Source organism: Plecotus auritus, assembly GCF_963455305.1.
Source record: "Plecotus auritus genome assembly, chromosome: 12".
Classification (NCBI taxonomy): domain Eukaryota; kingdom Metazoa; phylum Chordata; class Mammalia; order Chiroptera; family Vespertilionidae; genus Plecotus; species Plecotus auritus.
Window position 1 is genome coordinate 983913 of NC_137778.1, and position 265522 is coordinate 1249434.

Genomic DNA, 265522 nt, shown 5'->3' on the forward strand with positions numbered 1-265522 from the left:
TACTCAGGGTGTTCCCTCTATGCTGCTGGGTTCCCTGGGCGCAGGTTTTGGAGAGCGCCTTGTGATGCATTCAGAGCCAACCGTCCCTGATTACTCCTGTCCTGTATTTATAAAAGGCTAGTGGTGCATTTCCTCCGTGCAAATTACTTTTGGCTCTTGCTCATATTCAGGAATATAATAAAACTGTACAGCATGATGCATGTGATCAATCTGCTCCAGCCCCCGCTTGCTTTTATTGAAGGAGACACCCCAGAAGACGCTGCAGCTTGACCGGTGATTTCAGTAAACAGGGAGTCGGCAATTTACAGGAAAGGACGAGATGAGAAATATAATAATGGCAAGAGTGCATTTTCATATAAATTTATCATGGAAACGGCGTGGGAAGACGTGCCTTCTGCAGGCGTTTCTCTGGGAGCCTCCTGGGAACCGTTCCACAAGCAGCCACGGATGTGTGGGTTGCAGGCTGCCTGGGCCGAGCGTGTCCCCAGGCCTCAGAGGCAGGTTTCAGGCGCTGAGCTCCCTGGAGGAGCTGACCAGTGACCTCAGTGGGACTGGCTTTGGCCCCGACTGGGGTGATTGCTTCTTGGTGACTTTGGGTGGTACTACTGAGCCCTGTAAAGGATAACGACCTGCCTCTGTACCCAGGGGCTTTTGACAGATACTGAATATTTGGTCACTAATCCCTTCTCGGGCCCTTCATTTGCACGTCTTTCGTGGGAAAAAGTCCATGCAAAGGAGGGAAGTGAACAGGCCTCTTAACAACAGGCGAATGGCGCTCCAGCTCTTCTGAAGACAGAGCGATGGGACAGCTACAGAGGGTGTCCATTAAGAAGGGAAAGGCTGTGGAGCCTCCTGTCCGTAGTGGCCCATTGCCGAAGGCTGATGCCTTTTACACGTCCCCCGCCGTCCGCTCAGACAGCGCTGCTCACAGGGACAACACAGGAGAGTCCCCCAGCGGGCAGTCTTGGTCCTCCAGAGAAGGGGACCTCAGAATTAATGTTTTGGATAGCACTGGACCTCCCTGGTAAAACACAGAAACAAAACAATAAATACCGCCCCTCCATCACTACAAAACCGGACGAGGAACAGCACACCCAAAAACCCAGCGCTCTGTGCCGCCAAGCAGTCTCGCCCGAACCTGGAATCTGACTGTGAAACAAAGGCAGGGCCAGGCCTGGGTCCCTGCGACCCGGCGCCCGGGCAAGTGGAGTCCCGGTTCGGGCCGCAGGGGGCGCTCCTGCTCCGCTGACGCGACGGGGCGTGGCCTCGGCGGAGGTGGGCGGGGCCTCGGCGCGGGGCGGGGCCACGGCGGCCGGAGGAGGAGCGGCCCGCGCTGAGCCGGCGTCTCCGTGACAGGCGCTCTCGCCGCCGCCGCCTTTTGCCTTTTCTTCCCGGTCCCAGCCGCCCGCCCGCCTCCCGCCGCCTGCCCGCTCCCGCCCGGCCTCCTCGCGGCAGGAACTGCGGCCCAGCCCCGCCCGGTGCCGCGCGGGTCCCGCGCCCAGCCGCCCCTGCGCGGTCCCGCAGCCTCCCGCGGGCACCATGCCCAGCAAGACCAAGTACAACCTTGTGGACGACGGGCACGACCTGCGGATCCCCCTGCACAACGAGGACGCCTTCCAGCACGGCATCTGCTTCGAGGCCAAGGTGAGGGCGGGGGCCGCCGGGGCGGGGCCGACCGACGGACCCTGGGCCAGCCTGGACCTGGGGGGGCTGCCGGGTCCTCTCTGCTAGAGGGGGCCCCTCTCTCTGTGGAATCCGCGGCTCCTGCCCAAGATTGTGGAGCACCCGCAAAGTTTGAGCAGTATTGCTCCCGCCTCCCTGCAGACCCCCACCCTCCCCTTCCCCCTCCCCCTCCCCCTCCCCTTCCCCTCCTCCTCCCCTCTGCAGGCTCCGCCCTCCCCCTCCCCGCTGCACACCCCTGCCCTCCCCCTCTTCCCTGCAGACCCCGCCTTCCCTCTCCCCCCTGCAGACCCCTGTCCTCACTGGCCCATAACTGATGAAGTTACTTCCCAGACCCTCATCCTGAGGAGGGCAACCTGGTGGCTGAGCACAGCCTGAACCCTGGTCCTGCGGCGTGGGTTGGGGAAGCTCTGGTGTTATTTACCTGCCGGGATCCCAGGGAGAGGTGCTTTCAGGAAGGTCTTCAAAGGGGCTGCCGACCCCTCACGGAGGACCATCTTGCCGGCGAATGGCAGGTTAGGCACCCAGGCCCTGCTTTCAGTCACTTCCCAGACGCCTGGTTTGCTGAGACGCTTTGAAGGGCCAGCATTGAAGGGGGCAGGGGAACATCCGTTTGCTAGTTTTGTGGCACAATGTTAAGTTTCAGCAGCTGGCAGGGGACCAGCGCTGGTGAAGTTAGGGGGTGACTAGAAATCCCAGGCTGGGTGGGAGCCTCGTTCTGGCCCCTGAGCTGTGAATGCCCCACCCCGGCCCGGCCCGCCCCAGCCTGGCCCGCCATGAGGTGCTTCTCAATGAGGAGTCCGGTTTCTGAAATCACCGCTGGGGTTCCTTTGCCCTCACCTGGGGAGCACCTCCCTGGAAAGCTGGTGCTGTCCATGTGCATCCCCTGTGCCCCTCAGGACTGTGCAGATGCAGGTGGAGGATCAGACCGTCAGGTGGCTACCTCCTTCCACTGGAGAGACACTTTCAGAGCGGCTCTGGCCTGTGCAGGCAGCTATGCTGAGTCTCTTGGAGGCCTGTGGACTGGGAATCTGCCTCGTTTTGCCCCTGAGTAACCTTCCCCCAAGGTCGTGGCTGTTGCGGGGACCCCGGCCCGACCTCAAGCCCTGCGTGGAAGGCAGAGCTGCATCCCTGTGGGGCTGGGCCAGAGTGGCTGCAGCCACGTCTTCCCTTGCTTCTCTCAGAGTAGGTCTGCTTGGTCTAAGGAGGGCCGTTTGGGTTACTTTTTGTCCGGGCCTGTCGCTTTGGTGAGCAGGTTTTTTAAACGTTAAAGTCTGAGCTTCCAGCGCTGTCTTAGTGACTTAATTTCCTTGGACATACGTACCTGGGAACTTGGCTTTGTCTTGTTTGGTTCACTAGCGCTCCGTTTTGCAAGAAGGAGGGTAAGAAGAGATAAAATTTAAAATGTATTTAAGCCTTTTTGTTCTTTTCTCGCAGTCTCTGCATTTGCTCTCAAAACCTAACATGCATAAGAATCACCAGATGAAGGTCTGTTTCTTGGCACCCCCAATTCTAATTTGATGAGTCTTGGGGGAGCCCAGGATTGTGGGCGGTTAATGAGCATACCACGCGATTTGATGCAGGTGGTTGAGACCAGACTGGGAAGCACTGGGCTTGAGGCTTGCCTCCAACTTGTTGGGCCTTGCCCTCCCTCCCCTGGCGTCTTTTCTGGGGGTGTCTGGGGGTGTGATGTAGTTCCTGTGGTGACTTCCTGGGCTCCCTCCCAGTGGAGCTCCATCAGGGGGGTCAGGGCTGGGCTCCCACACAGACCCAGGCAGGGGACGCAGCTTCTGCTTTCAGCAGGATGGGGTGGAGGGGGAAGGACAGGCTGACTTTGAGGGCTGGGTCCTAATTCCCAGCTTCAATCCTTGATCCTGGACACCTTTGTATGCAAACCGTGTCAGCCAGGACCCCAACAGAAGCTGCTGTGTGCCACGTGCCCCTGGCAAGCGGGGCCCTGGCTGTTCCCACCCCTCCCCAGGGCGTCTGCGGAACCACAGTCACCCCGACTCCAGGGTTAAAAGCCTCGCTTGCTTTGGAAAAGCACAGGCTGTAAAATGGAAATGCGTTGCTGCTGCCAGGCCAGGTACCCTTGGTGAGCGCGCCAGGCCCTTCCCCCAGGGCTGGCAGGCTGGCAGGAGCAAGCGGAGGCGTGACTGGCGGGTGCCGCTGGCTTCCAGGCTCCGCGGGGATGGAGGGCTGTGGCCGGTGAAGGGCATGGGGTCAGGTTCTGTGCAGGTCATTGAACACCGTGCTTAATGAAGCAGAATCCCAGTGCTTTCCACCTGCAGAACTTCGCGCAGTCCTCACTGCTTCCCTAGCGCGGGGTCCTCTTGTCTTGTAAACCAGGCTGCGGGCTCGGGCGTGCTCCCCCCACGTGCACAGCCACACCGGGATCGAAACCTGGAGCTTTGACTTTGGACTCCCCGCCCATGGCTCGCTGAGATGGGCTGGGCTGGCTGAAGCACGGCGCCCCTCAGCGGGTCCTCAGGGTACTGAGTGCTGGGCTGGGAGCTGCCCCTGAGGGACGCTGCCTGGGCTCACTGACCTGGTGGGTATGTGGCCCTCAGTGCCTGCCTCTGCCTCTCCCAGGCCCCTTCCTGGTGGCCATGCCATCAGCCCACGCTCACCTCGTTGGGGACACCGAACGGGCCGCCACCAGGCTCAGCAGTGTCAGCAGCAGCTGTGCCTCCGTCCGGAGTGGGCTTGGATCTGCACGGGACTTTCACACAGGAAGAATTTTCGTCAGTGGAAACAGGACTATTCCTGTTATCTGCCTTTTTTAGATGAAAAAAACGGGGGTGGGAAAGATGGACTTGGATGGAGCCACAGACCTGATGCGGAGGTGATGGTCACAGCTGGCACTTGGCGAGCCCTGTGCTGCTCAGGCGTGGCCTGGGTGCTCCTCACACGGACGGCAGCACTCTGCCCTGGCCCGGGTCTCTGGCCGACCTCTGCACTCACAGCGCTCACGGCCAGCCTGGCACTGGCACCCTGCATGCAGGGGACAGGCCACAGGGTGCAGGTTGTCAGCCTGGAAAGCACCTTAGCTCACCTCTCACAACCTCCGCATTGCACAGGGAGGAAGGTGAGGTCCCGAGGGTAGGTCATGGGCACAAGGTCACATCGCTGCATCAGAACAGGGCAGGGCTCATCCTGGCTCCCTGCACTCAGGCGGGCTGTTCCCTACTGCTGCTTAGCAAGCGGCCTCCAGACCCAGTGGCCCCAAACGGCATCCGTTCCATTTGCCGGTGACTCGTGGTCGGGAATTCAGGCAGGGCTGGGCTGGGCTTCTGTCTCACGTACCGCTGACGGGGTCATCGACTGGCTGCGTTCAGCTGCGGCAGGGCTGGGCTGGAGGGCCCGGCCGCCCCGGGCTGGTCCACGTGCCGCCCTTGCCACTGGGTCCTTGGGCTTCCTCACAGCACGGTGCCCCTTCACCAGGCAGCTGGCTTTCGGAGCAGGTGTTTGGAGCAGTGATGATGTCCAGACGACCCAGGGTCCTATTGGCCACAGCAGGCCATCGGCCAGCTCAGGTTCCAGGGCAGGAGAAGGGGACGCCGCTTCTTGCTTCTTGACGGGAGAGTCAGGCTCCCTCTGCGAGAGAGCGCGCGGGTGAGTGGTAGCGCGAAGCTGGCTTTAGGCCACAGTGCGCCACCAAGTTCATGCGTCCTGGGAGGACCTGCCTCAGCTCTGAGGGTGACCTCTCCCATCGCGTCCAGGTGGCTGGCAGCCTGAGAGCAGCAGGTGTCGGTGGTGGGAGGCATCACCCACAGGGGACAGTCCGAAAGCACCCACAGCCACTGAGGGGTGCGTCACACTGCTGGGGACCTTCTGAAGGCCTCTACTTTATCGTATACACTTTTCCTGAAATATACTTATTATTCTCCTACTCAAAACACTAGAAGATCCAAATTCTTAGTGTGGGATTCAAAGGAGTGCTTCGGTCCAAAGGAGTGCTCAGTGTCCCCCTCCCGCCATCTCCCACTGCTGTCTCAGGCCATCCACCTGTCACGAGGAGGTGATGTCTCCAGTCCCTCCTCTGTCGAAGGGACTGACAGACCTGCTATGGCTTAGAGCTGCTTGCCCATCTGATTTCACCCCATTGTCACGTCAGGGTCCCTGTCACTCTGCCCCCTCTCTTCTGTAGTGCTGAGTGCTGTTCTTGCATACAGAAAATGTGAATGAATGAATGAGTGTAACTTCCAAGAGTCTCCCTACAAGGACTGCCAGGGTCCTCCTATGTTGCCCGAGTGGGAGGTGCCTCAGGTCCAGGCTCCTCCCCGCGCTTCCCTGGCTTTAGGCCTGCACTGTTCAGGTCCCAGGGACCTGAGGGACTCCCCTGGGATCCAGGAGGCACCCACTCCCACCTCAATGCCACCTACTTCCCAAGGCAGAGCCAGGAAGCATTTTTCCTGAATTAAATGGAATTCCAGTGTTGGAGGTGCAATGCAATTAGAACCTTTGGTTATGGAACATGTGGCCAATTTCAGGAGAAGATAATTGCCATTTACTAGTAAAAACTTATTTTTAATCTGTTGTGTTCTCATTAATGAATTGACACCTTTCGCCCCCTAATTTATTGCTTCATTTCTTTTAATTTGCTGTGTTATAGTGTTTATGGCATGAATATGGTTGACAGCACAGCATAGCATGGATCCGGGAGCTAAACTGTGTCTGAGTTCAAATCCCACTGTCCTCATTTGCTGCGTGGCCTTGGCGAGTGACTTAAACCTCTCATTAGCATCCCACCTGTGCAGCGAGGACGCGCCTGTCACAGCCGCAGTGGGCGAGGGAGTCACGCATGTGAGAACCCAGCACAGTACCTGGCCCAGAGCCGGCTGCGCACATCGTTGTTAGTCCCGCAAGTCGTGGTTTACGTTTCCATCTTGGAGCCATGACGCTCTGCTCCTTACGAGTCAGAGGCACACGTCACAGGCCTGGTTAAAGATCTAGCTGTAGAATTACTCAGATTCCTGAAGTTGCAAATCAGACAGCGTGACTACTTTGTGGGCTTAAAGTAGCTGTCAGCCTCCTTGGGAAGGAATAAGAGGGTGGACGGGCGTCTGGCCGCCCCGTCCCGTTTGTCCCAGCCCTTCAGTCTGTCAGGATTAAACACCCCAGCGTCTTAGTACGTGCGTTGTCGCTACACCCTCTTTCTCTGAATTTCTTGGGTAAATATTTCTTTAAGCGGAAGGAGTCTTGCGTCGTGGGATCAATGAAGACTTGTGATGTGTGCATTTCCCTTTTCAGTTTTTATATCAGCATCGTGTCTCCTTCTAAGCAGGGCAGCAGCTGGCTCTCAGCACCACGTGCCAGGGCCCTGCCAGCAAGCCCTGCGCCCCTAATGAACCCACTCCTCCTGCTGAGAGGGACCAGTGCTTCCTGCTGCATTTCAGCGAGACCCATGTCTTACTCCCTCGCGGCCCATCCCTCCGGGAGAACCCGGGACCGTGCTGCCGCCCCGTGGGTTCCGGAAGCTGCCGTGCTTCCAGGGCTGTGGACACGATTCGCCTGGAGACCGGATGAGACCTGAGCTCCCACCGAGGGGCGGGGCGGGGCGGCAGGAAGGGGCCCTTGCCCCCAGGGCACCCTGTGCTCAGTGCGCACCCTGGAGGCAGGCTGTCTGCTTGCAGAGTCACCGTGTGGTCTGCTGCTCCTCCCAGCGGGCTCTGCCTGTGCACTCTCTCTGGTCTGAACTACCAGCTCCTCAAGGCCAAGGGCCCCCCAGGCCTGCCTGGTGCTGTCCACACCGCAGAGCACTAACACTGCCGGCGCTTAGAAAGCTCTTGCTGCGCTCCAGGCACCGTGCCAAGCTCTTCTGCGAAAGGCGCCCTCCCGAAGGCTGTGAGTGAGGGGCTCCGCTCTGAGCCTCACAGTGGGAAGCTGCTGCATGGGACGGCGGGGTGACCGGCACATTTACGGCGGACAGGCCCCAGTCAGATCCTGGCCGTGTGGCGGGCCCTCACAGGAGCAGCTGGGCAGTGCCTTTGGAGAGCCGGCACTCACCGTGTGTTAGCGACTTCACCTTGCAGTGGCCGTGAGGAGGCGTCGCCCATTTTGCAGAGGAGGAGACTGAGGCCCATCTTTCTAGGTTGTGGGATGGACAAACGGCCTACTCAAGGCGGTGGTCTCAGCCCCTCCCGTCGCGGTCACGCCTGGACCCAGGCACTGCCTCCTGTTCTAAGGGGAGCAGCAGCCGGCGGCGGCATCGCGCTGGGCCACCTCGCTGGTCTCTGGATGTGGGGATGAGTCATTAGATTCGGCAGCAGGGACTGGGTGGGAGAGACGCTGCCTCCTAAAGGGGCTGTTCCTGGCTGGCTCCCGCCCACCCCTCCTGCCCTTTCACCCCCATCCCAGGCCCCCTCAGCGCAGGGGTCACCGTGGTTGGGCCTTCTTTCTGAGCGGAAGCCCCTCCCTGGCTGATGTGGTCTCTCTGGGTGGGAAGAGGCTCACATGAAAGCATTTTCTTTTTCTGACCGAAGGAGGGTGAATGTCTCCATGGGCTGAGTGACAGTAAGTGTTCACTCGCCGCCTGCCCTTCCCCGCAGACACACGGGACTCATGTGCTCCGTTCCCGCCGCCCCAGGCCTGCGCCTGTCCTGCCCTTACGCTCGGCAGCCGTTGCGCCCCATGCCCTTGGCACCCAGATCTAAATATGGTCGAAACTGTCATTTTTAACTACGATGGGAACTACCTTTTCTTCAAGGTCACTTAACGCAGCCTTTCCTCCTGCAGGTGAAGAATCTTGCAGCGCCCTCAGATGAGGGGTCCGCACAACTTCCTGTGATCGGCGGAGCCGCTGCTCTTGCACCGGGTCCGTCAGAGCCCTGGGCGCTGAAGGGGGCCCCCCCCAGCCGGCCAGGGGACGCGGGCTCTGGCCCGGGTTTGAGAGCCGTGGCGGGCGGGCGCGGGGCTGGGGTTTGTCTGCCGCTGGTGCTGTGTTTCGTGAAGGCGGCTTCAGAGACCTGGCGGCGCTCACGCTGTGGCTCACGGCGTGTGGGTGTCCTTTCTCGTTCAGGGTGGCGTTCTCCTGGTTCCTGGAAGGGTGGGTGCTTTCACCGTTTTGGGTGCTATGTTAGGAGACTGGATCTTAATTAAGTCTCTGTCTTAGGTAGACCCTCCCCAGTGAGCTGGGCGGGGCCAGGGGAGCTGCCCACTGCCATGGGGAGGGGTGGGTCTGGAGGATTTGTGGCTTCAGCTGACGCACTCTCGGGGGGGCAGGCGTGTGTCCTGTGGGGAGGGGTGCTTCCTCATTGCTGGGCCGCCTCTGACACCGCCAGGAGGCGGGTGCCTTGTGCCAGGGAGGGAGGCTGTCCCCTGCCCCCCTCAGCCTGCTGTGACCCCAGGAAGAAGGGGGGACCCCCACCGCCTGGCGAGGTCAGCGTCTCGTGGAGCTGGCTGCCCAGGGACGGGTGGGACACGTTGCTTTCTCTGGCTTTTGGCTTAAGTGAGAGCTGCCATTTGTGAGTTCTGTGCCCTGTGAGGCCGCCCTTCCCCGGCCTTCGGCGGGAAGAAGCAGGCTTTTCTGGAGACGTGTGTGTGTGTGTGTGTGTGTGTGTGTGTGTGTGTCTGCTGGCGTCTCTGGGTCGCGGCTTCTCCAGCAACCAGCCTGGGGTCTGAGAAAACCCAGGGAACTCAAGGACCATGCTGTCCCTTGGGTGCTGGGATCCCTGGCGTCTGCCGCCTCCTCTCCGTCTGTCCGTCTCTCTGTACACAGAGCCTGGAGGTTCTGGTTGTTGCCACCAGGAGGAATGGAGAGAAGTGTGTCTGCTCCATCTTTCTGCAAACGGTGTTCATGCGTTGCTTTATTAGGACCCAGTGATTCCATTTCTGAGAATTTATCTGAAGAAATCCAAAATGCTAATTCAAAAGAATGCATGCAGCCCATGTTCATAGCAGCCCAGGTGCCCATCAGCAGACGAGTGGATGAAAATGCTGTGGTCCGTTTACACCAGGAATACTGTGCCTCTCTAAAAAAGCAGAAAATGTACCACTTGAGGCAACGTGGAGGGACCTGGAGAGTATTCTGCTAAGTGAATAAGTCTGTGAGCAAAAGACAAGTATCACATGATCTCACTCGTGTGGAATCTAAGGGACAAACTGAACCACCAGCCGCCTCAGAGAGCAGGCAGACAGTAGGTTGGGCGGTGAGGGAGGGGTTGGGGGTGTGAGAAGGGATTGAGCAAAACAGGAAAGAAAAGAGAGAACTCCTGGGCCTGAACAACAGTGTGGTGATGGCGGGCGGGGGGCCGGGGTGGGTGAAGCGGGCATAGAGGGCATAAATAAATGGTGATAGGAAAAATAAAATAAATTTAAAAAATAAAATAAAAGTTAAAAACATTAGCTGTGTTTTTCCAACTGTAAAAAAACAAACAAAAAACCTCAACTCAAGGAGCAGTGTGAGGGCTCCGGTGGGAACAGGGCCAGGCGAGCCGGGTGTCCTGGGCAGAGCGGGCGGCTCTCCACGTGGCGGCCTCAGGACCGCACCGTGCCCAGGGGTCTCCTCACCGCCTCCTGAGGCCGCCTGAGGCCGCCTGCTGTCCCCGACGCGGGCTCCTGTGCGGGCGGGGAGACAGGCGGAGGGCTGGGGAAGGCAGGCAGCTGGGAGACGTTGCTACATTATGTGTTAAGCATCAACTACGTGCGGGGCGTTGTGCGGGGTGTTTTTAAACTTCGTCTCCCCGCCACCTCACTGAGGGTGGCACAGCTCAGGAGAAAGGGTGGTCCAAGGTCACTGCGAGCCCACTTCTGGGACAGCGGGGACCCGGCGGGGGGAGGGGGGGCCAGAGCCCGCCCGTCTGCGCTCCCCTCTCAGCTGCCTGCAGGCGAGGCTTTTCCGGGCGCAGGCCTCTCGGGGCGCAGACCTCTCGGGGCGCAGGCCTCTCGGGGCGCAGGAGTCGGGAGGGGGAGGGGCGGCGGCTTTGGCTTTGGGGGGTGTGCGGGCGGAAAGGCTGCTGCTGGCTGTGGTGGGAGAGGAGGTGTATGCGGGCTGTGGTTACTTTTCAGCATCAGGGGGATAAGACAGCCATTGGAAGACCTGTCTCCCACGAGGCTTCACGGACCAGGCTGGAGCGGGGACTGCTTCCTGGAACAGTGGGAGAGAACACGTGTGTCTAAGACATGATATAAATGTTTGTCGGAGGTGTACTTACTGTGTGTGTGCACAGGCATGTTTCAGATATCCGTTTACATGACACGTATGCACAGGGCTCCCGTCCCAGTGCGGGCCCTGAGCCGGACGGCGATGCTGCGTGGAAAGGGCCTGGAGAGAGGGCTGAGGCGGCCGCACGCGTGCTCTGCGGCCGGCTGCTGGGAAGGAGCGCAGAAGGAGGAAGCCCGCAGATCAGTCTTCACTTCCCGGAACTCAGGAGGGAGCTGCTAAGGCGCACAGATGCAGCTTCAGGCGCCATCCGGGCCTCGGCGTCTGGGGGCGGGCCTGGGGGCCCTGCGTCCTGTGTCCGTCCAGGCTGTGCATCTCGGACCCTTTCCACCTGAGTCCTGGTGCCCCACTGGGGGCAGCCTGAGAGCTCACACTGCCTCAGGTTTAGGACGCACATCACCAGGCTGTTGAAATCTGGCAAGTTACGGTCTATTTAGCTAAAGTGGTGAGAATGAAGCTCTCTGTGAGGTGAGAGAAGGGCTGAGTGGGCGCCATGGGGGCCATAAGAGCAGACCCTGGAGCGCGGGCAGTCAGCAGGGCAGGACCAGGGAGTCCCTGCCTCGGCCCAGCCTCTGCTGGGGAGTCGCCTGAAATGGGCACGCCAGCGGGATCCTGGCACTGCCACCACGTGCTGGTCTCTGAGGCTGGTCGGTCATGTGGGCGATTAGGCAGCACTTCCTCTGCGTCCCTAGGTTTTCCGTCCATGCTCACCGGCCTCCTGGCAGATACTCCTGTCCTCACCCCTCCCCTGCTGGGGCATCTGCCTGGGAGAGCCTCCCGTGGCCCAGAATGTGGTGTTCGATGCCTTTGCTTCCTGGCCAGCTCCTCCCCAAGATGCTGACGGTTGCCATGGTGTGGGTCTAATTTTCCTTCCTGACAGCGAGCGGCCTGAGGCGGCTGTGCGGCCGTGGGCCCAGCACCGCACATGGAGCCCACCCTGTCTCATGAGGCTCAGCCCATCCAAGACTAGTTTCTGCCCCAGTCTGGGCTCTTTTCCTTCGAGCCGTTGGTTTATCTCCCGGCGTCTGTGCGCCTGGCTCGGAGCAGGCCCTCAGGGCGGCTGAGCTGTATTTTCTGTAGCTCCGGCCGCTGCCCGCGCAGTGGCTGCTCGTGGGCGCCTGTGGCACCTGGAGCCCAGCCACGGGCTGTCAGAGAGGCCGTCCTCGGGGCCCGGGGCGTCAGGTGCCATGACGATGCCTTTAGTGGCTCTTCATTTACTCCTTCCAGCAGCAGCTTGGCGTTTTTCATTAAAGACCCTCGAAGCTCACGCTGCAGGCGCTGACTCGCCGCTTTGGAGGGAGAAGGCTTGAAGCATTGCCTGCGCCTGTGGGGCACGTGGTCACCCCTCACCTCCGGATGGCCTGTTGCTCTGTACTCACAGGGAAGCCACCCCCAGAGCCTGGAGCACGGCCGGACGGTGCAGGACAGGTGGCTCCGCCAGCCCACCCTCTGCTGGGCCACAGCAGCCCGGGGCGAGCCACTTCGGCTCGTGCTGTGGTCTCCGCGGGCAGAGGGAGGAGCTGCCAGAGCCCGAACCTCAGGGAACATTCTCCCACGGCTCCTGCAGACCAGCCCACCCCAGCTGCTAACGCCCACCCTGCTGGCCCACGAGCGGGGCAAACTGCAGGGCTCCTGCCTCACGCGTGGGCACGTGGAGGAGGGGCTGTTCTCCCTCGCTTCGCTGCTCCAAGATGCTGCTCGCATGTAACTGCACAAAAGCAGAACTTAACTCGTTACTGTCTTCTGCTCTCAGATATGGACACCTTTTCCTGCTCCGTGGTGATAAAAAGGAAGTTCTGAGAAGTCTGTCATCAGTGTGCCCTACTTCAGTGAAAATAAAAAGGTGATACCCAAACTCTAGAAAAACGGCAGCAGTATAATTATTGGATCTGTGGCAGTTCCTATAAAAAAATCAAAAACGCATGGACAATACCTGACAGGATTTGGTGACCAGACATCTGCACAAGCCCCACGCAGATGGGACCCCAGCACCAGCGGCTGCCGTGTTTCCATGGAGAAACATCGGGCTCAGGGCGGACCTGGAGGAGGAGAGCCAGAGACTACAGGTCCTAGGGAGCGCGGGGAGCAGGGGCCACGAGAGATGGGGTGCGCGGCCTTGGGCTGTCCTGGCGCTGAGCGCTCTCCCCGACGTGCTAGGACCGGAGCCCAAATGCAGCCGGAGAGCCAGCAGAAAGAGCCGGTTCAGGTTCAAGGGGCAGAGGGCACGGCCCGTGTTCCTAATTTAGATGAAAACAACAGGGAATCGGGAAGGTGGCAATGCGTCCTTTTAAAAACCCAGGGAAACAAGTTCACATAAGAATTGAGAACAAACGTATCAAGGTCGACTCCACTGGCGCTTCCATGAGAAAGGACAGAAGCAGAATCCCTCCCGGGCGGGCGTGTGGCAGGAAGCATGTCAAAGACAGACTAGCCACAGACACAATGTGACAGTCCGTAAGTGAGCTAAAACATTTAAAGTGATGTAAAACATGAGAGAGGACATTAGAACTATGGAAATTCTGAGACAAAGTAACAGAATTCAGGAGAGACTCTAAAGAAATTATTTTAGAAGTAAAAACTAAACTAGAAGAAATATAGGAAAAATAAACCTAATAAATGCCTGAAAAGTAGGGAAAGTTTTAAAATGAAAAAGAAATATAGGAAGAGACAAAAGGGATTCGAAGTGACAGATATCGGCGACAGGCAGAGAAGAGTCCACACGGCTGAGGGCTCCTGGCAAACAAAGCCGGCCGGGCAGGTCGCCACGGCGGGCGCACCGTGTGGTGGGGCGCTTTGGCTTCCCTGGGAAGCGGTCCCCATGTGGGTGGACGCCCCGCACCTCTTGGCCTGTGGCCATTGCACACCCAACGGCCCCCATGGAGCGCCCCACCTTCTCCCTCCCTCTCGGGGGTTTGCATTGAGAGCCCAGAAAAGGGTTCTGGCCTGAAACCAGGCGTGTCCACCTGGACCTGCTCATGACTGGCCTGGTGCGAGCTCGTCAGCACTGCTGGCTGCACGCTGAGTCACCACCCAGCCCAGGGCTGAACAAACTGAAATGCTGTGCATTGTGGACCCTAAAAAGTAGGCAAGGCCTCCCGAGGAGAAGGCACAGTGCAGGAGGCTCCCCACTGCCCCCCCGCCCCCCTGCCCCGTTCACCCGTGGGGCCTGGGCCGTGGCGTCACAGAGGGAGACCATGGGAGCTGTGCTGCCTCAGAAAAGGGGCTCCTTGGGGCCAGAGGCCCCTGTCAGGGCGGCTCTTATCTCGCCTTCCTCACACCCACCTGTTTGCTTTTGCAGCTTCTCAGACGCGTTAATGACGGTGTGATCTCAGGCCCTTTATTTGAGAGTTATTTTTGTCTCCACGCACTGACAGGGACACCAGCACTCAGGGTCACGCCCTCCCTTGGCTGGTGGTGTCCCTGGGCTCCAGAGCCCCCACTGGTGCCGGGCCCTCGGAGCAGGCGCTCCCGGGGATGTGCCGAGATGGGGAGAGGGCTGGGAGCCGGTCTCGTTGCCAGGGTGAGCACTCCCTGAGCTCTAGGGCAAGCCCAGCACCATACTGAGCTTCAGGGCTGTGACCTTGGGCAAGACAGCGGCCTGCAAGGTCCTGGGTACAGGAGTGGGCGGCGCCAGGCGGGGTTGTGCTGGTGGTGAGGGCGCAGGTCTGCGTGGGCCTGGTCTCCCTTGCGCCGCACGCCGCCCGCCGCGTGGAGGAGACACTGGAACCTGCTGATGCGAAGCGCCGCCTGCACTGGGCAGTGGAGCCGGCCACCCGGGGTCTCTCGGGACTTGGTTCTGCGGTGGCTGGGAGGCTCCCTCTGCAGCCCAGCTGCTCTGTGACGCGAGAAGTCAGCCGGTGAACATGCCTGGCTGTCCGTCTGCGGTCTCCCAGCCTCCTCCCAGCCGGTGCGTGGGCCTCAGGCTGAGAGCAGAAGCTGCGAAAGTGGGCGTGGCTGGGAGTGGCCCTGGTGGCATCCCGGACGCGGATGGTCCCCTGAGCCTCTTCACCCGCTCACAGCTGCTTTGACTCTAACCTCCGCTGGGCTGTTGGTTTCGCAGACTCTGCTGCAGCGAAACGCTGGCTGTCGTGCAGGGTCCGACACGGGCCTCCTGCTCATCCGTTCTTCCCTGCAGCCCGAGCTGGTGAGAGCCTTGGCGCACCAGCCCAGCCACGCCTGCGGGCTCCCCAGCCAGTCTCACTGATGGACGGCGGCTTCACGAAGGCCCCTGGGCGTCTGAGCGGAGCTGCAGCCATGCCTGGCCTGCCCGCGCCAGGAGCCCTGGCAGATCCTTGGACACTTCGAGGCCATCTCTGTCTTTCTTTTGACGTTACACGAGGCTCAGATGTTTGGTAGCTTAATATGATAGATTCACGTGTTCAGAGGTGGCACCTGGACCGTGGGCTGGGAGGACAGGCCGTTTCCGAGGGACACAGTATCGGGGGCCAGTCAGAGGCCCCCACCCCCAGCATCCCTGTAACAGGACCTTTCCCCAGACCCTTCCTTCCCACAGCTTTCCGTGAGCGGGTAGTTCTGTGGTCTTTGAGGGGAGCAGGTATGCAGCTTTGGAACAAGAGGCAGCCTTTGTTCCAATGTCCGAATCAAAGGGAAACTGGTTCATTTTCCAGTTACGGGCATTTGTGTGAAGATGGATCTGCGTCATGGCCCCAGGGAGTGGGCGGGGGCGGGGAGCGCCCTGTGGACAGCACTTCCAGTTCAAGGGCAGAATCCAGGCATCAGGAAGCGCTCACTGGCCTGCGCCTCCCGGGCCAGGAGCTCTTTTGCTGCGTTTTGCTGTTTGCATCGCTGGCACCGGATCCTGCAGGTCCCACGTGCCCTTGTGATCTGGTGGGTGCAGGCGTGGACTAGATGCGCGTGGGTTGCCGCTGCCGCCTGTGTCTGATGTAGTGCCCGCTCCTTGGTAGCGACTCGTTTTAACGGATGAGTTCTCGCCGGGAAACGCACCGTGAATGCTCTTCCTCTGGCAGGGCGGAGGACTCTGGCCTCATGCCATCCTTTCCGCTGGAGGGGATGTCGGGGTCCCTGCTGCCCTCGCGAGGGTGCTGGCCCCTCCTCCTGGCCGCTCAGGCCTGTGTGGGCCCCTGGAGCGCCTGGACTAGAAGGGGCTGGTGCCTGAACTCACTTTGGAGGCTGCAGTGCGAGGGTCTGTCCTCCTGAGGGGCCCCTGGGAGCATCCTTCCAGCCCTTCTCTAAGGTTCTATGCAGGGAAGGCTGCCTGTGGGGCACATGTGTGCGCGTGCATGTGTGTGTGTAAACATGGGCCTTAGCAACCAGGGCCCCTCACCACCCGAGGACTGGCCCACGTGTCTCTTTCTCGCCTCTGCTTTCTTTCCCCACACCAGTCGGGGCACCTTTCTCATGCCTTCTGGGCCCCGCCCATCCTACGGTCCTTCTCGATGTTTGTTGTCTGGAGGATGGATAGACATTGCTCAGAGCTTGGTGTTGGGTGTACCTTTGACCCTTCAGTTATGACAGCGTGCGCTCTGCGTGCGTGGTTAGCCCGTGCATGCAGCGCCCTACCTACGAGTGACCGCGCGTCTTGCGTAGATGTATTAGCCGATGGATATTTTCCCGTTTGTTCTGTGGGTGCTGAGCATTGCTGCGTGTCCAGGGCTGTTCAGGGGAGCGGGGTTAAGCTGGGGGGGTGTTCACCGGGACCAGCCAGAGCTCTTGCTGAGTGATGCTACGTTCTTTTGAGTCATGGACCCAAGAAACGTAGCGCGAGCTTTGGCTCTCTCCTCCACAAGCTGCGCATAAAAAGGGCCTCGCAGGTCGCCTCAGGGGCCCGTGGGCCTGGGCGGAGGTTCACGGGTTCCTAGGACCCCAGCTGAGAGCCACTGTCTTGATGTGACAAGTCCCTGAAGAGCTGGCTGGTAACTCGCCGTCCCCGGCATTTGGGGAGATGGAGATACTGGTAGCTGGACCCTCACGCGTTTCCTTTTTAAGAAAACCTCGGAGCAGGTCATCTCCCTGTGGTAGCAGCCAGAGGGGGCAGCCGGGCCGCAGGGAGCTAGCGCTTCAGGTCGCTCGGAGGGAGAGCAGTGATGGGGTGGGTCCGCCGGGAGGCCCTCGCCTCCCCGCAGGCGGCAGCGGGCTTCATCCACGCTTTATTTCCATGGCATCTGGTGTTCTGGGCTCTTATTATTGTTCATGGTCTTTTGGGACATACTCAGTTGAATTGTTAGTCCAGTCCACTCAACTATCTATTCTTTGATTTCCTTCTAACCATGCAATATTCATTCCTTGTACATACTTTCAAAAAGTTCTTTATACCAGAAAAGAATATTCAATGTTATCTTAAATATTGACCATCTTCTTCATTACCCAATATCCCTGAATGAAAACTCCTCAAAAAGTGTTTATGTTCCCAACGGAAGTTATTTGTAATCTCCTTTCTTTAAAAGGGGTAGATTTTCCCATTTCCCATTATCTTTTTATTCTTTCTCTTTCCTCTTTATTTACAACGCAGAGACTGACCACTGCTGTTTGTAAGGTGACTTAACAGATGCAACGTAGCATGCGCATTGTGCAGGGAAAATTTTGCTCTGCCTTCACCTCTTACCTCCTGTGTTTTCTGAAGGGATCAGTTCACACGAAGAACTGAGCTCTGCAGCCAGGGCAGCCTGGGCTTCCTGTCAGCTGGTCCATGCGGTGGCTGGTTAGTCACATCGGGGTGGGTTCTGACGAGGCCGTGGTTCTCGTTCCCAGTCTTAGGCGACTCCTGTGTGGCCTGGTAACCCCGCTTGCTTTTACCCTTTCCTCAGCGCAGGGCTCGCCAGATCGGAAGGAGCCGAAAGTGCCGGCTTTTGTGAATGTTCTCGTCATCACATGCGGGTGGCGGGTCCCCAGCCGGTCCTTTGTCTGTGCTGTCCCGGTTCTGCAGCGTGTGAAGCTCCGCAGGAGCGGTCACCTGACCATCGCCCTCTGCGGCCCGGCCTTTCTCCGAGCCCTGCCGTGGCCGTGAAAACTCCTCAAAAAGCGTTTATGTTCCAAACGGAAGTTATTTGTAATCTCCTTTCTTTAAAAGGGGTAGATTTTCCATTTCCCATTATCTTTTTATTCTTTCTCTTTTCTCTTTATTTACAACGTAGAGACTGACTACTGGTGCGATAGCTGTTTCCCGGGCCGCCTCCCCTCCCCGAGGCAGCGGGCTCCAGCCATCGGCCCTCATTTTCAGGCGTCCTTGTTGCTCACGGCCCGCAGCACAGACCCGCCTGCTCAGGCCCCGTCCCTGCCGCAAGCACATGCATGCCCTCCTGTGCCCGCCTCCTGCCTGCGTGGCCTCTCTTTCCACGTCTGCTTCTGTTTGTCCAGTTGGCGCAGCTCAGACACGCCCTCTGGGCTGTCCCCGAGCGGCTCCGTGGGCAAAGTGCACAGTCCTTTCCGGCCGGGCGCACCCCAGCTGGCCCTCACGAGGCCCGAGGCGCAGGGTGGGGAGGCGCTGTCCTCCACCGGCTGTCATTGGCCCAGAGCAGACACTCACTGCCCTAAAAACAATGCATCCAGCCGCTCCTAGCGGCCAGGGAACCCTCTGCCTGGCCCTGCTCCGGCCCCTGCAGCCTCGTCTCCCCCTCATGACCCGCTGGCTCAGGGGCCGCGTGATGCGGCTGGACGGAGTACCACGCAGGCGCTGCCTGTGGTTTGACTTGTGCTCCCGATAGACATTCCAAATCCACTCCAGTAACGAGCGTGCTCCACACGTTCCTTGGGCTTAATAGAGCCCCTCCTTGCTGGGTGAGGTGTTCTAGCAAGACGCTGGCTAGACCTGTATCTGCCTTCACGCCGTCGTGGCCTGCAGCACAGAGCGGCCCCTGCTTCGCCCAGGCTGCACGCGGCTGCTGGCGGCGGCGCTGAGGGCAGCAGCCTGGAGGCAGCAGGTCTCTTGCTCCAGGTCTGGTCCAGGGTCTCGGCAGGATTCGAACCCAGGTCTTCCTTCCTTCCAGGCCACGCTGCTTGGTAACAGATGGGTGTAGAGTGAGTTTTTATTTCTCTAGCAGAATTGTGGGCACTCACTGCTCAGCAGCCGCGCTCTGCCAGGCAGAGGGTCCCCTTCCCGCTCTGCTTCTCAGGCGGCGCCACCTCCAGAGAGCCGGAGGGCGGCCAGGTGATGTGCCGCCACCTCTCTGGGCTGCGTCCGGGGCAGCGCTGTCCAGGGCGGGTGGTGGCCATCAGAGCTCCCTTCTCACCGAGCAGGTGCAGGGCCTTCGTGAGGTGGTCCAGTCCACAGTCTTTGCCCGGACTCCATGGTCAGCTTCCCGAGGACGTGCCACGTGGGTTCCGTGAGTGAGCCCAGCACCTGCACATGCCCAGGTCGCCAAGGTTCTGCTCAGTGACCAGGGATTTAAAAAATGACGCTGCTTCTCAGGACTCACGCGGGCTTCGCAGACGAAACTTTCCTTGGTGGGCCAGGTTTGCATCTACAGATTGAGCCCCGTCCATCTTTCTGCAGATAAAGGGGATGAGACTTAGGAGGACCAGTTAGTCATGAGTGAAGCGGAAGTGCTTGCCTAATTTCCCAGGTGTTCTGCAGCCCGAGGGTTTCTCCTCAGACCCCTGTGGGGTCAGTGGCGGTAGGTGTGCGTGCATTTGTGTTGATTGACAGTCTGATGCTTGCTCTAGGCTCAGTGTGCGGCTGCAGAAGGCCTTGGTCAGGGGGGCTGGCTCTCAGTCAGGTACCTCCTTCACAGGCTCTGATTCTGACAGGGGAGGCACCGTAGGACAGTGGGTGCCCGGGGTGACCTTAGCGTCTTCATGATAGCACTGTGACTTCTCGTGGCGACAGACTAAGCAGGCGGACCCCGAGGACCGTGTCCCTGGGAGGTTGATTGATGTGACTTAGCTGCTGTCCAGCCTCAGCGGAACAGCCCTTTCAGGGGCACCCGGGCTCCGTGTCAGCCCCCGGGGGCCCGGCCTCAGCTCCTCGCCCTGCTCTGTGCACCTGCGGGCGGTCCGGTGGTGCCCTCGGTCTCGCCTGGGAAATGGGCAGCAGTGCTGTCTGCTCGTGTTGTGGCATCGTCACCGGCACCGGGTGAGGAACGTGTGAAAATACTTTGAAAACGGGCAGCTGCCCATGTCGTCCTTTGTGACTACGGAGAAATCGAATTTGGTGGCAGTGGCACGTGTGTGTCTAGTCACGCTGGCCCAGGGTCACATGCAGGGTTGGCGGCCCCTGACCACGGGCAGGGCTGTGGGAGTGAAGGGGCGTCCCTGCGAGGGCAGGCCGTGCGCCCTGACGGCCAGGTCCCGGGTGCCGCGCCCCGAGGGCTGCTCCTTCAGTGGAAAGTGACGCCTGGGACTCGGGGAAAGTGGAGCGCCCTGGCGAGCGGCGGGTCACACGTGGCTCTGGGCAGGGGACCTGGGGACGCTCCTGAGGGGAGACTGACTTCGGGGAGATTAGGGTGGACGGAGCAGTCAGTCCTTCTCTCTCCGCCTCCATCGGAGCGGAGCCACGTGGCCTTGGTGGAGAGAAGCAGGAGCTTCAGGGTCATGGACACAGAGACTCGCCTTTGGACAGAACGTCTGGTTAGGTGAGAGCAGGGCCATGGGTTCTTATTCTAATAGTTGTTCAACGTCTCAGCTCGTGGAAGCCACGGCGGGGTCTGGTGAGTGAGGTGCTCTGAAGCGGACGCGGGAAGATGCTCTGGAGGACGGGCCTGGACCGGAGCATCGCCTCCACAGCGACGCCCCCAGGCCGGACGCAGGTCGCAGACGCCGTCCCGTGCAGCCTGCTTCCCGACACCGCTCTCCTCTCGCCCCGTGCCCGCTCTCCTGCCTGGGCGGCTCCTGTTTGCTCTGGCTGTTCTCCCGCCGGGGCCTTTCCTGCGTTTCCTCTGTGGCCTCCTTAGACTCGGCTCCAGGCTGAAACGTTGTTGTCAACAAGACCCAGCGGTAGGAGTGGCCGGGATGTCATGACGTCACACGCTGGCCGAGACCCGGGTCCCCGGCCTCAGCTCTGAGTTCAGCTCTGGCCACCGTTTGCCTCGCCCTTCTCCAGCGTGCTCACTGCTGCCCACCGACGCTGTGTTCTTGCTGCCTGAGCTTAGACACTGACGAAACTGATTGCGAAGGCAGGCCTTGCTCCCTGGGTGCCCTGCATTTGTTAATCTCCTCACGTGCCACATAGATCTCTCGCTCCCGAACCTTGTCAGCTGCAGCCACGCTTCCTCGGAAAGAACCGATTCTGGCGGGCTCCACCCACCTGTTCCCACTGTGCCAGAGCCGGAGGCAGCTGTGGTTTCCCCTGAAAGTCTTACATGGGGTCCTAGCCTTCCCTCGGGTCATTGTTCTGAAAGTGCGATATTTTGTATGGACTAGATTTTGGAATAATCTCTCGCTTTTTATAACCTGGCAGCAGTGTAAGTTATTGATGCTTCTTCTTCTATCTTTTTGTGATCGATTAACCTGTTCAGATTTAGCTTCTGGTGACGCATGTTATTAGCATTCTGCTGTGGCTGGTCTTTAGCATTTGGTTGGGCGGTTACATAAACACCACCGAGGAGATCTGTGGCCTCTGTCTGACGGAGCAGGTGCTCCCTCCACGTCCCAGCATTGCCTTCGTTGCACCATAGCTCCTCAGCCACAGGAAGCCCAGTCCTGGTGGCTCCTCTCGTCTTAGTTCTGTGGCTGGGAGTAGATGGCGTTCACCGAGTGAAGCGGAACATCGAATCAATCTGGTTCCTGCCCCGTGAGCTGAGGTCAGATGAGCTGGACAGAGGGGAGGGAAGGACGGAAAGACATTGTCAGAAAATTGTACTTATTCCAACGGGGAGAGAAAATGAATTCAGTTAGGATGCCTTAGGAATTCCATTAAATGGGATAAAGCACAGGTGACAGCCGTCAGGACAGCATTTGTGCTAATTAAACAACTCAGGAGTGAGTCATAGCGGCACAGTGGCCATGCAAGTGGGGGAGGAGTGGGAGGGATGAAAGGTCAGAGGAAGTCGTCCTCTGATTGGCTGCATCTGATGACTGCCTCTCAGGTGTCCGGTGTCCCATCCCTGGTTTTGTGGCTCTGGTTATGGTCCTTCTCACCTCTCACTGGGCTGGCATCTTGCCCCTCCCCCCTACCATCCACCAAGCTGCCCTGGAAACCTGGTCACAGTTTGCTTTGCAAACCCTTAGGTCGCAGGCGAGGACGCGCATGGCTGAGCAGCCAGAAGGCTGAGCCTCGCCCTGGCCGCGCTCAGGTGCCAGCCCTGGCAGCTGCCCAGCCCCAGTCCTGTCTCCTCGGAGCTGCACCGGAGCTCAGGAGTGTGTCCTGTGCCTCCGCCCTTCCTGGGCGTGACCCAGCCTGCCGTGAGCCCAGCACGGCGTCTCGTTGGAGCGCGGTCTGTCCACGTGTGCATTAGCTCTCAGACAGCGGGTGGCTCTAGTTTTACATCCTCGGTGGCAGTGGCCTCGGCCGCCGGCTGAGTGACAGCTGGCGTGGCGGTCAGGCCGCAGGCCCCGCGGGGACAGGAGCGTCTGCCAAGGTGTTTGACTTTCCTCTGCGCGGGAAAGGACATGCTCCCAGCATCGGGAGAGGACGTCCTCGCTCTCTCCCTCATCCGGGGGGTTCCGGGCTGGGGGACGGGAAGAGTGGGTCCGAAGCCCCGGACCATGGCTGTGACCGCGAGGGGGCCCCTGCTCTCTGGGGAGCTGGCGTTTGCCTTCTACTTCCCCGAAGGCCCGGCAGGTCTGTGCGGGAGCGGCAGGCAGGTTTCTTTGTCCCCTGGCAATTACTGTCTCCATCTGGGGCCTGCACACAGCACGTGGGTGGCGGGACACACTGACCTCTGTGGGACTCGGGGAGGGCAACTGCCTTCCAAGACCAGCAGTGACACAGAGGCAGCCCTGCTTTCTAGATCGGCAAAGGCCTCTTCCCACCGGACTTGGTGCACGTCGTGAGCCGCGTGCTGTTGGATTTGTCCATGCTACTTAAATTTTCCTACAAAATGGAATATTACAGATTGATTTCTTTTGAAGTGGGAACTCTCACATTAGAAAATTGTTCCAGACTGTTTCCTCTCGAGCTCCGTGTGTGTGACTGTGTCGCAGGGCAGGGGGCTGTGGAGTGTGACCCGGCGCACAGCACCGTGGGGTCCTGAGGTCGGAGTCCGGGGAAAGCTGCCCTGTGAGCGAGCGGGAACCGTGCGGCCAGGCGGGCTGTGAGGGGACATCACTGGAGTTGCAGGCCTTCAGGGTGTGTCGTGCTGCGGCTGGAGCGAGTGGTCGGTGCTGCCCAGGCAGGGGGAACGGTCCGAGAGGTGACGCGGGCAGGACACAGCATGCACCATGCCCACCGCGTGGGGCCCTTCACGCGATAGAGTTACGGTTTATGGTGCTGATTCTACCAAGTCTTAAATGATGACCCTCCCCTTGGCTGCACAGCCCTGGGCTGGACATGGAAGAAAGGTGGCCTCATCCTAGGGAGAGCCAGGCCTGTAACCAAAGGGGCCTGGAGGGGGCCGCCCGAGTGCCTGGGGGGCACTGTCCCCCCTGCTCTCTGTCTGGCCCCTCCTGTTCTGTGGGCTGAGGCCTGGGAAAACGTGATGCCCGGCGATTGGAGGAGACACATTGGTGAAAGAACCGTAAGAGGACTGTTTGTGACTTCCTTTTTCTTTAATTACCTCTCAGCTGCCTTTAAAAAACATATATATATTATTGATTTTTTTATAGAGAGGAGGGGAGAGGGAGAGAGAGATAGAAACATCAATGATGAGAGAGAACCATTGACCGGCTGCCTCCTGCACGACCCCCACTGGGGATTGAGCCCACAACCTGGGCATGTTCCCTTGACTGGAATCGAACCCGGGACACTTCAGTCCACGGGCTGACTCTCCATCCACTGAGCCAAACCGGCCAGGGCTCAGCTGCCTTTGAGCAGGAGTGCCCTGGGGTCTGGGAAGAGTGAGGACGCCTGCCCTCACCGAGGAGGCTGGTGGTCGGTGTCCGTGCGGGGTGCGGGGTGCTTTCCTTTGGTTGGGTTTGTAAACGTGGGAAGAGCGGCCCAACAGGATAAGGCTGTGTGGCGATGGGCACCGGGCTTGGACTGGCCCAGAAACGCAGGTGCTGATATTTCCTGAGGCCGTGGGGGTGGTGATGCCGAGCAGATGCCATTCTCCGGGGCAGACGGCGGGGGGAGGTGGTGGCCGAGTGCCCGTGTCCAGTGTGTCCCTGGAACCCTGTCGGGAGGGGCCTGGCTGGGCTCCTGCCTGGAACGTCCCGAGGGGCTAGTCTTGCTCTCCCAGCGCCTGCTCTCCCTCCCTTTGCTGTCACCACAGGGAAGCACGTGCTGCTGGCAGGGCCGCCCGCCCCTGCCGCTGGGAAGTCAGAGTCGCTGTCGCAGGCGAGGCCACCAGGTGGAGGGAGGGGCACTGCCCCCAGGGCCCCCAGCCGAGGGGCTGGCCCAGGACCGGGTTCCCGCGATGTGGAACTTCCTTCCGGTGCTGAGATGGGGACGCTCCAGGCACCGGATGGCTGGTCCTCGAGACCGCATCCAAGTGCTTCCTGGCGGGCTCAGCGGCCCCACCCTGCCTGCTCCCGTGTGAGAGCCTCGCGGTCAGGAGCCAGGAGCGTGCGGGAGGCGTGCTTCGCAGAGGCCGCGGCTCAGAGAGTGGCCGCATCCCACCCCTGGCTGCCTCTTGGCCATCCTGGCTGCAGGCATGACGGGCGGACAGAGGTCCCCGCTGAGATGTGTGCCCTGTGTGGTCGCTGGCTGGGAGCGGACGTGGCCTTGTGGTCTGTTTGCTCCTTGGCTCTGGGGGAGGGGGGCAGTGCCCCCGCCAGCCGTCTGAGGCCGGAGCAGACAGGCCCGTCAGGCTGTGCACGCGGGAGGCACGTGAGGCCTCCTGCTCCAGGGACGGTGCCTGGGGCTCCCTGTGGATTGTGCTTTGGAACGGGGGACACACAGGGACTGTGGAAAGGCTCTGTGTGGGGCGTGGAGAAGGGGCGACGCGGAGCCCGTGTGGCAGGCGCAGGGACACCTAGCAGGTGCTAGCTCAGCTCTGGGGTTACGACTGACTCCACCGCTCCATCAAAATCTTGAGGGAGGCGCCACTTTTGCCTTGGGAAACCTGGCAGACACAGAACCTGCGGCTTTGCCGGTGTCTCCGGACGGAGGCGAGGACGCCCCAGGCAGCGGGCAGGCTCCCTGGTTTCCCAAAGCTTTTCTCCGCACCCCCGTTCCCACCCCTGTCCTTATCCTGGGCCCTTCCTTCTCCCTCACTGGCTCCTCTGTACTCACTCAAGCCTCCAGACAATCAATCCAACCCTGGCCCCTCATTCGGCTGGAGCTGCCCCCCACCCCTGCCCCCTGCACCTCTCCTTGGCTGCTTCTCTCGCTGGTCTGGGAAGTGGAAAGTGCAGGAGAGGAGCGGGGCCCTGGTGCCGTCTGCCTGCTGCCCCTCTGGCCTCTGCACCCCTTACAGCCGCACGGTCTGGCCCCAGGGAGGGGGCACCACACAGGGAGCCTCCTGGGACGGCTCCCCAGGACGGCGCTGGGTCTGGGCTGCCGGCTGAACCGTCTGACTGTCATCTTGTACCTCAGAGCATTGACTTGGAAGCCACAGCACCCGTGTCGTGGTCTCACCTTCTCCCAGCCACCGAGCGGCCCTGAGCAGAGCGCGTGCCTTTGCACGGCAGTGTCCTGTCACACTGCAGCCGAGCCAGCCGTGGGCCCGAGAGATCGAGGAGGAACCTCCAGGCTCATGCCTGTCCGTCTCCCCAGGAACTGGCTCCCTGCTCTCTGCCCCCCTCCCTGGCCACCTGCGGGCTCTCCCTGCCAAAGGGCCTTCTTTGTCCTTGTGGCTCGTCTTCCCCCTCTCCTCCCACCTTTTGGTGACAGAAATTGTTGCTGTGACTTACTTGTCAGACTTCCTGTTCCTTTAGCTTCCCCGATTACTGTGTCTGAAAATCATTGCGATGTTTTGCAATGGAGAGAACGATTAGGACTGGGTGGGGCCCCTGGTGGGTGTCAGGCAGCTGGTAATGGTGGGGGCGGGAGGCCGGGCTGCCTGGGTGGTAACAGCTGGATAACATCTCCCGGTTCTGGCTGAACCACCGCGGCTCCCCCCACTCTCCCCACGGCCCGCCCCCGCTCCCCACGACTTCCCCCACTCCCCGTGGCTCCCCCCACACCCCACACACGGAAGAGCTGCCACCGGTTAAACATCTGACAGGCCAGGCCTTGCGCTGGGTGCTTGGGTCCAGTGGCTGCGCCCGGTTAGGGGACACGGAGCCCAGGAATCAGACACACATAACCAACAGCTCTGCTGCGGGAGCCCCAGCGTGTGGGACCAGAGCGGGAGGAGAAGTGGGTGCCCACGGTGCGGGCACTGTGCCCCTCCCCCTCACGGTGCCGCTGTGGGCAGAACCAGAACCCAGACTCGGAGCCCAGCCCGAGGTGACCCAAGCCCAGTCCTTCCCCTCCACCCGCTCCCGCCCCAAGCGTCTGTGGTCCAGGCTCTGACATTCCCACCGCAGGCCCTGGACACAGCGGACGGAGGCGTCCACGTGTGGTTTGCAGGCTCATAAAAGAACCCCTGTCCCCGGGCATCCTTCTTCTGATCCGACTCCAGTGAGGACAACTGGTGGCCAGGGAGCCTCTGAGGACTTTGGTTTTCATGCGATGCCCTGAAGGCTCGTGTGCCATCTGGCCAGCCAGGGAGTGAGGGCGTCTGCTGGCACTCATGTCCCCTTAGTCACGTGTGTGGGGAAGGGGGTGAACCCTATGGGGAGTACGGGGAACTGTGGGGAGTGGGGGGAGCCACGGGGAGAGTTGGGGGAGCCGTGGGGAGGGTGGGGTGAGCCGCAGGGAGAGTGGGGAGAGCCGCGGGGAGGGTGGGGGGAGCCGCAGGGAGGGTGGGGGGAGCCGCAGGGAGCCGTGAGGAGGGTGGGGGGAGCTGTGGGGAGTGGGGGGAGCCGCAGAGTGTGGGGGGAGCCGGGGGGAGTGGGGGGAGCCCCAGGTATGGTGGGAGGAGCTGCGGGGAGAGTGGGGGGAGCCGCGGGGAGTGGGGGGGAGCCGTAGGGTGTTGGGGGAGAGTGTAGGGGTGTGGGGGGAGCCATAGGGGAGTGGGGGGAGCCACGTTGCAGTGGGGGCAGCCGCGGGGGGCGGTGGGCCAGGTTTGTTCACAGTCTGTTTGCTTTGTTGCCCTCAGGTAGACAGTGTGCATTGTGAGAGCGCGCATTGTGAGAGCGCGCATTGTGAGAGCGCGCATTGTGAGAGCGCGCATTGTGAGAGCGCGCATTGTGACAGAGCTCATTGTGAGAGCGCGCATTGTGAGAGCGCGCATTGTGAGAGCGCGCATTGTGAGAGCGCGCATTGTGTCAGAGCGCGCATTGTGACAGAGCTCATTGTGAGAGCGCGCATTGTGAGAGCGCGCATTGTGAGAGCGCGCATTGTGACAGAGCTCATTGTGAGAGCGCGCATTGTGAGAGCGCGCATTGTGAGAGCGCGCATTGTGACAGAGCTCATTGTGAGAGCGCGCATTGTGAGAGCGCGCATTGTGAGAGCGCGCATTGTGACAGAGCGCGCATTGTGAGAGCGCGCATTGTGAGAGCGCGCATTGTGACAGAGCGCGCATTGTGACAGAGCGCATTGTGAGAGCGCATTGTGAGAGAGCGCATTGTGAGAGCGCGCATTGTGAGAGCGCGCATTGTGAGAGCGCGCATTGTGACAGCTCATTGTGACAGCGCGCATTGTGAGAGCGCGCATTGTGAGAGCGCGCATTGTGAGAGCGCGCATTGTGAGAGCGCATTGTGAGAGTGCGCATTGTGACAGAGCGCGCATTGTGAGAGCGCATTGTGACAGAGCTCATTGTGACAGCGCGCATTGTGAGAGCGCGCATTGTGAGAGCGCGCATTGTGACAGAGCTCATTGTGACAGCGCGCATTGTGAGAGCGCGCATTGTGAGAGCGCGCATTGTGAGAGCGCGCATTGTGAGAGCGCGCATTGTGAGAGCGCGCATTGTGAGAGCGCGCATTGTGACAGAGCTCATTGTGACAGCGCGCATTGTGAGAGCGCGCATTGTGAGAGCGCGCATTGTGAGAGCGCATTGTGAGAGCGCGCATTGTGAGAGCGCGCATTGTGAGAGCGCGCATTGTGACAGAGCGCATTGTGAGAGCGCGCATTGTGAGAGCGCGCATTGTGACAGAGCGCGCATTGTGAGAGCTTGCATTGTGAGAGCGCGCATTGTGAGAGCGCGCATTGTGAGAGCGCGCATTGTGAGAGCGCGCATTGTGACAGAGCTCATTGTGAGAGCGCGCATTGTGAGAGCGCGCATTGTGAGAGCGCGCATTGTGAGAGCGCGCATTGTGAGAGCGCGCATTGTGAGAGCGCGCATTGTGAGAGCGCGCATTGTGACAGAGCGCATTGTGAGAGCGCGCATTGTGAGAGCGCGCATTGTGAGAGCGCATTGTGAGAGCGCGCATTGTGAGAGCGCGCATTGTGAGAGCGCGCATTGTGACAGAGCGCATTGTGAGAGCGCGCATTGTGAGAGCGCGCATTGTGAGAGCGCGCATTGTGACAGAGCGCATTGTGAGAGCGCATTGTGAGAGAGCGCATTGTGAGAGCGCGCATTGTGACAGAGCTCATTGTGAGAGCGCGCATTGTGACAGAGCTCATTGTGAGAGCGCGCATTGTGAGAGCGCGCATTGTGAGAGCGCGCATTGTGAGAGCGCGCATTGTGAGAGCGCGCATTGTGACAGAGCGCATTGTGAGAGCGCGCATTGTGAGAGCGCGCATTGTGAGAGCGCGCATTGTGACAGAGCGCGCATTGTGAGAGCGCGCATTGTGAGAGCGCGCATTGTGAGAGCGCGCATTGTGACAGAGCTCATTGTGAGAGCGCGCATTGTGAGAGCGCGCATTGTGAGAGCGCGCATTGTGAGAGCGCGCATTGTGACAGAGCGCATTGTGAGAGCGCATTGTGAGAGAGCGCATTGTGAGAGCGCGCATTGTGACAGAGCTCATTGTGAGAGCACGCATTGTGAGAGCGCGCATTGTGAGAGCGCGCATTGTGACAGAGCTCATTGTGAGAGCGCGCATTGTGAGAGCGCGCATTGTGAGAGCGCGCATTGTGACAGAGCGCATTGTGAGAGCGCATTGTGAGAGAGCGCATTGTGAGAGCGCGCATTGTGAGAGCGCGCATTGTGACAGAGCGCATTGTGAGAGAGCGCATTGTGAGAGCGCGCATTGTGAGAGCGCGCATTGTGAGAGCGCGCATTGTGAGAGCGCGCATTGTGAGAGCGCGCATTGTGAGAGCGCGCATTGTGAGAGCGCGCATTGTGACAGAGCTCATTGTGAGAGCGCGCATTGTGAGAGCGCGCATTGTGAGAGCGCGCATTGTGAGAGCGCATTGTGAGAGCGCGCATTGTGAGAGCGCGCATAGTGAGAGCGCGCATTGTGACAGAGCGCATTGTGAGAGCGCGCATTGTGAGAGCGCGCATTGTGAGAGCGCGCATTGTGAGAGCGCGCATTGTGAGAGCGCGCATTGTGACAGAGCTCATTGTGAGAGCGCGCATTGTGAGAGCGCGCATTGTGAGAGCGCGCATTGTGAGAGCGCGCATTGTGAGAGCGCGCATTGTGACAGAGCTCATTGTGAGAGCGCGCATTGTGAGAGCGCGCATTGTGAGAGCGCGCATTGTGAGAGCGCGCATTGTGAGAGCGCGCATTGTGAGAGCGCGCATTGTGAGAGCGCGCATTGTGACAGAGCGCATTGTGAGAGCGCGCATTGTGAGAGCGCGCATTGTGAGAGCGCATTGTGAGAGCGCGCATTGTGAGAGCGCGCATTGTGAGAGCGCGCATTGTGACAGAGCGCATTGTGAGAGCGCGCATTGTGAGAGCGCGCATTGTGAGAGCGCGCATTGTGACAGAGCGCATTGTGAGAGCGCATTGTGAGAGAGCGCATTGTGAGAGCGCGCATTGTGACAGAGCTCATTGTGAGAGCGCGCATTGTGACAGAGCTCATTGTGAGAGCGCGCATTGTGAGAGCGCGCATTGTGAGAGCGCGCATTGTGAGAGCGCGCATTGTGAGAGCGCGCATTGTGACAGAGCGCATTGTGAGAGCGCGCATTGTGAGAGCGCGCATTGTGAGAGCGCGCATTGTGACAGAGCGCGCATTGTGAGAGCGCGCATTGTGAGAGCGCGCATTGTGAGAGCGCGCATTGTGACAGAGCTCATTGTGAGAGCGCGCATTGTGAGAGCGCGCATTGTGAGAGCGCGCATTGTGAGAGCGCGCATTGTGACAGAGCGCATTGTGAGAGCGCATTGTGAGAGAGCGCATTGTGAGAGCGCGCATTGTGACAGAGCTCATTGTGAGAGCACGCATTGTGAGAGCGCGCATTGTGAGAGCGCGCATTGTGACAGAGCTCATTGTGAGAGCGCGCATTGTGAGAGCGCGCATTGTGAGAGCGCGCATTGTGACAGAGCGCATTGTGAGAGCGCATTGTGAGAGAGCGCATTGTGAGAGCGCGCATTGTGAGAGCGCGCATTGTGAGAGAGCGCATTGTGAGAGCGCGCATTGTGAGAGCGCGCATTGTGAGAGCGCGCATTGTGAGAGCGCGCATTGTGAGAGCGCGCATTGTGAGAGCGCGCATTGTGAGAGCGCGCATTGTGAGAGCGCGCATTGTGAGAGCGCGCATTGTGACAGAGCTCATTGTGAGAGCGCGCATTGTGAGAGCGCGCATTGTGAGAGCGCGCATTGTGAGAGCGCGCATTGTGAGAGCGCGCATTGTGACAGAGCGCATTGTGAGAGCGCATTGTGAGAGAGCGCATTGTGACAGAGCGCGCATTGTGAGAGCGCGCATTGTGAGAGCGCGCATTGTGACAGAGCTCATTGTGACAGCGCGCATTGTGAGAGCGCGCATTGTGAGCGCGCGCATTGTGAGAGCGCATTGTGAGAGCGCGCATTGTGAGAGCGCGCATTGTGAGAGCGCGCATTGTGAGAGCGCGCATTGTGACAGAGCGCATTGTGAGAGCGCGCATTGTGAGAGCGCGCATTGTGAGAGCGCGCATTGTGACAGAGCGCGCATTGTGAGAGCGCGCATTGTGAGAGCGCGCATTGTGACAGAGCTCATTGTGAGAGCGCGCATTGTGACAGAGCGCGCATTGTGAGCGCGCGCATTGTGAGCGCGCGCATTGTGAGAGCGCATTGTGAGAGCGCGCATTGTGAGAGCGCGCATTGTGAGAGCGCGCATTGTGAGAGCGCGCATTGTGACAGAGCGCATTGTGAGAGCGCGCATTGTGAGAGCGCGCATTGTGAGAGCGCGCATTGTGAGAGCGCGCATTGTGACAGAGCGCGCATTGTGAGAGCGCGCATTGTGAGAGCGCGCATTGTGACAGAGCTCATTGTGAGAGCGCGCATTGTGACAGAGCGCGCATTGTGAGAGCGCGCATTGTGACAGAGCGCGCATTGTGAGAGCGCGCATTGTGAGAGCGCGCATTGTGACAGAGCGCATTGTGAGAGCGCGCATTGTGAGAGCGCGCATTGTGAGAGCGCGCATTGTGACAGAGCGCGCATTGTGAGAGCGCGCATTGTGAGAGCGCGCATTGTGAGAGCGCGCATTGTGAGAGCGCGCATTGTGACAGAGCTCATTGTGAGAGCGCGCATTGTGAGAGCGCACATTGTGAGAGCGCGCATTGTGAGAGCGCGCATTGTGAGAGCGCGCATTGTGAGAGCGCGCATTGTGAGAGCGCGCATTGTGACAGAGCGCATTGTGAGAGCGCGCATTGTGAGAGCGCGCATTGTGAGAGCGCGCATTGTGACAGAGCGCATTGTGAGAGCGCATTGTGAGAGAGCGCATTGTGAGAGCGCGCATTGTGAGAGCGCGCATTGTGAGAGCGCGCATTGTGAGAGCGCGCATTGTGAGAGCGCGCATTGTGAGAGCGCGCATTGTGAGAGCGCGCATTGTGAGAGCGCGCATTGTGACAGAGCGCATTGTGAGAGCGCGCATTGTGAGAGCGCGCATTGTGAGAGCGCGCATTGTGACAGAGCGCATTGTGAGAGCGCGCATTGTGAGAGCGCGCATTGTGAGAGCGCGCATTGTGAGAGCGCGCATTGTGAGAGCGCGCATTGTGAGAGCGCGCATTGTGAGAGCGCATTGTGAGAGCGCGCATTGTGAGAGCGCGCATTGTGAGAGCGCGCATTGTGAGAGCGCGCATTGTGAGAGCGCATTGTGAGAGCGCGCATTGTGAGAGCGCGCATTGTGAGAGCGCGCATTGTGAGAGCGCGCATTGTGACAGAGCGCATTGTGAGAGCGCGCATTGTGAGAGCGCGCATTGTGAGAGCGCGCATTGTGACAGAGCGCGCATTGTGAGAGCGCGCATTGTGAGAGCGCGCATTGTGACAGAGCTCATTGTGAGAGCGCGCATTGTGAGAGCGCGCATTGTGAGAGCGCGCATTGTGAGAGCGCGCATTGTGAGAGCGCGCATTGTGACAGAGCGCATTGTGAGAGCGCATTGTGAGAGAGCGCATTGTGAGAGCGCGCATTGTGAGAGCGCGCATTGTGAGAGCGCGCATTGTGACAGAGCTCATTGTGACAGCGCGCATTGTGAGAGCGCGCATTGTGAGAGCGCATTGTGAGAGCGCGCATTGTGAGAGCGCGCATTGTGACAGAGCGCATTGTGAGAGCGCGCATTGTGAGAGCGCGCATTGTGAGAGCGCGCATTGTGACAGAGCGCGCATTGTGAGAGCGCGCATTGTGAGAGCGCGCATTGTGACAGAGCTCATTGTGACAGCGCGCATTGTGAGAGCGCGCATTGTGAGCGCGCGCATTGTGAGAGCGCATTGTGAGAGCGCGCATTGTGAGAGCGCGCATTGTGAGAGCGCGCATTGTGAGAGCGCGCATTGTGACAGAGCGCATTGTGAGAGCGCGCATTGTGAGAGCGCGCATTGTGAGAGCGCGCATTGTGACAGAGCGCGCATTGTGAGAGCGCGCATTGTGAGAGCGCGCATTGTGACAGAGCTCATTGTGAGAGCGCGCATTGTGACAGAGCGCGCATTGTGAGCGCGCGCATTGTGAGCGCGCGCATTGTGAGAGCGCATTGTGAGAGCGCGCATTGTGAGAGCGCGCATTGTGAGAGCGCGCATTGTGAGAGCGCGCATTGTGACAGAGCGCATTGTGAGAGCGCGCATTGTGAGAGCGCGCATTGTGAGAGCGCGCATTGTGAGAGCGCGCATTGTGACAGAGCGCGCATTGTGAGAGCGCGCATTGTGAGAGCGCGCATTGTGACAGAGCTCATTGTGAGAGCGCGCATTGTGACAGAGCGCGCATTGTGAGAGCGCGCATTGTGACAGAGCGCGCATTGTGAGAGCGCGCATTGTGAGAGCGCGCATTGTGACAGAGCGCATTGTGAGAGCGCGCATTGTGAGAGCGCGCATTGTGAGAGCGCGCATTGTGACAGAGCGCGCATTGTGAGAGCGCGCATTGTGAGAGCGCGCATTGTGAGAGCGCGCATTGTGAGAGCGCGCATTGTGACAGAGCTCATTGTGAGAGCGCGCATTGTGAGAGCGCACATTGTGAGAGCGCGCATTGTGAGAGCGCGCATTGTGAGAGCGCGCATTGTGAGAGCGCGCATTGTGAGAGCGCGCATTGTGACAGAGCGCATTGTGAGAGCGCGCATTGTGAGAGCGCGCATTGTGAGAGCGCGCATTGTGACAGAGCGCATTGTGAGAGCGCATTGTGAGAGAGCGCATTGTGAGAGCGCGCATTGTGAGAGCGCGCATTGTGAGAGCGCGCATTGTGAGAGCGCGCATTGTGAGAGCGCGCATTGTGAGAGCGCGCATTGTGAGAGCGCGCATTGTGAGAGCGCGCATTGTGACAGAGCGCATTGTGAGAGCGCGCATTGTGAGAGCGCGCATTGTGAGAGCGCGCATTGTGACAGAGCGCATTGTGAGAGCGCGCATTGTGAGAGCGCGCATTGTGAGAGCGCGCATTGTGAGAGCGCGCATTGTGAGAGCGCGCATTGTGAGAGCGCGCATTGTGAGAGCGCATTGTGAGAGCGCGCATTGTGAGAGCGCGCATTGTGAGAGCGCGCATTGTGAGAGCGCGCATTGTGAGAGCGCATTGTGAGAGCGCGCATTGTGAGAGCGCGCATTGTGAGAGCGCGCATTGTGAGAGCGCGCATTGTGACAGAGCGCATTGTGAGAGCGCGCATTGTGAGAGCGCGCATTGTGAGAGCGCGCATTGTGACAGAGCGCGCATTGTGAGAGCGCGCATTGTGAGAGCGCGCATTGTGACAGAGCTCATTGTGAGAGCGCGCATTGTGAGAGCGCGCATTGTGAGAGCGCGCATTGTGAGAGCGCGCATTGTGAGAGCGCGCATTGTGACAGAGCGCATTGTGAGAGCGCATTGTGAGAGAGCGCATTGTGAGAGCGCGCATTGTGAGAGCGCGCATTGTGAGAGCGCGCATTGTGACAGAGCTCATTGTGACAGCGCGCATTGTGAGAGCGCGCATTGTGAGAGCGCGCATTGTGAGAGCGCGCATTGTGAGAGCGCGCATTGTGACAGAGCGCATTGTGAGAGCGCGCATTGTGAGAGCGCGCATTGTGAGAGCGCGCATTGTGACAGAGCGCGCATTGTGAGAGCGCGCATTGTGAGAGCGCGCATTGTGACAGAGCTCATTGTGACAGCGCGCATTGTGAGAGCGCGCATTGTGAGCGCGCGCATTGTGAGAGCGCATTGTGAGAGTGCGCATTGTGAGAGCGCGCATTGTGAGAGCGCATTGTGAGAGCGCGCATTGTGAGAGCGCGCATTGTGACAGAGCGCATTGTGAGAGCGCGCATTGTGAGAGCGCGCATTGTGAGAGCGCGCATTGTGACAGAGCGCGCATTGTGAGAGCGCGCATTGTGAGAGCGCGCATTGTGACAGAGCTCATTGTGACAGCGCGCATTGTGAGAGCGCGCATTGTGAGCGCGCGCATTGTGAGAGCGCATTGTGAGAGCGCGCATTGTGAGAGCGCGCATTGTGAGAGCGCGCATTGTGACAGAGCGCATTGTGAGAGCGCGCATTGTGAGAGCGCGCATAGTGAGAGCGCGCATTGTGACAGAGCGCGCATTGTGAGAGCGCGCATTGTGAGAGCGCGCATTGTGACAGAGCTCATTGTGACAGCGCGCATTGTGAGAGCGCGCATTGTGAGCGCGCGCATTGTGAGAGCGCATTGTGAGAGTGCGCATTGTGAGAGCGCGCATTGTGAGAGCGCATTGTGAGAGCGCGCATTGTGAGAGCGCGCATTGTGAGAGCTCATTGTGACAGCGCGCATTGTGAGAGCGCGCATTGTGACAGAGCGCGCATTGTGACAGAGCACATTGTGAGAGCGCATTGTGAGAGCGCGCATTGTGACAGAGCGCATTGTGAGAGCGCGCATTGTGACAGAGCACATTGTGAGAGCGCATTGTGAGAGCGCGCATTGTGACAGAGCACATTGTGAGAGCGCATTGTGAGAGCGTGCATTGTGACAGAGCACATTGTGAGAGCGCATTGTGAGAGCACGCATTGTGACAGAGCGCATTGTGAGAGCGCATTGTGAGAGCGCGCATTGTGAGAGCGCGCATTGTGTCAGCGCGCATTGTGTCAGCACGCATTGTGACAGCGCGCATTGTGACAGCGTGCATTGTGACAGAGCGCATTGTGACAGCATGCATTGTGACAGCGTGCATTGTGTCAGCGCGCATTGTGACAGCATGCATTGTGACAGTGTGCGTTGTGAGAGCACTCATTGTGCTGTGGCTCCCTCGGCTCGTGGTGACGAAAGTTCGCACCTGCTGTGTCTGCCCCACACAGATTTGCACAGCAGAGTGGCCTGATGGCTGGCCGAGAGCAATGGCCTCGTGGCTCTGCTTGCTCTCAGGGAAGCTGGCATCCAGGCACTGGGCCCGCCTCTCGGGCCCCTGGTCCTCAGGGCGCTCCTCTTCCTCTGCCCTTTGCTTCTCTTGGAGTTGCCCCTTGTTGTGCCAGGGCACTTGCGGCGACACTTGGCATAGCTGGTGGCACTCGAGATGCCTCTGAGGAGAACGGTGAGGCTCTGTCTCTCGTACCCTTTGACTCCAAAGAGGGAAAGAGCTGTGTGTGCAGAGAGAAGGCCCAGGGGAGCCAGGTGGGGCCGGGATGGTGTCGGGTGGGGCCGGGTCTGTGTGTTGGAAGAGAGAGTGGAGTCTGACTCCGGAGACAGTGCTCTTGCGCGAGGGCCCTTCCCAGGAGCTGTGTCTGAGCGCCAGCTCGCCAGGGTGGGGGTAAAGCCCAGGCGGCGTTCGTCTCAGTGCACCAGAACACGCATTCCCCGTTCAGTCATCGTCTTTGAATGTTGGAATTTTTAGTTGGAAACGTGTAATGTATTATTTTATTCTCCGTGTGTGTCTGTGTGTGTGTCTCCGTGTGTGTGTCTCTGTGTGTCTCCATGTGTATCTGTGTGTATGTCTCTGTGTGTGTGTCTCCCTGTGTCTCTGTGTGTGTCTCCCTGTGTCTCTGTGTGTGTGTCTCCCTGTGTATCTGTGTGTGTCTCCCTGTATCTCTGTGTGTGTCTCCCTGTATCTCTGTGTGTGTCTCCCTGTGTCTCTGTGTGTGTCTCCCTGTGTATCTGTGTGTATCTCCCTGTGTCTGTGTGTGTGTCTCCCTGTGTCTCTGTGTGTGTCTCCCTGTGTCTCTGTGTGTGTCTCCCTGTGTCTGTGTGTGTGTGTCTCCCTGTGTCTCTGTGTGTGTCTTCCTGTGTCTCTGTGTGTGTGTCTCCCTGTGTCTCTGTGTGTGTCTTCCTGTGTCTCTGTGTGTGTGTCTCCCTGTGTCTCTGTGTGTGCGTCTCCCTGTGTCTCTGTGTGTGTCTTCCTGTGTCTCTGTGTGTGTCTCCCTGTGTCTCTGTGTGTGTCTCCCTGTGTCTCTGTGTGTGTCTTCCTGTGTCTCTGTGTGTGTCTCCCTGTGTCTCTGTGTGTGTCTCCCTGTGTCTCTGTGTGTGTGTCTCCCCGTATCTCTGTGTGTGTGTCTCCCTGTATCTCTGTGTGTGTCTCCCTGTATCTCTGTGTGTGTCTCCCTGTGTCTCTGTGTGTGTCTCCCTGTGTCTCTGTGTGTGTCTCCCTGTGTCTCTGTGTGTGTCTCCCTGTGTCTCTGTGTGTGTCTTCCTGTGTCTCTGTGTGTGTCTCCCTGTGTCTCTGTGTGTGTCTCCCTGTGTCTCTGTGTGTGTGTCTCCCCGTATCTCTGTGTGTGTGTCTCCCTGTATCTCTGTGTGTGTCTCCCTGTATCTCTGTGTGTGTCTCCCTGTGTCTCTGTGTGTGTCTCCCTGTGTCTCTGTGTGTGTCTCCCTGTGTCTCTGTGTGTGTCTCCCTGTGTCTGTGTGTGTGTGTCTCCCTGTGTCTCTGTGTGTGTCTTCCTGTGTCTCTGTGTGTGTGTCTCCCTGTGTCTCTGTGTGTGTCTTCCTGTGTCTCTGTGTGTGTGTCTCCCTGTGTCTCTGTGTGTGCGTCTCCCTGTGTCTCTGTGTGTGTCTTCCTGTGTCTCTGTGTGTGTCTCCCTGTGTCTCTGTGTGTGTCTCCCTGTGTCTCTGTGTGTGTCTTCCTGTGTCTCTGTGTGTGTCTCCCTGTGTCTCTGTGTGTGTCTCCCTGTGTCTCTGTGTGTGTGTCTCCCCGTATCTCTGTGTGTGTGTCTCCCTGTATCTCTGTGTGTGTCTCCCTGTATCTCTGTGTGTGTCTCCCTGTGTCTCTGTGTGCGTCTCCCTGTGTCTCTGTGTGCGTCTCCCTGTGTCTCTTTGTGTGTGTCTTCCTGTGTCTCTGTGTGTGTCTCCCTGTGTCTCTGTGTGTGTCTCCCTGTGTCTCTGTGTGTGTCTTCCTGTGTCTCTGTGTGTGTCTCCCTGTGTCTCTGTGTGTGTCTCCCTGTGTCTCTGTGTGTGTCTTCCTGTGTCTCTGTGTGTGTGTCTCCCTGTATCTCTGTGTGTGTGTCTCCCTGTATCTCTGTGTGTGTCTCCCTGTATCTCTGTGTGTGTCTCCCTGTGTCTCTGTGTGTGTCTCCCTGTGTATCTGTGTGTACCTCCCTGTGTCTGTGTGTGTGTCTCCCTGTGTCTCTGTGTGTGTCTCCCTGTGTCTCTGTGTGTGTCTCCCTGTGTCTGTGTGTGTGTGTCTCCCTGTGTCTCTGTGTGTGTGTCTCCCTGTGTCTCTGTGTGTGTCTCCCTGTGTCTCTGTGTGTGTGTCTCCCTGTGTCTCTGTGTGTGTGTCTCCCTGTGTCTCTGTGTGTGTCTCCCTGTGTGTCTGTGTGTGTCTCCCTGTGTCTCTGTGTGTGTCTCCCTGTGTCTCTGTGTGTGTGTCTCCCTGTGTCTCTGTGTGTGTGTCTCCCTGTGTATCTGTGTGTGTCTCCCTGTATCTCTGTGTGTGTCTCCCTGTGTCTCTGTGTGTGTCTCCCTGTGTCTCTGTGTGTGTCTTCCTGTGTCTCTGTGTGTGTGTCTCCCTGTGTCTCTGTGTGTGTGTCTCCCTGTGTCTCTGTGTGTGTCTCCCTGTGTCTCTGTGTGTGTGTCTCCCTGTGTCTCTGTGTGTGTCTCCCTGTGTATCTGTGTGTGTCTCCCTGTGTATCTGTGTGTATGTTTCCGTGTCTCTCTGTGTGTCTCCCTGTGTCTCTGTGTGTGTGTCTCCCTGTGTCTCTGTGTGTGTCTCCCTGTGTATCTGTGTGTGTCTCCCTGTGTATCTGTGTGTGTGTCTCCCTGTGTCTCTGTGTGTGTCTCCCTGTGTGTCTGTGTGTGTCTCCCTGTGTCTCTGTGTGTGTCTCCCTGTGTCTCTGTGTGTGTCTCCCTGTGTATCTGTGTGTACCTCCCTGTGTCTGTGTGTGTGTCTCCCTGTGTCTCTGTGTGTGTCTCCCTGTGTCTCTGTGTGTGTCTCCCTGTGTCTGTGTGTGTGTGTCTCCCTGTGTCTCTGTGTGTGTGTCTCCCTGTGTCTCTGTGTGTGTCTCCCTGTGTCTCTGTGTGTGTGTCTCCCTGTGTCTCTGTGTGTGTGTCTCCCTGTGTCTCTGTGTGTGTCTCCCTGTGTGTCTGTGTGTGTCTCCCTGTGTCTCTGTGTGTGTCTCCCTGTGTCTCTGTGTGTGTCTCCCTGTGTCTCTGTGTGTGTGTCTCCCTGTGTCTCTGTGTGTGTGTCTCCCTGTGTATCTGTGTGTGTCTCCCTGTATCTCTGTGTGTGTCTCCCTGTGTCTCTGTGTGTGTCTCCCTGTGTCTCTGTGTGTGTCTTCCTGTGTCTCTGTGTGTGTGTCTCCCTGTGTCTCTGTGTGTGTGTCTCCCTGTGTCTCTGTGTGTGTCTCCCTGTGTCTCTGTGTGTGTGTCTCCCTGTGTCTCTGTGTGTGTCTCCCTGTGTATCTGTGTGTGTCTCCCTGTGTATCTGTGTGTATGTTTCCGTGTCTCTCTGTGTGTCTCCCTGTGTCTCTGTGTGTGTGTCTCCCTGTGTCTCTGTGTGTGTCTCCCTGTGTATCTGTGTGTGTCTCCCTGTGTATCTGTGTGTATGTTTCCGTGTCTCTCTGTGTGTCTCCCTGTGTCTCTGTGTGTGTCTGTGTGTGTGTCTCCCTGTGTCTCTGTGTGTGTATCTGTGTGTGTGTCTCCCTGTGTATCTGTGTCTCCCTGTGTATCTGTGTGTGTCTCCCTGTATGTCTCCGTGTGTGTGTGTCTCACTGTGTATCTGTGTGTGTGTGTGTCTCTGTGTGTCTCTCTGTGTATCTCCCTGAGTGTCTGTGTGTGTGTCTTTCTGTGCATGTATGTACACGTCTTTAAAAATTCCGGCCTGGGAGATTGGTGCTGTTTCTCTTTGGTGTCACCTGTGAGCTTGGCTCCTGGGCAGTCCCAGATGGAGGGGTGTTTGGACTCTGCTCTGGGTCCACACGATGCAGAAAGAGCTTCTGACTCATGTTGCTGCCTCGGAGAGGGGACTCTGAGGGGTGGCCGTGCTGCTACAACGCGGGGACATGCATGTCTGGGGAGGGAAGTGTATCTTCTGGAACCAGCATGAAGAATCAGAGCCACAGCCCAGCCCCTTCCCCCGGTTGTTCCTCTGGCGAATTTGTGCACAGTGCAGCCAGCAGCGCAGGAGGCCGGGAGCGAGCTGAGCGGCTGGGAGCCGAGACAGCCTCGCCTGGAGGGGGGCGCGGCAGAACCCAATTGGGTTGCCATTCTCCTGTCTTGTCCGTGGCAAACCAAAGGGGGCGGTCACTTAAATGCACAATGACAGGCTGATTGAGATGCAGTTCGCACACTGGACGTTCACTGTTCAGTGTGTGCCGTTCAGTGCCTCTCAGCACATGCGCCCCGTGGTGCAGCCGTGACCCCGACGAGGGGCAGAGCGTTGCCGTCATCCGTGAGGAGAGCCTGTGCCATTAGCAGTCCCTGCTCTGACCCCGGGACACCGCCAGCCGCCTCTGTGTCGATGGGTTTGCCTGTTCTGGCTGTTCCTGGGCCGTGGGTCCCATCACTCGCAGCTCCTCCCCTCAGCACAGGCCCAGGTCCGGCTCCTTTGCTGCCTGCTGTGTGACACGCCACCTTTCCTGCCGCCATCCACCCTCCGTGGGAGCAGCGGTGTTTCCCTGTGGGGCTGCACAAACCTCCGCGTGTCAGTTTTGTGTGGCCACGTCTCCGCTTCTCGGGGGCACTTCCGAGCAGCCCCTGACCGATAGAGACACAGCGAACCGCTGCTTGCAAATGGCACTCCTCCTGGAGGGGCTGCGGGGGGAGGGGGGATGTAAGGGCTCCTTCCTCTCAGATCCCAGTAAGTCAAGGCAGCGCGTCAGCTGAGTGTCGAGCCTTTCGGAAGCTTTTCGGGTGCGCAGGGGGCGGGGAGCCTGCCCTGCAGCTGTGGTCATGCTGCAGTTGGGGGTCAGTCCTGAGTGTCCACTCAGCCCTTGTAAGTCCCCACCGCCCTCCCACACACGCACACCTGGGCCCTGGAGCGGCTCTGGGGACAGCGCCCTCACAGTGGGCGTGGGACGCCCGCAGCCTTCCCCTCCCCAGGCACTTAGGGAAGGTCACTGCTGAGTGTGGGCCTGAAGCTGGGCCCTGCTGCTGCTTTGCTCGATGCTAAATGAGGGAGAACGTTCCCACAGGTCCCACTCAGCACCCAGCTCAGGGCCACTCTGCCGCTGGGCCTTGCAGCGTTTCTGCAGCGGGGACTTGCCCGTCACAGCGCGGGCACGGGCACTTCACCGCAGGCTGCCTTCCTCATTCCTCAGCTCTGTGCCCAGCCCCGCTCTCAGGGCTGGGACCGGGGACCACAGGCAAGGTGCAGGCTCCAGGCGCCCCACCTGCCGGCCAGCCTCCCGGTGCAGACCCGGGGTGCTGGGAGGGAACTGGTGTGAGAGCCTTGGGTGAGTCAGGACAGGACAGCGAGTACTGTGAGCCCTGGCCAGACGCCCACTGTCAAGCACTTGTCACATTCTTATTAGCGTTCTGTGACGTCACCTCGGACACGACGCCTGCCATTCCCTTCAGCTTGGAGACTCTGCTCTGTGACCCAGGGTTTCAGCGCCTCTCAGGGTAGCAGGTCGTCAGGGAGGAACAGACGGCCAATCCCAGCTGATGATTTCTGGTACACTCAGGGCGCTAGGTGTGAGCAGGGTGCTATGTGTGAGCAGGGCGCTAGGTGTGAGCAGGGCGCTAGCAGGGCGCTAGGTGTGAGCAGGGCGCTAGGTGTGAGCAGGGCGCTAGCAGGGCGCTAGGTGTGAGCAGGGTGTTAGGTGTGAGCAGGGTGCTAGGTGTGAGCAGGGCGCTAGCAGGGTGCTAGGTGTGAGCAGGGTGTTAGGTGTGAGCAGGGTGCTAGGTGTGAGCAGGGCGCTAGCAGGGCGCTAGGTGTGAGCAGGGCGCTAGGTGTGAGCAGGGTGCTATGTGTGAGCAGGGCGCTAGGTGTGAGCAGGGCGCTAGCAGGGCGCTATGTGTGAGCAGGGTGTTAGGTGTGAGCAGGGCGCTAGGTGTGAGCAGGGTGTTAGGTGTGAGCAGGGTGCTAGGTGTGAGCAGGGCACTAGCAGGGTGCTAGGTGTGAGCAGGGTGTTAGGTGTGAGCAGGGTGCTAGGTGTGAGCACGGTGCTAGCAGGGTGCTAGGTGTGAGCAGGGTGCTAGCAGGGTGTTAGGTGTGAGCAGGGTGCTAGGTGTGAGCAGGGTGCTAGCAGGGTCCTAGGTGTGAGCAGGATGCTAGCTTTCTGCCTGCTTGTGTGTGTTTTTGGAGAGAGGACCCAGCGTGGAAGAGACCGAGGAATGTGACAGGGTCGGCAGGGTGCAGGGTAGAAACCAGGCCTGTGTGGACCTGAAGGGAGAGGTGGTGAGAACGTGGGCGGGGGTGGGGAAGGTCTGGACTGGGAGCCAGGAGCTGGCCTGCCATCTGCTGAGTGCTGAGCCCTCCTGTATCTGTGCTGGGAGCGCCCTGCCTGTCCCTGGTGCATTTTCAGCGAGACGTGGAGAGCTGGGGAGCAGAGATGCAGGGACCTCTACACTGCACCCACTGTGGTCTCCTTTCGCCCCAGGAGGCCTTGGCCCTGTGCTGTCCATGGGGCCTCCTGTCTGTCTGTGCGTCCGGGCATCCAAGGAGCTGAGTGGTGTGTACTTCCAATGGGGCTCCCTCTGTGACACCTCCTGTTGGGATTGCGGCCTCACTTTCACCTCCTCTGGCCGTCCCGGCTCTGGGGTCCCCCACCAGGATCCGGGCGAGCTCTTGGCTGGAGCCCCAGCTGCGGGGGAGAGGGGGCGGCGAGGCGGGGCTGCACATGGGCTGAGCGCCGCCTGTGCCTGCTGGCTCACGCCAGTGCCTTGGGGTTTTTTCAGTGAATGGCCTTTGTTTTTAGAGCGACTTTGGGTGATGGGACATTGGGTGGTGAGGACAGAGTTCCCACATGCACTCCTCCCAGTCGCCCTGTCATGGCCTCTTGCTTAGGGTGGTGCGTTCTGACAGCTGAGCCAACACTGACCGTCCAGTGCGAGTGGGGCCCCCTTGGAGTTGTACATTCTTTGCAGCTATTGTGCTTGGCCAGACTTCCTGTTTGCTTTGGAGGGAGCCTCGTCTGCCGCTGCAGCTGTGCCCACGTGAGTGGGAAGCAGAGCCACCGGAGCATTGAGCTTCATTCACACTGAGCTCTCTCCTGACCTCTCCCCGAGGAGGGCGGCGGGGGCCTGACAGGTCCCGGTGGTGATGATTTTGGTGGCTGTCACGCGGTGACGCCTGGCTGCTTTCCTATAGTGATTTATGTACCAGGAGACACTACGATTCAGTGTATCGTTGTCTCCAGAAGTTAGTCTCCAGAAAACAAGGTGGGAGCAAGAACATGAAACACCACCGCGGGGTCTGACTGGCTGGAGGCTGAGGCCGCCAGAGGCTGACAGTCGTGTGCAGTTAGTGCGGCTCCCCTGGGGATGGAGCCACAGGTAGACTGACCAGATGACCTCCCGTGGGTCACCAGCACTGTTGCAGCCTCCTCCCAGCCATTCCTTCTAGATGCTGGAGAAAAAGAGGCAGCCCCAATGTTCTACAGGCCCTTCCCTTCCCCAGAAGCTCTGAGTAGATGTCGTCAATAGAGGCCCTGCAGTACCTCCCAGCAGGGCCTCCTGGAAGGCAGCACAGAACCCCACCACATCTCACAGGTTCAAAGTCACCAGCAGGAAGCTTTGCTCTGGGTAAGCCAGGAATTGCAGGTACTCCTGCTAGGCCCAGTCCGGCACCTTGATACCAGTCAGATGAGTTTAGGGACTCCATTCAGACTGTGTAGGTGGTAGCCGACTATGCAGGTGGGGGCCGACTGTGCAGGTGGGGTCTGACTGTGCAGGTGGGGGCTGACTATGCAGGTGGGGTCCGACTGTGCAGGTGGGGTCCGACTATGCAGGTGGGGGCTGACTGTATAGGTGGGGCTGACTGTGCAGGTGGGGGCTGACTGTATAGGTGGGGCTGACTATGCAGGTGGGGTCCGACTGTGCAGGTGGGGGCTGACTATGCAGGTGGGGGCTGACTGTATAGGTGGGGCTGACTGTGCAGGTGGGGGCTGACTGTATAGGTGGGGCTGACTGTGCAGGTGGGGGCTGACTATATAGGTGGGGCTGACTATGCAGGTGGGGTCCGAATGTGCAGGTGGGGGCTGACTGTATAGGTGGGGGTGACTCTGCAGGTGGGGTCCGACTGTGCAGGTGGGGGCTGACTGTGCAGGTGGGGGCTGACTGTATAGGTGGGGCTGACTATGCAGGTGGGGTCCGACTGTGCAGGTGGGGGCTGACTGTATAGGTGGGGGTGACTCTGCAGGTAGGGGCCGACTGTGCAGGTGGGGGCCGACTGTATAGGTGGGGGCTGACTGTACAGGTGGGGGCTGACTGTATAGGTGGGGGTGACTCTGCAGGTAGGGGCCGACTGTGCAGGTGGGGGCTGACTGTATAGGTGGGGGTGACTCTGCAGGTAGGGGCCGACTGTGCAGGTGGGGGCTGACTGTATAGGTGGGGGCTGACTGTACAGGTGGGGGCTGACTGTATAGGTGGGGGCTGACTGTATAGGTGGGGGTGACTGTGCAGGTGGGGGCTGTCTGTGCAGGTGGGGCTGACTATAGGTGGGGGCTGACTGTATAGGTGGGGGCTGACTGTATAGGTGGTGGCTGACCGTATAGGTCAGGGCTGACTGTACAGGTGGGGGCTGACTGTATAGATAGGGGATGTCTGTATAGGTGGGGGATAGCTGTACAGGTGGGCGCTGACTGTATAGATAGGGGATGGCTGTACAGGTGGGGGCTGACTGTATAGGTGGGGGATGTCTGTATAGGTGGGGGATGTCTGTATAGGTGGGGGATGGCTGTATAGGTGGGGGATGGCTGTACAGGTGGGGGATGGCTGTACAGGTGGGGGATGGCTGTACAGGTGGGGGATGTCTGTACAGGTGGGGGATGGCTGTACAGGTGGGGGATGGCTGTACAGGTGGGGGATGGCTGTACAGGTGGGGGATGGCTGTACAGGTGGGGGATGTCTGTACAGGTGGGGGATGGCTGTACAGGTGGGGGATGTCTGTACAGGTGGGGGATGTCTGTACAGGTGGGGGATGGCTGTGCTGGTGGGGGATGTCTGTACAGGTGGGGGATGGCTGTACAGGTGGGGGATGGCTGTGCTGGTGGGGGATGTCTGTACAGGTGAGGGCTAACTGTGCAGGTGGGCGATGACTGTGGTGCTGGACCCCTGGCAGCACCCGGGCTGCCTCCTGTCCTCCGCAGGCGGGTTCTCCTAGCCACAGTGGGTGGACATGCGCTCATTCTGGGAGGAATCCAGTCAGGTGTGTGCTTGGACCTGTGCAGCATGGCCGGCCAGGGATGATCACACATATGTTCGGCCATGTTCCTGCTGGGAGGGAGCACCTTCCCTGGGTGCCGCGTGTAATGTGACCTTGCTGGGTCCTGAGGTCACACGTGACGGGTGAGGGAACAGGAGTGGAAGGCCCGGTTGCCCAGCTAGTCCTGACTGCTCCGGGTTCAGGGAACCAGCAGGCGAGCGTCCAGGAGCAGTATGCAGGTGCCTGGCGGGAAGGCCTTTGAGGTCGCGCAGTCATGAGCCCAGACTCGTCCTTCCTGGCTGTGCAGGCCACTAACGTGTTGACACAGTGCGGGGCCCTGGCAGAGCTCAGCGGGGCAGTGCCCACCACAGTTCCATCTGACTGCACCCTGAGACCTGGGGGCTTCGTGTGCCTGAGTGGTCGCCAGCTGCTCACTCCCCGCAGACCCCGTGTGCTCACTGCTCCCCACAGGCCGCTTGGCCCTGCACCCCGTGTGTTAGCACAAGCTGTGGGCATCGCCCGGGAATCTTGTGCAGAGTTTAGGATTTGAAACCCTGCTCGCTAGGGCCAGCCGGAGCTCCAAATTCCAGGGAGAACCGCTGCTCCCGTAACCACAGGAAACGCCTCTCGGCTTGCACGGGCTGGAGTTACTCAGGCCGAGTTCATAGGACTGTGTGGGAGGCACAGCCCAGCGCCGCTGGATGCCCCAGCTCTGCCTGGCGTTCAGCCCACCTGTGTGGGCCTTTCCTGCAGCGAACCTCGCGCACCTGCGTGTGTCTGTCCGTCAGCACAGAGCTGTGCGTCAGGCTGGGACTGGGGACTCTGTTCTTTTCCTCCACACATTCCTGGTTTGCTCGAATAGTGCACAGTGAGGACTTGTTCCGATATTAAACACCAGCCTGTATAATCAGGTAAAAATCTTAATAAAATATTAGTCCATTCCTTCCCTCCAGTTACTTCCCCCGGGGCTCACTCGGGGATCTGCCATTCACTAAGAAAACATGCCCTTCCTTCCTTTTTGTTGTTGTTGAGGCTTTAATGTGTGCAGGCAGGTCTGTGAGGGAGACACCGCCTTGCTTGACGCGGTCCCGGCTCCCCGGTGAGGAGGTCGACGCGCAGAAAGGCCACCTGGCCGGGGCTGCACGGCCACACCCACTCGCTGCATCTCTGGTGATGAGCAGGGAACAGAGAAGCAGGAATTTGTTCCTTTGCCTTTTATGAGTATAGCTAGACGAGGTGTCCCTTTGACTCTTGTGAAATGGGGAGATGAACTGGGTCACCTCCCTAGGCCCGCCCGCCGCTCACAGGCTGTGACGGGACACTCACATCTGTTCTCACATCCCTCTTCTCCCCACAGTACGTCGGGAGCCTGGACGTGCCGCGGCCCAACAGCAGAGTGGAGATCGTGGCTGCCATGCGCCGGATCCGGGTGAGCGCCAGGGGTGCCGAGGGGCCAGGACCCTTCCCCCTCCGAGGGAAGCTGTTCCGAGTTGGGTGGTTGATCTTGGTTAGGCCAAGGTTGAAATGGTGGGGGGCTGCGGGGCTGCCACCTCCTGTCTCCCAACCTGCTGCTTCCAAGTTGAGACCTGCCCCGGGGGTGGGCCCCCCGAGCGAGACAGAGGGGAGTGTCCTGCTTCCGCACAGGCTTTAGGGGAAGGCTGGATAGGAAGCTGTTAGCTCCGAACGGTGAAAACAAAGTCCTTTACTGTGGCAGCATGTAAGGTAAGATTTACTTGGAATTTTAAGAACAAATATGGGATTTCAACAAAATGTCCTTGGTCGGTTGCTGTAGGCTCTGGAAGTGTGTGTGTCCTCCTGCCGCGGGTCTGGAGTGTGGGAAACGTTCCCTGGGATGTGGCGGCAGAGCGGGAATGAGGAGGAGGGTCCCCCGGCGGAGTGTCCGCCAGGGCTCTCGCAGAAACGGGCGTCCCACAGGCTGTGCATTACGTGGCAGGAGGGGTTGGGCAGGCGAATCACGGTGACTTTTTGGAGCAAACGGGTGTTTGTGGCCCCCTGTCCTGGACGCAGCCGGGTGTGGGCTCTGCCTTCGGGAGGAACCCACCTCCCCATCACCTGTCAGCCGCGTGCCTGCACGCCAGGAGCTCTGTCCCTGGGACCTGCTTTCAGTGCCTAGTGAGCAGCTCATGACCTCAGAGGGAGAATGAAGTGGCAGTCGCTGTAGACTGCCACCCCGCAGCGCGGACTCTGGTGTGTGCCGTCCACCTGCCGCCGCGGCACAGCGCCCTGCCCTCCTCTCCTCTCGGAGGCCGTCGAGATCCCGCTGCGAAGAAGCAGGGCCTGCTTCTGGGGAAAGGACTGCTCCTGGCTTGTCCTCTTCGGTTGAGCGGCTCGAGGCCCAGTCTGGACAGGACAGGGCGGATTTGGGCTGCTGGGCGCTCTTATGGACTCACAGGCTACAGGCCCCCAGCCCGGCCAGGGAGTGGCCAGTGCCCGGAGCACAGAGGTTGGGACGGGTCCCAGCGCTTTCATCCGTGCCAGGCGCTGTGCCCTGCCTGCCCTGTAGTGCCATCTCTCGGACCCCGTGTGCACTCGGCACGGGGCCGTGACGGGGCAGGGCAGGGGTGCAGCCACCCGAGAGAGGCGCTGGACTCCCCTTCTGCATGGGCTCCCACAGCGCGTGGCCCCTGCCGCCCAGCTCACACCGCAGGGTCCACGTGCAGCTAACTGCGCAGCCTTGGGCACCACCACTTCCCCCGCCCGACATCAGTGTTTCCCACAGCGGGTCTGCCTGTCCTGCAGCTCGTGGGCGCTCCGGGCTCTGGGCTCTGACAGGATTTCACACGTGTGTGTTTGCCTTGGACCCCAGGGGCCCGGGGAAGGGAGCCTGTTCCGCCGTGGGAAGGGCCCTCTGCCGAGCTGCCGGCTGCGTCACCGCCCACGGCGTGTGCCTGCGGTGTGGGAGGCAGGTGCCCTTTCTAGACAAGAAGGGGTCCGTGGTGTGTCTGTGGTGAATCCCCATGCAGATGAGGTGTATTTTGCAGCTGCACGCGGGATGCGGCAGGGCTCCGTGCTGCCTGCCCGGCGGCTGCGGGCTGCGCGTGTCTGGTGTTGGTTCAGACTTTGGTTCCAGCAGCTCCTCGGAATTGCTGTCACCTGGGCCACCCTGGCTGTCAGCGGTCTGAGCGCCGCCCCGAGTGTGCGGCGCGGGACTCCGGGGCCCGGTGCCATGCGCCGTTTCCCGCGGTGAGCAGTGACACAAGTTGTGAAGTGACATCTTCGCTGACACGAGCACCTGCCTTTGAATTGGTTGCTTATGTGATTAGTGCTTAATTTAGGAATTTGTGTAAGACCTGTGTGCATAGAAGTTTCTGTCTAGCTCTGTGTCTCGTGTACTAAGGGTATTATGACAGACCACCGGCGACCACTTTCTTGGTAACAGCTTTAATAGGACGCTTCCCAGAGCGTGCACTCCGCCATCTCCCAGGCGCGGCGTCTGCGGCTCCCTCCCACAGCGAGCCTTCGGCGCCCACGGGGACGTTGGCATCAGCCACAGACACTCTGCCTGCGGCCGGCACCCCGGCCCCGCCAGGCGCACTCCGTGCCCTGTCGCTCGCATCTGCCTGTTCTGGACGTTGCAGACACACGGCCTCAGACAGCTCTGACCTCGGCGTCCGGCTCCTTCCACTGGGCACCATGTGGCCGAGGCTCAGCCACCATGGCTTCCATCCGTGCCTCACGTGGCTTGTCACGGAGGAGTACTCCACAGTGTGGACATGGCACGTGTTTCCTCATTCAAACAATAAGTGTCGGCAAAATTATCTTCTTTAAAAGAGGCTCAGACTTTAGGTTTTAGGAGGCACTTGCTGTGGATGGAGCCATGTGTGAGTGAGTGTCACAGCTGCCTCTCAGCTGTGGGAGCCGTGGGAGCCGGCAGCTGCCGCTCCTCTGCGGGGACGCGCCGGCTTTCTTTGATGAGCAGGTCCTATTCCAGGCCAGGAGTCCTGTCTGCATGCAGCTCGTGTGCTGGTGGTTGGAGTGGAGGTTGGGGAGGGACAGTGTCACGGGGAGTCGCAGGGCAGACCACCCGGAGCGGGGTGGGCGCTATTTTATACGATGGCTAGACAGGCCTCTGGGCTCCGGTGCCATCTGAGTCTCTAGAGATGCGAATATGGGGGGCGGGGGGAGAGAGAGAGAGAGAGAGAGAGAGAGAGAGAGAGAGGGAGAGAGAGAGAGAGAGAGCCACCAGGCAGAGAGAACAGTGGTGCAGGGTCCTGGGCAGGAGTGGGCTGTGCAGGCCAGGACAGAATGGTCACCATGGCTGCGGACTCAGGAGGAAGTGGGACCGTGGTGATTATTTCTATGAGTTCATGCCCAGGATCACACCACAGGCGAGTCTGGTTCGCTGCACAGCCACCAGATGCCTGACCACATGCCAGGAGATCCTTTATCTTCCCCGAGTCTGTGCCGGGCTGGGAGCCGCTGCAGGAGCAGCCTTGTTCTGCCCACTCGCTGAGTGAGGCGGGACCGATGTCCACACCGGGCAGAGCTGCCGAGGGCTCTGTCGGCCACAGAGAAGACGGAGCAAGAATTGGTTGTTACAGAAGCCAAACAGGCGCTTGCTCTTACAGAAGGTGCCTTCCTGTCTGTCTTGCAGCCACTGACGCGCGAGGGGAATAGGGCAGTGACGCTTCCGGGCCGGCCCTGCCCCGCTCCGTGCGCTGGCCCGCAATGCCTGGGTCCTGGGAAGCAGCCCTGCTGACCTGTCCCCACGCTCGTCACTGTGGCTCGTCCCGCCCTAGGGCCCCTCACTCACGTCCCTGCATCGGCGACAGGCTGCACCTGCCCACCCACTGCTTGGCTGACTTCTGTGGATTAAAGCTATAACAGGGTGTCCCCAAAATGTACGCACACTTTAACAGCTGATAACTCACTTCGTTTCCACCCCTTTTGAGGTTTAACTGAGTTGAAATAATGGGTGAAGCCAGACTAAGCTTTGAACAAAGAAACTTTACCCTACAGGGCCACTAGACTATTTTTTATGGGGATACGTAAAAGGTAAAGTTGACGGTACAAACCAGCAGCAGTCGAATTGAGGGCCCACAAATACTGAAGGAAATGATTCTTGATGTTTGTGATTCCATTGCTTCGTGTTATCAGGAGTGTGTAGGCCAGAACGGTCATCAGTTTGAAAACAGGCATTGACCAAAAAAGTATTCGTTTTTGTAGATTTTGAAAATTAACTGTATTTTAATAAACATTGACTTTAAAATCATTCCAAGTGTGTATACATTTTTGGGACACCCTTGTATATGCACATACATACTATTTACTACTCACAGTCCCCGTACCCGTCACTCCGGTCTGTGCCCCAAGCCTTCCATCACCCCGACATGAACCTGTTAAACAAGAAGCGCCCCCTCCGGTCCCGGCGACTCCTCGGCTCCTCTTCCAGGCCCCTCGTGCCAGCAAGTCCCACCGTGCTTGTCCCCGCCTGGCGCACTTCACGAAGGGCGTGTCTTCCAGGAGCCCGTGTTGGAGCCGGCGCCAGCTTTCTTTCCGTCTGGGCCGACAGTCTTCCGTGACGTTCGGCACACGGCACGTTACTTGGACATTGGTGTGTGGCTGGTACTTCCGGGGACAAAAGCAGCATATTGTTTTAAAATTATTTAACTTATTCATTTTTAAAAGGTTTTATTGTTGAAAGTATCACATATGCCTCCCCTCCCCCCAAAGCAGCGTGCTACATAGGCAGGGACGCGCAGCCGGGAGGGAGGCCGCGTGTTTAGCTGCCAGTGGCAGCCTCGGACCCGTGGACAGTGGCCACTCCTGTGGTGCCCACAGCTGAGCCAGCTTCCTGTCCACTGCCACCCAATTCTAGTCTCCAAGGTCCCCGCGAGCAGGCGAGGCTCCCCGCAAGCGGTGGGAGTGCCGACCCCAGTCCTCACGGAGTTGCCGGGGCCTCGCCCACCGTGCCAGCTCCGTGCACAGGGCTCCCACGCGTGACCATCGGCCCACCTCACAGATGAGGAGACAGAGGCACAGACAGGCCAGTGACTCGCCCCACGCGTGACCATCGGCCCACCTCACAGATGAGGAGACAGAGGCACAGACAGGCCAGTGACTCGCCCCACGCGTGACCATCGGCCCACCTCACAGATGAGGAGACAGAGGCACAGACAGGCCAGTGACTCGCCCCACGCGTGACCATCGGCCCACCTCACAGATGAGGAGACAGAGGCACAGACAGGCCAGTGACTCGCCCCACGCGTGACCATCGGCCCACCTCACAGATGAGGAGACAGAGGCACAGACAGGCCAGTGACTCGCCCCACGCGTGACCATCGGCCCACCTCACAGATGAGGAGACAGAGGCACAGACAGGCCAGTGACTCGCCCCACGCGTGACCATCGGCCCACCTCACAGATGAGGAGACAGAGGCACAGACAGGCCAGTGACTCGCCCCACATCAGGGAACTGGGAGTGGGACCCGGCGCGGACGAGGAGGCCGCAGTCGTGTGCTCCGGCTGAGGTCCTGCGCAGGCGTGCTGCCGGCCCGTGACAGCGGCGCCCAGCCCTGGTCTGTGTCCCCGACGGTGCCTTCTCCGGTCTGGGAACACTGCCAGCCGGTGCCCAGCGCTGGATGTAAATAAGCCCTTTATTGGGTTTTTATAAACTTCTCTGTAGACTCTGAGGCTCATCTGTCCTGAGAGACACCCATCAGGATGGCCCAGAGGCCCCTCCAGTTCAGTGTCAGCAGCGGAACCCATCATTTCTGCAGCCTCCTCTCTGCTCTGAGCCTCTCCCCTGGCGCTTACTTTTTCTCATCTCCACGGAAGGCAGTGATCCCTCAGGATCTCTGGAAACTCAGGGCACCTTCGACTCCTCTCTCAGCAGCCCCCACGCTAGTCGCCTCACTGCCTCCCACGTATTCCTCGGGCACGTCTCCCTCCGACCCAGCGGGGCAGGCCCGGTCTGGGGGCTGCGGCCTCAGTGGCCCTGCAGACGGCTGCTGTGCGGGAGCTTTCCCACCCTCCTCCCCGCTGCCGCCTGGGCAGGTGGAGGTGGTTCGTCACCTGCAGACTGGAGGCTGACCGCTGAGCAAGGCGTGAGTTCCGCTGGCACCCAGCCCATGGCGCCCCACTGCCCAGCGTCCTGCACGTGCCCCGGGCACCTCTGCCTGGAAGCACCCCTTCCCACTGTGGCGCGAATCTGTCATCAGGTGTCCTCACAAGCCTTTGAGCTTCCCTCCCTGCTAGAAGCTTCCCTCTAGAGCCCTCTGTCTTGGCATTTTCCCAGTTGGTGCAGGCAATAGGGGAAGAGAGGCTCAGCCCCACACCCGGCCTCTCTGGAGGGTGGAGAAAGTGGCTGCTTGACAGCGGCTTCCAGGGCCGAGGCCATGCGGGTTGAAGGCGCTTCTGGTGCGTTCAGGCTGCGTGCCCAGGTCCACCTCCGCGGGCCGGGCTGTGCCCCCCTGGCGTGCAGCTTATGCCCGAGATCCCCCCACTGGGGCGTGGGCTGGCAGCTCTAAGCATGGACAACATGGGCTCTCCTGCTGGGGGTCTGACGGGGCAGGCGAGCAGGGGCAGGCGCCACCTCCAGGTGAGGGCCCGTGCCCGCCCCACCCACAGGTCCTGGGGGCCCAGGGAGCGGAGCCGCTCTGCCTTTCCTCCTCAGCACCTGCCCCTCTGGCAGCCTGCCCCGGCTCTCTCTCTTCCCAAAATCCCTTCCTCAACCCTGAGGAGGCTTCCTGGTTGGCTTGCACATCTGGTCTTCATTTAGCAGGATGACGCTTAAGTAAGCGTTTGTCTGCCTTGAGATACACAGCCACGCCTGGCTGGGGCTGGGCTCAGCAGCCAGGTGTTCTGAGAGCTGTTGTTTGTGATTTTCACTCGAGTCCATTCCCAGACACCCTGCATTTAACTGCACGGCGAGCATGCATCGCGCCTGGTCCCTGTGCACACAGGGCCGTGTGTGCCCGTGGCGAGTGTCCCTCTGACCTCACGGAGCACACGGAGCTGCAGCACTCAGCTCTGGGCCAGCACGAGGCCCGTCCTGTCTCTCCAGAACCTTCTGTGGCTCCCCAGTGTCTGAGAATGAAGTCCGGTCCGAGTTCTGAGGGGCGGCAGGGCCTCCCAGGCTGGCCATTTCCCATCATGGCATGATTCTCGGAATGTTTTCTTCCTTTTTGTTTTTTCTCCCTCCTCTTTTAAAAAAGAAGCTTTTTAGCAGCCTTAGGCTTACAGGACCTCTGCTACGGGTGCGCAGACGGTTCCTGTCCCCAGCTGCTTCCCCTCTTGCTGACACTGTGCAGAGGTGGGTGCGTCCGTTACAAGTGAGGCGGCCATGTGGATGGCTGACTAACTACATCCATCCTGTAGCTCCTTAGCTTTCCTTCATGTCCCGTTTCGGTCCCAGGGCCCCCCTGACACCACACGATGTTTGGCCCTCACACCTCCTTGGGCTCCTCATGGCTGTGCCGCTTGTCAGTCTTCTCGTGTGTTAGCTGGCCTTGCAGCACCGAGGAGCTCCTGTCACGTGAGACTGTCCCTGGTGGGGTTTGCCTGCTGCTGTTCTCACGTAGAGCGAGGTAATATGTTTGGAGAAGGTGAGGGCCCTTCTCACATCGGGGCCCACACCGTCCGCGTGCCTGGCCCTGGTGATGCTGACCTGGAGCCTGACCTGAGGCACGCCTGCCAAGCTGTTCTCGTTCCTGCCCCTTCCACACTGTCCTCTGTGGGGAAGGCCGCCCTTCAGGGCCCAGACAGGCCGCTTTGGCAGGAGCCCCTGCTCCTCTCCAGGGGATGGTGGTAGAGCCAGGATCTGGGTGCTGGTGTGCAGGGGGTCTGCTTCCCGGTCCCCAGCTGACAGCTGTGTATGTACGTGGCTTCCAATGTTTCTGTATGTAACCATCTGTAGCCAAGCCAAGTAAGTGAGTTCCTACCCACACGTCCAGTCCTAATCCATCACGCGTGAGTCATTCTAGCCTCCTCCCCTTGCTGTCTGTCACTTCCTGTTCCAACAGTGAGAAACTCCCACCACCCACCTCCACTCACGCACCTGCTCAGCCACAGCGCAGTGCTTGACGCACGTGGAGCCCTGGCCGCCCTGTGGGGAGCCTGTGTGCAGGCCGTGTGCACAGGGCTCCGGTGTGGGGCCTTTGCCTGAAAGGGTCTGAGCGACTCACTCGTGTCCACGGTTACTCAGGTGAGATGCATCGTGACATGGAATTGTGGCGGTCCAGCGGATGTAGAATTTTAAGGCTTTTGACACGTATGCTGCCCCATTGCCCCTCCCCTCCCACCTGCGCAAGCAGTGGACAGCGGACGTGGGGTCGCCAATGTGAGGGCCCGTTCCTGCTGAGCCGGGCCTGGTTCTGGCCTTGTCACTGCAGGGGGCCCAGGCCCACGCCTGCTGCCCTGCTGTGGGCTCCCCAGGTTCGGGGTGCGGTGTGGTGTGGGCATGGAAGCCGCTGCCGTGGGCTCCCCAGGTTCGGGGTGTGGTGCAGTGCGGGCATAGAAGCCGCTGCCATGGGCTTCCCAGGTTTGGGGTGCGGTGCGGTGTGGGCAGAGAAGCCGCTGCGAGCACGGCCACACTCGGCAGCCTCAGGACCAGAAACGAGACAATGCTTGTTTGAGGGCCATGGGCTGTGATGGCGTGGCATCTGTCAGTGTCCCTGCTCTGCCGCCAAATGCAGAGGATGCCTGTGTGATTGTCCCACACTTCGCACTTCTCTGTGGCCTGCTGGGAAGCCGGACAGGATTCCGTCCAGACTGGTCGTAATGAGAGGGCCCTCGGTGTTCCTGGGGCTGGGCCGGGCCTGTGCCGTCTCTGGGCCGTTTCATAGAGCTCGTCCCTGGGAGTTCCGGGTCACTCGCCTTGTCCAGCGGGGTTTGGAGGGTTCCAGGCAGCGCTCACGCTCCACAGGGCCTGAGATGCGACTCTGGCAAACACGGAGAATGGCTGAGTTTTTCCGGCTTTGGCACAGACAGCCATCTGGTTGACCAGGTTAGTATTGGGAACAGCGGCAGAGGGGCTGCACGCAGCCGCACGTGTGTGTCGTGTGCCGTCCTCGAGGGCAGTGAGTGGGAGACTCACACTCCGTCACAGTTGAGCCGTTGGCTGGGACTGAGACTGTGAGTGTCTTCCACAAACACGAGTTTGGGTTTGCATCACAGTGCGTGTGTTGGGAGATGTCATGTCACTTGGCTGGATGGCGGGAGGTCTCAGACTGGTCTCTGCACTGTCAGCATCCCAGTGATGAGCTGTCCAGATCTATCGCTTGGAGCTGCCATGTAGAAGGTCAGACTAGCATCCCAGCCAGACAGGCCTCACCAGATTGAAACCAGGAAAGAGGTTAAGACCCCCTTTGTTCTGCTAGTGGTTTATTTTATTTTATTTATTTTTAAATCTTTATTGTTTAAAATATTATGTATCTCTTTCTAGCAGTAGCTTATTGATTATGGGAAAACTGGCATATTTTTGGCAGTGGTCTGTTAATTCTTTCTTGAAGCAAACCACTGTTCTATAATTCAGTTGCAAAAGAACACACAGATCTAGCTCTCTCATGCTTAGGGAAGTGCATGGTGCTGGCATCCAACAAGTTCCCCTTCAACCAGCAGATGTTTGAGGTCACTGTCAGACTTACGCTGGTGCTGGGCGCCGGGGGTGGGGTGGGGGGAGGTCTCTCCTCAGGACTTGCGTTCCGGTGGGAAGACCAGTTACAGTGGCAAGTCTTGTGAGGACATGAAGGGCGTGTGGCCGAGGGATGTGGGGCGGCCGCCTCCCTGGTCTGGGAATGCCTTTTGGAGGGGTGTGGTAGGAGCTGAGCGAGGGTGTGGGCGCTGCCGGCTGGCCGAGCTCTGCTCATGGCTGAGGGGCTGTCGAGGACTTGAGGGAGGCAGGGCTGAGCTTGGCCTCTTCCAGCAGCAGAAGGGGCGCCTGTGTGGGTGCCGCTGGGCGGAGGGACTGGCGTGGGGTTGGAAGGTGGGCAGGCCCAGGTGCTGGAGGGCCTTCACGACTCATGACCCTGGCCCAGAAATTGGCACTTGAGGGGATTCTGTGAAGTTTGACCTTTCATGGTTGCTATGACAACAGTCACATGACTTTCCCGTCCCTACCGGCCTTCCTGCCCTCTGGCCAGTGCCCACTGAACACACCTGTCTCTTTCCCATGGAGCCCGCCCGCCTCTCCTTCTCCTGACACCTGCTCTTGCCTCCTTTCCTGCGGGGACCCTGCAGCCCAGGCCCCTCTTCTCTGACGCATTGTCATCGTCATCGGCTGAGAGCCTCAGGATGGGCCCCTCTGGGGGTGAGGACAGAGGAGGTGGTGCTGGCCCAGTGCAGCAGGGCCCACCTACGTAGCGCTTCTGGGTCCACAGTGAGGAGGGGCCGCACTGGGCCCCCAGCTGACAGGATCGGAGCTGCCCCCAGCCACGAGCATCCGCCCCGAGCGGGACCTGCCCTACCAGGGGATTTAAGGCAGCTGTGAGAGGCCTGCTTCATTTTCTTTCTGCGTTTCCGTGTCCCGGACACTGACCCTGCTCCCCTGCAGCATTCAGCTGGCAAGGCCCCTGATCCCCTCACCTGGCGGGCAGGGCACTGCTCTGGGCTCCTGCCCCAGCTCCTCTGCTCGCTGCCTCCTCCTTCCTGGGAGCATCCCTTCCTGGGCGTCATTCCTGCTGGAAGTGCCTCTGTGCCGGCTCTCCAGGGCGGAGGGAGGCGGGCCCAGCTTCTTCCCTGGTGTCTTCTCCACGCCCCAAGTTTGCCCCAAGTTTGCGCCTGCTCCTGCTCCAGGCCCCCCGGGGATGCACAGGAGAGGCCCCTCGCCTCCAGGGCCCCCACTGCTACTCCTGGATTTGCTGAGTTTCTTGAGGATCAGTGTTTGGGCTGCAGGGGAAGATAAGGGATTCCAGAAATTCCTGCTGCTCTGGCCCAGATAGCTGGCGGACCCCTTTTCCCCTCCCCGTCTCAAGAGGCCAGGACAAGAGGGGTTGAATGCAGGTCGATCCTGTAACTGACCTCTGCATCTGTCACTGACTTTTCATCTTCTGACCAAGATAATTTATTGGCCCATTAATTTTAATAACCATCATCGTTAGTTTTGTCTTTGGAATTGCACTGCTCCTTTAGCCTGGCCGCCCTGTCATTTAGAGAGGCAGCAGAGGCCAAGTGCTTGCCTGTGTCCTGGCGTGTGGCTGGTGCCCAGCTAACTGCCCCTCGGATGGGAGGGGCGCCCCTTGAAGTTACGGGACTTGATTGGGGTGTTTGGTCAGCAGCCACCGCCGGTCTCCTGTTTCCTGGACGACCCAGCCCAGTGGTTCTCAGTGCGGCCCGACCGGCAGCGTCCGCTCCCTGGGATCTTGTCACGAACGCAGTCTCAGGCCCACCCAAGACCTGGCCCTGACGCTCGGGGTCGGGCCCAGCACCTGGGTCTGTTAGCCCCAGGTGACTGTTGAACGGCCAGCTTGGGAACTGCTGGTCTGGGCCACCCACCTAACTTCTGAGATTTCCCAGGACGTGTCTCAGGCCCCGTGTGGAAGTGCCTGCTCTTCACATGGATCTGTTGTGCGGCACAGGCCTCAGGAGAGGGTCTCAGGAGTGGGCGGTTCTGTGGGCGGACAGGCAGGAAGGCCTCTGGGCGTAAGACCCCCTGGCCGAGGCTGGGCCTGACGTGGGTGATTAGCAAAGGGCCACTGGGATTGTAGGTGCCAAGCACGTGCACGGGGGCCAGGCTAGGAGGCTGTGGCCGCTTTCCCCATGGACAGGAGCCGTGGGGTGCGCCGGCAGGTGTCGGGTGTCTGGCAGGCGCCACTGTGGGCGCTCTGCTCCGCTGTGTGCCACCACGGCCCCTTCTGATGTGTGTGGACACAGAGGCAGGTTTTAAACGACTTCATCTGGTGAGCATCAGGTCTGCCGGCCCGGGCACCTGTTTCCTGCGGTTCCGCGTCTCCGTGTGGGTGGGCGCGTGGCAGCAGGAGACCGACACCTGCGGCCCTGCTGCAGGCAGGACGCGTCCCGCTCCCTCATCCAGAGCAGAGAGGCCTGGAAGGTGCTCGCCCAGCCTCCTGTGCAGCCAGACCCCACCCGCCCTCTGACCCCTGGGGAGTGACTGGCCTGTGCCCTGCGCCAGGAGCCCACAGCCTCTGCCAGGCACCCCTGAGGGAGCGTCAGGGCCTCTGGAGACCAGGGAGCTGCGGAAGGCCCCAGCAGCAGAGGGTTTCCTGACCTGTTTGTGCAAAGCGGCCCTCGCCTCAGGACGCACCCACCACCCACGTGCTGCAGGAAGTGGTGCTGGTGCGCCTGAGGCGGCTGGGCGGGAGCAGGGTCCCAGGACCGCGGCCCAGGTCCTGTTAGGATCGGTTTAACAGGCTGTCTCTCTGCCTGAAACCTCTTTAGGCGACTCCCAGGCGCCCTCAGCCTGGAGCAGAGGCCCGGGCTGATGGGAGATGAGATTCTGGGCCGTTTTGTGCCAGCTCCTCGCTCGGGGCTCCTGGTGGAGGGCTGTGGGCTGCCGCCAGCCTCCGGGGAGAGCAGGCCGCCCGGGGGAGGGGTGAGCACAGCCAGGCTGGCAGAGGAAGGAGAGTGCTCCTGGGCAGTACATGGGCCTCCCCGCTCTCCGCCGTTGGCTGAGTCTTGGTCTGCTCTGCTGAGTGGTGGCCAGAGGACTGCACTCCCTCGGCTTCTTCTGGATTGCCTGTTCCGTGCCTGACGATTCCCTAAAACTCTCTGGTGGGACTGACTGATGGAGCTGGACGCACTGCCTCAGGGTTACCGAGCGGGTTCATGCCTCCGTCGGTGGGGGATGCCAGTGCTGCCGCTGAGTTATGAGCACTGCATCCTCTGCCTGTTTGGAGACCAGAGGCTAGTGGAGAAGTGATGTTCTGGGCATTGCAGGAGGCGTGCGGCATGCGTGGGTGCTTTGTGAATGTCTGGGGACGGATGGATGAAATGGAGAGCGTGCAGCCAGGTCTGGGCTGAGGTGAAGCAGGGAGGGCGGGGGTGGGGGCAGAGGGGGCAGCCCCGCAGTGACGCTGCCGGGAAACGGGGGAGGGGGATCCGCAGGCAGGAGGCTCAGCGCCTGGTCCCTGTTTTCTTCCTCACACCCAGCCCGTCTGCCGGGCCAGGCAGCAGCTTTTCGCTGTCCAACCGAAACTCGATGAGAATCACGAGGAGTGGTTCATTCGTGGTTCTCCTCATCGTCTCGCCCTGTTGTAGGTGACAAGGCCACGCAGTGCGTGTGCACATACGGCAAGTGCGTGAGACACACGTGTGAGGGCAGAGCCCGTGGCTCTGCGTGGTGATGAGCTCCGTGGTTGCCTTGGGGGCTGTAGACACTGAGAGCAGAGCCTCTGTGCAGTGAGACTTCCAGGCCGTGAGACCTCGCACAGACGAACCCGAAAGGTGGTGTTTTGACCCAATGCAAGTGGAAACGAAGAGGGGACCCCTGCTTTGTCTGGAGTTTAACTGCACGATGGTGTCACTTCCATTGGACGTCTTCCTGCCGGTGGAGGGGAGGGCGGGCGTCGGGCAACGGCGGGGGGAGCGGTGTCCGCTCGGCAGCCTGGGTGCCCTGCCGCTGGGCTTCACCTGTAGCTGGGTTTCCTTGGACGGTTCCAGGCTGAGCCTGGTCTGTCCTGAGAAATGTCCCTGAGAACGAAGTGACGTGCTTTTCAGCGGGAGCCTGGGAGGAAGCCTGGGGAGCGGCCTGAGAGGAAAGCCGGTTTCTGCCTCCGGCCTGTGCAGCGCGGGGGGTGGGGTGGGGATGGGGGTGCGCAGTACTGTTGAGGCCACTCACCCAGCCCTGGAGGCGGGCTGTGCCGGCCTCCCTCTAAGGCCCTTTCTGAGCGAGGAAGCAGAGATGCCTGGCCGGGGAGTGTCCAGGGCTGCAGGGCCCTGTCTGCCTGTGTCACACTGTCCCAGGTTAAGGTGTGTCCCTGGGACTGCTGTTAGGCTTGGAAGGGGAGACCCTCAGGTGCCTGAGGGGGCGGCCACCCACTTCTTCCCCTGCAGGTGCAGGCGGTGGGAGGTGCCCAGCTGCTGCCTGCTGTCTGAGGGCGCGGGGCCACCTGCTCTGGCCTTGACCTGGAAAGTGGGAGGCTGGTGAGCAAGGGATGAGCAAAGAGTATAGGAGAGGGTGGACGGTCCGCTGCTCAGTCCGCGGTGTGGACGGGAGCAGCCAGAGATGGAGGCTCATTGCAGACCAGGTGCCGGGCTGTAGCCTCCCTCTGGGGCTCCTCATCCCGGGCTTCAGACTCGCCGCGTGTGCATCGGAGGGGCTGAGGCCTGACGTGTCTGATCTTTGTGACTCTCTCGCTAACCTTTGCCCTTGGCGATGGCGGCAGGGGACTGCTGGTGACAGTCCCGGAAACGTGCCTGTGGTGGCGGCAGAGGGAGAACCAGGGTCAGGTGTTTTAGGATGTTTTTAAGAAACTTGAGGCCAAGGTCATCAAAAACAGAAACCAGAAGCTGATGCGGGGCCCGCGATGTGCCTGGGAGGATGTGCGGACCGCTCACAAGGTGGGGGCTTCCCACGGTCTTTGTGGTAGCTGATGCCACACACCTACTGTGACCCCGTGGCTGCGGCTCGCACCCAGGTCGCTCCCTGTCACTATAGTCGTGGAGCCTTCCCTGCGCGTCTGCCCACGCTGGCTGCAGTGGCAGCTGGACACTTGGCACCTGCTGAGAGCTTGGGCTGCAGAGGCTGCACGAGGCCCCTGAGGCCAGAGAGGCGAGGTGTCTTCCCGGCTCAGGGTTTGGGGCCTTGCTCCACCGCGAGATAGTGAGGACGGCATCAGGTGTCCTTCAGAATCTGCCCTGCGACACAGTGCCACTCAGCAAGTGGGGCCGACGTGACGCATGACAGAGACCTTCCCACAGCTTCTCCAGGGCCCCCTGCCTCACCTGCAGGCTCCAGCCCCACTTCCGGGGTGGCGGTGGGCATGGCGACTTACCTTCGTCTCATCCCACCGGGAGAGCATGTGGCCATCAGATCTCCTGGAGTTGCTTCCGGGCGCTGCAGGACCTGCGGCAGGAGGAGATGGGCGGAGGTGCGCGTTGCTCAGTCTTGCGAAGACGGCCCTTCCGGCAGGTGGAGAGCACAGCTCCGCATGGACTTCCTGTCTGCTGCTGAGTGCTGGCTGTTCGTGTTGGGGGACCAGGACACGGGGATCCCCGGTGGAGCTGCCGGGGGACCGGGACACGGTGATCCCCAGTGGAGTTGCCGGGGGACCGGGACACAGGGATTCCCGGTGGAGCTGCCGGGGGACCGGGACACGGTGATCCCCGATGAAACTGCTGGTGCTTGTGTCCCTGCAATGTTCATCGAGTCTCTCCGTCCTCTTGGGAGGTGGAAAGGGGTAAAATCAGGGGCTTCAAGTGGCTTTTGTGCTTCCTCTAAACCAGAGCTATGGGGAGACTGGACCTCCTGGAATCCCTGGGTAGCCCTGCAGAGCAGAGCATGTGGGGCGTGGGCGATGTGAGCCCCTCGTTGCCCCTTCTGCCCTGCAGTGAGTGTGATAACCCCCCGGAGCGCGGCCCCCAGGCGCTCCAAAGCTGGGGTGTAGTTGAATGGACCAAGGGTTTGTGGCTGAAACCCATAATTCTGGGTTTCAGGATGGTTTGCAGCATACTAGCCTAATTGCTTGGTTTACCCACTTGGAATTAAGAACTAAGACTTCTGTGTGCAAATGCTGATTAAGTGGAAGGCAAATGACGGCTCTGGCCCTGGAGCCCAGGGGGAGCTGGTGCACCTGGCGCACCTGGCTCAGGAGGCAGAGCTGAGGTGGGGCCAAGGGCTGGAGTGGAAGCCACTGGGCACAGGGACGTCACGATGCCAGACCTCAGGAGACCTGGTTCACCCTCGGCCTCGGTTTTTCCATCCGTGAATGGGGGGGTCAGGGGGGCCCCTGGCTCATGCTGTCCCCTCCCAGCGTCTGATCCAGATGTTGAGGTGCTCTGGAAGGAGCCTCCGGCTGTGCCGACGGGAAAGCCTGCCTATGCATGTGTGTGCATGTGTGTGCACACAGGTGTGTGCACGTGGATCTTACAGGTGGCTCTTATGATTCATGCCATCAGGCCCAGGATTCAGCATTTTATGTCTTTCCCTGAACTTCCTCTGTGTGATGGCACAGAAATAATACCCAGCAAGGAACGGTCCAGACGTCGCCAAGGTCCCCTGTGTGCGTCTCGCCTGACAATTAGGATACAGACACCGTGGAGGACTCAGTCACCTCCTGGCTGTGCGCTGCCCTGGCCTCGATGTCAGGTGCACGTTCCGTCTCTTCATCTGCTCACTCCCTTTCCTGGTGGGTGTCCTTCCGCTGAGGGGGAGAAGAGTATCACACGTCCCACACCGCCAAGCGGCCCCCACGCCAGGCCTGAGCGTCCTCACTTCCGAGTCTGCAGCTGAGCCTCCTGGGAGCACCTCATTCCCGGCAGAACTGGGCTCTGTGCTCACTGTCTCACTTGTGCACACACACACTCACATACTCACATACGTGCACACACGCTCACACACGTGCGCGCACACACACACTTGTGAGCATCACACGTGCTTCCACCTCCTTGATTCCACTGGCTTTTCCCGCCGACCCGGGCCTAGAGCCCTCCGAACGCAGTGCAGCAGGGAAATGCGGCCCACACCCCCATTCAGATTTGCTTTGAAAGCAATGGGTTCCTAAATAGACTCATGGGTAATTATTTCTCTTTGGGAATCTCACTTATGGTCTTAAAACTCCATGGGGCTTTCATGTTTGCAATTTTGGCACAAGATGGTGTTTAATTAGCTTAGGGACAGTTTCTAGAAGTGCTTGCTGTGTCCTCCAGGGCTAGACACTGGTGTGGGACCCAGGTGTTCCTGGGACTCAGGCTTACCCGCGAGCTTGTACCTGGGCAGCCACAGGTGTAAGCTTCAAGTTGGGAGCAGTGCTGAAGAGTGTGTGTGTGTGCGCGCGCGTGTGCAAGCACGCGCATGTGTGCATGTATGTGAGTATGTGAGTGTGTGTGTGCACAAGTGAGACAGTGAGCACAGAGCCCAGTTCTGCCGGGAATGAGAGGTGCTCCCAGGAGGCTCAGTTGCAGACTCGGAAGTGAGGACGCTCAGGCCTGGGGGCCGCTTAGCGGTGTGGGACGTGCGCAGGCGGTTTCTCCTCGGCCTGGGTTTCACCTGTGAAGGAAGACGGATAAACGGATGGTTTTTACCATCCTTTCCACCTCCAAACACTCTGTGGCTGAACACCCCCCGAGCCCACGTCTCCCGCTCTCGCGGGGCAGGACGTGCTAGTGTGCAGACAGCTGAGCTTCTGGGAGGCGTCATGGAGCCGAGCGGGTCTCAGGCCCCGGGAGCAGAGCCACGTGTTGCACAGAATGTCTAGCTGCCAGCGTGCTGGGCGGCGAGGGCGCCTGAGGGAAGGGGCTCTCCACCGGGTCCGGCCACGGCCTCCGCCGATGAGGAGCGGCTGGCAGGCAGCTTGAAGTCCTTCCCGGCATGAGCATTTACAACACCGCACTTTGTTGACTTTCCTTGCGTCTTGATGCCTGAGAAGGGGAGTGGGGAGGGACCTGCGGAGCTGCCCTCTGGAGACGGGGTCCTCGGTGCGACAGCGTGATCTGAGGGGGAGAACAGCCCGGGAGGCACGCTCCTCTGAGCCTGGTCTGCGGGCGGGTGTGCGGAGGGGCGCCGGGTGCTGTGTGGATCTGAGCTGCGTGGGTGCTGAGCCCCCCTGTTTCGGGGCCAGTGCGGACCAGGCTGCACCTGCCACCCCACCCGCCCGGGGGGCTGCTGGCTGGCAGAGCAGCAGCAACAGCCACGGCACACGCCTGCCTCCTCACAGCGGGCTGGGCTGGCAGAGCCACCGCCGAGGCTGAGAACTTGTTCCCTCCCCCTGCCCGGCGCCGGCTGCGCTCCCCAGGCCCCGCGTGCTGAGGCGTGCTTCCTTTCTACAGGGACATTGTTGTGGGCTCCGTGGGGTGCCCGCTCCGCTCTGCCACTGATGGGCGTGTTCACGGTGATCCGGCGGCACCCTGCCCAGCATCGCCCCACGCTTCCTGCCACGGATGGGGGTCAGTTTATCTCTGGATGGTAGGATGAGGGTGATGGCCCCAAATTGTCACAGGACCCTGCCTCCTCTTCCCACTGAGTGCCTTCATGTCTTCATCTCCGCTGCTGTGGACAGCGTGGCTCCGCGTGGGGCCAGCGCCGCCGAGCTGCTGGCCCGCCTCAGCCTGCCCCGCGCTGCAGGCTCCGCACGCCCCTGAGGAAGCTGTCGGTGCCGCAGGCCCGCCCACCCTGTGTGCTCACTGTTGTCACCCGCTCTCGTCCCGCAATGAGGCGAGGGAGCCCGATGGGCCCTGGTTCTGGAGGGGAGGAGGAGGAGGAGCCTGCAGGCGACTTGGACCTCTGCTGTCTCTGTCAGCTAGGCTGTCACACAGAATCCCACAGGCCCATGACATAAACCACAGCATTTTAAAAATACGTTTTTATTGATTTTGGAGAGGAAGGGAAAAGGAGAGAGAGAGAAACATCAATGAGGAGAGAGGATCATTGATCGGCGCCTCCTGCACGCCGCCCCGGGGGATCAAGCACGCAACCCGGGCGTGTGCCCTGACTGGGATTCGAACGGTGACCTCCTGGTTCCTAGGTTGATGCTCAACCACTGAGCCACGCCGGCCGGGCTATTTTTAGTTTTTTGAAGAAACTTCATAGTGTTTTCCACAAGAGCTGAAACAACTTCCATCCCCAGCCACAGTCTATAGGTGCCCTTTTCCACATCCTTGCCAACACTTAGCTTTTTTGGCGATAGCCATCCTGTCAGGGGTGAGGCTTTAACTCATTGTGGTTTGACTTGTATTTCCTGACAACTGATGATGTGAGCACCTTCTGGTGTGCCTGTGGGCCATTTGTCTGCCTTCTTTGGAGAAACATCTGGTCAGGCTCTTTGCCCGTTTTTTCCACGGGGTGAGACGCTCTTTTGCTATGGAGCAGAGGAGTTTCTTATATAACCCTGAGCAGGTGCGTGGTCTGCAGATGTCTGCTTCCAATTCACAGGTTGCCTTTTCATTTCTGTTGGTTTTCTTTGCTGTGCGGAAGCTTTTTAGTTTGATGGAGTCTTACTTTTTATTTTTTGTTTTTGTTGCCTAAGCTTTTAATGTCATATCCCAAAAAATCATCACCAAGGCCAATATTAAGGATCCCCCCCTTAATGTTTTCTTCTAGGAATTTTATGGTTTCAGGTCTTTAAGCCTTGAATGTATTTTCAGTTGATTTTTTTGAGTATGGGGTAACATAAGAGCCCGGTTTGCATGTGGCTGTCCAGTTTTCCTAACACCATTTGTAATAGACTGTCTTTTCCCCATCGGATATTCTTGACACTGTTGTTGAGCATCGGTTGACCATATATGCCTGGGTTTATTTCCGGCTCTCCATTCTGTTCCATTGGTCTGTTTTATGCCAGTATCATACTGTCTTGGCTACTAGAGCCTTGTAATAGAGTTTGAAATCGGGAAGTGTGATACCTCCAGCTTTATTCTTCTTTCTCAAGATTGTTTTGACTATATGGCGTTACTTGTGGCTCCAAATGAATTCTAGAACTTTCCCCCTTTGCTGTTCATGTCTAGCTCTGAGCTCTCTGAGGAGCACTCGAGCCCAGGGACGGTGTGGACAAGATCAGCCAGGTGTGGCAATGCCAGTCACTGGGTGAGCCTGGAAACTGTCCCCTGCAAGTGGGTGGAGCAGGCACTGTGTCCGGGCAGAGCAGGTGTGGAAGGTGCCTGCGCCCGCCCACCGCCTGCCCTGAGGATCTGCTACAGCTGGGGAGTCAGAGTTCCCTGTTTCCTCAGAAAGGACGTGAGCCGAAACCGGTGTGGCTCAGTGGATAGAGCGTCAGCCTGCGGACTGAAGGGTCCCGGGTTCGATTCCGGTCAAGGGCATGTACCTTGGTTGCGGGCACATCCCCAGTGGGAGGTGTGCAGGAGGCAGCTGATCGATGTTTCTCTCTCATCAATGTTTCTAGCTCTCTATCCCTCTCCCTTCCTCTGTAAAATATCAATAAAATATATTAAAAAAAAAAAAAAAAGAAAGGACGTGAGTCTGTGATCAGGGCCCCTTTGTTCTGTTCCACACACACTGGCATACCTGGCGTTTCCTGTGCCGGAGCCACCCCTCTCTGATACTCAGCTCCTTCGTCCTGCCCTTCAACCTCTGGCAGTTACCCCGGGAGCTGCCGGCTCAGCAATTTCTGCATTAAGGGAGGAGACTCCCACTGGCCCCGTGCAGGCATTTTTGCTGACAGGTTGCTATGGCTGGAGCTGCCGAATCCAAGAAGCTGACCTTTCACCCTCACCTGGGCCACACACTTTTGGGGGGGGGGTGCCAGTGAGGACGCCCCGGTTCCTGTCCTCACGGTTGACATTCAGCTGCCCAGTGTGCCGTCACACCTGACTAATTGTATTGTTTTAAATCCTCTGGATGAATTGTGAGCTTTCTTGACTCTGGTCGGGCTGCCTGGAGTCGGTCCCGGCTGGCAGTGTGGTGCCAGCTTCCCTGGCCTGTGGCCGTGCCCGTGCGCTTTGCTGCTGACCCCCAGTGCTCCCTGGAAGTGCCAGGCAGAGCCCTGGAGAGGGCTGCTGCTCGCTGCGCGGAAAGACGGCTTTGTGCTGGGAACACTCCTGGGGATCAGAACGACCGGACACAGCACGTCCTCCGCGCTCCGTGCCGCTCTGTTCAGAGCTGACACCAGCCTGAGCCACACCGGAAGGGCTGGGTCAGAGGTTGTGGTCCTTTCCCTGTGGAACCCGAGGCTCCTGGCGGGCACAGACGTGGGCCCTGACGCCCCTGGGGAAGTCAGCCAGCCCCCTGCTCGGGCTCCGTGCCTTCCCAATGGGCTTCATTCCAGCTGCTTTGTCAGCTCACTGGCTCTTCCAACAGGCAGCAGCTCCGTGCCTGCTCTCCCCAGGCTGTGTGCGGGCCCTGCAGTGGGAGGCGGGCACAGGCCCCTCACTGCCCGTCGCGGGGAGAGGAGCAGGCGACACCGGCATGGGGCTGGCACTGTGCTCCGGGGGAGATGCGGTCACAGCTCGGGAGCGAGAGGCAGAGCAGCTCCAGGTTCGCCTTCTGTTTGGAATGAGGCTCAGAGTCCCTGTCCTTCAGCTCGCACGCCGATGGCCTCCCTGTCCTCCCAGCTGCTCACCTCCTCAGCTTGGAAACCCCCGCCTTCCTTTTCACCTACGTGCTGCTTTATCATGTGCTGGGGCCTCCTGGACCCAGGGTGGTGCTTGCGCACCGCTCCGCCTGGCACTGTGCGTCTCCTCCATGGAGCCTGGCCCACGCAGGCCTGCTGGTGCCCCTTCCGGGTCTTTATTAGTCACAGCCCTGCATTCCTCTCGCCTCGGCGAGCTGCCTGCAGTGACTGATTCACCACGGTTCTTCTGAATTCCTAAAAAGGTTTTGGGAAAATGTCACTATTTCCCCTTCAGTCCACGTGAGCGAGAGCATGAAAACCAGACAACTTTAAAGTCACAGACCTCGAATTCCTCAGCCAGTCCTGCTCTCCACTCCTGGCTCTCCAAGCACCTCTGCCCCCTGCCCCTGGGAGGGCCCCCCGGGGACGCTGGCCTCCACAGGCCCTCAGCCCCGGGAGCAGGGGTCTACTGGCAGGACTGCCCCGGCCTGTGCCCAGGCCTGGTATGCCCGACTCCTCGGGCTCAAAGGTCCTCAGGGTCCTTTGCAATAATTAAAAGATAAAATGACTAAGATTATAAAATATGTCCTTATTGACAACTTGGAAAAAAGAGGAACAATAACTCATGGCCTCACCATTGTTTGGTTAGCACGTGGGGTGTTCTCACCAAGTCTCTCTCGCACTTGTGTTCTTTTTTTAAAAAATAGATTTTTTTTATTTTTTTATTTTAGAGAGGAAGGGAGAGGGAGAGATATAAACCTCAATGATGAGAATCATTGATTGGCTGCCTCCTGCACGCCTCCTACTGGGGATCAAGCCCGAAACCTGGGCATGTGCTCTGGGCATGGGAATTGAACCATGACCTCTTGGGTCATAGGTTGATGCTCAATCAACCACAAGCCAGACTCACGTGTGTGTGTGTTTTTTTAAGTAAATCTTTATTGTTCAGATTATTACAATTGTTCCTCTTTTTTCCCCCCATAGCTCCCCTCCACCCGGTTCCCACCCCACCCTCTGCCCTTACCCCCCCCCACTGTCCTCATCCATAGGTGTACGATTTTTGTCCAGTCTCTTCCTGCACCCCCATACCCTTTCCCCAGAGAATTATCAGTCCACTCCCTTTCTATGCCTCTGATTCTATTATATTCACCAGTTTATTCTGTTCATCAGATTTTTAATTCACTTGATTTTTAGATTCACTTGTTGATAGATATGTATTTGTTGTTCATAATTTTTATCTTTACCTTTTTCTTCTTCTTCCTCTTCTTAAAGAATACATTTCAGCATTTCATATTATACTGGTTTGGTGGTGATGAACTCCTTTAGCTTTTTCTTATCTGTGAAGCTCCTTATCTGACCTTCAATTCTGGATGATAGCTTTGCTGGGTAGAGTAATCTTGGTTGTAGGTTCTTGCTGTTCATCACTTTGAATATTTCTTGCCACTCCTGTCTGGCCTGCATAGTTTCTGTTGAGAAATCAGCTGACAGTCATATGGGTGCTCCCTTGTAGGTAACTAACTGTTTTTCTCTTGCTGCTTTTAAGATTCTCTCTTTGTCTTTTGCTCTTGGCATTTTAATTATGATGTGTCTTGGTGTGGTCCTCTTTGGATTCCTTTTGTTTGAGGTTCTGTGTGCTTCCTGGACTTGTAAGTCTGTTTCTTTCACCGGGTGGGGGAAGTTTTCTGTCATTATTTCTTCAAATAGGTTTTCAGTATCTTGCTCTCTCTCTTCTTCTGGCACCCCCATAATTTGGATGTTGGTACGCTTAAAGTTGTCACAGAGGCTCCTTACACTATCTTCATATTTTTGGATTCTTTTTTCTTTTTGCTTTTCCGGTTGTGTGTTTTTTGCTTCTTTGTATTTCAAATCTTTGACTTGATTCTTGCGATCCTCTAGTCTGCTGTTGGATCTCTGTATATTATTCTTTATTTCAGTCAGTGTATGCTTAATTTCTAGTTGGTCCTTTTTCATATCCTCGAGGGTCTCACTAAGTTTATCGGCCTTTTCTAGAAAATTCTTGAAAAACCTTATAACCGTGGTTTTGAACTCTAAATCCAGTAGTTTGCTTTCTTCCATTTCTTTCATTTGTGACCTGTTTCTTTGTCTCTGCATTTTAGCTGCTTCCCTGAGTTGATAGAGTGGCTTTGTGTGCTAGGTGTCCTATAGGGCCCAGTGGCTCAGCCTCCCCAGTTACCTGAGGTGGACACTCTTGGTGCACCCCTTTGTGGGCTGTGTGCACAGTCTTTTTGTAGTTAAGCCTTGATTGTTGTTGGTATTACTAGGAGGAATTGACCTCCAGCCCAATTGGCTGTGAGGATCAGCTGTGTCTACAATGGGAGAACTTCTGTGCTGGAGACACCCTTATGAGTCAAGACTTGCTTCAATGGGACTTTGGTGCTCACTGAGTCTGCCCCCTGAGTGTGTCCCTTATGGATCTGAGGAGTTGTAATCTGGATGGTCCCACTCTGACCCCTGGGTACACTGGCTCTTGGATCTCCAAGGGAGTGCTAATTTAGCCTCTGCCTGAGGCCACCCAGCAGGAGCTACAGAGAGATCTGCAGATTCCTCTTCTTTGTTTGGTGTTTGGAGGTGCCCAGATGAGGCCCAGCTGTGAGGCAATGCAAGCTGCTGTGGAGCCTTGGGCCTTCTTTTGATGTTCTGGGTCTCTCTGACTCAGCTACAGTTTGTTAGGTAAGTTTAGATTTCAAAGGACCAGGCCATTCATTTGCAAAAGCCTCTGTGCTCAGCTTGGATGGGGCGGAGTCTCAGGGCAGAGCAAACAGCAATGACTTCCCATCAGCCCTGCCCTAAGAGGCCCCTGGGTCTCAGTGTCCCCTGGTAATCACTGCAAGTACCTGAGAGAAAGCTGCCCTCAAGTTCTGCCTGATGCCAGACAGTTCAGTTTCTCCCCGTATGAGTCTGGGTCCCCAGAGTCTCACCCGGAACTGGAGTTCAGAGCAGTCGGGAGCCTGTGTCTCCCTGCGGGTTGAAAAAGCCAGCCACGTCCTCAGTTGCCAGCCCTCTCTACGCACGCACGCACCTCCGTACCTCAGCCCTTTGCCGCTCCTCTGCGTCTCAGTGTGCTTTTCCCTTCTAGTTGTAGAATTTCCACTCAGCCAGCCTTCCTGTGGTCTGGATGATGTCCGTTTTGTCTTTCAGTTGTAGTTTTGAAGTGGCTGTGCGAGGCAGCAGTTCAGGTGTTTACCTATGCCGCCTCTGGTTTCTCCTCACGTGTGTCTTTACATGGTTGTCATTGGTTCTTCTGCCGCCCTCCTGTCTGAGTCAGTGTCAGCGTGTCCGCCCTCCTTGGGGCAGCAGGGGTGGCCAGGGAGGTCCCCAGCGCTTCTCCTCCTCCCGTCAGCACTGCTCAGAGCTCATTGACCCAGTGCACCCCGCCCCTGCACAGCCCGGTGCTCGCCCCTCCACTCTCCACGTCCCTTTCTCATCCTTCCTCACTACTTTGAGCCACAGTGTCCATGTTCTTTCGCCTGCTGGTGACCTCCCTGGGCCGCCTGGGCAGGCCACCCGGAGGGGGAACGCCCCTCCGTCCCAGAGGGAATACACCCCGGCCACCGGCCAGAGCCAAGGGCGTGCCTTCGTCTTAACCCTGTGCCTCTGCTGGGACCCGTGCGCGCTCGCCTCTGTCCTCCCGCCCTCCGTGTGGGCAGCGTCTGCCGCTGCGACTGCGGCTGCAGGTGCGTCACACCCGATGCCGAGTGACAGACGCCCTTCCCGCCCAGAGCACACGGGTCAGGGTGGCAGTACTGCCACTGGCTGCACACTGGGGGCTTCACGTGTCCTCATTCACTTCTCAGAAGTGACCATGAGGGGGGCAGTATTGTACCTCTTGTTAAAAAGAATCCTAGACGTTCTAGAACTAGAGTTTCCCTGGGAGCAGGTAATATATATTTTGTTTTGTTTTTTTATTTGTTTGTTTACTTTTTTTAGAGAGAGTAAAAGGGAGGGAGGGAGAGAGAGCGAGTGATAGAGAGACATCCATGTGAGAGAGACACATTGATTGGCTGCCTCCTGCATGCCCCCACCAGGGCGGGGGATCAAACCTGCAAACCAGGTACATGCCCTTAACTGGGACTCGAACCCGAGACCCTTCATTTTGCGGACTGATACTCTAACCCTGAGTCACGCCAGCCAGGGCAGTACCCTTTAGTGAACCTTTAGTAAAGATAGGAGTAGGGTGAGGTTGGAGTCTGGGGCCATGGCCCCCAGTACCATCTGTCATGAGTGGCTGGCTGTGGCTGGGGAAGGGGAGGGGGCAGGTCTGAGGACAGGCGCCCAGCTGCCAGGTTCAAGACTTGGAGTTGCTGATCGAGAGCAGAACTTGGGTGACCGAGGCCATGGGTGATGCGCAGAGGGGAGCGACCCTGGAGTGAAGAGCGGCCATTACAAAAAGGTCTTTGTGTGTGTGTTTTTAAAAAACATATATTTTCCTGTGGCCAGGAAGGGTACCCAGATGGTCTAGTCACTGTTTTTATTTTTAAATTTTATATTATCTTCTGTGATAGGATGGAGATTCGTGCCACCCTTTATTTTCATCTGCTTGCTGCCAGGTGTTTGGGCCAGAGTTTCTGCTGCACCTCTTCATTTCTTTATTTTGCTGTGACTGTCCCTCTGTCCGTCTGCCCGCCCATCCCCAGCACATTGCCCCAGAGAACAGGAGCTAAGTGCATGTTTGTCGAATGAATGGAAGGGGTGGCTCCTGACTACAGGTGGGAGGCGGGCACAGGCCCCCTCACCAACCGTCGCGGGGAGAGGAGCAGGTGATCCGGGGGAGATGCGGTCACTCGGCCCGGGGGCGAGAGGCAGAACAGCTCCAGGGTCGCCTTCTGTTCGGAACGAGGCTCAGATGTCCCTGTCCTTCTTCCAGCTCTCACGCCGGCTCTCATCTGAGCCCATCGGTGCGCCCTGGCTGATGGTCTCAGGGCTGCGTGACGTGTGGAAGCATGCACTTCTGCTCTGGGACAGAGGTGGGGACAGCGGGGACGGGTGGGGTGGGGTGGAGGTGCTGCAGGAAGGGCTCTGACTTCTCCCGCCACGTAGTGTCCTCATTTCTAACTGCAGTCGGTCAGCCAGGACGGACGCCAGACCAGTAATGAGAAGTGGAAGAATGCAGTGACCGAGGACTCGCTTCTGAAGGGAACGAGAGCCTCCCGGTGCACGGTGTCTGGGGAGAGGGTCCCCGAAGCCTAGGTGTGGCCCTTGGGGACGGGCGGGTCCAGGGCCCAGCGGGTGCCAGCACTGGAGGGGCCACACACCAGTGCCAGGAAGTGCCTGCGGGGCCCCAGAGCCCTCGAGCGCCCTCTGCTGACAAGACCCAAGGAGCCACGCAGCCGCCTGGCCGCGAGCAGCTGGTCACTGGAGAGAACGCGGCCACCGTGCACTTTCAGGTGCTCCAGGAGCTACAGTGAAGAAGTGACAGGCACCAGGCACGTGGTTTAATCATTTTATTTAACCTAATTGATCGGAAATATGTTAGTGTAATCAATGTAGAATTGAGATTTTAAAAACATTTTGTACCAAGCCTTCAAAATGTGGTGTGTTTCACACGCCCAGCCCACCTCCGCCTACAGAGTGTCCCGGTGCAAGTGTTCGGCACGGGGTGTGAGGGGGGCGGTGGCCCAGGTCGGCTCCTGCCCTTCACCAGACCCGCCTCCTGCTGCGGAGCCGGTCACAGAGCCTGGATCGGAGCCGACAGGCAGTCGCCTGGGAACCTGCACACAGTTGGCAGTCGTGACCACCGAACAAAATGTTCCGTAGAATTAAAGATGACACGCAGAAAAGTGGCAAGCATTTTGAGAAAAGGCTTATGTTAAGTCAAATAGCATTTAGAACCGTGTATAAATAGACTATCAATTTTGTAATAACCACAAAACACTTATTAAAAATGTAGAAAGGAAATACACCCAAATATTCACAGTGGCTCCCTGCGGAGCATGGCCCTGGGCTGTTAGGTCCTCAGTGGGGCCTTTCACCCGGGGAAGAGATGCTGTATAGAGAGGGCCACTTGTCCTATTAAATATTTAAAAACATTTCACCCTCCCAGCCTCTGCACCCCCAGGGCCTCCGCTCCCCGTCCCGGCCTCTGCACCCCCCGGGGCCTCCACTCCCCGTCCCGGCCTCTGCACCCCCCGGGGCCTCCACTCCCGTCCCGGCCTCTGCACCCCCCGGGGCCTCCACTCCCCGTCCCGGCCTCTGTACCCCCCGGGGCCTCCACTCCCCGTCCCGGCCTCTGTACCCCCTGGGGCCTCCGCTCCCCGTCCCGGCCTCTGTACCCCCCGGGGCCTCCACTCCCCGTCCCGGCCTCTGTACCCCCCGGGGCCTCCGCTCCCCGTCCCGGCCTCTGCACCCCCCGGGGCCTCCGCTCCCCGTCCCGGCCTCTGTACCCCCCGGGGCCTCCACTCCCCGTCCCGGCCTCTGTACCCCCCGGGGCCTCCACTCCCCGTCCCGGCCTCTGTACCCCCCGGGGCCTCCACTCCCCATCCCGGCCTCCGCACCCCCCGGGGCCTCCGCTCCCCGTCCCGGCCTCCGCACCTTGGGCCCACCGGGAGCTCCGTCAAGGCTGGACTGTCAAAGCCTCTGGTTGGTCTTCAGGCTCTTGGCGCCTGTCAGCAGCGGTGCACACAGCGGCCCCGGGCAGATCCCAGCTCTGGTGGCTGGGTTGAAGCAGACCTGCTCCACTGCATTAAAGCCAGGCCTGTGTGTGTGGCTGTGACTAAGGGAAAGAGGCCGTTGCGAAAAGGTGGTGGCGGTTAACTTCTAGCCCCCCGTCTCCTGGGCCACTGGGGTGGGTGTGCAGGAGGGCTCGCCTGTCACCCCTGCTGACATGAGTGTCTCCATGTGCACACACACCCACATGGTCAGCTCAGCTGAGTGGACAGTGGAAATGCGAGCTGTGGGAGCTGGATGGGGCAGAGGCATTCGGTGCTGCTCGTTCCTCTATGGAAAGCAGGGGAGAGCCTGGGGCAGGGGGAGGGTCGGGGCAAATCAGCGGGACATTCTATCTCTATGGGAAGCTGTAGACATTCTTGTCTAAAGGACTTGTGTCTAGAATACATACAAGACTCAACACATAATGGTAAGGAAACAGACAGCTCAGTTAAGAACTGGGCAGCGATTTGAACAGACACTTCAGCAAAGAGGAGACGCAGATGGCAAAAAGGCACACGACAGGGTGTTAGGGCCTCGGTCATTAGGAAGAGGCCCATTAAAGCAAAGTGAGCTGCTCCAGGAGCTGCAGGGAAGGCTCCGTGGAAGCCTGCCATGCAGGTGTTGGAGGGTTCGGGCTCTGGACTCTCACGCGTGGAGGTAAGATGCACAGCCACTTTAGAGAACAGCTTGGCAGCTTCTTAAAATGCTGAACACTCTCCTACCGTGTGATCCAACCACTGCTCCCGGGTATTGTACCGAAGAGAAGCGAGATGGTGCGCCGTCCCCGAGGCCTGTGCACGTCCTGGTGGCTTCGCTGTAATAGGCCACCTGGAAGCGGCCAGGTGTCCATGAGCAATTGCTTTAGACATGGCTTTGTGAAGGGGACGCTCTCAGTCCTGCGCACTAAGTGAGCTGGGCAGAGAAACGGACAGCCTCTGTTTAGGCCCAAATATTGACAGCTTTAAAAAAAGTTTTGATTGATTTTAAGAGAGAGGAGGGGGAGAGAAAACATCCATCGGCTGCCTCCTGCACGCCCCCTACTGGGGACCCAGCCCACAACCTGGGTGTGTGCCGACCGGGAATCAAACCAGTGATCTTTTGGTGTACAGGACGAAGCTCAACCAACTGAGCCACACCGGCCGGGGCCCTGGCCTCCTTTTGAGAGTGTCATTGTCGTTGGAGTGAGTGATGAGTGGCGAGTGGTGACCCTTCTCTCTCAGCCGGGCAGGCTGTTTCAATGACGACAGTGATGCTGGATTCCTCAGACCCCCCGCACCAGCTCCGTGGAAGTGCTGTATTTACACCGACATTGAAACATTTGGGGCAGCGATGTCATTAGCCCTGTGAGCTCTCAATGACGACAGCCACAGGCCCTTGTGGCTACAGTTCTTCCCGAAGAGTCAAGGGTGGGAGCCAGGACAGAAGTGGCTTCCAGGGAGTGGGTGTTCAGCTCCTGCCCAGAAATAGCCAGGTTCTGTGATGTGCGGGTGGTTGAGACTTGCTTTGGAATTCATTTTAAATTTATAATATTTTTTAAAAAAGTTATTTTTATTGATTTCAAAGAGGAAGGGAGAGGGAGAGAGAGAAACCTCAATGATGAGAGAGAATCATTGATCGGCTGCCTCCTGCACACCCCACACTGGTGATTGACCTCGCAACCCAGGCATGTGCCCTGACCGGGAATCGAACCGTGACCTCCTGGTTCATAGGTGGGCACTCAACCACTGAGCCACACCGGCTGGGTTTAATTTATCATCTTTTTTGAGCTACTGACAGGTGTTAGGCTTAGGGATCCACATGAGGAAGAAGACGGTCTAGTCCTGTCTTTTAAGATCTCACCGTTACGACATGTAAATGCACAGGGACATGTGGAGGGCGGGCGGCGTGGAGGATGGGCGGAGCGGTGGAAATGGTCACGGAGCTGCTGGCCGAGCTCAGGGCCGGGGCCTTGTGAAGAGCCAGGCGCTGCGGGTCCTCCCTCGATGCCTTGGCCGGGCAGGGCGCCCGACACATGTGCCCAGGTTACTAGGAAGCTGCCATTTTGCTGCACAGCGATCGCAGAGTCAGAGAGTGCAGGGCCGAGTGCAGGGCCGAGATGCCCACGAGTTGATAGTCAAGAGGGTCAAGAGCAACGTTTCGGGCGGGATCTCTCAGATTCGGTGCTTGACCCTGGACAGGTCATTTACTGGGTCTCTTGGCCTCCATCTCCCCACTCTGATGTGGGAGGGCTGGAGCCTGTCGGTGGTCTGTGGTGGGCCGGGGGCTGCGTGTCACGGGGAGGGCTGGCAGAGTGGGGGTGGCCAGCGCCCCCCGCGGGAGAGACCTGTCTCAGTGAGGCAGCCGGACGGCTGTGGACAGCGTGTGGGGCCGGGTTTCCGAGGCTCTGAGGCCGCTTCCTGGGAACGGTGTTTAATGCGAAAGCAAACGTGAGTCCTACGCGCTGGGATGTTCCCGATGGCGTGGTCTTGGTTGGCGCTAAGTTCCCGAAGCTCATCAGGAGGGGCCTCCACACAGGAGCCTGGGCACCTGGCCCAGAGGGTCAGCGGCGCCGCCGTCCGTGACAGGAAGGGCACTGCTGTCCTGCCCCCCTGCCCGATGCATCAGGATCGAGGGGTCCCTGTGCGCAGAGGCACCGTTGGAACCTGTCAGGAGCTGAACCGCATTTTCTTTCTCCCTATCCATCGTACCCAGACGCCTCCTAGTCTGAATGGGTGAGTGCCCAGCCCGGGCCCTTGTCCCCTCTCCCGGGAGGATGTGGAAGACTAGGTCTTGGGGCAGCTTTGCGGGTCCATATTCCATGAGACGTAGTCCAGACCTTTTCTTCCTAAAGGGCGTGAGCAACGTAGGACTTTCTGGACCGGGTCGCCGGGAAGGTCGTTCCTCCTCTCATTTGCTTTCCAGGCTCTGGGTCTTCCCTGGCTCCCGTTCTCCACCCCAGAGATGCCCAGGTTTGGTTCCGGGCCTGCCGGGCCCATTCCTTCCCTCCAGTCCCCACCTTCCCCCCACCATCCACTGCCCTCCTCCATCTTGTTACCCATGAAGCACAATCCCAGGACAGCCGCGGGGAAGGGTCTGGGACCCGCCTTGATCCTGCATGTGGCCTCAGAGTCCATCTTGCCACCCAGACTCTTCACGTCACAGTGATTGTTGGGTTCCAGCTATTTTCCAAACAGGAAGTTGGATGACAAAGGATTCGTAATTGAAGTCAAACCTTTTGCTAATATGGTATGCGTTTTAGGTAGCCAACACCGTGTGCCTGGAGTGGGCAGAGTCCTTGGTGCAACTTATTCCATGTGGAGGGGCAGGCAGTCCCTATCCCCATGGAATCAGAAGAGGCCATTGAGACTGAAGGTGCACATGCTTAGTTCCGAGGCTGACCTTCATATCTGACCTTCAGACTTGATGCTGAGGGGCCTGTGTGCGTTTCTGTGTTATTTATGGACTTTTCTGCTGACCTGCGAGCTGCTCTCGCTGGAGTCCAATGAGCTGTGGACGGTGGGTGCTCCGAGGCCGCAGCAGACACAGGGCCTCCCCGGGGCCTCTCACCTGGAGTCTCCGCAGGGAGGGGCCAGACCACCGGTGTTGGTTCCCGTGGCCCCGCAGCATCACCGTGGCTCGGACCACGTGGAGACCCACACACAGAGTGTCTCTCTGGAGAGCCTAGGACTAGCAGACGGGGGAGGTTATCATGGGTGCCACTCAACTAACTCACCCCAGTTCCACCAACACCAATAGTAGACGGGCAGCACGCACCTCGCTCATTCGCTGTGGAGTTGGAGGCCTCCTCACGCGCCAGACTCGTCTTTAGGGCATCCCCTCAGTGCATTTTCTGTCTTCATTAAACTCAACTCTTCTGTTTCCTTCTCCATCAACACTGCCCCGACCCCCCGCCTTCCATCGTGGGGTGATGGACAATGGATGTAGCAACAGTTTCTATGGTAACGGCGTCCGAGCCGTCTCCTTGGAGAGCTGCATAAAGGCCTCCATCTCCAGGCCAGCAGTGCAGCTGGAGGCCGCGCGCAGGCTCTCCGGGCGTGTCCTCCGGTTTCCTTTGGCTCCCGGCGCCATGGCACTTTGGGCAGAGACTTGGATCCCACTAAGCGTGGGGTTGGTGGGAGTGGGAGTGCGTTTCTCAGCCCAGCTTGTGGCCAGGTCACTGTCTCGCTCCAGCAGCGGAAGCCCAGCCGATCCCGCCAGGCTCCTACCACGAGTGCAGACCCGGTGAGCTGGCCACGCTGCCATGCCCGAGGAGAAGCCGGGACAGGACACTGGGCCAGCTGCTGGACGCTCTGCCTGTGCCCTGCGGACACACCGGTCTGTTCCTCAGATGAGGCCGACGGCTCCGGCCTCTGGTCCGTCTGGAGCGGGCACAGGTTTCCACGGGCTCCGTGGCCACAGGGCATCTTCACGCACAGGCCGTCGTCACTCGTTCTCTTACTGTTCTAATGGGAGCTTCTGATGAAATATTTGCATTCTAGTCTCTAATTTTGCAAAGTCGGGACCTCACGGGGCTGGGATTTCCAGTGACCAGTGGTTGGGAATGATACTGGTCATCCTGGTGTGAATGGGTGAACAGGGCCCTTCCATGTGGCTAACAGCCCTCCAGCATACACCAGGCTGACCCTACAAGTGTTGACACTTTTCACCCGGAAATACTCGGAATGTTGTCGCCGATGGGCCAGAATCCACCGGGCGCCCAAGCTGCTCCCAGGAGCGCAGGCAGCTCTCAGCATTGCTGCATGCGGGTGTGGGGCCCTGGAGGTCACCTTTGCAGCGTGCTAATAGGACTCACCGGGACGATGCGCTGAACGCAGTGGCCGAAGGATTTGAAGTGAGCTCCAGGGCAGTGCGTGTGGAGGAGCAGGGAGGGAGCGGAGTGTGTGTCCAGGCGGCGGGGTGGGGGGGGGGGGGGGGGGGCGGGGGCAGAGCTCTCCTTGCTGCCAGGAAGGGGCAAGCATGTTGGTCATTTGCAGGCAGGATATGAGGCCTCTCCGGTGGGCTGTGAAGGCGTTCCCTGCACAGGCCGATCCCTGAGTGGCTAAGGAGAGGCTGAGGAGCACACAGTTCACTGTGCACACAGGTCAACCAGAGACTTCGGTGACCCGGGACCTGGTACCAACTCCGTCTGCAGTGGGGACGCTGGTGTCCTCCTCCTGCAGGGGAGAAGCCAAGGCGGATGAGTCCCCGGCTCATGCTGCTGGCAACCTGATGCGGGGTTTGGATCCAGATCTTTCTCCAGCCCTTGTTCTGCCCGCTCTTCTGGCTTCCTCTCAGGGAGGCTCTCTGTGGTCCATTTCCACTGGACATTCTGAGGTGGTGCCGAACGCTCTTCCTCTGGCGCCTGTAGAAGTGGTCAGGGCTCCGGACACCCCGGAGTGCTCCCCCGATGACACTCTTCCCCCGATGTGCTCCCCAGAACACTCCTCCCCCCACGTGCTCCCCAGATAACACTCCTTCTCCTGATGTGCTCCCCAGATAACACGCCTCCCCCAGATGCTCCCCAGATAACACCCCTCCCCCCACATGCTCCCCAGATAACACTCCTTCCCCCCACTTGCTCCCCAGGTAACACCCCTTCCCCCACGTGCTCCCCAGATAACACTCCTCCCCCCACGTGCTCCCCAGATAACACCCCTCCCCCACATGCTCCCCAGATAACACTTCTTCCCCCCACTTGCTCCCCAGGTAACACCCCTTCCCCCACGTGCTCCCCAGATAACACTCCTTCCCCCACTTGCTCCCCAGATAACACTCCTCCCCCCACGTGCTCCTCAGATAACACTCCTTCCCCCACGTGCTCCCCAGATAACACTCCTTCCCCCACGTGCTCCCCAGATAACACTCCTCCCCCCACATGCTCCCCAGGTAACACTCCTCCCCCCCACGTGCTCCCCAAATAACACTCCTTCCCCCCACATGCTCCCCAGGTAACACTCTTCCCCCCCACGTGCTCCCCAGATAACACTCCTTCCCCCCACGTGCTCCCCAGGTAACACCCCTCCCCCCACATGCTCCCCAGATAACACTCCTTCCCCCACGTGCTCCCCAGATAACACTCCTTCCCCCACGTGCTCCCCAGATAACACTCCTCCCCCCACGTGCTCCCCAGATAACACTCCTTCCCCTGATGTGCTCCCCAGATAACACCCCTCCCCCACATGCTCCCCAGATAACACCCCTCCCCGACATGCTCCCCAGATAACACCCCTTCCCCCACATGCTCCCCAGATAACACCCCTCCCCCACATGCTCCCCAGATAACACTCTTTCCCCCACATGCTCCCCAGGTAACACCCCTTCCCCCACGTGCTCCCCAGATAACACTCCTTCCCCCCACTTGCTCCCCAGGTAACACCCCTTCCCCCACGTGCTCCCCAGATAACACTCCTTCCCCCACGTGCTCCCCAGATAACACCCCTCCCCCACATGCTCCCCAGATAACACTCCTTCCCCCACATGCTCCCCAGATAACACCCCTCACCCCACGTGCTCCCCAGATAACACTCCTTCCCCCACGTGCTCCCCAGATAACACCCCTCCCCCCATATGCTCCCCAGATAACACTCCTTCCCCCCACTTGCTCCCCAGGTAACACCCCTTCCCCCACGTGCTCCCCAGATAACACTCCTCCCCCCACGTGCTCCCCAGATAACACCCCTCCCCCACATGCTCCCCAGATAACACTTCTTCCCCCCACTTGCTCCCCAGGTAACACTCCTTCCCCCACTTGCTCCCCAGATAACACTCCTCCCCCCACGTGCTCCTCAGATAACACTCCTTCCCCCACGTGCTCCCCAGATAACACTCCTTCCCCCACGTGCTCCCCAGATAACACTCCTTCCCCCCACATGCTCCCCAGGTAACACTCCTCCCCCCCACATGCTCCCCAAATAACACTCCTCCCCCCCACATGCTCCCCAGATAACACTCCTTCCCCCCACATGCTCCCCAGGTAACACCCCTCCCCCACATGCTCCCCAGATAACACTCCTCCCCCCACATGCTCCCCAGATAACACTCCTTCCCCCACGTGCTCCCCAGATAACACTCCTCCCCCCACATGCTCCCCAGATAACACTCCTTCCCCCACGTGCTCCCCAGATAACACTCCTTCCCCCACGTGCTCCCCAGATAACACTCCTCCCCCCACATGCTCCCCAGATAACACTCCTCCCCCCACATGCTCCCCAGATAACACTCCTCCCCCTGATATGCTCCCCAGATAACACCCCTCCCCCTGATGTGCTCCCCAGATAACATGCCTCCCCAACATGCTCCCCAGATAACACTCCTTCCCCCACGTGCTCCCCTGATAACACTTTTCCCCCTACGTGCTCCCCAGGTAACACCCCTCCCCCTGATGTGCTCCCCAGGTAACACCCTTCCCCCCGACATGCTCCCCCATAACACCACTCCCCCCAACATGTTCCCCTATAACACCCCTCCCCCAACATGCTCCCCAGATAACACTCCTCTCCCCAACGTCTACCCTTATAACACTCCTCCCCCCACGTGCTCCCCAGATAACACCCCTCCCCCCGATGTGCTCCCCCGATAACAATCCTCCCCCGACGTGCTCCCCAGATAACATTCCTCCCCGACATGCTCCCCAGATAACACCCCTCCCCCCGACGTGCTCCCCAGATAACACTCCTCCCCTGACGTCTCCCCCGATAACACTCCTCCTCTGAGGGGCCGCCAGAGCTGCAGGAGGTTAGCTCTGTCAGGGTCCTGGTGACCTTCAGGAGCATTCTGAGGCGGCCCCCTGCTCTCCTGTCTGGGAGCCTGTCAGTGCAGTGGCGCTGGGATCTGCACCACCCTGTGCTCGCCTGGTGCTCGCCTGGTGAGTCACACCCTCCCCAACATGCGTCTTCTCCCTCAGCCCTCTACTGGTTCATGCAGGAGAGGGATTTCAGATGGGGTCATTAGCTGATGAAGCCTTTATTTTTAAAAAATATATTTTATTGATTTCAGAGAGGAAGAGAGAGGGAGAGAGAGAGAGAGAGAAACATCAATGATGAGAGAGAATCATGATTGGCAGCCTCCTAAACACCTCCTACTGGGAATCGAGCCCACAATCTGGGCATGTGCCCTGACCTCCTTGTTCATAGGGCCACACTCAAACCCGGAGCCCCGCTGGCTGGTGGGTGAAGCCTTTTTCTCGGGAGAGGCGATGCGTTGCTCTGAGCTACCCACGCTCTTGGATCTCCTGTGTCGTGATCCCGGCTGCTGTGCAAAGGTGCTGGTCAGGGCAGGAGTCTCAGCTGCGGTGAGAGCTGGCGTCAGGCCTCAGGTGGCAAGCAGGTCAGGTGGCCCCTGAGGAGAAGGACCTCTGCAGCGTCCAGGTCACTGCGTGGATGCCACCTCATAAACAGGGACTCAAACCATGCCAGCACTTCCTTCCTGTGGGGGCCACTGGGCAGATGTCAGGGTGAGACCAGGGAGGCGGAGCATGGAGTGGACTGGGACAGAGGTGAGGACGGGCCAGCTGGCATGGACGGGCCAGCGTGAGCGTCGGGATGTGCGGCTCTGCTGTCCGGAGGGGGGCGCATCGCAGCTCCTCCTTACCTGGCTTCCGGATGACCTTAATCTTCTCATGGGTCGTGTCCTCCTTCCAAACGGTCTTCGTTCCACTCGCGCTCCTGGGAGCCTCGGGTTGTTGGCGGCTGGCCAGACGACCATGCTGATGTGGGGGACGGACTGACTCGCTGCTCTCTGACTGGAGCGTGTGAAGTGACCATCTCTCAGGGCCACGTGGTTCACCCCACACTGCCAGGTGGCCCTCACCTTCTGTGGGCCCATTCTCCTCTCATACACATGGCGACAAACGTGTGGCTTTTTCGTGGAATGACAGTGCCTCTCATCTCTGAAGAGCAGAGCCATTTCTCCTGGGGTCTTGGGTCCCTTGTGCATTGGCCTGCGCTGAGGACTTGGCTGTGTCACCTGTTGCCTCGTGCCAGGCGAAGCTGCTTGTGGCTGTGCCTGACGTGGGACCCTCTCTCCATGGTCCTTCCGCCATTCACTTCTCTTCTTGCTCCAGAGCACGTGGCGGTGAAGCTGGCTCTTGTTCAGCCTTCCCCAGCAATCGGTCAGGAATCTTGGGTCCCAGGGCTAAAGGGCCCCACAGGAGGGGCAGGGAGCATCGAGATGATACAAACTCAGCTCAGGCCTCGGCCACGACAGGTGCCACAGAGCCTCTGGCTGGAGGAGAGTTTCGGAAGGAGCTGACGGGAGCTTGCCCAAAGCCAGGGGGCCCAGGAGGCAATGGCGTGGCTTCTCTGCGGGGATCTTCCCGTGAGATCAGCCAGAGGGGCTCATGGGCAGGAAGAAGCACAGTTTGCTGTCATGCGCAGGTGCGGCGGGTGGTGGGGGACCCGGAGCCCCAGCGCCACTGTGCTGCGTGGTCCCCGTGGCTGGCATCCTGACGCCGTCGTCGCGTCACGTGTTCTCCTGCCGCGCTGTCTCTCTTGTCTGAATCTCAGACAGGACAGCTGTCCGTTCTGTCCAGATCGGTTGCCTTGTTTTGGTTACTTCAGAGCTGGCTGTGCACTCTCCCTGGCTGCCTCCCAGCCTCGTTTCTGACCACACCCGTGCCATTTCCTGCAGAGGATGTGGGCTTTTTGCACTCGTGAGCTCTGCAGGTGGGTCTGGGGGCCACTGCGCCCAGCCTCCCAGCCCTCTGCACCCCCTTCCTGGCCAATCCCTGGCCCTCCGTCCCCTTCATCACAGTGTTTATGACACTGGGCCAGGATGGTCACACACCTGTTTTCTCACGTGTCTGTGGCCTGTGAGATCAGGGACTACATCTCGCTGCTTTTTGCATGCTCTGTGGTAAAGAATGACTCCCTATCTCCCTCCTGGACTGTGTGGGATGCGGGTGCTGCTGGGAGAGTTGATTCAGTGCAGCCCTGACGCTGGAGGCATCAGGTGCTATCTGGTCTATCCTCTCCCCACTGACTCCACCTCTGCTCCCCTCAAAGCCCCTTTCCTACCTTGGTTTGTCTCCAGGTGGACACCTCAGTGGTCCCCAAGTCTCATATCCATGACTCACTCTCAGCTCAAGGCGTGTCTGCCCATAAGCCAGGCCCACGAGGTCTGCATGGAGAGCCTGCAGGTAGTGCCTGCCTGACCTGTTGCGGGGCTGGCTGACGTTCCAGTGGGGTGATGTTCCAACATTCTGACGGGGATGACGTTCCGACGGCTGACGTTCTGATGTTGTTGGCGCTCCTTCCGCCATCTCTATTTCTTACATTCTCCCTAAGTGTGAGTTGGTGGTGGTGGATGCCCACGAACAAGTCTGCCATGTGCTGAGTCGGGTGTAAAGCCTGCCGGCTTTGACACAGGTCAGTGACGAAGGAAGAGTCCAGGGGGGTGGGTGTGTAGGTGACGATTGGTGGCCGGCCCCCTGGGGACCTTCCCTCCTCCCGTGAGCCTTGTGGTTTAGGTCTCCCCAGGGCTCAAGGCAGGAAGGGACAACCGGCGGCCCGAGGGTCTCACTGCCTGGGACGGGCTCTGGGTGTACCCACGTGGCCGAGCACACTCGCATGGACGTTCACCCTTCCTGGGGTGGGTGTGCGTGACTGACTTGAGCTACGTGTTCAGTCTTTGGAGAGACTCTCTCACATCCAGAAAGGCACCTGAGCTGGTTCGGAGTTGCCGCCGGACTGTGAACGATAAGCACGTGAAGGCCTGTGTGGGCGTCTCCGTGAGACAAGGTGGTTCAGGCTCTGGGGACAGGGACCGAGGAGCACCAGGGTCTGCATCCCGTCTCCGGAGCTTTTGCTTCTGTGGGTCTGTGAACGTGTCTTGTTCCAGTGTTACCTGAGCATCTGCTTTGCCCTGCTGTGTCCAACTTCAAAAATGTGGTTCCCTCGTCCCGTAGCCACACGCACGGCTTGTTCTTTCATTTTCTTGTGGAATTTGACTGCATCTGAGATTGTTTTTCTTTCTTAGTTGAATGCCGAAAGTCATTAACACTTACTTGCAATTATGTTAAGTTCTCAGCATATAAATACATGAAGCCAAAGGCTTTTAAAGGGTTTTAAAAAGCATTAGAACATAGATGTGCATGTGGACTGGGCTGCAGGTGATTTTCCTGAGCGCGGCCCGGCGGCACAAAGCAGAGGGGTCACGCTTCAGAAAGAAACGTCACACTTCCCTTTATTCCCATATATTTGTAATTTTTAAATTGTGCACTTGTGATTGTGTTTTTCTGCTAAGAAATGAAGGCCCCTAAACTCAGCCTGTGGGTCCCCAGTCCCCAGTGTGCGTGGCCCAGCGGCCTCGTGCAGGTCTGTCCCTCGGGGTCCCTGTGGCTACTCCCTTTGAAAACGTGGCGATTTGGTTTCCATGGAAGCAGTGGTTGGGGCTCAGTGACCCCAAAAGTCTCTCCCGGCCACCGAGGGCCTGGCCTTCCCTGTGAAGTTGCCACTGGGCTGTGTGCCAGCACTGGCTGGGCGGAGACACCAGGGCTGGGAGGCGGCCAGGAGGTGGGGACAAGGAGCTGGGGAGTTGGGAGATACTGGCGCCCAGCCACGTTCTCACTGTCGCTTGCGCGCATGTGTGCATTCCTGGCACCTGCTGGATCTGAAGCCGTCCCCTCGTGGCCTCGCTGGGCAGTTCCAGGGCAGCCCTGGGCACTGCTCAGACCAGGCCCTTGGCCTTGGTCTTCCTGGTCGTTGTTCCAGGACTTGCTTGCTTTGTCCCCGCAGGTTGGGCCCTGTGGGCTTTATCTGTCCTTGCTGTGGGGCTCGGGCTGGCAAAGAGGGCGCGTGAGGTCGGCCTGGCCGCGCTGGGGAGAGAGCAGACTGTTGGCACAGACTCCAGGGCGAGGCTGCCTGAGCCGCCGAGCGTGGCACCCTGCCTGTTTGTTCCTCAGCCCCAGCAAGCCCGAGCCGACCCGGACATAGGTGCTTCCTCCCAGCACACCTGCCCTCGAGCAGCAAGGCTGGGAAGAGGGAGGGCTAGTCCCGAGCACCTGGCTCTGCTTTCCTCTCACTCCATCTTTGGTCCCTTCCCCTCTGGCAGAGAGCACGGTTACCAGGGAGTTGTGATGGCTGCAATACATAGGTTTTGAATACAATGAGCATTTCAGAAATCGATTTTCTTCCACTTCTGTGGTTTGCAGCAGGTGATGCCGAGTGTCCGGCTGGAGAGCCCAGGCTGCTTGGGCCTCCTGTGGCCCCTTCACTCGAAGGCAGTGCCTAGCACCCCAGCTGTGAGGAGGGGGACTCCTGTGCGGCTCTGTCCCTGGGACTCCGGTGTGTCCTCCAGTCGTGCCTCTCCAAGGGGTCCCTGCTTCCCACAGACCCGACGTGCACTTCCAGTTCCGAAAAGGAACTTTAGTTGCATTTTGAGTTTTTAAGATGCGGGTATTTAAACACTTGGCCAAGTTGTCAAAATGCAAGCTATAGAAATAGTTAAGGTTTCAGGTACACAGGTGAGGAGCTGGCAGGGTCCAGCCTCTTGCTAGCAATGGGTGAGGGATCTTGATTTACAAAGGGTCCTAGAGACAATGGAACTGGCAGGGAGGTGGCCAAAGAGTTGGTTACCACAGGGCCTTCTAGAAATCGAGATGGCCGAGGGCCTGGTTCATGGGCATCTGCTTCTAAGACCAGGAAGGTGGCGCCGTGCCTGCAGTGTTGCACTTCTGTCTGCTGCTGGACTTTGTTGCCAGGGAAGGGGAAGAAGAAGGATGTAGAGGAGACGATGGCACAGCCGAGTACTGGCCCATTCACCAGAGACGGGTGGATGGGACAGACTGGAGCCAGGGTGGGAAGCGCTAAGCTGAGCTCGTAAAGCCACAGCAATAAGAGTCACAGCCCAGGGCAGCTCGGGCTTCTCATGAGATTATCTCGGTGGGGGCATTAGGTCCATTCCTATCAACACACCAACGAGAAATTATTAGGTCTTAGAGGCATGGGCAACAAGCCGGAGGCCCCTTACCAACGTGGTGCTGGCAGTTGTGGAGGGCCGGGGAGGAGGGCCTGCGGGCTGCAGCGCAGGTCTCCGCTCTGGGACCCGTTTTATTATTTTTAATCTATAACCCAGATGTCTGATTAGGGAGTTTGGCAGGTGAGTTTGTTAGGTAGACACCAAGGTGGGGACCAGGTGAAAATGGGTAAGTGCTCAGAATGAGGTGCAGTGAGGAGAATGTAGAATTATGCCACCAATTGTGAGTGTTTGCACAGCATAGGAAGTAGGCCACAGTGACAGAACTGTGGACGGAGTGGGGCCGCGCCATCTGCAGTGTGGGCGCTGGGCTGTGCTTAGAGGGGCTCAGAGGGTGGGACTGAGGCAGGACCATCGTTGGTCAGGTTTCTGAAGACTCTCCCCCCAGGCCTTTAGCTGACAGGTTGTGGGTGACAGGCTGTGGGAGACCCACCTGCAGATGGAGGACTTGGGAATGGAACTGCAGAGAGTGACGGAATTCATGACCTTTCGTGTGTGCAGCCCAAGGAAAGGCTCGTCCACGCCAGCTCTTCCCAAGGCCCGAGTTGCCTGGCTGACAGTGGAAGTAAAGTCTCTGAGGGACGGGTCTGGGCTCCCGAGGAGAGTGTCCACGTGGGCAGGATGATTGGGTCCATCCGTGGTCCTGCCTGGGGGTTGAGCAGTGAGCCGGTGACCATTCAGGGTCCCTGTTTCGACCCAGAGTATCCATGTCCCCGGGCCGCACCAGGCCCCGGGCCGTCTGTGGCCTCTGTCCGGTCATGATTCTGACTGTCTGCATTGCTGTTCCTTCTCTCCTGCAGTATGAGTTCAAAGCCAAGAACATTAAGAAGAAGAAAGTGAGCATTATGGTTTCAGTGGACGGAGTGAAAGTGATTCTGAAGAAGAAAAAGGTAGGACCTCTGAGCCGGGAGCTGGTGAGGGTGGGTGGGGCGCGGGCCCTTCCTGTGGGTCCCGCTCTGGATGGAAGCTTCGCTTCCCTGCGGGTGGCCGCTCTGAGCAGCCTCGGTGTGGACCGGCCCCGCGGAGCAGGTCCGGCAGGCCGTGGCAGGTCAGCGGTGTCATGGCGGCCGGGGTGCTCTCCTGTCATCCTCGCGCCCCCAGCACACACCGATACCTTCGCCTTGGCGCTGGGTCTTGGGAGAGATCGAGTCCTCGTGAGGACAGGCCGGCTCAGTGGGGAGGGCGAGGGGCGGCGCATCCCCCGTCACAGCCACTGCTTCAGCCGCCTCTGGGGTAGCCCCTGGGGTCCTCCGTGCTCAGCGTGTGGGAGGAAGGCGACCCCGCAGGGCAGGGGTGTGACCTGAGCAGGCTTTCCTCCCTCCGTGTGGTGACATGGCAGTGGGCGTGGGGTCCCACCCACGGCTGTCTTGTGTGTGGCTGTGGGAGGAGGACCGGCGTGGGTGTGGGACAGGCTGGGGTTGCTGGGGCGCGAGGGAGGGTGTGCGTTTCTAAAAGGCGCGGGAAAGCTTGGCTGTGAGGCCTGGGAGAGGTCTTTCTGTCCCACTCCCAGAGGCCTCGGTGCGGTACGTGACGCTGGAGGCGCCATCGCTCAGTCCCGCGGGCCTGCGGAGCCGCCTGCGCGCCTGACTGTGTCTGCGTTCAGATGGGACTCGGGCACCTGAGCGGGATCCCGCAGCGGGCAGCATGGGCCTGGGCAGCCGGGGCCGAGGGGGTGCTCAAGCGTGGCCGTCTCAGCCCAAGGACTCGTCTCCTCTGCCCTCCTCCGTGGCTGTCTCTGCGCCGAGGGGCCGGTTGCCCGGACAGCGGGCGTTGAGAGGGTCTCCCATGCAGGAAGCCAAGCTTGCTCTCTCGCACCCCTTCACATTCCTAGGGGTTCTAGGAAGAGTTTCGGGCTGCGAGCTGGGAAGTGAATAGGAGAGAAGTAGAACACGCTCACTGTTTATGGAGAACGAATCTCTTCAACGCACAGGCTGCAGGGCTTGCGACCGCTCATTACGTATCGGACTGTGTGACCCTCCACCGTGGGACCGAGGCCCCCCCGGTTCTTACGTGGGGACACCTTTTCTGCCCCACGCGTGCACACAGCACCTGCACAGGTGCAACGTCACCAGGTGGATGAAGGCGGAGCCGGGAGGCAGGGCCTGAGACTCACCGTGAAACTCTATCCCGCTGCCTCCTGGGGGCTCCACCTCCACTGGCCGGAGCAGGTGATCCAACAGGTCTGCCCAGATCCGTTCTGGGCGCCAGGCTGGGAGGGAGCCTCGGGGAGCGTGGGTCCTGCCTGTGCCATGGAGGCCGCTGGGCAGGCGGGAGCCCGCTCACAGCAGTCAGCCTCCGTCCTTTTGCCTCCAGGTGACAGCCTGGGACCTGAGCATCCCGTGCCGCCTCTGTGTTTATAGAATGAGAGGCCGGGAGGGGCGGGGACATCGGCGTGTCCCTGTTCCCTGGGATGAGACCCAGTGACCCCGTTGGGGTCCAGTCAGAGGGCCAGGGTGTGGGGTGCAGCCTGGTACAGAGGCGGTCTGGGCGGCTGTACACGTGCATCTGGAGGGTCTCTCTTAGAAAATGGTTTAGTGTCCTCGTTTCCATGTTTGCTCCCTGTGGGTCCAAACCTTTCAGGCCCTGGCTGGTGTGGCACAGTGGATAGAGCGTCAGCCTGCGGGCTGAAGGGTCCTGGGTTCGATTCCGGTCAAGGCATCTACCTCAGTGGCAGGCTCGATCCCCGGCCCAACCAGTCGATGTGTCTCTCTCACATCGATGTCTCTCTCTCTGTCTCCCCCGCCCTTCCACTCCCTAAAAGTCAGTGGAAAACACCTTCTGGTGAGGATGAACCAAAAGCAAACAAAGCCTGTCCCAAGGGCAGCTTCGGGGCAAACCGCTGTCTCAGCTGAGCTGAGTCTCAGTGTCAGTGGAACTGGGCTCGATGCCGAAGGCTCGCACGTAACCTCGGGGGCTGGGTTGGTATGGAGTCAACGTGCAGATATGTGCGTGTCTGGCTCTCTGTGTGTGGGTCCGTGCCAGGTGTGGACATCATCGTGTGTGAGTGAAGCTGCTGCGAGGTGGTTCTTCTTGGTGCCCGGGTGCCTGGCGGGCCCAGTCTCCACAGGCCTGAGCGGCACCCGTGCACGGCCTCTGGGACCCGTGGGGTGACCACGTGCTGGCAGCGTCAGGGCAGATGCTCTGACCTCGAGGCCTCGCCTCCCTCCTCGCTCTCATCCCTGGGAGAGAGCATGTTCCGCCCAGCTGCCTAGATGGCACTGCCTCTGAGGCAGGGCAGGGCTCGGTCCCTGCGTGGGGGTGGCAGCCAGTGCTTCCCCAACACATCGGGTGCTCCCCACACATCAAGCACCTGGGGTGTCCCTGCCCCCGATCCCACTCCTGGGCTGCTCCCAGCAGCTCAGGGCCACCTGTGTTCACGGCGCAATGAGCACCTCTGCGGGGGCTACAGGCTCCCTCCCAGCCCGTGTCCAGCTCCCCCACCCACCTTGTGAGAGGAGGGAGGGTCTGCGTCTCCGGCCACTCAACAGCGTCACTTGCCCCTGCCTTTCCGCGACGTCTTGACTGAGAGTCGCCCCTGCACCTGGAGACTCCCGAAAGGACCGATGGGGCGGGTGAGACAGACCCTGGACCTCACGTGTCCTTGGGAGCCATCAACTATGGCTCTCGAGCACATGTGGTCCGTGAACATCTGTGGCCCGATGTGGGCCCTGGTCTGTGGCTGAGGACAAGCCTGGCTTATTCATTTACAGTTTCTCTTGTTGCAGAAGAAGGAGTGGACGTGGGACGAGACCAAGATGCTGGTGATGCAGGATCCCATCTACAGGTAGGCACCTCCTTGTGGCCGCTGCGCCCACCTGTCCCTCCTGGCGCCACGGCGGGGGGGTGGGGGGGAGAACCACACAGTTTACACACACACACTGCGCCCGTGGGCCGTGTCTGTAGACAGCACAGAAGCAGGTGCTTGCCGGCGTGAGGGGAGCTTTCTGCTCAGGTGCGCTCAGGGCTGATTCAAGCCTTGGGGGTCTGGTGGGACCTTGTCCTCGTGTGTCCGTTTGTCTTACCTGGAATTTCATAATCCAGTGCATGAGAGTCAGAGCGAGAGAACCGGGTCCCATAGCGCTCGCCCTCAGACTCAGCACAGGGGGGCTTTGGGGTCGCTGGAAAGCAGGTCGCATGCGGATCCCCGGAAATGGTGTCCACAGTGAGGATGATGGTTCCCACAGATCAGGTGACCACCCGTGCGTCCCCGCCCCGGGAGGGGGTGCCCAGGAGGGAAGCACCCCGAGTGCCAGGCTCTCCCTGGGACCAGGGCAGCGCCGCCCCCCTTCCTGTCATCTTCCCCGGGGGTGGGCGTTAGCTGTTCCTGCAGGATTAGTGGGCAGAGCGGGTCAGGGCTGGGCCTCCACCGAGACGCTGCGGCAGGTGGCCCAGCCTCCGGTCGGTTGGCGAGGAGAGTCTCAGCCTGCGGGCCAGGGAGGGCGGTGAGCAGGGGTGGGCTGGCCGGCACTGCACGGCAGGGCCCCCGGGGCCCGGGGCTCACATGTTGCTGAAACGTTACTTTGCCACCAACTAGGAGGCTCTTCTGGGGAAGTGCCCAGCTCTTGTGCTTCTAGCTCCCGCCCGGGCCTGGCCACAGGGCGCATCCACTCAGTGTGTGTGTGTAGGGGGGGGGGGGGGGGGGGGGCCTTGCGTGAGTGTCTGGAAAGTGGCGCCCTTGCTGGAGACACGGGGCACAGGAGGGTGAGGAGGCACCGAGCGGCCTCGGGTGGCGGTGGTGGTGGTGGTGGGGGGAGCCGTCCTGGGCGTGGGGAGAAGAGGGCTCTCTGGTGTGCTGTCCTGTTCGGTTTGGGCAGTTGTGCCTCCCTGCGCAGGGAAGTGACTCTCGGGGTCACTGGTAGGAGCCTGGGTCTCGCCGTTCAGCCTAAGGCGCGCAGTGGGCTGGAGGGGGCGGTCCCTTTATAAAGGGATGGGGAGCTCCCTCGGGGGAAGGCGCAGGGCGGTTAAAATGTGTATAGTTTCAAGCACTTGGAACTAGACCTGGAACTAGACCTGTTGTACTGGGGTGTCGGCAGGGTCACGTGAGGGGAGGGAGCACAGGGACCCTCGTTTCCCGAGCCCGCCTCCCGCGTTCTGAAAGGGGCCGCTCCACAAGCCACTGCCCTCAGGGGGCCTCCCCACCCGCCTGGGACCCCACGCCCAGCCCAGCTCACTCTGCTCCCTTGTCACTGGCTTTGGGAGAGGGGGGCCAAGGGGCAAAGGTTGAGAAGGATCCGGAAGTGCCAGCCTGTGCCTGTCTCATTCCCGCTCGGTGACGTGGAAGGCACCCTGGCCTGCACCCCTCACTTGTCCTGTGCTCGGCCAGCCCACCCGGGGGAGCACCCCTTCCTCCGGCAGGAGCCACTCTCCCATCTCCTCCTTGAGAAACCTCCAGCTGAGGCGGGGAGGAGCCTCCACTGCGCCCAAGGCTGCCCCATGACCTCTGACCCGTCCCAGTCCCTGTCTGTGCCCCCTCAGGAGCCCCCGCCACTTGGAAGAGCCCTCAGCTGCCCTCCCATCACGTCTTGGTGTCCCTCCCTCTGTGTTCTGGCCCCACCTCACTTGTCCTCCCCCTCGCTCACTCCCCACAGACTGTCCCGACCCCACAGCCGAGTCCTCCCCGTCTCCTGAGACCCCTCCTCACCCCTGCCACCCACTCACGGCACCTCCTCGCAGCCTGCCTGCTGCCCAGCCTGCGGGTCCTCCCAGCCTGCCTGCTGCCCAGCCTGCGGGTCCTCCCAGCCTGCGGGTCCTCCCAGCCTGCCTGCTGCCCAGCCTGCGGGTCCTCACAGCCTGCGGGTCCTCCCAGCCTGCGGGTCCTCACAGCCTGCGGGTCCTCCCAGCCTGCGGGTCCTCCCAGCCTGCGGGTCCTCCCAGCCTGTGGGTCCTCACAGCCTGCGGGTCCTCCCAGCCTGTGGGTCCTCCCAGCCTGCGGGTCCTCCCAGCCTGTGGGTCCTCCCAGCCTGTGGGTCCTCCCAGCCTGCGGGTCCTCCCAGCCTGCGGGTCCTCCCAGCCTGCCTGCTGCCCAGCCTGCGGGTCCTCCCAGCCTGGGAGACACTTGCCTGGTGCCCAGCCTGTGGGTCTTCGCAGCCTGCCTGATGCCCAACACTTGGCAGGAACCATGCCCCGTTCTCACCTCCAGACTCACTTCCAGACCCTTCTGCGGTGCCCCTCTTCTGTCCGTTCCTCTCTCACCCACCTGAGTGGTACGTGTGCACTTCCTCTTTCCCGAACAGCCCTCTGTGCCGGCTCTGGGCCTCCTGACGGGGCACAGGGTCTCCGCTCGGCCAGGTCAGTACACGGTCCCCTCCTTCCTCCTCCCATCCCCGCTCACACAGCACCATTCGCCGCTGAGTCCAAAGCGCCAGGGCGCAGAGACCGGGCGTGGCCCCTGCTCGTGGTCCTCATGGCACCTCCTGCTGCCTCTGAGGGGCCTCAGGTAAGTCCAGGGGAGTGTGGCCGAGGACAAGGCGTAAAATGGCCAAGTGATGCAGGCTCGTTACTGAAAATAAAGCAGCGGAGAGGCTCATGAGGTAAAGGTCAGACGTCCTTCCTCCTCGTCCCTCTCCACACGCCAGCACACAGCTGCTCGGATGGACGACGGCGCTCTGCACAGAGCCGTCGGGGCTGCCTCCAGCATCGTGGGGTCCCCTGCAGGCCGGGGCCTGAGGCTCCGAGGAGAGGTGGTTGGCTGGGAGCAAGCGCGCCCCGAGTGACAGGGAGAGGCTGCGTCACCTCAGGAGGCACAGGTGGGCCAGTGACAGTTTGACCACAGAGAGTGGGTGTGGGAGAGCCATCTTGTCTGGGAGGGGGACAGAAACGTGTGGCCTCAGTCCTGCCATAGGAGCAGACACTTGTCCTGGGAGCTCGGAGCACAACTCCACCAAAGTGGGACACATGTGTTTTGAGCACTGCAGTGCCCGAGGCCTGGACAGGCCTGTAGCACATAGTAGGTGCTTCATACGCTGCATGACACACTGGGCGCATGAACCTCCTGTTGGCTGCACTGACATGCTCATGGCTCTGAGCCTACCCCTGCCTTCGGAGCCAAAAGCACAGCCGAAGGGAGACATGAGCCAGCTAGGCAGCAAGTGGACCCCTCGGTGGCCAAGGGGTGGCCAAGCAGAGCTGTCCAAGAGGCTCCCTTGGCTCCCTGCAGCCTCAGGGCGCCACTGCCCTGACAGGGCGCGAGATGCAGCCACGGCCACCACAGAAAGCCTTCTGTTAGCTGCCTCCCAGAGGGGCGCTGTGGGGACGGGTCAGGCCTGCCCCTCCACTCGGCCCCCGCTTGCAGGTATGTTGCTCTGAGCAGCGTCGTTGTCTTGAATGAACAAAGGGAATCGATGTAGAATTTGGGCAAAGCCCTGGAGAGTCTCAGATGGGACCGTGTGCAGAGGTGAATGCTGTCCTGCCCTGCCCATTCTCCCCACTGCCAGGGGCACTGGCTTGGCGTCGGCAGGTGGCCCTGACGGGCCTCTAAAGACCTGGGAGACTGCCCAGAACAATTCATTGCTGTACATACTTCCAAAATTTTGGGTGGTAGGACAGTTTATAGGCCCATGGAGGGTCATCAAGTCCAGGTAAGACTGGGGCCATCTGGGGTTTCGCATCTTGAGCGGGCGGGCCTGCCACCTGTCCTGCTGCAGGAGGAAGACAGCTCACCTTCCTGACGTCGCACTGGGATGCATGGGGACATGTGTCGGCATCTTGTGAGGAGTCTCCTATCCACGCAAACCCCCTCGCATGGTGGGTTCAGGTCACAGAAGGGGACAGGCCCGTGTGGGAGAAGCCTTTACGGCCGGGTGCCCCTGGAACCACATGGGTGTGGGGCTTGGCACAGGGCCTGGTCTCGCCCTTGGTGTAAGGACCACGGAATGGACCAGAGGAGGGGCCGCTGTGTGACCAGCGTCAGCCCCAAGGGCAGAGAGGGAAGGTTGCTCTGGGTCTGGAGCTGCAGCCCTTAGTCAGTAGGATTGTGTAGGACAGTGTCTCAGCCTCCCCCACGGCACGCGGGCACCCAGGCATCCCGCCCCGCCCAGTGCAGGCGCTGTGTCTCGGGCAGGGTGGTGGGCCCACCTCTGAGACCCCTCCATGGGGCTTCCCTTCTGGTCAGACAGGCTGCAGCTGTGCAAAGGGGATGGCGGAGGCCTGAGGTCATGCATGGAATTCAGGAAAAGGTGGGAAAGCTGATGGGATGTGGTCCTCACACCCTCGGCCCGGAGGCCCCGAGCAGCGCTGTGGCACCGGGTGACACCGGATGCGTGGGGTCTAGTGGCCGGTGCGCCAGTCATCGCCCCGGGTCTACTTTAAGCCCCACGTCCCTGACTCTGTCCCACCCCACAGGGTCCGCTTCGGCTTCTGTGGAGCCCCAGGCTGTCGGTCATCCTGCGTCTTCGATGTAAATCTAGTGGGAACAGCCTCATCCTCGGCCTCCTTGCCCTCCGTCCGGTACATAGGTGTGCTCCATGCGCATTTGGTCGATTGAATTCATTTCTTAACTCATGGCGAAATTCCCAGGGGTGGAACATTCATTCTGTAGATGTTTACCTGGAACTGAGTGGATGGATGAGTAAACCAGCCGGCCAGTCTACACACAAACCTCAGCTGAGCCCTGAGCGCAACCCGCTGGCATTTGGGGAGGTGACAGAGGAGGTCCGCTGAGAACGGCAAGGACGGGTGTGCTACTAGGTGGTGACAGACAGCACACAGGGACTGTTAAAGGGCAGCGTGACCCCTGGGACAGGGGCAAGAAGTAAGGTGACCTTGTTCCACTGTTCGGGGAGGGACCAGGCGTCTGGTGCGGTGGGCCCCAGCAGGGCTGCCTCGGGAGGTGCCCAGCCTCCTTCAGGCGAGCGTGCGGCCCCTCCCGCTACTGCCCATCGCCTTGTTCTTCGCTGGCCGCGGTGGAAGTCGCAGTGGAGGCAAGAGCAAGAAGAGCGCGGACGGGGACGGCGGCTGCGCAGGAGCTCTGGGCTGCGTCTCGTCTCCAGCACTGCGTTGCCTGGACGCCCGCTTTGGGGCAGGCGTTGCAGCCGCTGCATTTCCTCCTGGGTGGGCTGCTGTGTGGGGTGTGGCTCGTGGCCAGACACGCCCTCCTCATACCCAGGTACACTTACACAAGTGTGTGTACACGCATCCACACATACATCTGTCCCTGGGTGACGGGACCAGTCCCTCCCTTGCCTTTGTTTGCTGCTGGGCAGGCGGGGCCTTGAGAGACCACTGGGCTGAGGAGGAGCCGGGCTCAGCCTCCGCGGCCTCAGCTGCTCTTGCCCCGATGCCTCTTCTCACCACACTGCCGCTGGAAAGCTGGGCGAGAGAGCAGGGCCACAGCCGGGCTGCTCTGAGCACGGGGCACGGCCCCGGGTCGGGCACTGGCTGGGCATGGTGCAAGCTCTGGTGATGGTGCCTTTGCCCTGAAGGTCTGTGCTGACTTGCCTCCACAGGAAGAGGGAGGTCTCACTGCCTGGGAAGCAAGAGGGTAACTGTCGGGGGAGGGCAGACTGAGAGGCCGCGCTGCAGCCCGCCCTGTGGGAGTGAGGGCCGGTCCTCAGGAAGCCAGGCCCTCCCAGGGGACGGGGCCCAGGACCAGCTGGCAGCCTCGCAAACCTTGGGCTTGAAAGCCAGTAGGTGACGTCACTGGAGAAGTCCCCGAGTCAGAGAGCATTAAAGCCTCGGCGTGTGTGGCAGGTTTGTCAGTCTACAGCTGCACGCACTGGGCGAGAGGAAGGAACTGCCTGGAGCTCTGTGTCGGGGAGGTGTGGGGGTGTAGTTGGTCCCGGGGAGCAGGGGAGATGCCATTGGGACGTGTGGGAGAACCTGTCACCGCTATGAGCTTAGCCCCGGAGAGGCCGCGGCCAGGCTGCCAAGGACGAGGGAGGGTTGCCGGGTTTCGCTAGACTTTGAACCAGTTGGTGGCTTACTCCTCATGCCAGCACAGCAGGAAGTGTAATAAATGGGACATCTGGGTGGCCTTCCCGGAGGAGTCGTGTGACCGCTCCAGCGCCCGCCTTCCTTGCCGCAGCCTGTCCTGGGTCGCTCCGCCCAGAGCCCAGGCTCTGCCCAGCCCCGTGCGGGGTCTGCGAAGCGCAGCCTGAGGAGTGAGCGGCAGCCCGATAGGCTCCCCCGGCTGTGAAGTGAGGACGCCTGCCCTTTGCATGGCTCACTACCCTCTCCTCATGCCGGGCGCAGCCGGAGGCCCTGGGGGTGCAGGCGGCAGAGCCCACGGGACTCCTGCCGAAGGAACCAACTTGCTGTCAGAGCAGGGGCATGGTGGTGGGACACGGCATCTGACAGTCAGAGTGAAGGTGGGGCCTGGAGGAGCGAGGGGCAGCTGCTGGCGCTGGGCTGCTGGGCACCCCGCTGTGGGCCTCGTCCTCTGGGGCTGCATGTAAACCTCGCGGTGCAGGTGTGCGCCAGGCACAGGCGGGCCCACCACCCTCAGGTGGCCTCTGTGTGAGTCCCGAGGCTGCGGGGGCGTCACAGCTGCCACGGAGGCAGGAAGAGGAACGTGGCCTGTCTGAAGGGCATGCAGTTGGCACTCGGGGGAGGAAACGGAAAGGACTTTGGTTGGCTTTTAGAGGGAGATCGTGTCATCTGTTTTTAAAAACACCCCTGTGCCAGCAGCAGGAGAGTGGCTCGGCGGGGGTGAGCTGGGAGTAGAGACGGAGGCTGGAAAGATCCAGGCATGAGCTAAGGGGCTGGACACAGGCAGCAGCACAGCCCTGGGAGTGGAGACAGGGATGCACTTCAGAGATGAGCGCCAGGCCCTGGGGACAGAGGAGGGGCCAGGGGTCGGGGTCAGGGGTCTTGCCCAGGACCCGGCCCGTCAGCACATGCTCAGGAGAAGGAAGACACATCTGCTGGGGACACAACGAACTTAGGGAGCTTGGGAGGCAGGCAGGAGGACATGTTGGGGAGGATGGGCCGGCCTGGAGCCCGGGCAGTCTGTGACCAGAATAGTTGTCACCAGAGCCCATGTGGCTCTGGACCGAGAGGTGATTGCGTTTGGGGAAGGGGTCTGTCCCCTTGAGGGGAGAACTCGAGCCGGGACCAGGGCCACCTCGTCTCTAGCTCTTCAGGCTCATTGCTCCCATGGGGGCGGAACGGTTTCTGGGCAGCACGGGAGTCCAGATGGGCGCTGCTGGTGACTGCGGGGCCCTGTCCGGCGCCACTGCCCGGTATCATGTCTGGAGCTGTCTCTGCTCGCAGGGCGCCTGGCGCAGAGCGTTCCTCATGGATGTTGGCACCGACCGCGTTCTCAGTTGTTTCCTGTGCTTTTCCGCAGGATTTTCTATGTGTCTCATGACTCCCAGGACTTGAAGATCTTCAGCTACATCGCACGAGACGGTGCCAGCAACATCTTCAGGTGCAACGTCTTCAAGTCCAAGAAGAAGGTAAAGGGCAGTCCCAGCCCCTGTGGTTTTCCTGATGGACCTAGTGCCCAGCACTGACCATCTCCCTGGTTCAGACAGGATCTGGAGGCCCTGCTGCCGTGGGGACGCCTAGGATGGGCCACTACCCTGGTGTCATGCTCTTTAGTCTCGTCTGCACTCTCTATCTCGTTACGTATGGACACGGGCAGTTTCCTGTCGGGTCAGCCTCTGGAGGGCCTGGGCTGAGCAGGGGTGGCAGTTCTTCGGCCCTTCCTCTCCACGCTATCCACCGGTGAGGTTGTGAGGCGACACGTGGCACGTGGTTTAGGCGTGGGGGTGACCGCATGGTCCTGGGTGGCTGCCTTTGCACAGTAACCTTGATCTGGAGAAAGGAACTTGGGCAGCTATGGGGCTTGCTTCCTCTTGCCCCCTCCAGTCCCACACCCCCGTCTCTCCGCGCCCTCTGCTGCCTGCACAGTGCTCTGTGGGTCACTGTCCCCACGGCTCAGCGTCCCCGGCTATAAAGCCGGGATGAGGCTACCCAGACATACCGTAAGGCACTGGCGCTGAGTGCCCGTCTCAACCTGCCAGCAGCTCCAGAGTTGGCGAAACCCATGTGACTTGGTTTAACCTAGCGTTTCTCAAACTGATGTGGCCGTGGAATCGTGCCTCCCATGGGACGTGTCAGCATGGACCGTTCTGCAGGAGGGGTGTCGGGAGGACTGTGTGCCTGGAAGGTCCATCCACTGCCTGGCCGTGTCCACCACAGGCCCTCCACGCCCTCCTTCAATGCAGTGACATCTTGTGCGTCAGGCATCTGAGTAGGTCTGCAGGCACCTGGTCAGGTTGGGGCAGTAGGACTCACAGGCAACAGGCAGGGTCTGGGCCCTGGGCCATCCCACCCGCTCCACAGAGACTGCACTTTGCTGAGGCAGCTGAGCTCCTGTCCCAGGCGTCCTGCTTGATTGTGGGCCTGGACGGAAGGGAAGAGGGAGGCAGGCAGTGGAGACCACGTAGCCAGGGCCCCGAGAGGAAGTGGGGGCTGTGTCAGCTGCGTGTCACAGGCCATGGTGAGGGTTCGGGGGGAGGAGCAGAGCCTGCACAGCGAGTTGGTGCTCTCCGACAGGTACCACAGAGAGGGAGTGCCCTCTGAGTTACTCTGGGCTCGGCCCACGTCTGACGTGGTTTTGTTCAGAGACTGGGCCTCGGGGCCTTGGAGTTATCAGAGCAATAAGTAGCAGGTTATAATTTACAGAGTACTTCAATATTTAATCGTACTTGATCCTTGTAATACCTACTGAAGAAGACACAGATCCTCCCCGCAGTGTGCAGTGAGTAAGCCGAGGCTCCGAGAGATTAAAAGGCCTGCCCAGCCTCTCGGGAAGAAGCACAGGTTCAGGTCAGAGAGCCGCAGAAACCGACTGAGCAGGAGTCTGGAAAGGGACCTTTGCCCTTGGTTTTGCCTGCCATCTCCTTAGTGATGCGGGCAGTGGGGTCGGTCCTGTTTCTGCCAGGATGGATTAACCCAATGAGAGTCCTGCCACCCAGTGACAAAAGTGGTCATCGTTCCCTGTCACTCCCAGCTCTCACCTAATTCTGACCTCTGGCTGGTCTTCTGTTCCTGTGCCCTCAGCTGAGAGGCTGGGTGGCCAGGAGCAGCTTCCAGGCCCTGGGATGCTGTCAGATGTCTTGGGCTGAGCTATAGCTGGAGGGGCAGTGTCCATGCCCAGAAAGAGAAGGAACTTGTTTAGAAAGGAAGCAAGGTGGGGAGGTAGGGCGACTGTCGGGCGTGCTTACCTTTTGGTTGGGGAGATAGCAGATTGGGAAGGAGTTGTAATGGCAGGTCACAGGAGTGCTTGAGGGGTGTGTCTCAGGCACGCCTCTAGATTGTGGTCAGCAGGGAGAGCTCTCGCCTGGAGCCTTACGCTGTCGGTGGCGTGGGAGATCCTTGCTGTCGGTGGCGTGGGAGATCCTTGCTGTAGGTGGCGTGGGAGATCCTTGCTGTCAGTGGCGTGGGAGATCCTTGCTGACCGTGGCGTGGGAGATCCTTGCTGACTGTGGCGTGGGAGATCCTTGCTGACCATGGCGTGGGAGATCCTTGCTGACTGTGGTGTGGGAGATCCTTGCTGACTGTGGCGTGGGAGGTCCTTGCTGACCGTGGCGTGGGAGGTCCTTGCTGACCGTGGCATGGGAGATCCTTGCTGACTGTGGCGTGGGAGATCCTTGCTGTCAGTGGCGTGGGAGATCCTTGCTGACTGTGGTGTGGGAGATCCTCGCATGAGCTCCTCACTGCTGGACATTGCTGTCCCCGTCGCGTCCATGCCCCGTGTGGGTACCCATGGCATTTTCTCATGTGGGGTTGCCCTCACCTCACAGCTCCCTGTGGGGACAGGTTTGTCTCTTGCTGGTTGAGAATGTGGGTCAGGTGTCATCCTTCCTGGCAGAGGGTTGCCCTGTGCCTGGAGGTCAGACCCACTTTAAAACTGACCCCCTGTATTGAGCAACATTCTGGTGTTGCATCAATCAATAATATGATCAAGGCCATTAAAGAACCTGCCGGGCAGATGGGGCCCACCTCCCATCCTGCAGCCAAGGACCCTCGCTGCTCCTCTGTGTTGAATACACGCACCCTTTCTTGCTTCAGGATCGCAAGTTTGCAGTCATGATAGAGATAGGCCTCCGTCTTTACTAAGGCTGACCGTGCATCCTGCCTGTTGATTCTGTGGGAGTTGGAGCCCAGGTTGGGGTGGAGCTTATTGCTGTGATGGGGTGGCCCACAGTTGCTCCCAGGCTCCATGCCTGGAACTCGAGCACTCTCAGAGAGTCCTCACTGCTCAGCAACAGGAGTAGACCTAGTGAGCCTGGAGGGTGAATAGATACTCACTTGTGAGACCTGCCCAGTCTCCTCGCTCCTCCCACCCTCATCACCATCATCGTCCTCATCTTCCCAGGCACCTGCATTTTCGGCTGCCAATGATGCCGGGGCCCACGTGAAGGGTCCACGTGAAGTCAGCTGTGGAATAAGGCTCATGACTACCCTCCTTCCCATGTACACAGGGCTCAGACCCCCAGAGTTTGCAGGATCAGCTGACAACATGGTCACTTAAGATGAGAACAGAAAACAGATTCACAAAAACTGGAATTACAACTAAAATACAACAAACTTCCTAAATAATCAATGGAAAACTCACAGGAGAGAACCATGATACCCGAGGACTGAAAGTGGAGACCGCATAGAGACTGGTAGGAGGGGCGAAGGACTGAAAGGGCTGGCTAGATGCCCACAGACAGCAAATGAAATCCTGGAGAGATATCCCAGCTGTGGGGGGTTGCCACTGAGAACTCTGGGATCTAATCCCCAGCAGAGAGCATCACAACTGAGGAGGGTACCCACATAACATCTGGCTGTGAAAAGCAGCAGGGTTGCTGTCTGCCAAGGAGTGACAACTGAAAATCCAGGCACTCTCTTAAAGGGCCAACACACAAAATTCCCTGTGGAGCCACCCACCTTGTGCTCTGGCAGAAGTTGACTGGAGCTGTGAGAACAGAAGCCAGGATTGCGGACTTTGGGGTTAGCGCTCAGAAGGCAGACACCCCAAGTTTCCTGGGCTAAGTCATTCCCTCATGCAATGGAGGACATCTTTCCCACATAGACATTTGCCTTGCTTGGGAGAATACAGTTGACACACCCTATTGGAAAATACCTTGCCCTGAGGTCACTTAAGAGACTAAAAATAACAATTAAACTCCAGGCAAAAGGAGTTGCCCCACCCTGTTGAAAAAAACTCTCACCATACGATTGCCTGGGGGGCAATTCAAGTGGTAATCCTATCAGTCTGTAGGCAGAGGCCATATCTGGAGGCTTTGAGTCTTTGCCTGATCTAATTGAGAGGTGTAAAGGATCTACCAAATACAAGAGTGTCAAATTTGCGGCCCACGGGCCGCATGCAGCCCACAATGAATGTTTTTGCACCCAGCCAATATAACGGTATGTAAGAAATGTTTCAATAAAACTTAATAACTTAATTTTTACAATATCCTGTTATACATAACCTATATATATAAAAGGTAATATGCTAAGTGTCCTTCCAGATAATGATGTCACATAGCAACGCCCGCTTCCTCTCCCTCTCAACTAGCCTCCTTGCAGTTTCTTCAGCCCAGGAACACTACTTGCTTTATAGCCAGGTGGAAACATTTACACTTTAATCAAATGTCTGTGAGCATTTTCCCATGCCTCATCTAATTTGATCCTCACAGAAGTCCTGGAGTAGGTAGATAGGAGACTTGGTAGAATCCTATTTTCTTTTCATTAGCTGGAAAACAGATATTTATAAAGTTTAGAAACTTGACCTGACTGAAAAGAAGTAAGAAATGGTGGACCTTGAAAATGACTTCAGGTTTTCTCACTGCACAGAATATAGTCAAATACTGCTGCAGTTAAATATTTTACCCTTTGTTCTCCCTGCATGGTCTACAATAATAATCTGCTTTGTGTTGATATATACTGCTGTGTTACTGACAATTACCTGAAAGAGAAGTTGGGGTGCTTCACTGGGCTGGAAAAAGTTTAGCTACATCAGAAAGCAGGTCTAATTAAGCAAGTTTATTTTATATCTATAAAAGGCTAAGTTGATTCACGCATGCGCGATACAAATAAAGCTCTCACTGGCACTAATCGCACACGTGTTTCCATCTGTCACTGTCGATCATGAATTTGGTTGACATTTCTATTATAGAGAAAGGGCAAATAGCAATATTAAAATATTTCTTCTAATTAATTTCCTTTCAATGGCAGGAATTCGTGCACCGGGCCACTAATTATTAATAACAAACTACAATGTTCGCTAATGACTGATGACTATAATCATGTTGCATTCATTTCCCTTACGCGCCTAATGCGCAGGCGCACCATTTCTCTCCACTAATACTAGCAGCAAATATTTTATCAGCTGATTGCCACATCATTAGTCTTGGACTGACTTGTTTGGTTTGCGCAACAGGAAATTTTCGCTTTTGGAGAACAAGAAAAATAGGTTTATTTGTGTTACGCTTATTAATTTGTGCAGTTATTTAGTGTCTGGTAAGTTAATGTTCAAGAAAAATATTAATTTTTTATTAAAATGTTCTATTATTTTATGTTAACGATGACTCATTTATGTCAGTCCTTTGTATTCAGCATGTTTCTATCGAAATAAACCTATGTTTCTATGAAAATTGAAGCTTTTGTTTTTTTGCGGCCCACATAAACTTAAACCTTGTTTATATGACCTGTGTTAGCCTTTGAGTTTAACCTGCTTGACCTAATACATAGGCACAAACCCAAATAAACAGCTAAAATGAGGAGACAAAGAAATAACCCCCAAATGAAAGAACTAAATTCTCCAGAAGAAGAGATAAATGAAGCAGAGATAAGAAATTTATCTTAAATAGAGTCCAGAGTAATGATTTTAAAGATGCTCAACAGCATGAAAACAGATATAGTAACTATGAAAAAGAACAGTCTAAAGAATGACATAACACAAATAACACATTGGAAGGAATACACAACACATTAGGGGAAGCTGAGGATCGAATCAGTGAATTAGAAGATAGGATTGAAAATATCAGGCCATCAGAGAACCAAAAAGAAAAAAACAATTACAAAACAGGAGAACAGCTTAAGGGAGCTGTGGGACAACATAAAATATAAAAATATTCAAATAGCAGGTGTGCCAGAAGAGGCAGAAAGGGAGAAAGGGATAAAGAACATGTTTGAAGAAATAATGGCAGAAAACTTCCCTAACCTGGTGAAGGAAAAAGTCACACAAGTTCAGGAGGCACAGAGAACCCCAAGCAAGAAGAACCCAAACAGGCCCACACCCAGACACATCATAATTAAATGCGAGAAATTAAAGACAAAGAGAGAATCTTAAAGGCAGCAAGAGAAAAGCAAACTATTACCTAAAAAGGAGTTCCCATAAGGCTGACACCTGATTTCTCATCAGAAACTCTACAGGCCAGAAGGGAATGGCATGAAGTACTCCAGGTAATGGAAAGCAAGGATCTGACACCAAGTTACTATACCCACCAAGGCTATCATTTAAAAAAGATGGTCGAATAAAGAGCTTCCTGTAAAAAAAAAAAAAAAAAAAAGGCTAAAGGAGTACATCACCACCAAGCCAGCATTACAAGAAATGCTAAAGAGACTGGTGAAATGAGAACAAGAAACAGAGAGAGAAACCTAGGCATATAGAAATAACATGGCAATAAATAAGTACCTATCAATAATAACCCTAAATGTAAATGGATTAAATGCTCAAAAGGCATAGGATAGATGAATGGATACAAAACTATACAAAACTATGACACAACTATATGCTGTCTACAAGAGACCCACCTCAGAACAAAAGACACACACAGGATGAGAGTGAAGGGATGGAAAAAAAAATGTTCCATGCAAATGAAAATGAAGAAAAAAAAAAAAGCTGGAGTAGCAATACTCATATCCAACAAAATAATCTCTTGTAGCAATATGTTTGCAGATACCTCTCCTAGGGCAAAGGAAACTAAGGAGAAAATAAACAAATGGGACTACATCAAAATAAAAAGTGTCTGCACAGCAAAAGAAACCATCAACAAAACGAAAAGGGAGCCCACTGCATGGGAGAACATATTTGGCAATGATACATCTGATAAAGGGTTAATATCCACAATATATAAGGAACTCATGCAACTTAACAAAAGGAAGACAATCTAATTAAAAGTGGCCAAGAGACATAGGAAAAATGCTCAAAGTCACTAATCATCCAAGAGATACAAATCAAAACAACAATGAGGTACCATCTCACACCTGTCAGAATGGCTACCATGAACAAATCAACAAATGACAAGTGCTGGTGAGGATGTGGAGAAGAGGGAACCCTAATACACTGCTAGTGGGATTGCAGACTGGTGCAGCCATTATGGAAACCAGTATAGAGTTTCCTCAAAAAATTAAAGGTGGAACTGCCAGTTGACCCAGTGGTCCCACTTCTAGGAATATATCCTAAGAAACCCGAAACACCAATCATAAAGAATGTATGTACCCCTATGTTCATAGCAGCACAATGTACAATAGCTGAGATCTGGAAACAGCCCAAGTGCCCATCAGTAGACGAGTGGATAAAAAAAGCTGTGGTACATTTACACCAGAGAATACTATGCAGCAGTAAAAAGAAGGGTCTCTTACCCCTTGTGACAGCATGGAGGGGCCTGGAGAGTTTCATGTTAAGTGAAATAAGTCAGAGAAAGACAAGTATCACACGATCTCACTCATATGTGGAATCTAAACAACAAAATAAACTGATGAACGGAGTGGATCCAGAGGCTGGAAGCATGGGACAGAGGCGGAATCTCGGAGGGAAGGCGGGAGAGGGTCATCAACCAAAGACCTTGTGTGCATACATGCATGGCCCATGGACACAGATATTAGGGTGCTGAAGGCCTGGCATGGGGAGGGAGAGGACGGTGGTGGGCTGGAGGGGGTCAATGGAGGGAAAAGGGAGAATATGTAATACTTTCAACAATAAAGAATTATTTTTTAAAAAACACAACAGATTCACGATTGACTAATTTCTCTTGGACCAGGAGTGCTGGAAGCAGCCTTTGAATTGCGCTGTCTGCTTCTGCCTGGGCGCCCCCTCACTCTGAGGACAGACACCTGCCAGGAGGGAGGCCCAGAGGCAGAGCTGTTGCTGCGTCCTGTCTGTGTCCTGTCTGGACTTCAGGGCTAATGGAGGGGTGGCCTGGGGGCTTTGTCAACATGAGTCAGTAGGTGGTTTAAAGAAACTCATCTGTGTGTCCCGAGGGCAAGTGGTACAAGGTCAGTTTCCAAAGTCACCAGCCTCCATGCTCCCTGAGCTCTGGCGTCTCCATAGCTGCTGGGAGCCGCCCTGCGGTCTGCACACCCCGCCAGCTCTGAAGACACCCAAGCAGCCCTAGCAGCCTGGCCCACAGCTGGGAGCCCGCGGCTGCTCTGGGGTTGCTAAGATAAAGTGGGTTTTGGACAGAAGACTTGATCCAGTGGCCAAGTGCTTTCCAGGCTTATGTAAAACCACCCTGGATTGTACAGAAATGACGCTTTCAGAGAACATCCAGTACATTCCAGACAACGGCCAGACCCTGGAGCTGGAAAAGGCTGCCCGTCCCCCTCCCGTTTGCTCTGCATCCTGCTGGCTGCCCCGCACAGGCCTGTCCCGAGAGGTGAGCACTGCTGCGGGGCAGCCAGGGGGTGTGGAAGCTCCTACAAGGCCTCTCTTTGTCGGTCCCCTGAGGCTTATTAACTATGCAGGCCCAGGGCAGCAGGCAGCCAGTGGCCCAGGGACCACCCGCCCCCTGTCCGCGGCAGGTTGGCCCTCCTTGCCACCTTCAAGTATCTTCCCCCAAAAAGGTTCTGACACAGACTCCTGCACCATTTCTGAGACTGGTGTGCTCTGGCCTTGATGCAAAGAGGCCTCCGAGCCCCCAGGCTGGGAAGCAGCTGGGGAGCCTCAGGTCGCACCAGCGCGCAGCCTGGAGTGCTGCTCCGAGCGAGGGTCCTGGGTACAGAGCGTCCTGCGGACAACGCCAGAGAGCAGAGCACAATCCAGGGTGTGAGAAGCACAGGGTTCACGGTCACCCTACGGGGCTCCGGGCCTCTCAGTCTGGGTGCTGCGGTCACTCTTCGGCTGTCACTCATTGGTCGTCACTCATTGGCTGGTGAGGGACTGCGATGTTGCCACGGGGGTTGAAGGTGGGGTCACCAGGTGGTCACAGCTGACCCGAAGCTAGATCACCCAAGTGCGAATAGTCTGAGACTCAGGTATAGAGTGACAGCCACAATTGAGGTAAAGGAACGGCAGTCCAAGGTGGTGCGTGTTGGGGGCGGGGTCAGAGGAGCGTGTGCTGAGCCCCCGCCTGAGCCCAGACTCCCCTCCATCTTTGAGAGGCAGAGAGCAGACTCCCCGTTACAGTGTGGATCCGCCTTCCCCACGCCTCCATGCGTCCCCCAGGCTTGGCACTGGCTCCTCTGGGTCCCTCCTCTCCTGGCCATCCCTGGTCCCGCCTCTCGGGCGTTTCCAGAAAGAGGTTAAATAGCAGAACAAAGGAGAAGGCAGCCCCAGGGACAGCGGGGTGCAGGCTCCCCAAAGACAGAGCGCTGTGTGCTCCAGGGTCTTGGGGTCTGGGGCTCCGGCTTCCGCTGCTTCTCAGCTCCCTGGCCCCGCAGCCTGGTGTGCGGGGCTCCGGGCCCCACGTCTCCAGCAGAGTGTGGTCAGCAAGGGTTCCCGAGAGGGCGGACCGACCCCTTCTGCTCCCTTGGAGGAGGCGCTGGTGTTGGCTTAGTCGGAGTGGGGTGTTGGCTCTGCGCCTTCTGCTGGCCGACGGGCCGACGGTGCCGGCTGAGGTGGCATGTGTGCTGTCGGAGCGTCCCAGGAAGGGGCAGCCCACGCTTCCCTGTGAGTGTGTGCACGTCCGAGCGCCTTGGGTTTCGTCTCTCTCCTTGGCTGGCCCAGCTGCTGGCCACCTGCTCCTACCCGACCCCCTGTGTCCTCGCCGAGGGCCCCTGCATCCTTCGCCCACATCTCCTCTCTCCCCCCAGAGCCAAGCCATGCGGATTGTCCGGACGGTGGGGCAGGCCTTTGAGGTGTGCCACAAGCTGAGCCTGCAGCACACGCAGCAGAGCGCGGACGGCCAGGAGGACGGGGACAGCGAGTGGCACAGCCACAGCTCCAGGGACCCAGGTAGGCCGTCGCCACCGGGATGTGGCAAGCAGGCAGCCCCGACATCTCGGCACCTAAAAATGCTTATTTTCCCTACTTCTCTCTAGATTCCAAAGTTTCTTTAAGGAGCGTGTACTCTTATAGCAGACAGTTGATGTGTTTAAACTGTCAAACAAGGAAGCCTTTAAGCATGACATCAGGAACCACATTTAAAGGCAGGGCCGCTGCTGCCAAACCTGACTCCCAGGACCATTCTGCTCCCATCAGAGGGCAGAGCTCACCACGCCACGTGGCTGCTGCTCCTCTTTCTGAATCCCATCGTCTTGTGAACCCTCAGTGCGGACACTTTTCTGATAGTTTCCATTTTTTATCTGGAAAGCTCAAGAAGAGAAACTGAAACAATTAGAAACAATAACTCCTTTTTGGTGGTAATTTTCTCCAATCACAGGACTGGACATGAGACTCAGCTACATGGCATTTTCTGAATCCCACCGCCCGTGGAGAATGTCTGATTTTCTCCGTGTAGACACTTCCTGTCCATTTGGGGAAGGCCCAGTGCAGTGCCTTCAGAGTTTAGGACGAGAAGCAAAGCACTGAGTGGGGCTCTCCCAGGAGGCAGGCTGGGGCAGGAGGGTGGGCGGTGCTCCCTGCATGTCACATGGGCTTCTGCAGACGACAGGAAGCGGCAGATGTAGATGTGGCCCGTGGAGCGATCTCAGTTGTATCATCAGGGCGACACACAGGTTCATGTGGAGGCTGGGCAGGTGATGGAGGTGCGGAGCGCCCATAGTGTGCAGGCAGGCTAGACGCTGGGGAGCCGCAGTTCGGGTCCAAAGGTGGTCTCCCTCCTGCTCTGGGGAGGAAGGCTTTGTTCTCCTGAGACCTTCCCCTGATTGGGTGAGACCCACCCACACCAAATGGGTAAACAGCTTTACTCAAAGTCTGCTGATTTACATGGTAACCTCTCCTGAAAAACACCTTCTCAGCAACATCCAGCATGATGCTTGTTCAAATGCCACGTTGGCACACATCACTAACCGTCACAGAAATGACACGGCGATGGTGTGGGCGATGCTGGGCTGCCAGCCCACGGGCAGCTGAGCCTGGGCTCTGGCGCTTCTCAGGGGGCGACCACATCACCTTCCCTAGTCTCTCTGGATCTTCCTTTCCTCACCTGCCAGGAGTCGTGAGACGATGCGTGTTAAGTCAGCATCCTGCCAGCGAATAACAGTGCAAACGCGAACCAGCTGTTGGCTGGCTCCCAGTTCTGAGTGTGAACCACAGGACCGGCTCTGCAGGGGTGCCCTGGCCCTGGGGCGGCCGCATAGTGCTTAACCTGCGCCTCCAGGCAGTGCCCGGCCAGGAGCCGGCCTGCTTCCAGTGTAGTGCTGGGGAGACTGCCTGTCCGGCGGGACGTTTCCTTGGCGAGGAAGGCTGCCTCCTGCCTCCCGGTCACACATTTTGCAGCCGCACTTGCCTTCTTCCTGCCCACAGCTGTCTGGGGACACCTGTCCTCTCTGAGCACCTTCCCAGCGCGTTGCCGACTCCGCCGGGTCCTCTGTGCTGTGGGCACCTGACACGCCAGAGCTGACCTGTTGGCGGATCGAGCAGGCTTGTTTTTGTTAAAGAATCTCCCGCCCACGTCAGGGAGCTTTCCATGCAGGGGTGTCCCTTCCTGAGAGGCACGCCACCCTGCAGAGGAGAGCCGCTGTGGGAGCGGGCAGTGCGGCTCCGCGGTCCGGGGCCTGTCGGCGGCCCCTCTGGGCCTCAGCAGTGCTTGGGGAGGTGTCCTCGGTCACTGTGTCCTCTCCTCCCCATCCTTCCTCCCGTCCCGACCCGGGGGCCCATCGCCTTTTGTCTGTCTTGGCAGCAGCTGCCCTGGCCAGTCCCGGGGCTGGGGGCCAGGGGCCGCTCTGCCCTGCGGGTTTCCTTGACTGGGTTTCCTGGGAGAGGCCCCGTTTCCTGGGAGAGGCCCCGTTCCCTGGGAGAGGCCCCGTTCCCTGGGAGGCAGCCTGCCTCCCACGCAGCAGCCAGCCCACCGTGGGGAAGAAGAGGCTTCTGGATAACCCTCCCCCTATCAACGGCTATTTACTGTGTGCCTGTCACCTCTGCTGGACCTGGGCGTCCTGCTCACCTGTCACCTGTGCCACCTGTCACCGTGCCCCCAGACCTGTGCCCCTCTCACACACCTGTTCCTCTCCCCCAACACCTGTTCCTCTCCCCCCACACCTGTTCCTCTCCCCCACACACCTGTTCCTCTCCCCCACACACCTGTTCCTCTCCCCACACACCTGTTCCTCTCCCCCCACACCTGTTCCTCTCCCCCCACACCTGTTCCTCTCCCCCCACACCTGTTCCTCTCCCCACACACCTGTTCCTCTCCCCACACACCTGTTCCTCTCCCCACACACCTGTTCCTCTCCCCACACACCTGTTCCTCTCCCCACACACCTGTTCCTCTCCCCCCACACCTGTTCGTCTCCCCCACACACCTGTTCGTCTCCCCACACACCTGTTCCTCTCCCCACACACCTGTTCCTCTCCCCACACACCTGTTCCTCTCCCCCCACACCTGTTCCTCTCCCCACACACCTGTTCCTCTCCCCACACACCTGTTCCTCTCCCCCAACACCTGTCCCTCTCCCCCACACACCTGTTCCTCTCCCCACACACCTGTTCCTCTCCCCACACACCTGTTCCTCTCCCCACACACCTGTTCCTCTCCCCCAACACCTGTTCCTCTCCCCACACACCTGTTCCTCTCCCCACACACCTGTTCCTCTCCCCACACACCTGTTCCTCTCCCCACACACCTGTTCCTCTCCCCACACACCTGTCCCTCTCCCCCACACACCTGTTCCTCTCCCCCAACACCTGTTCCTCTCCCCACACACCTGTTCCTCTCCCCACACACCTGTTCCTCTCCCCCCACACCTGTTCCTCTCCCCCACACACCTGTTCCTCTCTCCACACACCTGTTCCTCTCCCCCCACACCTGTTCCTCTCCCCACACACCTGTTCCTCTCCCCACACACCTGTTCCTCTCCCCACACACCTGTTCCTCTCCCCACACACCTGTTCCTCTCCCCACACACCTGTTCCTCTCCCCACACACCTGTTCCTCTCCCCACACACCTGTTCCTCTCCCCCACACACCTGTTCCTCTCTCCACACACCTGTTCCTCTCCCCCAACACCTGTTCCTCTCCCCACACACCTGTTCCTCTCCCCACACACCTGTTCCTCTCCCCACACACCTGTTCCTCTCCCCACACACCTGTCCCTCTCCCCACACACCTGTCCCTCTCCCCCAACACCTGTTCCTCTCCCCACACACCTGTTCCTCTCCCCACACACCTGTTCCTCTCCCCACACACCTGTTCCTCTCCCCCACACACCTGTTCCTCTCCCCCAACACCTGTTCCTCTCCCCACACACCTGTTCCTCTCTCCACACACCTGTTCCTCTCCCCACACACCTGTTCCTCTCCCCCTACACCTGTGCCCCTCTCACACACCTGTTCCTCTCCCCACACACCTGTCCCTCTCCCCCAACACCTGTTCCTCTCCCCCACACACCTGTTCCTCTCCCCCACACACCTGTTCCTCTCCCCACACACCTGTTCCTCTCCCCACACACCTGTTCCTCTCTCCCAACACCTGTTCCTCTCCCCCACACACCTGTTCCTCTCCCCACACACCTGTTCCTCTCCCCACACACCTGTTCCTCTCCCCCACACACCTGTTCCTCTCCCCACACACCTGTTCCTCTCCCCACACACCTGTTCCTCTCCCCCAACACCTGTTCCTCTCCCCACACACCTGTCCCTCTCCCCCAACACCTGTTCCTCTCCCCACACACCTGTTCCTCTCCCCCCACACCTGTTCCTCTCCCCACACACCTGTTCCTCTCCCCCACACACCTGTTCCTCTCCCCCAACACCTGTTCCTCTCCCCCACACACCTGTTCCTCTCCCCACACACCTGTTCCTCTCCCCAACACCTGTTCCTCTCCCCACACACCTGTTCCTCTCCCCACACACCTGTTCCTCTCCCCACACACCTGTTCCTCTCCCCAACACCTTTTCCTCTCCCCAACACCTATTCCTCTCCCCACACACCTGTTCCTCTCCCCCAACACCTGTTCCTCTCCCCACACACCTGTTCCTCTCCCCACACACCTGTTCCTCTCCCCCAACACCTGTTCCTCTCCCCCACACACCTGTTCCTCTCCCCACACACCTGTTCCTCTCTCCCAACACCTGTTCCTCTCCCCACACACCTGTTCCTCTCCCCACACACCTGTTCCTCTCCCCCAACACCTGTTCCTCTCCCCACACACCTGTTCCTCTCCCCCAACACCTGTTCCTCTCCCCCAACACCTGTTCCTCTCCCCACACACCTGTTCCTCTCCCCACACACCTGTTCCTCTCCCCCAACACCTGTTCCTCTCCCCACACACCTGTTCCTCTCCCCACACACCGTTCCTCTCCCCCAACACCTGTTCCTCTCCCCCACACACCTGTTCCTCTCCCCACACACCTGTCCCTCTCCCCACACACCTGTTCCTCTCCCCACATACCTGTTCCTCTCCCCACATACCTGTTCCTCTCCCCCAACACCTGTTCCTCTCCCCCACACACCTGTTCCTCTCCCCACATACCTGTTCCTCTCCCCCAACACCTGTTCCTCTCCCCACACACCTGTTCCTCTCCCCACACACCTGTTCCTCTCCCCACACACCTTTTCCTCTCCCCAACACCTATTCCTGTCCCCACACACCTATTCCTCTCCCCACACACCTTTCCTCTCCCCAACACCTATTCCTCTCCCCACACACCTTTTCCTCTCCTCTACACACCTGTTCCTCGCCTCCACACACCTGTTCCTCTCCCCACATACCTGTTCCTCTCCCCACACATCTTTTCCTCTCCCCAACACCTATTCTTCTCCACACACACCTGTTCCTCTCCCCACACACCTGTTCCTCTCCCCACACATCTTTTCCTCTCCCCAACACCTATTCCTCTCCCCACACACCTGTTCCTCTCCCCAACACATATTCCTCTCCGCAACACATATTCCTCTCCCCGCACACCTTTTCCTCTCCCCAACACCTATTCCTCTCCCCACACACCTGTTCCTCTCCTCCACACACCTGTTCCTCTCCTCCACACACCTGTTCCTCTCCCCACACACCTGTTTCTCTCCCCACACACCTTTTCCTCTCCCCACACACCTGTTCCTCTCCTCCACACACCTGTTACTCTCCCCACACACCTGTTCCTCTCCTCCACACACCTGTTCCTCTCCCCACACACCTGTTCCTCCCCCACACACCTGCTACTCTACTCTACACACCTGCTCCTTTCCCCACACACACCTGTTCTTCCCCCACACCTGTGCCTCTCCTCACACACCTATGTCCCCACACTTGTCCCTCTCTCCCACACCTGTGCCTCCCCCTACCCCTGCTCTCTCACCCCTGTGCCCCATCTCATCAGACCACCACTGCCTGATCATTGGTTTCTCCTTATTCCAGTTCCTTCCTTCATTGGACAGATGTTGTTTAGTCCCCCGACGAGCCAGGCTTGATTCTGGGGACACTGTCAGCGAGACAATAGGCCCTGCTGGCAAGGAACTCACAGTTAGAGTTGGGTGGGGACGCAAACCAGAGACCGATCAACTCGATCATTTTGGAGAGTGCAGACAAGTGGACGAGGTGGGGCAGGACTCCGTGGTTTAAGGCAACGAGCCTGGAGCCAGACTGGCAGCTTTGAGCCCCAGCCTTAGCAGCTGTGTGCCTCCGTTTCTTTATCTGTCAAATGGGGGTAATGACAGTGTTTGCCTCTTAGGTTGGTTATGAGGGTAAATAAATTAATACATGTAATACCTTAAATTTAGTACATAGAACATAGTACGTGCCATTTAAGCAGTAATACTGCAATTTTGAGGCAAAAAGTAGCCATTTCAAGCCCTTTTGGACTGAGCTGATCACCTCTTGTTTGTGCGATGTGAAAGAATGGGTATCTCTTGGTATTGCTGCGTGCTTCAGTCCTTCACGAAGACCCCACCCTTGCTGGGCCCCTCCCCACAGGCCGTTTGCAGTCCTGCGTGCCATGCCACCCGAGCCCCTTCCCCCCCTCACCACCTGAGCCGCTGGCTCTCCCCGCAGGGGTGCTGCCCTCTGCCTTCTGCCCTCTGCCCCGCCCACACCTCCTCTTCCGTCTCACGGGTGACACAGCCTCCTGCGGGCTCCGGCTTGTGTCTGCTGCTCCATCCGGCGCAGTGAGAGCTCGGACTTGGCTTCCTTGTTTGTGCCGTTGGCTCTGTCAGATCCATCCAGGCTGCTTCGTGAGTCCTGGCTGATGGGTGACTGAACGCAGCCTGCCTCACCGTCTCTCCTGCCCTTCGGGGCCTCTGCCCTGGGGCAAGGTCAGAGCAGATTCTGGGGCGGGCCTCGAGCCTCCTTGTCCCATTCTGTAGTCACACAGCCCCTCCATCCAACTAGGCCCGACAGCCCCGGCAAGGCTGGGAGGCCCACCTGAGCTGATGCCCTCCTGAGCTGGAATGAGGCGGAGAGGACTCACCCCTCTCCCAGGGTCCCCACCCCCTGTCAGCAGAGACGGCAGGTCCAGGACGGAGGAAATGCCGTCTTTGTTCCTAGGCTTTAAAAATAGACTCTGTCTTGCTGGGTTGGGAGCGGATGGACTTGCCTGGAAACAGGGGAGGGTGCTGGGCAGCTGTGGTGTTTCCTGGGTGACACAGCGACACCGACGTGTCAGGTGGGACGCATTCTTGGTGTCCCATCCCTTCCCGCCGTCTCTGTTGCCCTGCAGGCCGCCAGCTCCCTGGAGCCGAGAGGGCCTCCCCAGCTACTGCGGAGGAGACCGACATCGACGCCGTGGAGGTCCCCCTCCCGGGCAGCGACGGCCTTGACTTCAGCCGCGGGGTGACCGACCTGGATGCTGTGAGGAAGGACAGCGCCTCCCACACAGACTCCAAGGTAGGCAGAGGCACCCGCTCACGGCAAGATGACAGGGTCCCCGGGCTCCTGACATAACCAAGTCCACCCTGAGACACAGCCAGCCAGTCGGTGTCGCGGCCCCTGCCCTCAGCGCCCGGGGGTTGGTGGCCAGTTCATCAGGGCAGAGCCTGTACCCTGTAATCTGCCTGTCTTCCCGGCGCCCCTTTCCCTGCGAGTGGAGTGGCCTCCCCCGGGTGCCCCTCACCTGCCTGAGGGCCAGCAGCAGGGGTCGGGGACAGCCCCTCCTGCAGCGACATCTCTGCTCAGGGCTGTCTTAGTGGAAGTGGCCACCTGCCAGGGGCGGCGGGAAGGGCCAGAAAGTGCTTTCCACGGACAGGGAGGACCTCCCAGCCCTTGGCTACATCGGTGTCGACTTCCGTCCCTGGCAGCTGTCGCTGCAAGCAGGCAGGGCTGCAGCAGCCTTGGCCACGGGGCTTCCTGGGGCCACGCCCTCGGTACAAGCAGGCCCTGGGGGCGAGCCCAAGGACGCAGCAGAAGAAAGGGGCGCTGCCTCCGTCCGTCCCACGCTGGGCGGTGGGAGCTATGCTGCGTAGAAATAGCCCCCCACGTCCGGAAGCTGAAGGAACTCAGCCATGTGGCACAGTCAGAGGTGGGGCAGGTGAGGGGACATGTCATCTTCTGGGTCGCATCACTGCGAAGCCAGTGGGTGCCGAGTGTCCAAGCGGGACTTCCTGCTTGCAGCCCCGCCCAGCGCCACACCAGCTGCCCGGCCGTCCACTCCACCCGGGCTACACTCCTGAGCCTTGGTGATAGGTGAGACCCTGCAGGTGCCCCCGCATAGCACAGAGAGTGAGGGCCCCAGGAAGCCCTGCCCAGGGTCACACACAGTCTCCTCTGCTCCTGCAGGTGCCGCCCCAGGAGCCTGTGCCCACAGCCTCACCCCGGATGCCGCTGCCCCCGCCCCGTGCACAGGCCCCGGGCGCGGGCACGCCGCTGTCCTCGCAGCACCAGCTGCAGCTCCTGCACCAGCTCCTCCAGCAGCAGCAGCAGCAGACGCAAGTGGCCGTGGCCCAGGTCCTGCTCAGCCTCCTCCCCGCCGCCCGGCTCCGCTCGCACGGGCTGGATATGCCCCCCCGCGAGGGCCCAGGGCAGGTTTAAAGTCAGAGCCTGTGGATCGCTCGGCCCGACCCATGCTTTGGGGGCTAGGGGGGCGGGCGGGGGGCGGGGCGCTGGGGCAGTGGTTTCCGCGTGTCCTGCTGAGCTGGGCTTGGCTGCTTGGCTGGATGTGGGGGGGTGGTGAGTTGAGGTGACTGGGGAGGCAGGTGCTCCAGCCCCTCTGCTCCGCCTTGCTCCCTGCGGGGGGTGGGAGGTGGCTCTGCAGTCAGGCCGTGACCCTAAGGCCCCCTTCCAGGAGCTTAGTGTGAATTTGTGCTAGACGCCTTGGCAGAGACGTCTCCCTGTGCCCAGTGCTTGTCCACGCGGTCCCCATGCCTCCGTCAGCGCCCTGGGTGTCCCAGTGGGTCTGGCACCTGACGGGCCCGGAGGTCACGCTGGTGGGAGCTCAGCTACAGTGTCAGAGTCACAGCGAGAACTGGCTGAGGTCTGCAAGCAGAGTTGGTGGAGCCGGGAGGCTTGTCTGGGGCCACTGGCTTGCAGAGGAGGGGAGCGAGTCCCCGCCGCTTCCTGCTTCCTCTGCTGAGGGAGGGCTCCTGCGTCCACATGGCCCTGGGCGGCGGGAGCGGTGGGACGAGACCATTCATCCCTTTAAGGCCGACTGACTCCGAGGTTGAGTCCTGCAGTCAGGAGGGCAGAGGCGGTGGGAGCGTCCTGGGGCCGGGAGGTGGGCTTGCTGTGTGCTGAGGGGCGGGTGCCGGCAGCCTGGCCACACGGGGCTGGCCTCAGCTCGGGCCTGAGAGGATCTGTGACAGCCCACCCTGACCGGGCCTGGGCAGCTAGGCTTTGAGACAGGCATCAGTGGGCACGGCTCCCATGTGGTGCGGCCTGAAATGCCCACAGGAAGGAAGAGGCTGCTGCCCAGGCTCAGGGTTGTGGGCGCGCAGAGCAGGGCCACGCGTGCATCCCGGGAACACAGCGCGCACTGCCGGCAACAGAAACCTTCGCTGGGAGTGCCGGTGCTGATGGCAGCACAAAGCCTGGCTCGGGCCGCCCACCACTCACCCCTCCCAGAAGCTCCCGGCGAACACGAATCATTCAGCACCTCAGTTGCCAAGTGATGGTTATTTACCCAAGAGTGGGCTTGGGCACGTTCCCGTGCATGTCATCAGATGTGCCCGAATCCACAGTCACTGCTGAGGCTGACGAGGAGCCATTTCAAACGTACCATCTACATAGCAGTGTGCACAGTGTCCGTGGGCACAGCCCGCGGCCTGTGGCTTCCCACGGCTCACCGCCACCAGGATGCACCCTGCGTGCCAGCAAGGCCTCACGCCCGGTCCTCTCCTCTGACGCTGGGCCGGGACCACCTTCCGCTGCAGGTCTCTGCACCCTTCTTCCCCAGGGAGAGCGTCTCCAGGGCTCTGCCAGGCCCCGGCTTTGGGTAAAGCTATTGTGTAAGGCACGTGGGTTCATAGAAGGGCCTCCTGGCATCTCCTGCGCCTTCAAACAGATGGACCCGCTGCACCAGATCTTCACCGGCAGCCTGCTTGGCCAACACTGCTGCCACCGCACTGGGGTCTTGTCATTGAGCGCCAGCGGTCCCAGGGCCGAGGAGGGTGTGCCGTGGCCGCCCACTTCAGATGGGCGCATCCGGGCCTCCATGAGACCCTGAAGAGCCTGCGATAAAGACACTTTCTTACAAACATGTGCCCCCGCCCCGGGGCCCTTGTTATTTACACCCCCACCCACTCACCCTCAAGGCAAGCCCAGCTCCACTCTTGTCACTGGCGGTGACCTCCTCCCAGTGGTCACAACTCGGTCTCAGACCTTAGCCTTGGCCACTCCCTGAACTGGCCCCGAGCTGGGTCAGAAGGCTGCCTGGCCGTGAGGCCCTGGGCAAAGGTGACGCGCCCTGTCACTTTCCAGGTCAGACCTCTGTGTCCCTCATGGACACAAGCCCCTCTGCCCACCTTCCCCACCCAGCATGAGGCTCGCCTGGCTGCCCTAGCTCCTGCTTTTCGATGTACCAGTCGGGCAAGGCTGTGACCGGGGGGTGGGGGGCAGGGGGCACCTGCATGGCCATGGGCTGGGCCCACCTGCTCCCGGTGCTCTGGGCCTGGCCGCCTGGCTGCAGTGGGGTCAGCCGCCTCCTTCCTGGTGGCCGGCTCCTGGTGAGCTCTGAGGAGAAGGCTATCCTACTCAGTGTTGCTGCCTAAGACCCACCCCCACCCACGTCCTGCGCTTGATGGAACCGAGTGTGGTCCCGAGGCTCCGTGGAGGCCTGCGCTGTAGTTAGTTAGAGAAGTGGTGCTGAGCCCCTCCGCACCGGCCTGTAGTCAGCGTCTGTGCGTGGCTGCTCCCGTCCCAGCACCCGTGCCTGCCCCCTTGCATGCTGAGACGCCGGCCTCTGCCTGTTTGTCTGGGGTGGGGGCCAACAGCTATTCCCAGGCCTGTGCTCCCCGACTCCAGCCTGGCCCTGCCCCCACTTCTGACGGAGCTGGAGTCCAGGCAAGTGGGCAGTGGTCTGGCGCTGGGTGGGCTGAGGGTGGGAGCCAGTTTCAGGAGCAGCACAGAGGGGGGCCGAGCCCAGAGCTGGGCTACATCAGGGGACCGCCCAGTGGTCTGTGCCAGAGCCATTGCCACCGGAGGCCCGCGGCCTGGCCAGGAGATGCGCACGTTTGCACCAGGGCTCAGCCTTCTGAAAGGAGAGGCTGGACGCAAGTGCAGGGTGGGGTGTGGGGACCGAGCACACCTCTGTGGGTGCTTCAAGGTCCATCGGCCTGCCGGGGTCAGAGTGCGAGCCATGGCAGCAGCGGCGGCTGGAGCCTGTCCCCATATGCTGGCGGGCAGCGGCTCCGCACGGGTTCCAGACAGGCAGCCGCGTGTTCGTGCCCCAGGGCTGGGGACCCCTGGGTGTCCCCGCATTTGCAGAGCCGCGGTGCTCACTTCACCCTGTGCGCTGTGCCCGCCGGAGCTCGGCCACCTGCAGAAGAAGCTGCTTTTTTCCGTGCCCAGGCACTGGCCACATCCTCCTGGGGGTGGGGTCATAGGCCGGCTGAGCCGCTAGGCAGCCCTCTGGGCTGGGAGATGGAGATGGAGACAGTGAAGTGCAGGGAGAAGTGAGTCGCCTGCAGGAGCAGAGGGAGCCACGCGGGCCGCTGCTGGCCAGCTCTCCGTGCTGGATGTTCAGGTGCAGGGAGGCCCCAGGTGCGGGCTCAGTGTGCAGAATTATCTGCTCTGTGCACTGAAAGTTGAGTCTCACGCTTCCGTTTTGTCCTGAAGAGCCTAGAGACTGCCCAGCAGGCCCCTCTCAGCAACATGCCAGGCAGTAAGCCACTTGCAGGTAGAGTCCTCCTGTCCCTCCCACAGCCCCTGTCCTGTTCCTCAGGGCCAGCAGGTTTGGGGATTCGGGCGAAATACCTCTGTGCCTCCATTTGCAAGGGAGATAAAGCCTTACAGGCCCCGCCCAGTGTCTGCCCTGACTGCGGTTCATGGGCGTCAGCTGAGGCCTTGGGGACGGCAGGTTTGCTTCAGAGGCCCAGGCCTCCCCGCTTCCCCCGGCCCCTCCTGGGACAGAGAAGCCCCTTGTGGGAGCCATGAATGGAAAGTGGCTGCTGATCTCCTTAGTGGCTCCACTTAGAAGCAAGGTCAACCGCAAGGTCATGGCTGAAATCTACAGGAGCGAGGCGGCCACCCACTCAGAGGGGGTCTGCGTGCTGCCCTGGGGACAGGCTGTGGCTGCTGGCCCTCGTTCAGATTGGACGACAGGGGTGGGGGGTAGGGGGAGGGGGGCTGCCGTCTTTATTCTTGGAGAAACGTGGGTTTTTCTGGCTCAAACTGCTCTTCAGAAATGCAGAGCCTTCCCGCCAGCTCCTCCGACTCCTTCCCACTGCCCTCGCGTCCTCGCCCCCCATGTGGGTCTTTCTCTGCACCTGCCCACGGCTGCCACGTCCACGAGACCCCCGCAGTGACCCCTTCATGCCCTTCTAGGCACAAGGTCACCTGTGTGAGCATCTTCCTGCCTGGGGCTCCGTTTCCTCGGGGACCTGCTCTGTGTCCCACCCCGAGCTCTCCAAGAGCCGCCCGGGACACACAGGCAGCAGGCCCAGTCCTGGGGCCCTAGACATAAAAAGGGATGGGTGGTCAGGGGACGGAGCTGACACCACAGACGTGAAGACAGACTTGGTTGGGGCCACCTCACAGTTTGAAAAGGGCCGCAGGGCTTCCGTTTCTCAGTGTGTTTGGGTGTGACTGCCGTGAGCGGGCGGTCAGTGTGTTGGTTCTTGGAAACATCCGGATTACAAGCCCAGATGCCGTTTCTTCTTGGGTTGAATGTGGAGGTCATGTCTGGTCCCTGCGAGCGCCCCGAGTTTGCATTCACGTCTTGTCTTCTCAGCCCCTCTCTTCTCCACCCCTCTCTTCTCTGCTTCCTGCTTCAGGTTCACTTGCTGAAGGACCAGCTGGCGGCGGAGGCGGCGGCGAGGCTGGAGGCGCAGGCCCGTGTGCACCAGCTCCTGCTGCAGAACAGGGACGCCCTGCAGCATGTGTCCCTGCTGGTCAGGCAGGTGCAGGAGCTGGAGCTGAAGCTGTCAGGACAGAGCACCAGTAAGTCAGGGCCCATCTGCCGGCCCCTCGCTGCCCGGGGCTGGGGCACCACAAGCTCTTTCCCAAAAGCTCTTGGCGGTGCCGACCTACTTGGCATTCCAGCAGAAACCCAAGGTCCACACGACAGGTCCTGGCTGCTCCAGCCCAGTGCCCAGCTGCCCGTCACCATCACCAGCATGATCCCTGGCCTCCCTGGGCCCTCGGCTCGCCACCCAGGCTTCCCCCCGACACACACACTCTGTGGACAGGCCTGGCTGGGCGTGGCTCGCTGGTCTACCTGGCTTTCCCTCGCGAGCAGAGAGAGGCGGAGGCGCCGCTGGGCGGTGCTGTGCTGCTGGGCAGCAGGTGCCTGGCACCTGGCCTCTGTGCCCAGCTGTCTCCAGGCCAGACCGGGAGGCGCAGCTCCACGCCGCCCTTGAGCCCCTGGGGCTGACTGTGCTCCGTGTGTGTCCAACTCGGAGATGAGGTGGCTCCGGCAGGTTGAGGATGAGAGGTGTGGAGCCAGGGTCAAACCCGGGTCTAATTACAAAACGAGTGCTTTTCCTGTGACCCAGTAGTTCCCCCAGACTACCCCGTTGCTTCCTGAAAACATGCCTCCCAGGCCCCGCCTGCGACGGGGCCGCAGGGGCTGCAGGGCTGGGCTCTGTTTGTGCAGCCCAGAGCCCTGGCCAGGCTCCCCTGCACGTCCCCACCTGGGAGCCTCTGGATTTTTATTTTTGTCCCTTGAGCCCCCCCCACGGTGGTTAGTCTGATCCCAGGCCCCTCCCCTTCCCCGTCACCTACTCCCACCTGCACCACATCCCAGGGCTCCTCCCCTGCAGCCTGGCATTGGCTGTGGGTGGGATGGGCTGAGGACGTGCCCTGACCCTCACCCTCTGTCCGCAGTGGGCTCCCAGGACAGCCTGCTGGAGATCACCTTCCGCCCCGGAGCCCTGCCCGTGCTCTGCGACCCCACGACCCCCACTCCAGAGGACCTGCCTTCGCCACCCCTGGTTGCCGGCCCGGCCCTGCCTGCAGGCAGCCCCTTAGGTAGGCGTGACTGCTTGGTGAAGCTGGAATGCTTCCGGCTCCCCGGGGTGCGGGGCCCCCCGCTGGGCGGCCTGGAGCTGCTCCGTTTCCGGGAGTCAGGCATCGCCTCTGAGTACGAGTCCACCACGGACGAGAGCGAGGAGGAGCCGCCGCGCCTGCTGCACGTGTGGCAGCGCCGGGAGCCGGGCGACAGCCTGGAGGACACGGTCGCCGTGTAGGGACGGCGGTGGGCCCGGGGCCAGTAGCGGGTGTGCTCTGTTTCAGAGCATTGGGTTTTGCTCCAGAGGGTGAAGTGGAAGCCATTGGAGTCCCCGAGGGGATGGGCTACTCTCCCAGGGCGGCTGCGGGAGGGCCGCCGGCCCTGCGAAGTCACGGCTTTGGGAGGGTCCCCGAGGGCCCGCAGGCTCCTCGCCATGTCTGTAAGGCCCGAGACGAGCTGGCCTCCACGTGGTCCGATGGGAGGGAGGCGCGCACCCTAGGGCCGTGTGTCTGGGCACCAGGGATGCCGCTGCCTCACCCGCCTCTGGGAGCAGGTCCCCTGCAGGTGGTGGTGGCTGAGCTTGGGAGTGACGGGCAGGAGAGTCAGGGGGCCTGCTCCTGGACGCTGTTCTCTGCGCCAGCATGAGTGTGTTTCCCAGGAGACAGTGTGGCCTCGGTCAGGCCCTGCTGTGGGGGCGGGGACAGCCTCTGCTGCCACATCACCCTTCTCCTGCCCACGCCCCCACGAGTGAGCCGTCCACCGGAGGTAGAGGCTGTCCCCTGTCCTCTGAGCCCTCGCCACACCCCTCCGCTGGCCCCTCCACTGGGCAGTGGTGGTCGGTTCTTACTGCAAAATACCCACCAAAGGCTGGTAGCTGACGTGCTTTGTCCAGGGTCCGGAATCACTGCCACTTGTCAAGACCCCTGCCTAGTCTCCGTGGGCCGGGCCTCGAGCGCACCGGGCAGTCCTCTCACCTGAGCCACCTGGGCCTCGCCCACGCGAGACTGCTGGCGGCCGGGCAGTGGGACAGGCTCCTGTGCTGCCGAGGGTCGGTCAGTGCAGATGGGGTCCTGAACCCTGACGTGTCAGAGGCGGCTGGACCATGCAGGCGAGATGCACCTGTCAGCCTGTGGTGCACCACCTGTTGGCAGCATGTGTGTGTGCGTGTGCAGTGTGCACGTGTGGGAGGGGAGGGGTGCGTGTTGGCGTGTGAGAGCGACAGACAGGAGAGGACAGATGTCCAGCGTGTGCACCGGTCGAGAGGGTGGCCTGTGTGTTTGCTTCCTCTTCCTGTTCGCAGTTCACCACTGGAAGTGGGGGCGGACCTCGAGGGAGGGAGGGAGCAGGGATGTGAGACCTGGCACCCGAGGGAGGACATGAGCCACAGGGGCTCCGGGAGCGGGTCCTCCTCAGTCCCAGAGCTGAGCTCAGGGGGCAGGCCTGGCTCTGAGGCCAGGGGCGGGGTGACGAGGTGGCCGTTGGACGTGATGGGTGAGGAGGGGACAGTTTATAACAGGGCCCTGAGGAGCCGTGGAGGGGACAGCATTGGCAACATGGCTCCCTGGCCGCTGCTGGACCACCCACCCCAGCCCTCCGAGTGCCCCTGAGACCCGAGGCCGCCGCCCCGCCCTCCCCAGGATGAGGAGGCAGCACCGGGTGGAGCTGGGACTTGGGCAATCGAGGGCTGGCCCTGTCCTCCTCCCGCCCTGCCTCTCGCTCTGAGCCCGGCCTGCTCTCCATCCTGCTCTGCCCCGCGTGGAGGATGAGTGGACACGGGCACCGGCCTTGGGGTCCAGCCCACGAGGTCTGCAGTGCGGACAGACGGACACCACCTCCCCGCAGGGCCCCACACAGCCCTCGCCGCCTGCTTCTCTCCGCTGCTCCTGTGCAGGGGTTCTCTTGCCCACTCCACCTGGCTCCCGCCCCCCCATGGCTGTGTGGGTGACTGAGCCCCCCACGGCTGTGTGGGTGGCTGGGCCCACGCTCCAGACATTTCTTCCTGTAAGTGCACTTACTCTGGGGCCGCCGCGCGCCTGCGGCTCCACTAATAAACCTTCTTACTTCTCAGCGCTCTCCTGTTGTCCTCTTGCTCTGCTCTCTGCCCTGCCCTGGCCCGTGACACGCCCCTGGCTGAGGTTCGAGGGGGAATTCACGTGACTCGCGGTTGTGTGGACACGGACCGGCCTGCATGCTCCCCAGCACAGCTTTGCTTCCCCAGGGGACCCGTGTCCCTGCCGGGCATGTCTGTCAGCGCGGGAGGGGTGTTGGCAGGTGGTGGGTGGAGCCAGGGACACGGTGTCTCACCTTTTCTGACTCAGCATGGGGTGGAGGCAGCAGCCAGTTTGAGTGCTGGGGAAAGCTTGACGTCAGCTGTTTGGAGGTAACACTAAGACCACCAGGCGACAGAAGCCCACTGGGTCCCTGACTAGATGTCTCGTGTGGGGTGGGTGGGTTCTGAGTGGGTGCATCTTAGAGAGTCTGCTCTGGGGCCACGCCAGCTGCCCAGCAAGGACTGTGGAGGGCGGGCGGGAAAGGACAGCGGGTGGGCAAGTCGGCAACCGAGAAGCCAGGCTTTAGTCGGCATTCTCAGCCGCGTGGAGGGCAGAGGCTGGTGGGGGGAGCTTGGTGGGGCCCAGGCCTGCAGGGAAGTCAGGGGCTCAGGGCGGCGGGTGGCCTGTGACGTGGGGATCAAGCGCACCGCGTGGCGGGCGCGGTGTGAGGAATGGGGAGACTCCATTCTGAGACGCCCTGCAGAGCAGAGCAGAGCGGAGCAGCCGGGTGGGGCTTGCTGGGCACACCTTCCGCGTCCCAGGTCCCAGGAGGCCACACAGTGCGACAGCGGGGAGCACCTGTCCTTAGGCCGAAACCCTGGACTTGACACCTGCTGGACAGCTGGGCACCTCACTGAGAACTGCCATCTTAGCGGCTCTCCCCAAACCCTCGGTGGTGTCGAGTCGGGGTGTGGGCCTGGGGTTGCTAGGCAACTGGTAGCCAAATGGGATGGAACATGGATGGGACTGGACGGACAGCGGGCGGTGCCGGTGACCGAGACTCCACGGAGCTGTGCTAACGGGTTTATTGGCCTCTCCCTGGAGAGCAGTGAGGCTCTGCTGTGGGCCGGCCACCCGGCTACTTGCGGGCCTGGCCGCTGCCCAAAGGCAGCCTGTCTGCGGGCCGGGCCCAGAGCGCCTTGAGCTTGCGGTAGAAGACACGGCAGCTGAAGCCCTCCCTGAAGCCGCACTTGATGTGACTCTTGAGGGAGCACAGGGTGGGGTACATGCGGCAGCAGGCCGCGCACTTGAAGCCGTTCTGCTGGGCCGGGAGCCCCCGGGAGGCCCTCAGGATGTCCTGGGAGCTGATGTGGTCGGCGTCCCCGTGTCGGGCCTTGGCCTCGCGGGGGCTGGGGTTGTCGGGGGAGGAAGAGGACGAGCGCAGGCTGTCGGCTGCGTCCTCTGGGAGGCAGCTGTCGCCCCGGCCCTCGTCCCGCGGCAGCTCGGGGAAGCCATGGGCCTCCCGGGGGCTCTCCTTGTCCACGCACACGAAGTAGCTGTAAGGGGAGAACCACGGCCGGTAGATGGTGCAGCTCCGCCTCGGCTGCTCCCCATTCTGGGGGTCCCCCAGCATGCAGTCTGCAAAGGAAAGAGCCGGGTCTGAGCCTGGGCGCAGGGCGGAGGCGTGGGCAGCAGCAGGTGGGCGGGGGCCTCTCCATCTCCTACTGGGAAGGGCGGTGTGATCGGTGGGTGGAGGCCCCATCACCACCCGGCAGCTCCCAGGTGCTCCTCTAGGGACAGACGGATGGACGGCGCAGCAGCCAGCCCTGGACCTCCAAAGGCCCCTGTCTGCCACCAGGGTGAGACCATCGCTCCCACTGCGCTCCCTGCCACAGCCCAGCAGGCAGCCCTGGGAAGTGGGAGGAGAGGCCGGAGGCCTGCACAGCCTGGATCTCTGGGAGGGAAGACCAGAGAGGAGACTGCACGGGGAAGGCAGCACCTGACCTGTCCCAGGGGCAGTCCTGGGCCTTCTTCTCCCACACCTGTCCCGGAGGGCTCACCTGGCGCCCGTCCCAGGGGCTCACCTAGTACCCGTCCCAGGGGCTCACCTGGCACCTGTCCCGGGGGCTCACCTGGAGAGAGCACCACCCCTTGCCGCAGAGCGCTGCTCGGGTGCTGGGGCAGCGGGGCCTGTGCTGGGCTGGGTGCCTCCGTGGGGAACGTGGTCTTGGCAATGTCTGGGGACAGAGGAGATGCTCTTGGAGCCGAGCGAGAGTGGGGGTCCTCCTCCTGGACCCACCAAGACATACCTCCAGGCCCCCCTCGGTACGCCGGCACCAAGTGGCAATGAAACAGTGGCCTCCTCTCCTGCCCTAGCGGGGTCTGGCCGTGGGCTGTGTGGCTGTGGCGTGGCCCCTCCTGAGGACAGGAGGAGGCGGCCTCTATGGAAACATCTCCCCCACAGCAGAGGGTGCAGGGGACCCGCTGTCCGTCACCTGGGTGGCACTGGGGCTTGGATCAAAAGCTCCCAGGACAGGGGCCCTGCTCAGTCTAGCCCAGGTGTCTCGGTGCCTGAGCCGGGGCCACGAGTGTGGGGAGCGTGCCCCTGTGCAGGTCCTGTAGCATGACATGGTAGAATCCTCCACTGAGGGCCTCAAACCCTGCATTTCTGTGGCCATCCTGGCAGGACCCACCTGGCAAGCTGGGGCCTCGTGGGGACATGAGGTCAGGAAAGGTGCTCAGGGCCGAGGAGGAGACCCGGGGCCCCGAGATGCTGAGGAGCGAGAAGCTCTCCATACTCTGACTGTCGCCGGGCACGCGGTCACACGCCTGCCCCAGGAGGCTCCTGGGTTGTCTGGGCGATAAGCATTCTGAGCACAGGTGACCTCACAAGCAGGCCCCAGCATTCCACCCGCGGCCGGCTCACCCGCTCAGGGCCTGTGGCAAGAAGGACTAACCTTTCCAGAGACGTCCCACCTGTGGCTCCTCACAGCCGCCTTGATGGAGGGGCCAGCGCCAGGGCCCGGCCCGCCGTGGGGCTGTCTGCTGGCCACTCGGCTCCTTCATTACGTTTGTGTCACTGTCGCCCCAGCTCTGGGAGCCTCTGTCCTCTGAGATCCGCCCTGCTCTTCTCCGTCACCTGCTCCACCTCGGCCCGACCTCTGCCAGTGGTGTTCTGTTGTTTTAGTGCAGGGGCGGGCAAACTTTTTGACTCCAGGGCCACAATGGGTTCTTAAACTGGACCGGAGGGCCGGAACAAAAGCATGAATGGAGTGTTTGTGTGAACTAACATAAATTCAAAGTAAAGGAGCGGAGGGGAGAGCAAGAGAACCCTCCGCTCTTTCAGCTCCGCAGGCCGGATAGAACAGCCGAACGGGCCGGATCCGGCCCGCGGGCCGTAGTTTGCCCACGGCTGTTTTAGTGTCTGTTTTTTCCCCCAGTTTGGGTACATTTTTCCCATGTTCTTTGGAAATAATTCCAAACTTATAAAAAGTTGCAAAAGTAAAACTAGTACAAAGAACATGCATAGACCCTGTCCCCAGATTCTCCTAACGGTACTGGTTCCCCCTGTTCGGTGGGTCCCCCGCCCTCCCTCTGTGTGCAGAGCGCACTCTTTCCTGAGCTGCTGGAAGGCGCTCGCCCACACAAAGCCGCTTTATGCGCTAATACTCAGTGCTGTCTCCTCGGGAAGGGAGGGGTGGGTAAGTGGTGGTCTGTCTGTTTTTAGCAAACGGCCGGCTTACTCCATGCTGCTTGTCGCGAGCCGCCTGGCCTGTGGGGGCTGTGGAGGAGGGTCAGGGGGACAGGGCCTCTTGTAGGTCAGCTGGAGGCACCCCGTTCCAGACAACGGTGAAGGGTGGCAACTTGGTGCGTACCGCACTTCAGATCTCAAATGGGACACGTTTGTGCCAAGGAAGCTCGCCCACTCGGGGAGCAGCAGAAAGTGTGGGTGTGCCCGGGCCTCTGTGGCTGCCCGAGCTGCCATCCTGTCTGTGGTCGTGCTCGGGACCAACCGTCTGCAGGACGGTGCGCTTCCGTGAGCCTCACCAGGGCCTGGGAGCCGGTGGGATGGGAGCTGGTGCCCGCACCGTGGCCGTGGCACCTGGGCCTGGGAGCCAGCCTGTCATCCCCACTCCAACCCTCAGCCTCGTGTGCTGGGCAAGCACCTGCCCTGGCTCTCCGCCCCTGTGTTAAGTCAGACAGTTGGCACAGACAGCCCTCCTGGTCTGGAATCTAGCAATTGCGTGTGAAAAAGAGACGGCCCAGTAATGAGTGATGCGCACGTGGCCATAGGACGTGGCGGTGGATCCGCTGCCGCCAGCTGGGAGCTCAGACCCTGGGTGCGAAGCAGCTGTGGGGCGGCCCAGCGCCTGCTGCTCGGGTGGTTCAACACGGCTGTTTTGTTTCGTTGTTGAGGAGCTGAGGGGAGCTGGCCCCAAGGTCTGTGAGAGCTGTGGGGTCTCTGTCTCCTTACTCCGCCTCGGGGTGGCCCTGCTGGTGGCCCAGGCTGGAGGGGACACGCTCAGGTGGTCCGTCTGCATAAACTGTCTCTCTCTTGTTTGCTCCCCACCTGCTTTCTGAGCCCTTTCTCGGTCGCACAGGTAAGAGACTGTCTTTCTTATGAATCACTGTCCCCAGACATAATGTGCATGTTGGGTGTTGGGAGGGCCACGGGGTCCCCTCGCCACCGTTTTCTGAACCACCAGCCTCTGCGAGGATGGGACGGAGTGAGGTCATCCGTGAGCCAGAGGAGGGGTCGTGCTTGCCCCTCACAGGTGTGGGTGGGGAGCCCCAGGCAGAGCCCACGTTGGGGAGAAGGGCAGCTTCTCCAGCTGGACCCCAGGACCCCGCAGACACCCCGGGAGGAGTAGGCTTGTAAACTGAGAAAGGCTTGGAAATGGTTCTGCATGTGTCTCAGCCCGCAGGGCAGCAGTTTTTAAGTGTCATGTGAAAATCCCATTCGGTGACACTAACTGCTAAATGCCTGCCGTGTACCAGGGCCTGTGCTGGGCATCACAGAAAATAAGACCATGCCTGGAGCTCCGTCCCCTTGAGGAGTTAGTGGCCATCAGACAGGCTCAGAGGGCTGTAAAGGGGCATAAGGGGCTGTCTCTGTTCCCTGAGAGCTCGTGGGCACACTCTGAGGGCAGCGAGGGAGACATACAGGGAGGCCAGGGCGCCTGGCCAAGGTTACTTCATGTTCATGGCAGAGGGTTTTGAAAGAGGAGCAACAGGCCCGCAGTCTGCAGAGCACTGCCGTGCTTTTTAGCTGGTTGCTCGGCAACACACCGATAGCAGCGGGGAGGGGAGGCCGGGAGCCAGGGGGCTCGCCCTCCCACACTTGTGGCCCAGACACCTCCTGATTTGTGGAAACAGTCTAATGCCTAGCCTCCCGGCCTTCTCTGCTCGTTTGCAGATTCCGTGATTACGTAAAGTGACGGGGATGTGGGACGTGATAGGCAAATTACGCAAAAGAAAACAAGCCACCCTCCTCAGGAGGGGGAGGCCCTGTTTGGGCTGAGCTGGGAGCTCCTGCCAGGGGGTCTCCACCCCACGCTCCAGGACGCCCTCATTGAGTCCCCACGGGGTGCTTCCCCTGCACAGGGGTCAGGGGATGTTTCAGAGGTCAAGACTGTGCAGTCCATCCTGGAGGGAGGTCTCCACGCCTCTTCCCACAGGCGCCTCCTGCCGCCCAAAGACCCTCAGAATGCAGCTTCCCAGGTCACTGGTCAGGAGGGGTTGCTCGCTCAGAGTGCTCCCCGCAGGACCCAGCAGCGCAAGCAGGGAGCGCTCAGCCCGAAGCCCAGCAGAGAAAAGTGCGCCCTCACCTCAGCTTGTCTGAGGAAGGCCTGGCAAGGGCAGGCGGGTCGCAGAGGTGCTGACCCAACAGGGGCCTGGCCAACCAGACCTCTCCTCCCCAGATTGAAGAATCCACGTCTGGCCGCCTGTAGTGTGAGCTGGGTTTGCAGGGGGTGAGGATGCCGCGGGAGTGTGGATAGCATGGCGTGGAGTTCTAGCCATTCTCATTACAGACCTTGAGCTACACGCTTGACCTCCACACTTTTCCATCTGCAAAATGGGTTCAGAATTAAACTCAAAATATTTATTGAGCACCTACTGTGTGCAAGACACAGGCCCGCTGTTGAAGATACAGAGATGAATGAGGCGTGGTCCCTGCCCTCTGAGTGCACTGTGCTAGCCAGAGAGGCCCTGAGGGAGGGACAGCACCAGGCAGGCGTAGGAGCTGGCAAAGCATCGAACGAGAAAGTGGAGTTCTGGTTCCACCTCGGCTGTCACGGGCCCGGGCGCCTCGGGCAGATAGCTCCTTGCCTCGCCGGCTCTCCTGGGGATGTGTGAAGACGCAGTGAGCTGGGGTGCATCCTTGCCCGCTTCGGGGAGCCGCTGTGGGGCTGGCCCACTGTCCCAGGTTCCACGCAGGGGGTTGGGGTCAGTGCTGACTTCCCTGGGGAAACGCTATGCACGGGGCTCCCTGGGGAAGCGCCCACGCCTGCCGCCTGCCCCTGCTGTCCAGGCCCGAGGCATGCGGCTCACACGAGCTCTCAGCAAGGAAAGAGCGCCCGCTCCATGGCCTCATCCTGTTTCCTTCACTCCCAGGGGCTCGTGGCCCTGGCGAGGGGCAGCCGTGAGTCTGGGAGGCGGCTTCAAGGGATGGGTTAGCCTTTTCCCGCTCCAGCCATCACCGCTCACCTGGGCGGGGAGACCAGACTATCCGGTCCCACATCCCATCCAGGACCCGCACAGGGAGGTCCGGGGGTCTTGCTGGCTCTGTCTTGGATGTCCCTACATCCTTACACAGCCCTGGGCGTGGTGTGGGGCAGGAAACGCCGACGGCGGGACACAGGGCCTCCGCTCACTCTCCGCCTCTGTCTGTTCCCAGTGGGCCACAGCATGTTTGAGAATCCGAATGCGTCCCTCCCACTGAAGCCGCAGTCCAGCCACTCTGGGCCCCAGGTGTCCCGGTCGGGGCCCCTGGGGTCCGTGGAGCCGGGCGGGCCGGGCCTCTGGGTGGGCAGCAGCCAGCACCTCCGGAACCTGGGCAAAGCCATGGGAGCCAAGGTGAACGACCTCCTGCGGAGGAGGGAGCCCTGGGGCCTGGGCAACGTGGGCGCCATGGAGGTCAACTGGACGGCCGAGGCCCAGCTGGCCGGCGCGCCCGGCGGGGAGGACGACGGGTGAGTGCCTCCCTCCCACCCCAGGGTCCTCACTGCACCGCTCTGACCTCTGACCTCTGAGCGAGGATGTCACAGCCGGAAGCCACTGTGCTGGAGCCGCTGAACCCCACGCTGCGACAGTAGGGAGAGCGGGCGTGGTCCGGGCACGGGTGCTGAAGGGGGGGGGGCGGCGAGCACACAGCCGGGTCGAGGCTCATCGGGCAGGTGCGTCACTGTCACCCCTGCAGGTCCGCCCTGCCAGAAGCCGTCCCTCGGCTGGACCCGCCACCACCCACAACCCGGAAGCGAACGCCCCGGGCGCTGAAGACCACACAGGACATGCTGATCTCTGCCCAGCCCGTGCTGAGCAGCCTGGAGTGCTCCCCGCCCCCTGCGCAGCCCGGCCCAGCGGGGACTCCACCGCCAGAGGCCGCTGTGGATGGGGCCCTGCCCAATGGCGAGGCATCCCTGTTGGTGCCTGACCTGATCCACCCGGATGGCTCGGGCGAGCCCAGGCTGAAGGGCGCCCAGTGCAGGAGGGTCTCCCCGCCCCACCCCACCGAGAACAGCAGCCTCCAGCTTAGCCTCAGCCCTGGCTGCCCGGCTGAGCTGCCACAGGACAGCAGCCCCTGCCCCGGGGCGCGGACCTGCAGCCTGGACAGCGAGGGGCCACACCCTGACCTGCTGTCCTTTGAGTAGAGCCCCCGGCGCTCTCCTCCACCCTCACCCCAGCTCCACGCCCCCCCACCCGCTGCCCCCCACATCCCCAGCAGAGCCCCCAGGCAAGTGCAGAGCCTGGCCCCACATCCTAGGAAAAGGGCGGAGAAGGGCCGGCCCTCACCTCATTTCTGTGGGCCGTCTGCTGCCGGCTGAGCCAGTGGACTCAGCCGCGGGCCTGGGGAAGGACGGGGGGTTCTCCCTGTCTGTGCCACACACACCTTGACCCCCACGTCCCACTCTCCTGCCTTAGAAATGGGGCTGGGTCAGGAACTATGGGTTTGGCTTGATGGTGGGCCAAGACCCGGAGACCCAGCCTCTGACTGCCGCTCTGCCAGGTCGCTCCTGATCCCAAGTCAGTGCAGGCCCCTGCTGTCCCGTCTCAGAGGAGGAAGGTTGCAGAGCTGTCCTGGGAATTTTCTAGAGATCTTATATTTATACTACAGGCCCGGCACATGAATTCGTGAATGGGTGGGGTCCCTCAGCCTGGCCAGTGATCGGGGCTGATTGGGGCTGTCTTGCCCAGTCCAGATTGGGGCGGCTGACTGGGGGGAGAGGCCGCAGGAGGTTGGCTGTGGGAGTGCACTGACCACCAAGGGGCAGCTCCTGTGTTGAACATCTGCCCCCTGGTGGTCAGTGCACATCATAGCTACTGGCTGGTCATCCAGTCGTCGGGTTGTAATGGTCACTTAGGCTTTTATATATATAGATTTTTAGTAATTTTCTGGTAGAGGACGATGATAATAAAATGATCTGTTTGGTTTTGCTGGTTTGGTCTTTCCTCCCGGTGGGCAGGGAGCAGTTGGTTTTCTGAATCTGAGGTGTCACCAAAAGCATGGGATCCGTGTGCCTGAACAGGGGCACAAGGGGACCGAAGCCAGAGGCGGCGGCAGTGAGACTGCCAGCCTGGGTCCCAGAGAGGTGGTCCCCTAACTGGTCGCTGAGTACATGTCCCGCTCCCTGTCCTGTTTCAGGGTGTCAGTGTGACGACCCGGGGAGGAGGCAGGAGTCAGGAGGCGGGGAGGGGAGTGGCGGCCGGTCGCCCCAGCCAGCCAGTGACTCTCTGTAAATTGAACGTATTGGGTGACATTGGTGAATGACAAGTTCAGGAATGAGGTCATAATGTGACACCTGTCAACCATGTGCTCCTACCCATAGTCTAGTCTCCATCACCGTGTACTTGACCCTTCACTCTCTGGTTCTCCCCTCCCTCCCCTTCCTCCCCTCCCTCTGGTGACCTCCCCGTCACAGTGCCCGAGTCGCCGCCTGCAGTTTCATGTCCCACGTGTGAGTGAGGTCGCTTGTTTTTCATCCTTTTCTGTCTGACCTCATTTAGCGTGACGTTCTCGAGCTCCACCCATGCCGTCACAAATGATAGCCTCCCCCCTTTCTCGTGGCTGGCAGGGTCCCTGTGGGCATGCACCCTTCTCTGTCAGTCCTCCATCCAAGGACACTCTGGGTCTCCATGTCTTGGCCACTGTGAAGAATGCTGCAATGACCATGGGGGTGCACATATCTTTATGAATAAATGTTTTTATATTTTTTGAGCAAACACCCAGAAGGGGGATTGCTGGATCATGTGGTAGCTCTATTCTTTTTCTTCTTCTTGTTTTGTTAGTCCTCACCTGAGGATATTTTCCCATTGATTTTAGATGGAGTGGAAGGGAAGGAGGGGAAAAGAGAGAGAGAGAAACATCGATGTGAGAGAGACACATTGATTGGCTGCCTCCCGCACACACTCCTGACCGTGGTTGGAGATCAAACCTGCAGCCCAGGTACATGCCCTTGACCAGGAATTGAACCCAAGACTCTTTGGTGTACAGGCTGATGCTCTAACCCCTGAGCACACCAGCCAGGGTGATAGTTGTAGTCTTAATTTTCAAGGAAACTCCACAGTTTCCTGCCAGCAGCGCCAAGGGCACCTGCCCTGCAGCCTTGCCAGCACGTGCTGTTGGATGCCAGCCATTCTGGCAGGTGCAGCACAGCTTTGATCTGCATCTCCCTGACTCCCTGCCCTCTCCCACCCAGGGGCTCTGTGCGCCAGGCAGACACTCTTCAGGGAGGGGCAGAGCTGCCAGGATGCTCGGTCATCATCAGCGTGTCAGTGGGACCCAGAACTCACCTGGTGTGCCCTCACCCAGTGAGCCTGGCATGGAGCAGAGCTGGCCTGAGGGACCCCCAGCTGAGAACTGACCAGGCCTTTTGCCTCCTCTACAGGAGAAAGAGGGAGCAGCAGAAGTGGGGGCATGGGCTCTGTCACTGAGCTCCAAGGGGTCCCTGGCTCCACCCAGAAGCGTCTCAGCACCATCACTGACCACACAGCAGGGGGCCTGGGTCACTGACCGTGTGATGGAATGTCAGGTCATGGAGACGTTAGGGACTTGCCGGGACTCAGTGGCTCTCTCCCTTATGGGAGGGGCCTGTGTGTAGGTATTTCTCTCTTTCTGCATCCAGCGCGGCTAGAGAGCAGGTCCAGTTCCTGAGTAGGGCTGGCTGGGGATTGAGAAATAAAAGAAAGAGACAAAACACAGAGATAGAAGGAAAAAGCTGGGACTGGGTGGGATCACTGTCCTCTTCTGATGGAGAGATAGGGACAGGGACCCAGAGCCAATCCAGCGAGTTTATTTTATATCCCAAATATCAGGAAGTTTCACCAAAAGGTCAAGACAAAAGGAGGTTATTTGCATTCTTGAGTAGGCCCTGAGCATTCCTGGTGCTAGGCTGGATTTAGATATCAAAACCACTTCCCCACACCACGGGCTGAAATAAAGGTCAAGGTGACAACACCCTTGCCCTTTTGGCAAGGTGTGTTCCCAGGGCGTGGCTTTGCCAACGCCACTGGGTTCAGCTGACAATAATTAAGGAATGCCTATGTGCCTTCCCAGGCGCTGTCTACATCTCACCCTTTTTTTGTTTTTAAGCTACTATAATAAAAGTAAAATTTAAACATCAAGAACAAAGGTCTAATATTAAAACAATTGCAAACAATGCCAATGCAAAAACCAAACTACATACATGTTATCGTTTTAAAACTTGAACGTCAAGAGCAAAACTCTGGCTATTAAATAATAACAAAACAATGCCAATGCAAAACAGCAATAAGAGAGAAATCAAAACTACAGACATGTTAACATTTTTAGCTACTAAATGAAAGAAAGTTTCTTTTGCTGCTGGTGTATATTTACTCAGAGTCCTCGGACTTGGCTGCTCAAGACTTTGCAGAAGACTGGCAGCTAACAGATACTAGCATAAGCAGAACATGGTTGAAGAAGTAGCTTCCACTTCTTGCTTTTCCACAATCTGCTGGGCTTCAGTCGTTAACTTCTTCAGCTGATCCCATGTTGGCACCTCAGTCCCTTGCGTAGCTTTCATTTTTCTTCTTCCGCTTTGCTGTCATCGGGGCAGCTCTCAGTCCTTTTGAGTGAAGGGACAAGGAGCTTGTCTGGGTCCATTGTGGTGACACACGTAACGCTCTGGCACCCGAATTGGTTGCACTGCTCCTTCTGGAAAGATATAAAACACAAACTCTTCCCCACATTATTACTGAATCTGATAAAACTCTTGTCTGGTTTATGCTTCCTTCCACCTAGCTAACTTGGTGGAGACTATTTTCCATGTGGCCTGATGGCCTTCGGCTGCTGTATGACCCTGTGCATCACAATTCAAAAAATTTAAAGTACAAAGAGCATGACTGAGTTTGTTTTGAGGTGACACATAACATCCGTCTCCCCCTTTTTGTTTTAGTAATTGATTTTAAGAGTACAATTGGCTCTTTCCACTATTGAGTGACATCGATTTTGCCAGATTTGATTAGGTTTAAGTCCTTGTGGTTTTACCCCTAAAGTTGGCACAGAGAGGTGGATAACACTGAGGACATTGCTTCCAATAAAACATGGAAATTGTCGTTCTCAAATAACATTTTGAAGGCTGAAAAATAACTGAAAAAGTTCCTCTGAATTAGTGTGCCCTATAGTGGCTGTTTCAATAATTTTGGCCATACTTACCACATAAGCACTATCACTATAGGTTGATGGGCTCCGTAGCAATATCTGTTAAGGCATAAATAAGAGCTTGTATTTCTACTGAAATATAAGGGGTTTGAAGGACCTCTGCTCTCCCGATGCAGTAGATCCAGCCTTTCCAGAACTGGCTCCATCTGTAAAAATGGTTAATGCCTGAGGTAATTTTAATTTTTGCACAGAAATATGACTGCTTTGGATTCATTGCATGTTAAGCAATTTTACTATGAGATGAACTATCAATAAAAATTTTAGTTAATACTTTAGAAACAGGTTTTTTGTCCAGTACAATTAAATTTTCTTGAATATTCACTTATTTCAAGTAGCCAATTTTAAATAATTTAAAATAAGGTTTATTTTTTAACTTCACTTGTAAACTTCTACAATTTGTCTTTAAATAACTTTAACAAAAACTTTATCAGGGAGGCAAAAACACAAATTATTTACTTCAGTTTATGCCAAATATATTGACTTTCAATTACAATCCTTACGACATTTGAAGGAAATCCCTTTATTTCCTTCCAGAATAATTTTCAGGATACAGAGAGTTTCACTTAAGAATCTTTGTCTTTCTTTATACCAATAATAAGTACTGGGTCATACGTCTGAGTAACCATATCACAAGCACTTTTATGTTAAAGTTGACTGCTAATTTACTGTCAGATTTAATACTTTAACAACAATCTTAGTTTATACTGTAAATATTAGTAGAAGAGATTTTAAAATTTCTCCTTTTTGTTAAATTTAATTTTTTAAGGAATATCCCTTAGGCTTATTTGCATATGCAGAGGGATCATGGGAGATCTCCGTAACTTTCTTAGAAGACTTAATTAAATTGCTTACAAAGACATTGTCTTATTCAAAGGAAGGGAGTTGGCCTTTGTTGATTCAAGATGGTGACCCCCATGGAAGCAGCAAGCCATCTGGCCAAGATGGCGGCCCCCATGGGAGCAGCAAGCCATGTGGCTAACATGGCAGCTGCCAAGCAGGCAGTCCAAAATGGTGGCTTTGCCCTAACTGGTTTGGCTCAGTGGCTAGAGCGTCGGCCTGCGGACTCAAGGGCCCCAGGTTCGATTCCGGTCAGGGGCATGTACCTTGGTTGCGGGCACATCCCCAGTAGGAGGTGTGCAGGGGGCAGCTGATCGATGTTTCTCTCTTATCGATGTTTCTAACTCTCTATCCCTCTCCCTTTCTCTCTGTAAAAAATTAATAAAATATAAAAAAATGGTGGCTTTATTAGAATTTAATTATTTATAAAAATATTGTCTTTTCATATAACTTAATTTATAAGTCCTTGATTATATTTTACAAGCTAATTTATAAAGTAATTTAAGTAGGTATTGCTATTAAAAAAGCAAAGCAAGCAAACTCAGTAAACTTATAGGTCTGATTCACAAAGCACAAACGCTGCCCCACAACCAGCCTATTTAAAATGCAGGCGGCTATGGGCTTTTTGTTCCTTTAAATTCCATCTTAAAATTTTGCTATTGGATTTTAAGAAATATTTTGCCCTCCTTAGAGGCCAAAACCTTCATTCATAACATTTAATATATATATATATATAAGTAAAATACAATTATTAATTTTTATTTGATAAAGCTTTCCATGCAATTTCAAGTATCAATCGGTTTAATTAAAAATTATTTCTTTTAAGAGAGAACAGACTTTTGAAAACATTTCGGGGCCCATGAAATGTCCGAAAGTTATTCTCAAAGTCTTGAAATAACTTGGAAAGATAATATATATATATATATTTATGATTTAAAGATTATATACTTAAATTATCGTAAAGAATATCAATTACATTTAAACTGGTTCACAGAATTAAGCCTATTTTTTTAATTAGACCAAAAAGTAACATATTTTGAATTCTTAATTATCAGAGAAAACACAACATTTTATTTTCTCAAAAACAAGTTTTTATACTCTAGGCATTTAGTTACCACAATTTCTCTGAATTCAATCTGAACCTTAAACTTTCAGAGCTTCAAATTTTAGGTAGCAAATTAAATACTTAGCATTTCTCAAATCAATAATACTGTTACATTTTTAAGGATACATTTAGAATAAAATGCAAGGCATATTCAATTAATAGATCAAATTCTATTCTCTGACTTCCTACCAGGATTATATCATTTCAATACATTTAGATATAAGTTTTCATCATTTGATTTAGTAAACCTCAAAGTTTTTTAAATTTCCAGCCGATAGGCCTGGCACAGCCGCTAACTTTTAAAAGAGCCACTTTTTTTCCTTTAGAGATTGCCTTGGGAAGCCAGCCTGTATTTTTTTTTTAATTTTTTAAAATATATTTTATTGATTTTTTTACAGAGAGGAAGGGAGAGGGATAGAGAGTTAGAAACATCGATGAGAGAGAAACATCGATCAGCTGCCTCCTGCACACCTCCCACTGGGGATGTGCCTGCAACCAAGGTACATGCCCTTGACCGGAATCGAACCCAGGACCCTTCAGTCCGCAGGCCGACGCTCTATCCACTGAGCCAAACCTGTCTCGGCAAGCCTGTATTTTTTTCGGGGTCATATCTGCCATTTTTCTTAGGCTAAAAACAGTCTTGGGTTTTTATTCTGTACATAGCAAAGAGTTAAGCTCAGCTCAAAAACTCAATCTAAAATGTCCAAATATTGGACAGTTGAGTGCATTTGTTTTTAAACTGGCTTTTCCCTTTACACGTGCACAGAAATCCCCGATGCATTTATAAATTTTGTAAAAGTTTTAAGTCACTAGCCAGAAAAAGGCATGGCGAAGATGAGACCTTTTAAAATAGCTTTCTTGGGGAGTGAGCGTCCATATTGGATCACCACGTGTCTCCCTTCCCCCACCTCCTTCTTGCTTTGGGGGAAAATTCAGTGATGGTCTGGCATCTACTGTTTTGTTTGTTTGTTTTTAAGAAAAGATAAAGATTTTTTAAGATAAAGAATCATTGGCAGTTGCTGAGAAATTCCTTTAATCCTTTCTACTTTGTTTAGCCTAATACAAGTAGTTTGAGCCTCCAACAAAATGAAATATGAAGTCATTTTCTGCCGAGCGCCTGCATCTAGCCATAAAGGCTGGGCAGCTGCGAGCAAAGCCTTTCTTATCCTGCTCACAGTGATGCTTGTCCGCTCTGCCTCAAACTCTAGCTCCTGCTCATAATTACGAGGTAAATCTTTGTCAGGTGGGCTCTGGACTGCGGTCGCAGGAGCGACACGTGGAGGTGGAGGAGGCGCAGAGGGGGGAGGTGGTATTCTTAGAGATTCGCACTCCTCCACTGTAGGCTGTAAGGCCGTGGCCACATCCCGCTTAGACGTTCTTAAACTCTCCTGTGCTGGATCAAGGCCATCACCAATTAAAATAGGAATAGGAATCTTCTCTGGACCTTCTGCTGTGTATTGGTCATGCAACTGCTTTCTGATCTTGCCCCACGTTTCATCACAAAACTTAAGAAATCAAGAATCTGACTACGCTTAACGGAGCATCCTTGAGCTTTGAGCATAGTTTTAAGTATTTGAGAGTAGAAATCTCTTTCCTGAGATCCTGAATTACCCATATTTTACACCCAGTTAATACAATTCACAACAATCCTCTCCTTACCTTACTTCTTTAAATCTGTGGCGTGCACAGTTCTTGGAGCGATCCCCTCCCCTGACTTTTACTTTTGTGAGTACCCCTGTACTCAGTCCCTGTTTGGGTGCCAAATGTAGGTATTTCTCTCTTTCCACATCCAGCGTGGCTAGAGAGCGGGTCTAGTTCCTGAATAGGGCCGGCTGGGGATTGAGAAATAAAAGAAAGAGACAAAACACAGAGATAAAAGGAAAAAACTGGGACTGGGTGGGACCACCGTCCTTTTCTGATGGAGAGATAGGGACAGGGACCCAGAGCCAATCCAGCGAGTTTATTTTATATCCCAAATATCAGGAAGTTTCACCAAAAGGTCAAGACAAAAGGAGGTTATTTGCATTCTTGAGTAGGCCCTGAGCATTCCTGGTGCTAGGCTGGATTTAGATATCAAAACCACTTCCCCACACCACGGGCTGAAATAAAGGTCAAGGTGACAACACCCTTGCCCTTTTGGCAAGGTGTGTTCCCAGGGCGTGGCTTTGCCAACGCCACTGGGTTCAGCTGACAATAATTAAGGAATGCCTATGTGCCTTCCCAGGCGCTGTCTACACCCGTGGAATGGAATCTGTCAGTTAAAGTAGGAAACACCGGGCTGGCTTGACCTTGAAAAAGAGAAGAAAACATCCCCACAAAGAAAGTCCCCTCCAACATCCTGCAGCGGTTTTATTTGGCTTTTGTGTAACCAGCCCCGTGTCTGAACACAGCCTGCAGCACGCCCCATCCCTCCAAGTCGTCACGGGGCCTTCACTGGCCTGCCCCTCCCAGAGTGAGGTCCCTCCTAATCCCCAGCACAGGATGGATGGGCCCACTGGCCGAACTCAGAGCCAGTCCAGAAGGACCACCTTGTGCAGCCTTCCGCGCGGCCTTCGGGTGTCTGCCCCCTTCCTTGCTTGGTGAAAATCCTGGGCCCTCTGTGTCCGCAGCGGTCCGAGGCCTTTGCAGCCACCTGGTGACTCCCAGAGCCTGGCAGTGGCAGGCAGGACGTTTCTGGGAGCTGAGTCTGGGAAGCGACCCTGAGGGTCATGGAGCTGAAGGATGAGACTGTGGTCATGGTCACCTGCCTGCCCAGGGTCTCCTCGAGACCCCATCCTCATCCACCAGCAGCTACAAGTGTGTGGCTGTGACTGGCTGGGGGCTTTGAGCACCTGAACTGGGTTCCCTGCACTGTCCATAGCCCTGCCTGGCGCTCACCAGTGTCATCTGAGCTGCAGCCTCTGGGCTCAGGCCTGGTGCCCGCTCTGCCTGAGCCCCCGACATGCCTTCGTCACGCTGCCCACCTGCCCCGTCGCCTCTGCCCCCTTCCTCTGGTGTTGCCGAGCTGAGTTCATTCATCCTCCAGACTCCAGCCCAGCGCCCCTTCCTCCAGAACCCTGTCCTGGACCCCCAGCTCATCTACTCCCGAAATACCCAGTGATGTGGGTGTAGCTGCCTCCAGTGTCTCTCCCATGAGTCGCTGAGCTCCCTGAGGAACAGCCATGTTACTTCTATCTCTAGCTCCTCAGTCCCAGCCCCCGCACCCCCCACACATCGCAGGAGCTTGGTAATTGTGCGCTTTGAGTGGAACTCAAGGAACTTGTCATTTAACTTTGGCGATTCTGTGAAGATGCACACACACACACACACACACACACACACACACACACACACGCTGCACAGCGTGGAGGAGCTGCACTCCGCCCTTCCTGGGTCCCTGCACTGGATGGGGGAGTGGAGAGGGACTGAGGGAAGCCACTTGCAAAGTGGGAAATGGCTGTGAGCCGTGGGCCTTCATCTCCATCCAGCCAGAGCCTTCGTAGCCCCCATCCCTCATGGACACCTCGCTTGTGGCTGGCAGGAGTGGGCACCGATGCCCACCTAGTGTGCAGAGGCCACACTTGGGTGCCAGGCACCCGGCCTCCCAGTCACCGCTTCTCCGGCTGCTCTGAACCCCAGTTCTCACCTGGGGCTTTGCTGTCATTGGGCTTTGCTACTACTTGTCGAAGGCTCCACTTGCCCAGTGCGGCCCGTTTCCAGGTGCCCTCACTGCTCTCCTCCATGACCGAAGGCGAGCCAACAAGCCCTCCCTTCCGATGCAGAGACGTCTCCCTGTGTTCAGAGACACAGGGTCTTGTCACGCCATTTCATAGATGGGTAAACAGAGGCTGGAATAATGATTGAGCCAACTGCCTTACAACTGACCAAAGGCAGAAACCTAAAGGCCTGGGTTTCAAAGACTTGGGGGGCAGGTGTTCCTCCATCACACCGGCCAGAAAGTTCTGGGAGGTGTTTGTGGCCCAGAAGCAGTTTGTGCAATGGGACCATCTTCAGAGGTGAGTGCAATTCCACGAAACCCTGAAAGTCCATGGAGCAGGGGATTTAGAGACCCAGCCCCAGCCCCGCCCCGCCCCTGACAGCAGAGGGAACAGGGAAGATGTTGTTTATTCCACGCTCACCCATGCTCATCTGTGCTCACCTGTGTCACCCGTGCTCACCCATGCTCATCTGTGCTCACCTGTGTCACCCATGCTCACCCATGCTCACCTGTGTAACATGTGCTCACCCATGCTCATCTTTGCTCACCTGTGTCACCCATGCTCACCCGTGCTCACCTGTGTCACCCGTGCTCACCCATGCTCATATGTGCTCACCTGTGTCACCTATGCTCACCCATGCTCACCCATGATCATCTGTGCTCACCTGTGTCACCCGTGCTCACCTGTGTCACCCGTGCTCACCCATGCTCATCTGTGTAACATGTGCTCACCCATGCTCATCTTTGCTCACCTGTGTCACCCATGCTCACCTGTGCTCACCTGTGTCACCCGTGCTCACCCATGCTCATCTGTGCTCACCCGTGCTCACCCATGCTCACCCATGCTCATCTGTGCTCACCCGTGCTCACCCATGCTCACCCGTGCTCATCTGTGCTCACCTGTGTCACCCGTGCTCACCCATGCTCATCTGTGCTCACCCATGCTCATCTGTGCTTACCTGTGTCACCCATGTTCATCTGTGCTCACCCATGCTCACCTGTGTCACCTGTGCTCACCCATGCTCACCCATGCTCACCTGTGTCACCCGTGCTCACCAATGCTCATCTGTGCTCACCCGTGCTCACCTGTGTCACCCATCCTCACCCATGCTCATCTGTGCTCACCCATGCTCACCTGTGTCACCCATGCTCACCCATGCTCATCTGTGCTCACCTGTGTCACCTGTGCTCACCCATGCTCATCTGTGCTCACCTGTGTCACCCGTGCTCACCCATGCTCACCCATGATCATCTGTGCTCACCTGTGTCACCCGTGCTCACCCATGCTCATCTGTGCTCACCCGTGCTCACCCATGCTCACCCATGCTCATCTGTGCTCACCCGTGCTCACCCATGCTCACCCGTGCTCATCTGTGCTCACCTGTGTCACCCGTGCTCACCCATGCTCACCCATGCTCATCTGTGCTTACCTGTGTCACAGATACCTGTGTCACCCATGCTCATCTGTGCTCACCCATGCTCACCTGTGTCACCCGTGCTCACCCATGCTCATCTGTGCTCACCCGTGCTCACCTGTGTCACCCATCCTCACCCATGCTCATCTGTGCTCACCCATGCTCATCTGTGCTTACCTGTGTCACCCATGTTCATCTGTGCTCACCCATGCTCACCTGTGTCACCTGTGCTCACCCATGCTCACCCATGCTCACCTGTGTCACCCGTGCTCACCAATGCTCATCTGTGCTCACCCGTGCTCACCCATGCTCACCCATGCTCACCCATGCTCATCTGTGCTCACCTGTGTCACCTGTGCTCACCCATGCTCATCTGTGCTCACCTGTGTCACCCGTGCTCACCCATGCTCATCTGTGCTCACCTGTGTCACCCGTGCTCACCCATGCTCACCCATGATCATCTGTGCTCACCTGTGTCACCCATGCTCATCTGTGCTCACCCATGCTCACCCGTGTCACCCGTGCTCACCCATGCTCACCTGTGTCACCCGTGCTCACCCATGCTCATCTGTGCTCAACTGTGTCACCTGTGCTCACCCATGCTCACCCATGATCATCTGTGCTCACCTGTGTCACCTGTGCTCACCCATGATCATCTGTGCTCACCTGTGTCACCCGTGCTCACCCACGCTCATCTGTGTTCACCTGTGTCACCTGTGTTCACCCAGCTCACCCATGCTCATCTGTGCTCACCTGTGTCACCTGTGCTCACCTGTGCTCACCCGTGATCACCTGTGCTCTGTTCCCCTTGCAGTCAGAGTCATGGTCCCCTTTTCTCGACAAGACTGACAGAGGCTTAGGGAGTTCCAGCACCTTGTCCAGTCACCCCACCAGTAAGGGACATACTGACCCAGGGCCTCTTGGGGACATTTACTCTTAGGGTCTGAGTGTGAATCTGCTCTGTGAATTGCAGGGATGTAGCTCAAGAGCATCATGGGAGGATTTCTATTCACCTCAAACCGCAGACTCCGCAACATGGGCTGGTATCACCCTGGAGGTATGGCCCTCCTGCGAGGTGAGCACTGTTCTGTGGACACGGTGGTTCCCACGGGTGAGCATGTTCTGTGGACACGGTGATTCCCACGGGTGAGCATGTTCTGTGGACACGGTGGTTCCCACGGGATGAGCACTGTTCTGTGGACACGGTGGTTCCCACGGGGTGAGCACTGTTCTGTGGACACGGTGGTTCCCACAGGGTGAGCATGTTCTGTGGACACGGTGGTTCCCATGGGATGAGCATGTTCTGTGGACACGGTGATTCCCACGGGTGAGCATGTTCTGTGGACACGGTGGTTCCCACGGGATGAGCACTGTTCTGTGGACACGGTGGTTCCCACGGGGTGAGCATGTTCTGTGGACACGGTGGTTCCCACGGGTGAGCATGTTCTGTGGACACGGTGGTTCCCACGGGATGAGCACTGTTCTGTGGACACGGTGGTTCCCACGGGTGAGCATGTTCTGTGGACACGGTGGTTCCCACGGGTGAGCATGTTCTGTGGACACGGTGGTTCCCACGGGTGAGCATGTTCTGTGGACACGGTGGTTCCCACGGGGTGAGCATGTGTTGTGGACACGGTGGTTCCCAGGGGGTGAGCACTGTTCTGTGGACAAGGTGGTTCCCACGGGGTGAGCATGTTCTGTGGACACGGTGGTTCCCATGGGATGAGCATGTTCTGTGGACACGGTGGTTCCCACGGGTGAGCATGTTCTGTGGACACGGTGGTTCCCACGGGGTGAGCACTGTTCTGTGGACACGGTGGTTCCCACGGGTGAGCATGTTCTGTGGACACGGTGGTTCCCACGGGTGAGCATGTTCTGTGGACACGGTGGTTCCCACGGGTGAGCATGTTCTGTGGACACGGTGGTTCCCACGGGGTGAGCATGTGTTGTGGACACGGTGGTTCCCAGGGGGTGAGCACTGTTCTGTGGACAAGGTGGTTCCCACGGGGTGAGCATGTTCTGTGGACACGGTGGTTCCCATGGGATGAGCATGTTCTGTGGACACGGTGGTTCCCACGGGTGAGCATGTTCTGTGGACACGGTGGTTCCCACGGGATGAGCACTGTTCTGTGGACACGGTGGTTCCCACGGGTGAGCATGTTCTGTGGACACAGTGGTTCCCACGGGGTGAGCATGTGTTGTGGACATGGTGGTTCCCATGGGTGAGCATGTTCTGTGGACACGGTGGTTCCCACGGGATGAGCACTGTTCTGTGGACACGGTGGTTCCCACGGGGTGAGCATGTTCTGTGGACATGGTGGTTCCCACGGGTGAGCATGTTCTGTGGACACGGTGGTTCCCACGGGGTGAGCATGTGTTGTGGACACGGTGGTTCCCAGGGGGTGAGCACTGTTCTGTGGACACGGTGGTTCCCATGGGTGAGCATGTTCTGTGGACACAGTGGTTCCCACGGGGTGAGCATGTGTTGTGGACATGGTGGTTCCCATGGGTGAGCATGTTCTGTGGACACGGTGGTTCCCATGGGATGAGCATGTTCTGTGGACACGGTGGTTCCCATGGGGTGAGCATGTGTTGTGGACACGGTGGTTCCCATGGGTGAGCATGTTCTGTGGACACGGTGGTTCCCACGGGGTGAGCACTGTTCTGTGGACACAGTGGTTCCCACGGGTGAGCATGTTCTGTGGACACGGTGGTTCCCACGGGTGAGCATGTTCTGTGGACACGGTGGTTCCCACGGGTGAGCATGTTCTGTGGACACGGTGGTTCCCACGGGATGAGCATGTTCTGTGGACACGGTGGTTCCCATGGGTGAGCATGTTCTGTGGACACGGTGGTTCCCACGGGTGAGCATGTTCTGTGGACACAGTGGTTCCCACGGGGTGAGCATGTGTTGTGGACACGGTGGTTCCCATGGGGTGAGCATGTGTTGTGGACACGGTGGTTCCCACGGGTGAGCATGTTCTGTGGACACGGTGGTTCCCACGGGTGAGCACTGTTCTGTAGACACAGTGGTTCCCATGGGATGAGCATGTTCTGTGGACACGGTGGTTCCCATGGGTGAGCATGTTCTGTGGACACGGTGGTTCCCACGGGGTGAGCACTGTTCTGTGGACACGGTGGTTCCCACGGGATGAGCATGTTCTGTGGACACGGTGGTTCCCATGGGGTGAGCACGTTCTGTGGACACGGTGGTTCCCACGGGGTGAGCACGTTCTGTGGGCACGGTGGTTCCCACGGGGTGAGCATGTTCTGTGGACACGGTGGTTCCCACGGGATGAGCACTGTTCTGTGGACACGGTGGTTCCCACGGGTGAGCATGTTCTGTGGACACGGTGGTTCCCACGGGTGAGCATGTTCTGTGGACACGGTGGTTCCCACGGGATGAGCATGTTCTGTGGACATGGTGGTTCCCATGGGATGAGCCCTGTTCTGTGGACACGGTGGTTCCCACGGGGTGAGCATGTTCTGTGTACACGGTGGTTCCCATGGGGTGAGCATGTTCTGTGGACACGGTGGTTCCCACGGGTGAGCACTGTTCTGTGGACAAGGTGGTTCCCACGGGTGAGCATGTTCTGTGGACACGGTGGTTCCCACGGGTGAGCATGTTCTGTGGACACGGTGGTTCCCACGGGATGAGCATGTTCTGTGGACATGGTGGTTCCCATGGGATGAGCCCTGTTCTGTGGACACGGTGGTTCCCACGGGGTGAGCACTGTTCTGTGGACACGGTGGTTCCCATGGGGTGAGCATGTTCTGTGGACACGGTGGTTCCCACGGGGTGAGCATGTTCTGTGGACACGGTGGTTCCCACGGGGTGAGCACTGTTCTGTGGACACGGTGGTTCCCACGGGGTGAGCATGTTCTGTGGACACGGTGGTTCCCACGGGGTGAGCACTGTTCTGTGGACACGGTGGTTCCCACGGGGTGAGCACTGTTCTGTGGACACGGTGGTTCCCATGGGATGAGCATGTTCTGTGGACACGGTGGTTCCCACGGGGTGAGCATGTTCTGTGGACACGGTGGTCCCCACAGGGTGAGCACTGTTCTGTGGACACGGTGGTTCCCACGGGGTGAGCATGTTCTGTGGACACGGTGGTTCCCACGGGGTGAGCATGTTCTGTGGACACGGTGGTTCCCACGGGATGAGCATGTTCTGTGGACACGGTGGTTCCCACGGGGTGAGCATGTTCTGTGGACACGGTGGTTCCCACGGGGTGAGCATGTTCTGTGGACATGGTGGTTCCCACGGGGTGAGCATGTTCTGTGGACACGGTGGTTCCCACGGGATGAGCATGTTCTGTGGACACGGTGGTTCCCACGGGGTGAGCACTGTTCTGTGGACACGGTGGTTCCTTGCTGTGCTAAAAAGAAGCTTCATACTTGCTTTCTTAGTGGTTGTCTGACCTCGTGTGGCTGGCTGGAAGCATTGTCGTTTCTGATAACTAATGTCTGCAAAAGGCAGCTTCTCGTGATGTATGAATGGATAAGTACTCTCTCCATGTCTTAGAGGCTGTGGTTTTCCTAAGATCATCTTACAAATAGTACATGGAAGAGAAAACATCAAAGACACGGCACCTCTCAGCAGGAATGTCAGCGGGGAGTGGGAGGGGGGTCTAGAAAACAAGGAAACTTCCCCAGGATGCAGAAGGATGGAAGCCTTAGACTGAGGCGACAAACAGACTCCCAAATAGGAGGGAGAGGGAGACTCGCATTTAGACACGTGGCCGCAAGATGTAAGGTGGTAAAGATAGACCATTGTCTAAGTTTCCAGAAAAGAAACTTCCCGGGGATCAGACTGACATTAGACATCTCAACGAGAATCCAGACACAAACACTGCTGATACTTTTATATTATTGGAAGAAAAGAACTTCAAACCTATATTTTACATTCAGTTCAACTATTTAAATGAGCATTAAGGCCCTAGCTGGTGTGGCTCAGTGGATAGAGCGTCGGCCTGTGAACTGAAGGGTCCCAGGTTTGATTTCGGTCAAGGACACATGTCTGATTGCAGCTTGATCCCCAGTAGGGGGTGTGCAGGAGGCATCCAGTCAATGATTCTCTCTCATCATTGACGTTTCTCCCTCCCCCGTCCTCTCTGAAATCAATAAAAAATATATTTAAAAAATAATAAAGAAGTATAAAGTAAAGGTATTATAAGGCATACAAAACATCAAGAGGTTCATTATTCAAGACCATCTTGAAAATATCTGTTTGAAAACTATGTGTTTGAAGTTCAATTTTTCTTGATTTCCCAAGAGTGAAGGGATCTTTTTGGTCTTGTGAGTATAGAATATTTAAAGTTTCAATTGTTTTCTCTCCTCTGTCATTGTTTTAATTCTTTTTGTGTCTTTTCTTCCTGGTGTCTGAAGACTTTGGCGGCCTGGATCGCTACAGGAACCTGCTGTAAGGCGGGCCGGCTCTGCTGCAGCGGTGCTGATGCTGCCGGGCCACCTCGGGACAGCCTCTCGGTTTGTTTATGTTGTTACCTCTTGGGCCTCAAGGGTAGTCCTTGACGCCTCCTGGAACTGCTGCTGAGTGAAGGCAGAGAGCTTCTGGACATAGCCAAGAAGCACTTCCATTAAAGGTGGCACCAATCTTTATGTCTGCCAGATTTTAAACAGTGAGCCTTTCCCAATTCTACTGTTTTAAGAGTAAGAAATACGAGCTGTTGTGATTTGAGTATTTGGGGTTGGGGGAGAGCTGAGATTTCTGAGCCTTGTTTGCACCAGTGTAGGTGTAATTGTCTGCTGTTCTCCACGTGGTAATTTTGCAAAACCTTTAAAAAGGGGGCGGGGAGACTAAGAGTGGTGACACTCCTCATTCAGATTGTTCCAGGTGGTTTGGAGTTTAGTTAGCCCTTCCTTCCACCTCTGCGAAGTCCTTAGCAGGCAAAGCATCTTTTTGAGAAAAAAACTGCCTCTTCCAGATCCATGAAACAAACATTTATTTTCAATTTCAGTGAAATTGAAAATAAACAGAGGTCAGAGGGAGCAGGGGTGTAATCAGATGTATTTTTTGTTGTAGGAATTCTGTGTTGTTCTTTCTTTGTTAATCCTTACCAAAGGACATTTTCCCCATTGATTTTTAGGAGAGTGGAAGGGAGAGAGGGAGAGGAAAAGAGAAAGAGAAACATCGATATGAGAGAGACACATCGATTGGTTGCCTCCGACATGCACCCCAACTGGGGCCGGGGATTGAACCTGCAACCGAGGTCGTGCCCTTGACCGGGAATCAAGCCTGATGACCATTTGGTGTGAGGGCCGAGGCTCTAACCCCAGAGACACCGACTGGGGCTGTTGTAGGAACGCTTGATTTGTGATTTATGTTTTATTTCCAGTGTGTTTCATATCTACAAAATGTTAAAACATCGGTGGCAATTTAAAAGCAGAATTGCCAGCATCCTTTTGCTACGGTGCCAGCTCATATGTATAGGTTCTTGTGAAACAAGCGCAGCGAGAACCCCAGCTGGAGAGGAGGTCTTGGGAGGGCGGGGGGGGGGGGGGGGCAGAACAGGCTCTGAGGAGCTCGGGCCCCACACAGCCGGGCGCCTGGCCTCGGGCCAGCTTGTTGGGCTCCTGACATCAAATAACTTTCTCTAGCCAGTAACTTGTTTGCTTTTTGGTTTCAGAAATAATCATGTTTCAAAAAACACACCAGAGCGAAGGGAAGCCTGCTGCGTTGCTGAGCAGGAGGAAAGCCTGTGTGTCTGGTGTTTTGTACACCTGCCTGGACTTTTCATCAAAAGTGAAACCCTCCCCCTTGTCTGTGACCGGCTTGTTCCATAACCTGCTTATTTTCCCACGTCATTAAGTAATTACATTAAAAAGGAAAATATGTGTGTTTGGAAATATAAGGGAGAGTGAGGATGAGTGACAGTCAGCGAATTTACTACTGTTTCAATAACAAGGGCACAAAGGTGGATCCTCGTAATTCAGATGTGCTATCAGAAAACCACGGGCGAGGGCGACAGAGGGAGAGGAGTGTGCTCAATTAGAACAATTGAGACATTTTAAATATTTCAGAGAAAAATACACCAAGTCATTGCAAGCCTGAGGTGACGGTGCCGGCAGAGCCGTGTCCTGTCACTTCCCGGGCACAGCAGCCCCCGCCCCAGCCTTCCTCAGCGCTCTAGGGCAGTGCTTCCTGCCGAGGGCCCTGCCCCCGGGGACTCTGCCCCCGGGGACTCTGCCCCTGTGGCTGCATCAGAAGCTGATCTTCTCCAAATACCATCACATGGTGGGGCAGAGCATCAACATGGTTTTGGGGGGACACTAGGTCAGCCTGTCACAAAGGCAGGAATAAGTTTCAATAAAACAAATTAGAGTAAATGTAAGTGCACTGAACTCGCCAAAGAGAGCATCATCAACTGGAAAAAGTGAGGCCCAGCAATACTTGGTCCACGGAAGACAGTTAACACAAAAGATTTCAAAAAATGGAAACAGGTGTGGGAAATTCCTTAGCCTGGAAAGAATGAGTTAGAAGAGAGCTGGGCCTGATGGGAAACAACCAAAGGCAACACATCCAAAGCGGCAGAGAGAAACACTCCCTCAGCCACAGGGACAGACAGTGGCAGAGGCGCTCTAAAGACAGCCCCCTAGAGCAGCAGGAGGGCTGTGGGAACAAGCCAGTCACTGTTACTACTAACGGCTAACCTCACTACATAACAGGCTACAATGAGAAACGAATTTCTCTTTGACTCTGATAGATCAAATAGATGACAAATCAGAAAATCGACAAAAATGCTTGTTTCACATGATCTATAAGTTCGACTACATTGAGGAGCAAGAAGACAATGAGCTTTAAAATGAACAGAAACAAACAATTCTTTTCAAACAAATGACATGGCCACAGGATATTCACAGACCGGGCAGCATGGAGCCTCAGGTATCAAGTCAAACCACGTTCTCTCGCCTTCGTGCCACGCGGCGTGAAACCCACCCCGACAGGAAAACAAAGCAGACCCTGGGAGCCACTGCGAGCGACGGCCTTGGACTGAGGAGCACACTGCTATGGGCTCCGAAAGCCCTTCAATCTGCACAGCAACGAGCAGCATGTATTTATTATCAAACAACAAATGTGGACAAGCCAGGTGAGCTCACAAAGTGAAAATGAGTATCTACGAAATAGAAAACAATCTAAAAACAATGCCAAAAAGGGAAAGAGTAACAAAACCAAAAACAGGCTTTGAAAAGACTGCTAAGGTGGACAGAATTGATTAACTTTAAAAAGTGAGATGCAAAGGAGATACAGAGCAAAGGAGATACGACTGTAGTCACAGCACAGCTTTAAAAAATTAGGATAAAGTTATGAACTGTAGGCCAATAATTGAGAAAACAGACAAAATGGGTACACTCCTGGAAAAACCAAGAATGGCAAAATTGGCAAAATCATTGACTAAACTCATGAGAATCAAAGATATTTACATAGTTATGAGACAACCCATCCCTCTTCCCCAGACCTCAAGCTCAATTTTACACGAATACTAATGAGCTTTCCGGGGACAGGCCGTCCTTCCCTTACACAGTGGTCGCAGGAAATAAATCAAGGACAAAGACGCGAATTCGCTTGTGTGGTTAGTATATCTCGATTCAGTGAATTAGAGTTTGGCTTGTGAGTTTTAATGCAGAAATCTTTTTTTAAAAAATATATATATTTTTTTATTTCAGAGAGGAAGGGAGAGGGAGAGATAGAAACATCCATGATGAGAGAGAATCACTGATCAACTGCCTCCTGCATGCCCCCTGCTGAGGATGGAGCCTGCAACCCAGGCCTGTGCTGTAACCGGAATCAAACCCGGGACCCTTCAGTCCACAGGCTGACGCTCTATCCACTGAGCCCACCAGCCAGGGCGATGCAGAAATCTTAATGAAATACTGGCCTCCTGAATCCACCAGGGTATTGAAGGCCACAAACACGATGCAGCTAAGCAGGCCACACAGTGCGATGCAGCTAAGCAGGCCACACAGTGTGATGCAGCTAAGCAACGCAACGTCAGTGGCTTTATTAGTGTGACTAACACCCATAACGCAGTGACGGAGGGACAGGCCAGCACTCGGACGCTTGAAGCGGCTGTCGGAGGGTAAGTCCTTGCTCCCCACTCCCATGTGCCCGGACCTTGAGTTGTTCAGTCTTCTAAACAATCTCATGGGCACCCAGCGTGGCACCCCCAGCTATGCACCCACTGGCCCACTGGAGAAGTGGGCCCCCATGGGGACTGGCATGGGTGCTCAGGGAAAAGGAGCTCGTGACCACAGAGCTGTCATTGAAAGATCTTGAACTACGTCTTGTTCTCCTGGATTTTGAAATGTGTGAAGCTCAGACTCATCCCTGCCTCCAAGACTGACCACACTGCTCAGTTGTCTGTTCTCGAGACTTCCACCAAGCACACTGTCTGTGCCAGGATGCTGCAGGCATCCTCCTTGCACTCACAAAGAGCCAAGGCCCAGGCTGCCCGACCCGGCCTCTGAACGTGGCCGACCCACGCTTACATCTTCTCCGCTCGGCGGCAGCTAGAGGCACTGTGCCCCAAGAACTCGGCGTGGCACCCACTCCAGCTCCAGCCTCAGGTCTGCTCCCGTGTCTGGGACGGTGTCTCCCATGAGGCCGCGGAGAGAGGGCCTGGGGTAGAACGAGTCACTGGTTGCAGGTGAGACAGAATGTGCGGCGGGCACACCCACCTCATCGGGGCTCAGTTGAAAGTTTGAAGCAGCACAGAAATGCAAGGGGCCCTAGCAGCGGCTCCTCGAACCCTTCAGGAGCACAGTTTCCATGTAGAGGACACGGGACACGCTTTGGTGGCCCTTAGAACCTGGCTGGGGTCAGGAACCACACAGGCTCCCAAAACCCCACAACATGCCACTGTGCACAGTCCCCTCTGTGCTGCCAGGGGAAGGGGGGATGACATGAGGCAAACCAGGGAGCGAGTGTGGCCAGGGCCACGCTGGGCGGGACGGCCAAGCGTAGAAAGAAGCAGGAAGGCGAGTGGCCCGGGCTGGGAGGGTAGAGGGGGCCGTGACCAAGACAGTGCGGGCAGCTGCAGAGGATGGTGGCTGGGGAGGCCTCGTCCCGGTGGCTGGCTGATGGGCCTGTCGTCACCCCAGGCCCCAAGTCCACCCGACTGGACCCTGTTCAGCGGAGAGGCTCGGCCAGTGCCTGTCATCCATCCGGACCTGGAGGGGGAGCTCCGTGCAAAGGCGCGGCCGGCGAGCACCCTGGCCGGTGGGGAGCTGCCTGCCTGCCCGGGGGCAGGAGGCCGGCCAGGGCACCTCTCACAGGCCCGGACGCCTTGGAGTCCTGTGCCGGGGGTGGTGACCGCGTGGAGGCTGGTGGACAGGGCCTCTGCAGTCACCAGACCAGGACCAGCTGACTTGTCCCCCAGGTTTCGACTCCCCGACGTGCATGTGCCAGAGCAGCAGGCCTGGTGAGAATGGCCAGCACGTCTTCTCCAACAGCTGGGCCCTCGTCTCACGGCAAGGCCTCCGCACTCTGCTAGTTCTCGGGGACCAGCAGAGACGAGCCATGAGCCCGGCCCCGGAGCCGCACTGACCAGCCCAGCGGGAAAGGAGGCCTCTCCCAGGACAGGGCGGCCTGATGCCTCACCGTGCCGTCCACGAGGGCGGCGCCGCCAGGAGCACTCCAGGCCACACTGGGGCCTCTTTATGAGTCACGCAGCAGCAGAAACCCTGGGGGCCCAAAATTGAGGCAGCCAGTTCTCAGGAGCCGCTGAGGGGGGGGGGGGGGGGAGAGGGGGGGGCGTGCCTCTGGGAGGCATTTCCCACTGTGGCCACTGAGGATGTGGGACGTGCTCCGCCGGGCCACCACGCGGGGCTGGGGTGGCCGTCTCGCCTGGCCCTCCTCGGGGAGTCTCTAAGGGATTCTCCTTTGGGACCTGTAGTTATTTTCTCGCTGCAGTAGTCCTCGCTCCTCCCCCCTCCCCCCAGCAGCTCTCAGGCCCCTGCCCTGGGTTTCCAGCTCTAGCCCCTCTCAGTCTGGTGGGCCTGGCACGGACCGGACCGTGTGGCGGAGGGGACGGAGGGTCCCTCTCTGAGAGCGAGTTCCAAGAGCAGAGCGGCCTCGGGCTGTGGCGGGAGCGCCTCAGCCATCTCTGCACTGCGTGTGGCTCGACGGGGCGCCTCTGAGGACAGCGGGAACGAGGACACGGTAACCCTGAGTTCAGGGCACAGGAGAAGCGGGGAGGGGCTGAAGCAACCCTCCCATTGGAATGTCTGCCTGTGTGTCCCTCTGTCCCAGAGCCCGGGGCAGGCTGGTGTGGCTATGGCTGCCCTGGGTCACCTCAGGGGCTTGAAGGACGGCCCCCAACCAGCTGGGACAAGCTCCACCGGGAGGCGGGCTTCGGAGCTGACCTGGCAAGAAAGGCCGGCTCTGTGGGTTCTGAAGGGACTAAGGCCTCCTGACCCACGCGAGAGCGTTCCCCACAAATGTCTTCCAAGCCACCCTCGCTCCCCTCCACCTCCACCTCGGCAGGGCTGCTCCTGATCGGGTTTAGAAGAGGGAACACCAGTCCTCGACGTGGCTTCTCCAACTTGGAGACCAATGCCTTCAGGTTGGGAAAGACCTGTGTGGGGCGCCTTCTGCCGTCTGCACACACAGGAAGGGCCCAGCTGGGGTGGCTCAGTGATTAGAGCATCAGCCCCAGCACCGAAGGGTCTCGGGTTTGATTCCCGGTCAAGGTCAAGGACCTGAGTTGCAGGTTCAATCCCCAGCCCCTGTCAGGCACCTGCAGGAGGCAACCAATCGATGTCTCTCTTTCCCTCTCTCCTCCCTTCTACTCTCTTCTAAAAATCAATGGAATAAATAGCCCCAGGTGAGGATTAACAACAACAACAAAAGGCACAAGAAGGAGATCACTATCACGTCATCAACCACAGTTGCCTGTGACACGAGACACTCCTCACAGCAGTGGCTCTCGGGGTCGCCCCTGCGCTGGCCGGCAGACTGCGCAGTCAGCCTGGGGCAGAGCCACCACGTCGGAGCTCTGACCACCTGTGAGGCTCTCTGTGTGGTTCAGACAAGAGACCAGCAGGGGTAGGAAGTGCCCGGAACTTCCCCAGCATGAACAAGGAAATGAACATTTCAAGGTAAGTTGCTTTTACACAGCCGGTGTGGCTCAACTGATTGAGCGTCAACCCATTCGGCAAAATGTCACCGTTCAATTCCTGGTCAGGGCCCAGGCCTGGGTTGCCGGCTTGATCCCCATTAAGGGGCATGCAGGAGGCAGCCGATCAGTGTTTCCTCTCACATCGATATTTCCATCTCTCTCTCCCTCTCCCTTTCTCTCAAAAATCAATAAAAATATATTTTTAAAAAGGTAAGTTGCTTTATAGAAAATATTGTATTTAGAAATAATTTCAAACTAGAAGAAAAATTGAAAAAATATTTTTTCAATTTCCATCTATATCCCTCACTCACACCTCAAACATTAACATTTTACTATATCTGCTTTTTATTCTCTCTTTGTAAAAATATATACATATAAATGTGCATATATATACATATACTTAAAAAAATTTTTTGGTTAATCCTCACTGGAGGATATTTTTTTTCACTGATTTTTTTTTAAAGGCAGAGTGGAAGGCAGGGAGGGAGAGGGGAGAGAGAAAGAGAGAAACATCAATGTAAGAGAGATGCCTCCTGCACTCACCCCGATCAGGGCCAGGGATCAAACCTGAAACCCAGGTACATGTCCTTGACCTGGAACCAGATCCGCCATCCTTCCGTGTTCCATTCATGGCCCACACTCCCCACTGAGAAAGCCAGCCAAGGCTAAACAATGTTTGAGAGTAATTTTCAGATATGACATCCCTTTAACCCTAAATACGTCAGAATTTCTTTTAAAGCAAGGACGTTACTTATCCACATGACACTATTGATGAGGAATAATCTTGATGCAACGTTTTTATTTACTAATCTACAGATCGTTCAAATTTCTCAGTTGTTTTAATAATGTCCTTTTTTTAGCAAAAGGAACTGTGTTTCTGTGTCCTTGTGTATCTGTGTGTCTGTGTGTGTGTCTGTGTGTGTCTTTTTTTAAATATATTTTATTGATTTTTTACAGAGAAGAAGAGGGAGGGATAGAGAGTTAGAAACATCGATGAGCTGCCTCCTGCACACTGCCTACTAGGGATGTGCCCACAACCAAGGTACATGCCCTTAAGCAGAATCGAACCTGGGACCCTTCAGTCCACAGGCTGACGCTCTATCCACTGAGCCAAACCAGTTAGGGCCGTCTGTGTGTCTCTGTGTGTCTCTGTGTGTGTCTGTGTATATGTGTGTGTCTGTCTCTGTGTGTGTTTGGGGATCATGGTCAATTCTAGAACCACACCATGAACACGGGCATTTCAGGTTTGGAGAAATCCTGCAGTAAAACATCTGCACGCAAATGTCCAGAAAGGGGACTACAAGGTTCTCTGTTGGTAATTAAGGGTTCAGTGGTGTCCATGTCACTCTCTCTGTTGGTAATTAAGGGTTCAGTGATGTCCATGTCACTCTCTCCCAGACCCAGGGAAGCAAATTCAAAAGAAGCAAACAAGGTGCCTGCTGAGCTTGGTGAGCCAGGAAAAGAAAGAAAGCCCCGAGGCAGCCCACTGACTGCTCTCATTCACCTCGGAGCTACCGACTCCCGGCCTCCCACCCCGCCCTTCCGCTCACCGCTGTGCCCTCTCAGCGGCAGTGGCTGGACTGGAGCCCAGAGTGCAACGACCCGACCCGGAGGAACCAGGGTGTGCCTCTCTCTTGAGAAACAGCCCTGGCTATTCAAACTGGGGCCGCCCTGGCGCCTGCCGCTCCTGTCCCTTTGGACAGCCAGTCTCAGGTCCGGTGCTCCCGGTCGGCCTCCCCTGCCTTTAGCTGCTCCAGGAGTTCTTGTAACAATGTGCATGCCTCTATAAGGTGCCGTTCGTATTTCTCTATGAAGATGTGCTAAGTGCAGACAAAGCTTTTACCTATGGGAAGAGGGGTGTGTGAGTCAGAATGTTCTTCCATGCAAACCCAGGTCACACCTACCATTACATCTCGTGGGCAAAGACAGCATTAATCATGGATCCCAAAAGGGACTGCCTGACTTTTTGTCTATAGCAACTGGAAAGAGACTGAGATTTTGAAATGGGAACCTAGTTCGGGTGTGGAGGTCTGGACTGCAGCCAGGGGCTAGGAGAGAATTCACAGCTTCCACGGGCCTGGCCGTCTCCTGGGCCTCCCCCCGCACTCAGCAGGTGTAACTGGCAGAGCGCCTGGGCCTCCCTGCGATGCTCAGGAGGTCCGCTGCCCATGGGAGGTCGCAGTGTACTGTAATCAAGAGACGAGGCGGAGCTTTGTATTGTGTCCTGGTTCCTCGTTGGAACAGGAGCTGCTGGCTACGTAATTCAGCCAGAATTTAGGTAACAGGCCAACTGCGCAACTTGCATAATAAGAAACCACCTGCATTACCAATGTTGCTCCAATTCCACAGCGCTGTCCATTAGGAGATACGGGGTCAGCTTACCGAGAGCGCTCCCGCAGAAAAAGGCGCCAATGAATCTCGGTCAGCCATTAAACAGGCTCCGATGCCACAGAAATATTAAAATGTAAAACAGGAGATTCAAAGACGCTGCTCTGAGGTTTGGCTTATCGGATGGACCCTCATACCTGCGTCGGTGCCAAAGGATCAAATGGCCAGTCTTGGCAGAATTGAAAAGCCAGACACCCACGTGCAGCCCGGTGGACAGGAGGCCTCGTCGCCGACTAACAGAGACTTCAGGCTCCAGTCCTGTTTGTGGGGTTTCCTGAGGCCAGAATAAACCAGTGGGTGTCCCCAGATCACAGAGCCAGCAACAGAAGGTTCACACGTGTCCTTGTCCACATGTGGCCCCTTAAAGTCCCCGGAGTCTGAGAAGAGGCCTCAGGGACGTCTCCTCACGGGAGTGTTGTTCAAATCGGGGCCCGAACCAGCTTCCTATGTGGCATTTGGCTGATCGAGTGGTTTTTGAAACCCAACTATCCCACAGCCTATGTTAAATTCTTCAGTGAGTGCCCCCATCATCACCCCAGACACAAAATAACATCAGAGTGTGGCACGTAAACTATAACCCTCCAGGAGAAAGCTGGGAGAAAACCTTTGTGAAGTGAGTTAGGCAAGAATGTATTAGATATGATATTAGATACGAAGAACTGGTCTTTATTAAAATTGAGAACCCCTGTTCTTTGAAATATACTGTGAAGAGGATGAAAAGACAAGTCACAAAATGGGAGACAATATTTACGAATCACCTACCTCATAAAGAATTTGCATCCAAAATAGGTAAAGAATCATCAAGACCCAACAAGAAAATAACACAAAAATAATTTAAATTGGGTAAAATATTAGAACGGATGATCTATCGCAGGAGACACGTGGGTGACAAATAAGCATGTGAACCAATGCTCAGTCTCATTAGTCACGACTGAAGCGCAACTGAAACCGCAGGGAAGCACCGCTGCGCCTCGCGAATGGCGCGAAAGTGGACAAGGTGGCGGCAGAGCGGGGGTGACACAGTGGTCAGAGCTCACCTTGCCAGCGGGCGTGCGATCGCTTTAGAGAACAGCTTGGTCATTTTTAAAAAATATTGAACCTGCCCTGAACACGTGACTCAGTCGCCCCCACTTTTCCTGTGGGAGTAGTGGACGCATACCCACAGATGGGGCCACAGACGTCCATGCGGCTTCAGCTGTGCAGGCCAAGAGAGAAAACTGACTCTGAGGGGCGGGCTCCAGACCCCGTGCTGCGCACGTCTTCCTGATCCGTGTGACAATGGAGGCAGCCATTGGACGGGATGCTGGCCTTACACTTGAGCCTGAGGGACTGCAACTTCGTCTGCCTGTCAGTGATGTGCTGGCGGGGGGGCCTGAGGCCATCCAACAAGTATCTGTCCCTGCCTGTCCCCTTGGTAACGAGTATGTGTGTCTTCCTGTCCCCTTGGTCACAAGTATCTGACCCTGCCTGTTCCCTTGGTAACAAGTATCTGACCCTGCCTGTTCCCTTGGTAACAAGTGTCTGACCCTGCCTGTTCCCTTGGTAACAAGTATCTGACCCTGCCTGTTCCCTTGGTAACGAGTATGTGTGTCTGCCTGTCCCCTTGGTCACAAGTATCTGACCCTGCCTGTTCCCTTGGTAACAAGTATCTGACCCTGCCTGTTCCCTTGGTAATGAGTATGTGTGTCTGCCTGTCCCCTTGGTCACAAGTATCTGACCCTGCCTGTTCCCTTGGTAACGAATATGTGTGTCTGCCTATTCCCTTGGTAATGAGTATGTGTGTCTGCCTGTCCCCTTGGTAATGAGTATGTGTGTCTGCCTATCCCCTTGGTAACAAGTATCTGTGTCTGCCTGTCCCCTTGGTAATGAGTATGTGTGTCTGCCTATCCCCTTGGTAACAAGTATCTGTGTCTGCCTGTCCTTTTGATTTATTATGCCTACCTTTCTTAGTGACTTTCTCTTCAGCAGGATACAAGTGCGGTCAGCATACCATAGAAGAGTTCAGAATAATGTCAGTTTCTAAGGAGAATCCCAGTACAGACTCACTTTCTTGAATCCGGGCCAGGGTCTGTCCTGCCTCTATCACATTCCTGCAGCTTCTCTTTTTTCTGTCCACCCTGCTTTCTCAGCACAGCCAGCTGGTCACCCCACCCATCCCTCAAAAATGAATCTCCATACCTCATGCCTTTTATTATCATAACCATAAATTTCTTCCAACTTAACTTGAACTTTTAACTCTTAGAGCCTCAATATCCAGTGATAATCAAAAAAGTAAACAGCCAGCATTCCTTAGATTGACGTTAATGAACACATTTTAAACACACTTTCACTTTTAAGAAATACTCCTTCAACAAAGCACAAGACATTACATCAACAGCTCCAAATCCACTTTACAGAATTTAGGCAATAAAAAGACAAAAGCAGGCCAACTTAAGACTTGTCTTGGAATCAATGTTTCAGTACTTCATGTTATTTCTGTATTTCATGTTATCTATATATTCAATAACTTTTATTAAAATTAACTAAAATTGAAAGGAATAGTTGAAATAAATTAAAGTGGTTTGCTTAGGTGGCTACAGTTTTTTCTTTCTATTTTGATAAGATTTGCCTTCCAGAGACTTGTATTTTTTCAAAAAAATGGCCCCACAAGAGTTCGTGGAATTTGCATTTCAAAGGTCCTGGGACTTTAGTTTCAGGAAGCCAATCTACACTAATAAAAGACAAAGATGCAAATTGACCATACCTCTGCAACGCCCACCATCCAATCAGGAGTGAGTATGCAAATTAACCCAACAAAGATGGTGGATTAATTGGCATACGCAGGCGCCAAACAGCCGGGGGCAGGGCGGCACCAAGCAGCCTGGGTCCCGGGCACGGGTGCCAAGCCCGCAGCCTCCCAGGACCATTGCCGCCCCAGGAGGCAAGGGTGGCCGCGCCAAGCCATGCCCACAGGCTCCCAGGACCATCGCTGGCCCCAGGAGGCGAGGGTGGCTGCACAGCTTGACAGCAGACAGCAGGGCCTGCTTGGCCATCGCCATGGTGTGGAGCAGGCAGCCCCCGCAGAGAGCAGAGAACCATGGGAAGCGGACCTAAGCCGTCAGTAGGACATTCCCTGAAGGCTCCTGGATTGGAGAGGGTGCAGGTCGGGCTGAGGGCTCTCCCCCACCCCCGTACACGAATTTTGTGCACTGGGCCTCTAGTTATCTATAAGCCTCTTGACATGACTAGGAGAGGTTTAGGGAAAGTAATAGGACTTGGTGGGTGTAAATATTTCTCTCTTTTCCACATCCAGCATGGCTAGAGAGCAGTCTGGTTCCTGAGTAGGGGCTGCTGGGGATTGAGAAGATGAAAGAAAGAGACAGACACAGAGATGGAAGGAAAAAGCTAGGGCTGGGTGGGACCACTATCCTCTGATTGGGACAGGGACCCAGAGCCAATACAGCACATTTATTTTATACAGCAAAAACCAGAAAATTTTACTAAAGGTCAACATAAAGGAGATTATGTGCATTCTTGGTCATATTCATTCCTGGTACTTGGCTGGATTTAGATAAAGAAACCCACCCCCTGGCACCTGGGCTGAAGGTCAAGCTGACAACACTCCTGCCTCTGGCAAGGTGTGTTTCCAGTACGTGGCTCTGCCAATGCCACTGGATTCAGCTGACGATAATTAAAGAAATGTTCGTATGCCTTCCCAGGCACTCTCTACAGGTGGGGTTTGAATTACTTCTGGAGCCACACCTCTGGCCCTGTAAAGACTGCACTGTAAAGCAAGGACAGTAGAAAAAAGGCGGCAGAGTAAGTGGGTGCTGCACAGACATGCTCCCAGGACCAAACTGGAATTACAAATTCCTGAATAATCAACAGAAAACTCACTGGAGAGAACCCCAATACCCAAAGACAGAAAGTGGAGACCACACAGAGACTGGTAGGAAGGCAGAGGTGCAAAAAGCTGGCCAAGCTCCCGCAGACAGCAGCTGAAGTTCCTCAGAGATAGCTCAGCTGGGGGAGGGAGGTGTCACTGAGAACTCTGTGATCTAATCCCCAAGCTGGGCCCCTCAGCAGAGAGCACCAGAACTGAGGAGGGTACCCACATAACATCTGGCTGTGAAAAGCAGCAGGGTTGCTGTCTGCCAGGGAGAGATGGCTGGAAATTCAGGCACCCTCTTAAAGGGCCAACATATAAAATTCCCAGTGCAGTCACCCACTTTGTGCTCCTGCAGAGGGAGGGCAGAGTGGACTGGAGCTGTGTGAGCAGAAGCCAGGATCAGGGGCTCTGGAGGTAGAGCTAGAAAGGCAAACACCCTGGTTTCCTGTGCTGAGTCATTCCCTCACACTGCGGAGGTCATCTTTCTCACAAAAATATTTGCTATACAGGTGACCTTGGCTGGGGGGAAGACAATTGACCCACCCTATTGGAAAACACCTTGTCCCACCTTGTGGAGTTGCTCGGGTCCATTAAGAGACTGAGAATAACAATTAGCCTCCAGGCAGAAGCAATTGCCCTACCCTGTTGAAAAAAAACTCTTGCCACACTTGTAGATGACTGCCTGCGGACAATTCAAGACAAAATCCTACCAGTCTATAGACAGGCAGTCTCTGGAGGCTTTGAGTCTTTGCCTGATCTAATCATTGAGAAACAGCATTTGACACTGTCCTGCACTAGAGATTGAGAGGCATAGCAGATCTACCTAATACATAGTCATAAACCTAATCAGGCAGCCAAAAAGAGGAGGCAAAGAAACAAATGAAAGAACAAGAGAATTCTCCAGAAGAAGAGATAAATGAAATGGAGATAAGAAATGTTTCTGATACAGAGTTCAGAATAATGATGGTAAAGATGCTCAACCACATGAGAAAAGATGTAGTAACTATGAAAACAGAAATAAAGAATGACATAGCACAAATAAAGAACACATTAGACGGAATACTCAGCAGATTAGGGGAAACCAAGAATTGAATCAGTGAATTGGAAGATAGGATTGAAAAAATCACTCAATCAGAGAACCAAAAGAAAAAAACAATTAAAAAACAGGAGGATAGCTTAAGGGAGCTGTGGGACAACATAAAACATAACAATATTCAAATAGCAGGTGTGCCAGAAGAGACAGAAAGGGAGGAAGGGATAGAGAACATATTTGAAGAAATAATGGCAGAAAACTTTCCTAACCTGGTGAAGGAAAAAGTCACACAAGTTCAGGAGGCACAAAGGACCCCAAATAGGCCCACACCCAGACACATCATAATGAAATGCCAAAAATTAAAGACCAAGAGAGAATCTTAAAGGCAGCAAGAGAAAAGCAAACTATTACCTAAAAAAGGAGCTCCCATAAGGCCAAAACTGACTTCTCATCAGAAACCTTACAGGCCAGAAGGGAATGGCATGAAGTATTCAAGGTAATGGAAAGCAAGGATCTGAAACCAAGATTACTATACCCAGCAAGACTATCATTCAAGGTCGTCAAATAAAGAGATTCCTGGACCAAAAAAGAAAAAAGGCCAAAGGAATACATCACCACCAAGCCACCATTACAAGAAATGCTAAAGGGACTGGTATAATGAGAATAAGACATAGAGAGAGAGAAACCAAAGCATACAGAATTAAAATAGCAATAAATAAGTACCTATCAATAATAACCTTAAATGTAAATGGCTTAAATGATCCAATCAAAAGGCATAGGGGAGCTGAATGGATACAAAACTACATAAAACTATGACCCAACTATATGCTGTCTACAAGAGACCCACCTCAGAACAAAAGTCACACACACAGGTTGAGAGTGAAGGGATGGAAAAAAATTTTCCATGCAAATGGAAAAGAAAACAAAGCTGGCCTAGCAATACTCATATCTGACAAAATGAAGGCCATGACAAGAGACAAGAAAGGTCACTACATGCTGCTAAAGGGATCGATCCAACAAGAGGATATGCATTAATATAGGAGTACCTAAATATATAACTTCTAGGGGACATTAAGGGAAAGATCAATAACAATACAGTCATAGTAGGGGACTTTAACACCCCGCTGACTTCACTGGATAGATCTTCCAGACAAAAACTTAACAAGGAAACAGTGACCCTAAAGAACACACTGGATCAGATGGCTTTAATCCTATCTAATAAAGAGGGAATATGCTAATTGACCATCATGCGATCACAAAGATGGCAGCACCCACAGGCAATAAGGAGGGAATATGCTAATTGACTGCCATGCCCTCAAAGATGGCGATGCCCACAGCCACAAGATGGCAGCATCCAGTCCCCTCAGGCCTGCCAGGGTGGCAGGCATGCAGCATGGCCAGGCCCATGCCCAGGCGGATCTGGCCACTCTGTGTGCCCGCCTCCAGAGTCCCCCAGTCCCCTCAGCCACCCAGCTGCCCAGGGCCAGCTCGAGGTGCAGGCAAGCCTCAGATGGCGGCTGCCCAGCTGCCCAGGGCCGCCCGAGGCTCAGGTAACCAGGGCCAGCTGAGGCTTGTGCTGCTGGCAGTGGCAGCAGCAGAGGTGTGATGGGGCATCACCTTCCCCTGATTGCTGGGTTGCCTCCTGCCCCTGAGGGCTCCCAGACTGTGAGAGGGGGCAGGCCAGGCTGAGGGACCCCCGCCCCTCCAGTGCATGAGTTTTCATGCACTGGGCCTCTAGTTGACATATAAAGAACATTTCATTCCAAAGTTGCAGACTATACATTCTTCTCAAGAGCACATGAACTATTCACAAAGATATCCCACATGGTAGGACACAAAACAAGTTTCTACAAGTTCAAGGAGATTGAAATCATATCAAAACATCTTCTCAGATCACAGTGGAATAAAATTAGAAATCAACTACAGTAAAACCACCCATAAACATTCAAACCATGGAGATTAAGTAACATGTTACTAAACAATGAATGTGTTACCAATGAGACCAAGAAAGAAATAAAAAGTTCCTGGAAACAAATGAAAAAAAAAACAAAAACAAAAACACCACAATAACAATCAAAAATCTCTAGAACACAGCAAAAGCAGTCCTGAGAGGGAAGTTCATAGCACTACAGGCCTACCTCAAAAAACAAGAAAAATCGAGCACTCTTTCCCCTTCCCCACGCGGGAGTCTGTACTTGTTCTTCAATAAATTTCCACCTTTGCTATAAAAAAAAAAAATAAGAAAAATCAACAATAAATTATTTAACCCTACAACTTAAAGAACTAGAAAGTAAACAACAAGAAAAGTTCAGAGAGAGTAGAAGGAAGGAAATAATAAAGATTAAAGCATAGTGGATAGAATATCAGACTGAGGACAGAAGGGCATGTGGAGGAGGCAACCAATTGATGTGTTTCTCTCACATCAATATTTCTCTGTCTTTCCCTCTCTCTTCCACTGTCTCTAAAAATCAATGGAGAAATATCCTCGGGTGAGGATTTAAGATAAAAAAATAAAATCAATAAAAACATATATATACATATAAAGATTAGAGCAGAAATAAATGACATAGAGACTAAAAAAAAATACAAAAAAATCAATGAAACCAAGAACTGGTTCTTTGAAAGGATAAAATTGATGAACCATTAGCCAGACTCATCAAGAAACAAAGAGAGAGGAACCAAATAAAATCAGAAATGAAAGCAAAGAAGTACCCACTGACACCACAGAAATACAAAGATTGTAAGGAAATATTATGAACAACTGTATGCCAACAAGATGGACAATGTGGATGAAATGGACACATTCCTAGAAAAATACAATCTCCCAAACCTGAATCAGGAGGAATCAGAAAACCTGAATTGGCCAATAACAGGTGAGGAAACAGAAGCAGTAATCAAAACACTCCCAGCGAACAAAAGCCCAGGTCCGGATGGCTTCACAGGGGAGTTTTACCAAACTTTCAAAGAACTAACACTTATCCTCCTCAAACTATTCCAAAAAAGCCAAGAGGAAGGAACACTCCAAGTTCTTTTTATGAGGCCAGCATTATCCTGATTCCAAAACCAGATGAAGACTCTACAAAGAAAGAGAATTACAGGCCTATATCCATGATGAACATAGATGCTAAAATCCTCAACAAAACATTAGCAAGTCAGATCCAGCAATATATTAAAAAGATCATACACTATAACCAAATGGAATTCATTCCAGGGATGCAAGGCTGGTATAATATTAGCAAATCAATAAACTTGATACATCACATAAACAAATTTAAAGACAAAAATCACATGATCATGGCAATAGATGCAGAAAAAGCATTCGACAAAATCTATTACCCATTTTTGATGAAAACTCTCAGCAAAGTGGGAATAGAGGGAGCATGTCTCAACATGATAAAGGCCATATATGACAAACCTACAGTGAACATCACACTCAATGGGCAAAAACTAAACTCATTTCCCCTAAGAACAGGAACAAGACAGAGATGTCCACTTTCACCACTCTTATTCAACACTAGTGTCCTAATGCATGGATTTGTGCAGACTTAAAGGAAATTAATTAGAAGAAATATTTTAATATCGCTATTCACCCTTTCTCTATAATAGAAGTGTCAACCAAATTCATGATCGACAATGACATATTGAAACACACGCATGCGATTGGCGCTAGCGAGAGCTTTATATGCTATATAATAAAAGGCTAATATGCAAATCAACCAAACAGTGGAACAACCAGTCACTATGGCATGTACTGACCACCAGGGGGCAGACGCTCAATGCCAGAAGCCCTGAGCCGGGATCACAGCTGGTGAGCGCAGTGGCAGTGGCGGGAACCTCTCCCGCCTCCGCGGAAGCGCTAAGGATGTCTGACTGCCGCGGGGAGCAGGCCTAAGCCATCAGTTGGACATCCCCTGAGAGTTCCCAGACTGCAAGAGGGTGCAGGACAGGCTGAGGGACCCCCACAAGTGCACAAATTTCATGCACCGGGCCTATAGTATATAGATAAACTTGCTTAATTAGACTTGCATTCTGATTTAGCTAAGCTTTTTCCAGCCCAGTGAAGCACCCCAACTTCCCTTTCAGGTAATTGTCAACAACACAGCAGTAAATATCAACATGAAGCAGATTATTATTGTAGATCATACAGGGAGAACAAAGGGTAAAATATTTAACTGCAGCAGTGTTTGACTATACTCTGCACAGTGAGAAAACCTGAAGTCATTTTCAAGGTCCACCATTTGTTATTTCTTTTCAGTTGGGTCAAATTTTTAAATTTTCTAAATCTCCATTTTCTGGCTAATGAAAAGAAAATAGGATTCTACCAAGTCTCCTATCTACCTACTTCAGGACTTCTGTGAAGATCAAATGAGATGAGGCATGAGGAAATGATTCACAAACATTTGGTTAAATTGTAAAATGTTTGCACCTGGCTATAAAGCAAGTTGGGTTCCTGGGCTGAAGAACTCCAAGAAGGCTAGTCACTGCTAGGGAGAGAAAGCTGGGCATTGCTATGTGACGGCATTGCATGGTGCCCACAGCAACCGTTTCTGGGCTGTGCTGGGCTGTGGGCCACATTTTGCGCTTTGGGGTCTTGGCATCATTGGCTGCGATTTGGTGGGGTGTTACTCCAGAGTGGGTGGCAGGGCCTGTGTCCCACTTGGGGCAAGCCAAGTATTGGTTTGTGGCTCCAGATCCATGGTGCCGTTTATTTTTAAATGGCCAGTGCACGTCATGGAAGCTCCTGCATTGAGCGTCTGCCCCCTGGTGGTCAGTGCATGTCATAGCTACCAGTGGGACGGATGGACATTTAGCCTTTTATATATATAGACTAGAGGCCCGATGCACAAAATTCTTGCAAGGGTAGGCCCTCGCAGCCCCAGCTGCCTCTTGGCTTCATGGCCCTGTCCCCCACCTGCACCGCCTTGGCCTGGCACTGCCTGTGTCCACTGCCACACATCCCTGGTTACCTGGTTCCACAGAGGCCCCCTATCAATTGCCCCACAGAGGGTGGCCTGGGCCTCTCTCTTTGGGGTGATTATGGAGCCCCCCCCCCCCCCCGCCACTGATTGCCCCTGGCTGGTGGCCTGGGCCTCACTCTGCAGGGCAATTCATTAGAGACCTCCCCCACCACCCCGGCCCGAATCGATCGCTCCAACGAGGGTGGACTGGGCCTTCATCTTTGGGACAATCATGGAGTGCCCCGATTGATCACCCCACCAGCCGATGGCCTGGGCCTCCCTCTGCGGGGTGATCATGAGGCGATGGCCAGGCCCCTGATCTATTGCATCACACCCACCTTGGCTGGCCTAGCGCCAGTCAGTGTCATAGCAGTTGACTGATGGTCATTCCGCTGTTCGACTGTTCATTCGATATGAATATTACACTTTATTATGATAGACTAGAGGCCCAGCGGGCACGAAATCATGAGCGGTTAGGGTCCCCAGGCCTAGCCTGGCCTCCATTGCTGGCCTCTGCCACCCTGTGACACTACATGAAGCTCCCTGCCCCGGGACACTCCGCGAGGCTCCCCCCCGCCCCGCCACTGCTCTGCAAGGCTCCTCCTGACCCACCATGCTCCACGAAATTCCTCCCGCCCTGCCACTGCTCCACAAAATTCCTCCTGCCCCGCCACTGCTCCCCGAGGCTCTCCCCCACTCAACTGCTCTGTGAAACTCCCCCCACCCCGCCACTGCTCCGCAAGGCTCCCCCACCCCTCAACTGCTACATGAAACTCACTGCCACCGCTGCCACTGCTCAACAGTCCCCAGTCCCGCCCACCGCCACCCCCACCTCATGGCGAGCGGCTCAGGGGTAGGGGGGAGGGACCAGTCACCCCTTATGTCATGACGGCACCTAACTCTTTCATATATTAGGATAGTACTGGAAGTCCTAGCCACAGCGATCAGACAAGAAGAAGAAATGAAAGGCATCCAAATTGGAAAGGATGAAGTAAAACTCTACTTATTTGGAGATGACATGATACTGTACATAGAAATCTCTATAAACTCCACCAAAAAACTACTAGATTTAATAAATGAATTTGGCAATGTAGCAGGATACAAAAACAACACCCAAAAATCAATGGCTTTTTAATACACCAATAATGAATTCTCAGAAAGAGAAACTAAACAAACAATCCCATGTACCATTGCAACAAAAAAATTAAAATACTCAGGAATAAACTTAACCAAGGAGGCAAAAGACTTGTACTTGGAAAACTACAGAATGTTGAAAAAACAGATAGGGGAAGATATAAAGAAGTGGAAGAATATACCGTGTTCATGGATTGGTAGAATCAATATCATTAAAATGCCCAAGGCAATCTACAGATTCAATGCAATCCCTATTAAAATACCAACAGCATATTTCAAAGATCTAGAACAAATACTCCAAAAATTTATATGGAAGCAAACAAGACCCCGAAGAGCTGCAGCAATATTGAGAAAGATGAACAAAGTTGGAGGAATCACGGGTCAGATTTCAAGTTATACTACAAATCCACCATAATCAAAACAGCCTGGTACTGGCCCAAGAACAAGCATATAGATCAATGGAACAGAACAGAGAACCCAGAAATCGATCCAAGCCATTATGCCCAATTAATATTTGACAAAGGAGGCAAGAGCATACAATGGAGTCAAGACAGTCTCTTCAATAAATGGTGTTGGGAAAATTGGACAGATACATGCAAAAAAATGAAACTAGATCACCAACTTACACCATACACAAGAATAAACTCAAAATGGATAAAAGACTTAAATGTAAGTCATAAAACCATAAAAATCCTAGAAGAAACCATTTGGCAGAATGTCAGACATCTCTTATAGCAATGTGTTTATGGATATATCTTCTAGGGCAGTGGTCGGCAAACTCTTTAGTCAACAGAGCCAAATATCAACAGTACAACGATTTAAATTTCTTTTGAGAGCCAAATTTTTTAAACTTAAACTTCTTCTAATGCCACTTCTTCAAAATAGACTTGCCCAGGCCGTGGTATTTTGTGGAAGAGCCACACTCAAGGGGCCAAAGAGCCACATGTGGCTTGTGAGCTGCAGTTTGCCGACCACTGTCCTAGGGCAAAGAAAACAAACAAATTAACAAATGGGAAAATAAACAAATGAGACTACATCAAAATAAAAAGCTTCTGCACAGCAAAACCACCATCAACAAAATGAAAAGGGAGCCCATTGCATGGGAGAACATATTTGACAATGATACATCTGATAAAGGGTTGATATCCAAAATATATAAGGAACTCATACAACTTAACAAAAAGAAGACAAATCAATTAAAAATGGGCAATGGACCTAAATAGACACTTCTCCAAAAAGGGTGTATAAATGGCCAAAAGACATATGAAAAAAATGCTCAAAGTCCCTGATCATCAGAGAGTTACAAATGAAAACAATAATGAGGTATCACATCACACCTGTCAGAATAGCTACCATCAGCAAATCAACAAATGACAAGTGCTGGCGAGGATATGGAGAAAAGAGAACCCTAGTACACTACTGGTGGGAATGCAGACTGGTGCAGCCATTATGGAAAACAGTGTGGAGTTTCCTCAAAACATTAAATATGGAACTGCCAGTTGACCCAGTGATCCCACTTCTAGGAATATATTCTAAGAACCCAGAAACACCAATCAGAAAGAATGTATGTACCCCTATGTTCATAGCAGCACAATTTACAATAGCTAAGATCTGGAAACAGCCCAAGTGCCCATCAATAGATGAGTGGATAAAAAAGCTGTGGTACATTTATACCATGGGATACTATGCAGCAGTAAAAAAAAAAAAAAAAGAATCTCTTACCCTTTGAGACAGCATGGAGGGACCTGGAGAGTATTATGCTAGGAGAAATAAGACAGTCAGAGAAAGACAGTATCACATGATCTCACTGATATGTGAAGTCTAAGTAACAAAATAAACTGATGATGGGAGTGGATCCAGAGATGTGGAAGCATGGAACAGAGTTCAGAATCTTGGAGGGAAAGCCAGGGGAGGTGGGTGGGTAGGAGGTAATCATCCAAGGACCTTGTATGCATATATGCATGGCCCATGGACACAGACAATGGGGTGGTGAGGGCCTGGGGCTGCAGGAGGAGCAGGCTGGAAGGGGTTGATAGTGAAAAACGGGGACATATGTAATACTTTCAACAATAAAGAATTATTAAAAAATAATTAAATAAGCAAGGACAGTTTATTTATTTATTTACTAGAGGCCCGGTGCATGAAAATTCATGCACCGGAGAGGGGGGTCCCTCAGCCCAGCCTGCCCCCTCTCACAGTCTGGGAGCCCTCAGGGGTGGGAGGTGACCGGGCGATCAGAGGAAGGTGACACCCCCATCATACCTCTGCTGATGGCACTGCTGACAGCACAAGCCTCGGCTGGCCCTGGTTACCTGAGTCTCAGGTGGCCCTGGGCAGCTGGGCAGCTGACATCAGAGGCTTGCCTGTGCCTTGGGCCGGCCCTAGGCAGCTGGGGGGCTGAGGGCTGGTCCGGCCGCACCCTGTGCCTGCCACCCCCTGGCTGGGCTGAAAGGACTGGGGGACTCTGGTAGGGCTGAGGGGCCTGGGTGCTGCCATCTTGTAGCTATGGGTGCCACTATCTTTGTGACGGTGTGACGGTCAATTTGCATATTCCCTCTTTATTAGATAGAACTTGTTTGTTTGTTTGTTTATCTATCTATCTCAACAATGGACTGACAAGTCCATTCACCCATTTTTGGAATGTTTCTTCCCATTTGGGTATGTTTTTCTAGTTTACAGAAAACACAGAGCTTAGGGTAGCTCTGAGGGCCATGAAAGCTTTCACATATATGGAACCTCTGCCCATTTTCCTTGGGAATGATAAAACAGGTCCCAGCTGCAAGAAAGAAAAAATTAATGGTGCCATTAACTGGCCACACCTTTCCATTTTCTGCTTTATATTGGGACCAGGCCATGTTACAAAAGAAGATTAGCCTTTTTCTTGAGGGAACCAGAGTCAATTTTTTCCAAGTTGGCAGAGTATGTAACCCAAAAGGGGACTCTGAAGGCCCTGTGGCCAGGTTCCCCATCTACAGAGGCATGTGTAGCAAGCCGAGGGTTAGGCATCTCTGCAGGGCTCTGGGCTGTTTGGGCCATTCTGAGGGGGGCGTCCCCTGTTAAGCCTTCTCTCAGGCTCTCATGGAAGTTAATCATGAAGAAAGGTGGTTAGCAAACGCCAGTCAGTCTCAAGGTTAGTTTCCTCTTGGGAGGTTCTTTTAAAATCATCGTTTTCCCTTTTGGCTCAGTATCTGGTTCATTTAGTTCTAAATACTTACTACCCTTCTGCGAAAAGCATACAGACATCACTCATTAAAAAACAAAACACAAAAACTCGCCCTATCTGATGAATTGGGACAGATCTGACCAGTAAAATATATGTTGTCCCTTAACGTGCCCTGGTTGAAAGGGGACGGGTTCAGATTTTAAAACAGCCGTTGGTTGCTTAGGTACCCCTACCATTTGTACAGAAGCCTTACCCCGAGGCAGAGGGAAACTTACATGGGCAGGGTTAATAACAGATAAAGTAGCCCCAGGATCTACAAGGCCCTTAGTAACTCCCCCTTTTATGGTAATTTCAATTTCTTCTCAAGCGTTAGTAAGGAGAAGGGGAAAATGCCCTCTCATAGTCCTGGAGCAGCCCTATGCTCGCTTCTGTTTTCTCTTAGTAAATCGCTCTTCAAGTTTCCTTTTCAATCTTTCTTATGGTGACCTGGCTTCTTACAGCAAAAGACTCCTCTACAGTTTCACAGAAGACCTTACTGAGTAACTGTGGCCTCGCTCTCAGAAACCCATAGGTTAAGCATGTCAGACTTAAAGGCTAGCACGGGCCAAATAAACAAGGTTTATGTGTATGTGGCTGCAAAAAAACACAAAAACTTCCATTTTTATAGAAACGTAGGCTTATTTCGATAGAGACATGCTGAATACGAAGGGCTGAAATAAATGAGTCATCGTTCATATAAAATAATAGAACATTTTAATAAAAATTAATATTTTTTCTTGAACATTAACTTACCAGACACTGAATAACTGCACAAATTAATAAGCATAACGCAAATAAACCTATTTTTCTTGTTCTCCAAAAGCAAAATATCTCCTGTTGCGCACACCAAACAAGTCAGTCCAAGACTAATGATGTGGAAATGGGCTAAAATATTCCCTGCTAGTATTAGTGGAGAGAAATGGCGCACCTGCGCCTAAGTCGCATAAGGGAAATGAATGCAACATGATTATAGTCATCAGTCATTAGTGAATGTTGCAGTTCCTTATTAATAATTATGCATAACAGGATATTGTAAAAATTAAGTTACAAATTTTTTATTAAAACGTTTCTTACATCCCATTATATTGGCTGGGCCGCAAAAATATTCGTTGTGGGCCACATGTAGCCCACGGGCCGCAAGTTTGACCTGCTTGCTGTGGAATGGGTCAGAATAGCCAGGATTACATGTTCTAAATTTCTCTGTGAACCCATCAAGGTTCTGGATAACCTTGGGAACAATTGCTGGCTCCTCTCTAGCTGAGAGCAGTGTTTTTTCCAAAGGGAGCTGTTAGAATTCTATCTTGCGTTCCCTTAAGTCAGTGGTAGTAGAAGAGACAAAGGGGGAGGAAGAGGGAGGGGAAAGGGTGAGTCTGGACAAGGAAGCTCAGAAAGGAAGGGATATATTGGAGGAGCTACAGAAGGGAAAGAATGGGGTATAGGTATTTATTAGCTGCAGAATAGTTCATAGATCTCTCTAAAAGTCCTTATTAATTTTCTTAAAAGAAATTTATCTGTGCTTCTCATTTGAAGCTTCTAATTTCCAAATCAAGATATGCTTTCCATTTATTGATTCGTTTATTCTAGGACTGGCATTTTTCTAATTTTGCATTCAAATGTTAATTTGGGTACCCAAGGACAACTGCATTTTGGCTATTTTTAAGTTGATATTTTCTAGTTAAATTTTCCCATTTCTGTAAGCACTTGCAAGTAAAGGCTTCCTATCAGGAGTATTAATGGGGGCTGGGGGCTGGGAGTTTCTGGCCTTGGAGGGAGGCACAATTTCCCCTGTTAATTTTAGTTTGTTTGCTTGTTTGTTTGTTAGATATCTGCAGAGTCTGGACAAATTTTCTGGGGATATTATATAGTGAGTCGAAGTGTGCTGCTTATGGGTTGAGCTCAATGAGACTCTGCCCCCTCGAGTCACATTAAACCCTCTTATGCTTCTCTCCTGGCTGTCCAACACAACCCAAGGGCTCGGCGGGTCGAGCCCATGAGCACTCCCCCAGAGGAGCCCACTCGTTTGCTTACAGTGGAGCTGGAAGAGAGAGTGCTCTGTGCTTCATGAGGAAGGACCTCTGACACAGCCACAAAGATTCTTAGTCACCTAAGAACACCTGAGGGCGGTGCCTGCAGGGAGGCTGTGCCCTTCATCTTCGGAGCTGAAGGAGTTCAGCTCTCATTTATACAGCAAATATTTTTGCTCAGGCTCTCAGAAAGCAATGCTAATTGAAAAGCCAAAGTTAGAAACCAGCCACCCATTTTTCCTCCTGTCTTGCCTTAGCCTGGGTTCTTCCTTATTTCCACCTCAAGGATTTAAAAACACAGCTCACATAAAGTCAGACCCTCTACCAAAAGCAAGGGAAGGTCCTGGATCCAAGAGACAAACCACCCACGTTCACCCAATGGGCCCTTTGCTGGATCCTAGCACTGAGTCTGGATCTGAGGGGTGGTCCAGGGTGAGCTTCTTTGGAATCCTTCCACACTACGTCAAGTAATATTAATGTAAGAAACATTCAAACCTGTGAAGAATTTTTGTGTTTATTTGAGCCAAACTATTGACAATTCCTGGGAAGCAGAATCTCAACATATTGAGATAATGCTCTGAAGAATGGCAATTTTGCACTTTGTTTCATAAATTACAATTGAAGGAGGAGACATAAGGGGGGTTACATGAAATCTACTGGTGATGGATTAGGGAGGTGGGAGAAAGCAAAGAGGGGGGACTCTCTGGGATTGGGTAAAAAGTAAAGTGATAGGCACACACTTCTTTACTTAGGTGGGTGCAGGATAGTGAACAGTCAGCAATTAACTCAGTAACAATGAGGGGATTTGTGCTCTGAGGGGTCCAGGAAAAGGAAAGTTACTTTCACATTCCAAGGATATGTTACCATAGATGCAAAAAGACAACAGGCTCAGCTTTGTCTGGGAAGATACCAGCCTAGGAGGTGACTGCCCACCATCACTGCTTTTAGTTACAGTTTAATTTCAGACCATCCTTTGTGGTGACTTTAGGTCTCTGAGTTTGCAAGGCTGCCAGGCAGGCCTTCCCTGAGCTTGTCAGGTTAGATATGGTCCTTTTTTCATCCACACAGTCAACCAGACACGGTGAGGAATGACAATACTGAGAAGCAGATGGCTCCTGACCTCTGCACTTTGCACTACATAAGCACCCCCTGCCTGGGACCTGTGGAGGAAAGAATGTCCAGCCTTTAGAAATGTCTTATAAGAGTTTGAGCAAAATTTTGAGGATGTGCTCAGAAGTAAAATCTCAAGGAATTGAGGAAATGCTCTGCAAAATGGCAGTTTTGTAGCTTATTTTATACTAGAGGCCCGGTGCACAAATTTATGCATGGGTGGGGTCCCTTGGCCTGGCCTGCAATTGAGGCCTGTGGGGGGGAAGGGGTAGGCCAGCAGGGGGGAGGGGCCAAGGGAGGTTGGCTGTGGGAGTGCACTGACCACCAGGGGGCAGCTCCTGCATTGAGCATCTTCCCCCTGATGGTCAGTGCGCCTCATAGTGACTGGTCAACTGGTCGTCCAGGTAGTTGGGTACTAATGGTTGCTTAGGCTTTTATTTATATATATAGATAGATGTGAGAATCAAAGGAGAAGGTGTACGGAGGATTACATGAAACCCTCCATTGTTGGTAAATAATGGGGCAGGAGAAAGCAAAGTGGGGAAATTTCAAGGATTGGGTGAAGAGCAAAATGAGGAGACACATACTTCTTTTGCATGGGCGGGTAAGAATAGTGAACATCTACAGCTCAAGGAGACAGTATGTGGGGACGGGTAACAATGGGGGGGGGGGCGGGCTGTGGTCCCCAGCTTTGGAGCCTGCAGTTGTGCCTTCCAGGGACCCGGAAAATGACTCTGACCTCTCAAAGGTGGGTTACCCGAGATGCACAGGCCGTGGAGGGGTCACTTAAGGTAAAGATTGACCTTTTTCAAGGAAGGTGCAGCGTAGGACCTGAGGACCTACTATGACCTGCTTAGTTAGAAACTTATGTTCTGAGCCTCTGGCTTCCATCCTTGGAACCAGACCCGCCCCAGCGCCGGCTTCCTGCCGGCTTCCTTCCGGGCGGGCGCAGGCTCGACCTGGTCTCCGCTTCCGGCTTCCGGTGGGCGGGCGGGCGCGCTTCCGGCTTCATGGCGACCTGAGCCGAGCGGCGCGCGGCGGGCCCCTCCCTGCGAGCCGCTGGAGGCGGCGGCGATGTGACCCGCGGCCGGCTTGCTGCCGGGCGTCGCGTCAGCTCCGTGTCGCCCTCAGTCCGCGCGGATGGCGGCGTCCGGCTGCGCGTGGGGCGCCGAGCCTCCGCGGTTCCTGGAGGCCTTCGGGCGGCTGTGGCAGGTGCAGAGCCGCCTGGGCAGCGGGTCGTCGGCGTCGGTGTACCGGGTGCGCTGCTGCGGCACACCGGGCTCGCCTCCCGGCGCGCTCAAGCAGTTCCTGCCGCCCGGCGCCTCCGGGGCCGCCGCCTCGGCCGCCGAGTACGGCTTCCGCAAGGAGCGCGCGGCGCTGGAGCAGCTGCAGGGCCACCGGAACATCGGTAATGGCGCGGCCCCGGCTGCGCCGGCTGCGGCCGCTGGGCGGGGGCGCAGAGGTCCCTTCCCTGGGACGGCGGCCGCGTCTTTGCTAGACCGTCCTGTGTTGCAAGGAAAGTTTTCCGCCATTGCACAGCGGTGAAAAACGGGAAATGCTTCTAGGGCTTGGGGCATCCCTGCTAACACCCGTAGATGCCCCTCGGTCCGTATTGAGTCCGCGTGGGGAGAAATGACTCAGTGTTTCACGGCGTCCTGTGGAAGTGTGAGAGGTGCACACTTTGTGCTTTTACGTCTGTGGTTCAGACACTCCGAATGGGAGATCTGAACCGATTACTGATGATCGGCCTGTGAAAAAGGCCCTGGTTGTCACTTCCCCCACAGAGCCTGAGTAGTTAGGGCTTTGCCTAATCCATGTTTACTTCCTGGTGAGCATCGTTTGAATACTGGCCTTTTTTATATTACCGTTTTGGAGAAGAATTTAACATTAGTGTGTGTGTTTTTAAGGCTGCATCTTGTCCATGCCCATGGTCTTTAAGAGTGAATTGTTTTGTTTTTGCAGTTTGTACAAACCTAAGGACTTGTTGAATCTGAAAGATTAGGTGCAAATGTCATCTTTAAAAGTCTCTTTTAACATTTAGGTAATTGAGTGCTATTTTGAATCAAAAGTCAATCTTCAAATTTTGTTTTTTCACACTGCGACATTCATCTTAAGAGTAGTACTTAATATTTGGATTTTTACTTAAAATTTTTTAAATTTTTTTTACTTTATATCATTTTTGCTTGGTACCTTCAGTATTCACTGAGTGCTTAGTGAAATACAACTTGAATTATTGTGCCACATTTAATATCTTTGAATAGCAATCAGCTGCTGAAAGTAGTATCATCTTATTTTATTAAAATAACCCAATTACCCCAAAATCTTATTACAGTAGAAGCTTCCTTGCCAGAGTCTGATTTGTAAAGCATTACAATTTGTCTCTTTTCATAGTCACTTTGTATGGAGTCTTTACAATCCATTTCTCTCCAAACGTGCCATCTCGCTGCCTGCTGCTTGAGCTCCTGGACGTCAGCGTTTCAGAATTGCTCTTATACTCCAGTCAGCAGGGCTGCTCCATGTGGATGATACAGCACTGTGCCCGCGACGTGCTGGAGGCCCTCGCTTTCCTTCATCGGGAGGGTTATGTCCATGCAGACCTCAAACCACGTAACATATTGTGGAGTGCAGAGAACGAATGTTTTAAACTCATTGACTTTGGACTTAGCTTCAAAGAAGGCAATCAAGTAAGAAATATGTTCTCCCCCCCCACCCCCAACCCCATCAGAGTCTAAGCTAAATGTCTTTTAAATAGCAGAGGTGGTTTAGTAGAGGCTTAAAAGATAATTTCTAACTTCAGTGATGAAATTCCTGGGGATGAAGCAAATAAAAAAATTTTTCATTGTCAGCATGGAAGAAAGGCCATATGTTTGGGTCAGGTCGGGGAACTAGTGTTAGGAGTAATTCACCTGTAAAATGCTTTTTTATTCTTTGAGCATTTGGTTACTTGCTGAATTATTGGTGTCTGCAGTGTTGGGGCTCCTGGGAGAACACATGTGTGGGTTCTGGCAACCCCCCATTCATCTTGGTTTGTCAGCTCTTTGGACAGTGCCCTTATTTATTAGCAGTACCTAGTGGGCAGGAGACTACAGAAACCAGTAGCTGTCTGGAAATTATGCAGCTTGCCACCTATGAACTGAAGAATTAGGGCAGCCAAGGACTGATTGTTTTGCATTCAGTTGCCAGCAAATACAGTGTACAGGTGGGTGAATGGATGGAAAGTGAGCAGTATTTTACTGGTTGTAATGTTTACTCATCTTCTTTAGGATGTGAAGTATATTCAGACAGACGGGTATCGGGCTCCAGAAGCAGAACTTCAGAATTGCATGGCCCAGGCTGGCTTGCAGAGCGACACAGAGTGCACCTCGGCCGTTGACCTGTGGAGCCTCGGCATCATTTTACTGGAAATGTTCTCAGGCGTGAAACTGAAACACACCATCAGGTCTCAGGAATGGAAGGTAACCAGCGCCAGTGCTTTGCTCGGGGTCCCTTGTCCCAGTTTCAGACTCCGAGGCTTACAGTGATTCTTGGTGAGGACTCTGCCTCACGCCCTCTATCCCCCACTTCCTGCACTGTGGCTCCTGACAGCTGCTGCTCCTCCCACAGCTACAGGCGCTGCTCAGCATTGTGCTCACTGTGCCTGGGCTCAGGCCTGGCGTGGAGTCATTGCTGGAACGACGGCCTTTTCCTGAAGAAGCAAAAGGGATTTCTTTTGTTTAGTAATTTAGTTATACTGCAGTATGCAGCAGTATGTTATCAGTTAAATGCTATTCTTTATATTATGTTTACAGTTAATGCAGTTGAAGTATTTTAATGCACAGCCTCATTGAATTCTAACAATTCTGTGAGGATGGTCAGAGAGATGTTGGCTACTCTGTTCAAATGAACCAGAGACTCAGATGTGGAAAACCTCTGGCTCTGGATCATACGACTGTCCTCCCACCTCGGGCTTTGTCCACTGTCCTACACACCTTCCTACTCGTCCGCCATGTGTGCACTTTCCTGGTAATGTGACTGCTGCTTACAGCGTTGTTACTGTGGGAACAGGGACTGACTTCCAAACCTCTGACACAGGAGTGAATTTTCTGTGTGTTCACAAGTTAAGAATTAACCTCAATATGTCTTTAAACACATTCTGGGACTTTAATGTTGTGATGATGTTAGTATCCTTTAGGCTAGAGGTTTGGTAAATAGTACAATGTTTAGGAATTACTGGTTTGATATTAAACATCTGGTACCGAGTGTGTGGTTGTTGGGCCGTTGGGAGTAGCAGCTCTCTGAAGGAATGTTTTAATCATCTAGTGGGTGAACCAACTGCTTACTTTTGGCCAAAACCATGCTGCCAGGCAAGTAAAGCCAGTATTACTCTTTGTCATTGGTGCTCCCTGCAGCCGGGAGGCCAGATACCTTCCCTGGTGTCAGTGCAGGTCAGTCCTCCCAGGGCTTCCACTGCCTGAGCCTTTGGACTCGTTCTGCTTGGGCCAGAACCGATCAGAACTGGTCCACAGTCGGGCATTTTGTGGTGAAATTTGGAGGCATGATGTGCACTTAATGGAATCCCCAGTATTCACTTCCTGGATAAAAATATCATTACATATTTCATCACTTTCTCTGAAGGCAAAATTGCCAAGTGAGTGTGAGTGTAGGCTCTGAAGTGGTGCGATGAGGTTCAGATTTTGCCTCCAGCTCTTACTAAGCTAGTTATTTAGGTTCACCAGACCATGGTTTACTTCCTGTAAAACGAGGATAATCCTGTATAATAAAAGGCTAATATGCAAATAGACCGAATGGTGGAATGACCAGTCGCTATGATGTGCACTGACCACCAGAGGGCAGACGCTCAACGCAGGAGCTGCCCCCTGGTGGTCAGTGCGCTCCCACAGGGGGAGCGCCGCTCAGCCAAAAAGTGGTGGTGGGAGCCTCTCCCGCCTCCACGGCAGCGCTAAGGATGTCTGACTAAGCCGTCAGTCGGACATCCCCCAAGGGCTCCTGGACTGCGAGAGGGTGCAGGCCAGGCTGAGGGACACCACCCCTCACCCCAGTACACGAATTTTGTGCACTGGGCCTCTAGTCCTATATAACAAAACCCTAATATGCTAAGTGCCTGACCATTCAACCAGTCGCTATGACGCGCACTGACCACCAGGGGCAGACACTCTGCCTGGTAGGTTAGCTTGCTGTTGGGGTCTGGCTGATCGGGACTGAACAAGACGGGCTGGACACGCCCTGAAGCCCTCCTGCGGTCCCTCCCCAGCCCCGATTGTGCACCGGTGGAGTTCTTGGGCTGGCCTGCGCCCTCTAGCAAACCGGGACCCTTCGGGGGATGTCGGAGAGTCGGTTTTGACCTGATCCCCATAGGCCAGGCATATGTCTGATTAGAGTATTGGGGTTAAAAAAGGAATGCCTAGTGCTTAACATGTGTGTGCCTATGGGGCATTTAGAAACTTTAGTGAACATGATGCTGTCAGGTCTTTTTACTCATGTACATACTTCATGGTACTCAGAGAAATAGTATGTCCCACAGGATTTAGAATGTGAATAATATAACAAATGCAGTTTTTAAATCGTGCCTTGTTCTCCTGGATAATTTATTTTATTTCTATCTGAAACCAACTGCAGACTCATCACTGAGACACGGGCTCACCCAGCACACCTGCATTTTCTCACTTTGTGTTGAGCTGCATTCTCATGTGGTTATTTCGGTGTTTCTTTGCTTACTCACCCATCGGTTGGTGCTGGTAGCAGGCCAGGTACTGAGGCTAGGACATGAATAATTCTGTACAAAATCTCTTAAGATCGGGAGCTTGAGGAAGAGGGGGTTTCTGTTGCGTTTGACTTAGCAGCTAGTGCCTGGTACGTCAGGAAATGTTGACTGGATTAAATAACCAAAGGAAGACTCTTCTCCCTCGTTTTAGGCAAACAGTTCTGCTATCGTCGATCACATATTTGCCAGGAAAGCAGTGGTGAATGCTGCAATCCCAGCCTATCACCTGAGAGACCTTATCAAAAGGTGCGTCACTTTTACTTCAACTTTGCTATTCACTGAAGAAATTTAGTTATTATTTCTCGTTTGCTTGATCATGTAGTGTGCCATGCTCAGCATGGCCAAGGGTGAACCTGAGGGGGAGCAGTGAAGGATTAAAGAAGACAGACAAGAGAATAAAGCTGGGGCTAGGTGGGGTGCTGCTCTCGGATGGAGAGACAGTGCCACAGCCTGCAAGCCGAGTCTTTGTAGCCAGATTCCATGAGGCAAAGGAAGGGTGTGGTCAAGATGTTTACAATGTTCTCACAGGTTTCGAATCTACTCAATTACATGCACCTGATCAAGCTTTGTTTACTTGCTGCACCTCCTGCAGCCTACATCACTCAGCCACCTGGGACCACAGGTTCGGACCATAAGGTCAAGCTTACAGCCATAGCCTTTGGCTATAATTGTGCTGGGAGGGCTTTGCCCTCCAAGTTGGGACCTGCACGCGGCTTTGCCATGAGAGGACCATGACCTCTCATTAGTCTGAGGCTTGAACCCGTCCAAACGCTGTAGTCGCTCTCCACAATGTAGAGGGTATTCTCCTTTAGAAATAAAACCTACTTGAAACCTTCTGTACAGGCCAGCTTCTTATGAGAAATCTAAGTGATCAAGTCTTTTACTAAATTTATTTTCAGAGGGACATTCTTTTGTTCATGAGGAGTCCTGGGGAGCAGGCCTTCCTGCAGCGGAAACGGGTGATGGGCTCTTATAGCCCTGGCTGTTCTATGTACTTAGAGTCTTTATAAACTTGATGACTGAGTTTGTTTTGGACTACCAAAAAGAGGGTTCAGGTGAGGTCATTATGTATTAAACTTCAAACATTACCATTGAAAACTGTGGAAAAGAACAGTGTTTCTGATTCCTGAGTAGATCCAATCACAATAGATATATTAAAATAAGAAATAATGTGTATTATCAAATAGTTGATTTTTCACAGTTCTAGCATTTATGGTCCAGAAATGAATAAAATAGTATGCTGCAAAAGGGTGGGTCTCCTGATCAAGTCATAGTATTATTGTTTGGAATATTGATCCTATAAATCTTCCAATTAGGTGTTTGTGGGTTTTGTTTGTTTGTTTTTACTTTTGTAATAATTATAGATTCATAGGAACTTGAGGTCTGCCCTTCAGCTAGTTTCCCCCAGTGGTAACTTCTTTCATACCTGTCATGCGAGATCAGACCAGAAATGGATGTCATAATCCACGGACTTGCTTCCATGTACTAACTTTTCTTGTGAGACGAATTAAGTTTAAATAGTGGTTAGTAGATTAGTATCTGATGTCCGACATCACATGTTGCATTTTACCTTGATAAGAAGCAGTGTAATGCCCTAGCTGGTTTGGCTCAGTGGATAGAGCATTGGCCTGCGGACTGAAGGGTCACAGGTTCGATTCCAGTCAAGGGCACATGCCTGGGTTTTGGGCTCGATCCCCAGTAGGAAGCGTGCAGGAAGAAGCCAATCTCTGATTCTCATCATTAATGTTTCTCTCTCTCTCTTTCTCTCTGAAATCAATAAATACATATGTATATGAATATGTATACATATATATGTATATATATGTATATGTATACATATGTATATATATAAAGTAGTGTAAGATTATAGTATAATGGATTCTGTACAGCTGAAACTGATATAATATTGTACACCCATGGTCAGCAAACTGCGGCTCGTGAGCCACATGCGGCTCTTTGGCCCCTTGAATGTGGCTCTTCCACAAAATACCACGGCCTGGGCGAGTCTATTTTGAAGAAGTGGCGTTAGAATAAGTTTAATTTTAAAAAATTTGGCTCTCAAAAGAAATTTCAATCGTTGTACTGTTGATATTTGGCTCTGTTAACTAATGAGTTTGCCAACCACTGTTGTACACCAACTATAATATTTTTAAAATGGGAAAAATTACATAATGGACTAGAGGCTCGGTGCATGAAATTCGTGCAACGGGGGTGGGGGGGGTGTCCCTCAGCCCGGCCTGAACCCTCTCCAATCCGGTACCCCTTGGGGGCAGTTGGACATCCCTCTCACAATCTGGGACTGCTGGCTCCTAACCATTTGCCTGCTTGCCTGCCTGATTGCCCCCTAACTGCTCCCCTGCCAGTGTGATTGACACCTAACTGCTCCCCTGCCGGCCTGATCGCCCCAACTGCCCTCCCCTGCCGGCCTGATTGCCCCCAACTGCCCTCCCCTGGCAGCCCGATGGCCTCCAACTGCCCTCCCCTGCCAGCCTGATCTCCCACAACTGCCCACCCCTGCCGGCCATCTTGTGACGATGTGAGGGTGGCCATCTTATGTTGGCGTTGCGTGAGGGTGTGACGCCACCTAGGCTTTTATTATATAGGATAGGACTAGAGCCCCATTGCATGAAAATTCATGCACTGGACGGGGGTGTCCCTCAGCCCGGCTTGCCCCCTCTCACAGTCCAGGAGCCCTCAGGGGCGGGAGGCGACCTGGCGATCAGAGGAAGGCGACGCCCCCATCACACCTCTGCTGCTGCCACTGCTGGCAGCGCAAGCCTCGGCCGGCCCTGGTTACCTGACCCTTGGCTGGCCCTGGTTACCTGACCCTTGGCTGGCCCTGGTTACCTGAGCCTTGGGTGGCTCTGGGTGGCTGGGCAGCCACCATCCGAGGCTTGCCTGCGCCTCAGGCCGGCCTTGGGCAGCTGGGGGGCTGAGTGCGGGTACGGCTGCACTGTGCGCCTGCCACTGCTGCCCCCCTCCCACCTCTCCGGATGGGGCTGAAAGGACTGGGAGATTACTGTGGGGCTGAGGGGACTGGGCGCCACCATCTTGTTGCTATGGGCGCAACCATCTTAGTGACGGAGTGATGGTCAATTTGCATATTCCCTCTTTATTAGATAGGATTCTTGCTTGTAAGTCCGATCATCTAAGTTCTAGTATTGACTGTGGTTTTTTTTAATTATACAACTAATACTAAATTTGGAAGCTACAGAAAATTGTGACGAGGAAAATAAAATTATACACCCCTCTCTAGTGTTAGCAGTTGGTGCATTTCTTCTCAGTGTTTTCTTGTGTACTTGGTTATGTGTCCAGGCGTGGTTATTTGAACTTCTCTATGGAATTACACAGACACTGAGAACAAATGTGCAGCTCAGTGGGTCTCTAGGAATCACTTTGTCCACCATTTAGGTCAAGAAACAGCTTCGAGGTCGCTCGCAAGTCCCAGGTCTCCATCCAAGCCTCTTCCTCTTCCCCAGAGTAACCACTGCCCTGACTTCATGCTAATTACCTCCTTGTTTCATTGCCATTAATAACAAAGTGTGCATCCTTAAACACTGTGGTTTAGAGTTATTCTAAGAAGCAGTCCCTTTAAAATCTGTCTGAATCTAAAACGTCTGTTTCTATCTCCTACCCCCTCCCGTGTTTCTGTTGAACAGCTTGGGCTGTTGGCTCAGTGCAGTTGCCCACAGTCTGAACTTCGCAGGTTGTGTTATGTGGTGTAGTTTAGCACAGTTCTCTGTTTATTTCTTGTAAATTGGTGGTTGTATCTAGAGGGTTTGAATTTTAAAGTAATTTTTGTCGGGACTGCAGTTGGCATGGTGCTCTTTACAGGGAGACACCTGGTCACCTGTCAGTTCTCATTGTCTAGATCTCTGTTAGGGGGTGTTCACATCTGTCATCTGTTCTCCCCATGGTTAACCAAACAACAGGGAAATGCTGGATTCTCTCTCTCGTTTTCGTAATGTGGCAATGCCCTGTCATCCTCCAAAGGGATCATGCCTTCTTTGGAACTTAAAAGTATCATTATTAACGAGTGGGTTTAAATATAGCTGATGTGTATTTGCAGTCTTCTCATCGGAGCTGTGTCCTGTCTGAGGGACGGGAACCTCTGTAGGTGGGCTCTGGCGGACCTCGTTATCATGTTCTGACAACTTCCTTGCTGTGACAGGCCGTTCCCAGTCACCTCTTGCATGTCCTGCCCAGACCTGGAAGTAGCCATTTCTCCAGGAAGCATGGTTTCTTTTAGTAGGGAGTGGTATTTTAAAATCACAGTCTGGGTATTAGGTATACTCATTGGTACTGGGTGGTGTCGTGTCTAGGCCTTTTAAGGGGACAGAGGTCATACTGATAGTTATGTCCAAACTCAGGACAACCAATGATGTCTTTGTTTTACGTCTCTATCTCCTTTCTTCTGGGTCAGTGGTTGGCAAACCGCAGCTCGCGAGCCACATGCGGCTCTTTGGCCCCTTGAGTGTGGCTCTTCCACAAAATACCATGGCCTGGGTGAGTCTATTTGAAGAAGTGGCGTTAGAAGAAGTTTAAGTTTAAAAAATTTGGCTCTCAAAAGAAATTTCAATCATTGTACTGTTGATATTTGGCTCTGTTGACTAATGAGTGTGCCGACCACTGTTCTGGGTCAACAGTTCCGGCTCTCAGCACAGAGGGGATGCAGAATTAGAATGTTTCTTAACCATTCACTTGCTTTGTGTACTAATGGAAGCGCTCAGACAGCCTCGGCACAAGGACAGCCGTTATTCTTGGAGCGGTTGCTGAAAGCGCTCTGTGTGCTGGGCTCTCCCGTCCTTCCCCATTGCAGTAGCAGTTGTATCTGCACTAGCAGGTCACATGGCCACTGCGTCCTGTCCTCTCTGCTCTGACACTAGCCTCTGGGACTTGTTGGCTTTGTTGGGTTAGTCTTTTCTCTGGTTCAGCTGGTGCTTTTCTGTGCTGCCTTCCACAAAGGTGCCAGCAGTGGGAGTCTCGCCACGGGAAGTTTTGCCCCTTGCCTCTGTATTTTGGTGTGTATAGAGGTCACCTAGTTTTGTTGTAGAAGTTGTCCATCAAGTTGCTCTATATTGTTGTCATTGCTATCGAGTTGCTCAATTTTTGACAACATTCAAAAACCACCTCACCACTATCCTTTTTAATTTGTATTATTCAATCTGTTTAGCTTTCCTTTCACTTAATGTTATAAAGTGTGGATCACTTTCTCTTGTATTTATTAACCTAAACAAAAACAATTTAAGTTGAAACATATTGTTCCCTAGGTTTGTATCATGATTTATTGAACCATTTGTTTATAAATAGCATCTCCGTTTTCACAGAGGAAGGATTCAGTAGTCACACTCAGGGGACCAGTGCTGTGGTGCACTAGTTTTGTCGTCTTCAGTGTTAGCATTCCAGGAGACTGATGATGCTCTGTGTTTCAGCATGCTGCACGAGGACCCGGGCCAGAGGGCGCCTGCCGACGTGGCTCTGTGCAGCCCCTTCTTCAGCATTCCTTTTGGTAAGTTGTGCATGGCTTTATTCCTTCCTGGGGTTGTTTGAACTAATGTATATTTCCAAGCTCCCCTGCCTGGTGTTCATCGATTTATTTGGGGAGCTTACATCTGACAATGTCTTAACAAACCCCAACAGCCCCTCACATCGAAGACCTGGTGATGCTCCCTACCCCGGTGCTGAGGCTGCTCAATGTGCTGGACGGTGACTACCTCGAGAGCGAGGAGGGGTACGAAGGTCAGTGCTACCTCCGCTGGGTGTTCACATCTTCCTTAAGAGGTCTGCCGGGGACATCTCTCCCCAAGATTCTCAGAGCTTCCTCGTCTGTACAGTGAGGATATTGAATTCTGTGATTTAAAATGCTCTCACTTTCTGATTCCTGTTATAGAGTATGTCCCCCGCAGGGTTCATGTAGCAAAGCCCTCTTCCCCAATGTGATAGTATTTGGAATTGGAGCCAGTTTTTGGTAAATCTGAAGGCAGGTGACGTGCAGAGGGCGGAGCATGAGTGACTGTGGGCGTCTCGGCAGAGCTGCACCTGAGCCTGGCAGGAGTTGGCTGAGGCTGAGGGTGAGAAGCAGCCAGAGACCTGGCTAAGGGCAGGTGTGGCGTGTTCAGAGAGTGGCCAGCTGTTGGGTGTGGCTGCATCATAGGATATTTATTGGGGAGCAGTCAGTTTGCTGTGTTGAAGGACTTGAATTTTATCCCAGAGGTCACAGCCTTGGAACATAAGCTTGCACAGAGCTTTGGGTCGGCCCAGAGCACTCCCTGTTCATTGTTGAATGAGGCAGGAGCCATTACAGATGTCAGGGAGGAGGGAATCAGACTTACGCTTCCGTACAAGCATTCTGGGAGCACAGTGGTGAGTGTGCTAACCAGAGCCAGACTCAAAATGTCCTTTTCTTTGTGGACAGTCAGACCATTGCAGGCAGGGCTAAGTTACCACCTGTTTCCTGGAAAGTAAATCATTTGACAACCCTGGGCTTTGCTTAGTTATCTGACGAATGAAACAAAGATAATTTATTTGAACCTGTGACGGTTGTTAGTACCTGTAGCCTCGACTTTTCAGGATGCCTCCTCATCTGAATGGATGGCCGTGCCCTCAGCTTTGCTTTAGTCAGGCCCTTAGGGTGCACTGGTTCTGTCTCCTCCTGGTAATTCTCATCTTTACAAAACTCAGGCTCTCTTGGATAGACCTCAGGTAGACTACAGCTGCTCTCTTGGATAGACCTCAGGTAGACTACAGCTGCTCTCTTGGATAGACCTCAGGTAGACTACAGCTGCTCTCTTGGATAGACCTCAGGTAGACTACAGCTGCTCTCTTGGATAGACCTCAGGTAGATTACACCTGCTCTTTGCTATTTTACTATGCAACCCTTTTTTTATGCTCCTACATACACCTAGTGTTTCAAATGTTTGAATGTAGATACTGAGTCTTAGTGTTTAAGAGTCTCTCATGAACGCCTTTGTTTTGATTAGAAGGTCATCGTTAGATTACATTAAATTAGTTTTAGGTGAGTTTGTTTAGTTATCGTGTGTGGGAATAGTCTTGTCATCTTGGTGGGGTTGGGTAAGGAAGTGAGATTCAAATCTTCCTCTTTAGACCAAAATAAATTCTCAATCAAGTGAAGACTAAAATACTAAAAAACAAAACAAAACATAAGACAGAGTAAGGGAAGGAATAGAACAGGGCTGGAAGGAAAAGGAGGGAGGGAAGGAAGATAGGTGGGAATAAAAGCAAAAAATTAACTTAAAAGTTATGGGAGATTTTTAAAAATAATATTCCTGGAGCAGGAAAAACCTCTTACAAGTTGATCACAAAACTCAGAAACAGTAAAATGGTAATGCAACAAATTTACCCTGACAAACCACCATGAGAAAGATTAAGACAAGTACAATCTAAGAAAAAATAGACACAGCTCTTATCAGAGACAGAGGCCCTGTTAACCCACCCAGGAGACGGTGGGCGAAGGACACAAACAGACGGTCTCCAGGAAAGGGTGTGCCAGGGTATCTCACCCATAGATTTTGTTCTCGTTTATTGAAATGCTCATTAAAACCATACTGTGATGTCTGTGACCCATCCTATTAACAATGGGAACGTATTTGATGACCCTCTGTGGGGTAGGTTCGGAGGTCACTGCAGAGTGTTCACGTTGGGAAACTTTGAAATGTGATGCTAACAGAATCAATTAATTCAGACCATGTGACCTAGCAGTTCCATTTCTAGGAAGGCAACTTAGAAATACACAAATGAAATGAGACCTGTGCCAGCTTATCTATTATAGATTGAATGTTGTTTGAATGTAGATAATAATCTGCTTTTGAGCAGTAGGAGGCATATTAGAGACTTGATCAACCATTCAGGAGGTGAAATATCACACAGCCACAAAAACAAACAAGAAATTTCATGTAATGATTTTGAAAGATCTTAAAGATTCAGTGTTAAGAAAGGGCAAGACTGGAATTTTTCACTTAAAGACATAATCTTATTTGCTTGTATGAGCTTATGTTTATGGAGGAGATGGTCATGCTTGCTGACTTCAGGGAGGGGCCGGGATGGAAGTTGGGAAGGAGGAGGAGGACTGCTATTTCCAGATTTTGGATTTCGGATGTATTAGCTATTCAAAGTGTTAAAATATAAAAAGAAAACTTTTAAATGTATTGAATTTATATACTTAAGCTTAATTTTCAAAGCTATAGAAAGCGATCGTATTACTTAAATATGGATTCCTGAGTTCTTTGATGATTACATTTTTTGAATGATGGATCTTGTTCATTGCATGGAGTGGGGCTGTGTTTGGACACACAGATGCTGTGGAAGACGTGCGGGAGGAGTGCCAGAAGTATGGGCCGGTGGTGTCGCTGCTGGTTCCCAAGGAGAGCCCTGGCCGGGGACAGGTGAGAGGTGCCCTCCTCCCTCGTCAGTGAGAGACGACTGGAATTCGCTCCATGGTGTTTTAGTTCTGTAGAAAATGTAGACAAAAACGTTGCTAGAGGTTATGAAGTTTTCATTATGGAGGCTTTATTTTCTTGTACTTTTTCCTTTTTTTCCAAAAGTTCTGTAATATGCATACATTTATCAGTTAGTATTTGTTTTTTAAAAAGTATTAATCTGCTTTTGAGCCATTGTAAACGGTGACACCAACAGAATCATGTACAACTCTGGGTCAGGTTCAGTACAAAAATATTTTGGCCCGATTTTGTTCTCATTAAGTAGAGGTAGAAAACCATTTAGGTTATGTTCTGATTATAACAGAATTACCATCCATCTGAGTTCCAGTCTCAGTGTGACTAGCTTTGTGGCAATTCTTAGTTGTTTTTTTTTGTCTATAAAATGTATGGGCTAAACCAGGGGTGGGCAAACTTTTTGACTCGAGGGCCACAATGGGTTCTTAAACTGGACCGGAGGGCCGGAACAAAAGCATGGATGGAGTGTTTGTGTGAACTAATATAAATTCAAAGTAAAGGAGCGGAGGGGAGAGCAAGAGAACCCTCCACTCTTTTGGCTCCGCGGGCCGGATAGAACAGCCGAATGGGCCGGATCCGGTCCGTGGGCCGTAGTTTGCCCATGGCTAGGCTAAACCTAGGATAACAGAGTTTTTTTTAGAAACTGTGGTTTTAAATTAAATTATATGGCAAAGAAGATAGAATTCTTCCTTCTGTCTGTAGTATTTTTATTTTCTGGAAAACAGAATATTGTTTTAGCATCTCAGTTTCCCAGCCTTGACACCTTTGAAACATGCTCTGGGTAGTTCCTGCTGGGGCTGCCTAGTGCCTGGGGCTGCCTAGTGCCTGGGGCTGCCTAGTGCATGGGGCTGCCTAGTGCCTGGGGCTGCCTAGTGCATGGGGCTGCCTAGTGCCTGGGGCTGCCTAGTGCCTGGGGCTGCCTAGTGCCTGGGGGTGGCTAGTGCCTGGGGCTGCCTAGTGCCTGGGGCTGCCTAGTGCCTGGGGCTGCCTAGTGCCTGGGGGTGGCTAGTGCCTGGGGCTGCCTAGTGCCTGGGGCTGCCTAGTGCCTGGGGCTGGCTAGTGCATGCGGGTGTCTAGTGCATGGGGGTGTCTAGTGCATGGGGGTGTCTAGTGCATGCGGGTGTCTAGTGCATGGGGGTGTCAGTGCATGGGGGTGTCTAGTGCATGCGGGTGTCTAGTGCATGGGGGTGTCAGTGCATGGGGGTGTCAGTGCATGGGGGTGTCTAGTGCATGGGGGTGTCAGTGCATGGGGGTGTCTAGTGCATGGGGGTGTCTAGTGCATGCGGGTGACTAGTGCATGGGGGTGTCAGTGCATGGGGGTGTCTAGTGCATGGGGGTGTCTAGTGCATGGGGGTGTCTAGTGCATGGGGGTGTCAGTGCATGGGGGTGTCTAGTGCATGGGGGTGTCTAGTGCATGCGGGTGTCTAGTGCATGGGGGTGTCTAGTGCATGGGGCTGGCTAGTGCATGCGGGTGTCTAGTGCATGGGGGTGTCTAGTGCATGGGGGTGGCTAGTGCATGGGGGTGTCTAGTGCATGCGGGTGTCTAGTGCATGGGGGTGTCTAGTGCATGGGGGTGTCTAGTGCATGGGGGTGTCTAGTGCATGGGGGTGTCAGTGCATGGGGGTGTCAGTGCATGGGGGTGTCTAGTGCATGGGGCTGCCTAGTGCATGGGGGTGTCAGTGCATGGGGGTGTCTAGTGCATGCGGGTGTCTAGTGCATGCGGGTGTCTAGTGCATGGGGGTGTCTAGTGCATGGGGGTGTCTAGTGCATGGGGCTGCCTAGTGCATGGGGGTGTCAGTGCATGGGGGTGTCTAGTGCATGGGGGTGTCAGTGCATGGGGGTGTCAGTGCATGCGGGTGTCAGTGCATGCGGGTGTCTAGTGCATGGGGGTGTCTAGTGCATGGGGGTGTCAGTGCATGGGGGTGTCAGTGCATGGGGGTGTCAGTGCATGGGGGTGTCAGTGCATGGGGGCTGTTTTGGACACTGGGCTATCTCGATGGGTGTGGAAGGAGTCAGACTGGGAAAGAGAGTTCCGGTGGAGGGCGCTAGCAGGTGTGAGGGTCAGTGAGACCTCAGATTGGGAGTGGGGAGAGCAGGTGTGATCACAGAGGTGTGGGTTGGCAGACTGAGGAGGGAGGGCTGAAGGTTTGAATTGAGGACCAGTGTGGTCCACCTCCACATTAGCCTCTGGTCAGGAGGACACGAACCTGACCAGGGAAGCAGGAAGAGCGTTTCCAGGGGGGTGTCCAGCATCAAGGTGATAGGAAAGAGGAAGTCTCCCGTGAAAGGACACCTGCGTTGAGACGCTTCCCTGGAATTCCCGTGGGGAGGAGTGACAGTCACTCGTTAGCCTGGAATCCCAGGTCTTCACTCCTTTCGGCTTTTGAGAATGTTTGTTACCCGGTCACTCATCCCCTGACCTGGTTCAGCACAGAGGAGCCTGTCCCCCAGATGGACAGACTCACAGGTGCTGCAGCCCTCTCCGAGAGGACCACACACCCTGCACAAGGACGGGCCCAGGAGCATCTCAACCACTGCCACCTTAGTACAAGCTTCTGTGGTCGTGCGGAGCCAGCCTGTCCCTGGACTTGGGAACACTTTCATGTAGTAATGATGTAAACTGTACACCCATTTTATTTCTGCCATTGAGTCAATGCTGGAGAGAAGGCTTTGTGCCAGAGTAAGGTCAAGGACCCAAACAAATTTTCCAAGTCAGAATGTTGAGTCCTCCATCCTACACCCGCTTCAGGTTTTTATGAACCACAAAGTTCCTTTATGTGACACGATCCAGCATGCAGTCACCAGACACCTCGCATGGCAGTGCCGGGGTCCTTCACCTCCATCCTTGTTTATTTTTTAATTTAAAAAAATCCTCCTCTGAGGATATGTTTTTATTGATTTTTAGAGAGTGAAAGGGAGGAAGGGAGGGAGAGAAAGGAGAGACAGAAGAAACAGTGATGTGAGATGAAACATTGATCGGCTGCCTCCTGAACACACCCTGACCAGAGATCAAACCCGTAACCTTTTGGTGTATGAAATAACGCTCCAACAAACAGAGCCACCTGACCAGGGCTCCATCCTGATTTCTTTCTTTCTTTTTTTAAAATATGTTTTTATTGATTTCAGAGAGATGAAGGGAGAGGGAGAGAGAGATAGAAACGTCATTGTGAGAGAATCATCGATTAGCTGCCTCCTGCTCGCTCCCTACTGGGGATCGAGCCTGCAACCTGGGCATGGGCCCTGACAGGGAATTGAACTGTGACCCCCTGGTTCATAGGTCAATGCTCTACCACTGAGCCACACTCTATCTTGATTTCTTTTTCCTACTGACTCTCAGGCCACCTCTCCCTTCCTCCGGACAGTCACTTTGAAGGTGATGTATGCCTACCCAGCCAGTTCCTGCGATATTTCCAGTTATTCCAGTCCACACCCCTGCACATGGAGCAGCATGGACACCTATGTTCTCGTTCTGACCGTGGGGGAAGGAGGCAGGGTGCGGGGGGGAGGCTTGTGGGACAGTGTTTATAAAGTCCACAGTAGTGGACAGTGATGTCCTCGGCCTTCACATTCACTCGTCACTCACCCAGAGCAGCTTCCGGTCCTGCAGGCTGGTGCGTGCTCAGTGCCTGCTCAGGTGCGCCACTCTCCACTATACTTGAACTGACCTTTCCTGTGCATAGATGTGTTTAGGTGCCTCATGCTTACACTGGCACAGGTGCCTGCAGTGGCCACGCAGTCCCCGCCGTGCAGGCTGCAGCCCGGGAGCAGGCTGTGCCATCCAGGTGTGCGGAAGGGCCTGTGCTGTTGGCACGAGGAAATCGCTCACAGCTCACTTCTCAGCACGTGCCCTCACGAGGCAGAGCAGGACTGTGTGTGGAGTTGCCTCCTCTTTTCGTGCCTGGAGGCGGCTACGCCCTGCGGAGGTGACTGCTCTGTCCAGGTGAGAAGGGCTCCTGCGAGATGGAAGTGGCTGCCGCCTGAACTTCTGGGTAGACCTGATTTTAGGAAAAGGTGCAGATGAACGTTGAGAACCTAGAAGCTGATTTCCTTCCACTGTTGTTTGTGGAACGTCTGTGCTAGTGGTAGGGCTGGTCCTAGTCTCCTGGCGACCGAGGACACGCCATTTCAGGTTGTTTCTTCTCCCTGGGACTTCGCTTTGGATCAGACAGCACTTGTGAGCTGTTATGCTGTGTCCTCCACCAGGCTTAGGTGGGCTCAGATGCTCTGGAAAAGGAAATGACCTTCCTTCCTACAGTTGTGGCATCCACACATCTTCCGTATTTTCCCTGAAAGTGTGGCTGCCTCGGGCGTGCTGAGGAGCGCTCGGCCCTGCGTCCTATCTTTGGCCGTCCCCTCACTGCCCAGCACTGCTCTGCGGACTGGGCAAGAGGCTGTATGTTGTCACCCAACTGGTCTTCGTTGGATTTTCTGAATTGACTGAGTTCTAAGGGAGCATCCTAAATCTTGCTGCTCAAAAATGTGTCCACGGACCAACCGAATCTGGTGGCCACGTGGGACCTCGGTAGCAGTGCCCCCGAGAGCCTGGTGGGAATGAGGCCCTGTGTTCTGTCTCCACAGGTCTTCGTCGAGTACGCGAATGCTGGGGACTCCAAAGCTGCTCAGAAGCTGCTGACGGGAAGGAGGTTCGATGGGAAGTTTGTCGTGGCTACGTTCTACCCGCTGAGTGCCTACAAGAGGGGGTACCTGTACCAAACCTTGCTTTAATCAGCAACCTTGGGAGATCTGCCCTGTGTCTCCTCTCCCACTCCCTGGGTTATTATATTACACCCAAATGCAGGAGCACCCCTTCCCGTTGGGAGGGGACACCTTGTACATTTGTTTCACCTGCTCATGAGCGGCTGTTGCTCAAGCACTGACTGCACTGCAGACTCGGGCCCCCGCGCAGGGCGGGCCTCTCCCCATCCCAGGAGGGCCCCTGCTGCGTGCAGCCTCGACACTCATTATTGCATGTGATCGTGAGTCAGGAGTGACGGGCGGTGCCCAGGGAGCATGGACACCGTTGGAGTGGTGATGTCTCCTGCACAGCACTCCTGTGTCGTCCATGTCCTTGGCGGGCGCTGGGAGCTCCGTGACGTTACCTCCTTGTCCACACTGAGTTACCATCGGTCCAGAAGTCCTGTAGCGCGAATATTTCTTTAAGGAGCCTGCAGTGAGCCTGGCTACAGGCTTTTAAATTAAGGGTTTTAAGCTGGAAAGCTGAGGCTTGATGTTGCACAACCTGACGTCTGGCGTGTGCTTGCATGAGTGCAAGTGGGAGAGTTGAGAGAAAACCTGGGTCGGTCCTTTTCCTGTGAGTCCTGTGAGCTGATCCCATCCACACCAACCCATTCCCTACACATCATACCTGTAACGTTCAGGATGTCAGCTTTTTTGAGAGTTGGCCTGTCTGATAGAAGGTAAATGAGAAACATTCCTGGGAGGCTCAGAACAAGTGAGTCTAGACTGGGTCCCATTGAAATCTCTTAATTTAATGGTTGGCTCGGAGGGGAAGTTCTGCCTCGAGCGGCTTTCTCATTCCATCTGCGTTAGACCCGGGTGAGCTCATCTTTGCTGAATCTCGTGATCACTGCTAGTTCCTCAAAGTGTTCTCCCTGCATGGCGGGAAACTAAAGTGGTCAGAAAGAAAAACCTCGATGTTCAGTGAAAGGAAAAGAAGAAACAGTAGGCACAGGGAGGGTGACGGGGTCTTCTGTCCTGCTGCTCCTCATTCCCTGCTCCCTCCTTCCCTGGCGGAGCCAGAGCCTCGCCCACGGGGTCTGGTTTGGAAGTCGGGAGAGTGAAGAAAGGTGAGGCTGCCCAGGTGGGATTGGGAAGGAAGGACAACTGCACTGAGATCGGGGACACAGGGTCACGGGCTTCCTGTCACTTTAGATTGTCTTTAAGGATTTAAACTTAGGAAACCTTTATAAAGCACTGATTATACAAAAGGTAGTAGTGTACAGAGTATGACTTTTCTTGTTTCCTTTCCTAAATGAAATCGCTATTTATTTATTTTTCCCTAAGGAATGTTCTTGTGTATCTTTCCCACTGGAGCTGTGCAGGCCACCGAGAGCCCCAGTGCAGCTTAAACTTCAGAGCGGGCGTTGTGTGACCTGTGCAGCAGTGACTGCTCCGTAGTTCAGTTACCAAGTCTAGACTCTTTCTTAGTGCGCGCTCGGGAGCCCGGGTCACCTTAGTGCGCGCTCGGGAGCCCGGGTCACCTTAGTGCGCGCTCGGGAGCCCGGGTCACCTTAGTGCGCGCTCGGGAGCCCGGGTCACCTTAGTGCGCGCTCGGGAGCCCGGTCTCCTTAGTGCGCGCTCGGGAGCCCGGTCTCCTTAGTGCGCGCTCGGGAGCCCGGTTTCCTTAGTGTGCGCTCGGGAGCCCGGTCTCCTTAGTGTGCGCTCTGGTGCAGAATCGCAAAGGCTGCGGCCTGGTCCCGGGGGAAGTCTGCAGGTCAGCACGACCCTTCCCTTTGGAGGAGGAACTCTTCCCTGTGCCCTTGCAGAGACCGACTAGCGGTTTGATTTCAAATACTAATTTAAGAGAATGAAACCCGCATGGTGGGGACCTAAGCGGCCCTAAGACATCAATGTTTGTGCAGGTGGTAGCTTCCCTGGTGATGAAAAGCCTGGTCCTTCTGTACATGCTGATGAACAGAGTACAAGTGAATTCTTTTTGAGGGCAAGCATTCTAGGTGAGCACTGAACCTCGCATTCCCCTGTCCCGACCACCAAAACCCAAGTCCTTAGAATAAATGCTGCAGCGGCTTCAGGCAGTGGCTGCTGATTCCGCGCTGCGCCCCACCGTGCTCCTCAGTTCTCGTCTCAGTGCTGTGCATGCAAACATTTATGTGGTGGTTAACACACGCGTGTCACTACAGAAGATGCTGGCTAGATTATAAGGGAGCTGAGGGAGTACCTGGTGAGCCTGAGTACCATTTATTGAATTAAATATTTTGTATTAAAGCCACAAAATTGAAAAAAGATGCCTCCTATGCTTTAAGTTATTTCCTAGCTCTTAGCCCATTACTACCAAAGACATTTGTATTCTTCTCACAGGATCAGAAATTCAGTCTTAGTATCTTCTTAAATCGCAACCAAATATTTTCAAAGATGCCCTTTTCATGATTCTTTTAGGGTGAAATATATGCACAAATTTAGATCCTTTGAAATTATTAAAAACCTAGAAATTTTCTTTTTGAAAGGTGAGGGGTCATGTCCCTTAACCCCAACCCTTTTGGGAAAATCTGATCTCAGGTAGTTTTTCTTTGCTGAATTAGCATCTGTGCTTCCTTCCTTCTCCTCCCCACCCCACCCCCCAGTTTCTTCTTCATTGTTCATGGTTTCGAGGTGCATTTTTGCCCAAAGACCTGTAACTTGGCTCTTCTGTGGCGCTGTTTGGAGAGAGAGGTTGGAGGTTGGCAGGAAGCGCTTTCCCAGCTTCGAAGCGTCTGTAAGAAGAGGAGAACAGGCTGCACTCGCCCCTGAAGGAGACTAGAGACTCCTGCAGTGGAGGCTGCCTGTGGGCCTGGCGTCCCCTTGAGTCTGTCCTCCCCGCAGCCCTGAGAGCTCCCTCTGCTGGGCCCCGATCGAAGCTGCGCCCTACACCTTGGTCCTGGAGCACACACTGCCAGCTGCTGGCATGCTGGCTTTCATTCATTGTTGTAAAGGTCCATTGTACTGGGTTTATATTTAACTTTGAGCAGGTTTATTTTAAGGAATGCTGCCAGAAACATTGCTGCGAGTGGAGGAGACCGCCTGCCCGAGGCGGTTTCCTCTGATGACCCGGCTTTCACCTGCTAGCACTGGCCACCTCTCCGGAAGGCACGGCCCTCCCCTGGCTCAGGGCTGGAGTTTACTGATCAATGCAGGTCCCTGACACTTGGGCATCAGATTCTTTTTAGGTCTTATTTTTCACTTACCAGTGGTAGGCCCGTCTTACATAATTTCTGCTACCAGTTACACCTGGCAGGGGGACGTTGTTTTTGGTAATTCAATGAAAACCAACACCATTGTAACTGATAGTAACTATAACAGTTTGTTTCTGGGTGAGAGAGTCGGGGAGACTCTCGCTCAGGAACCGAGGCTGGCATGCTGGATACGGCTGTGGCTGTTGGGGGGGCACAGGTGGGATCACATCGGACTTAGTCTGCAGGTGAGCAGGTGTCAGAGGTTTAAGCAAGTGCCTTGTTCCTGGAAACACTGACACTCATTGGGCCGAAAGCTCCCCAGGTGGTGACAGTGAGTGGCCCCCCTGGCTTTTCCTTGGAATAACCTTTGGGTGGAGTCACAGTAAGAAGTCCACAATTCCCTTGGTTTACCTTTTTGTGTGCGTGTAACCCTGTTCATGTTTAATTTCCCCATGTTACACTTGCGAGAAAGCCAGAGCTACGGGTGGAATCTGATTCTTCCTTGGGTCAGTTCCATGTCTCCATTGGGCTCCCCAGTCCTGCCCGCTAGCTCTGATGCAGTTCATGTAGCTCTTGTCAAGGGGGACCTCCAGACCAGCCTGGGAGGCATCTTTCTCAAGGTGCTCAGGGAACCCCCTTCCCCTCCAGAGGGTCGTCTTACCATGTGAGTCTGACTCTCTGGCTTTCTCGGCGATCTCCCCACGGACCCGCTGAGCCTCGCAGCGTCGGGACAGCAGCATTTCTCGGCAGCAAGGGCACACGGGACCTCAATCCCTGCAGCACCAGCGCTCCAGCGAGGGCTTTGCTGGTCGGTCAGCTCCATTTACCTGCCAGGTGCACCATCTGTTATCTCCTGTTCTATCTGTTGACTTGTTTAAATTGCACAGTGACCGGTAGTTTCACAACAATGGTGCACAGTGGACAAGTGCTGTGAATATTTAAAAAGGCAAAGCAATTTTAACTATTTCTGCTGCAAGTTCATAGGAGCAATGGTCTAAAAAAATGGCCCTATAAGCCAGAGAGCCCTGGGGCTTTCTATTTTGCAGGTGACAGGCACAGCCTGTGTTCTCTCACAGGAAGTTTGCGCCATCTTCCTGCAGCTCAGCGCTTTGGCTGTCCCGGCACTGCTTCTGCGATGACTGATGTTTTCAATTTGCTTTACTTGTGCTTGTTAGTTGTCATAATCGTGACGGGTGTGTGTGTGGCACCGTGAATGCTGGCATTCCTGGGGGACTTCTGCCTGCATGGTCCTTCCCACCGGTGCAGCGGCTGGCACGGAGCTCCCTGAGCCACACGTGCTTTATGAGGGGGTTTCAGCACTTCCACTTCAAGGCAAAGGGAAGCATTCTGTCTTACTTGCCTTATGACCATTAATCCTCGTGCAGAAAAGAGCTTATTTTGTTAATGAAAATAAGTCACATTTGGAATAAAAAGAAAAACCCAAACTGAATTGTTAATTCTTCTGTTCCTTTTTGGGAAACCTGTGTAAACACTAGAGCTGTTATCAGAAACTTGGATTGTCGGCAAGAGAATTATTTGTAGGCACTTTCGTACCCCAGTTTGGAATTGTCTGCTGCTAGGTGATCCCCAAAGTAGTGCAATGTCAGGACGGCAGAGCTGGCGGGCCCGGTCTGGTGTGCTCTGCAGCGGTTCCTGTGCTGCGTGGGCTCCAGAGCCGCTGTGGAAGAGCCAGGGAGAGCAAGGTAAGAGGCAGCAACAGTGATGAGGGCATAGCTGCTTCCTGGCTGGTGTCAGTGACCTTCCATGGAGTGTGTGACTTCTTTCAGGTCCCGGTTTGGGGCCTGTAGCATAGTCCGTTACCTTTCTGCACATTCCTCTATGGTTCACCCAGAAAATTCCTTTACGCGTGTGTGGAACCAGGTTGACTGCCTTGTTCAGTTTGTCCTCATTTTTAAAATAAATATTTGGAGCCCAGCTTTTGTGCCTTCAGTGCACGACGCTCTTGTAAGCCAGGGATAGACTGCCCGGGGCGGCCAGTCCCACGCTCCCCGGCAGGTGGGGAGGTGGGGAGGTGGGGAGGTGGGAGGGAGCAGTGTTTGCTTGTTAGGAGAAAGCTGAGCTGCACGTCCGCACACCTGCTTGCAGGGCCGAGCACCCACCTTCCCGCGGGGCCATGCCCCGTCTGCGCTCTTGGGGAAATCTGAAGTACCCTGACCGTCCTTATGTCTCTCCACAGCATGCCCTCGGGGGTGGGAGGGCTTCCCCAGCGAGGCCATAGGTCATCCTCGGCCACTCGGGAAGCGGTGCTCATGGTGTGTGCCTGCTGCAGCAGCGCTGCTGTGCTCCCTCACGGAGTGTCATTGCTGGGTACTGGCTGAGAAGGTATGGCTGGAAAACAGGCGACACCCTGAAAGCTTGTGGATTGGCCCTCGCTGAGAGCTCCTGGAAAACGCCGTGGTGGTTCCGGGGCTGTGTCTCTGTTCCTGGTGACGTCTTGTCTGTGAGTTGTTTTTCATGACGGAGTGGGACTGAATGTCGCTGGATCGGTGCCGAGAAGTTATTTTCTCAGATCCCTACATCCATTTCTACTCGAGTCTTTTAAAACTGTTTTCTTGCTGAGTAGCAAAGAGCCTTTATTTTCCACTTTTCTACGCACCGGAAGTACGGGCTCTGTTGCCGTTGAGTGTATTGTGTGTAGTTTTTGCTGACAACTTTTGTGAACACAATTGCCTTGTTCAGTTTTGTTGTAAACTGACGCACCATGAGATGCACTGTTGATATGCTTTCTGATGTTTGTTTGATAAGGGTGGTAAATAAAGCTTAAAAATAAAGGAATGGCTTCGTTATTTCAACTCTTTCTGTATTTAGTGTTCACGTTAGATTCTTTCTTTGGAGTCTAAAGATACAGCACATTGTTACTGTGAAAGATTATGTGGCCTTCAAGTAAAGAAATTGATTTTTTAATTCATTCTTCTGCGTAACATTGTGACTTGAAGAACCACAGTCCTCCGTCTCTTCGCAGCGTGAGCGCCCTGCCCTGCACCTGCTGAGCGGACGCCGGTTCACACGAGCTGGGACCTGCTCTCTGTTCTCAGTTGCACAGCAGGTGGGGACGGGCGGGGCTGCAGCACATGGCCACTCAGTGCTTCCATGGTGTGTCCCATAGCTGCATGTGTACTTTATAATGTGTGGGATGTAACATATGATGTCCATGTGTGTGCTTCAGTATCTTCATTTACATGTGAAATAGCAGTACTGCTCGGATCAGTTCACAGGACAGTGGTCATGGAAGGGTATACATTTAAGTATGAGTTGAAGGGAATGTGGCCGAGCGGGGGACCTGGGAGTCTGGGACAGGGCTCTGCACCCCTGAGCTGAGATTGATGATAAAGTGGGAGCATTGCTGTGCTCCTGTTGGAAAATACCCACCAGACAGAAGCAGCAGTTACTGCTGCAAGATTGCAACCTTGAAGAGAGCTCAGTGATAGATAAAGGAAACTGAAGTGGAGTTTTTGCCTTCTGAAGGGGAAGCTCACAAAAAGGACACTGCCTTTTAGGTGGAAACGAGCCATTTACAAAGGTCTCGGCCATGTTGGGTGTCCTGAGGGGCCCAGCCTGTGCAATTGGCAGTCGGGAGACTAATCTGTAGTTACTTCGTTTAGAAAGGCAAACCGTATGTTTAACTATGTTACAGCTGTTACAGAAGATGTTTGGAGAGAAAGGATCCAGCATGTAAAGGCTGATCTTTAAGAATGAAAGTAAAAGTTTAGTTAAGCAGCAATCGAACAAGTTGGAATTGGAGGCGTGTGCTGGTCTGCAGTGCTGAGAGAGGCTTTGGGGCAGGCGGTGGGAATTCTCCCCGGGGGTGCTGTGACTGTTCTCCAAGAAGCCTGAATGGAAGCCCGCTTACAGGAGGGATGGGAGGGCCCGGCTGGCAGCAGCACGCTGGCACCTGACCACCTGGCATCAGCGCGGCCTCACTCACACTTCACCTCTTGTTCCCTCCGCCTGACGAACATAAATCAACGTAAGCTTTTCCTGAGCCATGGAAAGTCGCAGATACCGGCAGACGTCGGTGGGACTCTCCTGGGAGCAGTGTCCTGTCACCACCTTGTCACAGCCTGGAGTTTGGCACCGACGCAGAGCGTCCCAGCACAGACACAGGCGCCTCTTCTCACTTGTGTCGATGGCTGTGACCTTGCCCCGCCCAGTGCCCAGGCAGGACTTGTATTTAAAGTATCTGAGAATGTGGGATGCTAGTGTTTCACAGAACACAGTTTGGGAAAAACTAGCTTAGATTGTGTATTTAAATGTGTTCCTTTTTTGGTCATGTAGCCATTGTGAGCACTTGGTTAAACGGGGTTTCCTTAGGGAGCAGTGCTGGCTGCATGTCATCTGTGTCGGTGGTCACCGGGAGCCCGTGCATGCCGGCCAGGCAACTGGGTGGGAGGTGGGAGGTGGGGGGTGCGGGGAAGCCGCTCACTTCAGGGTGAGCCTGGGAAAAGGAAACCCTGTCACTTGCTAAAATGAACAGACGTAGTAGATTCTTAAAATTTTCTATTTCTAATTACATCTTTTTCTATAAATTCCATGCTCAATGAAAATCTGCAAAAACAGCATGTTCCCTCCCTCCCTTTATGTCACTGTGGGTGGAGAGGGCGGGCAGAGGAATGGCATGCTGAATGGCATAGGTATCAGGGCCGGAACTTGAAGAAACTGTTTTGATGGAATGTCTGACTTTAAGAGGAAGGAAGGGCAAGTAGGATCCAAAGAACCATCATAATTGACAGATGTCCTGGTGGTTCTTTAATAAAAAATAAACTTTATTACTCGAAGTTCCATAACCAATAATGCTTATTAGCACATGCCTGGGCGTGGTACCAGACAGGTCCCAGGCCGCCACTGACTCCATGAGGCGCTGCGCCCCTGTGTGAGGCCGAACCAGGAAGTGCGTCCCGAGCAGAGGCGCCGGCGGAGTCCTGGATTCTGCCTTCAGAGCAGGGGTGTGGTCGCCTCAGGCCACTGGCCGTTGGTGAGTATTCCTTGTCAAATGCTGTCCAGTGTGTATGTGGAGGTCTCGCTAACAGTCCCCATCGCTCATTATGTGTCATTAGGGTAATTATGATGTTTATAGACCTTAATCATACCTTGTAATTTTGGAGGTGGGAAAAATTCTGTTTTATGTTTTAGCCAAAAGCAAAAGATCATTTCTACTCCCTCAGAAATAACAAGTCTAATTCCCTTCAGAATCATTTTAGTGTTGTGATCTTATATTTCTGTGTCCTTTCTCATGATCTAAGTGACAGCCATTCCAACCTGTATGCCCAACATGGGCAAGTATTTCATTCTAGCTGGGCCTGTGTGCACCATAATAACCTGATGTGGCTCAGTGTGGCTTGGTGGTTGAGCGTCGACCTATGAACCAGGAAGTCATGGTGTGATTCTGGTCAGGGCATGTGCCTAGGTTGCAGGCTAAATCCCGGGTGGGGGACATGCAGGGGTGGCCAATCAGTAATTCTCTCTCATCATTGGTATTTCTAATTCTCATCTCCCTACCTCTCTGAAAGCAATAAAAAAATTCAAAACAAAACAAAGAAAAAATCCCATGCCTGGCCAGCTTGGCTCGGTGGTTGAGCATCACCTATGAATCAGGAGGTTAAAGTTGGATTCCCGGTTAAGGGCATATGCCCAGGTTGTGGGCTTGACCCCAGAAGGGGCGTGCAGGAGGCAGCTGATCAATGATTCTCTCTCATCATTGATGTTTCTATCTCTCTCCCTTCCTCACTCAGAAATCAATAAAAACATATAAAACAACAACTCTCAAACTTCCTGCTGGATGTCCCACTCTCCTGCGTGCGCCTCAGCCTCATGCCCAGGCCCCGTCTGCTGCCAGCCCTGCCTGCAGAGGACAGAAGTCTGGCTGGATGGGGCAGCCAGGGCCGCCGGGCAGGAGGGCAAGGTGGGGCGCGCACTGTGTGGCCAGCTTTCCATAGCGAGAGGATCTGGGAATCGGGAAGCCGCCTGCCCTCGGATTCTTTCTGAGTCTGATGCTGTGGGCACACCTGCTGTCATTGCTGTCGGTCCCCTTCCTGCAGCTGCTGTTCCTGTCGCTACCTCTCTTCGCCACAGTGAAGGGCGCGGGCCTCCTGCGGCCCCGAAGTTCCCGACGAGGAGTGGGACAGCGCAGCACCCCTGTGCACTGGGCAGTGATAGCGGTGAAGGTGCCGCACAGATCGCCGTGGCCTCTTCCTCTGGGGAGGGCAGTGCTTACAGAGGCCACCCCGAGGAGGTGCCTCAGCCAGTGACCATGCACCCACTCGCGTGCAGTCGGTGACGTCCCGCCCACTCCCCTCCCCCCTGACACTGCTGTGTCAAACGTGCCGGGCGCTCCAGCATTGCCAGCGACGTATTTTGGAGCATCTTGGTCTCCTGCTTAAAGGATCGCAGTGATCGCCCTGCCTTCAGGCTCCACTCTGCCCACCGAGGTAAACATGTCCTCCACTTTGGGAAGCTTCAGTGGCTCCCAAACGGAGGCGGTGCTCCCCAAACTTCCCTGATCAGAAATCAGTTGGGCTGCTGAATAAAGGTAGATTCCCAGCTTACTCTTCCCTTCGGATCAGTGCATTGTGGGAAGACCTGGCCATCCGGGTTTTTAAATAAGCATTCCAGTCGCTTCCAGCATTTACCAGACTCCTTTTCAAGGACCCTGCCCTGCCCTGCCCTCCCCTCCCAACTCTGCCCTGGACTGGGACCCAGAGCCCTCACCTCCATCCCGCATCACTGCATGGTCGACCACTGCTCTGAGAATCAGCCCCCCTGCCCCGTCTCTAAGTCTGTGCCCCTGGGCTGACACAGGTCCCTCAATATGTGGGGCCTCGAAGAGCGACTGGCTTATCCTCCAGCTAAAAGGACGTGTGTTAGGCCGAAACCGGTTTGGCTCAGTGGATAGGGCGTCGGCCTGCGGACTGAAGGGTCCCGGGTTCGATTCCGGTCAAGGGCATGTACCTTGGTTGCGGGCACATCCCCAGTGGGAGGTGTGCAGGAGGCAGCTGATCGATGTTTCTCTCTCATCGATGTTTCTGACTCTCTATCCCTCTCCCTTCCTCTCTCTGTAAAATATCAATAAAATATATAAAAAAAAAAATAAAAAATAAAAAATAAAAAATAAAAGGACGTGTGTTAGGAACGCGACATCGTTTCTGCCCAGGGAGGAGGAAGCTACAAACATACTCCTCTCTGTCTCCCGTCCTGCTTGTGAGGTAAGGTCATCAGATGTGGACAGTCCACGGACGGGACAGCCGGAGAGTGCAGTTCAGTGCCCAGCGGCGACACGCTTCCTAACTGCAGCACAGGCGAGGGGACCCGTGACGCCTCCCGTGAGTGTAGGCGTCATGGCCCAGCTCACCGATGCCTGGTCACTCCTGGTATGACCGGTCAGTTCTGTTCCTCCAGAGATGAGTGAGCAGGGGAGGGTGGGGGCCAGAAGGGGCTGTGTCCCCTGACACTGAATCCCAGGGCTCCCAGCAGTCAGCACAGGCCCCGCGCCCCCGTGACAGCAGCCAGGAGCTGGAGCTCTGGCCCAGGTGCCTCCCTTTGTGTTCTTGGCGAAAGGAATTCTCCTCAGAATGGCTTCCGTGCACTGTTCTTGCCTGTGACACAGTCATTTCCTTCTTCCTGTCCAAGAAAGGGCAGGGAGTCGGCTGGTTGGCTGACCCCAAGGCCACGGTAGACCTGCCGGCCTGGTCTCGCAGCCTTGCTTGGTGTCCCGGGGACAGTGTCAGGGCGAGGGAACGAGGGTCTTTTCCTTTCCCTGCCTCTTGTTAATGCTTTTCTCCAGAGCATCGGGGCCTCTGCCAGCTTACAAAAGGCCACGGTACTGGGGTCAAAGACAGATGGTCAGATGCCACCTGTGTGTCAGAGAGACAGAGGGGACCTTGGGGCAGAGGTGGCCGTGACCTAAGCTGAGTGAGTGGCAAAGGGTCATAGGACTTCATTGCATCCCTTACGTGACTTTCGCAAGCTGCTCAACTCCGCACGCGTGGGTTCCCCATTTGCAGCAGCAGTTGCATTTGCATCGTAGAGTTATGGCAGCTCGGCAGGGGGTCACAGGAAGGAGGCCTCCTGTCCCGGTTCCTGTCCCCTGGCTGCCGAGTCAGGGGCGAGGGCAGCCTTCCAGCCGGCCCCAGCTTGCCTTTACTCCGACCCCGGGGCTGCTGCCAGCTCATCCTGACTGTGCTCCATGGAAGACCGTCCTGAACAGCAGGGCTTTTCTGGAAGATCCATAGTTTTCCTTTCTAATGAGTGCACTTCTGGGAAACTCACTTCTACGTGCAGGAGGGGGAAGCCACCAGCTGCAGGTGTGGACTCAGACGTGCATGAAGGCTTTTGTCTCCCTTCGTGTTACTCCTGTGCTGTCCTGCACTCACACCTGTCGAGAAGGGATTAAATAGAAAGTTTTTTCTTTGCCCTTTGCTGTTGTGGCCAAAAGTAAGTACTCAGCCCCCAACCTGGTCTCCTAAGACTGTGGTCGGCAAACTGCGGCTCGCGAGCCACATGCGGCTCTTTGGCCCCTTGAGTGTGTCTCTTCCACAAAATACCATGGCCTGGGCGAGTCTATTTTGAAGAAGTGGCGTTAGAAGAAGTTTAAGTTTAAAAAATTGGGCTCTCAAAAGAAATTTCAATTGTACTGTTGATATTTGGCTCTGTTGACGAATGAGTTTGCCGACCACTGTCCTAAGAAGTTATTCTGGATTGGCGTTCCCTTCTGTGCAGCTTCACCTCAAGTCCAAGGGAAGACTTGGGTGGGATTTTTGTTTGGGACGAACGAGCCCTCATTCTGCTTATAGCTTATAGCTGTGTGACTAGATGGTTATTACTGGAGGATGAACGCCCAATGCCCCCGGGGCTGATGGCTGACGAACAGGCTGTGTGTCTCTGTTAACGTGGGTGTGGCCCGTTTGGGAGGCTGTCACCTGCCAGGTGTAGTTTCGGGGCCTGATTCACACAGCCTGTCCCAGTGTAGCCAGAATTCCAAGCTGTAAGTCTCTCTTTAATTGTGTTCTTCACATTTGGCTTCAACAAGGCGGCATCATTTCCTAGATGGGTCCCATGTACACGCTCCGCACAGAGACTTCACCCAGCTAGTGCCCGCAGCATGGCTGGGAAAATGAAAGCACATGCAGAGGTTAGAAAGCTGATCTCAGGAGACATGAACAGAATCTGCGAACCACATTGAACCCCCAGCTGCCCAAGTTCAAAGGCCTTTTCCTGGTTCTGTCCCACCCACAGCCAGCCGCTGTGTTCCTGAGCAGCTTCACACCACAGTGTATGGAAAGCTCCAGCTGAGGGCAGGGACAGTGACCGTCTCCAGGCGCCCGGGGCAGGGGGCTGGTGCTGACCACACATCAGCAGCCGAGCCTGCTGGGTGACTAGCCTCATTCCAGCTCAGTGAATTGCATTCCATACGTAATTACACTTCCCTGCCCAAAGGCATTGCTCCTGATAAAACGGGCACCACATGAAAAACATTCTAGATCAGACCATTAGGGTCTAGATCAGCAGTTCTCAACCTGTGGGTCTTGACCCCTTTGGGGGTCCAACGACCCTTTCACAAGGGTCGCCTAAGACCATCGGAAAACACATATTTCTGATGGTCTTAGGAACTGAGACACCGCTCTTCTATCCATCTCCAGGCGGGTCCACCCACATGCAGATACACCCACATACGAGTGAGTACCTGGCTGATGACATCATCACGCCAACCCCATCACGTACACCCCGTACAAATACAGGTGTATGTGACAGGGTTGGCACCATAATGTACTTATGCAGACCAGTCACACGTATGTAGAGAGCAGCTACTGTGTAGAGAGAAGCTACTGTGTAGAAAGCAGCCGCTGTGTTGAAAGCAGCTACTCTGTTAAAAGCAGCTACTGTGTTGAAAGCAGCAGTATTGGAGGTAAAACGACACTTCATGAATTATAATTACTGGGTAAATGTAAAATCATGTACTGTGAAATCATCAACTGCTGCAAAAACAAAAAAAAATCTGTACCATGGGAACTTTATCTGGATGCTGACCGGTCTTTTTATATTCAGCTGTGGTTGATGTGAATACTGCCCCCTTATGATAGTAACAGGTATGTAAAAAAAACACAGAATGGTGAATCATAGGAAACTTTAATGAACTGTATTGACTGAACTATGCCATGTGTCATCTTTTGTATTATTAAAGCTATTGTCATATACTATTTTCATTAGCAAACCATCCCATGACAATGGATCGTGTACAGAAGAACGTTGAGAAAAGAAAATACAGTGAGGATTTTTTACAGTATGGTTTTACCTCAATAATTACAGCAGGAATTGAGAAACCCCAATGTGTTATTTGTTGTGAAGTTCTATCAGCCAAATCTATGAAGCCAAACAAACTAAAACGCCATTTTGATAGCAAACATTCAAGCTTTGCCGGCAAGGATACCAACTATTTTAGAAGCAAAGCTGATGGACTCAAGAAAGCCAGAATTGACACTGGTGGCAAGTACCACAAACAAAACGTAGCAGCCGTTGAAGCTTCATATTTGGTGGCACTCAGAATCGCCAGAGCTATGAAACCTCACACCATTGCTGAGGATTTACTGTTGCCAGTGGCCAAAGACATTGTTCGAGTTATGATCAGAGACAAATTTGTTACGAAATTGAGTGCAATTTCCTTATCTAACGACTGTCCGCAGACGAATAGATGACATGTCTACTGATATTCTTGATCAGGTAATCCAGGAAATTAAATCTACTCCACTTCCAATATTTAGTCTCCAGCTTGATGAATCTACAGACGTTGCAAACTGTTCACAGTTACTGGTTTACGTGAGGTATATTAATGATGGCGACTTTAAAGATGAGTTTCTTTTTTGCAAACCTCTTGAAACAACAGCTAGTGCACGTGATGTATTTGACACAGTTGGTTCATTTCTCAAAGAGCATAAGATCTCTTGGGAAAAGGTTTGTGGTATTTGCACAGATGGTGCGCCAGATATGCTAGGATGTCGATCTGGATCTCAACGTTTGGTACTGAATGAGTCACCAAAAGTCATCGGAACTCACTGTATGATTCATCGGCAAATATTAGCAATGAAGATGCTGCCACAAGAGTTACAAGAAGTAATGGAAAGCGTCATAACTTCTGTCAATTTTGTAAAGGCGAGCACTTTAAACAGTCGACTTTTTCACAACTGTGCAACGAGTTGGATGCGCCGAACAATGCTCTGCTATTTCACACTGAAGTGAGATGGTTGTCGAGAGGAAAAGTTTTAAAATGTGTTTTTGAGCTTTGTGATGAACTCAAAACGTTTTTTAATCAGAAAGCAAGACTGCAGTTCGAAGCACTTTTCAGCAATAAAAGTGAACTGCAGAAAATAGCTTACTTGGTTGACATCTTTGCCATCTTGAATGAGTTAAATTTATCAATGCAAGGACCAAATGCAACATGCCTCGATTTGTCTGAAAAGATCCGATCATTGCAAATGAAACTTCAGCTTTGGCAAAAAAATTTGGATGAAAATAAAATTTACATGTTGCCTACCTTATCTGCTTTCTTTGAGGAACATGACATTGAACCAGACAAAAGGATTACGATGATAATTTCTGTGAAAGAACACTTGCACATGCTTGCAGACAAAATTTCATTGTACTTTCCAAATCTACCTGACACCCCATTTGCACTTGCCAGTCAAAGTTGAAGATGTTCTTGAGACAGCACAAGAGGAGTTAATTGAACTTATTAGCAGCAATGCAGCGAGAACTGATTTCCCTACAATGCCAGTTACAAATATCTGGATCAAGTGTTTGCAGTCATATCCTGTTCTGTCTGAGACTGTGTTGCACCTTCTTCTTCCCTTTCCAACAACATATCTTTGTGAAACAGGGTTTTCCAGCTTGTTGGTTATCAAGTCTAAATACAGGAGTAGACTTGTTGTGGAAGATGATCTTCGTTGTGTTCTTGCAAAGACTGCCCCGAGAATTTCTGATCTGGTGAAAAAGAAGCAATCTCAACCTTCGCCCTGACGTTGGCTTTTTACGCATACTGTCGCAAAATGTAGCAATGTAGTTTATTGTTGTTATATTAAGACTGTTACCCATGCTACACCATGCTTCAAGACAAAATTTCATTTATTTGTAATTAGAAATAAATATTTCACAATATATAATTACATATTGTTTTGTGATTAATCACTATGCTGTAATTATGTTCAATTTGTAACAATGAAAATACATCCTGCATATCAGATATTTACATTACAGTTCATAACAGTAGCAAAATTACAGTTATGAAGTAGCAATGAAAATAATTTTATGGTTGGAGGTCACCACAACATGAGGAACTGTATTAAAGGGTCGCGGCATTAGGAAGGTTGAGAACCACTGGTCCAGATGGAAGCTCTGAACAAGAAACCAGGGAACCCAATCATTTGAGTTTTGGGGTGTCCAGTTTTAAAGCTGCCTCTTGTAGCTCTAGATGGAACCATCTTTGGAGGGAGGCAGTGTGGGCCTTTGGGTAAAGTGAGTGCTCATGTAATTTGATGAGGGATTCTGGCGATAGAGAGATTTGGTATGTTCATCTCAACGAAGAGGACTTGTTCTAATCCTGGGTGCTCCTTCTATGTCACCACTTTCTTTATAACTGCTGGGGATACAGCCAACTAAACTTACTCTTTTTCTCTCCAGAGAAGATTCCAGAATCTCTCAAAAAGTATGGCCAAGATGAACTCAGCCAAGTCTGGGTGAGACGCCAGAAGGTCCCCAGAATGCCTTGTCTGAAGCTGTGGGTGCGGAGTGACCTCAGCCAGGGCCGGGTCTGGTGAGTCAGGATGGCCAAGAAGGTTGCTCCCACTCCCTGGGGTGGGTTAAAGGCACTTAGAAACGCAAAGATTAATGGGAGCGGTTTGCGTGGCAGCCCTCGGGGTGACTTCCTTTCTCTGCCTTCTGCCTTCCTACCTGCCTTTCCGTCACCCTCGCATCCCCTTCCTTCCTGCTCTCTTTTGTACATTCCAAATTTTAATGTTTACAGAATAATAAAAAAAAAAACTAAGACAAAACTTTAAAAGAACGGAAGTTTTTGGTTTTTGAATTTTAATCTTTCATCACAGACAGGAAGGTCAGAAAGGAGGCTGGGGCACCACCGACCGCGCATGGACCTCCTGTGCTGTCGCGGGCAGCAGCCCTCGGTCCAGCTTGCAGGAGCGCCAGTGCGGCGGGGGGGGGGGGGGGGGGGGGTGTGTGGTGGTGCAGCTGTGATGCCGACTTTGGGGCCCACGTCACAGCGGGCGCGGCAGAAAGGCTCCAGTGCTCTCCGCGAGCTCAGAGCTCCAGGGTGGCTGGGCCTGAGGACAGGGCAGGGTGTGGAGAACATGGTGGGGGGGCGGTTAAGAAGGAATGTGGGGGGCGAGGGGGGTCCTGTAGGACCTCGTTTTCACTCTGAGGCTGATGGAATTGCACAGATTCTTGAAGCTGCCACTGCCCTGAGAATGGCCTGATGGGCCGGGGCGGAGGCAGGGGCCCTGATGGCTGGGGAGGAGGCAGGGGGCCTGATGGGTGGGGCAGAGGCAGGGGCCCTGATGGGTGGGGAGGAGGCAGGGGGCCTGATGACTGGGGCGGAGGCAGGGGCCCTGATGACTGGGGCGGAGGCAGGGGGCCTGATGGCTGGGGCGGAGGCAGGGGCCCTGATGGGTGGGGCGGAGGCAGGGGCCCTGATGGGTGGGGCAGAGGCAGGGGGCCTGATGGGTGGGGCGGAGGCAGGGGGCCTGATGGGTGGGGCGGAGGCAGGGGCCCTGATGGGTGGGGCGGAGGCAGGGGCCCTGATGGGTGGGGCGGAGGCAGGGGGCCTGGTGGGCTTGGGCGGAGGCAGGGGGCCTGGTGGGGTGGGGCAGAGGCAGGGGGCCTGGTGGGCTTGGGCGGAGGCAGGGGGCCTGGTGGGCTTGGGCGGAGGCAGGGGGCCTGGTGGGTGGGGCGGAGGCAGGGGGCCTGGTGGGCTGGGGCGGAGGCAGGGGGCCTGGTGGGCTGGGGCGGAGGCAGGGGGCCTGGTGGGTGGGGCGGAGGCAGGGGGCCTGATGGGCTGGGGCGGAGGCAGGGGGCCTGGTGGGCTGGGGCGGAGGCAGGGGGCCTGGTGGGCTGGGGCGGAGGCAGGGGGCCTGGTGGGGTGGGGCGGAGGCAGGGGGCCTGGTGGGGTGGGGCGGAGGCAGGGGGCCTGATGGGTGGGGCGGAGGCAGGGGGCCTGATGGCTGGGGAGGAGGCAGGGGGCCTGGTGGGCTGGGGCGGAGGCAGGGGGCCTGATGGGCTGGGGCGGAGGCAGGGGGCCTGATGGCTGGGGCGGAGGCAGGGGGCCTGGTGGGGTGGGGCAGAGGCAGGGGGCCTGATGGGTGGGGCGGAGGCAGGGGGCCTGATGGGTGGGGAGGAGGCAGGGGGCCTGATGGGTGGGGCGGAGGCAGGGGGCCTGGTGGGCTGGGGCGGAGGCAGGGGGCCTGGTGGAGGCTGCTGCTGTCCCCCAGGTAAGAGGTGATGCTGGGTGTGTGAAGGAGGGTGTGGGCATGTTTGGAAGACAGCCCATGGGATTTATTATATACTAGAGCAATGGTCGGCAAACTCATTCGTCAACAGAGCCAAATATCAACAGTACAATGATTGAAATTTCTTTTGAGAGCCCAATTTTTTAAACTTAAACTTCTTCTAACGCCACTTCTTCAAAATAGACTCGCCCAGGCTGTGGTATTTTGTGGAAGAGCCACACTCAAGGGGCCAAAGAGCTGCATGTGGCTCACGAGCCACGGTTTGCCGACCACTGGACTAGAGGCCCGGTGCATGAAAATTCATGGACTGGAAGGGGGGATCCCTCAGCCTGGCCTGCCCCCTTTCACAGTCCTGGAGCCCTCAGGGGCGGGAGGCGACCCGGTGATCAGGGAAAGGCGACGCCCCATCACACCTTTGCTGCTGCCACTGCCGGCAGCACAAGCCTCAGCCGGCCCTGGTTACCTGAGCCTCGGGCGGCCCTGGGCGGCTAGGCAGCTGCCATCCGAGGCTTGTCTGCACCTCAGGCCGGCCCTGGGTGGCTGGGCAGCTGACATTCGAGGCTTACTTGCGCCTCGGGCGGCCCTGCATGGCTGGGGTCTGAGGGGACTGGGGGCTCCGGAGGCAGGGGCGTGGAGCGGCCGGACCCGCCTGGGGGCGGGCCTGGCCGTGCCGCGCACCTGCCACCCCAGCGGGGCTGAGGAGACTGGGTGCCGCCATCTTGTGGCTGTGGGTGCTGCCATCTTTGAGGGCGTGGCATTTAATTAGTATATCCCCTTCTTATTGGCTGTGGGTGCCACCAGCTTTGTGAGGTTGTGATGGTCAATTAGCATATTCCCTCTTTATTAGATAGGATTGGATCTGGTAAGAAAGGAGGTGAGAGGTGTCTCCAACAGCAATCCTGTGTGTGGCATTCCGGCTGAGTAGGGCACAGGGCATAAATGCACATTAAACTCAAACATGTGGCCCTTGCAGGAGCGCTGAGGCCATGCTGTGGCTGATCACAGCCAGGCAGGCAAGTGAGGAGGTGTACGAGTGCTACCGTTTGGGCTCGGTTTCCGAGGGGCCGCCCTGCAGACGGCACCACTGGGCCGTAGAGAGTCTGCACTAAGGCCGCCGGTGTCGGCTCTGGCCCTGCGTCTCAGACACCTGTTCTGTCCTTAGGCAAACCCCTTCACTTTGGGGAGATACTGTTTTCTTATCTGAATTAAGGGAGGTGGACCAGATGACCACTAGCCTGTGGCCGGGGAATGGAATTTAAAGTCCACTCTCCCTCAGCATAAAGGCATACTCCGCCGAGAGCACGGAGGCGGTTTATCTCTAACTATTGCACACCAACACACTTCCCTACTTTCTCCCGGTCCACTCCATTCTGTTCTTTATGTTCTTCCTAAATCCCAGTGGACCCCCGGGTCCATGGGTGATATGCTCCCAGACCCCGGTGGGTACCTGGACCTGCGGGTAGAACGGAGCCCTGTACCAACTGTGTTCTCTGGCACAGACCTCTCACCGAGACGAAGCACTGTGGCTCCCAGTGGCACACCAGAATGGCAGTCACCACTCTTGCCCTGCGGGGCCTTTATTAAGTCAGTGACTCGAACACAAGCACCAAGATGCTAAGACAGTTGATCATACAGCCAAGACGTTCCTAAGGGGCTAGCAGGCGAGGAGCATGTGCAGCATGTGTGTTGGACAAAGGGATGAGTCACGTCCTGGGCAGGCCGAGCAGGACAGCTCCAGACATCATCACGCTCTCAGAACAGCACACGATGTAAAACTACAAATTGTTCATTTCTGGAATTTTCCATTTAATATTTTTGACAGTGGGTAACCATGGAAATCAAAACTGCATATAAGGAGGGACTACTGGATAGTCAGTTTCAAGGGGCTGTACTTTAGTGAAAGAAAAATCATTTCACAGGGTGTATTCGTTATTTCACAATATTTCAGAACACACCCTGAGCTACAGAAAGTTGGCGTGTGGGAGGAGTGGGGAGCTGTAAGTCAGGGCCATCTCCTGGGAGAATGAGGTACTCATACCCTCAGACAGTCCAGCCCAGTCCTTCCACCCATGTGTCTCCGGGAAACAGTGACCTCATGAGAGCTCAGGCCTGGCTGTGACCCCAGCTGGAGCTGGGCAGACTCGGCTCAGTAGCACCTCTGGGAAAGCCTGGCCCTCCCTGAAGTTTAGGGGCTACTGAGGTGCCTGGTTCGTCCTTCTTGCCCTCCCTCCCCCGCCCCCCCACCAGATAGAAGCAGATGAAAGCATCCTTTTCTTATCTCCCTGTCTTTCATTTATGAATACTCGCTTGCTCTTTGTTTCCATTAACAATATTTCCTGAAAGTCGCTCCATGTAAGTTCATTTCAGTCTCCTTTTTGTTGGCAGGTCTATAGTATTCCGTTTTCTTCCAGTACTTGTGTAATTCCAGGTTTCACACTAGATCTCTGTTTTTTATTGAAGTTGTTCTTGTGGATGGTGTGAAATATGGGTCTGGCTTTATCTTGTTCCAAGTGGCTACCCACTTGTCTCCATTTATTAAAGAGTGGAATTTTTGGTCTGAGATGCCTCCTTTAATGACACCATCCTTGGGTCTGTTTTGGGCCATCTAGTCTATTCCACTGGTTTGTCTATCCATGTGCGGTCCCGAGTTGTTTGAATTACAGAAGCTGTATAGCATATTTTAATATCTTACCGTAGCTTCTCTTTTTCAGTGCTTTCCTAGCCATTCTTTCACGTTTCTTTTTCCATAACCACATTGGTATCAGCGTGTGACTGATTGATGGTTTAACCAGGAGTGTGATTTGTAAACCAACCAGGGTGGTTTCTTGTGTAGGAGGGGCTCAGTTTTCCTCACATGGGTTTTGCACATTTTGTGTTAGATTTATACCTAATTATGTAATTTCTTTTGTTGCTGTTGTCAGTGGGATTTTCTCTACCATCGTGTCTTCTCTGAGTAGTTATTGCTCCTGTATGTGAAAACTACGGCCTTCGGTCTAGTTAGCATATACCTGCTGCCCTGCCGATGTCTTCGATTGAGACTTATCACTGATCCTCATAGCAGGAGTTTGTCTCATTGATTCTCTAGAGTTTTCCAGGGACATGCTTGTGGCATTGGAAAGGCTGGGTAGTTATACTTACTCTTTCCGATTGCATTCGTTGATATCTTCATGGCCAGAGGGAGCATCGGGCTGTGCTCCCTGCCATTAGGCTCCTAAAAGGCCGAATAGATACCAAAAACTTTTAAAGGGCGGGAACACTCTTCCCTGTGAGAATTCTCTGGGTATTTTTCTGGCAAGATGAGATTAAGGCCTTCCTTAGGCTTTAGTACTAGTGTGGACGAAAGGGGCCACATGCTGACCTGACAGCTCAGGGGAGGCCTGCAGGGCGGTCTTGCAAATGCAGAGGCCTAAAGTCACCACAAAGAATCTGAAATTAAACTTTAACTAAAAGCAGTGATGGTGGGTGGTTATATCCTAGGCTGGAAAGGTCAACCTTTACCTTAGTTGAGCCCACCTGTCTTTTTGCATCTATGATAACATGCCCTTGAAATGTCTGGGTAACTTGTAACTTCCCTTTTTCTGGACCCCTTGGGGCACAACCTAATGTGCTGGGCACCAGGACAGAGACCACAAATTCCTTCATTGTCATTGTTACATTGTTAATTGTTGACTGCACCCACCTAAGTATGTGTCTATCATTTTACTTTTTATACAATCCCAGGGGCTCCTCCCCGCTCCCACCCCCCCACTCTGCTTTGCTTTCTCCCGCCTCTCTAATCTATCACCAGTGGATTTCATGTGTTAATATAAAAAAACATTCAAACCTGTAAAGAATTTTTGTGAGTTTATTTGAGCCAAACTGTCCACAATTGCCGGGAAGCAGAACCTGAAGGGATTGAGATGATCCTCCCGAGAATGGCGGGTTACATCTGTATTTATACATTGCAATCAAAAGAGGGACGTAGGTGGGTCACAAGAAATCCATTGGTCAGAGGAGAAACCAAGATGGTGGCATAGGTAAACACCTAAACGGCTGCCTCCCACAACAATTTCAAAACTACAACTAAAAGACAAAACGGACATCATCCAGAACCACAGGAAAGCTGGCTGAGTGGAAATTCTACAACTAGAAGGAACGAGAAAAGCACATTGAGACTCAGAGGAGCTGCAAAAGGCTGAGGTAGGGAGACGCGGGCGCAGAGAGGACTGGCGGCTGAATGCGTGGCTGGCTTTCTCAGGCGGGAGGGAGACGGAAGCCCCCGACTGTGCTGAACTCCAGTTCCAGGTGAGACTCTGGGAATCCAGACTCATTCGGGGGAAATCTGGACTGTCAGGAAAAGAGAAAAGCACCCTGAGACTCAGGGGAGCTGCAGAAGGCAGATGTCCGGAGGCGCGTGTGCCGGAGAGGACTGACTGCTGAGTGCACGGCTGGCTTTCTCAAGCGGGAGGGAGATGGAAGCTACCGACTGCGCTGAACTCTAGTTCTGGGCGAGACTCTGGGAACCCAGACTAATTTGGGGAGAAACTGGACTGTCTGGCAGCAGGCGAAACTCGAGGGCAGCTTTCTCTCAGAGGTGCTTGCAGCGAGTACCGAGGAACAATGAGATCCAGGCGCCTCATAGGGCAGGGCTGATGGGAAGCCAAGGCTGTCTGCTCCGTCCTGAGACTCCACCCCATCCAAGCTGAGCACAGAGGCTTTTGCAATTTTGCAAGTCTTGTCTCATAAGGGTGTTTCCAGCACAGAAGTTCTCCCAGCATAGACACAGCTGATCTTCATAGCCAATTGGCCTGGAGGTCAATTCCTCCCAGTGATACCAACAACAATCAAGACTTAACTACAACAAGGCTGTGCACACAGTCCACAAAGGGGTGCACCAAGAGTGTCCACCTCAGGTAACTGGGGAGGTTGAGCCACTGGGCCCTATAGGACACCTACCACACAGAGCTACTCTACCAACTCAGGGAAGCAACGAAAATGCAGAGACAAAGAAACAGATCACAAACGAAAGAAATGGAGGAAAACAAACTACTGGATATAGAGTTCAAAACCACGGTTATAATGTTTTTCAAGAATTTCCTAGAAAAGGCTGATAAATTTAGCGAGACCCTCGAGGATATGAAAAAGGACCAACTAGAAATTAAACATACACTGACTGAAATAAAAAATATTATACAGAGACCTAGCAGCAGACTAGAGGACTGCAAGAATCAAGTCAAAGATTTGAAATACAAAGAAGCAAAAAACACTCAACCAGAAAAGCAACAAGAAAAAAGAATCCAAAAAGTTGAAGATAGTGTAAGGAACCTCTGGGACAACCTCAAGCGTACCAACATCTGAATTAAGGGGGTGCCAGAAGAAGAGAGAGAGCAAGATACTGAAAACCTATTTGAAGAAATAATGACCGAAAACTCCCCCCACCTGGTGAAAGAAATAGACTTACAAGACCAGGAAGTGCACAGAACCCCAAACAAAAGGAATCCGAAGAGGACCACACCAAGACACATCATAATTAAAATGCCAAGAGCAAAAGACAAAGAGAGAATATTAAAAGCAGCAAGAGAAAAACAGTTAGTTGCCTACAAGGGAGCACCCATATGATTGTCAGCTGATTTTTCAACAGAAACTATGCAGGCCAGACGCGAGTGGCAAGAAATATTCAAAGTGATGAATAGCAAGAACCTAGAACCAAGATTACTCTACCCAGCAAAGCTATCATTCAGAATTGAAGGGCAGATAAAGAGCTTCACAGATAAGCAAAAGCTAAAGGAGTTCATCACCACCAAACCAGTATTATATGAAATGCTGAAAGGTATTCTTTAAGAAGAGGAAGAAGAAAAAGGTAAAGATAAAAATTATGAACAACAAATACATATCTATCAACAAGTGAATCTAAAAATCAAGTGAATAAGAAAATCTGAGGAACAGAATAATCTGGTGAATATAATAGAACCAGGGGCATAGAAAGGGAGTGGACTGACAGTTCTCAGGGGGAAAGGGGTGTGGGGGGTGTGGGAAGAGACTGGACAAAAATCATACACCTATGGATGAGGACAGTGTGGGGTGTAAAGGGCAGAGGGTGGGGTGGGAACCGGGTGGAGGGGAGCTATGGGGGGAAAAAAGAGGAACAATTGTAATAATCTGAACAATAAAGATTTATTAAATTAATAAAAATTCTCACAAAAAAAAAGAAAAAAGAAATCCATTGGTGATAGATTAGAGAGGCGGGAGAAAGCAAAGCGTGGGGGGGTGGCAGGGCGGGGAGGGCGGGGAACCCTTGGCATTGGATGAAAAGTAAAATGATAGACACATACTTAGGTGGGTGCAGGATCAATTAACATAACAATGAAGGAATCTGTGGTCTCTGTCCTGGCGCCCACCACATTAGGTTGTGCCCCAGGGGGTCCAGAAAAAGGCAATTTACAAGTTACCCAGACTTTTCAAGGGTGTGTTATCACAGATGCAAAAAGACAGATGGGCTCAGTTAACGTAAAGGTTGACCTTGTCAGTGAAGATACCCACCTAGGACTAACTACCCACCATCACTGCTTTTAGTTAAAGTTTAATTTCAGACCATCCTTGTGGTGACTTTAGGTCTCTGTGTTTGCAAGACCACCATGCAGGCCTCCCCTGAGCTTGTCAGGTCAGCATGTGGCCCCTTAGGTCCACACATATAACCCACAAGGTCCCTTCCTTTGATGGCAATGCATAAAAATAGATGAGAAACCGCCATTCTCTGGAGCGTTATCCCAATCCCTTGAGATACTGCTTCCTGGCAATTGTCGACAGTTTGGCTCAAATAAACTCACAGAAATTCTTTACAGGTTTGAATGTTTTTACATTAACACTAGAAAAAAAGGGTAAAAGTAAAAATTTGATTTTATAATTGTTCATTGAAAATACTTGTGCTGGGCCCCAGTTCTACCTTTTTTTCTTTAAAAAGCTCTGTAATAATGATGTTGCACTTTATTTGTGTTAGGGTTTGGCCGGTGACGTGGGCTGTGAAAGAATTCTCAACTGAAAGGAGAGATGCTGAGAGGAGGTTTATTTTCCTTTCCAAGAAAGGGAAGGGCCAAGTACTGCCAGTCACCTCAGGACAGGAAACAAAGAGCGATTTCCACTTTCAAACGATTTCCACTGTTACTGGGTGACAAGGAAAGAAGGAGGGTTTGGCCTAAAATTGAACAAACACCAGAGCAGCCGTGGGCAAACTACGGCCCTCGGAGCCAAAAGAGCGGAGGGTTCTCTTGCTCTCCCCTCCACTCCTTTACTTTGAATTTATATTAGTTCACACAAACACTCCATCCATGCTTTTGTTCCGGCCCTCCGGTCCAGTTTAAGAACCCATTGTGGCCCTCGAGTCAAAAAGTTTGCCCACCCCTGCACCAGAGGATGTCTTAAAAAGGTGTAGTTTGTTTGCTTTCTAGGAGACAGATGTTCTAGGGCGGTGTCTTATCAGTATTTTTTTCAAGTCTGTAAAACTTGCTTAGAGTAAAAGTTATAAAGAGTTCAAAAGAGGCATGCTTGAAGGGGTGGGGGAAAGGGTACTTTCTGCTAACTAGGGATTCCTTGGTGCAAGTTATCCCTGAGTTGTGAGAAGAGCAGGGAGGAGGGGGATACAAGAATGTAGCCTTGAGAGGAGCTTATCTTGTCCTGCCCAATGGTTTGAATCGGAGGAGCCAACAATCTTGTGGTTTGATTACCAGGTGCTTCTCATCTATATATATAAAGAGGCAATATGCTAATTGGTCCTAATGGTGTCTGGTGTCCTGAGCTGGGCGGGGATGGGGGTGGGGGAGTGGGGACTTCCACCCCCAGCGGAGGCTCTCCAAGGCCTGCCCAGGGCTAAGGTGCCTCCTGCCCAGTGCTGTGTCCCCGCCCAGCCCTGAGGTGAAGCTGCCTGCCTGTGTCCCCGCCCAGCCCTGAGGTGAAGCTGCCTTTCAGACTATAACTTCAGCCATCAAAGATCCAACTGTACACCCCAAATGCTTTTCCTTGGATGGTCCAGGCAGTAGTGGAAAAACATAACTTTATAAAGTTTTAATACATTATGTTAGAGGTTGTGGTGGTACCCACAGCGTCTACAGGAATTGCTGCAGATTTACTTCTCAGTGGAAGAACCTTTCATTCCCAATATAAATTACCAATTCCATTAAATGAAACTTCAATATCTAGACTCGATATAAAGAGTGAAGTTGCTAAAACCATTAAAAAGGCCCAACTTCTCATTATTGATTAATGCACTGTGGCATCCAGTCATGCCATAAACGCCATAGACAGATTACTAAGAGAAATTATGAATTTGTTGCATTTGGTGGGAAAGTTCTCCTTCTCGGAGGGGATTTTTGACAGTGTCTCAGTATTGTGCCGCATGCTATGCGATCAGCCATAGTACAGACAAGTTTAAAGTACTGTGATGTTTGGGGATGTTTCAGAAAGTTGTCTCTTAAAACAAATACAAGATAAGAGGATTCTGCTTATAGTGAATGGTTAGTAAAACTTGGAGATGGCAAACTGGATAGCAGTTTTCATTTAGGAATGGATATTATTGAAATCCCCTGTGAAATGATTTGTAACGGATCTATCATTGAACCTACCTTTGGAAATAATATATCTATAGATAACATTAAAAATGTATCTAAATGTGTGATTCTTTGTCCAAAAAATGAGCATGTTCAAAAATTAAATGAAGAAATTTTGGATATATTCGATGGAGATTTTCACACATATTTGAGTGATGATTCCATCGATTCAACGGATGATGCCGAAAAGGAAAATTTTCCCATCGAATTTCTTAATAGTATTACTCCTTCAGGAATACCATGTCATAAAGTAAAATTGAAAGTGGGTGCAATCATCATGCTACTAAGAAATCTTAATAGTAAATGGGGTCTTTGTAATGGTACTAGAGTTTTTATCAAAAGATTATGACCTAACATTATCAAAGCTGAAGTATTAACAGGATCTGCAGAAGGAGAGGTTGTTCTGATTCCAAGAATTGATTTGTCCCCATCTGACACTGGCCTCCCATTTAAATTAATTCGAGGAGAGTTTCCCGTGATGCCAGCATTTGTGATGACTATTAATAAACCACAAGGACAAACTCTAGACAGAGTAGGAATATTCCTACCTGAACCCGTTTTCGCACATGGTCAGTTACATGTTGCTTTCTCTTGAGTTCGAAGAGTGTGTGATGTTAAAGTTAAAGTTGTAAATACTTCATCACAAGGGAAATTAGTCAAGCACTCTGCAAGTGTTTCACCCTTAATGTGGTATACAGGGAGATATTAGAATAAGTTCAATCACTTTATCAGTCATTGTTTGCATCCCTGTTGTTTTTATATCATGTTTTTGTTGTTTTTATTGTTTTCATATCATGTTTTTGTTTTTATATCATGTCCTTGTTATATCATTTCGTTACTGTTTATTAATAAATTTATATATTATTTTCATATACATTTTACTAATTTCCTTTCATCTCTGACACTTCTATTATAAAGGGCAAATAGCAATATTAAAATATTTCCTCTAATTAATTCCCTTTTAATGTGCATGAATTTCATGTACTGGGCCACTAGTAAATTATAAAAGACCACAGAAAAGAAAAAGAAAAGCCTTTTTCCTGTCTTTACAATTTTTGGTTTTTTAGTATTTATAGAATGCCTATAGCACTGCAGACACTACCACCAATTCCTTCTCATTAAACATTTACTACACCCACGTGAAGTAGACATTATCCTCACTTTATAAAGGAGGCAATTGGGGTTTAGCAAGGTTAAGTGACACTCCTTGTAAGGGCTGAACTGTGATTTCGAATGTTTCCCAGTTTTCATTTTTCTAAGCCCTCATGCATATCTTTCTCAAGGAGTAGGAAGAGTAACAATCAGCATATTTTTTAGAAAGCAACTGTCTTAGACTCTCCCCTTCATCGAAAGTGACAATGGTCAGTGACATTGTGGCGGGCTTCTAGGTCTCTGCATGGTACTTGGGCATCCTTCACAGCGTGGTTGTTTCTTCCCAGTTATCCTGGGAGATCTGAGAGGGGTGTTGCTCATGGGATCCGGGATCCAGATAATGCTGAGGGTATCAAGGTCCAGGAGCTAGAACGGAGCCTGACACAAGAGGAAGCACTCAAACATAAAAACTTAAGATTTATTTAGTATTTATTCTGTTCTATATTCATTCCTTGTGTTTCCTGGTTTAAGCCTCACAATTTATTTATTTTTTATTTTTTTAAAAATATATTTTATTGCTTTTTTTTACAGAGAGGAAGGGAGAGGGATAGAAAGTTAGAAACACCAATGAGAGAGAAACATCGATCAGCTGCCTCCTGCACACTCCCTACTGGGGATGTGCCCGAAACCAAGGTACATGACCTTTACCGGAATCGAACCTGGGACCCTTCAGTCCACAGGCCGACGCTCTGTCCACTGAGCCAAACCGGTTAGGGCCCTCACAATTTATTTTTGCTTGTATTTTATAGATGAGAATATTGATGCACAAGAGTTAATTAACTTGCCAGGGATCACAGCAGTAACGAAGCTGGAACTCTGCAGATCCGTGCCCTCAACCCCTCCATTTGTCAGATAAATGGGTCAAGGTCTGGGATCGTGACAGATGAGCGTGTTCAACTTCCTGAGTATAAACTTACCAGTCCTACCCACCCAGTGTTAATTCTTCTGTTTTTTAAAAAAATCCAAGGATATGTTTTTATTGATTTTGAGAGAGAGGAAGGGAGAGAGAAACATTGATTGGTTGCTTCCTGTATGCCCCTCAGGAGGAATCCAACCCACCACCTAGGTATGTGCCCTGACTAGGAATCCATCCAGCAATCTTTGGTCTGAGGGAGGACCCTCCAACCAACTGACCCACCAGGCCAGGGCGAATTTTCCTGTTTCTTTGATGCAGTGGGTGGTTTTGCAATTGACGATGAATAGAGGCCTGCTTCAGCTAAGAATTCCGCATGGCTGGGATTCTTTGTGTAGTATTAAATCTAACGGTGTTTCAGCCTAATGGTCCTGGACTTCTTGCCAAACTGTGCGACGTGCAACCCAACTCCCAAGGTAACCGGCGCTCCTGAGGGCCCAGTACTGAGCCAGCAGCCTGCACGGCCCGCACACGAGGCTGTGACAGGCCCAACAGTGCACAACAGAGGTATACACATGGGCCCGCGATGACCTCGGGGCCACCCAGCCCAAGGAGGGGAAGGCCACAGGCGCACAGAGCCTACCCTGGCGCCCTCTCACTGCCTCAGTTTACCGAATCTCTATGCGTGCGTGTCCGGCTCCTTTCCTGCCTGTTTGTGCCAAAGTAAACGGGTCTGCCCTCACGCGCTTTGGACCTAAAACCACAAGACAGGCCATCAGGGCGCGGCAGGCACCCGGCGGAGTGCAGCCCGCGGCGCCAGGCCCGCCCGCAGGAATCTACGAGGAGAACCCCGCGGCTTTCGTAATCGCAGCGCGGGCGGCGGACCGCTCAGGGCCGTGGTGCGGGGCGGGGGCGGGGCCGTGTGTGGCGGACGCATTGGTTCGGAGGGTGAGTGACGCGCAGGCCCCGCCCCGCGCTCGCGGCGCTGACGTGTCTTCGGGCGCTTCCTCCTCCGCGTGGCCGTGTTGGCGCCTGCGGGGCGGGCAGGCGGGCGGCTCCCCCGCCCGGCCCCGGCCCGGCCCCCGTTCCCGCCCCCTCGGCCCCCCGCCCCCCGCCCCCCGCCCCGGGCGGGTATAAAGGTGGAGCGGCGGGCTACAGACCCAGCCGGGGACGCCGTCGCGCCGAGGTCGGTCGCCGAAAGGCCCCGCCACCAGGAGGGACGAGTGGGCCGGCGTGGGGCGGGCTGGGCCGGGCGCGGGGTGGAGCCGGTGCCCCACGTGGACCGGGACGGGCTGGGCGACCGTGACGCCGGCCGCGGCTGGGACAGGGGTGGCGGCGCTACGAGCGGGTCCTGAGCGGGTGACAGCGGTTCCGAGGGCGCCGCCCGGGGACGCGTGCCCGGAAGTGTGTGACCTCGGGTCGCAGGGGCCGCGGGTCAGGCCGCTGCGCTGGCTGGAGTGAGGGCGGGGGTCGCGGGAGTGAGGGCGGCAGGACGGGCGGGCTGGGCGGGGGTCGCGGGCCGCGGCAGCGGAGGCTGCGCTGGCAGGGACGCTGCCTGGTGGCGCTGACCCAGGTCGCCAGCCCTGGGCTGGAGGCGCGGCATTAGGCTGTGCCGTTCCACCGCGTGGCTCCAGCTGTGGTGGTCAGAGCAGAGACTTCCCACGCCCGCTTGTCAGAATCAGCGGGAAAGGGTACGGGTTTGTGGTCGTCGTGCTTATATGGGACTCAAAGAAATCTAGAGCCCTGGCCGGCTTGGCTCAGCAGATGAGCGTCGGCCGGCTGACTGAAGGGTCCCGGGTTTGATGCCTGGACCTGGTTTGTAGGCTCCAGCCCTGGTCTGGGCACGAGGCAGCCAATCGATGTGTCTCTTTTTCTGTCTCCCCTTCCCTTCCACTCTCTCCAAAAATCGATGGAATTTATCCTTGGGTAAAAATCATAGATACAGGCTGACCCCGGGTTATGTAGGACTCGACATAGGTCGTTTTGTGGTTACATCGCCATCTCCCATATATTTATATAAAAAAAAAGTTCCGTCATTTCGACGTTTGTACATATGTGCTTTATGTTTTTTATTATTTACCACAAGTAAAGGTCAGGAATTGTTCTCTTTCTTTTAAATGTTTTTTGCTGTTTCACTTCATTACTGCTGTGTATGTGCTCCACGTGAGTGACGTGGGTGCTTATGTAGGTGGGTTCCGACTTACAGCGAAAATCGTGTCACATCGCGCGGTAGGAACGGATCTCCGAAGTGACCCGAGGACGTGCTGTACATTAGTCTTGTCCGCACCTCAGGGATGCTTGTTGCCTTGGGAAGCTTTACCTTCTGGGCTTTGCAGGCACGGAGGTCTAGGCCCAGGATCAGAGTTGTCTTATTTGCGAGGACTCATTTTCTCAAGCATTGGAAGGTGGGGAGGTATCTAAGGGCTTTTTGGAAAAGTTTGACTTATATCTTAAAATGTCGTAAATCTGTGTTTGCGCGTTGAGTAGGCAGAGCCCTCTCCACTGTGAACTGTCACTGGGGGCAGGGGGGTGACAAGGGCTGGTGTTGTCTGGAAGTGTGTGCACAGGGAGGGAAGGGACTTGCAAGGGTCCAGGAGTGGGGAGGGGCTGAGGGTGAGGACCTCCTGGTCTCCAGTAACCTGGCTCCCTGCTGAGCTTGCCCAGCCTTAGGAAAGACTGCCTTGCTTGGAAAATAGTTTAATAGAAACCTGTCTATCAGCTGTCTTTTTTATATGGTAATCTTAAAGTCAAGTAATGGCATCCTGTCTCCTGAAGCCTGGGCATATCAATAGAAAGGCCTAACCTGAGTCCCAGTCCGTCTGCTGCCCTGCTCTAGTTCCCAGCTGCCCTCCGTGGGGGCTCATGGAGCCCGGAGCTCGTGTCCTGCGCGCTGGTGACCTCTGAACTCCCATCTCAGACCGAACATGGCCCGAAGTGGAGACCGATTCTCTCACTCTGAACACATCCCTATGCCTGCACCTGTCCTGTGTGTCCCCACTCAGGACCTGGGACACCACCTGCAGCCGTCGCTGCTGGATGCCTGTGGTCCGCTAGGCCCGCTCCAGAACCGCCTTCGCCTCGTGCCGAGCCCCGGCCATCTCTCCTCTAGATGACTCGGTGCTTCCCTGACAATCTGCTGGCCCCTTTTCCCCACACAGCAGCCGAGTGACCCTTTACAACCCGAATCAGACCAAGATACTGCCCTGCTGCAAGTCCCCCACTGGCTGCCCAGACCCCGGCATCCCGGGCCCTAGTGAAGTGGCTCCAGCTTCATCAACCTTTGCGCTGTCCTTGAACAGCCAAATGCGTGCCTGTGCTGCGGCTGCTACACCTGAGCTCCGCAGCTGGAGGCTCCTCCCTAAGGTGCTGGTCATTCAGGTGTCTTGGCAGAAGTCTCAGCGAGACCCTGCTGACCACACCGGCTGAGTACCGGCTGCCAGCCCTGGCTCTTTAGTCCCATTCCGCTCTTTATTGCTATCCTGCTTTTCTTTGCTTCGTAGCCCTTGCCTTGTCACACTCCTGACACTGCACCTGTCTGCCTCCCTCGCTGGGGTGTGGGCGTGCACAGAGTTGCTTCGCCCACTGCTGTGTCCATCACCTGGCTGACCGTAGTGCTCATGATACTTTGTTGAATGAACTAATGGCAATGAAAGTCCATAGTTTTCCTTCTGAAAGGCTCCCGATGTATCTGCGTATTCCAGGAAACTTAGAGAGGAACCTGCTCATGCATGTAGGTGAGAGGTGGCTGGGCCCTCGTCTGTCCTCCAGGCAGTGGCAGCATGGGGAGCAGCAGCCTTCGTCAGCCCTGCGCCCGCTCCTGGAATGCGTTTATTCACTGGGTTATTTTCATACTCTTCTCACTGACGGGACTTCTCTCTTAGCTCTTGTGTCCTTGACAAACTTCATCCTCCAAAGCCGGACTCTGACAGTGGTCATCCTCACGTTCAGGAGGCCGTGACTCTGGTCTGGGCGCACACCATGCTTCTTTACGAGAGCGTGGAGAGAGGGTCCTGGGTGCCTGTGCAGGCTAAGTGCTCAGCATTGTACTGACACGTTGATCCTCTGCACCGTACAGGTGAGGACTCTAATCCTTATTTTGTAGATGAGGAAAATGGAGGCACAGGAAGATTAAGTCACTTGCTCAAGGTCACAGAGTTAGAAGATAGTGGAGCTGGGGCATGACCCCAGCCAGTCTGACCCAGAGCTCACTCTGGTTAATACCCGCAACTGTACATGAGATCTTTAGCTGAGCGGTTAGTATTTCCTCTGCTTTTATGATAGACTAGAGGCCCGGTGCATGAAATTCCTTGCACGGGGCGGGTGGGGAGGGGGGATCTTTCAGCCTAGCCTGCACCCTCTCCAATCCGGGACTTCTCGGGGGATGTCTGACTGCCGGTTTAGGCCTGATCTCGCAATCTGGAACCACTGGCTCCTAACCGCTCACCTTCCTGCCTGCTTGATTGACCCTAACCACTCTACCTGCCTGCCTGATGCCCCTAACTGCTCCCCTGCCTGCCTGATCGCCCCTAACTGCCTCTGCCTGATCGTCCCTAACTGCCTCTGCCTGCCTACCTGATCACCCCTAACCGCCTCTGCCTGCCAGCCTGATCACCCCTAACTGCCCTCTCCTGCCGGCCTGGTCGCCCCTAACTGCCCTCCCCTGCCCACCTGGCTGCCCCTAACTGCCCTCCCCTGCCCACCTGGCCGCCCCTAACTGCCCTCCCCTGCCCACCTGGCTGCCCCTAACTGCCCTCCCCTGCCCGCCTGGCCGCCCCTAACTGCCCTCCTTTGCCGGCCTGGCCGCCCCTAATTGCCCTCCCCTGCTCACCTGGTCACCTCTAACTGCCCTCCCCTGCCAGCCTGATTGCCTCTAACTGCCTCTGCCTTGGCCCCTGCCACCATGGCTTTGTCCGGAAGGATGTCTGGATGGATGTCCGGTGTAATTAGCATATTACCCTTTTATTAGTATAGATGCTGCCAATTGTGGAAAGATCTTAAGCATTAGGGTCAGGGTTAAAATTCTGGGTTAGAATTCCTGTTCTGTCTATGAGGTAAGTAGCCTTGGGTAGAGTACTTAGCCTCTTGGAGCCTCATTTTCTCATCAGTTATAAAGATTACTTTATTTATGCCTTTGAACTTTTGTGAGGGAAATTTCATTGTTCCCATTTTACAAATGAATGTACCAGAGTTGAATGTATCTACTCCTTGACCCAAGCAAGAGAATCAGGAATAAAAGTAGGTTCTGTTTGGTTCCCAAACCCATAAAGACTTTCTTCAGGCTGGAGTGTGTGAGGGGCCTCTGAGGACAGCTGGTCCCGGCAGATGGAGACTGAAGGAAGGAAGTGGAGGGTGGTTAGGGTCTCAGGGCACAGCGTGGTAGAGCTGCGTCTAATGGTAATCAGCAAGCCTTCGTTTTCATTTCCTGGTCAAGCCTCAGTGTGGTCGCAAATCAGTGGTAACTTGGAAAGTGTGTTTTACAGCGGGTATCATTCCTTCACACTGTCCCATAAAGTCCCTCACCCACGTGTCCTGCGCCTTCTCTTCCTTTCTCCGTTTCACTGATGTTTTTGCAAAGTAAGTCAGCTACAAGAACATCAATTATGTTTATATTTCTGAATAAATGCCATATAAATAACGTGTTTCTCTTGCCACCTTTCGCTTTTACACACACACACACACACACACACACATGCAATACACACACAGATACAGCCTTTTTTGCCCGACAGGCAGTGTAGTTAGATCAGTGGTCGGCAAACTGTGGCTCGCGAGCCACATGTGGCTCTTTGGCCCCTTGAATTTTTAGCAAAGGCCAGCTTAGGAGTAACCTAATTAAGTTAATAACAATGTACCTACCTGTATAGTTTAAGTTTAAAAAATTTGGCTCTCAAAATAAATTTCAATCGTTGTACTGTTGATATTTGGCTCTGTTGACTAATGAGTTTGCCAACCACTGAATTAGACGGTGAAGAGCATGGATTGAGAACTGTCTGTGAGGTTGGAAAACCAGCTCTCACAGGTTGGGGCTCTGGGCATGAGGTCTCTGTGGCTCTATTTCTTCCTGCAAAGTAGTCCCGTAGCAGTGTCTGCGGTCGTTCTGTGGAGTAGAGGCACCGTGTCTGCAGAGCAGTTAGGATGTGCTCCCCGGTGAGTTGCACATGGTGTCTGATGTGCCGGTGCTGCTCAGGTACTGTTGGAATGGCGTGGACGCCGCCTCTCACTGTCTCACGTGGGTACCTGGGCTGTGTCCTTGGTGCCTTCCCTTCCAGCTGAGCAGCCGCTGCCAGGGAGGACTTCACAGTGAGCACCGTGCGTCCTTGGCTCTGGCTGCCTGGTCCCTGTGCCTGTGTGGCCTTCCCTCGTGGCCCTGCTCGGGTTGTCCCTTCTGGGCCTCTGCTCCTCGGTTCTCTGCGGCAGGCGTTGCCGCCTGTTCAGAAAGCGGCTGTTGGCTTCCAGGTACTCTGGTTACTTAGTTTTCAGGGCTCTTTGCGTTTACCGGTAGCTCAACCCCCGTCCCTCCCATCACCCACGTAAGACGCCCACTTTTTACTGGGCTGCGGCCTACGCAGGCCGCTCCCAGGGGCCACCAGCTGTGCCTGTTCCTACTCTCATCTGTGTCGTCTGCGCAGCCCTCCAGGCACAGCTGTGTGCACTTCCGCTGTTAGGTGAGGAGGTTACCTCCTTCCTCGTTCTTCTCTAGTGCTGTGCCGTTTAACATTTTGCTGTATCATCACGGAATGCTCTCAAGAACATTTACCCATTGGTGGTTCTGTGTGTACTGCTTGTCCCCTTAGGGTTCAATTATTAGTAAAGATAATACACATGTTTTTAATCTCTTTTTTGCAGAAGTTATGATTGATATAAAATTGATTATATGTGGCCCTGTCTTGGATTTTGTTGTATTCTGAATACAACAGAGTTATTGCCGTCACTAGAGAGAAAAGGAAGACACGAGATATTAGGCTGTCAGACATTCTTTCAGTGATGGCTGAGTGGTCAGAGGAACCATACAGAGGAGAGGTAACCACGGGGTAGCGTGTGCGCCAGGAGTCAGTCTGTCTGGGCTCCTGTCCCAGCTCCGCCACCCTGAGTGAGTCCATGTGGGTGAAGTGTTTAGTGCAGTGCCTGGCATGCGACGCTGTGTTGACTTACCACTTTGGGGTCTTACAGGTACTGTGAGGCCAAGGCCGAAGTTCATGTCTTTACATCAGGTTTGTTTAATGCACTTATTTATCATAGGGAAAACCTACCAGGTTTCATGGCTGGACTTTGACCTGCTGTTGATTTCTTTTCTCTTGTAGGTTTCTAGGTACAGAAATCACAGCCCTGTTTCCACAAAGCTTGGCACCCAGGGCATCATGAATGTCAGTGAGCTCAGACTCCGGTTGTCCCACGCTGGGCAGGAACACCTGCTGCAGTTCTGGGAGGAGCTGGAAGAAGCCCAGCAGGGTGAGCTCTATGCAGAGCTCCAGGCCATGAACTTTGAGGAGCTGAACGTCTTTTTCCGAAAGGCCACGGAAGGGTTTAACCAGTCCTCCCGGCAAGAGAAGGTGGATGCACGGATGGAGCCTATCCCCCGGGAGGTGCTGGGCAGTGCCACTAGAGATCAAGACCAGCTCCAGGCCTGGGAAAGCGAAGGTACTGGCGGGGATGGTTTGCTCTGAGGTGTAGGTGAGCTCCGCTGCCTTGTTAAAGCCGAGCGCTCTAACACTGCGACCCTCAGACGACCTTCAACCAGGTGACCTCAGAAAGTGACGGATTGGGCTTGTTTTGCCAAGACCTGTGCTGTGTCTCCCATTGTTGGTCCCTGCAGTCTCTGTTCATTTCTGGTGCCGAATCCGAGCCTCTTCTCATTCAAGTCTTACATGCCTCTGGGCTCCTCCTCAGCTTTCATACTTCTAGATTTCCCTTCCTGAAGCTCAAGTTACATGTTCATGCCGCTTGAACGAAACACTGTCCCCCACTGGCCTGAGTGGTCACTTGCAGCCCTGTCTCCGCTTGTCTTCCACTGCTGCTGCCGCACATGTCAGCCAGGCCAGGTAGTTAGTTCTCTGAGCCTCTGCTCATGCTGTCCTGCCTGAGGTGCCGGCCTTCGGGCCACGAGGCCATCCCTGGAGCGCTGCCCTGGGGAGCTCTCGCCCTTCTCTACGCCTCAGCTCGCTGTCTCTCCTCCGCCTGTGGTGAGAGTTGTTCTCGTCACCTTCGCTGCACTTGGGCTCCTGTAGAGCAGCGGGTCCTGCCCTCCTCGGCAGGACACAGCACTTAGGACAGGGTTTTGAGCAATGGGTTGGTTGGGAATGTTTGTTGAATTGCCCAATGCTTTTTCTTCTAAAGCAGATCATGAAATTCGTCCCTATAACTAGTACTAGTTAATGCTTTCGTGAAGGACAAAGTAGCTCTGATGTTGCCTTTTTGGTGGAGTTAAGAGCTGTGCTTTTTATGACCTTCTCTGTAAGGAAAGGGTGGCTGAGCCCTGCAGCCCACGCCTGAGTGCTGCATGCGCTCCGTCAGATCTGGGCCTCGTTTTCTCATTGAACAGACTGGCCTGGGGCTGTTCCTTCCTTTCTAATAAACATTACTTTACTGCCAAAGTCACATCAGAATAACAGGGATACTGTAGAGAAAGGGCCTGTGACCTCAGCAGATCTGTTTTTACTCCCTCCCACCACCATCCTGTGCTTGATGATATCCATGTTTACTTTTCTCGATGTGCAATGATATTATAGATAGAACCTTACAGTCCATGTTTGTACCACACTGTGGCTGTTTTTCTTTTCCATTCTTTGGCACTCCCTGCTCCTCACACACACACACAAAAGGTAACTGCTGCTATCCACCTTCTGTGTAGCTCTCATATCTTTCTCTGGGCTTACAGATTACCTGATTTTCAAACTGTGTTCCAAAGGGCCCCAGGGGTTCCACACCCAGGAAACTGTCTCCTGTCTTGTGTAGGGTGGGAAGCAGAGTCTAAACAGCTGCGTCTCCAGCTCCTTCACCTCCCACTACCAGAGCAGTTCTGCTTGACCTGTTCCATGTGTCTGATTTTTGCATGAATTTTATTTAAAAGGAGTTAGGGATGAAAAAACATTGACAATAGTCAGGCAAGCTGCAAGGAATGCTTGGCTGCGACTAACCTTGCTTCGTGCCGAGGGAGGGGCGTCCATACAAGCCCTCAGCACAGAGATCCTGGAACCGGAGTGGTACCGGGACCCCTGCTGGCTTGGACTTGCCGGTCCTTCCTGCTTCCCTGCGTTCTAAAGGTTGGCTACTCCAACCAGAAGCCTCTTGTGCCCCGCGAGTATCCCAGCGGCCATGTTTCTCTTGGTAGTTTTATGGGGTGAAATCTTGGAATGAACTCTTAGGGAAGTCCAGAGCTGTGACCTTGTAAAATGGGACCATGAGCACCTGTCAAGGCTTCTTGTAATTTGAGTCTTTTTTTGACAACCTTTGTGTTGGAATCTGTAAAACTAGTCTACATTGATGACGTTTCCTTTAAAATTAGACGGAACTCTCTGACAACCTAGCCTAGTATAAGAAGGTACAAAGCAAACTTCCTTTTGGCTTAATGTCAGGGAACAGTGTTTACTTGTGGTTTAAACAGGAGGGGTGGAGAAGGAGACGCTTAACTGACCTTATATCCTTTGCCCTCAGCTAGAAATTTCCACGTATGCAAAGTCATGCAAAGTGAGGCTGCGCAGGCAGTTGTCACGGGAAGAGGTCGCCATTGTGAAGAGTGTGATGCTATGTTTCGGAAAATAGGGGGTCCTGGTAGTGTCTGGAAGGTCATTGTTCCCCAGGAATGGGGCAGGTGGAGGCCGTGGGCAGTGGTCCCACAGTGCCTGCCGCTCTGCCGTTGGCGATGGGCACGCAGCACTGGGGAGAACTGCTTCTGCGGCTCTGTGCGTGCTTCATGCCGCGTGCTGCTGGGTGCCAGAGTGGTGCTCTGGCAGGTGTGGAGGAGCAGCCAAAACGTCTGTCTCCCAGCGGGAGCCTGACAGAGGGGCGGCGGCTTCAACCAGAATCGCTGGGAAAGTATATTTGCTTAGTAAACCGCCCCCTTCATTTTTAAATAAACCCCTGCTTGTCCTAAGCACAAAAGAAGCTTCCAGTGTTATATTATAATGGCAAGTTAGCATTTGGTATCAGCTTTTTTTGCCTGTGAGACATTTGAAAAATTCATCTTAAGGGTGGCTCTCTGCCATGAGTGCTGTGGTAGCAAGTGGGCATGTTGTCTGGAAACGTGTGGTCAGAAGGTGGCCCCTCAACAGTTTCTGTGATTTAGTGCAGAGGGTGACCTTCAGGGGTTAGTCCTAAAGTATTGACTTTTCGAGAGAGGGGAAAGGAGAGAGAGAGAAACATCGATGTGAGAGAGAACATTAATCAGTTGCCTTCTATACGTGCCCAGACGGGGGCGGGAGAGGGGTTTTGAACCTGCAACCTTTCGGTATACGGGACAATGTTCCAACCAACTGAGTCACACCGGCCAGGGCTTCAGTGAAATTTTTAACACATTTGTTTTACTTTAAAAGTAGCACATACCTATTTTAGAGAAGTTGGAAAATAACTAAAAGTTACAGAGAAATTTCTACCATCCCATAGCCCAGAGATAAATATTCAGTGGTAATATTTTACAGTACTTTTTATACACACACACACAATTATGGTTTTTGTGTATAATTTTGTAGCCTGCTCTAAGAATTTATTGTTATGAAAAATTTCAAGCATATTTTGAAACAGATATTTAGAGAGAAAAACAGTATCATGAACTCCCACACTCACATCACCTTGATTAAATAATTATCAAACATTTTCGACTTTTGCTTTATCCCTCTTTTTCTTTTTTGGTGCTGTAGTATTTTAAGACATACCTCCAACATTATGGTATTTTACCTCATAGAGTTCAGCAGCATCACTGCTCACAATGTCACTTTTAAACCTAATGAAATTCACAGTAATCCCCCAGAAACTAAAACTAGTTCAAATAGAGATTTCCTTCATTAGTCTGTTTAATGTGCTCAAAAATGGGTTTAACATTTTAGGGGAAACGGTTAACCTATAAAATCCTAGTTTCAGCTGTGAGTAAAAATTAAAGACAAAGTATCTGTTCTGACTCACCTGCATTCTCTCCTGGCGGAGTTGCCTGCCTTCCCCACCCCTGTGCTGTTGGAGTGTCATTCTCCACCTTCGCACCTGGCATCCTCCAGGTCAGGCAGGTGCCCAAGTCAAGGTGTATGAGAGGAGCTCATCCAAGCCGGATGTTACCCAGGAAGTGGTAGAGCTGTGGCATGTCACTGTGAACCCTCCCGTTTCCTGTAAATGTTGCCAACTTTAAGTTCTCAATGTACTAGTATACAAAAAATACATACAAAAACCCAGCCGGTGTGGCTCGGTGGTTGAGCGTGGCCCTATGAACCAGGAGATCATGGTTTGATTCCCAATCCGGCACATGCCCGGATTGCGGGCTTGATCCCCAGTGGGGAGTGTGTAGGAATTACCCAATGAATGATTCTCATCACTGATGTTTCTATCTCTCTTTCCCTCTCCCTCTCTGAAATCAATAAAAATATATTTTAAAAAATGCATAAAGCACAAAGTTGGTAAGTTAGGTGGACCCACATTACCTAAGGATCCTACATAATAAAAGGGTAATATGCAGATTGACTCTAACAGTGGAACAACCAGGAATGACTGGTCGCTATGACGTGCACTGACCACCAGGGGGCAGATGCTCAACGGAGGAGCTGCCTCCTGATGGTCAGTGTGCTTCCATGGGAAGCGCCGCTCATCCAGAAGCCGGCTCATGGCTGGCCAGCGCAGCAGCGGTGGCGGGAGCCTCTCCTGCCTCTGCAGCAGCACTAAGGATGTCCTACTAACGATAGGGAGCAGGCCTAACCTGTTAGTCAGACATCCCTCCAGGGCTCCTGGGCTGCCAGAGGGATGTCTGACTGCCAGCTTAGGCCTGATCCCCAGGGAGAGCCCTAAGCTGTTAGTTGGACATCCCCCGAGGGCTCCCAGAGGGATGTCTGACTGCCAGCTTAGGCCTGATCCCCCCCTAAGCTGGCAGGTGGACATGCCTCAAGGAGTCCTGGACTGTGAGAGGGTGCAGTCCAGGGAGTCCTGGACTGTGAGAGGGTGCAGTCCAGGCTGAGGGACACCCCCAAGTGCACAAATTTTCATGCACCGGGCCTCTAGTATGAAAATAAACAATAACTGATACCACGGCTTCATCCACAGAGTTTCTGAGAACTGTGTTGGGTTTTTTTAATCCTTACCTGAAGATAGGATTTTTTTTCATTGATTTTTTTAGAGAGCGTAGAGGGGAGACAGGAGAGAGAGAGAGAGAAAGAAAAAAAAAAAAAAGAAAAACCACATTGATGTGAAAGAGACACATGGATTGGTTGCCTCCCGCACGTCAAGCTTGCAACTGAGGTACATGCCCTTAACCGGCTGACACTAACCATTGAACAACAACAACCAGGGCAGTTTCTGAGAACTTTAATGAAAGCATGAAATTCAGGGAAGAAGAAAAGCCACCTCTCACTGCTTTTTCTCATCTGACACTTCCCAGCTCTTCCCAGCACCCACTCTGCCTCTTCTCCCCAGTCACTGCCTGGTGCTGAGGTGTCACCTTACCGTGATGATGGGGTGGCTCTGAGACATGGTAGGCAGAGAGGTTTGGGTGATTTAAAAATCCAAGCTGAGAGCCTCTGTGGTTTAATAACAATTTTGTTTGTTTGCATTTGGATCTTAAATCAATCTTGAATTTATTTTTATTTGAATAATAGTTTTTATTCAAGCATTATGGTTGGTTATTACTAGAGGCCCAGTGCCTGAATTCGTTTACCAGTGGGGTCCCTCAGCCTGACCTGCGGGATCGGACTGAAACGGGCTCTCCAACATCCCCTGAGGGATCCTGGATTGTGAGAGGGTGCAGGCCAGGCCGAGGGACCCCACCAGTGCACGATCAGGGCCGGGGAGGGACATGGGAGGTTGGCCAGCCAGGGAGGGATCACGGGAGGGCTCCAGGGCGTGTCTGTTCCTTCTCGCTGAGTCCTGATCTGCTGGACCCCAGCAGCAAGCTAACCTACCGGTCAGAGCATCTGTCCCCTGGTGGTCAGTGCATGTCATGTTGACTGTCTGCCCCCTGGTGGTCAGTGCACATCATAGCAAGTGGTTGAGCGGCCTTAGAATATCATTAGCATATTACACTTTGATTAGTTGGACGGACGACCGGATGACCGGACACTTAGCATATTAGGCTTTTATTATATAGGATTGCTGAACATTCAACTAGTGAAAATGGACAAGCTTCCAGCAGCAGAAATAAATCAGCAGCAAAAAGACTCAGTTTCACATTCTGCTGCTGTGGATGGCCCATTAAAAAGGCAGTTTAATCCATTTTATTTAAGTATAAGTTATACACTAACATACTAGTCTTAGGAGTTTTAACAAATTTATACACCCACATAACCTCCACCTCTGTTAAAAGATAGAACATGTCCATCACCCAGCCTCCGGTCGTTCGCAGGCACGCCCTAAGCTCATCTAGTCGATGGGTTTCAGGCCCGGGTCCTGCCTTCAGAAGCCTGGCTTCTAACCACTGCGCTGCACACGCTTTCTTAACAGGCTGCTTCCCTGTACATGTACTGCATGGTAGCTTGCCTAGGATATTAGCATGCTCATTGATGAACTAATTACTTAATTATTACTTAATACTGATTTATTTATACGCTGGAGGTAATTGAAGAGCATCGCCATTCACCCTGGAGCCTAGACATCTCCTGTCCTATCCTTTTCTCCACTTGCCAAGTAGTCAGTACTTGTAAAACATTCGTAACATCTCTTGGTTGTCACCTTCCAATGATCAGAAAGACGACCATTGGTTCATTAAAGTATATTACTTTGTGTTTGGTCTTTGGTTGGGTGTCTGTATAAATAAATTTTTAAAATATATTTTATTGCTTTTTTTACAGAGAGGAAGGGAGAGGGATAGAGAGTTAGAAACACCGATGAGAGAGAAACATCGATCAGCTGCCTCCTGCACACCTACTGGGGATGTACCCGCAACCAAGGTACATGCCCTTGACCGGAATCGAACCTGGGACCTCTCAGTCCGCAGGCCGATGCTCTATCCACTAAGCCAAACTGGTTAGGGCTGTATAAATTAATTTTTTAATAATAAAAATGTTTTTATTACAAGAGAGTCACCATGATTAGTGTGGAGTCCTCGTTGGTTATGCAGAGGGCGACCTCAGGGGTTGGCCCTAAAGTGCTGATGTTTAGAGGTTTCCTAACACCAGCGTTTTCTCTCCTAGGACTTCTCCACATTTCTCAGAACAGAGTGGCGGTTCTTCTTCTAGCTGGTGGGCAGGGGACACGGCTGGGTGTCACATACCCCAAGGGGATGTATGATGTTGGCTTGCCATCCCATAAGACCCTTTTCCAGCTTCAAGCAGAGCGAATCCTGAAGCTTCAGCAGCTAGCTGAGAAGTGTCATGGCAACAGATGCACCATCCCCTGGTAAGAGGCTCATTGTGGGCCCCAACATGTGCTGGTTTAAGATACTCAAAATGCATGAGAGCTGTATTCCTAAGCAGACATAGTGCCGCTTCTGCTGGTTTTACTGGGAGTGTCATCACCATATGTGTTAAAGGTAACACGCAGTGCAGCCAGATAGGTGCGCACCGCAGCTTGAAGGAGCAGTGTGTTCTCCCCCAGCTTCTGCATCCTCACCTGAGTCCCTTTGGGTGCAGTGGGTTCTCTCTGTCTGGAGATTTCCTCCTCATTGGTGGTTCGTGTGTAGAATGTCTGAACGTTTGAATCTTCGGAATTCGGAGGTGGCGCTGGTTCCCAGTGCCATTCTGCTTTCTAGTCTTCCCCTCTCTGAGAGCACTTAGGGTCTCTCCTTATCTTCAGTATCTGAAATTTCTTGACATGGTGTAGCTCTATTTTCAGTGGGTTCTCTTAGTCTAGGAACTTGTGTTCTCAAGTACTAGATTATCTAGCCTTTCCGAACCCCCTCCCCCCGCACCTTTCCCCTCCCCTGGCTGAAAGCTTCACTGACTTCTCTGCTGAGGGCCAGCCTCTCGGGGCTGGGGCCGGGCACCAGGGTCTGCCCCGCCGGGTTCCCTGAGCACCACCATTGCGGAGCTTCTGCTCTGCTCGTTAGAAAGTGCCGACTTAGCTCCTTCGTCTTTCTCCACAGCTTTGGAATTAGCATGTTTTGTGGGGTGACCCGCAGTGGGTGTGAGTTTCCTCAGGTCCCTAATCCTGTAACAGCCCCATGTGACCAGCAAAGGCTCTGCTGGCTTCTCTGCCCTCTGCCTGGCCCGCGGTCGCCCAGGAGGAGGCCCCTGAAAGACCCTCCAGTCCTGCGGTTGAGTCTGGCCAGTGTTGCTTCCCACCGGCTCTGTGATTCTCCCAGACCCCCCAGGTCTTCCCACACAACTGCCGCTTCCTGCAGGACTTTGGAGGGACATTGTGTTCTAAGCAGCCAGCAGGGCTCCCAGCCCAGGCCCCTGCGGTCATGTTGGCTTCCTTCGCTCGCACAGCTGAAGTTGTGTTTCTCTTTGTCACCTTCTAAATCACACCCAAGCCCTTGTGCCGGAGTTCAGAATGTTAAAGAGACAGATACCTACTGCGTTGGGAATGATACCATGGTCTTCATTGATTCACTCAACAGATGTCCCTTAGTTGAGTGTGTCCTCTAGGTGCTGGTTTCAGATTTTCCTGCTCTGCCACCTGGGGATTCCTGTGGCAACAAAGAGTGTACCTGTACTTCTCTGATTTTACATGAAGGGGACAGAGCCCGCATGCCATTTCAGAATTTTAGCAGGAAACCACCAGAGGTCGTTGGAATGTACCATAGTTACCCTTTTCTACTTAGTTAAAATATGAGCTTGTTAACGTAAAAACATTCAAACCTGTAAAGAGTTTTTGTGAGTTTATTCGAGCCAAACTGTCGACAGCTGCCAGGAAGCAGAACCTCACAGATTGGGATAATGCTCCAGAGCCGTGGTTGGCAAACTGTGGCTCGTGAGCCACATGCGGCTCTTTGGCCCCTTGAGTATGGCTCTTCCACAAAATACCACGGCCTGAGCGAGTCTATTTTGAAGAAGTGGTGTTAGAAGAAGTTTAAGTTTAAAAAATTTGGCTCTCAAAAGAAATTTCAATTGTACTGTTGATATTTGGCTCTGTTGACTAATGAGTTTGCCGACCACTGCTCCAGAGAATGGTGGTTTTTTACCTATTTTTATACACTACAGTTAAAGGAGGGGACGTAGGTGGGTTACATAAAATCCATTGTTGATAGACTAGGGAGGCGGAGAAAGCAAAGCGGTGAGTGGCGGCGGGGGCGGGGGGAGCTTCTTCCCTGAGCTTGTCAGGTTAGCATGTGGCCCCTTTCGTCCACGGTGTTTAATTTAAAATGCACTTTTCACAGTTCCCAGCTCTTTCCTTGAGCTAGCTGCAGGCTCTGTTGCCGGAGGTGTGGAGAGGCATGTCCTACCCGAGGGTGGGGAGGTGGTGGCAGAGGCTCCCCTGAGGGAGGCCAAGTGCTCTCAAGATTTCCTTCAGCTCGGGGCCTAGACAAGGCTTTCTGTGCCCTAATCCAAGGGCGCGGTCTCAGAAGACACTCTCCTGCTGCAGGTACATAATGACCAGCGGCAGGACGATGCAGTCCACAGAGGAGTTCTTCACCAAGCACAGGCACTTCGGCTTACAGAAGGAGAACGTCGTCTTTTTCCAGCAGGGCATGCTGCCAGCTATGAGTTTTGATGGCAAGATTATTTTGGAAGAGAAGAGCAAGGTGTCTATGGCTCCAGGTCTGTGCCCTTAATGGTGACGAGGAATAGTAGTGACATAAGTCATTGAATTTTAATTTCCTTTTTAATATGGTGATCCTTTTTGCGAGAGTCTGTCCTGGAGAGAGGCTTCATGCACCCAGAGTGCATGGTTCCTCTGCAGCAGCGCTGCTCTGCCGGGGTTTGTCCGAGGGAAAAATTGTGAACCCCTCAGTTTAAGAAGTAAGAGGCTGATTAGGGTTTGTCTGCACTATTGCTTCTTAAAGAGCAATGAAATAAGTGTTTGGAGACATTAAATGGCCAGGAGAAATGGCCTCAGTAGGTGAAGCCAGAGAACAAGAAGCACACAGCTGCACACACAGTGCCCTCGGAGCCTCCGCATCGCACAAACCCAGGCTGCGCGAGCACAGGACGCTCTGCGGCAGCAGCAGCCGGAGCCATGACCTGGGTGTGACTCTGGTAGCAGGAGGCCAGGCTGCAGGTTCCTGTCTGGATCTGTCTGGGGAGGGGAGGCTGGAAGGAGACAGCAGTGTCCACAGGGTGCTTTTGACTTCTTTTTTCTCCTTAATTCTTCGCAGTCAGGGAAGGACTCGCTGTTCTGAGCCCCCTCTGTGCTGTCTAATTTCGCATCATGAAGTCAGCTGTGGCTGAGGGTGCTGACAGGACACGAGGCCGCAGGAGGCAGAGGGAGGGGCTTTCCTAGCACCGAGCTTAGGTCACCACTGACCTTCATGTGAGTCTGGTTTTAAACCAGTGACTTGACATGAAGTTTCCACGTGATTTTCTCTCTGACATGGATGACATTGTCAGGCTGCAAATGCAGAGTCAGCGCCAATCATACAAACAGAAATAAAACGTGGAGGTTGTGGGTGGTCATTGTGTGATGAATGACTTTGTAGTTCACCATGTGTTTCAGGCAGATTGTTACAGGGCAGGTCAAAAGGAAGGCGTGGCCTTTGGGGCTGCCTTGTTCGTGCACTGTGACGACTCCTGACTCTTTCCTTGAACGTGTTTTCCTGGCCCACGCTAAGCGACCTTCGGGTGACCCTCAGAATGGGTCTGCTGTACTCTAAGGGCTGTCTCATTTCCCAGACGGGAACGGGGGCCTTTACCGGGCTCTGGCCGCCTGGGACATCGTGGGGGACATGGAGCGCAGGGGCATCAGCAGTGTTCACGTCTACTGCGTTGACAACATCCTGGTGAGAGTGGCAGACCCACGGTTCATTGGATTCTGCATTCAGCAGGGAGCGGACTGTGGCGCCAAGGTAAGGCCCTTCTCCACAGGTGAGGCTCCAGGGCTCCCTGCCAGCACCTGCATGCAGGAGTCCGACCCGAGTTACTGGGTGATTGGAATGTTGTAGAACCATTCCTCTCTTCAGGGCACTTAACCACCCACTCCCACTTCTTTTCTTAACGTGGCAACGTTTGGTTCCAGAAGTCAGGTCCCTCAGAAGTGAGAGTTTGCAGTCAGCACTTGGGAGGGTGGGTCTCCCCAGGCCCGAGCATCCATGGGCCTCTGAGCCGGCTGCGGGGCTGTTGGGACGAGAGGCACAGAGAGCGGTCTTGGACATCGCGAGGCGCTTCTGGTAGTCTCTCGAATGAGACGGGGTATGCAGAGGGCGGGTAGGACAGTTGGGATTAGTGATGGCTCGACTGGCCACACACATGCAGGGACTAAGTTGGAGGGAGGGTTACAGCCCTTCAGTTGCGGGCGGTGCTGTGGGAGATATGCCTTCAGGGAGGCAAACAGGCCCGGGAGCGTATCTTGGAATCGGATGGACATGTTGGAAGGTTTGAAAATACGGATATAAATATTACTTTTCCTGGGAATCTGTAAAGGTGTCAATTCTCACAAATTAAAATATCACACCATCCTGATCAAAGTTCCAGTGACTCTATTCTGGGGCCAAAACAGTGATAAAGCTTAGGATAAACATGGAAAGGCAGCCAGGAAATATTGAAGAAGGATGGTGAGGAGAGGAGAGGTTTGGAGACAGACTATCAGACATTCAGGTGGATGTGAATACTACACACAGGCCTGCGGAGCTGACCCCAGGAGAAGGTGGCAGATTGACGGCCAGACCCCGCTGGTGCACGGAGGAGTCGCTGTGCGACTCCCATCTCGGGTTTGGGGGGTGAATGAAGTTGCCGGCTGAGAAAGGAAGGTCTCTCGCTCAGTTCATACCACAATCGATTTTGAATGTATTACAGAGTCAAATATTAAAAACTCCATAAAGATGTTAGAAGACAAGGTAGAATAATTTTATTTATTTATTTAAATTCTTTATTGTTTAAAGCATTACATAAGTCTCCTTTTCCCCCCATTGACCTCTCCCCAGCCTCCCCCACCCCCCAGCACAGGCCCTTCCTCCTCCCCCCATCTCCCGCGCCCCTCCCCCCCCATGAATGTCCATTGGTTATGCTCATATGCATGCAGGCAAGTCCTTTGGTTGATCTCTTACCCCCCACTCCCACCCTCCCCTGCCTTTCCTCTGAAGATCGACGGCCTGTTTGATGCTTCTCTGTCTCTGGCTCTATTTTTGTTCATCAGTTTATGTTGTTCACTATATTCCACAAATGAGTGAGATCATGTGATAGTTCTCTTTCTCCAACTGGCTTATTTCGCTTAACATAATGCTCTCCAGGTCCATCCATGGTGTTGCAAATGGTAGGAGTTCCTTCTTTTTTACCACAGTGTAGTATTCCATTGTGTAGATGTACCACAGTTTTCTAATCCACTCATCTGCTGATGGGCACTTAGGCTGTTTCCAAATCTTAGCTATGGTGAATTGTGCTGCTATGAACATAGGAGTAAGAGGGTTCCTTTTTCGTCACATCCTCTTCAGCACTTGTTGTTTGTTGTTTTGTTTATTAGAATCTATACTGATAAAAGGGTAATATGCTAATTAGGGTAGACGTCTTCTGGACGTCCTTCTGGACAAAGCCACAGTGGCTGCGAGGGCTGAGGCTCAGGCAGCCATGGGCAGCTGCGAAGGGCCCATGCTCAGGCCAGCAGTGGCAGCAATAGCGGGGAAATGGTGCGGTGCCTTCCCCTGATCCGCCAGGTTGCCTCCCGCACAGGGAGGCCAGACTGCAGCTTAGGCCGAGGGCTGAGGTGGTTAGGGTAAATTAGGCCAGCAGGGGGGCAAGTTAAGGTTGATCAGGCCGGCAGGGGGGCAAGGCAGGGGTGATCAGGCCAGCAGGGGGCAAGGTAGAGGCAATCACCCTGGCCGGGGGGGCAAGTTAGGGGTGATCAGGCTGGCAGGCAGAGGCAGTTAGGGACAATCAGGCAGGCAGGCGAGTGGTTAGGAACCAGAGGTCCTGGAGTGAGAGGGATATCTGACTGCTGGTTTAGGCCTGATCCCACAGGAGATGTCCTAAACTGGCAGTCGGACATCCCCCGAGGGGTCCCAGATTGGAGAGGGTGCAGGCTGGGCTGAGGGACCCCCTTCCCGTGCACGAATTTCATGCACCGGGCCTCTAGTAATTTTATAATATTGACATGAAGGGAATGTCTTTCTGACAAAAACAAATTAGATGGCATAAATTTAAAAAGAAGCCTTGCCACAGAGACATGCCAGATCCCTGGTTGGAGATTTTCTGTTATAAAGATGTCCTTTCTCTCAAAATCTATCTACAGTGTGAACCTGGAAGGGGTGTCAGCCCGTTTGACCTCAGAAATGAGCACCCGAGCTCCAGGCCTCAGTCAGTTCCAGGCTTGAGGGCTCCATCACCACTTCTCGTTTTAGTATCATGTCACATTATATATATACTCGTAGCCCTGCACACGAATCCGTGCGCCAGTAGCTTGCCAGTAGCTCGCGGCCACCCTCCAGTAGCTCTCCGCCCGCTGCCCCACCCTCCTGTAGCTCCCTCCACCCCCCCCCTCATAGCCTGCTGCCCCGCCCTCCTGTAGCTCTCCACTGCCAGCTTGTAGCTTGCTGCCCCACCCTCCTGCTGATCCGTGATCCGGTCTTTACACGGTCAGTCGTTACGCTTCAAGGCATAAGGGCCATTTGCATATTCCATCTTAATTATATAGGATTTTCAATATACATATTTTTTATTGATTTCAGAGAGGAAGGGAGAAGGAGAGAGCGAGAGAAACATCCATGAGGAGAGAGAATCATGGATCGGCTGCCTCTTGCACGCCCCCCACTGGATATTGAGCCCACAACCCGGGCATGTGCCCTGACTGGAAATCAAACCATGACCTCCTGGTTCATAGATCAACGCTCAACCACTAGGCCCCGCCAGCCAGGCTCACGTCACGTTATTAAAGCAAACCCCTTACCGGAGTTAAGTTTGCTGGTAGCTAGGAGCTGTGATTGGTGCGCTGACTTTCATGAGTGTGCTGGTCTCACAGTCACTCTTCTCCACGCCTCCAGGTCTGTGTCTGGAACCAAATGGGACTGGGCTGCTGTGTGTCCAGTTCCTAGAGGCATCAGAAACTACTTAATAATCTGTCCTCCCACCTTTTTCATTGTAGTAAAATCAAGACATAGTTTTAAAAGCCTCCCAGGTTAGGGAGAGTCACAGTGCAGCAGTAGCATTCTTTGCAGTACTTTCTAACCAGGCTCCTGTCTTGTGAGTTAAGCTTTTTAAGGAATGAGAGCCTTGAGAATAGACTATAGCAGTGGTTGGCAAATCGTGGCTTGCGAGCCACATGCGGCTCTTTGGCCCCTTGAGTGTGGCTCTTCCACAAAATACCATGGCCTGGGCGAGTCTATTTTGAAGAAGTGGCGTTAGAAGAAGTTTAAGTTTAAAAAATTTGGCTCTCAAAAGAAATTTCAATTGTATTGTTGATATTTGGCTCTGTTGACTAATGAGTTTGCCGACCACTGGACTATAGGGTGGTGTGGTTTGCACAAAGCTGAAAGGGAAGGACCATTGTGAGTTAAAGATCATTTTCTAGCACAAGCCTGCACCTCCCGCACGCCCCAGGCACCCATCTCCTACCCTTTAAGGGACCCCACGAGATTTGCAACCAGGGGAGCAACGGGCAGCAACAGCTTGTCCTGGGCCAGCTCCCCGAGCCTGTCCCCAAGGCCCCTTTTCTCTCACTTCCCAGTGAGCCAGAGCAGCCCGCCTGGGCTCTCCTGTGGCTCTTCCCCTGTCCCGGCTTTAACAAACGCCCTCTCAGACTCCCACGCATTTTCCAAAGCGGCACAGGGACTTTGAGGCTAATGGGTTGTAGCTCAGCTTTCAGGGTTTGGCTTGTGACAGCAGAGCAAGCTCTGAATCCTGTGCTGTCTTTTCTGAATAATGCCAGCTGACCTCTACCTTCGTGCAGTGTACAGATGCTTTCTTTGTGATTTAGACTTACAGTCCTTGGAGGTTAGTAATTGTCATGGAAGTAAACCCTTCACCCTGAGATGAACACTCGGCATGTGTACAGTGTGCAAGCTTCCTGCTGTTGCCATGGCGGTGGGAGTAGGGGGCACAGAGGGGATTGGGAAACAAACCTTGTACAAGTTTGTTTTTCTCACGGGACGAAAGGAGTCGATTCAAACTCCCAGGTAGGGAGATGCCCGCTGTGGGCAGGGAGTGGAAGGCAGAGCTGATGGAGGGGTGCGCCTCAGAGAGGCTGTGCCTGGCGTGCTGTCCCCTCCAGCTCCACCCCTTCCTTGGTAGAAGGTTCCTTTTCACCGAATCCTGTGCTCCTTTCAGGGCAAATAGTGCAAGGACACAGCGGGCAGCCCACAGCGTGGCCTCTGGCCTCTGGCTGTGGGAACCGAGCCCTCACTCCTGCCTTCAGCCGCTGGCAGGTCGGCGCTGGCTGTGCTGACTTAAGGCAATCAGTTGCTGGAGAAAAGTTGTAACTTTACCGATTTGATTTCATCTGTACTTAGCAGAGACTTTTCACTTGGAGGCAGGCTGGAACGTTGGTGAACAGGCAGAGCACGCAGTCCCTTCAGCTACTCTTTACTGTGACCCTTCTGTGGCCCTTCGTGTCATTGGATCCTGACTTCAAAGTCGTTCGCTCACAGTTGTCTCCTGAACAAGTTAGATGTTTAGATGAGTTGTGTGGGGTTGGGGTGGCGGGTGTCAGAAGTACCTGTGAGGTGTTTTTAATGAAACACTCTTACATTTCCACACACCCCTTTCTCTCAGCTCCCCAGCCTGGAGCCATTGACAGAAGGTCCACAGCTGGTTTGCAAACTTTTTTAAAGCATAGAACCTCTTCAGACAAAACCTAGCGAGACAAAACCTAGCGTGGGACACAGATCAGTGGGGTGGGCCTTTCGACCTGCCTCCCAGTGACATCCCTCAAACAAGGAATATGCTGTTTCCATGAATGAAAACGGGGAAAAAAAAAAGCCTTTTTCAAATGAAATAGTGATCTGGCAATATAAAATGAGAGGCAGAAGGCCTTACTTTTTGTCTTGTGAATCTCAGAGATATTTCATTCCATTTATTCTCAAAGTAGCTGAGTGTGGTTAAGGATACATTAAATAATAAACATAAAGGTATTTGGGGGACGTAGGCTTCTCATTCAGTTATTCCCAGTTCCGGAGATTCCTGAAAGGTGTCCCCGGTTTGAAAAGTCTCTGCTAAGTATAGATGAAATCAAAGCAGTCAAGTTAAAACTTTTCTCCAGCAACTGATTTCCTTAAGTCAGCAAAGCCAGCGCCGACCTGCCAGCGGCTGAAGGCAGGAGCGGGGGCTCGGTTCCCCCAGCCAGAGGCCGGAGGCCCCCGTGCTGCGGGCCGCCTGCTGTGTCGGGGAATTGCTGCTCCCCGGGCAGTTAGCGATGAGCCCCCGTCCAGTTGGAAGGGAGTCTGTCAGAGACTGTGCAGGGGTCGGCGATGGTCTGCCGCCAGCAACCCCCTGCCTGGTAAGTGCAAGTGCACCCGGGGCTGTGGAAATGGCGGATGGGCACGTAGCGAGTGTGTGTCTTCCTGTGCTGTTGTCTGCCTGGGGCAGGTGGTGGAGAAGACGAACCCCACAGAGCCAGTGGGCGTGGTGTGCCGCGTGGATGGGGTGTACCAGGTGGTGGAGTACAGCGAGATCTCCCTGGCCACGGCGCAGAGGCGAGGCCCGGATGGACGGCTGCTGTTCAACGCGGGGAACATCGCCAACCATTTCTTCACCGTGCCCTTTCTGAGAGACATTGTCAAGTACGGCAGGGTGGGCGTTGGGATTGTTGGTTGCGTGAGAAGTCGGGAGATAACCCCAAGTCCAGTCCTGCAGAATTTGTCCACTTCCTGGGGTCACCTCTACCCAGTGAAATGTCCCTGGCACTGGCGGTCAGTGAGCTGGGTCATAGGAGCCCCTCCCGGGGCGTAAGCTGAGGGCACAGTCACCCCTTTTCTTATCTTCCCTCCTGCCAGCGTGCTAGGCCTTGGTGAAGCGAAGGACAGACACGCACCCCGTCTCTCCCATAGCTGGACACTTTGGAGACACATTTGTCCCACAGCTGCTGAGCCAGCATCTGGGACGTGCAGAGGGGGTGGCAGTCTACGGGAGCTGGTGCCGAGGAGCCTTAGGAGCCAGTGCCTCAGAGAGTGAGGGCGCCGGGCCCTGGGCGGAGCGTCTGCCCTGCCTGCCCGCCCGGGTTGTAGAGTGAAGGGCACAGGGTGGCTGCTCAGTCAGCCTGGCCCTCGGCATCCCCTCAGTTCCCAGCGGTTCCCAGTCCCCTGTGCTGCTTGTGGCCTCGCTCCTTCATCCGCAGTGACTGTCGGTGCTCCACTTCCCCCACACTTGGAGGGCCCCCAGGGGGAGAGTTGGGGCAAAGAGGAGAAGGTTTATGAACGATGGGGTCCTGGGAGGCGTTGGTGTGACGGGTGTGGTGTGTGAGGCCGCACTTTGGCGAGCGGGCCTCGGAGGTCTCCCCCTCGCAGTGGCCGTCTCTCTCCTGCCTAGTGTGCACGAGCCGCAGCTGCAGCACCACGTGGCTCAGAAGAAGGTTCCGTCCGTGGACTCCCAGGGCCAGCTCGTGAAGCCCGACAGGCCCAACGGAATAAAGATGGAGAAGTTCGTTTTCGACATCTTCCAGTTTGCACAGTAGGTTAACACAGCCCGTAGGGTGGACCGAATGCCTCCAACCTGCCTTCCCCGCCCAGGCAGGACGCTGCCTCTGCACACTTGACGCCAGTGCCGGTGTTGTGACGGCATCAGAGCCCCGTCCATGAGTGTGTCGAGTTGCCCGGAGGCTGTTCCTCATGTCAGTGGTCTCAGCAGGCTGGCCCTCCTGCCCTCGCTCTGGCTCGGTGGCTACCAGGCCCGCTAGAGTTGGCCCTGGGTTCAGGCGTCTCCCTGCCTGAGAGCAAGTGTCACAGCGAGTGTTCTTAGATCCCGTAGCTCGCCAGGAAATCTCCGAACTGACCAGTATGAAAACGCAGGAGACAAATTAGCTAAGAGTTATCTCACCAAATACATTCCTAAATCATCCTTTTTCTCCCCCAGAACAGACACTAACGGGATTTTTTTGCACCAAGATTTCTCGTCTCTATGACTAGTTATTTCTTGGAGCCTTTGTCTGGGCTGCGTGGAGACCCGCAGGGGGAGTGGAGCTGGGCCGTGGGGGCCGTGCTCGGAGCAGCTTTGTTTTGTAGCCAGGCATCTCTGTTCCTGTCCCCTGCAGGAAGTTTGTGGTGTATGAGGTGCTGCGGGAAGATGAGTTCTCCCCTCTGAAGAACGCAGACAGTCAGAACGGCAAGGACAACCCCACCACGGCCCGGCACGCGCTCATGTCCCTGCACCACTGCTGGGTGCTCAACGCCGGGGGCCACTTCATCGACGAGAACGGCTGCCGCCTGCCCGCCATTCCCCGGTGAGTGTGTGCCCCCGCCCTCGCTCCTGGCCGCCTCCTCTCTCTCTGTTGTTACCGCCTCTTTCAACAAGGCATCCCTGCCTGGTGTGGGGGAATGCCTGCTCCCCTCACAGGGGTTGGCGGAAGCCCTTGTGTTCACACACGTCTCCTGGGCGTGAAATGACTCCAGCTGAGCAGTAGTTGGAAGGTGACCCCTCTGGTGTGCCTCTGGGTCTGGCTGTCAGCAGCAGCTGTACCACAGGTCACTGCCCACACATCTGGGGGACCCCCAAAACTCCTGCCACCCCCCACTCCTATGAGACACAGGGCCACCGTGGCAGCGTCAGGTCATAAGAGAGGCGCCAGGAAGGGAAATGAATGGCACTGAGTCCCGAGTCCCAGCCTTGAGAAATGTTACAGATTTTAGAAGCTGAAACAAGGGGATTGTTAAGAGCTATTCCTTTTAGGCTAAACCTTATGTTTTATGATAAAACCTTCACTGGCCCCTGGAAGCCCCTGCTAAGTCGTTGGGTTTCTGTGCTCACGAAGCATGTCCTGCCGGTCAGTTGCACCCTCGCGGATGGAGTGTCTGGCTGGGTGCACAGAGTGCTGAGCGCGGCCATGCTGGGCCTGGCGGGCGGCTGGTCTGGCTGTGTCACCGTAGGGGCCGGCCAGGGCCGCCCTGGGCATCTCCTCAGCGAGCCTGTGGGCGCGTCAGCTGTCCTTGCTTCGTCTTGGCCATTGATTTGTTTTTCAGCCCTCCCTCTCCTTTGCTGAGTTTATCCTTCACCACCCATCCTGCCTCCAGGCCAGCGGAGTTCCAGTTCCCTCCTCGTTATGTTTGATTTGCTCTCCCAGTAATGCTTCTTTATTCCCACCTAGCACCGCTGCGCACGGACAGCCCGAGGCCGTCACAGCCGGGGTCGCGGACAAGTAACTATCCCCGCCTCCTGCAGCATGCGGTCGGTCGGGCTGCGCTTCTCCCTGAGCTAGTGTAGCGCTGCCGCGGGCGGGGGCGGGGCTGCGGTGGGCGCTGCTTCCTTGGTGGCAGGCATCTGTCTGGACACTAATTCAGCGCAGTGCATGCTGGGCACGGGCAGCATGCCGTACTAAGACCCCACAGGCGTCTGAGCCGCAGTGAGCATTCGCAAGTGAAGGTAAGGCCTGGCGCAGGTGCCCGGCCGGGAGCACCCGCACAGCGACACCAAGTATGCTGTGAGGTGTGTCTCCTGGACTGGACATCACGCCTGAGGCCCCGAGGGGGCAGAAACTGTTCTTTGATTTGTTCTCATGCTAATAGCTCCCCATTTCGGTCTCTCTGGGTTAATATCAGTCACTTACTGTCCTGCTCCTAAGAAAGTGTCTTCTAAGAGCAGGTCATTTTTAGCTGGAGTACCCCATGTCCTCTCCCCTCTGGGTGCTGGCAGCATCTGAAAAGCCATGGTCTGAGTAGCTAGAGAGAGCGGCACATGCTTGTTGCTCCCCCGCAGGGGGCAGGCCTGGTTTGGAGAGTAGGTTGTTGAGATCCCTGGGGACTGTGCCAGGCAGGGTCTGGGGCCTCGTCACCTGCCTTGCCCCCTGCCCTTTGCCTCGCCCTGCGGAGGCCAGCATGGCTGTCAGGTCTGGGACGTGGCTGTGCCAAGGAAGGGGACGCCCAGAGCCGGCTCCTGTCTTCTAGGAGCCCTGGGTCGGTCATCCTCACACCAGGGGGACTGGGTGCAGCGTCTGGAAGCAGCTGCCTTTATGATTTAAGAAATAGATTTTCGACCCTAAATTTCCTTCTCTATTGAACCACACAGCTTTGAACCTGAAAAGTGAGCGTTTCTTAATTATACAGCTGCAAACACCCTCCAGCATCTCAGTTAAGATACAAAAAGTTTTAAAGTTCTCCCTGTTCAGGTGCTTTGCGCTAGTACTTTTCTCCCCGTTCCCTTTAGTTCTCTGTGGTGGGGATCTCTGTGGTGCAGAGGGAGGTCATGTTCAGGCCAGCTGTGTGTTCCTCGAGTTCAAAACCAAGTCCCTCGGCCTCAGGTTCAGGTTCAGGTGGAACTTCATTTTCCCATGTGGCGTATGTGACCCTGAGCTGCCCAGGGAGTCTGTGCCAGATCTCTGGAGCTCTCGTGATGGAACCTGACACAGGTCTGCAGAGCCATGCGCCCCACCTTTAAAGCATCTTTCCTCCCATCAGCCCGAGAGCCACCCCCACTCAGGCCTCAGATGCTGTCAGCGTGCAGATGCCACGGGGCTCGTGCGGAGAGCAAGCGTTTCCTGCAGCCCCGGGAGGGTCCCAGTGCATGTGGGTCTTCACCTTCACCTGAGGTTACACTTGCTGACTTGAGAGAGGGGAGGGAGAAACATCCATGTGACAGAAGCGTCGGTTGGTTGCCTTCTTTACATACCCGACCGGGGGTTGAACCCCCAGCCTAGGTATGTGCCTGAGCAGGAATCCAACCAGCAGATGCCCGAGAAGCATCATTTTCTTTGAGTAAATGAAGGAGGGCAGGCACTGTGGAGTAGCAGTCAGGGGAAGGTGGGGCTTGAGCTAATCTAGAGGATGGGAGGTGGAGCTTGTCATAGGGACCTGGTGGGAATGACCTGGAATAACCCAGAGTGGCCTGGTCTGAGTGGCGTGGCAGATGGTGGTCCTAGGAGCAGGACATGAACGCGAGCACCTTGAATTCAGCTGACGGTTCTGTTGGAGAAAGACCGGGCGTGGCCCACTCAGGGGCTCGGCTTTGGGCTGGGCTGTCGTTTGAGGCCACGTGTGAGCACAGGGACGGAGAGGGGTCTCCAGGCGGCAGGAGGCCAGGCTTCTGTGCACCTTGGGTCCTGTTGTAAAGCTCTTGAAATGGCGAAAACTCAGAGGTCTCGTGACTTTAAATACGTTTTTAACACTGTTTGTTGCTCTGTGCCCGGTGATTGAGATACTCAGGCTTGCAGGTGCTGTCAGTGCTGAGCGTGACCTGAAGGCGGCGCTGGTGACGGGCCTGTTGTCGCAGCCACGCGTGGCTACGGGCACTTGGAACACGGTCATTGTGATGTGAATTGAATTTTAAAATTGAAATTCAGTTTTACAGTTTCCAGGAGGTCAAGTTTGAGTGCCCATGTGGCGAGTGGCTGCCGTACGGGTTGCATCGTTAGGGTCTTTGTCAAACTTGGTGCCTCGCTCTCTGGGTGTGGTAAGGAGTAAAGTGAAGTGTGAAGGATCAAAGTACCTGGGGACATACCCAGAACATGTCTGTTAGTCCATTGTCCCTTCTTTGTCAAATTAAAACTTGGAAGCGGTAAACAGTGAGATGTCCAGGAGGCGCTGCGGCAGGCCCCGGGGTGTCTGCTGACCCTGACCGTGTCCGGGAACCTAATCCTCTGGGCGCTTGGTGGTCGTTGGGGCTGTTAACAGCAAACTCTGTTCTCACAAGCTTCTCAGAGGAAAGCTCTTCTGTCCTTTCCCTCTGGCTGGCGACGTGGGGACAGTCTGTGACACACGCGGTCTCTCCCCAGCTTGAAGGATGCCAGCGATGACCCGATCCAGTGCGAAGTCTCCCCCCTCATCTCCTACGCCGGAGAAGTGAGTATCTTGGCTTTCCTGCTCCTTTTTAAAAGCAGAGTCTGGTTCTGTGTCACGTTTCAGTGGAGCTGCCCTCACAGGACGGAGCGTCGCGGGGACCCTTCCCTGGGGAGCGGTCCTGGCAGAGCCGCCTTTGCTCTCGGCCCTTTCCCCGCGAGTCCCCCGGCTCTGCCTCGGAGCCCACGGAGACGCCTCCACCTCGGTGCCTTTCCCTGGCACACTGAGATGCAACAGGCTTTTCAGAACATGGGCTGCCTTGTTGTGTAGATGGACCCATGGCTCCTCTTCCTTCATTTATTTTTTATTAATCCTCGCCTGAGAATGTTTTTCCCATTGCCCTTCGGAGAGAATGGGAGGAAGAGGGAGAAAGAGAGAGAGAAAAACATCCATGTGAGAGAGACACATCGACTGGTTGCCTGCCACACGTATCCCGACGGGCGGGATCGAACCTGCAACCCAAGTACATGCCTGGGACTGGGAATTGAATCTGAGGCCGATGCTCCAACCGCTGAGCCACACGGAGGGTCTGTTTTGTTCATAAACCTAGTGCTCTCGCTTTGAGAACCAGGGAGCTGGTTCTTCTGATGTGTGACGTATTTTCCAGATACCCCCCAGAGGCAGCCACCCCTCCCCCCATGCTTAGCAAGTGACCCGCACTGGGGACAATTAAAGGAAGAATGAGTATCATCTTATTAACTTTCGAGATTACATTATAATCAGAATAATTTTACTGTGTGTTGTCTATTTCATGCTGTTATAAGTGGTCATCAAGCTTAGTTTAAAGTGTGTACCAGATAGAGAAGATAGGTGTCACACGATCTCACCTTTATGTGGGATCAGATGAACCAGATAAACTGATGAACAGTTTAGCAGAGAGACTGAAGCATGGACAGACTGTGGGACCTGAGAGGGAAGGCAGGAGAGGGTGGGTGGGACGAGACCAGCCAAAGTCCTTGTGCGCATACGCATAACCCGTGGACACAGACAATAGGGTGGTGAGGGGGTGGGGTGGGGGCAGGAGCGGCTGGAAGAGGTAAATGGGGGAAAAAGGAGGACCTATGTAATACTTCCAACAATAAAGATTAAAAAGATAATAAAATAAAATGTAAAAAAAAAACAACAAAAAATAAAAACAAAAACAACCATCAATTCTCCACTGTCAGCTGCAGAGGTTTAAAGGGATTTGATGCCAACAAATTGCCAGGTCACTCAGAGTCCCACCCGGCTCCCTTTTAGACAACCTGGAAGTATTTGAAGGTCAGTGGGTACCAGGCTTCATTCAGAAATGGGTAAATGTCAGGCTGGTGTTCTTGGGGAGCCGGGAATGGTGGCAATTCAAAAGAGAAAGAAAAACACCCCTGACTGCTTTCTGTTCGACTCTAATCAGGTTCCTAATCCTCTGACCTTGTGCTAACTTTTTCTTACTAAGTTTTGGGTTTTATGTTAAATTTGCTCATGGCATAAGACTAAACTACAGGCATGCCAGGCCACCACATGAAGAAGTACTGCAGTAAGGAAAAAAGTGTGCACCAAGTCGGTTCTGACTGACTCACCCTCTGCGTCTCGGCCAGCTTCTGTCCTTCACACCCTGAAGCGGTCGCAGCCCCGCTGCCTGTGGCCGCTGTCGCTCTTTCCTAACCCGTTTCATCTTGCCTCCTCTCAGGGACTGGAGAGCCTCGTGGCCCACAGGGAGTTCCACGCGCCTCTGATCATTGATGAGCACGGGGTCCACGAGCTGGTGACGAACGGGCTGTGAGGCAGGCGCTGTCCTCGCAGCGAGAGCAGCTTCTCTTGGTGACCCGCCCGCGGGACCCGCAGGCCCTCAGGCTGCTCCTGCTCCGCGAGCCCCGCAGCTGCTGCACTGCCCCGGAGCTGTGGACTGGATTCAGGGCGTTTTTATGACTCTCAGCTCATTGAAGGTCTTATTTATATTTTCCAGTTGTAGGATATTCCCCAGCCAGGGACCATGCCGCCCTCGACACATCCTGCCGCTTTTTGTCCGCTCAGGGTGTGCCGCTCGGTCCTGGCTGGGCCTGGCCCCTCGCAGTGCACAGAGATAAAGTGCATTGTTCACGTGGAAAGGTTTCTATGGTACTGAAGGTTGGTTTTACTTTATCAAAAAGTAAACTTTTTAAAGAAAATAATCGGACAGGGAAATAAACTTTTAGTCTCTGTACCTTGAGGAATTCGTTGCGTTGGGAAAAGAGGGAACTTGGGAGGAACTTGAGATCATACAGACCCCAGGCTGCCACTGTGGGAAATGGCAGACACAGCGTCCTACCCAGCGCCGGGCTCTGGTCAGTTCTCGCAGGGACTGGTCCGCAGGCGCCTTGGCTGGTCTGGACACACATGCGGTGGCACAGCTGAGGGGCGGGGTGCGGGGCTGGCCCTGGCGCTTCCTGTCAAGGCTGGGGACCTCGTTCACCCCAGGGCTTCACTTGCCCGAGGGCTTGCGGTACGTCTCCCTGGGCAGGTTAAACACCGCCGTCCCATTAATAATGTGGTCATTAAAACATGGGCCATGGATTTGTGTCTAAAATAAGATTTGCATGAAAGTATTGAGCTTTATAAATACATGTTACAAACATTTATTGACCAAACGCATAAAATTAGCATCTGGATAAATGAAAAAGTCTACAATCTGTCTAGGAAGCGATGAAGGCGTTTCCTCTCCCCTGACAGGCTGTGGCGGGGGAGTCCTGGGAGGGCCTGGGTGTGGGAGAGGAATTCTCAGGCCTGGTTCCAGCACGTGGTGCTGGTGTCTAAGCTCATTTTCATGTGTTTAGCATATTTCCTGTTTTATCTCAGTAACAGCCCGATTTTGCTCTTTTCCATCCCATTTCTCAAAAAGATTTGTGAGGTTTGCGTTCTCCATCAGAGCAAGCTCCTGGCGGGAGGACTGACCTGCCTGGCTGCCAGGGGTTCCCCCGCTGCCCCTCCTGCACTGGGTCGCACTGCAATGGCTGGCCAGGTCTGGGGTTTGATTGTGAGGACCGTGGTGGGTCTGGGTGCGAGGTGCTAGTGGTCTGTTCCTTCACAAGCCCTAGTCAGAAAATACAGAATCGGGGAGATACTTATGAAAATAGGAGTTGGAGGCTTTGGCAGCTGAGTGGGATTAAAATCCAAGTGTCCCACTCCAGGCCCTGCCTTCAGGAGGCTGTGCTGCCCTGCCACGCCTTCTCACCCAGAGCCTTCTCACCCAGAGCTCTCTGGGCGCCGCGCGCCAGCGCAGCTACAAAAGAGTAAAGGCACCAGATAGCGCGGCCCTTCTGAAGCTGCGGTGCGGAGGAGGATGGAGAGACCTGGGGGGAGAGCAGGCCACGTGAAAGGCAGTGTGCTCGGAGGTGGGCCAGCCTGCAGCCTCCAGGAGGAAGCAGCCCCGGCACCACGAGAGACCAGAGGTCACGACGAGATGCTGCCGCCAGGGCCATCCCAGGGTGAAGTAAGGGGAACTGACCTCCGCGCAGCAGCAGCCGCAGTCACTGCTCGCAGGCTTCTGCCCACGTACTCCTAATTTACAGGAAGAGTGTGTGTGCGCGTGAACGTGTGTGTCTCTGTGGGTGTGCATGTGTATCTGTATGTGTCTGTGTGTGTGCATATGAGTGTGCGTGTGGTTGCAGGGACTAGCAAAGCAGTTCTGGGAATAACTAAACATTTGAGACCAGAGCTGGCTGGGCTGTATTTAGATGAGTGGCTGTGTAGTGGGAACGTTTTTCTCACACCCTCCCCCCTCACTACCGTCTCGGCACACGTGTCCACTGCTCGGAAGGGACACTGAGGCTCATGCACCTGGCAGTGGAGAAAAGGGCCTGAGCCCTAAATCGGCTCCGTCCGTTCATTGTGCTGTGGGTCGTGGGGCAGGGACCTCGCTAATGTGCTTCTTGGGAGTGAGAAGAAAACCCACACCTGTGGTGTGTGCCTTGGGGTGCCGGTGGAAGTTGGAAATGCACCCACAGGCAGCAGTTGTCAGACTGCTTTACTCATGGACCTGGTCTCAGTCAGGTGAGACGTCCAAGTGGCAACCACACCGAAGGCCCAGCGTGTTCTTGCGATGGGTGTCTGTTAGAAAGGGCGGCGTCTGCACTTCACTGACCTTCAAAGTGCTGTTCCGGCTGGCTGCTCGAGGCTCCCGGGCGTGGTGGCCATGGCCCCTGCGTGTCCTCCTTGGTCAGCCCTGGCCTGTCGGGGCTGCAGGGAGCAAGCCTTGCGGGGACAAGGAGGTCGCACTGGAGCCCTGGCGCAGGTGCGCGGCTAATCCTTCACACTTCCTGAGTGTAGACAGGCTGGTCCTGTGAGCCAGCTGCTCCCGGGCCTGTCCCACCGGCTCGGCCTGGGTGGCCTTTGCCGCCTTCCTGGTAGGTTGAGTCTGTGCAGTAGGAGTAGCAGTTGCCAATGCTCAGGCGATAGGAGGAAGCTCCACCCAGAGGCTCCAGAATGCTGCAGTCTGTGCGTACCCCAGGGCCCACGTCCCACTCCAGGACAACACTTGCATCTCCCCTGCCCCACTGCTCGGCAGGCACAGACCATCTGCTGTCAGCACTCGTATCCCAGAAGGACAAACAGGTCATGTGGTCTGAGCATTTTGCATATGAGACAACCAAGGACCAAAGAAAAGTGACCCTCCCAAAGTCCTGTGGCTAGTGACAAAGTTCAGACTGGAGTCTAGGTCAGCCAGACTTGGAATTGAGGGCTCTCAGTTCACTGAGAGTAATTAAAGGTTGAAGTGTGGACACAATGGTAGGAACTGTAGAGGAAGATGAGGAAGGGGGGAAGGGTAGGATGGGCCCAGATCCAAATTGTAGAAATTAGTAAAGTTTTCTTATTTTATACTAGTGCCCCGGTGCATGGATTCATGCACACTGAAAGGAAATTAATTAGAAGGTGGCTGGTGGGGCTGGGCGAGATGGGCTGGACACGCCCTGGAGCCAACCTCCCGCAGTCTCTCCCTAGCTGGCTGCACCTGGGGTGGTGCCGTGGCTCAAAGGGCGTCTGTAGAGTAAGCGGGGTCCCTCCAGCAGGTGGGGTCCTCGGCCTGGCCTGTGGCGATTAGGCTCTCTGACATCCCCCCAAGGGGTTCCGGAGTGCAAGAGGGCACTCTGCAAAGCTGCTGTCGTACAGGGTGTGGAATGCAAACGCAAGTGTGCAGTAAACCAGATTCGAGGCCAACAATGCCCCAGCAATAACATAACCCACGGCCCTGTGAGGAATCGGGCTCCCTCCTCTCTGGTTTCGGGGCGTGTCACCCAAGAACCGCTGCTGCCAAGTCACTGCAGCTCGGCAGCTCCTGAGTTGAGCGTCTGCCCCCTGGTGGTCAGTGCGTGTCATAGTGACCGGTTGGAGGGACACTTTGCATATTAGCCTTTATATATATAGATGCTCTACTCCTCCCTCTAACAAAAGTCCTTTGTTTCATTTGGACCCAGAATGTCAGAACATGGCTAAGCCCTTATAGCATGCAGGGGAGGAGATCCAGAGGCCCATCCCTGCTGTCATTAAAAAAATGGCTGGGGACATTTTCTTACTTTTACACTCTCAGAAGGTTTATATGGGAAATTCTTTTTAACTCATGGAGTGGAGCTTACCTAGTATTTACAAATCAACCCTTGACCCAAAGCGTAATGAAAATATCAATTTTCAGTTGGCAGGCCAAAAAAAAGTTCTATTTTAGACATCCTTATTTTTTCCAAGTGTGCAACTGAGATTATGATAGTTTTACATTTCTATAATAGATTTCTTTTTTACATAGAGCCTGTTTAGAGCCTCAAACTCAGCACACCAATTTTATTTTCATTGGATTCTTTTCTCTGAAAACTACGAATTACGTTTCTTTATGTTATTTCCCAAACCCGCTTCCCTTCTATTCTCCATCCCTGGGTTCTCAAGTGATTTTTTCGTGTGGAGACTGGACAGTAGCTGGTGCTGTGGTGCTGGTTGAAGTCCATATGTTTAACCAGCTGTTTAACCAGGAACACAGTCCGACCTGGTGGTAACCAGACCTCGGGTGTATCTGCAAATAATGTATCTCCCTCTCCCAGCGAGACCTCCTCATCTGGCTTTCCATAGACAGCGAGACTCTCGGGACAAGCAGGACACACCCAAATTACATCATTCACAACACTGAAAGTGAAAAATGGGAAGTCTTACCAATGTCCTATTTTTGTCATTCCATAAGATGTTTTTTGTGTGGTTGCCTTTTCTACTTTTTACATTTTCCTTGAGACATTATTTTCAAATGTACATTTTAGGGATATGATTATGTAATATTGTGTTTCAGATTTGGAGGCTTTGTGTGTGGATTCTAGAGACCCTATCTTTTCAACTAACTTCAAAATAGAAATTAAAATGCTGAGGATGGAGATGAAGAGCTGGAAGGCCAGTCCGATGCAGTTGGCCCTCAGCACCCTTCGCCCATTAACGCTCTCTGGGTGTTCTTTTGTAAATTGCTTCTTATCTTCATCAGCATCTTCTGTGAGATGGGTTAGGGATCGGACACCTGAGGTCTCATCTGCCTTGTGATGAACCAGAGCAACCAGGGCCAAGTCATGACTCCTTCCGGCCCCAGTCTCCTCACCTGCAGAGTGCAGCACTGTGTGTGTGTGTGTGTGTGTGTGTGCGCGCTTGTGAAGGACTTGGCTCCATGAGCTGCACGTGTATTTTTCTGTGACTCCGATAAATATTTCTAGTTGTACATCTGAGCCTCACTTATCCGTGCTTTCATCATTTCTGGTGTCCTTTTCTGATGTCCGCTTCCTATGTATTTCCGTTATATGTGTATTCCTGTCTCTGTGTTGTGGCTAGTTCACATGTACCCAGTGGTTGCTATGAGGCAGATACTGTTGTAACTGCTTTACATTTATTAGCTCATTTATTCTTCACAACAACCCTCCAAGCTACATATTGATAGATCCTCCCTCCCCCCAACTGGTGGACGGAGTATGACGTAACCGGCGTCTGCGCTGGGACATTCCCGAGACATTCAACCACCAATCAGCACGTGCCGAGTGCCCTGGGCCCCACCCCTTCCCATTCTGCCCTGGGCCCAACCCCTTCCCGTTCCTCCCCTCAAAAGGCGAGTTCACCGCTGCACCTGTTGCTGTCTCTCCCAGACTGCGAGGCAGTCCGGCTGAGGTCCTCCTTCTCCTCCTCCCCCTCCTCTAATCCTGGTTTTTCTACCCTCCTCCGTAATGAATCTCGCTCGTTAGTGCGGAATAAACCTCCTCTTTAACATGCCTTGGTCCCCGACTCCCGTTTCCTGCACCTCGAACCTTACATCTGGTGCCGAAAACCTGGGTGGGTGCGAGCATCCAATTTGGGGTGCCCCCATTCTTCTCTCCTCGTGGCTCAGGACCCTCAGCCTCCTCCCCCTGGCTCGGCAGCGTCAGTGGTAAGTCCCAGCCCATGCTTATTCCTGGCGGTTTTTTCCGGTGTCTCTGTCCATAAACTGCGGCCTGCGTCAGAGATTGCCTTCCGGGCATAGCCCTCCGGGCCCCTCCAGGAGGGGTTCTGAACCTGGGGAGGCAGCGAAGACGTTCCTGCCCCCCCTCAGTTCTCCGGCCTTTTGGCCTCTGTCCGGACCCCAGGAAGTAGAGGAGACGTCCTCTATTGTCCCTCAGGTTCCCTGTTTGTCACTTTGGCTCAAAGATTGGGACGCTGGTCCTTAGCCTTCGCTACCCAACCCCAGGAATTGGAATGGGCAATCAAAAATCTAAACCGGATCATGGCCTCAGTATGAATTGGAATGGGTCCAGATGACCCGAAAGCGGGACTTAACATCCTCACTGACCTCAGTAATTTCTGCCAGGAAGCCGGGAAGTGGCCCGAGGTCCCATATGTCCAGGCTTTTTTCTATCTGCGCTCCTGTCCCTCCCTCTGCTCCTGTTCCACAGCCCAGGTTCTCCTAGCTCACGAGAAACCCCCTCAAACTGGTCCTCAGCCTCTGTCTATCTTCTGACTCTTTCGATCCAGCCAATCTCATTTCCACCCCTCTCGCTCCTGCTGCTCCACCTTCTGCTTCTCTTCCTCCTCCTCCTTCTTTGCGGCTGCCCTTTTCCCAGCCGGTGGCCGCTGCTGCGGGAGCCACCGTCACCACCTCAGGCCGCAAGCCGACCAGAGGCTGCCGTGCAGCGCAAGAGCTTCCTGCCTGCTGTCCCGCCAGCTGCTCCAAACAGCTAAGTGAGATTTCTGTTTTGGTTTGCTCTTCCCTTGTGTATTGTGAGCAGCCGCCATGTTGGCCGCATGGCTTGCCATTCCCATGGGGGCCGCCATCTTGACACAGCAAGTCCCGCCCCTCTCTGGCCACATGGCCTGCCATTCCCATGGGGGCCGCCATCTTGAAATGGCAAGTCCCGCCCCTCTCTGGCCACATGGCCTGCCGTTCCCATGGAGGCCACCATCTTGAAATAGCAAGTCCAACCCCTCTCTTTAAATGGTTACTGAGATCTCCCACATTCCACCCCTGCAGGCCCGGCCTGGTGTGGCTGCCCGCCGCCGCACTCCTCCTCCTCCTCTGGCCCACAGCCTGCTGCCTGCTCCACCACCCCCTCCCCTAATGCCTTCTCAGACCCAGGTCCGAGATCCAAATATGGCCTTTAAGGTTTTAATGCCCATGAGGAGCAGGCAGAGTAAGCCCGCCTTCGACAAAAGGTGAATCTGCAAACCCAAGCCTTGGCAGCTCTGAGGCCGATGGCAGCCATGCATGGTCCAAAGGGGACTGTGCGTGGTGGGGGTGCAACGAGAGGACGAACGCCACCTGGGAGATGCTTCAAGTGTGGAAATGAAGGCCACTGGGCAAAGCAGTGCTCCAGCCCCTGGCTCCAACCAAGCCCTGCCCGGCGTGCAGTAAAAGTGACTGCCCCTGGAAAAGTGACGGGCCCTCTGCATCTCAGCGTAGAGGGGCTGCCCTTCCAGGTCATGATCCGCCGCTGGCCATGGTGGGACTGGCTGAAGACTGAAGATGCCTGGACTTGACCCCCATCACCCTCGCCGAGCCCAGGGTAATGCTCAAGGTAGCGGGGAAGCCGGTCTCCTTCCTGGTCGATATGGGGCTACCTTCTCTGTCCTGCCCTCCTTTTCCGGGCCATTCTTCCCTTCCATGATCTCGGTTGGGGTATTGACGGCAAATCACCCTTTAATGCTCTGAAAACTGCTCTGGCCTCAGCGCCTTCTCACCCTGCCCTCTCCCCGACTCCAACCTTCCTAGAGAACAAGTTTCTTGCCGGCACAGGCTTATCAGAAACTTAGATCTTTATCTCTAGGAAAAAGTGGCAGTTTTAAATTCAAGCCTGGAAACAGGCTTCAGGGCCTGCTCCCTCCTCCCCCTGTCTTTTCTAAATGTTTTAAATAGCGTACAATACTGAAACATTAATTGCTAGACATGTTTAGAAATATTTAATGGAAGGTATGTTGAAAGAAAGAACGAAGTTCTAAAGTTAACTGTTGACAGGAATTGTAAAAGGACCCACTCACCTGGACGATCCTGCCCCAGGGGTTCAGAGACAGTCCTCATCTGTTTGGCCAGGCCTTACACAGAGACCTCCGACAATGCTCAGTAGAACCCAGCACTCTTCTCCAGTATGTAGATGATCTCCTGCTCTGCAGCCCCTCCCTGGACATGTCCCATGGGGTCCCAAACTTTGCTCTCCTAGCTAAGCCCCTATACCAGGCTGCTAAAGAAATACCAGTAGGCCCCCTCTCCTCACCCTCCCTTGTTCACCAGGCTTTTTCTCAGCTCCAGGATACCCTTCAGTCCCCAGCCGTGAACCCGGCCACTCTCCTTCCTGCTGCCTCCACCCAACCTGCGGCAATGCACTCCTGCCCCGAGGTCGTCAGAGGCCCTCACACAACCTCAGGCGGGACTCTCAGATTTTCCTCTCTAATCCTGATTTAACTAAACTGCACATACCCTACCACCCACAATCATCAGGTAAGAATGAGAGGATCAACGGCCTCCTTAAAGACCATCTAACTAAACTCTCTCTAGAAGTTTGCAGCTCCTGGCTGGACCTCCTGCCCATGGCCCTGACCGGAATCCGGGCTACACCAAGGAGCCCTACCTTCCATACCTGCCCTTACTCAGGCAACTGCTCCGGGAACACGCTGACAGGTTTCTTCCCAGGCCAGAACCAGCCGACCAAAGACTCCCGAGGACCGGCCCTTCAGCTGGGGGACTCAGTCCTCCTCAAGAACCTTACCCCCAGGTTGCATTTCAGCTCCAGGCCCAGAAAAGCAGCAAAACCAGACAAGTGATGCTGTGGCAGCCTCAGGACCAGCTTTTACCTCCCAAGTGACTCAACAGGATTGCTGTACCCCTCGTCCAACCGGAAAACACTCCGTTTTTCCGCTCACTTACCCCATGGCTCCTCCCATCATTAAGCCCACTGGTATCTATTCCTTTAATTTTGCTCTTTGGCCTCTGTCTCATGCGCTATTTCACTAGTTTTTTTTTTTTTTTTTGCAGAACAGAATGCAGGTGTTCACCAACCAGAAGGTGGGAGAGATCTATCTGGCCTTGAATTCAGAACCTAGCACCAGAATCCTTGAGACCCCAGGTAGACGCCTCTAACAATGCCCCCTCTCAGCAGGAAGTAGCTACGGAAAACGGACCTTCACCCCCTGACCTTGCCCGGACTCTCAAATTTTTTTTAATATCACCAAAAGCCTGGAAGGATAGATCCTCCCTCCCCCCAACTGGTGGACGGAGTATGATGTAATCGGCATCTGCACTGGGACATCCCGAGACATTCAACCACCAATCAGCACGTGCCGAGTGGCCTGGGCCCCACCCCTTCCTGTTCCACCCTGGGCCCAACCCCTTCCTGTTTCTCCCCTCAAAAGGCGTGTTCACCACTGCACGTGTTGCTGTCTATCCTGGTCTGTGAGGCAGCCCAGTTGAGGTCCCCCTTCTTTTCCTCCCCCTCCTCTAATCCTGGTCTTTCTATCCTTCTCCATAAAGATTCTTGCTCATTAGTGTGGAACAAACCTCTTCTTTAACATGCCTTGGTCCCTGACTCTCGTTTCCTGTGCCTTGAACCTTACACATATCAGGGAAGTGGGGCTATCTTCTTACTCTTTGCCTTTCACTATAAAATTGTAGAAACATTTTTCTCATCATGGCTCTTCTTTTCTTCCAGGTGACCGTTCTCTGGCACCTGGCAAGCTGGCCTTCCATGCTTCCAAAGGTCATCTGTAATGGTAGCCCTGACTGGTGGTGATGGCTGACACTGAGCAAGGACATGGCTCCACTGCAGGAGACAAGCACATACACCTCCTGAAGCTTCCCCAGGGAGAGGCCGCAAACACTGTCTTAGAGAGAGGACGCTGCGGCACAGAAAGCTGGGTCATGGGCGAGTCCAGCAGGGCAGGGAGAACCTGGTAATTACAGATAGGAAGCTAGGTGGCAGGTGGTACAATAAATAAAACAGCTACATACTCTCAAAAAATATAAATAGATTGAGTTTTCCACACAATACAGAATACGTTGTTTATGGGAATTAACCTAAACCAGAAAAAGAAAACCAGAAAAAAATACACTTCAAAGAATTAGAAAAAGAAGAATAATGTTGAAGCCCAAAATTAGAAGGAAGGAGATAAAGATCAGAACAGAAATGAAGAATAGAAAAACAATAAAAAATTCAATAGAACTAAGAGTTGGTTTCTTGAAAAGATAAGCAAAATTGACAAACATTTAGCTAAACTAAGAAAAGACGCAAATAAAACTGTAAATGGAGAGAAACCAAGATGGTGGCGTAGGTAAACTGCACCTAAACTGCTGCCTCGCACAACAATTTCAAAACTACAACTAAAAGACTAAACGTCTGTCACCCAGAACCACGGGAAAGCTGGCTGAGTGGAAGTTCTACAACTAGAAGGAAAGAGAAAAGAGCATTGAGACGTGCACAAGCGCTGAAAAGCTGAGGTACGGAGGCGTGCGAATCGGGCTAGCAGCAGGTGTCTGGGTGCGCTGCTTCTTTCAACCCGAAGGGAGACAAGCCCCCGATTACTCTGAACTCCAGTTTCTGGAGAGACGCTGGGGACCCAAACTCCTACAGGGAGAAGCTGGACTGTCTGCCATCGGGTCGGAAAGTGAGGGTGACTTCCTTGCAGAGGTGCGCCCAGCAATCATTGTTTACTGCGCTGGGGCGCGAGACACGGGGACGTGGAAACGCAGAGACGGCTGACTGGCAGCCATCGCTGTTTGCCACACCCTAGCCTAGTGACTCCCTGAGACCCCACCCCGCACAATCTACAAACTCACCCAAGCTCCTCACAGCGGCTTTTGCATATAAATGGCCTGCCCTATCGCAGCTTAACCAAACAAACTGCAGCTCTGGTCAGACAGCTCCAAAACCTCCAAACCCCAAGCAAAGAGGAGAAAACTGTAGTTCTCCTGTACCTCCTGCTGGGTGGCCTCAGACAGTAGCTGACCAGCACCCTACTGGAGATCCAGAAGCTAGTGTATCTAGTGGTCAGTGTGAGACGACACCAGATTTCAACTCCTCACATCCATAAGTGACACATTCAAGAGGCAGACTCAGTGAGCACCAAAGCCCCACTGAAGCAAGTCCTGCCCCCTAAGCATGTCTCCAGCGCAGCAGTTCTTCCATTATAGACACAGCTGATCCTCACAGCCAATTGGCCTGGAGGTCAATTCCTCCCAGTGACACCAACAACAATCAAGACTTAACTACAACAAGGCTATACACACAGTCCACAAAGGGGTGCACCAAGAGTGTCCACTCAGGTAACTGGGAGGCCGACGCACTGTCCCATATAGGACACCTGGCACACAAAGCTACCCTACCAACTCAGGGAAGCAGCGAAAATGCGGAGACAAAGAAACAGATCACAAACGAAAGAAATGGAGGAAAACAAACGACTGGATATAGAGTTCAAAACCACGGTTATAAGGTTTTTCAGGAATATCCTAGAAGAGGCCGATAAATTCAACGAGACCCTCGAGGATATGAAAAAGGACCAATTAGAAATTAAACATACACTGACTGAATTAAAAAATATTATACAGAGACCCAACAGCAGACTAGAGGAACGCAAGAATCAAGTCAAAGATTTGAAATACAAAGAAGCAAAAAACACTCAACCGGGAAAGCAAAAAGAAAAAAGAATCCAAAAATATGAAGATAGTGTAAGGAGCCTCTGGGACAACCTCAAGTGCACCAACATCCGAATTATGGGGGTGCCAGAAGAAGAGAGAGAGCAAGGTACTGAAAACCTATTTGAAGAAATAGTGACTGAAAACTTCTCCCACCTGGTGAAAGAAATAGACTTACAAGTCCAGGAAGCGCACAGAACCCCAAACAAAAGGAATCCAAAGAGGACCACACCAAGACACATCATAATTAAAATGCCAAGGGCAAAAGATAAATAGAGAATATTAAAAGCAGCAAGAGAAAAACAGTTAATTACCTACAAGGGAGCACCCATATGATTGTCAGCTGATTTCTCAACAGAAACTATGCAGGCCAGACGGGAGTGGCAAGCAATTTTCAAAGTGATGAAACCAAGATTACTCTACCCAGCAAAGTTATCATTCAGAATGGAAGGTCGGATAAAGAGCTTCACAGATAAGGAAAAGCTAAAGGAGTTCATCACCACCAAACTAGTATTATATGAAATGCTGTAAGGTATTCTTTAAGAAGAGGAAGAAGAAAAAGGTAAAGGTAAAAATTATGAACAACAAATACATATCTATCAACAAGTGAATCTAAAAATCAAGTGAATTAAAAATCTGATGAACAGAATAAACTGATGAATATAATAGAATCAGGGGCATACAATGGGAGTGGATTGATAATTCTCAGGGGGAAAGGGGTGTGGAGGGTGGGGGAAGAGATTGGACAAAAATCATACACCTATGGATGAGGACAGTGGGAGGGAGGTAAGGGCAGAGGGTGGGGTGGGAACCGGGTGGAGGGGAGCTATGGGGGGAAAAGGGAGAAACAATTGTAATAATCTGAACAATAAAGATTAAAAAAAACAACAACAAAAACTGTAAATGGAAGAGGAGACATTGTAACCAGTAACCCCAGAGACAGACACAGTAAGAGGCCACTGCGACCCAGGCCGACCGGCACTCCAGCCACCTGGCACGCCCAGCCCTCAGGCCGGAGGCTGTCCCTGGCGTTTGTTCCCTGTTTGTTTGTTGGCCTATCTAAAACCTCTTACCTGTTTAAATTAAAAGCATTTTGTGCAATTGCACGGTGGTTTGGAAAGCGTGATGGGGGGGGACTCGAGACGTGGGTTCCAGCTGTGCTTTGCCTCCTGTTCTGAGACCTTGGACAGGTGGCGTGGGGGCTCAGCAGTGAATGCAGCGGCTCCGGGGGCCTACGGGTCCCAGGCACCTGCGCTTAGGTGGGAGCAGTTGCCCTTGCTCTGTCCTCCGGCCCCAGAACGGAAGCTGGCCTGGCGGGTGGCGAGCACCAGCCTGTGCCTCGCAGGTGCTCGGTGTTGCAGGGACTCAGCTGGTCTTTGTCCTGCGGCGCTGAGGGTGCCGCTGGCCCTCCAGGCTGCAGCTGTACGTGGGGAAGGACCGTGGTGTAGAAATTCCCTCCTGCCTTGGTGTGTGTTGTGTTGGAGCCCAAGAGCTGGTGTTTGCAGGGCAGCACGGTCCATGCAGAGAGCCGAATGGTGGCCAGGAAGCGAACCCTGTCTCCTGAGCCATCTGCCTGTCACCCTCCAGCAGGCCCCGGTATCTGCGCCTCCTGCTGGGTCCAGGGAC

General features: G+C 54.8%; 5 protein-coding genes across 24 annotated transcripts; 4 read left to right on the plus strand and 1 right to left on the minus strand.

Moving 5' to 3' along the window:
• The first annotated feature begins 1289 nt into the window (after nucleotides 1–1289).
• On the plus strand, nucleotides 1290–123870 carry NOS1AP (nitric oxide synthase 1 adaptor protein). 2 transcript variants are annotated; one of them, XM_080648657.1, is made up of 10 exons: nucleotides 1290–1644; nucleotides 46412–46483; nucleotides 87608–87697; nucleotides 90518–90591; nucleotides 98092–98200; nucleotides 107778–107919; nucleotides 114736–114902; nucleotides 115791–115958; nucleotides 120440–120605; nucleotides 121491–123870. In XM_080648657.1, exons 1-10 carry the CDS (start codon nucleotides 1540–1542, stop codon nucleotides 121850–121852), a joined length of 1455 nt encoding a protein of 484 aa, XP_080504783.1. In that variant the 5' UTR covers nucleotides 1290–1539; the 3' UTR covers nucleotides 121853–123870. The 2 variants fall into 2 exon arrangements, with proteins under 2 accessions (XP_080504783.1, XP_080504784.1); XM_080648658.1 differs by having other exon boundaries at nucleotides 90533–90591; nucleotides 121491–123869.
• A 398-nt stretch (nucleotides 123871–124268) lies between these two features.
• SPATA46 (spermatogenesis associated 46) lies at nucleotides 124269–127253 on the minus strand. Its single transcript, XM_080648038.1, has 3 exons — nucleotides 126299–127253; nucleotides 125738–125842; nucleotides 124269–125243 (listed from the first exon to the last, which is right to left on the minus strand). The coding sequence occupies exons 1-3, from the start codon at nucleotides 126399–126401 to the stop codon at nucleotides 124744–124746; spliced, it is 708 nt and encodes a 235-aa protein (XP_080504164.1). The 5' UTR covers nucleotides 126402–127253; the 3' UTR covers nucleotides 124269–124743.
• A 144-nt stretch (nucleotides 127254–127397) lies between these two features.
• LOC308237705 (uncharacterized protein C1orf226 homolog) lies at nucleotides 127398–132259 on the plus strand. Its single transcript, XM_080648659.1, has 3 exons — nucleotides 127398–128206; nucleotides 130504–130798; nucleotides 131026–132259. Exons 2-3 carry the CDS (start codon nucleotides 130515–130517, stop codon nucleotides 131474–131476), a joined length of 735 nt encoding a protein of 244 aa, XP_080504785.1. The 5' UTR covers nucleotides 127398–128206; nucleotides 130504–130514; the 3' UTR covers nucleotides 131477–132259.
• Nucleotides 132260–175396: 43137 nt separating this feature from the next.
• Nucleotides 175397–199353, plus strand: UHMK1 (U2AF homology motif kinase 1). Of its 9 annotated transcripts, none has more exons than XR_013959459.1 (11): nucleotides 175398–175823; nucleotides 176807–177099; nucleotides 177679–177870; nucleotides 180328–180422; nucleotides 185609–185685; nucleotides 185817–185915; nucleotides 188490–188578; nucleotides 193226–193302; nucleotides 195250–195342; nucleotides 198054–198260; nucleotides 198755–199353. XR_013959459.1 is itself a non-coding variant. In XM_080648653.1 (9 exons), exons 1-9 carry the CDS (start codon nucleotides 175556–175558, stop codon nucleotides 198894–198896), a joined length of 1320 nt encoding a protein of 439 aa, XP_080504779.1. In that variant the 5' UTR covers nucleotides 175398–175555; the 3' UTR covers nucleotides 198897–199353. The 9 variants fall into 9 exon arrangements, 4 of the variants coding, with proteins under 4 accessions (XP_080504779.1, XP_080504781.1, XP_080504782.1 ...); XR_013959460.1 differs by having other exon boundaries at nucleotides 198138–198260; XR_013959461.1 differs by having other exon boundaries at nucleotides 193226–193290.
• A 23395-nt stretch (nucleotides 199354–222748) lies between these two features.
• Nucleotides 222749–255972, plus strand: UAP1 (UDP-N-acetylglucosamine pyrophosphorylase 1). 11 transcript variants are annotated; one of them, XM_080648832.1, is made up of 12 exons: nucleotides 222984–223067; nucleotides 228834–228874; nucleotides 228965–229301; nucleotides 235979–236183; nucleotides 238311–238486; nucleotides 239558–239730; nucleotides 245393–245586; nucleotides 246332–246472; nucleotides 247053–247241; nucleotides 248103–248153; nucleotides 250722–250788; nucleotides 252452–255972. In XM_080648832.1, the coding sequence occupies exons 2-12, from the start codon at nucleotides 228860–228862 to the stop codon at nucleotides 252542–252544; spliced, it is 1641 nt and encodes a 546-aa protein (XP_080504958.1). In that variant the 5' UTR covers nucleotides 222984–223067; nucleotides 228834–228859; the 3' UTR covers nucleotides 252545–255972. The 11 variants fall into 11 exon arrangements, with proteins under 11 accessions (XP_080504961.1, XP_080504955.1, XP_080504963.1 ...); XM_080648835.1 differs by lacking the exons at nucleotides 222984–223067; nucleotides 228834–228874 and adding an exon at nucleotides 222749–222849; XM_080648829.1 differs by lacking the exons at nucleotides 222984–223067; nucleotides 228834–228874 and adding an exon at nucleotides 222749–222849 and having other exon boundaries at nucleotides 250640–250788; nucleotides 252452–252969.
• The last annotated feature ends 9550 nt before the right edge of the window (nucleotides 255973–265522 follow it).

What these genes read in the sequence shown, in the direction of transcription:
- SPATA46 (XM_080648038.1), bottom strand. Translation starts at nt 126,401, where the DNA reads ATGGAGAGCTTCTCGCTCCTCAGCATCTCGGGGCCCCGGGTCTCCTCC. An exon ending in ACGAGGCCCCAGCTTGCCAG is followed by an intron (nt 125,843 to 126,298) that starts GTGGGTCCTGCC and finishes CTCTGTCCCCAG; the next exon opens with ACATTGCCAAGACCACGTTC. An exon ending in AGGGGTGGTGCTCTCTCCAG is followed by an intron (nt 125,244 to 125,737) that starts GTGAGCCCCCGG and finishes TTTCCTTTGCAG; the next exon opens with ACTGCATGCTGGGGGACCCC.
- UAP1 (XM_080648827.1), top strand. Translation starts at nt 228,794, where the DNA reads ATGCGACGCTGTGTTGACTTACCACTTTGGGGTCTTACAGGTACTGTG. An exon ending in CAAGGTGTCTATGGCTCCAG is followed by an intron (nt 238,487 to 239,557) that starts GTCTGTGCCCTT and finishes CTCATTTCCCAG; the next exon opens with ACGGGAACGGGGGCCTTTAC. An exon ending in GAGCGGACTGTGGCGCCAAG is followed by an intron (nt 239,731 to 245,392) that starts GTAAGGCCCTTC and finishes TGCCTGGGGCAG; the next exon opens with GTGGTGGAGAAGACGAACCC.
- UHMK1 (XM_080648653.1), top strand. Translation starts at nt 175,556, where the DNA reads ATGGCGGCGTCCGGCTGCGCGTGGGGCGCCGAGCCTCCGCGGTTCCTG. An exon ending in CTTCTTCAGCATTCCTTTTG is followed by an intron (nt 185,686 to 185,816) that starts GTAAGTTGTGCA and finishes AAACCCCAACAG; the next exon opens with CCCCTCACATCGAAGACCTG. An exon ending in AAGCTGCTGACGGGAAGGAG is followed by an intron (nt 193,291 to 198,754) that starts GTTCGATGGGAA and finishes GTCTCTCCACAG; the next exon opens with CATGCCCTCGGGGGTGGGAG.
- LOC308237705 (XM_080648659.1), top strand. Translation starts at nt 130,515, where the DNA reads ATGTTTGAGAATCCGAATGCGTCCCTCCCACTGAAGCCGCAGTCCAGC. An exon ending in CCCGGCGGGGAGGACGACGG is followed by an intron (nt 130,799 to 131,025) that starts GTGAGTGCCTCC and finishes TCACCCCTGCAG; the next exon opens with GTCCGCCCTGCCAGAAGCCG.
- NOS1AP (XM_080648657.1), top strand. Translation starts at nt 1,540, where the DNA reads ATGCCCAGCAAGACCAAGTACAACCTTGTGGACGACGGGCACGACCTG. An exon ending in GCATCTGCTTCGAGGCCAAG is followed by an intron (nt 1,645 to 46,411) that starts GTGAGGGCGGGG and finishes TTCTCCCCACAG; the next exon opens with TACGTCGGGAGCCTGGACGT. An exon ending in GCTGTCAGGACAGAGCACCA is followed by an intron (nt 120,606 to 121,490) that starts GTAAGTCAGGGC and finishes CTCTGTCCGCAG; the next exon opens with TGGGCTCCCAGGACAGCCTG.